General features: G+C 38.1%; 1 protein-coding gene across 2 annotated transcripts; it reads left to right on the top strand.

Moving 5' to 3' along the window:
* The first annotated feature begins 75248 nt into the window (after window positions 1-75248).
* Window positions 75249-244904, top strand: SLC16A7 (solute carrier family 16 member 7). 2 transcript variants are annotated; one of them, XM_060195016.1, is made up of 6 exons: window positions 75249-75392; window positions 142442-142540; window positions 186125-186371; window positions 237431-237574; window positions 241402-242220; window positions 244078-244904. In XM_060195016.1, the coding sequence occupies exons 3-6, from the start codon at window positions 186155-186157 to the stop codon at window positions 244344-244346; spliced, it is 1449 nt and encodes a 482-aa protein (XP_060050999.1). In that variant the 5' UTR covers window positions 75249-75392; window positions 142442-142540; window positions 186125-186154; the 3' UTR covers window positions 244347-244904. The 2 variants fall into 2 exon arrangements, with proteins under 2 accessions (XP_060050999.1, XP_007516746.2); XM_007516684.3 differs by lacking the exons at window positions 75249-75392; window positions 142442-142540 and adding an exon at window positions 154608-154751.
* Window positions 244905-288358: the final 43454 nt, after the last annotated feature.

Below are 288358 nucleotides of genomic sequence, written 5' to 3'. Positions count from 1 at the left end.
TGATTTTTGAGAACTGATGCATGGAAATGACCACAAATATTTCATTACATCTTAATACAACTTCATAATGGAACTTGTCCAAAAAAATAATGCTTTCTACATAAAATACACTTAAGAATATTCCCTAAAATATATAATCTTCACTTATAAACTAAACAATACTTAGAATATACTTAAAATTAAACTTTTATTGTGATAGTGTCTTTTTGCATGTAATAATTCACTTGCTAAAACAGATTTTAGATGATTAAAAAGATGATCATATAAGCTGTTAATCCTTGAATAAAATAAAATCTGTAAATAAATGTCTACATTTAAGCATTTAAGTAACAGTTCAGCCTTTATGGTAAGTCTAGTTACAAATTTTAAAAGAAATTAACTTAAAAGTTAACTTAATTAACTTAATTAGTTAAAAATTAACTTAATTAGTTAATTAGTTAAAATTAACTTAATTAGTCATTCTTTTCACCTCTCTCTAGCCCTACCCCACGGTGAACGAGACAGGGCACAGTGCACACAACTTTATGTCCTGAGACCCTTGTTTCCACCTGAGGCGTAGGCAGGGGCAGTGATAACCAAGCTGGGAGAGGAAGCACAGTCAAGTTACAAATGGCTATATCCCTAAAGGAAATGGGCATATCAATATTTGTAGCCCTGAATGGAAATGGAAAGGATTTTACTTAGGAAATTTTCAGTATTTCTGATTACTTTAGAAAAAATGATTTATAGAATAGATGAGGGCAGTTATGTGTAGCCATGTCTGGAAGTGGTTTACCAACACAATGTGATGTCGAGAGCAAAGGACCCAATGACTGTGGACTGCTCTTCTGTACCTGTAACTCTGGGGTGAAAATCACTCTGAGGGGATCAGGTGGTAGCCCAGTGTGTTAAGCGCATGTGGCGCAAAGCGCAAGGACCCGCATAAGGATCCCGGCTCCCCACCTGCAGGGGAGTTGCTTCACAAGCAGTGAAGCAGGTCTGCAGGTGTCTGTCTTTCTCTCTGTCCCCCTCTGTCTTCCCCTCCTCTCTCCATTTCTCTCTGTCCAACAACAAGGACATCAATAACAATGATAATAATAACCACAACAATGGTAAAACAACCAGAGTAACAAAAGGGAAAAAAAAATAGCCTCCAGGAGCAGTGGATTCATGGTGCAGGCACCAAGCCCCGACAATAACCCTGGAGGCAAAAAAAAAGAAAAGAAAAGAAAAAAAGAAAATCACTCAGGGACTCAGTCTGTGTGTGACCTACTAGGACTATGGATCATTTTAATGAAATCTGAAGATCTAATAGTTATTCGTTGTTCCTTGCCAATTGTATGACAATTACTTGCAAATCTTCCTTCTGAGCTGCCCAGTAAAATGTGCTTTCACTGGATAAGTAGCTTCCTGATATGTGCAAAAGTTCCTGTAGGCAAGGAGACTCCCCAGTTCAAAAGAAATGTGACCATGATGGCTGCAGTTAAAGAAGCTCTTGGAAAAGCCATGACACATTTTTGCATAAAAATGAAAATCTGTCATGACTTTTCTGACAGGCTAATATTTCTCAATACAGGTCAACATACATCTACTATCAGTTGTAAAGAACTTAATTGCAATACTCAAACTTGGAAATAACTCCAATACTCAACAACAGATTAAGTGCCTGCAAAAGTTGTGGTGTGTATACAAGATGAACTACTTCTCGGCTGTAAAATAATGAGGAAGTCATCTTTGCTTCTTCCTCGGTGGAACTTGAAGGAATCAAGTTCAGTTTTACCTACCAGAAAAAGAATGAATACTGAATGATATCACTCATGGGTGGAAATTAAGAAACAAAAAAAAAGGAAAAAACTAGATGTGGTGTATTGCAGGAAACCAAAGAACCCTGGGGGAGGTAGAGGTGAGAGTCCTGGTGATGATGACAGAGAGAGATAGGTGGATGGGGGAGTGGTGTGCAGATGCCTACCACAAAAAAGATAAGAGGTTATACAGATGTGTCAACAACTATACTATAAGCCGTTTGTCCTCAATCAAATTTTAATTCCTAAAATTAAAATGTAATAGGCAAAATAATAAAACATATTTTATATGTTCCAAATATTTTATGTGTAGCTGCTTAATTTTATAGTTTTTTAGTTAACCTTTTCTTATTTACTGTCTTGTAAACATTTTTGTCATTAGTTTATAATTATACTGGTTGCTTGCATTTTATTATGCATTGGACCATGTCAAAATTTAATTATCTGAACTCTTAGTAGTAGATATTTAGTTGCTGACACCTAAGTATTTGAATTTTTATAAGAGTAATATATCTAAATTTTATTATCTTTAGCAGTATTCTGTTGTCTTTTCAGTTTCATATTTTCTGGAAGAAAAGAATATCATTCATTATAGTATCTAACAAATGCCTAATATTGAGTGGAAATCCTTTAAAGGGTCTGGAATATCCTCAAATAAGCTTTACCTACTTTATGCACTTTATGTATTTTTTGTTTTATTCAACCACATGGGGCATCCTTTATTTTCAATCTCAAATACATCAAATTTACCTTAATCCTATATTTCTTGTTTTCTCCTGAAATGCTTTACCCAAACAGCTACATGACTTATTTCCTTTATATTTCACTTGAGACAATGCTTACAAAACGCAATTATTACTAGATGTTTGGGAATGATAGTGAAAAACAACTACCATATACTTTAAATCTTCCTTATTTGCAGCCTTTCTTACTCAATTATACTCTTTTACAATCACTTTTAAAAATATAGTATACTATCAATGTCCTAGTTTACACACGCTTAAAACTAGAATGTAATTCCCACAAGGTAGAGTATTTGTTGATGAAATTTAGTAGAACATTTCCAGTACTGTGTTTATATAAACTATAGGTTCTTGAACTAACTTCAAATCTCATATATCTCCACAATATCTAAAATAATATAAAGTTATCATTTATAATACAGTAGTATATGTTGATAAAAATATCACTATCTTTGGATTCTTTTGTATGTGTGTATATGTATATATACCTATTATATTTTAATATTTTTATTACTTATGATGTTTTCATATATTACAATATATTGTTTAAATTAATTTTTATGAAGATTTAATTAGAGAGAAACAACCAATGCCTCATATATGCTAGGATCAAAATTAAAATCTCATGCTTTTAAATCCAAAGCTCTGACCACTGGGCTGCCTTTTCAACATTATTATGTTATCAAGAATGATTCTCATTTTGTAAAAATATCTCAATAAAGTACGTTATTATGACATGTGATTATTTAAAATTATTTCAAAAATGGAGATAAGCTAATTTGCTTAGAAGCTGCTTTTTGCAGTAGTAACCACCACCCAAACAAAGAGACTCCTCACAGAATGCAGAAGATCTTTACATGCCATTTATCAGCCAAGAGGCTAATAACCAAAATATATAAAGAGCTCCTCAAACCAAAATAACCAAAATATATAAAGAGCTCCTCAAACTCAGTAACAACAACAAAACGACAACAACAAAAATGACCCATCCAAAAGTGGAAAGATGTTATAAACAGAATATTCACCAAAGAAGAGATTCATTAAGGCCAACAGACATATGTAAAAATGCCCTAAGGAGACTGTCAGAGTTAGATATTTTATGACAGTCTATTTACTTTTCACAGGAAATACTCACAGGGACTTCTTTCAATTCTACTTTTTAATATATAGACACCTGCAGACCTGCTTCACCACCTGTGAAGTGACTCCCCTGCAGGTGGAGAGCCCTGGGGCTTGAACTAGGATCCTTAAGCCGGTCCTTGCACTTCGTGCCACTGATTCTACTTTAGTAACATAAAGAGAAACTTATGGGGGTCAGGCAGTAGTGCACTTGCAGGTGGAGAGTGAGGCCTCATACCTAGATCCCTGAGCATGATAACGGGTGCAATCAACAGGGTGTGCCACTGCTTGCCACCCTAATATTTTCTTAATCAAATTTGAAATATAAAGTTATAGAAATATCAGCTGTGGCTATAGCTCTGTGACAGAGTATGCTTCACATACATGAGACCCTATTTTCAGTCACTAGCACCACTAATAAGATAAAAAATAATATGCAGTCCTATGACTATCTGAATTTATAATTTTACTAAATCTTATTACATATTTATAAATTTAACTCATTTACTATTCATTTTCTTATTTATATACATTTAATTGGGTATTTATAGGGTTATCATTCAAAAAACAGTGGATTCTACTATATGACTACCACATGATCCAGTTTTCCTATTTATTATAAACTATATTTCTAATTAATAAAACAAAAAAGTAGAAAATAAACTTGATTTAAAAAGGTTGTTTTTAAATTTTTTTCTTATTATCTTTATTTATTTATTGGATAGAGACAGCCAGAAATTGAGAGGGGATGGGAAGACAGAGAGGGAGAGAGACTGAGAGATACCTGCAGCCGTGCTTCACCTCTTATGAAGCTTTCCTCCTGCAGGTGGGGACCAAGGGGCTTGAACCTGGGACCTTGCACATTGTAACATGTGCGCTCAACCAGGTGTGCCACTGCCTGGCCCCGATTTAAAAAGTTTTGAAGGGAAACACATAAAATATAATTGCACTTTATGCATTATGGATTTGAGTTCTTTTTCATACCACACAGAAACACTCTTGTCTTTTTGTAAATGTTTTAAAGATGTATGTATTTATGAAAGAGAAAAGAAAGAACCAGAGTATCACCTGGCACAAGCAGTACCAGAGATAGAACACAGATCCTCCAGCTTCAGAGTCCAATGTTTTTTTTTTCCACTGTGCCACCTCTCAGACCCCCTTTTTGTAAATTTATAATATTTTTCATTTAAATTTTTTTTCATCAGGGGCTGGGTGGTGGTGCACTCAGTAGAGCACACACATTATCATGCACAAGGAACCAGGCTCAAGCACCCAGCTCCTTCCTGCAGGAGGAAGCTTCATGATTGGGGAAGTATTGCTGCAAGTGTATCTTTCCTTCTCAGTATCCCTTTCTTCTCTCCCTCCTTCCCAGTCAATTTTTCTCTGTGCCTATAAAAATAAATAAATATATATATATATATATATTTTTAAATTTCATCAGTGTTACTAAAATTTTGGTGTTGTGCAGTGCCCCATCACGAATGCCAGGGATCTTGACAGGGTCATCTCCTCTGGCCCTGCATTCAGACTTCAAGGAAGCTGGGCAGAAAGGACGAGAATGGGTCGACACATTCTCCCCCCATTATTGTTACAAATAATTATACTGTCACAATTGATTAATAACACTATGGCAGTGCCTGAGAGAGAGTCAGAAGCACCCCCTCTCCCTTACACAGGGGCATATTTGAAAGTTACATTATGAAAGTGAGGAAGGTGGTTCAACATAGACAGACAAAACAAGTCATTTTATGACCTGCCCCTCAAAGAAAGAATGCAGAGATTGAGGCCTCCCAGGTACAAGTTGACATATTGAAACAAAGATTAATAGTTAAACTGTACCAGAACTAGATGAGCAGTGGTCCACAACTAGGCAAAGATCCGTATGCCCCCCATAAAAGATGAATGATAAAAATAGCGCTCAGAAAAAGTCAAAAACAATTCTGGGTATGACCTCCCCTGAAAACAGGGTGATACTAAGTATTGTGCCATTCTTTACAGTAATAAGAGAGTAACATGTACCCGGCCAAAGCCACAAGACTATGATGCTATTGCTACTTCCTTATGAGCTAGTTGCTTAGGCAACCTGAATGTAACCTGAAAAAAGTATAAAAGCTAATACAGTTTCACTATTAAAATGAGTCCAGATTCACCCTCCAATAGAGTGTGGTGTCTATCTGTTCTCCCTTGTGCCGACTCCTGACCCACCAGAGAGGTTGCCTTTGAGACCCCTGACCCTCCTGCTGCTCATCCACTGTGGTGGTCCACGGCAGTGTTGGATATGGTGTAGTATATAAATGTGTCCAAGGTGTGACAGTGTACTTCTGAACCTTACAGAATACTGTGAAACAATAGAACATCAATAAGAAATCTATTGTCACCATTACACTGATATCTTCTATAGATCTTGCTAGTTTCCTTGGCTTTATACTTTATTAAACTCCTATAACCTTCCTCTGACAGTAAACATATCCATCCTACTGCCTAAGGAAGAGCTTTATTTGTAGACAGGAAAGAAGATTCTCATGACCTAAATAGAGACGTGAGGTGACATTTGGAGCATTCCATGAATAATAAATGAAAATCAGCCAGCTCTCATATCTAAGGTAGAATAGCCACAGAGTATGTTAATTTTGCAAAGTGTCCAGCAGTCAACCACAACAACAACACAGCTTGTTAATAACATCTTTACTGTCTCTCCTCACCTGTTTCAGTCCCCACACTACTAATTAAAATATGGCTAACCTCCCCCAAAACCCCAACGACTTTAATTTATTTTGACTGTTTGACCAGAATATGATTCAGTTCTTCTGACTATTGGTCAGTGCCATAGATCAGTGCTATTCCTTAAAGTGTCAGGAATTGAACCTGGGACCATCTATATAAGTTCTATATGCTATAGCAGCTGCATTATTTCCCTGACAATAAAAGCTTATGTTTAAATTCTTGCAGACAGAGACAGCATTACTTTGTTATCATATACCCACAGATACTCATACAAGTGTCCTCAACATAACAGATAGTTCAATGACCAATCAAATAAAATGGACAGTTGCAAACTCAAATATTACCATTAGCATTGAGAATATATTTGATCTATATTTCATGAATCTGCTGTACCTTTTCCAATCCCAGTCTTCATCTTTTCTGCCCTAATGAAGGCATTTGATATTTGTTGTAATATACAATAAATTTATTAAAATATCTAAATAAAAACAGTTGTGGTCATATAATTCTAATGAACTTTCTGTCAACATTGGATAGCATCATTTTTTTAAATGTTAGTTCAAGGACAAGGTGATTGCATAATGGTTATGAAAATAGCTTCCATACCTGAGGCTCAGACATTTTAGGTTTAACCGTTGGCACCACTGTAATCAAGAGCTGGTTAAGGAAAAAAAAAGTTGATTCAAGTAAAGTTTAACATCAACCCAAGAAGACATATATCACAGGACTTAGAAGGTTCATTGATGGAAACAAATCTATGCAGAGAGTGAGAATCATTCTGAATTGTAAAAATGGAATGGAAAGGCCAAAAAGGCCAGGATTGGCATAGTGCACAGAGTGCAATGGGAGATTTGCAGGTCTTCATATCAGTTGAATATTAAACTTTTCATGTATGGATGCTGAATGAATGAATAGGGTAAGAGATAGCATAATGCCTATGCAAACAGATTCACATATATGAGGCTTTTAAGTCTCAGGTTAAATCCCCAGAACCACCATAAGCCCAGATGGGCAGAGTTCTAAGGAAGAAAAAAAAAATGAAGAAAAAACATTTGAGAGAACAATCCATGGAAATTCTGCATGAGAAGAATTCCAGCTTTTAGTATCCAGAATTGAAAATATAAGTATGAAGTACTAAAGATAATATTTATAAGTTTCCAACACCCATTCATGCTCAAAATACTACAAAAAATGGGCATAGATGGGAAATTCCTCAAGATAGTGGAGTCCATATACAGCAAACCTACAGTCAACATCATACTCAATGGACAGAAGCTGAAAGCATTCCCCTTCAGATCAGGAACTAGACAGGGCTGTGCATTATCACCATTACTCTTTTACATAGTGTTGGAACTTCTTGCCATAGCAATGAGACAAGAGAAATTGATAAATCAAAGGAATGCAGATTGGAAAGGAAGAAGTCAAGCTCTCACTATTTGCAGATGATATGATAGTATACATAGGAAAACCTAAAGAATCCAGCAGAAAACTACTGGAAGTTATTAGGCAATATAGCAAGGTATCAAAAATCAATCAGGCTACAAAATCAATGTACAAATATCAGTGGCATTTCTTTATGCAAACACTAAATCTGAAGAAGATAATATCCAGAAATCACTCCCATTCACTGTTGCTGCAAAATCAATAAAATACCTAGGAATAAACCTGATCAAAGAAGTGAAAGATTTGTATACTAAAAACTAAGAGTCACTACTCAAGGAAATAGAAAATGATACCAAGAATTGGAAAGACATCCCATGCTCATGGATTAGAAGAATTAATATCATCAAAATGAATTTCCTCAACAGAGCCATATATAAATTTAATGTTATACCCATCAAAGTTCCACCAAGCTTCTTTAAGAGAATAGAACAAAAGTTACAGTCATTTATCTGGAACCAGAAAACACCTAGAATTGCCTAAACCATCTTGAAGAAAAGAAACAGAAATGGAGGCATCACACTCCCAGATCTCAAACTATATTATATGGCCATTATCATCAACACATCCTGGTACTGGAACAAAAATAGGCACTGAGATCAGTGTAACAGAACTGAAAGCCCAAAACTGAACCCCCATATGTATGGACATCTAATCTTTGACGGGGGGGGGGGGGGGGGCAAAGTATTAAATGGAGGAAGCAGCCTCTCTTCAATAAATGGTGCTGGGAAAATTGGGTTGAAACATGCAGAAGAATGAAACAACCACTTTATCTAACCAGAAACAAAAGTCAACTCCAGATGGATCAAGGACCTGGATGTTAGACCAGAAACTATCAAATACTTAGAGGAAAACACTGGTGGAACACTTTTCCACCTAAACCTCAAGGAAATCTTTGATGATGCAAACCAAACTGCAAAGGAAGACTAAAACAGAAACAAACCAATGGGACTACATCAAATTGAAAAGCTTCTGCACAGCCAAAGAAACCATTACACCAACAAAGGGACCCCTCACAGAATGGAAAAAGATCTTAACATGTCATACATCAGACAAGAGACTAGTAACCAAAATATACAAAAAGCCCAGAAAACTTAACAACAACAACAAAATAATAAATGACCCCATCTAAAAATGAGCTAAGGATATGAACAGAACATTCACTTCAGAAGAGATACAAAAGGGTAACAAATAGTGAAAAATTGCTCTAGGTCACTGATTGTCAGAGAAATGCAAATTAAGACAACATTGAGATATGACCTCACCCCTGTGAGAATGGCACACATCAAAAAGAACAACAACAACAAGCGCTGGAGAGGCTGTGGGGACAAAGGAATCCTCTGCACTGCTGGTGGGAATGTAAATTGGTCCAACCTTTGTGGAGAGCAGTCTGTAGAACTCTCACAAGGCTAAACATGGACCTTCCATATGACCCAGTAATTCTTCTCCTGCGGATATACCCCAAGGATTCCATAATGCCCAACCAAAAGGATATGTGTACACCTATGTTCATAGCAGCACAATTCATAATAGCTAAAACCTAGAAGCAACCCAGGTGCCCAACAATAGATGAGTGGCTGAGAAAGATGTGATATATATATATATATACAATGGAATACCTCGTAGCTATGAAGAACAATGAATCCACCTTCTCTGACCCATCTTGGATGGAGCTAGAAGGAATTATGTTAAGTGAACTAAGTTAGAAAGATAAAGATGAGTATGGGATGATCCCATTCATAAACAGCAGTTGAGAAAGAAGAACAGAAAGGGAAACTCAAAGCTATTTTTGACTGAATTTGGAGTAGGGCACCAAAGTAAATATCTCTGGGTTGAGGGCAAGGGCAGAAGTTCAACTTAACTGGGGGATGGGGGTAGGAGGATGGGATGGAAAACAGTCTTTTGGTGGTGGGAATGGAGTTTACACTTCTATTTATTTTTAGTCATATAAATCACTATTTAATACTATGAGGGGAAGAACTGATTGAATGTCTCAAACTTTTTAATTTACAGACCATAGGTTGAGTCCTTGACATGTTGACTCTCTTAAAAGCTTAGACCAGGGAGAACAGAAACAACCGGTGGCACAGCTATATACAAATAATATCAAAGGACATAAATTATGGTGATGTTGTGTATGATAACAGTAAATATTAACAAAGGGATGTTTCAAAGTCAACCCAATTGCCAAATAATATGATTAGAGCAGTAACTATCTATTGCCTTCTTAAACTCTAAGACAGCAGGAACCTCCCGCTTCTTCTATAGAGTCTATATTTCCCCCCAGTCCTGGATCCTTTAGGGTGGGGCTCACTTTCCTGCATGCTTGTCTCAATTCATACCAAATGATATTGCATCAGCTGATCCCAACCTAATGAATGCAACAAGTACCACCTCAGCATGCTTCACTTCAGACTGTGTCCAGAGACATCAGGCGTGGAATGTCAACCCTTCAGTCTCATTACTCAAGTGAGACCTTGCCTTTCATGGTATTCTCTAATTCCATTTCAGGTGGTTCACTTCCTAAAAAAGTCCCAAAATCTAGATATAGACCAAGTCCCATGAGATAGAGCATATGTTCATATGTATCCATAAATTAGGAGAAAATATGTACCTGAAAGCAAATGTACATAATAGTCTGCAGTGAGTCAGTATAAAGTTCATAATGAAGTTCATAATGAAATAGTGTCTACTTAGATATCCTCCTCACCTACTTCCTATAACAGTTCCCTCACTCTCTCTAAAGCTAATCTTATCAAAGCAAGGACTTCAAAAGCTGATTAAGGGCATAGTTTAACAATGACTCTTTAGTTACTATCAGGCCACCCCATCAGGGGCCCTAGTTGGGGAGTCCTGAGATTCCCAAACATAATGGGCCTAGACCTCCAATAAACCCCTCACCCTAATATTACCACTCATCTCTACCAAGAACAACAGAATAGTCCTCTTTGTTGACCCCCTTAGGACCTTGCCCTCAACTTGGATCAACAATAATACAGAATGTTCTATCCTCTGAAGGGAGGCTGGACAACATGCTCTATGCTCTACCCTAGGAAGATGGGTCCCGAAATTGGGGCAGTTTGGAAAGTTCCTATTCATGACCACAGAATGTGAGCTCAGATCTACAGAGATGCAGATGTCACATAGGCTCTTAAGCTGAATATGAGCCCCAGATCACATCAAATCAATGAGGTTTACTGTCAAAAATATTTATACATCTGTCCCATATTTAGGACTACTCTCTTCCCTGAACCAGCTTTCTGATTCTTTTCCTAGCCATGACACCATCTCCCCAGACAATAACTTGGATCCACCTGCATATCAGATTTCATGCTCAGGGGAAAAAAAAAACTAGTATAGTCACAGGCCCTTTGGAATATAACTGAAATAGGCCTACTAGCTATCTACAAAATGGAGTAACACCCAACTCTTCATCTGCACTATTCCAGCCTTTAGGTCTATGTTTAGTCAATAACTTGTTTGGCTTTATATGTTAACTCTCTTTTCAGCCACCAGGTTCCAGATGCTATCATGATGCCAAACAGACTTCCCCAGACAGACAACCCTACCAATGTGCCTGGGAGCCCCATTTCCCCAAAGCCCCACCCCACTAGGGAAATAGAGAGACAGCTGGTAATGTGGATCAACCTGTCAATGCCCATGGTCAGCAGGGAAGCAATTACAGAAGCCAGACCTTCCACCTTCTGCATCCCATAATGACCCTGGGTCCATACTCTCAGAGGGATAAAGAATAGGAAAGCTATCAGGGGAGGGGATGAGATGCAGAGTTCTGACGGTGGGAATTGTGTGGAGTTGTATCCCTCTTATCCTATGGTTTAGGCAATGTTTCCTTCTTTTATTTGTTTATGTATTCCCTTTTGTTGCTCTTTTTTATTGTAGTTATTGATGTCATCGTTAGATAGGACAGAGAGAAATGGAGAGAGGAGGGGAAGACAGAGAGGGGGAGAGAAGATAGACACCCTCAGACCTGCTTCACCGTTTGTGAAGAAATGCCCCTGCAGGTGGGGAGCCGGGGGCTTGAACTTAAGCTAGTCCTTGTGCTTTGTGCCACTTGCGCTTCACCTGCTGCACTACCGTCCAACTCCCCAATGTTTCCTTCTTATAAATATATATACATATATATGTATACACACATATATATGTATATATGCATATATATATATATATATATATATATATATATATATTTACAAGAGTTTTACTTCCATAGTGAGAAAAATTTGAGTCTGAATAAAGTACTATTCTGCTCTGACCTAGTAAAGTTTTGAAGCCAAACCCGAAAGGATTAAAATTCCTTGTAACTGAAGCCCAGAAAATTCCACGTTATTTACAGGAAAATACTAGAAAATAAAATTCACTTGTCCAACCTCTTGTAAAAAATTACCATACACACACACACACACACACACACACATATATATGTGGTACATAGGAGAAAAAGCAATCCATAAAAGAACTAGTAATAACTTCAATAGTAAAATTAATGTAAGAGAATAATAATTGGCTATTATAATTGAAATGTATAAATTCACATCTTAAGAATATTTCCATAGCAGATCAAGAAGATAAATATTGTTAAAGGTAATCCTTCAGACAGAAGAAAATGGCACCAGGTGAAGATCTGTATCTACACAAAGGCACAATGAGCTTCAGAATAGTAACATTCATAAATATCAAATGACTTTCCTTACTTATTCTAAAAGATTAGGAGAAATAACTTACCAGATTGGATGACTGCACTGCTGTGTGTGTTGACCAGATTTGAGCCCAAGTACCACAACCTGCTGTGCTGTCTCTCCCTTTGTCTGTCTGTCTCTGAATGAAAACGTGGCCCAGAGTGGTAAAATCATGCATTTATGAGGTGGTGGCTCTGCAAATAAAAATTATGGTTTTTTTTTTTGCCTCCAGGGTTGTCGCTGGGGCTTGGTGCCAGCAGCAGCAGCAGAAATCCATTGCTCCTGGTGGCTTCCCCCCCACACCCATTTTATTGGCTAGAACAGAGAAATTGAGAGAGGAGGGGGAGACAGAGAGGGAAAGAGAAAGATGCCTGCAGACCAATGTTACTGCTTGTGAAGTGCCCCCTCCTCTGCAGGTGGGGACCTAGGGGCTAGAACCCTGATCCTTATAGATCCTTGAGCTTAGTACTGTGTGCACTTAACTGGGTACTCCATCACCTGCCCCCTGGATTGATACATTTCCAGAATGAAAGAAATGAATAATCAGTTATGGACTACTTATAAGAAATCTGCTTAAATATGAAAGTACAACAAGGTAAATGAGGGAAATCTCTATGCCATATTAAAATTAACCAAAAGAAATCTGGATTACCTATGGCCATAATGAAGAAAATTTCAAAAATGAGATATCAGATCATCAAGAGGATACAGCTGTTCTAAATTGTTACACATCTAGCAAAATACACGCAAAAAGCAATGCAAAGAGCAATAGATATAGTTATTGTACAGCATTTTAACACACCTCTCAAAAATTGCTAGAATAAGTAACAAGAAAAATTAGTAAGGACATAAGTTATTTGAACAGTATATTCTTTTTAAAAATTATCTTTATTTATTGGGAAGAGACAGCCAGAAATCAAGAGGGAAAAGGGTGATAGAAAGGGAGGGAGGGGGAGGGAGAGAGAGAGAGAATGAGAGACCTGTAGCTCTGCTTCACCACTTGTGAAGATTTCCCCCTGCAGGTGGGGACATGGAGCTTGAACCCATGTCCTTGCACAGTGATGTTTGCTCAACCAGGTGAACTACCACCTGCCTCCCTTGAACGGTATTTTCAATGAATCTAACCTATTTGAAATAGATGCCACACCCAGAAAAAAGTAAAACATTTGTTAGGAGAGCAGTCTGAACATTTGCCAGGTAAGATTGTTCTGTGCCATAAAAGACTAAGTAGATATAAAACCTTTCATAAAAAGTGCAAATATATATCTACCATATGACAGTCATTATACTCTAGATATTTACCAAAGAAAAATGAAAGCATATTTCTCCACAAATAGTTGTGCACAAACATCCAGTGATTTTTTAAACTAGAAGCTTATTAATGATTAACTATTTCAACTGTAAAACATTAATCCCCCAATAAAGAAATAAAAAATGATTAACAAGATTGTAAGATAACAGGGGTATAATTCCCTCAAGTTCCCACCACCAGAGTTCCATGTCCCATCATCTCCACTAGAAATATCTATATTCTTTATCTCTCTGGGAGTATGGACCAGAACTCTTTATGGGGTGCTGAAGATGGGAGTTCTGGCTTCTATAATTGCTTCTCCACTGGACATGGATATTGGCAGGCTGATCCATACCCCAGCCTGTTTCTATTTTTCCCTAGTGGAGTAAAGCTCTGGAGAGGGGAGACTTCAGGACACATTGGTGAAGTTGTCTGCCCAGGGAAGTCAGGTTGGTGTCATGGGAGTATCTGCAAATTGGTGGCTGAAAAGCAGTAAGATATAAGGCAGGGCAAGTTGGGGGCCAGATGGTGGCGCAACTGGCTGAGCGCACATGTTACAGTGGACAAGGATCCAGGTTTGATCCCCTGGTCCCCACCTGCAGGGGGAAGGCTTCACAAGTGGTGAAGCAGGGTTGCAGGTATCTCTCTGTCTCTCTCCCTCTTTATCAACCCCTTCCATCTCAATTTCTACCTGACTCTATCCAATAAATAAGTAAAGATGATTTAAAAAAAAGCTTTAAAAATAAATAAATAAAATAAAATAAAGCAGGCCAAGTTGTTTAATAGACATGAACCCAAAGGTATAAATAGACTAGATTAAATTAGGGTTTACAGGAGGGAAGTAGCTGGGAAGTCTATTTTAGATATGTACCAAGGGGCCCATATCGTTTTTGTCTGAGCCTGAAAGTTAACATGCAAGTGGATTAAAAATATTGTCTGGGGAGAGTCGGGCAGTAGCACAGTGGGTTAAACGCACATGGCACAAGGCACAAGGACCGGCATAAGGATCCCGGTTCAAGCCCCGGCTCCCCACCTACAGGGGAGTCACTTCACAGGCGGTGAAGCAGGTCTGCAGGTGTCTTTCTCTCCTCCTCTCTCCATTTCTCTCTGTCCTATCCAGCAACAAGGACATCAATAACAACAATAAAACAAGGGCAACAAAAATAAATAAATAAATAAATAAATAAATAAAAATTAAAAATATATATTGTCTGGGAAGATGCCAGAATTGAGAATAAGGATAGCAAGCTGGATTAGGGCAGAGAGTAGCTCCCAAACATGAAGTAAATATATAAATACAATTAATTGTATAACTCATCAATCTGATCTAGGGTCATATATATTCATATTTAGAACAGAAGTCTGTGTAACCTCTGAGTCCATCTGAGCTCACAAGCTGGGAACTCTCTAGGCTACACTCATTTCACAGCCAGTCTTCCTTGAGTGGCTAAGTAAGCCGACCCACTTCAGAGAGTGGGGCAGTCTCTACTATTGCTGCGCTACAGTGAGGACAAGATCTTGGAGAGGCCCACAAGAGACTTATGATGATGTTCCTGATGGAAGTGACCAGTGATGGATCCACTGTCCTTTATTAGTTACTAGTTCCAAACTGGAAACTACCCAAGTTATCATCAGGTGAATATGAACACAAATTGCCATATATTCACACAAATGAAATAGTTTTCAGCAATAAAAAGGCTGAGTTACTAACATACACAAAAACACAGCTAAGTAAAAAAATAAATAAATAAATAAATGATGAGGAAAGCATCTAAGAAAAAGTATCTTATTTTACTTACATAAAATTCTAGCATGTGCAAACTAACTTACAGTAACAGAAAGAAATTCAGTGACTGGAGGAAGAAGAAAGATGAGAGTTATAAAGAAGTCTAGGAAAACCTTTGAGCATTATTCGTATGTTCCTCTTCTTGATTGTGTATTAATTTTGTGGTTATATACATTTATCAAAACATCAACTATATACTCTAAATATGTAGCTTAATGCATGCCATTTTAAATACATAATGTTGCTTTATTAATAATATATATTTATATATTAATATATCAATATACCAAATATATTGATATATATTAAATACATATTATATGATGTTGCTTTATTAATAATATATTTACTTATATATAAATATATATTTACATATATATATCTTCCGGACAAAAACATCAAGCTATCTGAATGTTGCATAAATAGCACGATGGTTAAAAGAAATGAACAACAGCAAGTAAGTTCACTTATTGTCTACAGTTGCTCTCTCAGCAGCTTCTCCAAAAGAAACAAAAATAATGACAGGTTTTAATGATGCTATACACAGAATTCCCTGGCAATAAGGTAGGCTTGTAGGAACATGATTCCATGACTCAGATCTCATGTCTGATTAAGTTCAGAGCATAAGTAATCATTCAGTGACTCCTCAGTGAACTAAAAAGAATGAACACACCTGTTAATATTTCTAACAAACTCCTACACCAGGAGAAGGAAATACAATTGACAAAAGTCCCCCCCCATTAAAATAATAATATTTTATGAGCACTAAAGAAATTACAGAGGCATATAAATCTAGTGAAATTTTAGATTTACATGAATTATACAGTCTAATAGTGCCTCTTTTCATAAAATTCTGCATTTAGGTACAGAAAACAATTTTACATTTCTTATAATTAAGCAGATTTTTTTTCCTTGTAGATAGAGGTGAGTAGGGTAGCAGGAGTCCCACAGCACCAAAGCTTCCTTTAGTGTAGTGGGGACATTGAAAAGATAAAGGAGCACCATCATGTACCAATACCAGGCGAATAATTTCCCACAATAATTTAGAGATTTGTATATGTAAAGATGTCCTATTAAGAAAAATGGCATAGTGATTTAATAAATGTAGACTATTGAGTGAACATTTTGCTAAATAACTTGTTAGGTGTAACGAAAGTTTATATTAGGGCCAGGAAGGGACATTACCATGTATGAAGATTTGCGTTCAAGTTCTTATCATCACCTGCAAAGGGAGGGGTGAGAATATTTCCTAGAAGAGAAACAGTTCTGCAGGTGTCTCTTATCTGTCTCTCATGCCCTATCAAATAAAAAAAGGTGAGGGGGCCCTCCTAAGGTGTAGTGGAATTTCTCCTAGAGGCATTAAACCCAAGAGATAACTGGGACAATAAAAGATAAGCAAACAGAAACACACCAAAGGCCAGGCAGTGACACACCTAGTTAAGCACACACACTACATTGTGCAAGGACGCAGGTGCAAGGTCCCCACCTGCAGGGGGAAAGCTTCACAAGTGGTAAAGAAGGGCTGCAGGTGTCTCTGTCTCTCTCCCTCTCTATGTCCCCCTCCCCTCTCAATTTCTCTCTGTCTCTAGCCAACAATAAAAAATAAAATAAAAAACCAGAGTTTTACTATTTTCCAAATCATATTTATAAATAGGAATTTAAAACATAAATTTAGAAACAATTATTTGCTGTTTGTAATTATATGCCTGAGCAATGCAAAAACTTGCTAGTATTTTTGTTAATGTCATGAGTAGAATAAACCTAACAAAAGAAGTGAAAGACTTGTATACTGAAAATTATGTGTTACTACTCAAGGAAATAGAAAATGATAGAGAGACCTGGAAGGATCTCATGTTCATAGACTAAAAGAATTAACATAGTAAAAATGACTATTCTACCCAGAGCAATATACAAATTTAATGCAAACCTCGTCAATATCCCAACAAAATTTTTTAAAGAAGATAAAACAAAAGAAGTTTAGCTGGAATCAGAAAATACCTAGAATCACAAAAGCAATCCTGAGAAAAACAAAAACAAACTTAGAATCTCAAAGAAATCTTGAGGAAAAAAATTTTAAAAAGGAAAAAAAAAAAGAACAGAATGGAAAGCATCACACTCCCAGATTTATAGGGCAATTGTAATCAAAACTGCCTGGTACTGGAACAAAAATAGATATAGTGTTCAGTGTAATAAAACAGAGAGCCTTGGGTGCCCGGAGGTAGTACACTAGCTTAAGTGCACATGAGAAGTACAAGGACCAGCACAAGGATCCCAGTTCCAGCCCTGGGCCGAAGCAGGTCTGCAGGAGGCTTCCTTTCTTGCTTTCTGCCTTCCCTTCCTCTCTCAGTTTCTCTCTGTTCTATTCAACAATAGCAGCAGCAGCAACAACAACAATAATAATAACAACAGAAGAAGAAAATGACCACCATGGAGCAGTGGATTCATTATGCAGGCGCTGAACCCCAGTGATAACCCTGGAGGACATATATATCGAGAGAGAGAGAGAGAGAGAGAGTCCAGAAATAAGCCCCTACACCCCTACACTTATGAATATATAATTTTTTGACAAGAGGCCCCAAACTACTATATATGAGAGAGTCTCTTTAACAAATGGTGTTGGAAAAATGGGTTGAGACATGAACACAGGTGAAGTCGAACCACAACATTTCACCACACACAAAAGTAATCTCCAAATGGATCAAGGACTTGGATGTTAGACCAGAAACTAACAAATATTTAGAGGAAAATATTAGCAGACCTCTTATCCACCTAAGTTTTATAGGCATCTTCAATGACTCAAATCCAATCACAAGGAAGACAAAAAACAGAAATAAACCAATAGGACAATGAACTGAAAAGCTTCTGCACAGCAAAAGAAATAATCACCCAAATAAATAAACCCCTTATATAAGATCTTGGGTAGGAGTATATAGCATAATGGTTATGCAAACAGACTCTTATGCTTCAGGCTCCAAAGTATCAGGTTCAATCCCCTGCACCATCATAAACCAGAGCTGAGCAGTGCTCTGGTAAAAAAAAAAAAGTTAAAAAAAAAAAAAAACAGAAGATCTTTACATGCCATACATCAGACAAAAGGATAATAACCAAAATAAATAAAGAGCTCACCAAACACCACAACAAAAAACAAATGACCCTATCTATAAGTCAGGAGAGGATATGAACAGACTATTCACCAAAAAGATCCAAAAGGACAATAGACATGAAAAAATGCTCCAAGTCATTGATTGTCAGAGAAATGCAGATTAAGACAACAATGAAACACCATTTAATCCCTGTGAGAATGTCATGCATCAGAAAGGGTAATAACAAGAGGCCAGAGGAGAGGAGGTAGGTACAGAGTCTCTCCTGTACTGCTGGTGGGAATGTAAATTGGTCCAACCTCTGTGAAGAGCACTCTGGAGAATTTTCACAAGGCTAGAAGTAGACCTACCCTATGACCCTGCAATTCTTCACCTGGGGATATATATATCCTAAGGAATCAAACTCACCCATCCAAAAAGATCTATGTTGAGTTCATAGCAGCACAATTTATAATAGCCCAAACTTGGAAGCAAGTTTGGTGTCCAACAAGTAAGAGAGTTTTGTATGTATGCACAATGGAATACTAGGTTAGCAATTAAGAACAATGAATTCACTTTTACCTCTTCTTGGATAGAGCTTGAGAGAATCATGTTCAGTAAGATAACCACAAAGAGAAGGATGAATATGGGGCAGGAGGGAAGGGGAATAAGGAGAGGAGGAGTGGCCGGAGGGGCAGGGGAGAGGGGAATGGGAGGAGGTAGAAGGGAGGAGGGGCAGAAGGGAAGGAGTAGGAAAGGAAATGGGAGGAGGAAGAGAGGAGGAGGATTAAGAGTGGGGCAGAGGAGGAAGGGAGAGCTAAAGGGGAGAGGAGGAGGAAGAGGGGAGGAGAGGAGGGGCAGGGTTAAAAAAGGAGGGGAAAGAGGAGTAATGGAAGAAGGATAGAATGGGCAGGTGAGGCAGGAGGGAGAGGTATAGAAGAAGGGGTTGGTAGGAAAGGAGAGAAAGGAGGGGATGGGGGAAGTGGAGGGGGAGGCAAGAAAAGAAAAGTTGTAAGGAATACAGATCTTTCAAATCAATTTTGACTAAATGAGCTGAAAACACAGAGAATTCTATCCTAAATCTAAAGCCAGAAGTTCTGAAACCTGTGAGAGAAACGACTCTGACTTGGGAGGCAGGACAGGAAATCTGTCCTGGACAGGAAGTAGATTGAAGACCACTGACAACCCAACTTTTCTGCCTTTGGGGGGACATATGTGAAGCAATAACCACCTCTGTAGTATTTGTGACCCAACCTTAGGGTATGAGAAAAGAATGTTTTATATGATTAACAGAATAAGAGCATACAGTTATTTCGTTGTTACAGGCATCAGTAGCAACAAAATTAGAAATAAAATGATAAAATTGATTATATCCTCTTATGATATAAAAACATAATCTTTCCAGTCTGTGGGATGCTACATTGTTCTCAAGAATTGATTTTTTATTTTAGAAGTAATAATGAGTGACAGCTCTTATCCCACATCTTTAGTAAAGTAGATTATGTATTTGTTTTTACAGTATTATTCATTTTTCCTGAGAGTTCTTACTTAAGAACCAAGTAGGTTTAAGATTCTTTTAGGGCAGTGGAGAGTATGCACTGCATTTGTAAGGTTCTGAGTTTGATTTCCAGAATCTCACGACAACATGGAAGACAAAAACAAATAGGATGTTATAAATGCTACAGTGGTGCTTTGGTCTCTTTATCTGTCTTCCTCTAGCTTGCTCAGTCTTTGTTATTCACTGATTAAGAAAGAAAGCCGCACCTAGATAAATTGATTTAAACAAATAGAATTACAACTTTATTGTCATACATGAGGAAAAAAAAGTAAATTTTTCTTTTGCTAAGGAATATTTGCTTTCCATGTTTTAAAAATGTAAAGTACTATTCTGAAATTTTCCACATTTAATTCAATGTTCTATTAAAACACCTCTAAGGGATTTTGGTCTGTTACAAATCATAGTTGAGACATAGAGAACATGTGTAATTTCATAAATCAAAGGTCTTGATAAATTTTGGCTTTACATGATATCCCACTGGCCTTTTGAAAAGTTAATTTCTGTCTAATGTCTCATCTCTGTTCAAAAAGAGCATGAATGAAAGGACAGGAAGCCTTTGCACTCTGAATCTCAAGGTGACATTTAAGACTGACATCCGGGTGGCAAAGATGATCTCAATATTTATTCTTGTCCCAGGGAGATAAGCAAATCATTAATATAAGAAGGTATCAGACCATTAAGTGCTTTAAAGGTCAATGACGAAACTTTAAAATCAATGCAAACCCTGACAGGAAGCCAATATGAAAACCGGAGGACAAAAGTGATGTACTTTGAACAGGTAAGTTAGCTTCACACTGTGAATGAACTGAAAGTTGGGGATTGATTTCTCAAGAAATCGAAGCATCAAGATGTTAAACCAGTCCAGTCTCCGTGATTATCTCACTGCCTGCCGTACTTTCAGTACCAGTTACAAGTCTGTTCTACTCAAACGATGTGCTGCCCAAGATAACTGATTCTTAACATGAGCATTATTGTACACTGAAACCAATAACCAGACAAAAATTAATAGTGATACTGACCTTAGGGGAACTCTTGGAATTCACAAGACTTTATCAAATTAAATCACATGCATTCTAGGATAAGGAGACTCAATAACTGAATTGAAATATTATATGCTTACTTTTCTGTTATTATTATTCCAATAATGCAGTTGTTAAATATAAATATTAACATGTAAGAGTTATTATGCTCCAAACCTTATCCCTAAGTGTGCAAAACCTCCAGTTTTAGGGAGAATAGTACTGATTTCTTTTCAGTGCAATAATGTCCATTTGATATTTTGCATAAGAGTAGCAGTAGTGATCATCTAAATAGCTAACTCTTAACTGGTGACATATAAATATATATATATATATATATATATATATATATATATATATATATATATATATTAACGGAGAATGGTAGAAAAGAAGGGATGGAAGGGGAAGAGGAGGAGGAGGGGAGGAGTATCACTCTGGCCCATGGATACAGATACTGAAATTGGGACTTCATGCTTTTAAGTCCTATGCTCTAGCCACACTGCACCACCTCATGGACCACTGAATAGTAAATTTATAGTACTAGTAATATCCATGTTATACAGATTTTTTTTTTTAAAAAGTGACCAAAATTACATGACATGTAAATGTTATATCATATACAGACTTTTAATATCCACAATAAGTTATATATGCATGTGTGCTTAATTTGGAAACTCAAGACACAATTAGCACTCTGCAAATAAAGGAGAAGCTATTACCCTTTGTAAGAACATTTGTGTGTGTGTGACATAGTTCATACACAAGTGACTGTTTCACATGTTAGTGACTGGAAAGTTGTTCTGTTTTTTTTTTTTTTTTTTATTAAAATAACCCATCAGAAAGTGTACTTACATCGATTATACAAGATAAAGCACAAATGACATACAAAACTCCCAGCTTGAATCACATGAAATTATAAAATAATGCAAATAGATGCAGGCAACTATCCAGAGGTTCCAGCCCCCAGGCTCTTTCTCAACCATGTGTTGTGCACTTCGTTTTCAGGCTATCAACTACCAAGATGTGTACAAGTTACATGATCTCAGAGGAGCCGCAGCAAATATTTACCATGAGAGTGGCTTGTAAATCTGCTCCTTGTGTATGCAAAGTCAGACTGTGTAATTAGTTTAAAAAGGGTGCAAAGCATCAATATATTAATTTCTTTTATTTTTGTCACTGCAAGGCTGAACTGCCCCTGCGGCTACAGATAGACTATGACCCACAGAGTCAACGACTGCCACCTCTACAGATTCAAAGGAGGTCTCAAAACTTTACATCAGGCTCAACCTGACGCTGTTGACTGGCTATGGAAGAAGGGCAAATGCTAGAAGAAGAAGACTGCGAGGCTTCACCTCTCCAGGCTGGTTTTTTCAGAGACAGAGAGGAGGAAAGACTCCCAGCACCAAAATGTCCCTCACTAAGGTGGGGGCAGGGCTCAATTCTCTTAACATGCACTTTGTTTTCAGGTTATCACTTTGTTTTCAGGGAAGCCTGAGCAAATGCTTACTGAGACTAGCTTATGACCCAGTACTCACAGAAGTAAAACCACCTGCATAATTAGTTAAAACAGGAAAGCATTCATGTGACCACTGTTTTCTCTTTTGTTTCTATTATTGTCCTATTTTGCTGCTTGAGGCTGCCTTTTTTTAGACAGAGACAGAGTGACAGAGTGAACACCCTCTTCCCCATTGGTGGAGGCAAGGTTCAAATCTCATAGCATGCACTTTGCTTTAGTGTGTACGAGTTAATTGAATTCTGGGGAAACCCCAATAGAAGAATAGCTTATGATCCACTACTCAGGTAAGTAAAGCCAGGCTGCATAATTAATGAAAGTATTAAGCATCAAGAAAATCCTTTCTTTTTGTTGTTACTGGGACTTCAGTCCTTCAAACCAACTTGCAGAAAGAGAGAAACAGGAGAGAAAAGACACCAAATCTCCCTAAGTGGCCCCCAGTACAGAGAAGACAGGCTTAGATCTGAGTCTGACCCAAGGCGAAGCAGGAACATTCTGGGGTGAGCTATATTGTTCTCAGTGTAATGATTTCTAAATAGACAAGACTTGTACCAGGTACCCCAGGAAGTCTGAACTTTTCATATCACAAGTCTGCAAGTTATTCACATCTGTTTGCAAACTTGAAATTTCCTTGAAGATGAGACCTGCAACTGGTTCCTTTATAGAGAGAGCATGAGAGGCCTAAGAGCAGTCAGGTCACCCCAAATTCATAGGTGACAGTTTCAATAGGCAAGAAAACTTACCCAGACTGAACCCAAACAGCTGCAAAACAAGAAGACCTCTGGGCCAACTCAACCAGAGCTTAAGGGCTTATATAGTGCTCTTAATTGGGTTCAGCCGTGTATTTGAACCAGATGAACTCAATAATGCATTCCTTGCCTGCAGCTCCATCCTTCAAGTGGAATGGTGGAAAAAATGTACTCCAAGGGCAGGTGAGAGAAATAAGGCTCTTCTGATGATCTGCGTGCAGTTTCTGGGTCAACTAGAGGTCGCAGTCTCTTGATGACTTCTTTTAACTATTGATAAAATATTATATCTCCGTCTTTCTTGTAGACCAGGATCAGTTCCAAATTTCCAGGCATCTATAGGCCTAGGCTTAGAGCTTTCCAATTTCAGCTGCCTGACACAGCAGTCATTACAGAGTGGGGCAATTTACTGAGAAGGTGCACAGTAAGTACTGGTGTACTCTCTGGACACTTGGCTAAGATACCTAGTTAATTCCTGTTCGCCCCAGACCTTATTCTATGTATAACTGTCTCTTCTGGAAGGATAGGTGGTTAAATTTAAAAGTTGATATTAAAAGATCTTAGTGGAAAGCCATAATTTTTAAAATGACAAAATTAAACCAATAAGACAGGAAAAATTGAAAACATAGGAGAGAACATCTTCCTCAGCAACTGGGCAATGAAAATGTCATGCTTCTCTTCCTTGAATTATTTAACAGAAGCAAATACAAAGCTAGGTGATGGGGAGCTGAGAGATACTAATAGCTCACTGGCTCTCTAGCCGACTTGGGTTTGAGAGTGACACCCTATGAGAGCACCGTAGATGGACTAAGGGGACTCTGTAAAACGTGGAGTGGCACTATGGCATCTCTCATCTCTTTGTCTTTCATAAAAAGAATAATGTGATGTAAAAGCTATACATCTTTATGTCTTATTTTTTAATGAACTTGCTATATATCCTAAAGTAAGCTGAAAGTGTTAACATCAAGGCCCTTACTGACCAAGACAGGTATGACAGAACCAGCAAATCATCTCCACTGCTATAAAATTTCTGTATCCCTTTTCATATCAAAACCTGAATGCTGAAACAGCAGGACATCAAATTACTTTTGGTGTCCCATAGCCACACATGTGTAATTTCTGAAAAAGCCCAAATACTGATAATGCTCCAGGGGATGCGTAGAAATGAGACTTCTAAAATAGCGCTTAAGACCAGTGAGCTAGGTCTCTATCATCTGTTCATGCTGACATCCTCTTGGTAAGCAGTTTCCTACTGTTTCTCCCTAGAGGAAGGAACCCTACATTTGTCTACTGTGGCAGCTGTGAGAATGCCCACATTTCAATTCAAATGCAAGTCATCTCACAAGTTTTACACATGTAATTTTAATTTAAAGTTTGTTGCATAGTATGCCAGCTTCCCCCCCCCCCCTTAAAGCCTCTGTCTCTAATCCTGCTTAACTAAGCACCACCATGACTGCAGGGCATTGGTTTAATCCCACTTAAAGCTGCGGTATATTTACATAAACCACTGTTAACTAAGCACCACCCTGCCTCCAGGGCATTGGTTTAATCCCCACTGGTTCAAGATGTCTTTTTGCTCCACCCCCTCTCATAGTCACCCTGATTTCCACCAGTCTCTTTTCACTCCACCCTCCCTACGTCACATCCTGTTTCCACCCTACTTGGCAAGTATATATACAGCTGCTCTTCTGTTTTAACACAGTTGGGATTGCTTTCTAGCTCCAAGAGTTCCAGAATCTATCTCCTGCAACACTAGCTCAGCACGAGTTCCTGATCCCTCTCCCACACAGCAGCCTAGGCTGGCTCCAGTTGAGTTCTCTCCAACCCAGAGAGCACTTGCTTGGGAACAAGCACCCTCAGGCTCTCCCGGCAAAAGTTGACAAGGCTTAGGAACAGAGAAGACTGCCAAATACTTATCATTAGAGAAGGAAGTGTGACTGAATTTATCAAGCTATATTATTTATCAAGCTGCATTTGTTGTTATAATGGTTTGTTCTTAAGTCTTTGACTTTTGATAGGATATCAGTCCAATAGAATACTGTTATTAATTAATTAATCAAGTAGGAAGGCCTGGAAGCTTCTTCACAGACTGGGTGCCCATAGCCAACCCCCTCCCATCTCCCATCCTCCCATATCTCCAAACTCAGTGGCCAGTCACCTAACTCAAGTTGGACGTGCTAAGATCAACCCAGTCTGGAAAAGAGAAATTTCCCATGAGTGGTCATCCCACTTCCGGTTATCTTGTCCATCTCCAAAACTCTCTCCCTTTACACTGTCTGAACTGGAAGACGCTTTGAAGAGGGTTAAACCAGGAACAGCTGCTGGCTATGATAACATCACCCCAGAACTCATTCTTAACCTGGACCCCGCGGCAAAGAAGTGGCTCACTTTATTCCTGTCCCACATCTTGGAATCTGAGTCTATGCCCAAAGTTTGGCGTCGTGCGAAGATTATAGCGGTTTTGGAACCAAAGAAAGACCCAACACTGGCCGCCAGCTATAGACCAATTTCTCTCCTCTCCGTGTGTTACAAACTCCTTGAGAGGCTGCTTCTGTCATGTATTTCTCATCTTACAGAGAAATTCCTATCACCCGCCCAAGCTGGTTTCCGCCCAGGAAGATCTACCTGCGAACAAGCCCTGGCCCTCTCAACTTACATTGAAAATGGATTCCAGAAGAATTTAAAGACGAGTGCTGTCTTTGTTGATCTCACAGCAGCCTATGACATGGTCTGGCACCGTGGTCTCCTAGTCAAGATCTTAAGATGCCTGCCTCCATGGGTGGCCAACATTATATCGTTTCTCCTCCAAAACAGAAGATTCTGGGTGCATCTGGGTGACAAGTCTAGCAGATGGAGACCTGTCTCAAGTGGCCTCCCCCAGGGCTCTGTTCTGGCTCCTATGCTATTTAATATTTACATCAATGACCTCCCAGACACTTCTTCAAGGAAGTTCATCTACGCCGATGACATCTGCTGTGCAACTCAGGCATCCAAGATCGACATCCTCAAGGAAACACTCACGAAAGACATGTCTCTGATATATGATTCCTGTAAAAAATGGCGACTAATCCCTAGCACTGCAAAAACGGTATCATCTGTTTTCCATCTACACCATGCCTCGGCCTCACATGAGCTTAATGTGCAGCTTGGCGGTACGAGAATCCGGCATGAAGCCCAGCCAGTCTATCTTGGTGTTACTCTCGATTGCACTCTGTCATTTCACAAACATCTCATAAAAACTGCAGCAAAGGTGGGCGCGAGGAATAACATCATTGCAGGACTGGCCAGCTCCTCATGGGGCGCGAGCGCTTCCACACTACAATCATCATCTCTGGCATTATGCTATTCCACTGCAGAATACTGTGCCCCAGTATGGTTCCGCAGCCCCCATATCCACTTGGTCGATTCCAAATTATATTCCTCCATGAGGATAATTTCTGGAACCATCTGTTCCACCCCAATTCCATGGCTGCCAGTTCTTAGCAACATCGCCCCGCCAGATATTCGTCGGGATGCGGCATCATCTAAGTTCATTTCCCACGTCTACGCTCGACCGGACCTGCCAATATACGCAGATATCTTCGCCCACCCTGTCCAACGCTTGAAATCTCGTCATCCAATCTGGTCCCCTATGCCTACACTGAACTTCTCTGTTCCAGACTCTTGGAAACAGAGTTGGCAGTCAGCTGAGGTCAAGAACAAACACCTCGTCACAGACCCCTGCAAGCGTCAACCCGGCTTTGACCTAGCACGTTATGATTGGGCCCTCCTCAATCGCTATCGAACAGGCCATGGCCAGTGCGCCGCTATGTTCCATCGCTGGGGAGCCAGAGACGACCCGAACTGCCCCTGTGGCTACAGATAGACTATGACCCACATAGTCAACGACTGCCACCTCTCCAGATTCAAAGGAGGTCTCGAAACTTTACATCAGGCTCAACCTGATGCTGTTGACTGGCTACAGAAGAAGGGCAAACGCTAGAAGAAGAAGAAGAAGAATTAAAAGAAAATAAATATTTACTAAAAACCAACAGTATGAATTTAGTAGGTATTTATGGACTCACTGAAGAAAATCAATGTTCTTTTGACCTCTAGACTAATAACATTACAAATTTATGTTGATAAAGATTACTTGAGGGTTGGGGAGACAGCATATTAGTTATGCAAAAGACTTTTACACTTGAGGCTCTAGGGCCCCGAGTTCAGTCCCCAGCACCACCATAAGAAAGATGAGCAGTGCTCTGGGCTCTGTATGCTTACTTATATATCTTGCTCATTAAAATAAATAAATGAATAAATCTTAAAAAAAATAATACTTGATTAGAGAGTGCTTCAGTCACACAAATCTAGTAGTATGACATATAAATGATAACAAAGGCAAGGAAAAATAGCTTAAAGTGTACGCTTACAAAAAAATGGTATATCTATCTACTTTTGCTAGACTATAGATATTTCATCTAACTGTGTTTTGTTTGTTTTTGTGTCTGGAGTTATCACTGAGGTTTAGTGCCAGCACTATGAACCCTGTGCTCCTGGCAACCATTTTACCCTTTTTGTTTTTTTTAATTGGGTAGGACAGAGAAATTGAGGGGTCGGTTAGAGAGATAGAGAGAGAAATATAGACACCTGCAGACCTACTTCACTGTTTGTGAAGCTTCCCTCCTGAAGGTGGGGAGCAGGGGCTCAAACCCAGATCCTTGTATATGTCCTTGCTTTGTGCTTAACTATGTGCTTAACTGGGTGCTACCACGTGGCCACCTAACTGGCTATTTATATTTGTTTCCCACATTGGAATACAAGGTTTTTCTCATAACTTTATTTTTCCACATTTTATTATAAGCATTTTTAATGCCACACTTTTTTTGGGAAGAAAGTCAATGCCAAATCTGGGCAGCTGAAGAAAGCACAGTGTTTATGTAAATAGACATCCATGCCTGAGGCTCTAAAGACCAAGATTTAACTCCCTGCACCACCAGGAGCCAGAGTGCATAGTGCCCTGGTAAAATAAATAAATTTAAATAAAATCACTCTTCCACCAACTCTTGGGAGCTAGCATCTTTCCCTTCATTGTCCAAGTAATTCAGGGGCTGATGTAATAGGAAATGAACACACAATGTGCTACTACCCTTTCTACCCATGTATGCCACTGCCCTCTAATAGACAATAAATCAACACATAAAAGGTCTACAGTACTCATTACAATACAAATTAAATGCCCTTAGCAGGGATCTCTTTGGAAGTGTGTAGTAGTAAAGGAAATCAGTGCAGTGGGAACAACTGTACAAAAAGGAAGTTGGGAGGAGAAACATTTGGAAGAAAATTAACAAGTCAAATTTAAAGGCTTTGTAATCTCTGAAAGATGTTTGCATTCCAATTGCATTCCAATTATAAGCAGTTACATGGGGCTAGGTGGTGGCATGCCTGGCTGAGTGCACACATAACCATGCGCAAGGGCCCAGGTTAGAGTCCCTGTTCCCATCTGCAGGGGAACAGTTTCATAAGTGGTGAAGCAGTGCCACAGGTGTCTCTCTGTCTCTCTCCCTATGACCCCCTTCCCTCTCAATTTCTGTCTCTATCCAATAAATAATAAAGATAATAAAATATTTTTAAAGGGAGTCGGGCTGTAGCACAGCGGGTTAAGCGCAGGTGGCGCAAAGCACAAGGACCAGCATAAGGATCCCGGTTCGAACCCCGGCTCCCCACCTGCAGGGGAGTCGCTTCACAGGCGGTGAAGCAGGTCTGCAGGTGTCTATCTTTCTCTCCTCCTCTCTGTCTTCCCCTCCTCTCTCCATTTCTCTCTGTCCTATCCAACAACAACAATAATAACTACAACAATAAAAAAACAACAAGGGCAACAAAAGGGAATAAATTAATAAAATAAATATAAAAAAATTTAAAAAAAAATAATAAATATTTTTAAAACAGTGGCATAATATGCACTTTTGTATCATAAAATAATTCAGATATAAACATTAAAATATGTATTATCTTTCTAAAAATCTTAAGTTTCCTATAACTTTTCTGATATTTTACTTTTTATATAATTTATTTTCATTCTGATTATTGTGTGTTTGTTTTTTCTGCTAGGATTATTTCTGGGGTTCAATGCCAGTACTATGAACTCATCACTCCCAGCAGCCATTTTCCCTTTTTGTTTTCCTTTCACTTTATGTGCTAGGACAGAGCGAAATTGGGGGTGTGGTGTATAGCTGGAGAGAGAAAGAAAGATACCTGCAGACCTGCTTCACTGCTAATGAAAAGTGCCCACTGCAGGTAGGGAGCCAAGGCTTGAACCCTAGTCCTCTCACATTGTAATATCAACACTCACTCTAGTGTGCCACCACCTGCCCCTCCTCCATTCTTATTATTCCTTTTTTTAATTTTTTTTTTTTGCCTCTAGGCTTATCTCTGGGGTTTGGTGCCTGCACTATGAATCCATTACTCCTGGAAGTCATTTTTTCCCATTTTGTTGCCCTTGTTGTTATTGTTGTCATTGCTGTTGTTGTTGTTGGATAGGACAGAGAGAGATCAAGAGAGGAAGGGAAGACAGAGAGGGGAAGAGAAAGATAGACACCTGCATACCTGCTTCACTACTTGTGAAGCGACCCCCCTGCAGGTGGGGAGCCAGGGGCTCGAACTGAATTCCTATGCCAGCTAATGAGCTTTGCACTATGTGTGTTTAACCCACTGTACTACTGCCCACCTTCCCATTCTGAGTATTCTTATTTCCTTCCTTGAAGTGTTCTTTTTCCTAGTTCCTGTAGGTTTAAATTTGTTCGTTTGAAATATTTCTTTGTATGTAGTAATTTATTTCTGATTCTTGGTGTTTTTACTGTTGTTTGTTTTGCAGAGCACAAGGGCAATTGTTCGTGATAGAGTATATGTCTTGCATGCAGGAGACCCTGGAGTTGACACACTATCACTGCAGAAAAACAACAAAAGCAAAACTAATTTTTCCATATTTCATAATTTTTGTAAATTGTAGCTCTGAATTTATTTTTAAAAATTTAAAGTTTTCTATTGACTTTTTCACCCAACAGTTTTTTTTTAGTAACTTGATTTCCACAGTGAATGTGCCAAATTTTATTTTTGTAATTCTTAGTTTTACACAATTGTGGTGAGAAGCTGGTATGATTTTAATCTTGTTAAATTTATTAAGATCTGTTTTGTGGCCAGACAAATTATCTATCCTACACAAGACTCCCTATATGTTTTGGGAAAATATGTAGCCTATTGCTATTAGAGAAAATATTCTATAAATGTCTGTTGAATTCCTTTCATCCAATATGTAGTTAAAGTACAATGTTTCCTTATTGATTTTCTGTCTAGATAATCTCCATCTAAAGTGGAGTATTGAAATCTCCTACTATTCTTGTATTGCTATATTATCTCCTTCCAATTATGTTAATATGTTCAATTTTAAAAGGTATTTGTGATTGCATTGGGCCCAAATAATCTACGGTAATATCTCTGTTTTAAGGTTTGTTTTAAAAATCAATCTTAATTTAATTTTAAACTTAAATTCTCATTTTTTTCCATGTAATTAAACATATTGAGTGATCAGAAGATGGGTTAGGTGGGGGACAAGGCATTATTCTCACTATTTTATATCCATGCAACTTTCTTTCCACAAGTACAATCACTAGGGTAAAGGAAGTCGCTATGATGGACAGAGCTACATTCTAGTTTATTAGAGCTGCTATTCCCTATCCTCTCCAACATCACTGGGAGTTATTACCTGCACATTTGACATATGTGAAGTAGGATCTAATTTTTGGTTTTAATTTTTGCTTCTAAATCAGACAATTTTTACTTGCAAAATCAGACAATTTCTTTTCATCTATGATGGAAATTTACTGTCTTTGATTTACCTGGTAATAACTTTTAACTGCTTTTTTTTTTCTCCCAGGTAACATTTCTTTTAGCAATTTCTAGAAGTTATATGGCTAGAACTACATGAAAATAGAACTTCACAGAATGTGTTGGTATTTCTTCAAAAAACCTTAGTGTCCTAGAATATGGAAATGTACATATTATGAAGATAGAAAATATCTGTTCACACTCTGCAGGAATATCTTACTGTTCACCTACTTTAAATTTTGATCTAGGCAGCAGAGACAGCACAGAGCTTGGGCAGATTTACCTGTGAGAGGTCCCATGTTACCACTATTTTTATTTTCTTTAAGTTTAGATAGAGTCAGAAAGGCAGAGACTTCACAGCTTCCTTCAATATGGTGGGAGCCAGGCTTGCCCCTGGGTGATGCACATAGTTCATGGTGTCATCAATTCTTGTCAGAGTTGAATGGCTACAGTAAAAAAAAAAAAAAAAAGAAGAAGAAGAAAGAAAGAGTGAGAGAGAAAGAAAAATTTACTGTTTCTTCTTTTTTTTTGCCTCTAGGGTTATCACTGGGGCTTGATACCAAAGTCTGCACTATGAATCCACTGCTCCTGGTGACCTTTTCTTTTTTTTTTTTTCACATTTTTATTGGATAGTACAGAAAGAAATTGAGAGGAGGGAAGATAGATAGGTACCTGCAGTCCTACATATCTGTGAGACCACTCACCCCATCCCCCCGCAGGTGGGGAGCCAGGGACTGGAACTGGCATTCTTGCAAGGGTCCTTGCGCTTTTACTATGTGCACTTAACCTGGTGCGCCACTGCTGGACCCCCTAATTTGCTCTGTCTCTTTAGTTATCTTCTCTGATAGAAAAGAGTAATAAAGCTTCTCTTTCTCACAAAATGAACAAATGTTTGTAGGTCAGTCTAGGTCCTAGAAAGACTGAAGTATTAACTCTCCAGACATGTGGTGAAATGAACAGATAGAGCATGCAAATAGAACTTATAGAAAATTCTAGCAATGCCTTTGCCATATTAGGGAGCTACTCTCTTCCCTGATCCAGCTTTCTGGTCCTTTTTCCAGACATGACATCATCTCCCAGACAATAACTTGGATCTACTGGCATAGCAGATTTCAGGCTCAGGGGCAAAAAACAAAAACAAAAACAAAAACAAAAACCTAGTATAGCCACAGGCCCTTTGGGGTTTAACTAAAATATGCCTACTTGCTATCTAAAAAATGGAGGACCCCTCCAACTCTTCATCTGCACTATTCCAGCCCTTAGATCCATGATTGATCAATTTGTTTGGTTTTGTATGTTAACTCTCTTGTCAACCACCAGGTTCCAGATGCTAGCATGATGACAACCAGAGTTCCCTGGACAGACAACCCCACCAATATGTCCTGGAGCTCTGCTTTGCCAGAGCCCTTCCCCACTAGGGAAAGAGAGAGACAGGCTGGATCGACCTGTCAATGCCCATGTTCAACTGGGAAGCAATTACAGAAGCCACACCTTCAACCTTCTGCATCCCACAATGACCTTGGATCCCTGCTCCCAGAGGGTTAAAAAATTAGGAAAGCTATTTGGGGAGGGGATGGGATACAGAGTTCTGGTAGTGGGAATTGTGCAGAGTTGTTACCCCTCTTATCCTATGGTTTTGTCAATGTTTCCTTTCTATAAATAAAAATATAAAAAAAGATAATTCTAGCATGTTAGAAGTCAAGAATACATGGGTTGATCTGACTCCTGGGAAACTTTATTTATGTACTAAGAGAAAAGAGAAAATTTATTTTCTGGAATTTATAAAAAAAGAGAAAAGAGAAAATTCCTTTTATAATAGAAAATGATAACTACTTCCTTCACCCCTATAAGTAATGAGAATTATTTTTCCTTCAACATCATCTATGGTGATGATATGGTGATGAACCAGGTTGCTGGTTATTTGTACAGAACAATTGACATAACAGTCAATTTCCCTTAAGGGAAAGAGGAATAGAAACATCTATTATTTCTACTACTCATAGCTTTCAAGATATATAGGAATATCCCCTTTAATCTTACTAGAAATTGATCTTAATTTCTTTTCTAAGTTGTGTTTTCTTTTTTTTTTTCTGTTGTTGTTCAGCATTTCCTCCTTAACAAAATAGTCTTTGACTTCATAAAAATATTTTGTCTCTTCATAATGTTAATTTGTCTAATATAATTAACTATTTTTCTTTTAAAATTATTATATTATATGACCTATTAACAAGTATTAATCACTCAGGCTTTTTAAGTATTTTTAATATTTTACTTATTTATTCCCTTTGTTTTATTGTTATAGTTATTGTTGTTATTAATGTCATCATTGTTGAATAGGACAGAGAGAAATGGAGAGAGGAGGAGAAGACAGAGAGGGGAGAGAAAGATAGACACCTGCAGACCTCCTTCACCACTTGTGAAGCGATTCCCTAGCAGGTGGGGTGCCGGGGTCTCAAACCAGGATCCTTAAGCAGATCCTTGTGCTTTGCGACACCTGCACTTAACCTACTGCGCTACTGCCGAACTCCTGTGAGTCAGTTTTAATTTCATAACACAGAGAAATCCCCTGCTCCCCACCTGTAGAGAGACACTTCAGGAGTGATTAAGCAGGGATTTTTTTTTCCCCCTCCAGGGTTATTGCTGGGCTCGGTGCCTGCACCATGAATCCACCGCTCTTGGAGGGCATTTTTTCCGACTTTTTGTTGCCCTTGTTGTGGTTATTATTATTGCCATTGTTGATGTTGTTCGTTGCTGGATAGGACAGAGAGAAATGGAGAGAGGAAGGGAAGACAGAGAGGGGGGAGAAAGATAGACACCTGCACACCTGCTTCACTGCCTGTGAAGGGACTCCCCTGCAGGTGGGGAGCCGGGGGCTCAAACCGGGATCCTTATGCTGGTCCCTACGCTTTGCGCCACATGTGCTTAACCCATGGCGCCACTGCGCCACCGCCCCATCCCCAATTAAGCAGGTTTGCAAGTGTCTTGTCTTCTTTCTCTCTCCCTCTTTATCTTCTCCCCTTCCTCAACTTCTCTCTGTCCTATCAAATAAAGTAGGAGGGAAAAAAAGGAAAAAAAATGGCCGCCAGGAGCAGCAGATTCATAATGCAGGCACCAGAGATAATCCTGGTGGCAAAAACAAAATAAATAAGAGGAAAATTAAAGTGTCTTCACAAAAACACTATCAAGGCAATAAAACTGGCATAAAAGAATTAAAAGGAACAGAAGCAAGAACAATTGTATGTATTATGTTGTTTTGACTTTTGAACCATGTGAATATTCTGCCTATTCACAAAACGAAATATAACTAAATGTCTAAAAATATAAGTGGAGGCCTGGTGAGGGCAAGGGACAGCAGAAAATTTATGCAAACAGCTTTCTTGTCTGAGTTCTCAGCTCCCAGGTTTAAGCCCCAGATTACTGTAATTCAGAATTGATCAGTGTTCCAGTTTAAATATATATCTGTTCCAAGTCTCCATCATTTTGTGCCAATATAAGAGGATAGCTGATAACAAAGATAAGAGGCTGAAATTATCTTTTATTTTTTATTTATTTTATTTTTTAAATTTATTTGTTATTGGATAGAGACAGAGAGAAATTGAGAGAAGGGGAAGAAAGAGAGACAGAGAGATGCCTGCAGACTTGCTTCACTGCCTGTGAAGCAACTCCCCTGCAGGGGGGGAGCCGGGCTGAAATTATCTTTTAAAGAATTAGGTGAAAGATAAGTCATATTTAGTGTAGAATTTTTCAAATTCTTTTTTTTCTTTTTAAAATTATCTTTATTTATTGGATAGAGACAGCCAGAAATAGAGAAGAAAGGGGGAGATAGAGAGGGCAAGAGACACCTGCAGCCCTGCTTCACCAGTTGCAAAGCTTTCCCCCTGCAGGTGGGGACCAGGGGCTCAAACCTAGGTCATTGCACACTGTAACATGTGCACTCAACCAGGTGCGCCATGCACCACTGTCTGGCCCCTTTAAATTCTTTTGTACAAAAAAATCTCCCAGAGGTTTTAAAAAGTTTCAAAAACCTAGGGGCCTAAAGCAGAACATAAATAAATATGAAGTGTGGTTTCAGTGTATACATTACAATGAACCCTCAGTAATTACCATGAAGAAATGTTTCAACCCCACTTTGAATAGTCCTGCTTTTCTATGATTGTCTCTAAATGTTTTCTATTTCAAACTACTGTAGAAGCTGCTATTTCAGTATTAACAGAGTATTTAGTAAAAAAAAAAAATTACTGCTTTAATGTCTGAAAATTTCCTCAGGAATTGTTTTCTTCACTTTTTTATATAATTTATATAGTCTGCTTATGTTCATTAGTGATTTTAAAAAGTCAGCATACAGTTTCTCTCCTGGGGATATATCCTACGGAACCAAACATGCTCTCCCAAAAAGATATGTGTATACTTATGTTCAAAGACCATCTTGGACTGGGTTTCGAGTATTGAAAGTAAAAGGTGTGTGGGGGGTGGGGGTGGGGCAGTCAGGTCCACTGTAGGAAGGTGAGGGTGGGGACATAGACCTTTGGTGGTAGGAACTGTGTTAAAATATAATTTTATTAACTTATAATCTTATAAATCACTCTGTAGTCAGTATGTCTGGGGAAAAAAACAGATTGTTTCAAGTTGTTTAATGGCCTAGATTTTAGTTCTGAGTGTATATTCCTTTAGTCTAAGCATTTACTATTTCAAATTTGTAAACTGATTGAATTATGACACTGGGCTTAAATTGTTAAAGCATTTCTAAAAATCTATGTTTTCCCCAAGGACTAAAATACCTACAACCTTAGACCAGATACATCAGAATTGTCTAGTCCTCTCACTATCTAAGATATAGTTAGAGGCAGCTACATACTTCAAAGTGGAAGTGCTCAATATTCCTCTGTGATTAGACTTAGACTTAATAAACTCAGTAAGCCAGCAGAAAGGTCTAAAGAAGTCACTGTAAATTGTCAAATCAAATATTTACTACCTAGACCTAGATACCCTCCTCTCATGCCCCCTATTTCACTTCCTTCAATTACTGGATCTACTCAGCAAACTACAGAAAATAAAATAAGATCTATCTCCCAATCTCTGCTAACAGCATCAGCATTCCTGTCACCCCTTGGTAAATTTTAGAAGAAACACTGTATCAATTAAAGGACAACTATTGTCCCTATGACAACCTTTATGAGAATCATCAATTAAATGCAGTTAACCCTAAGGTTGACTTAGACCTCCCTAACATTTGAGGTGTATTTCCTCCCTAACCAGACCCCATAAATCGAAAACTACTTTGGATACAATATGTGACACTCAACATTTAAACAACTGAGAGCAAGTCTAAAGTCTTCAGATAAAGAAAGGATGACAAAATCTGGATAAGGGCAAGAGATTGGCTCACTTAGTGATGGCCTTTTTGGTCAATACCAAGCCACCCCATCATCGGGGGCCCTAGTCAAGGAATCTTTGGCTTCTCACATAGATGATATGGGCCTAGACCTCTGATAGATGTCACTCTCTACCATCAGTGGTCACTTCCATCAAGAACATCAGCATAAACCCTCTGGTGGGCCTCTCCAGGACCTTGGCCTTCCTATAAAGCAGTAGTGTTAGGGACTGCCCCACTTTATGAAGGGCAGCTGGGTCAGCCTGCTCTGCCAGCTGAGTAAGTCTGATCCTGAAATGAGTGCAGTGTAGAATGTCCCAGCTGTGACCATGAACTGTGAACACAGACTGACAGGGACTCAGAGGTTCACAGGCTCCTGTGCTAAATATGAATAGACAACGGGCTCTGGGTCAGATTGATGGGGTAAATAGCTAATTGTATTTATGTACTTTCTTCAAATCTGGGAGCTACTCTCTGCCCTACCCCAGCTTTCCAGCCCTATTCTCAACTCTGACACCATCTTCCCAAGACAATATTTTTAGTTCACCTGCATGTGGGCTCAGGCAAAAATTATTAAAGTTATAGGCCCCTAGGAACATACCTAGAATAGACTTCCTGGCTTCTCTCCACTCTAAAATCCTTATTCTCACCTGCTCTATTCCTATTTTTTGGTTCCTACTTATTAGACATTTTGTGCTGCTTTATATCTTACCGCCATTCAGCCACCAAGTTGCAAATGCTACTATGATTCCTCCTAATTCCCCGCGGCAGAAGACCTCACCTCTCCAGAGCTTCACCCTACTAGGGAAAGATAGAAATAGGCTGAGGGTTTGGATAGAACTGTCAGCACCCATGTCTAGCAGAGAAGCCATTACAGAAAGCAGAACTCCACTTTCTGTACCCTGTTGTTAAAATTTTCGGAGGCTCTAGCCGGGCTGGCTTGCTTCACGGCTGGTAACAGAGATGCGGAGACAACGGCTGGGCAGGGAAGCTGTATTTCTTTATTCAGGAACAACGATTCATAAACTAAGACAAACTAATCACCAAACAGAACTCTGCTGTCTCTTTGCGGCGGCGCAAGCACTCTCTCTTTTTCTCTGGAACTCAGGAACCCAGGAACTCTGTCTCTCTGGCACTCTCTCTTACTCTGTAACCCTGAAACTCTCGAACTCAGGAACTCTCTTTTCTCTCGAACTCAGGAACTCAGGAACTCTGTCTCTCTGGCACTCTCTCTTACTCTGTAACCCTGAAACTCTTGAACTCAGGAACTCAGGAACTCTGGCACTCTCGAACTCAGGAACCCTCTCTCTTACTCTCAAACTCTGAAACTCTCGCACTCTCGCACTCTCGAACTCCGGAACTCAGGAACTCTGTCACTGGGGAACTCAGGAACTCTCGGACTCCGGAACCCTCTCCCAGGGTCCCTTGGGGCGGGGCCAAGCAGGCCCGCGAAATTAACAGGACTCATCCAATTTTCTTGGAGGGGGAGGGCTAGAACAAGCCAATGTAAAGCATACGACAATTTCTCTTTTTCTTTTTAACTAAATGACTATAGTATCAAGGGTGTGGGGTGAACAGAAACATATATAACCAAAACCAGCATGTTGCCAAGGGAAGGCCTGAGGGGGCCATATCTGAAAAAAAAAACATTTCTTGCCTCTGGGGGGCTACTTGCCTCGACGGGCATTTGCATGGGGGCGGGGAACGGCCTAGGGTCCCAAAGGCAGCTGGCTGCAACTTACTTACTATGAAACAAAACTTGTTATTAGCATATCTACTGCACGATCTAACGTTTCTAATAGAGAAGGAATTTGAGACTTTTACATATCAACAACGTCTTTTAACCTTTTGTTACACCCATTCAAGATGGAGACACACCCTAGGTGTGGGCCGGAGAGGAAACCTCAGGCATGAGAATAATTAGCATAGCCATTGTGCGATCTACCATTTTTAATAGAGAAGGTAGTGTTTTACATATCAACAAGTCTATTTAACCTTTTGTTTAGACCAACTTAGTTAAAATATATTGATTGTTAACTAAATTTTACCTCAGACTTTAAATGTAAGTTAATTTTTATCTTTATGAGGATTATATTGAAAACCTTTTTCATTTAACTTTGACTAGTAAGAATTTAGCCTTAAAGCTACTGTTTACCTAACTTTAAACATACACATAAACATGGTCATTAATACACAAGGAGAGAAACCTTTGTTACGAAGACATGTCATTTTTAAACACGAATTTAAGTCTGTACTGTCTTAGTTGTTGGGGGGGGGGGGTTTCACCATCCGGAGGTGGCTTCCCGCGCAGCTCCACTTCTAGGAATTGCAGGTTGCGATCTCTGCACAAATCTCTGCGTACTCCAGCTTGTCTGCCTTCAGACCGGACCGGCGGCTGGAGATCTCGTGTGCCCAGTTTTGGCAGGGAGCCCGGGGGGTCCGGGAGGCCCAGGATGGTTCCAGAATTCATAGAAAGAGGGCAGGCAGGCCATCTTTGTAGAAGGCGTGAGCCTAGGTGCCCAGGGGTGGCGGCCATGATAGAACGCCGCGGCCCTGCCCCATGGCCCTGCCATGTCTGCTGCCCTGTTCGCAGTGGCCGAGCAGCGTGGAGGGATCACGCGTCCAGTGCCCTGCGCCACGCGGTGGAGAGCCGGCTCCTGTGGGCTGGCCTCAGGCTCTTGCATGTTGGCCTCGGGCTCCAGCATGTTGGCCTCAGGCTCCAGCATGTTGGCATCGGGCTCCAGCATGTTGGCCTCAGGCTCCAGCATGTTGGCATCGGGCTCCAGCATGTTGGCCTCAGGCTCCAGCATGTTGGCATCGGGCTCCAGCATGTTGGCATCGGGCTCTAGCGTGCTGGCATCAGGCTCTTGCATGGTGGCGTAGGCCTCCTGCGGGCTGCGGGGCTGCGGGGCTGCGGGCGCAGTGCGCGGGGTTGTCTGGGCGCAGCCGGCTGGCTGGCTGTTTGACCAGGTGGAAACAGCAGCTCCGCGCCTTGCCTCCCGCCCGCTGGCTCTTCCTGCTGGCTGTTCTGAGTTCGCCCGAGCGAGTGGAAACCACAGAGTGGTCCAGAGATAAATGTTCCAGAAACAGCAAAACAGTCTCGTGAAGAAAGAGCAGAGGCCTTTGGAGATCTCTTCACAAGCAGAAGAGAAGGCCATCGTACATAGGTAGCCAAATTGTCTTTATTTATCTGAGAGATGCGTAGGTCAGGTCCACGTGGGCGCCATTTGTTGTTAAAATTTCTGAGGCTCTTGCCGGGCCGGCTAGCTTCACGGTGGTGAACAGAGACGCGGAGACAACGGCTGGGCAGGGAAGCTGTATTTCTTTATTCAGGAACAACGATTCATAAACTAAGACAAACTAATCACCAAACAGAACTCTGCTGTCTCTTTGCGGCGGCGCAAGCACTCTCTCTTTTTCTCTGGAACTCAGGAACCCAGGAACTCTGTCTCTCTGGCACTCTCTCTTACTCTGTAACCCTGAAACTCTCGAACTCAGGAACTCTCTTTTCTCTCGAACTCAGGAACTCAGGAACTCTGTCTCTCTGGCACTCTCTCTTACTCTGTAACCCTGAAACTCTTGAACTCAGGAACTCAAGAACTCTGGCACTCTCGAACTCAGGAACCCTCTCTCTTACTCTCAAACTCTGAAACTCTCGCACTCTCGCACTCTCGAACTCCGGAACTCAGGAACTCTGTCACTGGGGAACTCAGGAACTCTCGGACTCCGGAACCCTCTCCCAGGGTCCCTTGGGGCGGGGCCAAGCAGGCCCGTGAAATTAACAAGACTCATCCAATTTTCTTGGAGGGGGAGGGCTAGAACAAGCCAATGTAAAGCATACGACAGTACCCTATAAAGAATTTTGGTCCATACTCCCAGAAGGGGAGAAATGACAGGGGAAAATGATCAGAGGGCTCTGAAACCCAGTTCCTTTAGGAGAAAGAAAAAAAAAAGGGCATTATTCATAAGTAGTAACAGGTATAGTTGTGACTTAGAAAGGAAGAGAAGGGGGGTCGGGTGGTCAGGCAGTCAGGCAGTAGTGCAGCAGGTTAAGCGCATACAGAACAAAGCACAAAGACCAGCATAAAGATACAGGTTTGAGCCCCCAGCTCCCCACCTGCAGAAGGGTCACTTGACAAGTGCAAAGCAGGTATGCAGGTGTCTGTCTGTCTCACCTTTTCCCTCTATTTCTTCCTATCCTACCCAAAAGCAACAAGAAGGGTAACAAAATGGGAAAAAATGACCTCCAGGAGCAGTGGATTCATGGTGCAGGTACCAAGCCCCAGCAATAACCTTGGGGGCAAAAAAAGAAAAGAAAAGAAGGTAAGAGAAAACAAAAGAAAGGAAGACAAGAGAATGCAGGACCATAAAAGAAATGGTCATATATATAGATAGATAGATAGATAGATAGATAGATAGATAGATAGATAGATATAGAGATAATAGCCAATCATGTCTGTGGCCTTGAGAGAATTACTACAGTTTCCAATGGGGAATGGGGACAGCAAGCTTTAGTGGTGGGAACAGTGTGGACTATACCCTTCTTATCTTATAATTTTGTAAATCAATATTAAATCACTAATAAAAATGTAAAGTCAGCATACTAGATTTTTTTCATGTTATCATTTGTAGAAAATCATTTGACAAGATTTCCTAGATAAACTAGAGCACAGGTACTTATAATGTAAAATACGTCCATGAATAATTAATTTTAGAATGTAACAGACAGAGGGGCTATATTAAATGATCAGATTCCATGGGATTAGAGGCCAGGCAGTGGTGCACCTAGTTGAGTGCACATTACAATATGCAAGGCCCCAGGTTCCAGCACCCAGTCAGTCACAAGCTACAGGGGAGATGCTTCATAAGCAGAGTAACAGTGCTGCAAGTGTCTCTCTTTCTCTCTTCCTCCTTTTCTTTTGTTAATATTTTTTTTCCTCTAGGGTTATTGCTGGGGTTTGGTGCCAGCACTAAGAAGCCACAGCTCCTAGTGGACACCCCCATCCCACCCCTTTATTTTACTGAACAGGACAGAGAGAAATTGATCGGCGAGGAGGGGAGAGGTAGAGAGAAAGCCAGATGCCTGCAGACTTGCTTTGATGCTTGTGAAATGTCCCCTCTGTAGGTGGGTAGCTAGAGGCTTGAACCTGAGTCTTTGTGTGTAGCACTCTGTGTGTTTAACCAGGTGTGCCACCACCTGACCTCTCTCTCTCTTATATCTCCCTTTCCCTCTCAATTTCTCTCTGTTGCAATTCAATAAATAAATAAATCATAAAGAAATATTGCAATGGATTGGTTTTTTTTAACTTTAATTTCTCTTACACTCTTTTTTTTTTTTTTTAACTTCAGGGTTATCACTGGGGCTCAGTGCCTGCACTTATGAATTCACTGCTCCTGGCAGCCATTATTTTTTCCCCATTGTTGTTGCTGTTATTGTTGTTGCTGCTGCTATTGTTGTAGGATAGGACAAGGAGAAAATGAGAGAGGAGGGGAAGATACTGAGGGAGAGATAAAGATAGACACTTGCCACCTTCACTCTTTTATTTTGTGACTTTCCTTTATAACAAGCCTGGCTCTGAGACACTTACCATTATTTTCCAAATTATAATATAGCCTAATGTTTCCACATAATCCCGTTTTCAGATGCTCACTCATATCCCCTTATGAACAGGTATTTCTTGAGTTCGACTTCCTCCAGGATAAAAGTGAAGTAGTTATTCATTTTCTTCCACTGTGTCTGAAAATTTCCAGAGAATATGTATATGGCCATTAATACTTTTAGGTTTCTAAGTTGTTATTTCTTGCTATTTCACAACTGCATTTTCTCTACTACTTCTAGTTGCATCACACTTTTATATTTCCAAAGACTGGTCAAAAGTTCCTTCCTTAGTTGCCCTGAAAGCACAGTTGCCACTATGCTGTAAATCTTGACACAATTTACCAAAAGCTTAATGGCTAAAAAAGAAGTGGAGGAGGAGGCTGCAAGGAGATAGTATGATAGCTATGTAGAAATATTTTCATGCCTGAGGCTCAGAGGATCCAGGATGAATTCCCAACACCATCTTGAGCAAGCTGAGTAGTGCTGTGGTTTAAAAATGGGGGGGGGGGGGTGGTATGTGGGGAGGGGAAGGGTATGATGCAAATGGATTACAAAATAGGTGTGGAAATCTCTTCAAGTACAAGAACAAAACTTATATAGCTTCCTAATCCTCGCATACCTTGGAGGCACTCATACAAATTAGACAGTAAATGTGTTTACTTAAGGGCTTTACTGAATTGTATGTCATGACCAGTCCACAAAAGAACATTTCTCTAATAATACTAGTAAGATAAATGTCCTCTATATTAGATCCAGTTTAATGAACCTCTAGTGATGTCCTTACCTCTAGGAGGGAAGCTCAAATTCTAAGTTATAAGCTTTCATAAGATTTTGTGATGGCTTCCATGTGACAAATTCTATAATCCAAACTCCAGACAAATTTTCTCTGTTAACTATATCTACTTTACACTCTCTAGTTCACTAGACTGTAAGATAACTCACCAGAGAGGCTGCCTGCTTTGCTCCAGGCATGACTCAGTCTCACATCCCAAGTACATTATATGTCATTGTTGGGGATTTATTGCACTCAGACAAAATTTTCAGATAAGAAGTTGCAAAGATAGATAGGTAGACAGATACTTAATAGATTAATAGATATCACAGCATGGAAGCTCCCCCCAATGTAGTATCATTTTCATGCTTTGTACTGGGGATGTGAGACTGAGTCATGCCTGGAGCAAAGCAGGCACTCTCTCTGGTGAGAGGGTTGAATTGTTATGTGGAAAACTGAGAAATATTACACGTGTACAAACTACTCTAATTTACTGTTAACTATAAACCATTAATCCCCAATAAAGAAAATAATAAGGAAAATGAGTCTATAAACCAATCCAACTGTTCTAGTACTGAGTCAGAAACAATGTTTTATAGTTGGTCATTGTCTCCTCAGAGTTGCAAATATAGAGAGCATCTCAATTTTTTTTCAGAAAAATAAAGAAATTCTACAACAGTTATAAAGAGTATAATTCTAGGGAGGTGGGAGGTGATGCACCTGGTTAAGCACAAGGACCCATGTTCAATCATCACCTACAGAGGGGATGATTCATGAATGGTGAATCAGGTCTGCAAGTGTCTTTCTGTCTCTCCCTCTCTATCTTACCTCGCTTTTCAATTTCTCTCTGTCCTATCAAGTATAATAGATAGAAGAAAAAAAAATAAACCAACAGGAATGGTGTATTCATAGTGCTGGTGCAATAACCTTTGTGGTGATTAAAAAAAAAGTATAATTCTCAAGGGTCTATAAATGGCTATATGCTTGGGAACTTATTGAAGGAGGCTGTGTCATTGTATATTGGGTGACAAGCAGGCCTTGAGAGCAGTAGGACTCTAATAAAGTAGGGAGAATAGAGAAGGATATGACTGAGTAACTTAACAAAATAGAAATCCTAAAAAGGAAGGGGGTCAGCAAAATAACTTACTTGGATAGTGTACCTGCTTTGTCATGTGTGTAACCCAGGTAAAGGAAGTTTCTGTGGTGTCCCTCTCTCTCTCTCTCTCTCTTTCTTTTTCTCTCTTTCCCTCATAAACAAATAGATTTTTTTAGAGATACAGAAAGAAATTGAGAGGGAGAGGTGAGATCGAGAGGAAGAAAGAGACACACCCGTAGCACTGTTTCACTACTCATGAACCACCTCCCCACCCCATCCTGCAAGTGGGAACTGAAGTCTTGAAACTGGGTCCGTGCACATTAGGTAATATGTATACTCTACTGTGTGTGCAACAGACTGACCCTCATAAATAATTTACTTTTTAAAAAATGTTAATTTTAACATTGAACAATATTAGAATATATTTGTCAATAAAGAGATAACATGGGACTGAATATTAATGTTGATATCCATTACCTGGGCCCTGGGTTCTATCAAAGGTGTGTGATAAATCCAAATTCATGGAAGAGCTGCAGACTTGAAATTAGGCAGAATTATTATGTGCTTACCCTGAAGAGTCCTAAACGGATAAGCCCCCAGGTTGATAGACATCAGTGCACTCAAGAAGATCTTTATCATTCTTCCCTGGACTCATGGTTTTTCTTGATAATTTCATCTAGCTTTATGATTTAAAATGCTAACATTATGTTTATGACTCTAGTTATGTTCTTTGTGCCTTACTTACTCTCTTAGCTTCAGCCTCACTCAGAACAGTTTACATATATCTCAAACTTAGTATGTTCAGAACTACCAATTATTTTTTGATACTGTGAATTTATAGTATTGTTGTTGCCATTACTGGGATATAGTTTCACTAACTCCCTAAGGTAGGTGTCAGTACACTTCACCCTCCATCAAGCCATTCTCCTCTTCCATAGGGTACTTGATCCCCAGCCTCTGACTATCTTTTTCCACCCTCTGAGACCTCAGATCTGCTATGACAGACTGTACTCCACTAAGGGCTCACCATGTCCTGTTCCTTGCTTTGCTTCTTAGATCCCATCTGTGAGAAAGATTATCTGGATTTTGTCTTTCTCTTCTTGACTTATTTCACTCAACATGATTCCTTCTAGTTCCATTCATTTCGTAGGTGAGAAGATTTAATCATTTCTGACAACTGAGTTGTACTCCATTGTGTATATATTGACATATAACATAACTCCCTTAACCACTCATTTGTCATTGGATACTTGGATCATTTCCATACTTTGACTACTATAAGTAATGCTACTATGAACAGATATCTTCATGTAAGTGTTTTCCTGTTCTTCGGATAAACAGAAGAGGAATTGTTGGGTTATATGGTAGGTCCATCTTTAATGTTTTAAAGAGTCTCCAAATTGATTTCCAAAAAGGTTGGGCCAATTTATATTCTCACCAACAGCGTCCTCATTCTCTTAATTTTATTTTAAAGGAAGTTTTCAGAATTATATAGTTAAATCCAAGTTTGTCTCCTACTGTCTACTCTCTTTGAAGGACAATGAAACTCTTGAACAAAATGTTTAGAAAATATGAACTCGGGCCAGGTAGTGGTGCACCTGGTTGAGCACAGATGTTACAATGTGCAAACACCCAAGTTTAAGCATCCAATCCCCACCTGCAGGGAAAGCCTCCTGAGCGGTGAAGCAGTGCTATAGGTGCCTGTCTGTCTCTCTCCCTATCTCTCCTTTCATCTTGATATCTGGTTGTCTCTATCCAATAAATAAGAATAATTTTTTTAAAAAAGAAAATTTTAATCTATCCAGAATTAACTTTTTATATAGTTTATATGTGTATCCTCACCTGACATCACACCTGCCCTTACAAGCCCATACATTTTTTATAATAAAGATATTTTAGGGTTAAATAAATGTCTATGACTGATTAGAAATGGCATGGGGATGTGCCCTGGAGAATTTTTTAAATTTCAATGATAAGACAACAAAAAGGCAATATTTGATATAGATTCATTTTCACTTACTTATAGTCAAAGAAAGGAGATAGCATTATGGATTTATTTTTATGAGTCTATATATTTTATGAGAGATTTATGTAAAGTAGACTATGTATCTGGGCCACACTTCCACATAAGACAATTTTTAAACTATACAAGATATTTCAGATACTTTTTTTTTAGAACATCAGACAACTAACAACATCATTCTTGTTGACAAGTAGCAACAGATTGACAGTTGTTTTTCAATAAAAATAAGTCAAGAGATGTAGAATAATTTATCAAAATTCTGAAACCAAACATTTTCTACCTAAAAAGTGTTTTGGGAATGAGACCTGAAACAAAAGCATTCTCAAACATAAAAGAATTCACTACTATCAGACTGATGCAAAAAGAAATTCTACCAGACAGGAAAAATAAAACAAAACAACAACAACAGAGAAAATACTAAGTACATGAATAGTCAAATAGTGGTCCAGGAGGTGGTGCAGTGAATAAAAGCATTGGACTCTCAAGCAGGAGGTCCCAAGTTCAATCCCTGGCAGCACATGTACCAAAGTGACATCTGGTTCTTTCTTGCTCTCCTCCTATCTTTTTCATGAGTAAATAAATAAAATCTTTTAAAAAATCAAATAAACATTGATCTATAAGATAATTATAGTTCAAGTAATGATGGTAATTTCATGTCTTTAAGATATATAATTTAGATTCAACCCTAGAGATGATTCGGTGGATTGAGCTCTCAAGCTTGAGGTCCTAAATTTAATCTCCAACATAGCATGTGCCAGAGTGATGTTTTGATTCTCTGTCTACCCTCTATCTTCCTCATAAATAAATATTTAAAATATATTACATAATATGACACTGGCTCATATATAAAGAAATATATTAATGGGATAGAGAATGAAATACCAGACCTATGTATATATATTTGCCATATAGCAAAGATGGCTTCACAGAGCAGTGAAACCATCACTACTGATATTTAGTGGACTAAATGTAGAGAAGAAATCGATTTGTTAGTTTATTATCAGTTAATAAATGAATTTATTAGGAGATAGTAAAGGAAAATAGGGTGGGAGGTTAGGGCAAGGGACGATTTCTGAAGTACACACACTAATAATAAATAAACATTAATAAATTGGATTACATTAAGGTTAGGAACTTTTACTTATTAAAGACACTACTATAGATGTAAAAACAAAAATCACATAACTGGAGAATGTACTTAACAGTAAATATAAGCAATAAAAGATTTTTCATCCCGTAAATAATATACCTAGAGTTTATATCTACATAGAAAGAAAAAGGTGATTCAGTGAAAAAATAGGAAAGGCGAGGGATCACAACTTTATAAAAAAAAGAATATGCAACTGGCCAGTGTAGAAATGCTTGATAATATCAAGTATTAAGAATATGGAGGAGGGATCGCGTAGTGACACACCTGATTAAGCGCACATATTACAGGGCACAAAGACAAGAGTTTGAGCCTTTAGTGAGAAGGAAAGCTTTGCAAGTGGGGAAGCAGTGCTGCAGGTGTCTCCCTCTTTTTCTCTCTACCTCCTCCTCCCCCTCTCAATTTCTGATGGTCTCTATCCAACAAATAAAGGTAATTTAAATTTCTCTAAAAAATTAAGAAAAAAGAATGTGGAGGGGGACAGGGCAGGCTGAGTGCACCTGTTAACATGCACAAGGACCTGGGTTTGAGCCCCCACGCTGCTCCACCTGCAGAGGAAAGCTTCACAAGTGGTAAAGCAGGTCGACAAGTGTCTATCTCTCTCCCCTCTCTCCCCTTCCTCTCAGAATTTTGCTCTGTCCTATCAAATAAAATAGAAATGAAAAAAGAAGAGGAAAAAATGTTCATTGGGAGCGGTAGACTCATAATGCCCCAGTGATAACCTCTCTGGTGGCAGAGAGTGGGTGAGGGGAGAGGAATATGGAGAGACAGGACTTCCTGCAATGCTATGAGGCTGACAAACTGGTACAATTTCTTTAGAAAAAAACCTAAAATTATTTACTAAAGTTGAAAATATGCAAAGCCTGAGGCAAACAAATCTACACCTAAATATTTAGGCATGGAAATTGTGGGCATATGGTGCAGAGAAATCAGTGTAAGAATATTAATGGCAGTATTCTAGCAGTAAGCTAAAATATATCAATGGCAAAAAAAAGTCTGATATTTTAATTCATTCAAGCAGTGAAATCAAAGAAAGAAAGAAAGAAAGAAAGAAAGAAAGAAAGAAAGAAAGAAAGAAAGAAAGAAAAAACAAACAACTGATGGGCTTGCAACCTTATAGGTGGAACTGTTAAAGCGATGCTGAACAGAAGTCAAGCACTTAAGAGATACAAATACCATAAATTAATTTAAAATATCAAACAATATATTATAATGGTTAGGACTTGGGGTCATAGACACGTACAGCAACACAAGGAAGTGATTACATAAAGCCAAGAAGGGGGGGGGCAAAGAATGGACAGGAGTTGGCAGGGAAATTCTGGGGAGCTGGTTATTACCAGCTCTTAATCTGGGTAGTTCAGAGGATGGTCAATCTTTAATAATTTAAAGCTATACACAATTATGGTATATATACTTATCTATGTATGTAACTTTAGCACACCTGAAGAAGTAAAATATTGAAGATTCTTTAATTTATCATATATGAGACAGAGGTTCCCATGAAAGAAAGAGAGAAACTAGTTTCAAGCATAGGACCACCTCATGGGAGATCAAGCAGAAGAGAAGGCTCAGGAGTGATGAAGCAGTGCTGTGGGGGTCTCTGCTTCTCTCTGTTTCTCTCTATTTTTGTCTCTCTGTCTCTCATAATCAATCTTTTAAAAAAGCCAAAAGCCTGCCTAGAGCAGGGGAATTGTGTACACGCAGAATCCCAACAAAGCCCTGCTGGCAGAAATAAATACATTAAAATAAAATAAATTATTTGAAAAACCATTAGAACACCTTTAAGATGCACAGATCTGTTAAAGTACTCAGCAGAGATATTTTTAGTTTTGCTCTGCAAATCTTAATTTCTAAATCTACTAAACTAATACTAATTCCCCTGTTATATAAGATAGATAGCATAATGGTTATGCAAAGATACTCTCATGCCTGAGGCTCCAAAGTCCCAGGTTCAATCCCCCCTTCCCCCGCTCATAAACCAGAGCTGAGTAGTTTTCTAGTAAAAAAACAATAATAATAATGAATACATAAGATACACGTGGGAGGGAGATCCTGCAACCCCTATTTCTGAGTTCATCAAGAGAAATTAATTTATCTTCCATTAAAAATTAATTATTGGGAAATTAAATTGATGAGTATAATGTAAAGAAATGACAACTAGAAAACTAGTGGTGGTTAGCACTGACATTATTATTATTGTTATGTTTTGTTGCCAGAGCTTCACTGGGACTTCATGCCTATATGATTCCATGACTCCTGGTGCATTTAGCAACAGAGACGGAGAGAGAGAGACAGAGAAGGAAAGAGACTATAAAACTGCTCTACCAGTCATGAAGCTTCCCCGCTTGCCTGGTACTTCTGTGAGGAAGGAGACCTCACGTTTAAGTGTGCACTCTACCTGGTGAATCACCTCCTGACCGCAGTCCTAAAACTATTTTACTGGTAAATGCAAATATAAAATAGTAAAGAAAAATGAGTTTTTTTCATTATTGTCTCAAAGGAAAGAATCTTTTTTCTTTCTTTCTTATTTTTTTTATTTATAAAAAGGAAACATTGACAAAACCATAGGATAAGAGGGGTACAACTGGGGGTCCGGCGGTAGCGCAGCAGGTTAAGCGCACGTGGCACAAAGCGCAAGGACCAGCCTAAGGATCCAGGTTCAAGCCCCCGGCTCCCCACCTACACGGGAATCGCTTCGCAGGCAGTGAAGCAGGTCTGCAGGTGTCTGTCTTTCTCTCCCCCTCTCTGTCTTCCCTTCCTCTCTCCATTTCTCTCTATCCTATCCAACAACAAAAGACATCAACAATAACAATAGTAACCACAACAAGGCTACAACAACAAGGGCAACAAAAGGGGGTAAAAATTGGCCTCTAGGAGCAGTAGATTCATAGTGCAGGCTCTGAGCCCCAGCAATAAGCCTAGAGGCAAAAAATAAAAAAGAGGGGTATAACTTCACACAATTCCCACCACCAGAACTCTGTATCCCAACCCCTCCCCAAATAGCTTTCCTATTTTTTAACACTCTGGGAGTATGGACCCAAGGTCATTGTTGGATGCAGAAGGTTGAAGGTCTGGCTTCTGTAATTGCTTCCCAGATGAACATGGGAGTTCACAGGTCAATCTATACTCCCAGCCTGTCTCTCTCTTTCCCTAGTGGGGAAGGGCTCTGGCAAAGCAGAGCTCCAGGACACATTGTGGGGTTGTCTGTCCAGGGCAGTCTGGTCGGCATCATGCTAGCATCTGGAACCTGGTGGTTGACAAGAGAGTTAACATACAAAGCCAAACAAATTGTTGACCAATCATGGACCTAAGGGCTGGAATAGTGCAGATGAAGAGTTGGGGGGGTCCTCCATTTTGTAGATAGCTAGTAGGCATATTTTAGATAAATTCCATTGGGCTTGTGGCTATACTAGGTTTTTGTTTGTTTGTTTTTCCCTTTTTCTTTTTGCCCCTGAGCCTGAAATCTGATATTCCCATGGATCCAAATTATTGTCTGGGGAGATGATGTCATGTCTGGAAAAAGGACCAGAAAGCTGGATCAGGGAAGAGAGTAAGTAGCTCCCTAATATGGGAAAGGGGTATAAATATTGTTGACTGCAAACTCCATCGATTTGATGTGACCTGGGACCCATAATCAGCTTAGGAGCCTATATAACCTCTGCATCCCCTTAGATCTGAGTTCACATTCTGTGGTCATAAGTAGGAACAATCTATGCTGTCCCAATATCGACCCATCTTCCTCAGGTGTAGCATAGATTATGTTGTCCATCCTCGCTTCAGAGGATGGAACATTGTCTACCATTGTTGATCCAAGTTGAGGGCAAGGTCCTATGGGGACCCACAAAGGGGTCTATTGTGTTGTTCCTGATAGAAATGACCAGTAACAATGGAGAGAGGGATTTATTCAAGATCTAGGCCCATCAAGTCTGTTTGGGAATCTAAGGACTCCCCGATTAGGGCCCCAACTGATGGAATGGCCTGATAGTGACTAAAGAGCCACCTTTAAAATATGCCAGTCTCTTGCCCTTATTCAGCTTTTGCAGTCCTTGCTTTGATAAGGTTAGCTTTGGAGTGAGAGAACTGTAATAGGAAGTAGGTGAGGAGGGTATCAGAGTCTAAGTAGACACTATTTCATTATGAACTTGATACTGACTCACTACAAACTATTGTGTACATTTGCTTTCAGGTATATATTTTACCCTAATTTATGGATACATGTGAACATATGCTCTATCTCAGGGGACCTGGTCTATATATTGGTCTTGGGACTTCATTAGAAAGTGAACCACCTGAAATAGAATTAGAGAATACCATGAAAGGAAAGGTCTGACTCAAGTAATGAGGGTGAAGGGTTGACATTCCAAGCATGATGTCTCTGGACACAGTCTGAAGTGAAGCATGCTGAGGTGGTACTCATTGCATTGATTAGGTTGTGATAGGCAGATGCAATATCATTTCGTATAACTTGAGAGAAGCATGCAGGAAAGTGAGCCCCACCCCAGAGTTTCCAGGACTGGGGATATACAGACTTTATAAAGGAAGGGGTGGTTCCTGCTGTCTTAGAGTTTAAGAAGGCAATAGATAATTATTGCTCTAATCATATTATTTGGCAATTGGGTTAACTTTGAAAAATCCCTTTGTTAGGATTTGCTATATCAATCACACAATTACCATATTTTACATCCTTTGACATTACTTGTATAAAGCTATGCCACCGGTTGCTTCCATGCTTCCTGGACTAAGATTTTAAGAGAGTCAACATATCAAAGACTCAGCCTGTGTATTAAAAAGACCCAGTCAGTGCTTTAAAAAGTTTGAGACATTCAATCAGTTTTTCCCCTCTCATATTACTTAGTGATTTATATGACTACAAATTAATAGGAGTGTATATAAACACCATTCCCACCACCTAAAGACCATGCTCCATCCCCCAACCCCCTACCCCCATCCAATAAAATTGAACATCCACCCTTACCCTCCACCCAAGGTTTTTACTTTGGTGCCCTACTCCAAATTTAGTCAGATCCTGCTTTGAGTTTCCCTTTCTGTTATTCTTTCTCAACTTCTGTTTATGAGTGGGATCATCTCATACTTGTGTTTATCTTTCTGACTTAGCTCACAACATAATCCCTTCTAGCTCCATCAAAGATAGGTCAGAGAAGGTGAGTTCATTGTTCTTAATAATAGCTGTGTAATAAGGAAAAAAATTTATAACATAAATGTGCTGCCCAAATCTGACAAGAGAAAATAAAATACATTAAATAAAGAAGGCATACACAATGCTGTAACCAAACTGCAAATCTGTATGTCATATCATTAAGAGACAGATAGAATTAATACAAACCGCCTGTGTATAACAAAGAAGCAAGGTTCCAGGCTTGTACCTCTTTCTAATTTTTTCTCTATTACTTTTTTTTTAAGTAAATCAATTCTTTTAGTGTCTAAAATCACCTACCTGTCTCTTGATTTCCAAATACATTCTTCATTTCTATCTGCTGTTCCAGTGGCCTATGACATATTTCTACCCAAACACTTAATTTTCCATTTTTAAAATGGAAACATAATTGTTTCTGATAAACTGGAATTTCTCTCATGCTTGAACTGGCAAATGGTATAGCTTTCCATTTAGTAATGCAAGTAGCAATCTTGAAAATGCACTTGTCCTCCTACCAACATTGCCATCCTATCTCTTCTATTCACACATAGGTCATTACCATCACCATCATGATCACCAGTATCACTGCAATTACCATATCTGTTTCTAATTTTGTTGTCTTGAAGGCTGCCAATATTACTTTCTTAAAAAGGAAGCCTCAGTGCACAATATAGTTGCCTGTCTAACATTCTTTACTACTTGAGAATTCTTCCACTTGACAGAGAATTCTTAATACTGCACATAATAAGCTAATTGCATATCTAGTTGTATACCTTATTTACATGTATATCTCTGCCAGAATAATTTTTTAAGGACCAGCCACAGGCCTCAATACTTAGAATAATCAATGTCAAATATAATAAATATTCATAGGATGCTTTCTTTGCATGACTGCTGGCTGTATTTGAGTATACTTTAAAACAGAATCATTAACATAGGGCCCTTGGATTCCCGTGGGGCACATGAGTAGGATTCATGGTTCAGCAAGCTTGCATCAAAAAAATATATATGGTAATTTTTCACTAAACTTTAAAACTAATGTTTGCATTGTCTTCAAATCATAAACACATGAAGTCTATAATCTTACATGAATAAAACCATAGATTCATTCATAGTAGAATATACCTGAGTGATGTTAGTATACTAAAAAACTTTAAAATCATGACTACTTTTGAATATAACAATAATTATGTCCATACTTTATAATTTTGTGTACTATGTTAACAAACATATGCATATATCACCGTGTAATAATTTTAAGCATTTGATAAATGTATTTCAAATTAATATACATTTCCTTATAATTCTCTGCATGCCTCATTTTATTCATTTAAATATGAGAAAGAAAGCAATCATAGGCTTCAACAGATGGGCAAATGTTCCACAAAACTAAAATTGTTAGGAATTCTTGTTTGCTTATTTGTTGCACCTAGGTCCTATGCATATGGAATTTCACAGCTCCAGGGCTGACTTTTTCATTAAAAAAAAAAAAAAAAAGTTTAGATACAGGGCTAGTGAGACAGCATAGTGATTAGGTAAAAGACTTTCATGCCTGAGGCTCCAAGGTCCCAGGTTCACTGGGTACAGTCCCAGCACTACCCAAGCTAGAGGTGAGCAGTGCTGTGGTAAGCTCCAATGCCATGATTTATCTTTTTATCATCTTTCTTTTTCCTTCCTTCCTTCCTTCCTTCCTTCCTTCCTTCCTCACTTTTGCACTAATTCATCCAAAAGTAAATATGAAATAAAAAGATTAAAATAGAACATTTAAATAATGTTTAGATGCAGAGTGAGGAGAGATGGACTGAAAGGAGAAGCCTCACAGCTCTGCCCCACCATCTGTGGAGCTTTCCCTGGTGCTGTAGCTTCCCCACGTGGTGCCAGAGCCCAAACCAAAGAACCCTAGTGTGAATTTGACCTGTTGATTTCCCTTTTGACACCCAGCCCGTTTTATGAGTGAAATGAGCAGAACACCCTGGAAAGCCATTTATTTTGATTCCTTATTAGGTAAGAAACTTTGCTTTGGGGGCAGGCAGTGGTGTGCCTGGTTAAGACCACATAATGCTAATCAGAAGGACATGCACAAGGATCGAGGTTTGAACCCCCAACTCCCCACAAGCGATGAAGCAGGTCTTCAGATATCCATCTTCCTCTCCCCTCTCAATTTCTTTCTGTTCTATCCAATAAAAAATGAACCCCAGTGATAACTCTGGAGAAAAATATAAATAAACAAATAAATAAATAAACAAATAAAAGAGGGGGCTGGGCATGAGATTAAGTGCACAAAGTACGAATCACAAGGACTTGCTCAAGAATCCTGGTTCGAGTCCCCGGCTCCCCACCTGCAAGGGGGTCACTTCACAGGCAGTGAAGCAGGTCTTCAGGTGTCTGTTTTTCTCTCCCCCTCTCTATCTTCCCCTCCTCTCTCCATTTCTCTCTGTCCTATCCAATACAAATGGAAAAATGGCCTCAAGGAGCAATGGATTTGTGGTACAGGTATTGAGCCCCAGCTATGATCCCGGAGGCAAAAAGAAAGAAAGAAAGAAAGAAAGGAAGGAAGGAAGGAAGGAAGGAAGGAAGGAAGGAAGGAAGGAAGGAAGGAAGGAAAAGAAAGAAAGAAAGAAAGAAAGAGAGAGAGAGAGAAAGAAAGAAAGAAAGAAAGAAAGAAAGAAAGAAAGAAAGAAAGAAAGAAAAAAGAAACTCTGCTTTGCAAGACATCACTGAAGATGGAAAAGAGTATCAACTGAGGACCAGGTGGTGGCAAGTCTTGTTAAGTACACACATTAAAGTGGCCCTATGGACTTTCAGAGGGAAAGCTTCATGAGTGGTGAATCAGGGCTGCAGATGTCTCTTTCCCTATCTGTATTCTCCCTCTCCTCTCAATTTCTCTCTGTTTCGATTAAATACTAAATAAATAAAAAGATTTAAAACTATATTGTCTAAAAAAGAGAGAAAAATCAAATAAGAGAAAAACAAAGAGAATGTTAAGACTGGTAGTGCAAGTAAAAAGAAAGGGAATTAATATCAATGAATAAACAAAGAAACAAAAAGAAACACAATTAGAAAAAAGTAAAATAGTGGTCCAGGAGGTGGCACAGTGGATAAAGCATTAGGCTCTCAAGCATGGGGTCCTGAGTCTATATAACCCTGGAGGCAAAAAAGGAAAAAAAACTAATATATATTTATTGATTCTATTTTTGACATCACATATTGAACTTACAGGTTATAAGCATAAAATAGGATCTAAATAGTTAAAGTAATAGAAAGAGTGTCAGAATATAATAAAAAGAAAGTGTTTCTACTTCCAGATATGTTTACTAATCATCCATTCAATATGTAACTTGTTAGGAACAGCTGTCAATTATTTTCCAGTAGTTTATTTCTGTGCATATAAGTGAAATTCATGAAATAATATCAGATAGGGAAGACATAGGGACATCTTCATTTGAAAACTTACCTGAAATATTGCAATATCACCATCAGTAAAATGAATTAAAAATCAAAAACCAAAATTAGGGCTAATTATACTCGCAATTTAGGAAATGAAAATAAGAAATAGGAAGCATAATTGTTTAAATTAAATCAGCTGGGACTCCAAAAGGATGACTTTATGAGCTGTTCATTGTTATAAATACAACAACCAAACCAGATGTTTTCTCAGAAACTGGTAGTGGGTAATTATTTTCATTCAACCTTTAATTTTAGACTTTATGGATTAACTTTCTTAAATTCTCAAGTTGAAACTTAGTGAAAGATGTTATAACTTAGTAAGGCAAAGAATATAGCATACTTGAATTTCTTTTCTCAGACTAATGATGCTAATCATCAAATCACCCTTTTCTGCTATATTTACTTCTGATTAAATGGAAAAGTGTAAAAGTTACATACAAATTGCTGCCACAGTCTAATTACAGGCACTGTGTGTCTATGTTTCTTTCTTAAAAGGATATCCCTCAAAGATAAAGTCATTAATATCATTTTGAAATGAAACTGCATACCATTTAAAATACCACATGAGGCAAATATGAATTCTCATTAGCCTTCATTCACTAATTACCCCCTTTTATTGGAAGATTTCAATATGAAGAAAGATAATATTGGTGTCCTTGCAAAGAATGAAATGATAAAGGGTACAATCAGGTAAGAAAATCATTGAAAGCAGTATTTTAACCATTGAGGTGTAGCTTGATGAAGGCTTGAGTAGATATTAGTTCATCTTTGTTATCTAAAAATAAACTTTTTATTCTTTATAATTTTTAGTTCATTTCTAGTAGAAAAGGTTTTTCCTCTGGACTTAAAACTTAATGAAGCCATAAATCATTTAAGTCTATAACATATAGGGAGAAAGTAGGTGATAGACTCAGTTACTAGAGTTGAAACACAAAATCATTTTATTTCATGAGTCCTAGAGCATCTGTGAGATTACACAGTTCAAGTAGGGAATCTCTGAGAACCTAAAAGCGATGAACTTTGAGAAAAAGAGGAGCTAGTTTGACTGATTGGAAAAGGCAGAAGGTAAAACCCCAGCATAGGTAATATGGAAGCTGGATTAACACATCAAGTCATGCAGCAGCAAAAACTCTCCTCGGGTGAATAGAAGACATTCTAGAAGATACAGGGGAGCTATTTCCCAAGGGGTTGCCCTAGTGGCACTAAACTGGAGTCAGCCCAAACTACTAGGCATGACTGTGAACAGGAATACAGTGTCAAGAGAGAAAGGGGAAAAAAAAAAAAAATAAAAGAAATACCACAGTTAAAAAAAAAAAAAACTTAAAGTACAAAGTAAAAAATCTGAGTCAGTGGTTGCCCAGGGCTAGGAGTGACAGACATAACTGCTTGATACTGTTGTGAATTATGGGCTGACACATTCACATTTGTCAAAACTCATAGACTATTTACATAAAAAAAGATAATGGGTGACATTTCCTGTAGGTAAATAATACCTCATTAAACCTGAGTAAAGATCTTTAGAACAACTGTGATTAACTTAGAAAGATGAGGTTACTAACAGAAGGGGGAAAAATGAGTGATTTAATCCACAGTAATTTTAAATTATTGTTTATAAATAAGAGATTTTTTTAAAAAGAGGTAATAGAGAGGGGAAGATTTCATGGTGTGAGGTACTTTTTGTGGAATGAACACACTGACTTAATTTTTCTTATTGCTGGCTTAGTGATATATTCCATATATAAGAATTTCACATAGCTCTGTGTCTTCAGTGCAGATCCTGAAGCCAAAGATAATGGGAGTCCATCCACACTGACTTTGCTTTGCTAAACTGCTGTCCCACTGGTTGTGTTCTCCAGAAGCACACAACAATACTGCTCTGTAGTGGGCAGGATGTTTACTAGAGAAGGGAAGGTAAAGTAAGTAAGATCGGGCACAGAGAGAAATCCACCTATGATATGGACTCAGCAAAGTTCTGACCGAGTCAGCATAGAGTTCTGGTGAGAACCTGAGGGATTTCTGAGATGCATTTATCGATTTGTTAACCAGTCCTGATGCTAAGTCGACGGGCACATCAACCCCAGGCTACCCATGTGTTCTGTGGTGGGGCAAAGTGGTCAGGTCTTTTCATCGCTGTGTTCAGCCACTAGGTACGGATGAAACAGTTTGCTGTCGCTGAGGCAGATGCTGGAAGAGCCCACAGTAGAGGCTGCTTGATATTTGTACTCCCTGCAGCAAGCTGCTTTTTGAACAGCCTTTAGGTGGTACTTCTCATCTATTTCATTGTATCCTTTGTACCACTGGCATCCTCTTCGCCATATATACTAAAGATACTCTGAGGGAGCAGGGTCCTAGCGACCGGTGTTCCTGAAGACACTTCTAGAAGCAGGCAGTTAAGGAGATAGATGCCATCTCTGAACTGGGCAGCTGTGCTTGGGCCACAGTTGGTACTCAGTTGCAATCTTCTGCTCCCACAGTCTATTCTAAGTTTACATTAAACTAGCTACTACCCCTTTGCTGATACTGGAGACTCAACTTTCTTGCCATGGGGCCCAAGACCCTAGCCGCTATGCCCTTCTCAGCTTGAGGTTGATATGCCTGCCTGTTTACTGTAATGATCGGATAAAAGGTTATCAACATGCCAACGTAGGTCACCTGAGTTTCACATGTATTTTCTTCCTGCTTCTACTTTAAGACACCAGCCTTATTTCCTTCTCATAAGTAGTCAGTTACCTCTAGCAAGAAAGTGATTCCCCTGTCTCCTGTTGGTCCCCGGAACCGAAAGTGGTTAGACAGTATCCATAAGTTTGCCTTCAATCGTATCCTTAGTATGAACCCTAGGGAAAGTGACCCTCTGCAGAGCCCAGTTATGGCAAGAAGCAGAGTCTCCCAATGAAAGTGAAATAAACAGTACCACTCTCCCTTCCTCTCTTTGGTTCCAGAGCCCACCTATTCTTTGAGACTATAGTGCCATTTGTGAATCATTGACTTAATGCATATGCTGCATCCTCGAGGAGTGCAGTCTGTTTTCTCTGAGGTGGAACTCCAGCCTGCTCTCAGCAGCTGACTGCAATACCTTTTCACATAACTAACTTCTTAATGCTATCAGTATAAAAAAAGGCCAAGGATTCTCTCCTGCATCTCCTTTGCTAAAAAGTAAGTTCCCTGACTTAGCATGATATTACTTAGGACCACATATTGATAGATTAAACATTGCATAAACCTCAGGAGAATAATACTGATGGGAGCTCTGGATGTAGAGAAGGCAAATTCATTTGTGGGAAGTGTGTCCCGCAATAAAATGACTACTAAAGGAGTTCAATGCTGTGGACAGTGTGGTCAGCTGGTCTCTTTTAGGGACAGTATTGTATCAGGACTCAAGGTTGTATTCAGTGATAGCAGCTTGAATACTTGCCAAAAGCACTACCTTGGTCCACCTTGGTAAGTTAAGAGTCTGTGCTTTTTGGGCCCAGACACAGTCCCCATCTCAGCCTCATAAACAATGTGGATGTGTGTTCATTATAATTGCTTTTGAGAGGCAATGACAGAAAATAGCACCAGCTTACTAGTCACTTTGTGAGACTATTTAGTGACTCTTCTGTGGCGACTGCCCTCTTGTAGGTGTTAACACCTGGTATAAAATCTCCCAAGCTCATTCATATAGGCACTACATATATTTTCTCCCCAGTTTCCCAATCTTTTTCTTTCAGGCCCCTGCCCAGTGGTTAGGAAATTTGCTTATGCCTATGGGGTTGTGGAGAATCTAACTTTGGAACATGGGTTCATCTGTACAACGTGGGTGAACAGCCACACCACCTGATGGTCTTCCATGAGAAAGATTTCCCCACACCGTGTCTCTCAGGACTATCCCCTGAAAGAAACTGTAATGCCAGTATGTATGCTGAGCTAAAACACATGAAGCCAACTTTTTCTCCCTGCACACAGCTATACAGTATTCTGCATGGCTGTTGGTGCAGTCTAAGGGAGTTGTGATTGGGTGGGCGTCTGGGATAACTGCTTCTGTAACTTGCTTGCACATTTCAGTGCTGCTCATGTTTGATCCCAGACCACACACACACACACACACACACAGAGAGAGAGAGAGAGAGAGAGAGAGAGATGGAATCTACACATACACAACTTCACTTCTACATTATTCTTTTTTCAGAGACACTGAGTAAGGCAGAATAGGGAATGTGTGTGTTGGGGCATCACAGCACTGAAGCATCTTCCATTGCCATAGCTCCTCCCACATGTTTCTAGTGCTGAAACCTGGGTTGAGTGAATGGTCATGCAGGCACCCTACCCAGGGAGGTATCTCCCTGGTGCACCACTACCACTTTGTAGTAGACCACTACTGACTTTACTTGAGCTTATAACTTGGTAGGGCTGACAGGACTGAAATGATGCCTAGAATTCCATCTAGAGGGTTATTTGATGTCCTAAGAAAAGACATTCTAGATTTACAAAGGTCCAATAGCCAGAGGCCCCTTTTCTAAAAGATGCAAAAGGTGCAGATGCTACAGGTGATGTGCTCTTGCTGCAGAGCCCCAGAGAACTTTACTGTGATTCTCTCACTGAGGACTGTCACAAGCTGCACATATTTTCTTCCTACCACTGACATCACTGACATAATAGAGGCTGTTGAATTGTGCTTCTCAAGCAGCAAGGACCTTTCTTCCTCTGGACCCCATTCAAATAGAGCAGATGTTCATATCAATCAGTCTGTGGGACAGAGCAGTATCTCTCCATAGGTGTAAAATATGCTGCCTCCAAAACCCAAAGAGGCAAACAGATGGCGTACTTCCTTACTCAGAGTAGGAGATGCAAAGTGTAATCATTTATCTTTACTTTGGAGGGGATATTCTGACATAAAGTGGACTACTAGACCCTTATACATCTTATAGAAGTGGAAAGTTCCTAAATGTCACCATTTATCTCCCTTTCACCTGGGTGATGTCTTACCAAGAACTCTAGTGAGTTTTCCACGTCCCAATCATTCGACCTGATAAATATCATGCTACCAATGTGATGGATCAATACGATATTATGTAGAATGTCCAGATGGTCCATCTCTTTACAGTTTACCAGGAGGGCAGGAAAGTTAAAGAGACTTGGAGTTAAATTCTAAGTGTATGTTTTTGTACGTTATTTATGAATGAAAACTGTTTTACCATCTTTTCTGATTGGTATACAGAAGAATGTATTTATCCAATCAATAATCCTACGGCGGATATTTGGGAATGTATTGATTTGCTCTAGCAGGGAACATGGTAGCAGAAATCAGGGTTATTACATGGGTAAGCTTCTGGTAGTTTGCAATCATCCTTTGAAAAATATCTATTTTCTGTAGGAGCCAGATCAGTGAATTAAGTGAACACATCATAGCATAACTACCTCTGCTTTTTTATGTCTTTAAGGACAGTACTGAGTTCTTTTTTAAGTCTTTTTAAAATATATACTTGAATTCATTCATTATTGGATAGAGACAGAAAGAAACTGAGAAGGGTGGGGGAGATAGAAAGAGAAAGAAACAGAGAAACATCTGCAGAACTGCTTTACCACTTTTAAAGCTTTCCCCCTGCAGGTGGGAGCCAGGAGCTTGAACCTGGATCGCTGCACACAGCAGTGTGTGTACTTAGCCAGGAGTACCACCACCTGGCCCCTACTGCACAGAGGTCTTTAGCTCTACCCCTCACCATGTGACACTGAGTTTGATTTACTATTTTGGTTAGAAGGGAGAGGGTAATTTTAAGGTGCTCGACTGAACCTTCCCACTTTTATAACTTTTACCTCCGATACTAAGGCTTCAGCATGGGAGTTTATTGACTCTCCAGTGCTTAAATCCTGGATGTGAAATGACCACTGAATGGGATTGCTGAATCAGTGAACTCACTATGATCAATAAGCCATTTATTATCTGATGCCCATGTGCCAAAACTCTAAGATGAGGTATCACGAAACATTGACTTTTACGTGTCAATGTCAGTATATTCATTCTGTTCTCTTAATATCTGCATTTTTCTCCCCTTTAAGTTCCCAAGGGGAAAACCAAGGTAAAAATTCAAATATCATATGTGTTGCAGGGCTCTTCCTTTTTTTGTATTTTTATTTACTTTTTATGGCATAAAGACAGAGAAATTGAGAAGGGAGGGGATATATGGAGGGCAAAGAAACAGAGAGACACCAGCAGCTCTGTTTCACCACTGGTGAAGCTTTCCCCATGCAGGTGGGGACCAAAGGCTTGAACCTGGATCCTTATGCACTGCAATGTGTGTGATTAAATAGATGTGCCACTACCTGGCCCCTTGCAGGGCTTGTCCTCATAGGAGTTGGCCATCTCTAGTCAAAGTAACCAGGTACTGATAATTCACTAGCTTACTCAAGTCTAGAAACAGGGAAAAGATTTGTGATATTTTGTGGGGTGACATCCATCTGTCTCCTGTCTCCTGATCCTACTTTGATTTCTTCTGCTATTTAAAGATTAGTGCCCTTGTCAACTGTCAATTATGCCTCTTAGTATGCCACCTCCTATTAGTCAACTTCATAACTCTCTATGGATGATTCTCCCTAGGATGCCAGATCGAGCTTATTAGTCATCTTAATGATCACAGTATACTGATTTCTTACAGTTGTGCACTACTATCTGAATTAGATTGTTTAGAGATCTTCTCAGTCCCATTGTTAGCACTAAGTTTAGTTCAGTAACATCTTCACCTCATCTTGAGAGCCAGTACTGAGAATTTTACTGCTGCCAGTACACCAGCATGGTTCTTACAACTTTGTTAATGCTGTTCTGCAGGGCACAATCACTTAAGCATTTTGCTTGTCAATACTATATACCTAACTGTATACTCTCCTCCTTGAATTTTTAAAAGTATATTCCTTTGCCATTCTTCATAGAAATTATGCATGGGGGAATTGGGCTGTAGGCAGTGGGTTAAGAGCACATGCATAAAGCACAAGGGCCAGCATAAGGATCCCGGTTCTAGCCCCCGGCTCCCCACCTGCAAGGGAGTTGATTCACAGGCGGTGAAGTAGGTCTGCAGGTGTCCATCTTTCTCTCCCCCTCTCTGTCTTCCCTTCCTCTCTCCATTTCTCTCTGTCCTATCCAACAATGGCATCAACAACAACAATAATAACTACAACAATAAACAACAACTACAAGGGCAACAAAAAGGGATAAATAAATAAATATTAAAAAAAATAAATTATGCAACTTTAAATTTCTGCTTTCTTTGACTTCTCCCAGCACCGACTTTCAAAGACTGGATTATCTGAGGTATTTCTGAGGAGTTTGGGGTGAAAGGTACTTACTAGACTTTAACACCTACAAGAGGTAGAGAGTTACTAAGACTTGGAATAAGAGGATGTCAAACTGTGACATAAATCAGTAAAGTTCTCTGGAGGAAATACTGCTCACCAATGTGTTGTATGTTGGACCAAATGACTAGATTTTGTACATCTGTCAGACTTGGCCACCATATCAAGCCACCCCCAAAAGGAGGTGACATCAGATAATTGAATGTCCTACAGCACAGGCAGAAAATGAAGTTGCTAGTATGTGGAGGAGTTTGCTAACCACATCCTCTGCAACTGGGATCTAGCAAAAACAACTATGTCTACCACTTGGTCTAAAGTCTAGAAAAGGCAGGGGGGCAGAAAGACACAAAACAACAAACTACTTGGTTTCCTCCCTGTATATCAGGTCTGATTTTTTAAAGGAAAATTACAGGTAGGTCCATGTGAGGACTAGTATGTTTCTACTAGCACTCGTACTGTTTTCTAATAAGAGGAAACGACAAGAAAGAGTGATAAGAAGACAATGTAGCAAATTGTTTTTTCAAACCTGGTGGCAATGACATACTTTCATCCTCCATGCTCTCCTAAATTACATCCTAGTCATTTTCTCTTCTACAGGTGAGGTCTAAATCCTATGCATAGGTCCAAACCTTACTCAAGTTATTTATAAACGTATCCAAAGTTCCTGTGAATGTTGTGTTATAAGACAAAGGGATTGTAAATAATATAATGGACCTTAAATTAGGATAGTTTCTAAGTGTGACTAATGTAACCATATGAACTCTTAAAAAATAGATCTTTCTCTGCCTAGAGGGAAGAAGGGAGATACAATGACTGAGTTCTCAGCAGGAGAAAGATTCCAGGCACCGATGTGTTTTGAAGATGAAGGGGCAATGTTATGAAGCATACAGGTGGAGTTAGGGAGCAGAAAGCATTCTGACTGGCAACCATGAAGGAAATGGTGACCTCAGCCTAAACTGTAAGGGAGAGAAAATCCCTTGAATAGTCATAGTCATGAGAAAAAAATGTTATGTTCCGGGAGTTAGTCGGTAGTGCAGTCGGAGTTAGTCGTAGCGCGAAGCACAAGGACCAGTTTAAGGATCCCAGTTCAAGCCCCCGGCTTCCCACCTGCAGGGGAGTCCCTTCACAAGCAGTGAAGCAGGTCTGCAGGTGTTTGCTTTTCATTCCTCCTCTCTGTCTTCCCCTCCTCTCTCCATTTCTCTCTGTCCTATGCAACAACGATGATAAGAATAACTACAACAATAAAACAAGGGAAACAAAAGGAAATAAATAAATAAATAGAAAAATGTTATGTTCAAGTTATAATTTGACAGAATGAAAGAGGTAGTGTGTGTGTGTTTGCGTGTGTAATAAAAAAGGAAGTGTGTGTGTGTATGTGTGCATGTGTACACACTACTGGACAATTAAGTCTGTAGCTACTACATGATAAATGGTTCTTGGGGTAGGGAGGATAGCGTAATTATTATGCAAACAGACTCTCATCCCAGAGACTGTAAATTCCCAGATTCAATCTCCTGGACCACCAAAGGCCAAAGATGAGCAACACTTTGATTGAAAATAAACAAAAATAAATAAGTAATGTATAGTTGGTTCTTCTCACAGTTAATCAAATATACATGTCAAATCTTAAGAAAAGTATTTGTCTACGGCCATACCACCCTGAACATGCCACTCTCATCTGATCTCAGAAAAGTATTTATTTAAAGATACCAATAAGTAAATAAAATTTCTTTTTAAAAAACTTTTGCCACTTGGTTTGTCACTGGGGCTCCATGCAGGCACTATAAATCCACCACTCCCAACAGCTGTTTTTTCCTTTACTTTTCTCATCTTTTAATGGATAAGACAGGAAGAAAATGAGAGGGGAGGGACAATTAGAAAGAGAAAGAGAAAGGCATCTGCAGACCTGCATCACTGCAGGGTCCCTCCTGCAGGTGAGGAGTGGGGGCCAGAACATGGGACCTTGCACATGGTAATGTGTATGCTTAGCTAGTGAACCACCACCACTCCCACCCCATATGGATAAATTTTCCATAGAGAATCATTTCTGTATTTTGTAACTGTCCAAATTGTTACTTTAAAATTAAAGAGATAAACTTTAAATGCCAAATCGTCATGAAGTTCATTTTGCCTTTTCTCATTCAAATTATTTCAAGACCATTTTTTTCTCTTTCCTTCCTTCTTTTTCACATCATCCCCTTTATTTTCCCTCAGAGCTGAAGCCTTACACACATGCTATGTCATTACTGGGCCAAGTTTTTCACTCAGAGCAAGAGAAAGATAAAGAGGCAGAGATATCACAGTATTGGAACTTCTGCTGGTGCCATGGTATTTTCATGGTCCACACAAATGACGAAGCACTTTCCCTAGTCAGTGAGCTCTCTCATCAGATTTCACTGTGCTTTTATTGATGAAGGATTACTCCTAAACAGTATGTATTTTGTGTATAAAGACACTACTTTTCATTCCTGTTCATATTTATGTTTTAGAAAGCAACTCAACTTAAATTGTTTATTTAAATCTTCTTAGTAACCAATTAAAATTGTAAAAATCCCTGGGTGGAGGGTGAGGGTAGAAGTTCAGCATCCTTGAGGTTTAGGTGGGAAAGTGTTCCACCAATGTTTTCCTCTAAGTATTTGATAGTTTCTGGTCTAACATCCAGATCATTAATCCACTTGGAGTTGATTTTTGTTTCTGGTGAGATAAAGTGGTTCAGTTTCATTCTGCATATTTCAACCCAGTTTTCCCAGCACCATTTATTGAAGAGAGCTTCCTTTCTCCATTTAATACTTTGGGGCTCCTTATCAAAGATTGATGTCCATAGGTGTGGGGGTTTAGTTCTGGGCTTTCAATTGTGTTCCACTAATCTCTGTGCGTATGCTTGTTTCAGTACCAGGCTATTTTGATGATGATGGCCTTATAATATGTTTGAGATCTGGGAGTGTGATGCCTCCATTTCTACTTCTTTTCCTCAAGATGGTTTTGGCGATTCTAGGTGTTTTCTGGTTCCAGGTAAATGATTGTATTTTTTGTTCTGTTCTCTTAAAAAAGCTTGATGGAACTTTGGTGGGTATTGCATTAAATTTGTATATGGCTCTGGAGAGACTATTTATTTTGATGATATTAATTCTTCTAATCCATGAGCATGGGATGTCTTTCCATTTCTTGGTATCAATTTCTATTTCCTTGAGTAGTGACTCTTAGTTTTCAGTATACAAGTCTTTCACTTCTTTGGTCATATTTATTCCTAGGTACTTTATTGATTTTGCTGCAACAATGAATGGGAGTGATTTCTGGATATCCTCTTTTTCGGATTTAGTGTTTGCATAAAGAAATGCCACTGATTTTTGTACACTGATTTTGTAGTCTGACACCTTGCTATATTGCCTAATAACTTCCAGTAGTTTTCTGCTGGATTCTTTAGGTTTTTCTATGTATACTATCATATCATCTGCAAATAGTGAGAGCTTGACTTCTTCCCTTCCAGTATGTATTCCTCTGATTTCTTTCTCTTGCCTGATTGCTATGGCAAGAACTTCCAACTCTATGTTGAAGAGTAATGGTGATAATGGACAGTCCTGTCTAGTGCCTGATCTGAAGGGGAATGCTTTCAGCTTCTGTCCATTGAGTATGATGTTGACTATAGGTTTGCTATATATGGACTCCACTATCCTGAGGAATTTCACATATATTCCCTTTTTTTTTTTTTTGTAGTGTTTTGAGCATGAATGGGTGTTGGATTTTGTCAAAGGCTTTCTCTGCATCTATTGAGATAATCATGTGGTTTTTGGTTTTGCTTTTATTGATGTGGTGAATGACATTGATTGACTTATGTATGCTGAACCAGCCTTGCATTCCTGGGATAAATCCCACTTGGTTGTGATGCACAATCTTTTTGATATACTGCTGTATCTGGTTGGCCAGGATCTTGTTTAGTATTTTGGCATCTATGTTCATCAGAGATATTGGTCTATAGTTTTCCTTTTTTGTTATGTCCCTATCTTCTTTTGGTATTAGGGTGATGTTGGCTTCATAAAAGGTAGAAGGTAGTGTTCCTGTTTCTTCGATCTTGTGGAAGAGTTTTAGAAGTATGGGTATTAACTGTTTTCTGAAGGTTTTGTAGAATTAGTTTGTGAAGCCAACTGGTCCAGGACTTTTGTTGTTGGGAGGATTTCTTATAACTGTTTCATTTCTTTGTCTGTGATTGGTGCATTTAGGTTTTGTATTTCTTCTTGGTTTAGTTTTGGAAGGGCATATGTTTCTAGGAATTCTTCCATTTCTTCTAGATTCTCTAGCTTAGTGGTGTATAGTTCTTCATAGAAGTTTCACATAATTTTCTGGATTTCTGTGGTGTTGATATCTCCTCTATCGTTTACAATTTATTTATTTGAGTCTTCACCTTTTTTTAGTGAGTCTGGCTAGGGGTTTGTCAATTTTGTTTAATGTTTCAAAGAAACAACATTTGGCTTAATTGACCTTTTGTATTGTTCTCTTATTTTTGATATTGTTTATTTCTGCTCTGATTTTAGTAATTTCTGTCCTTCTGGTTGCTTTAAGGTTCCTTTGATCATCTTCCTCTAAGTCCTTTAAGGTGTGTAGTAAGGTTGTTTATTTGATCTTTTTCTTGTTCTCTAATGTGTGATCATATAAATATTTAATTAATATGAGAGGGAAAAATTGATTGAATGTCTCAAACTTTTAATGCACAGACCATAGACTGAGTCTTTGATATGGCGACTCTCTTAAAAGCTTAGACTGGGGAGAACAGAAGCAACCATTGGCAAAGCTATATACAAATAATGTCAAAGGACATAAATTATGGTGATGTTGCGTATGATAACAGCAAATCGGAACAAGGGATGTTTCAAAGTTAACTCAATTGTCAAATAATATTATTAGAGCAATAACTATCTATTGCCTTCTTAAATCCTAAGACAGCAGGATCCTCCTTCTTCCTCTATAGAGCCTATATTTTGCCCAGTCCTGGAACCTCTAAGAGTGGGGCCCACTTTCCTGCATGCTTCTCTCAAGTCATACCAAATGATATTGTATCCGCCCATCCCAACCTTATCAATGCAATGAGTACCACCTCAGCATGCTTCACTTCAGACTGTGTCCAGAGATGTATATTCCATCCAAACACATAGATTTGAATCACATACCACATTTTATGTAACAGATATCACACAAGTCAAGAGTACAATCAATAAACTCCCAGGGGAAAAAATAGTATTTAAGAAACAACTAACAGTATGAGCCAGCAACACAAAACTAATATGTACTTTCCTTCAATTCCTGCCAGATGGAAAGCAGAAAAAGTATTCCTGAAGAGAAAACAAAATAACAAAATGGTTCTAACTGTAGGGATAGAAACAAAGTAAAGACAGCTGCAGAAGTAGCTTAGTGAGAACCAGTTAGCTGAGAGTGTTTTGCATGAAGCTCTCTTATGACCTGTGAGGTGTTATGTAAACACAACAATGACTAACCAGTCAAGGACATTCTAAGCACATGACTAGTTAGAAAACAATTACAAGTTAAACAAGCAACTTGATGACTGTATTTTGTAAATCATCTTAATCAAAAGTTGACCAAATGTAAAAATGTAGGTATTTATTTTTTGCTAATTGGAGAAAAAAAAACATTCATAGTTTATTTTTTAAAATCACCTAATTATCAGATAGAAATAGTCAGAAATCAAGAAGGAAGGCAGGGGTAGAGAGGGAGAGAGACAGAGAGACCCCTGCAGCACTGCTTCACCGCTCATGAAGCTTTCTCCCTGGAGGTGGGGACCGGGGACTCGAACCTGTGTCCTTGCGCATTGTAACATGTGTGTTCAACTTGGTGAGCCACCACCTGGCCCCTTGATAGTTTATTTTTTAGAACATTTAAAAATATGTTGACCTTAGCACCCTTGAAGCTCTTGAAACTATCAGAATTTTAGAAATTGAAACTAATTCTATGTAACCAACCTAAGACCAAAAGAAGATATATATACTCTGAAATGTAGGTTAGTTAGAACCCTATTTTTTTTGCCTCCAGAGTTATTGCCTACACTACTCAAATCCACTGTTCCTGGAGGCCATTTCCCCCATATTGTTGTCCTTGTTGTTACCTTGTTACCCTTGTTGTTGTCATTATTATTGTCGTTGCTGTTGTTGTTGCTGAATAGAGAAATCGAGAGAAGAGAGGAGATAGATATGGGGGAGAGAAAGACGGATTCCTGCAGAACTGCTTCACAACCTGTGAAGTGACCCTTCTCCAGGTGAGGAGATGGGGACTCCAACCTGGATCCTTGTACTGGTCCTTCTACTTCCAGCCATGTGTCAGCTCCATGTGTCAGCTCCGCTACCACCTGACCCCCAAAACCCTACTCTACGGGACTGGGTGGTGGTGCATGTGGTTGAGCACACATGTTGCAGTGCTCAAGGACCCGGGTTTGAGTTCCTGGTCCTCACCTGCAAGTGGTGAAGCAGTGTGGTGGGTATCTATCTGTCTCTCTCCCTCTCGATTGCCCTCTTCCCTCTCGATTTCCAGCTACCGCTATCCAATAAATAAAGATAATTTTTTAAAAATCAGAAAAAAAATATTCTACTACAGTTGACTCATTAAGTAAAACTCACTAAATATTACAAGCCCCTTACCAAAAACTACTTGGTTTATGATGAAAAATTAAAATCAAAATTTCTAGCTGTATGTGCTTTTTATAAAAATTTGATTAGTCAGATGGAATGACAAAATGATGATCATATACTTAATACAGTGATAACATAGTTATAATTACACTATATTAAGTTATATAAAGATAACATTAAATAAATGTGAAGACAGAAAAATGCTTTTGGAAAGTAGTTTCAATGAAGAGTCCATCAAGAGAGTTTTGGAGCCCCATAAGTCATTTATTTTGACAAAAGACCTCCTTGAGCAATTGTATAGCTATTGAAAAACATACAGCAATGACCAAGATAATTATTTTCACTTAAAAAACTTCTTTCTAAAAGAAAACTAGATTTGCATTCTCCATAATTCTATGAGAGACTTTCATAGATCTTTCCAAAGTAGACAACAAAGGTGTACTCACTATATAAATCTGGAAACGGTGGAAAGGTGCCATTTATATCTACTACATTCAGTGAAATCAGGTCAGGGCAATCATATTCACAGCTGCTACCAGCTACAATCTCAGTCACAACAGGCTGTTGCTGGATGGCCCTGCACTTTTGTTTTCACTCAGGCTGAAGTGAATACAGAGACTTTTGGTCTTTTGTCTTTAGTTAAAACCAACCTATTGGGAGTGGGGTGGTAGCGCAGTGGGTTAAGCACATGTGGCGCAAAGCAGAAGGACCAACCTGAGGAAGGATCCTGGTTTGCCTCCGGCTCCCCACCTGTAGGGGAGTCGCTTCACAGGCTGTGAGGCAGGTCTGCAGGTATATCTTTTCCTCTCCCCTTCTCTGTCTTCCCCTCCTCTCTCCATTTCTCTCTGTCCTAACAACTACAACATCAATAATAACTACAATAACAATAAAAATCAAGGGCAACAAAAGGGAAAATAAAAAAATTAAAAAACAACCTATTGGATGCAGTTTACACAAACATACACTTGCTCAGACGCATACATAGACACACTGCTTGTGTCTCACATGGTTTTGCCATACAAAACTGGGCATATGCTTAATCTTAAGAACACATTAAAACATACTCATAAATTCAACATTTCATTATGTTATTTTGATGTATTAATCTTTTTTTTTTTTTTGCCTCCATGGTTATTGCTGGGACTCGGTGCCTGCACTACTCCATTGCTCCTGGAGGTCATCTCTATTCCAGTGTTACCAGTGTTGTTGTTGTTATTGTTGGTGCTGTTGTTGTTGAATAGGACAGAGAGAAATTGAGAGAAGAGGGGAAGACAGGGAAGGGGAAAGACAGGGAAGTGACCACCCCTCTGCAGGTGGGAAGCCAGGGCTGGAACCAGAATCCTGACTTGTGCTTCATACTATGTGCACTTAGCCTGCACTACCATCTGCTCTCAAACAACCTTTCTAATCTGTTAGTTTTGCAGTTACTCCAATGAAGCATGAGGCTATTCAAGAAAGAAAAGCAAGAATGAATGAGGCAAACTGGTTTTTAAGTCTCTTTGGCTAAAATAGCATACACTATTTCATTCATCCTCTGTAAGAATGAATTATATGTTACTGATGAAAATGACAAAGAAGTTGGGGAATGTAGGGTCATGCAAATCATTGTGTTTTGAGTACCAAAGGCCTCTATCATGGATTTGGTACCTAAAACTGAACTATCAGTCTTTTGGGCAAACACTGATTAGCCTTATCTGCGAGAATTTATACTTTCTGCATATCTCTAATAGTCTAGTATAGTGGAGAGACAGAAAAAAATCATAATATTACCATATTGTGAAACAAACAAACAAAAAAATAGTTCCAAATAGACACATATACTACTGGTATGTTATATGGTAAAGGGTACTGCAGGTGATGGGAATTCTTCTTACTGAATCCTGCAAATGCTACAAAGTAGATAAAATATTTTCTGGGTCCTAAATAAATAGACCAGTTTGATATGGACAATGGTGGGGAGTGAGAGAAAGCAAAGAAATGTGAGAAGACAGGCATGGCTGAGAGATGAATCTATAATATGAAGGTATGGGCATCTGATACAAAAATGTGGTTTTATTATTTTGTAACATATATATATATATATATATATATATATATATATATATATATTCTATGACTTATTTGTTTACCGTGATTACTAGAATATTGAGAATTGATTTTCTGTTCTTTTTATATGCCACTGTCATTACACCTGTGAACAAAAATCAAGGCAATGGGCAGGGATAGATATTATAATGGTTATACAAAGAAAGTCACATGCCTGAGGCTCCAAAGTCCCTGGTTCAATCCCCCGCACCACCATAAGCCAGAGCTGAGCAGTGCTCTGGTCAAAATTAATTAATTAATTAAAAAACGAAGTTTTTAAAAAAAATCAAGGCAAACATTTAGCCAAGAATATTTTAAGTTCTGATCACATGGTTTTTATTCCCTAAATTATTTATTTCTGAACAATATTAAGATTGCAAATCATAGGAGAAATTTATTGAGTTTATTCTCATCTAATTTTCCTTTAACATCTCTTTTAAACTTAACCAAATATTTACAAAGCATGCCTAGTCATAGCAACAAGGCAATTCAGAAATGGAATCCTAAATACTAATACTGGGGATGCAGACAAATTGAATCCAGAGTTCTATTTGTTGGAAAGAAAAAGACTTAAAAAGAAAATCTGCTGTGAATATGATATAATGCCATAAGAATTAATGTTTTTGAATTTGACAATGGTAATATGGGAGGGGGGATGAGGCCATTAAAAAAAATTCTAAGAGGAGGAAAGGGACAATAGGGCTTAAATTCATAAAGCATTATGGTTTTTCTTGTCTTATTTCAAAGGAAATGAAAATGAAAAATGAACAGGGAAAATATTTAACATTTAAGAATATAAAAATACAACCTTAAAAGTGCATGTTATTTTTCTTCACAATTGAACATTTTTATAAGAAAATTATTTCATTTAATAGTTATAATAGAGTGGTCCAGGAGATGGTGCAGTGGATAAAGAACAGGACTCTCAAGCATGAGGTCTTGAGTTCAGTCCCTTGCAACACATGTACCAGACTGATGCCTGGTTCTTTCTTTCTCTCCTATCTTTCTCATTAATAAATAAATAAAATCTTAAAAAATAGTTATACTAGACATCCCATTGTGATTAAATGTACATTATGTGTAAATATCAATTTGAATACTTATGCTAAAATTATATAAAGTTCTATCTGATAAAAAATTTAAATTTTATCCAGGCCTATTAATTGACAACCTGTGGCACAAGCCAGGCCACCTAAATCTAGTCGTGATCTAACTTGTCTGTTTCTAAATTTGTAGAAGGTGAATAATCATAGTATTCAACTAATAGTGTTATTATATTGAGATCATCCATGGGAAGTTAAAACAGTATCTGACAATGGTAAGCCTGTTGGCAATAAATTAGTATGGTAAATAGTAATTATCATTAATTTTTATCACCACTTAACTTCTTTGACCCTTTGTTATTGAATCCAAAGGTTGAATAACTTGCCCCTCCCTCAGGAAGCCAGTAGACCAAGACATGAAACTTAAGGGCTGGTAAGGAAACTGTAGATTTCTTCAGGTGCTACATACTGGAGAAGATGCTATACTTGTATCCAAAAAACAGAAATAAGTCAAAATAAATAAAATATGTGGCACTTTCAAGATAGGGGTTGAGGGATTATATATGGTGATGAGTAGATGAGTATAGGTAGATGGTGTTTCTGTCAAGCTGGAAGGAATGCTGTCATATGTGACACAGTACTTGGACATTGTGATTAGATGGTCTGTCCCTTGTAAAACTTTGAGATAGAGACATTATGCAGTAACTTTGCCCCAGATGTCGATGTGACTGACTCCTACATTAACAGTCCTTAGCGTCAAGAGATAAGTCAAAAGGGTAAAGGCAAATGAAAGGATTTAAGAAGATATATGTATATTTATGATATATAGGATTTATGTTTGCTTGTATATATACATACACACATAGAGAGAGGGAGTACACAAGATGGAGTCTGTAAAACATTTTATTAACAACTGGGCATTAGTCATATCAACACAATTTCCTCAACTTTTCGTAAATGATTAAATTTCTAGGAAAGAAAACTTCTAGGAATCTATTATCTAGAGTTAGATAACAATGTTTTATCTTTTCACATTTTTAGAAACTGGAATGGGGTGGGGGTCATTTAAAAAATGCCAGAAAAACCGCAATATAAGCTCCTATATGCAAGACTGGCTTCATCACTCATTCAGACAGCTTTATTTTTCCCTAAGTATAAGATCTAAAAATATATAGTTTTCTTTTTATCACTTATTGGATTGAGATAGAAAGAAATCAGGAGGGAAGGGGGGAGTAGGGGAAGAGAGAGTGACATCTCCTTTACTGATTGTAAACCCCTCCACCCCAGCCAGGTGTGTGTGTGTGTGTGTGTGTGTGTGTGTGTGTGTACACCAGGGACTTGAACCAAGATCTTCGTGCATTATAACACGTGTGCTCAACCAGACGTACCATGCCTACACCTTAAATTTAAAGAAATCCAATCTTTGGTGTCACTGAACCATTCATTTTCAGTCTTCCTCTTTCTAACGTCCCAATAAATATTTTAGTCTGAGAAGGAAAAAAAAAAAAGAACAAAAATTGTAAGAAACCAAACTGACGGTGGAGTTCTCATTGTCCGCAGCAATGTCAAATGACTAAATCCTACTTTGAAGAATTAATGTGAGAAACTAAAAATGAGAGAGATTATTTACAAGTGACATTTCTGATTTCAACTTATTCTTGTGTAGTTTTCTGTCCTCCTCACATGGTGTAAAATTTACCTTTCCCTTAGAAAGATGACCTGACTGGTGGTGAGTTATCTTCAGCACTCATCAGGACTCTGACTCTTCTCTTGCAAAAGTTGATCTCTTAGAGTTCGCACAACCTCCTGTAGTATCTGTACTGAGTGCACCAGGATCCTAAAATGACTCGCCAAGCCCTTTTTCAAAACTGATTTGGAACAACCATTCAATTTACCTGCTTTTTTTTTTTTTCTTTCCTTTATGGCACATTCTCTTGGTCAAAACGAAAATCTGAAGTGGAATACCAGGAGCCACACAAAAAGTAGAAAGTATTGATAGTCACTGGGAGCATGCTCAGATCGCCCGTGAGTCACAGGGCGGCGGTTCTCCCCCCCCACCCCCCACCCAGGAGGCCCAGTTCCCGCAAAGCCCAGGCGCTCGCCCCCACCCTCCTCCACCTCCCGCCCCACCCCAACCTGCACCCGCAGAGACGCCCTGCAGCCGCGCCTCCTCTCCCCGCCTCTCACAACACCTCCTCCTCCGACTGTGGTGAGCGAGGACACGTCAATGGGCATAAATAAATAAATAAATCCATTCACCCGGTGACAGCGGGGCGAACCGGCTGCCGCTCGGGGGGGGAAGTGAGAGCTGCGGGGCCCACGCGGAGCAGAGAGCAGGCTGAGTGAGTACAGCCCCGAGGGCGAGCACGCATCTGTCACCGCAGCTGCCCCGGGAGCCGCGCGCGGGTGGGCGGAATGGGCAGTCTGCGGCAGGCGCGCCCGCGCACTGTGCCCGCGAGCCCTTATATAGACAAAAAGCCCCGAGCTGCCCTCCTAGGACAGCAGACGCTACCCCTGCGCGGGGATGCGTTGCAAGAGGCTGGGTTGCGGGGTGGGGGGTGGCGGCGCAGCGTGGTGCGGGCGTGGGGGATGGGTGGGGCCCGAGGGTCCTGGGCGGGGAGTCCCCCGCACGCCTGCGTGCTGCCTGCTGGGAGGCGTCCACGCTCTCAACTTTTGCTCCGGCTTTTGCGGGCTGGGTGCTCTTGCAGCTGCTTCCCCCTCTCCCAGTCTCCTGGGGGGCTGATTCCTGCGTCCCCACTGCGTACCTCCCAGCATCCCACCCCTTGCCAGCCAGCACCCTGGGGTGACCTTGTGGCCGCAGAAGAAGGTGGGCTGGGGCGTGTGTAAAGCGCATCTTTTCATTGTAGATGATCGGAGTTCAAGAGGCAGGGAGGAGGGAGTAGAATAGCAGGGGGTGGTGTTCATCTTCATTTTTGGTATCCAGGTAGCGCAGCGGTGGCCCAGGCGGACCGGTGAGGAAGGTGTGTGTGCGGTTGAGGCCTGCGCGGGGTCAGAAAGGGAACACCTCCGCAGGGTGAGGCCTGAGCACCCGGGGCTTCCTGGGTCGCCGCGGCGCTGGGGGCCCCCGGGCACCGGCAGGTAAAGCGGGAAGTTGGCGGGCAGCCCCATGCTAACTGCCGCGTCTGAGCAGATGCGGCTCTGCAGTTGCTCGCCACCTCCCTTGCTCTCTTACTTCCGCAAAGCGGATTCGCACATTACCTTGGGCGGTTGCGACCAAGGACGCTTTTCCTGGTAGGCTAGGGAGAGAACTTTGTGGTCTACTTGAGGGATGTTAAAATTACACACACATGCACAAGCGGAAATGAGCAGCGGTTTCTTTCTAAGTGTCCTTGCCACCCCTTCCCGGAGAAATCGTCCCAAGTAGCTTGAGTTGAGTGAGGGCTGGTTGCTTGTAGCAGGAAAACTAGTATTTATTTCGCGTTCCCCTCTTTCCTAGCCCCCCCCCCCAAATAAATAAAGTCTCAGAGGAACAAGAGCTCTGGCAATGAAAATGATGAAGGTGGTATGAAAAAAGATTGGTCAGGAGGAAACGGTGGTCTTAAACCCCTTGCATTCTGATGAAATCCAGACAAAGCTCAAGGGCTGCAAACTTTTAGTAGGCACACTAAAGTTGAATGTGCTGTGTCACTGGAACCACAAGCACTTAAGGTGCCTTTGGAAGCCTGTGACTGAAAAATCAGAGCTGGGAGGTGGCTGCAGAGAGTAGATGGGGGCTGAACAAATTGACCCTTATTTAGCTCTACTGAAGCAATCCACTTTCTGCTTGAGCCAGTTACCTCTGAAGCAATCTGAGTGAGCAACTGGATAGTGATTTTCGTGAAAGGGAGACTATTCCTTAAGCAACTCAGTGTGTTGTGTAACAACTCCTGAAGTTGGGAACTTTTTCTTTTCCTTTTTTAAAAGAAATTTCGCTCAACAGTTTGTAATTACTGCTTTATTCTCCTGGGAAGTGTTTTAACAGTGCTAAGTGAACTGAAATTTTAGCACTTCTTTTTCAATGTCCAAGTTAGTGCTGTAAGAGCTAAGTTTATTTGTAGACAAAGATATCCTGTTTTAGGATATTTAACTTTTATTTTTGGCCTTGAGCCCTTCTGATGGGATGGAGGTCAAAGTGACCTAAAAGACTATCTTATTAAAATCATATTCTTGAGGCATGGATGTGAAATAAAAGGAAGTTTCCTGCAGTTGTTTCTACCTCTATAATTACCCACTACATTTTTGAGATAGTCAACAGAAGGTAATTAACTTTAGAGTTAGGCCTAGATTTCAAGGTCAGTTTTGCATTTTTCTAAGTTTTAAGCTACTGTAACAATACCGTAATCTTTGACTTTTCATATTTTCAATGGGAAACACATAAAATGCACACTATTTTTAGTGCCTGCAGCCATTCCAGACACCTTGTGCTTGTTGAGATGACTGAGGTTGGAATCCTGGTCTCAGAAGTTCAGATCTAGTTATTTAGAATAACCTTTCTCTAGCCTACTTATTTTTAGTTAACTTTCATCTCTTATCTTGAAAGTTATTTAGCAATACAAGGAGTGTTTATAAGATGTACTAAAAGTTAAATATAAGATGAGTACCATGTTTTAGAAATATATGTATTCAATCACATTTGTTTGATCAATGAGAGCAACCTTTTATAAACAGGTAATGGAGAATTTTTGGGCCTTAAAGCCAGCCCCCCCTGCTCTGCTCCATTGCTGACACTATGGTCTATTTACATAATCATTGTTTTGCCTGAAAGATCCCCACCACATTATCCCCTAGGGGTATTGCTAATTCAGGTAAAACCATCACAACAGTTGCTAAGGATGCTTTCACCTTCCCAGCATGCCTTTTGCCTCTCTCCACCCCCTTTCCTAGCCATTTCCATTTCCAACTTGCCACTTCCGGTTTTTACCTTATAAAACCCACTGCTGTTCCAATTTTGCTCTTTTTCTCTTCCACATCTTGACCCAGAGAAGACCTGGAGAAGGGCTGGTGGGCATAGTGGGAGGCGGCCATTTTCCTAGCTCCACTTGGCCTAAACCGCTGTGCTTACACCCAACTCTACGGTGTCCTCATGAATAAAGATTTCCATTCCCGCTCCCCACGTGTTCCTGGTCTCTTCTCTCTCCCATGATGCGCAACCCAACAGTATGAAGAGAAAAACTATCTTTGCCAATGAATTGCTTTGTTGATTGAAAGAGGAGTAAATGCTGCAAATTACTCTGTGCTTTGAACAGACTAACCCCCTCACCTCAAAAAAGTTTGCAAGTATTTATGAGACAACTGTGATGCTTACCATGTTCATGCACTTTCTTGACATTTAAGGGGTATAGGAGTACAGTCCTTTATACCCAGTGAGATAAGTCTGTCAGTATCACTACTTATAAAATAGGAATTTAGGCCAGAGAACTAAGCAATGTGCCCAGATTGCATATGTAGTAAGTAGTTGAACTGGGCAAGCACCCAGGCCAACTAGCTGCCATTAACCACTAAGTAGTAAATCTTTTGCCTTACTTGAATGAAGGTTGGGACTTTGCTGTTTTTTATTTCCTGTGCTGTGCCTGGGAAATAGTAGCTTTGAATAACTGATTATGGACAAAACAAACAAAAAAATAAAAAGAAGGAGGGAAGGTGCTCAAAGCAGGGTTGGGAGGAGGTAGGAAGGAGGATACAGCAAGAACAAGCTTCCTTTTTTGGCCTACAGCTCTGTATCTCACAGGAGACTGTAATTGGGCTCTGCCTGAGGACAGGAGACTTAAGGTTCTTTTGAAAATTCCTTTGCCTTGCCCTGCATCAAGTCAATAAGCCTGTCTTGTATAAGTTAGAAAAAACCTTATATTTAGACTCGTAATTTAGAAAGGGTAACTGTATTTCCTAAACATCAGAAAGAAATCTATTCAAGGTGGACAAAAAGGGAGGAGAGGCATTTATCATCTGGGGGACCCAGGTTCAAATTCCAATTAAGCCACTGCTTGACTTTGTGTAGTTTAGATTGGGGGGGGGGGTGGTTACATCATTGTCAACACCAAAGAAGATTAACAAATATAAAGTGTTTTCTGCTACATAAAATAATGCCTGCCAAATAGGATAACATGCAACAAATATCCATTATGTCTCTTTAGTATCCTTTATCCCCTTTCTTCCTCACAACCCAGCCAAAGAAAAAATTGATCTCCTGGTTCTCTTGTTTATAAATTAACTGTGCTCATGTAACTTGTTTTCTAAATTATTTTCCTTTGACCTATTATTGTACTGAGTCTTGATTCATAATGATTTGCATAGGCAATCTATTTTCCTTTTATATGGTTCTTGAGAATAGAGACCACATATGAAGCACCTGAGACTCAAGACTCGAAATAAACAGGAAAATGTGTCTAAGGGGCTGGGCAGTGGTACACCCGGTTGATGGAACATGCTACATGCGCTAGGGCCTAGGTTCAAGCCCCTGCTCTGTACCTGCAGGACAAAAAAGCTTCCTAAGTGGTGAAGCAGTACTGCAAGTGTCTTTCTCTGTATATTCTCTCATCCTTTCAATTTCACAGCTTCGTCAGTGAAATGAAATAATAATAATAATAATAATAATAATAATAATAATAAATTTAAAGTCATAAAAAAGCGGCTTGGGGCTAGCTGGTGGCTCACCTGGTTGAGTACACACATTACCACGAACAAGGACCTGCGTTCCAGCCCTGCTCTCCATCTGCAGGGTGACTCCTCTACTGGTGAAGCAGATCTGCAGGTGTCTATCTTTCTCTCCCCCCTTTTTTAAAAAAAAATATCTCCCCTCCCCTCTCTATTTTTCTCTCTCCTATCAAATAAAAGGAAAAAAATGGCCACTAGGAGCCATGGTTTTCACCTACAGGCACTGAGCCCCAGTGATAACCCTGGTGGCAAAGGATAAAAGAAAAAAGAAAAAGTCTAAGAAGGACTCGTAAAGCTGAGTTGTCTGAATTTTTATTTTGGCTTTTCTAATAAGAAGTTAGGCAAATTGCTTAACCTATTTAAATCTTGATTAATTTTTTCTTTTTTTTTATTGACATCACACTTATCACTGAGGCTGATGCCAGTACTACCAATCCCTCACTCCTGGAGGCCATATCTTCCTTTAATTTTTTTATTATCTTTATTTATTACTGGATAGAGACAGCCAGAAATTGAGATGGAAGAGGGAGAGAGAGAGACAGAGAGACAGAGACAGAGAGTCACCTGCAGACTTGCTTTACCGCTTATGAAGCTTCCCCCTTGCAGGTGGGGACCAGGGGCTCTAACCCAAGTCTTTGAGCATTGTAATGTGTGCACTCAACCAGGTTCAGCACCACTGGCCCCCTTAACCCCAATTTTATTTGATAGGACAGAGAGAACTTAAGAGGAGGGGAGGAGATAGGGAGAGAGAAAGGTACCTGCAGACCTGCTTCACTGAGCATAAAGTGTCCCCCCTGCAGGTGAGGAGAAGGGCCTTGAACCTGGGTTATTGCACATGGTAACATGTGCTTTCAGTTGGGCATGCCACCAAGCAGCCTCCAAATCTTGATTTTTTTTTTATTTGTAAAAACTTCTATAAATACGAGTTCATATTCCTATAGAATTTCCACATATTACTAGAGCCAGAGGATATTATCCAATGCATATATTGTTGTATAAAATTAGAAAACATGCATAATTAGTATCTTTGAAACAATTAGCGCTGCACTAAGGAGGTGCATAGAGATAATACATAGTAGCTGGTGTTCGGTGTTAAATATTTGACTTTAAGACTTTTAGGGTGTTATAAATATCACTGGCTTATTTTTAACAGATTTCTGGGAACCCTTTGAAATGCAAAGTTTCCCATTGGATGGTATAACAGTGTTGTATTGCATAATAATATGCTGAAGGTATTCTTGTTAGGTCATTCTGGTTTGTGGCAGTCTTTTTTTTCAAAACCCTTTGCATCAAAGCAATTAGGAAACATGTTGGGAAACAGCTACACACTGAGTGTCAGTGAGCAGTCTAACTTTTTCTAAACTTACAGGAAAAGCCTAATTTTTTTCTCAGCTGATCTGTTAAATAGTGAATCCAAGAACAGTTTGAAATCATAATATTGAAATCATAATATTGAAAAATAATCTTTTTTCCCCTAGAGTTAGGAATAACTAATGTTTGCAACACACATTCTGATCAATTAACAAACTGGAGATGGTAAGGCACTTATGTAAGTGTTGATTATCAAGGATACTGGAGAGGGCCAGGTGGTGGTGCACCTGGTTAAGTGCACATAGTACTAAGTACAAGGACCTCCACAAGGATCCAGGTTTGAACCCCCAGCTCTCCACTATAGGGAGGGCATTTCACAAACAGTGAAGCACATCTGCAAGGTGTCTTATCTTTCTCTCTCCCTCTCTATCTCCCCCTTCTCTCTCAGTTTCTCTCTGTTCTATACAGTAAAATGGAAAAAATGGCCACCGGGAACAGTGGATAGTGGATTCTTAGTGTAGGTACTAAGCCTTAGTGATAGCCCTGAAGGCCAAAAAAAAAAAAAAAAATACTGAAGAAATTAGCTTTCAAGTTAAACAAACTAAACTTGGCCATAATAAAACTAGTCTAGCAAGTGCTGGACTAATTGGAGTTTTTGTACACCAGAGACATTGCTAATATATTCATAATTTTCAGTGCTACTAAGTGATTTAAATCCTTTAAAAAAACAAGAGTTGTTCTGTCCTAATACCAAGATTCTCCAGCACATTATTTCACTAATAGTCACTGAGATCCCAAGTGAGGTCATGAAATTTCACAAGGAATTTGAATAACAGCTACAAGACGCTGATATAAATATAATTTAATTATGTTTGTTACAGTTATGATAGTACCATAAGGATGCCTATGTGATTTAAGTATTTAAACTAGTGATGATTTCTGATAATATGTGACATTAAACTAGCAATTTGTAATGGAAAGCCTTTAATGTAAATGGTTAAAACTAGAGAATTATTTGTTTAGATAAGTAAAATATCCATATAAAATACTGATACCTTAATTTTATTGCATATTGTCCTTAGTTTGTAGAAAATACTTTTAGCTGTGTCCCTTTAACTACTTTGTCAAAATAAAAGTACAAACAGAAGTCTAATAGTGCTAGAGATTAGCTGTGGACACTGAAAATAAACTACTTGGACAGGACAGGCAAAATTAAATTTCCACTAAGACCTGCTTTCTTCAACTCTTAGTTTTTTCTGCCTTTAATAGTTTGGCTTAAAAAAGCATTTTATGGGGGCCGGGCAGTAGCACAGTGGGTTAAGTGCACATGGCACAAAGCACAAGGACTGGCATAAGGTCAAGCCCTGGGCTCCCTACCTGCAGGAGGGTCGCTTCACAAGTGGTGAAGCAGGTCTTCAGGTGTCTATCTTTCTCTCCCCATCTCTATCTCCCTCTCCTCTCTTGATTTCTCACTGTCCTATAACAACAAAAGCTACAAAAAATTGGGGCGGGCCGAAAGGACCAAGCCCCAGGGATAACCCTGGAGACAAAAAAAAAAAAGCACATTTTATTTGAAACATTTACTGTCTCCTTGGCAAGCAACACAAGGAGAGATATGCTTGTTAACCATCTGTATCCTTAATTAGAATGAGTAGACCCAAAATGTTATAAAATTATATCAGAAAAAGCAGTCTTACTAAATCATTCACATGGAGGCCTATTTCTTTTGGGATTAGATTAGATGTAAATAATTAGTAAAATGAAAAAGTGTGCATTTACTTCTTCTTCTAGCGTTTGCCCTTCTTCCGTAGCCAGTCAACAGAGTCAGATTGAGCCTGATGTAAAGTTTCGAGACCTTCTTTGAATCTGGAGAGGTGGCAGTCGTTGACTATGTGGGTCATAGTCTGTCTGTAGCCGCAGGGGCAGTTCGGGTCGTCTCTGGCTCCCCAGCGATGGAACATAGCGGCGCACCGGCCATGGCCTGTTTGATAGCGATTGAGGAGGGCCCAGTCATAACGTGCTAGGTCAAAGCCGGGTTGACGCTTGCAGGGGTCTGTGATGAGGTGTTTGTTCTTTACCTCAGCTGACTGCCAGCTCTGTTTCCAAGAGACTGGAAGAGAGAAGTTCAGTGTAGGCGTAGGGGACCAGATTGGGTGACGAGACGTCAAGCGTTGGACAGGGTGGGCGAAGATATCCGCGTATATTGGCAGGTCCGGTCGAGCGTAGACGTGGGAAATGAACTTAGATGATGCCGCATCCCGACGAATATCTGGCGGGGCGATGTTGCTAAGAACTGGCAGCCATGGAACCGGGGTGGAATGGATGGTTCCAGAAATTATCCTCATGGAGGAATATAATTTGGAATCGACCAAGTGGACATGGGGGCTACGGAACCATACTGGGGCACAGTATTCTGCAGTGGAATAGCATAATGCCAGAGATGATGATCGTAGTGTGGAAGCGCTCGCGCCCCATGAGGAGCTGGCCAGTCTTGCAATGATGTGATTCCTCGCGCCCACCTTTGCTGCAGTTTTTATGAGATGTTTGTGAAATGACAGAGTGCAATCGAGAGTAATGCCAAGATAGACTGGCTGGGCTTCATGCCGGATTCTCGTACCTCCAAGCTGCACATTAAGCTCACGCGAGGCCGAGGCATGGTGTAGATGGAAAACAGATGATACCGTTTTTGCAGTGCTAGGGATTAGTCGCCATTTTTTACTTGAAAAGTTGCTACAGGACAAAGAATATTAATGATTCTAGCTTATTGCCATGCAGTCAATCAGGTATGAGCCTGATCTCCATCTTACTGAGGGAAGCATCAGTGCTGTGGTGTCTCTCTTCCTCTCTCCCTGTCTCTTTCTACCTAATAAAGCCTGCTCAGAATGACAAAGCCTTGGAAGAGAACCAAAAGAAAACAACAACAAACCACCCACACCAAAACTCTGAAAGTTCACAATTCAAAGTTCTGTCAGATATGTTGAATTATTCAAAAGGTGTATTCAGTGATAAAAATGCATCTTCTGACAGTGTTCTCCACAAGTTGCATCACTTGCTTTTTTTTTTTGCTATTATGTGAGAATGACTATTTTATTCTATAACATTTAGTGTCTAAGATGCCTGATATTTGTATGTTGATATTTGACTACTGATCAAATTGAATGCTTAACAAAACTATCCTTAAGATCAGAGTTTCTTCCCATAAGAAATGCTCTTGTTTTTCTTCAAAGGATAAAAAGTAAAAACTTATTAAAAAACATGATGAGAACCCGCTTGAAGGAGGACTTAAGTTGGTAGTGTTTATGCTGTACAAGCTCCTATCTTAGTGAGATAAGAAAGGATACACTTCTGACAACTTTTACTTTCTTGTAAATCATGATTTCCCTAGTAAAATGATAAAACATTTTGCATTTAAAGGAATGGATTCTTTGTATAAGTAAATAATAATAAATAATGATATTTAATAACCAGGATATTAACCTTCCTTCCTTGTACTTCAAAGCTGAGGGACTGACTTCTTCAGATACAGAGATACAGTGAGAGGCTGAGAGAAAGAAGGAAAGAGATCACAGCAGTGAAATTTCCTCCATTGTGGTGAGGGGCTGGGCTTGAATCCAAATCTGGGTCATGTACAGAGAAAAGCAGAAAAGCAGTGCACTATCCAAGCAAGCTATTTTTCTAGCCTTGTGCCTTTCTTTTATTATTATTATTTTTATATATGCTCTTATCTATTGGCAAACCATACCCTCTCTTTGCCTTTGCTTTCGCTTCAGTAGAAGTAACTCCTCAGACTATCTTTTAGCCTGACCTCACATAGTTATGCTCCAGACCTACCTTCCAGAATACCTACTGGACAGCTCACTCCACTTGATTATGCCGCTGACACCTTCAGCACCCTATAATCATTGCTTTTGAACTTTCTTTCCCTTAATCGCCTCTGTTTCCTTCATTTATTTTTCTTGGCACTAGCAAATTTAGTCTAGAAAGTCAAAGCTTCCTCTTTCTTCAGAGTGTGCCTCTCAGTTACTAAGGTCTAACAATGGTACAGCCAAAATAGTTGATCAGTTTCCTCTTTTCTAATGCTGTCTCAGAGTTCAAGTATTAAAAAAAAAATATATATATATATATATATATAATTTTTATTTTTTAACTTGATAGGACAGATCAATTGAGAGAGATGGGGAGGTAGAAAGGTAGGGGGGAAGAGATAGATAGATACCTGCAGTTCTGCTTCAAAGTTCATGAAGCTTCCCCTCAGCAGGTGGGGACCAGCGGTTTGAACCCTGGGTCTTTGTTCATGGTAACATGTGCGTTCAACCCAGTGCACCACTGTCCAGCAACCAACTTCAGGAACTTTGGACATCTTACCTATAGTAAAGGCATAGTCTCTGAGAGAATCTCTTCACCTTTAGTCTCTCAGTCTATCACTTCATTTTCTGTACATGCACCAGGCATACCTGATGAAGGACAACTCCCTTTGTGACTTCCAATACCTAGATGTAAAGACCAGCATTTCAGTCCCTATAATTCTAGAAAGCTTTTCCACACTCATCCTCCACTGCCACCATACTCTAGTTAAACAGAACTTTCTTCTTTTTTATATTTTTATATTTATTTATTTATTCCCTTTTGTTGCCCTTATTTTATTGTTATAGTTATTATTGTTGTTGTTATTGATGTTGCTATTGTTGGATAGGACAGAGAGCAATGGAGAGAGGAGGGGAAGACAGAGAGGGGGAGAAAAAGACAGACACCTGCAGACCTGCTTCACCGCCTGCTTCACCGCCTGCTTCACCGCTGTGAAGCGACTCCCCTGCAGGTGGGGAGCCGGGGTTCGAACCGGGATCCTTATGCCGGTCCTGTGCTTTGCGCCACCTGCGCTTAACCCGCTGTGCTACAGCCCAACTCCTACAACTCTCTTCTTTTCCTCATTGATTTTCATACTGCACCTTTGGTCATAGTTTTTTAGTATATATATATATATATATATATATATATATATATATATATATATATATGTATGTATTCATGAAAAAGAATAGGAGGAGAGAGTGAAAGAACCAGACATTACTCGGCTACATATACTTCAGGGTATTGAACTCATGCTTAAGAGTCCAATGCATTATCCACTGTGCCACCTCCCGGACCACTGGTACTGGTCATAGTTTTTTTTTTTTTTATTTTTTTAATATTTATTTATTTTCCTTGTTGCCTTTGTTTTTTATTGTTGTTGTAGTTATTGATGTCGTCGTTGTTAGATAGGACAGAGAGAAATGGAGAGAGGAGCAGAAGACAGAGAGGGGGAGAGAAAGATAGACACCTGCAGACCTGATTCACCACCTGTGAAGTGATTCCCCTGCAGGTGGGGAGCCGGGGGCTTGAACTGGAGGAATCCTTATGCTGGTTCTTGTGTTTTGCGCCACCTGCGCTTAACCCGCTGCGCTACTGCTGGACTCCCTTGTCATAGTTTTTAATCCTAAAGTGTTCTAACTTCCTACTGTTTCCATGTTTAACTTTAACTTCAGAACTGAGCTTAGACACTAAATGCAGATTTCCTCAGAAACCTCTGGCTAGGTAAAAGAAACCTTTCTAAAATTTCATTAACATTGCATTTGTATTCTATCGCATGTTCTAGACACTTTATTATCTTGGTAAATCTTCAGCTTCTTCATCTAAGACAAAGTTCTGGATGTCAGGAATATTACTATTTACAGATCCCCAATATTTTGCTGTATTACACAGTTGCAAGGAATTAACATATTTCTAACATATTTCTGTTAAATATTGTTTCTTCAACGTCTTCCATAAACTATTTTTATTTCAAATATGCACACAGAGGCAGCATGCTCTCTTTGAGGTAGTTCTACTTCTGACCTTAATTCTTCTTGCTTCTACCTAGGGTACTTTTACTCTGCTTCCTGTGCTCATACAAAAGAAATCTCTGGAAAGCCTGTATATGTATGTGGCAGCTCATATGTCTTATGCTGTCTCTACTGATTTAATGTTTTTCTACCTCTTTTTTACATGACCTGGATAAACTCTTCTTGAGGGTCACTATGTTTTTAGAGGCATTTAAAATAAAGAGTGTTTTAATAATAAAGATAATTATTTGTACATATCAACATTGATCTCTTATTCATGACACAACTCTCCATCAATGTCATCTCTTTTCATGTGAAATCAAAAGATGGGAAGCAAGTATATAGAGGGTGTGCTCTGGGCGAACCTCACTGTTACCTCAGGGTTGAACATTTTCTCTCTGTGACCTTCAGTATAATGGATACATGAATAAACCACTGGAGGGATAGAGGGATGGAGGGAGGGAGGGAGGGAAGGAAGAGAAGAAAGGAAGGAAGGAAGGAAGGAAGGAAGGAAGGAAGGAAGGGCGGGCTAAATTAAATTTTGGTTACAACTAAAAATTAATTAGGCAGTGAAATCCTCCCCCTTTATAGATTTATGCCATTAGAGATAAAACAATAAATAAACACTGTCTATGTATAGCAAGTTTGGGTTTAAAGATACTGAATCAAAGAGTTAGCAATTTTGAACCAGTAGACATGGTTCTTGACTAGAAATAGCCTGCCTTTAGGGAGTCAGATGGTAGCGCAATGGGTTAAGTGCAGGTGGCGTGAAGCACAAGGACCAGCATAAGAATCCCTGTTTGAGCCCCAGGCTCCCCACCTATAGGGGAGTCGCTTCACAGGCTGTGAAGCAGACCTTCAGGTGTCTGTCTTTCACTCCTCCTCTCTGTCTTCCCCTCCTCTCTCCATTTCTCTCTGTCCTATCCAACAACAACATCAATAACAACTACATAACTATAACAACAATGAAAAGCAAGGGAAAATAAATTTAAAAAGAAATAGCTTGCCTTTATTGAGCACTTTTACGTGCTAATCATTGTTTTAATACTTTACTTGTTTTAACTAACCCTCAACACTTGATAGGGAAGCATTATTATTACCTAAACTTCACAGATGAGGGAGTCAGGGCACAGAAGTTAAGTATCTTGCTCAAGGTTACAAATATTTTTAGTGGAGAGATCATGAATTTGAATTAACCAAAGCAAACCATTTCAGTACTAATACTTTAAAATCTTCACTTCTACAGTGGATTCTGAAGAGATTCTAGTGGAAGTTTGAAAATGTTGAAAAAGAAAAAAAAAAAAAAAGACTGATCAAGTATAATGGGTTTTGATCTGTTAAGATTCAGAGTCAGCAGAACAGTAAGCCTTCTTTACTATTTGAAGGAAGTTATCTGGAATCAAACTAAGAAGCTTAAAAGAGAATAATAATCCCTCACTGCTTGTGAAACCAGAGAGTGGAAAACCAGTGGAGTCACTGAAGAAATGTGAAGTTGTAAAATGTGATCCCTCTACCACTGACTGCTAGGAGTAAGGGGGGGGTATGTTGGTATATTGTGCTCCTTTGAAAAGTTCAGACTATTAGAAATGCTGATTTATGAACAGAATAGCAACTGGAGGATTTCCAAAAATATGCATATAGGAAGCCTGCACAGAGGTGGGATCTTGGATGAATACTTTGATACATTTGAGTCCAGATACTTTAATTCTTTGACAGCTGTTTATTCAGCCCATTAAATGTTAGAAAGAACTGCTTAATATGAGCCCCACAGATAATGGGACATTTGCAAAGCAAAATTAAGCCATGTATGCCCTTCAGACAATTTTCTGTATACTTCTTATGTCAGCTCGATAATCTGCCTTGTTTTGTAGCTCTCTTTTCTTTCTATTTCTTTTCTTTTCTTTTCTTGTCCTTTTTTATCTTAGTGTCACATGTTGGTTCAGAGGATTTGTAGAAATATAGATAAATCTTGGTGGATTCTTGACTTAGCCATATCAAAGTTTTTAGGAACATCTATACGAATCTTCAGATGCACAAGTTTCCTCATTTGTAAAAATGGAGATGATAGGGCCTGTATTATGGGATCTTTGTTGGAGTGTAAAGACATACTGCTGATAACCAATAAACGTTAATGGTTAGATTTTGAACTTTAACATTACTGTTTATAGCCTGAGCCAAATAGGGCATTTTTTAAGAAAATGGAGTTCATTGGCTTTTTCATGTGGTCTACAAATATGACAAAACTCAGATTGGGCATGTATAGGAAGACATTCAAACACTGGGGCCAGGTGGTGGCACACCTGGTTGAGCGCATCTGTTATAATGTGCAAGGACCTAAGTCCAAGTCCTTGAACCCCACATGCAGGGGCCAAGCTTTCCAAGTGGTGATGTAATGTTGCATGTGTCTCTCTCTCCCTATCTCTCCCCCTCCTTGTGTGATTTTTGACTGTCTCTATCCAATGAATAAATAAAGATAATTTAAAAATTACAAAAATCAAACACTAATATTGATGATGCAAAAATATTTTAGGTGTTGAATTTTTTTGAATGTCACAAGATTAGCAGTGTTAAATGGTGCCATGCCTTACTTCCTGCTAGATACATTAGTGTACAAAACCCATTTTCTTTTGCTACGATATGGATGAAATCGGGGATTGCTAAATAAAAGAAGGGGGAAGTAGAGAAAATGCCAGATAATCTCACTCAAAGGTGAGATCTAAAGAAGAAAGTGAGGAATTATAGGCCTGTTGCAGTGGATCTGGGAATTCAGTTCGCTACCATGGAAGAAAATGATGATTTGGTGGAGGGTAAGGTGCATAGAAATTATCTTGGGGAAGTATGGGGCTATATTTCTGTGCCAACAACAATCAGTCTTTTCTCAAAAAGGAAATTTTAATAAAACTGCAACAAAGAGAAAGACGATTGTTTTATTTTCACAATTTTTCAATTAAGTTTATTTATTCTGTGACAAAGAATGTTTCAACGTAATTATTGATGTCAATTAGGTAACTTATATGTGCTTCATAAATACATGTAGACATAGAATTATTCTCTCTGTCTCTCAATATGTATCTATATGTAACATTGTCATCATGTCAGATAAGCTAATTCACTTATACATAGAATAAAGGTAAAGACGTAGCACAATATGGCTACTCCTTACAGATCCCAGGAGACAAGGCTTGGTAGATGTTTCAGTGCAGCTGAGATGTAGTGGCAAGGAAATCTCATTACTATACCTTAAATCAATCCACTTCAGTAAAGAATTAAATATTGCTCTATGAATTACTCTACATAGACACCTGGAGAGAATATTTTAAAATGATTTTTCCAAACTTCTGGGGAGATTACAATTTCAGAGATATTCTCTATGTATATATGTAAAGTTAAAGGAACCATCTAGAGTAAGATTTATGTGCCAACATAAATGGCAGACAACAGTAATCATCTAGACAGAGATTGACAGACTATACCCTTGGGCCAGACCCAGCCAGCTGCCCGTTTTCATATAAAGTTTTACTAAAAGATAGTCACCCATTTGAATATATATATTCTTGGCAGCTTTCTTTCTGTAGGATAGAGCTGAATAGTTGTAACTTATTCCACAAAATGTTAAATAATTCCTAATTTGCATTTTAGAGGAAATGTTTTTTGAATCATAGTGTAGGGAGCTAAGGAGATAGTATAGTGGTTATGCAAGAAGACCATCATGTCTTAGGCTTCCAAGTGCCAGGTTCAATCCCTCATACCACGATAACCCAGAACTGAACAGGAAGATATTAATTATGTGATGAGTGCAGCAAAGAAGGTGGAGAACCACTTTGGAACTGATAAAGTGATAAACTTTAAGTGAAAAGAAGAGCTAGTAATTTTAATTGATTCTGAATCCTAAACAAAAGAAAACTGGTGGGTAATTATAAAAGCTGGATGAAGTATTGGAACCACATTCCTGTATCTAATCCATATTCTGATATTACCATTTGTCAGTGAATATACTTTTTATGAGTTCATGTAGAACAGATTATTTTATAATAATTAAATTAGTTATCTGTTAATGAGAGGGAGAATCACACAGAGGGAACCAGAGCTGTGCTGTGCATGTGATGCCTGGGATTGAACTCAGGATCTCGTTCTTGTCAGTCAGACACTATCCACTTTGTCACCTCTTTGGAAACTAGAACAGAGACTTACAAACTTGATGAGAAAAGTGAACTGATGAACTATTAAGAATTAGATTACTGCTTCATTCATTAATTGATTATATTAACATATATTCCATGTGTGTGACCCAGGAAGTAGTGTAGTGGATAAAGTGTTGGGCTTGCAAGCAGGATCATGGTTTGATCCCTGGCATCACATGTGCCAGAGTGCTGCTCTGGTTTTCTCTCTGTTCTTCCTCCTGTCTTCTTCTTCTCTCTCTCTCTCCCTCCCTCCCTTTTGTTCTCTCTCTCTCTCTCTCATTAATGGATAAATAAATTGTATTTATTTATTTTATTTTGGAGATGGAAATTGAGAGGGCAAGGGGGAGGCAGAGGGGAGGAGAGTGATGCCTACAGCACTGCTCCACTACTCCGGAAGCTTCCCCTCTCTAGGTGGGGAGCGGATCGTGAATCCAGGTCCTTGTGCACTTGAATGTGTCCCTTTACAAGGCATGCCACTGCCTGATTCTGAAGAAGTAAATTTTAAAAGATAGATGTTTAGGGGGTCAGGCAGTAGCACAGCAGGTTAAGCGCAGGTGGTACAAAACAAAAGGGCTGGCCTAAGGATCTTGCTTCAAGCCCCTGGCTCCCCACGTGCAGGGGAGTCGCTTCACAAGCGGTGAAGCAGGTCTGCAGGTGTCTTTCTCTCCCCTCTCTGTCTTCCCCTCCTCTCTCCATTTCTCTCTGTCCTATCCAACAATGACGAAGACAACAATAACAACTACAACAATAAAATAAGGGCATCAAAAGAGAATAAATAAATATATTTTTTAAAAAGATAGATATTTAAAAAATACAATATAGTCCTTGTGGAAAACTACTTATCTGAACTGTCTGTTTGATAAGCTGTTTTCTGTTGGGGACAGAGAATATTTATCTCCCCTGTTATCTCTACCTTTATAAAGTACCTGCATGCCTGATAATCAACTTACAGTTTTGTTAATCACTGGATATAATAAAATGCTCTACATTAAGTTTTATATTAAAAAAAGAAAATGAATTCTAGATACTGATCACAAAGCTTAGTGTTAGCACTTTGTCAAGAGCTTGTCATTCTTCTTGTTTTCCAGAAAAACCTTCTAGAGGACAAGTGAAACAAAAGAATAACTACTTATATGAGCGCATAGATCCTTTTTATCCAGTAAAACAAAGAAATTCAGTCTTTTTGAGGAGATAATTGTTGGAAGTAGGACAGAGCTAGGACTGAATTCTCAGAAACAGAAGCAAAGTGAATTTGCTGATTTGTTCTATGATGACTTAATTCATTCCTATTGGAAGGGTTGTGCCAGCACTACTACTTCTACTTCAGGAAATTATTATTTGAAGTGCTGATCTTTATGAAACCAGAACTTTTGCATACTCTCGTTCTTTTATGTCTTTTTTGTGCATACATAATTTTCATTTTCTCCTAACATTCAGTTTGTGTACTACTATCCTGCTTAAAAAACAATTTATTCTAATGAGAGAGATACCGAGAAAAAAGAGAGATACAGAGAAAAAGGTAGATCGGTAGGTAGATAGACAGACATACAGACACGCTCCTACCAGAGTACTGCATAGCTCTGGTTTCTGGTGGTGCTGGGATGGAGTCTGGGAATTTAACTCTACTTGAGGCATGAAAGTCTTTTGCATAACCATTATGCTAACTCCCAGTCTCTTTTGTTTCTTTTCTGTTGCTTTTTTTTTAATATTCATACAGCCCAGTTACAGTGTTGCCTTCCATTTAATAATAATGTTGAATACATTTTGTCAAGGCAGTGACTTTTATAGGAAAACCAAAGAATCAGCACAACTTGATGCCTTTTTTCTGAACTGAAAAAGTGACAGATACAAGGTTACATGATGCTACACCCAGTTGAGTGCACATATTATCTTGTGATAAGGACCTGAGTTCAAGTCTCCCCCCCCCACCTTCAAGGGAGAAGCATCATGGGAATTGAAGTAGTGCTACAAGTGTCTCTCTGTCTTACTCCCTTGTTTTCTCCCTGTCTTTTTTTTTTTCCTATTGAAGGGGAAGCGGGAGTAATAAGGAATGGGCCCCTAGGAGTGTTAGACTCAGGCATGGAGCTCCAGCAACAACCCTGGTGACAATAAAAATGACAGCACAGAAATATGTGCATATCACTAATGAATATGACAATAAGTGGATATGAAAAGGTGAATGATTCAGAGGAAGCCTCAGGGACTATGAGAAGATGCAAGTTTCTCCCACATGAACTCTTATTAACATCCCTGTGGAGAGTAGCCGGGCCACTTGAAACATGGGGAGAACATTAATTACACCCAGTAATGGCCTGGTTTAAGGGACTTACAAAGACCAACTCTTAAGTCTCTTTCTTTTTTTCTTTCTTTCTTTCTTCCTCTCTTTCTTTCTTTCTTTCTTTTCCTTGCTTTCCTTTCCTTTTGTAGAGCTATTTATTTTAAATGGTATATGATGTTAATTTAAGAAAAAAAATATTTTGAGACATATATACTTGGTTACCTTTTAAAATCAATGGCACGGGTCTATTAGTCTGTCTGAGTAAGATGCCTGGGTGCGTTATCTACATTTAATTTCAGATGTTCCGCCTCCAAAGTAAGAGATATTTCTTTAGTTAGATCAAAATTTAAAAATATGTCTTATTTTTAAATGCTTACAAATCAGATATCTAATTATCCTCACTCACTGTGATACTTCTGTATTTATGATTAATGTTATTATGCATGTTTCGCTGTAACTCATTTAAGAGTGCATGTGATGAGGCTGGGCGGAGGCCCACCTGGAAGAGTGCACACGGTACTGTGTCTGAGGACCAGGGTTTCAGCCCGAGGTTCCCACCTGCAGGAGCAGCGGAGCAGTTGCTGCAGGTGTCTCTCCTCTCTCTCACTCCCTCTCTCCCTTTGTCAAAAACAGGTGAAGATTTTACCTATTTTTCTTCTCTAAGCTAAAGTAAATTATTGTATATTATCAAGCCTCTCATTTTATCAGCAGTTTAAAAGATTTTATTTATTTTTTTATGTATTAGACAGACGGGAGGAGAGAAAGAAGCAGGCATCACTCTGGTACATGTGCTGCCCAGGATTGAACTCAGGACTTTATGCTTGAGAGTCTAATGCTCTATCCACTGCACCATTTCTCAGACCGCCCAGCATTTTTTCTTGAAGCAGTAATACTAAATGCCCACCCACCTATACATTCAATAATAAACTGTCTATAAAATCTAAATTTTGAAATGTGATTCTTTGGTATTCTTTGATAACCAGAGGATTTTCAAATGATTTACACACTCAGATTTTGGGAAAGGAGAAATACAAAGCAAATAGCACTTTTCTTCTCTCCACTCCATGTACTCTACCAGGTACAGTAGATGTCTCTTTCACAAGTTTTATAGAAAAAAAAAATTATGGGGAAGATAAAATAGAAGTATATAGAATTTTGCCCTTTAAAAATGTCTTAACTTAAAAAAACACACACATTTTAAAATATCAAAATCACACCTGGAAGGCTTTTTGGGAGTTAAGAAAAAGGCAAGTCAAGAGAACAAGAAAGTGGTTAAATTTTTTGTTACTGTCTCTCCCACTTTGAGTAGTCTGTTCATTGTATTGTAACAAAATAGCGGACTGGATGGCAGATAAACAGAAGTTTATTGTGTTCAGAGGCTAGAAGTCAGAGTTCAGGGTGCCTGGTAGGATGGGGAGAGATTCTCTTAAATGTTATAGGCTTTTCTCCTCACAAGGTAGAAGGGATGAGGGAGCACTGAGAGGTGTTTGTAGAGAAGCAATGATGTCATTCATGAAATAATCTTAGACTTTATCCTCATGACATTAGCTGGCACTTAAAAGCTTTCATCTCCCAAAACTGTCATTCCTAGCACAGAATTCCAACATAAGAACTTTGGGGACCAAAAATAGTAACATCATGGACATATACATAATTTTTTTTTTTTGCCTCTAGGATTATTGCTGGGGCTCAGTGCCTGCACCATGAATCCACTGCTCCTGGAGACCATTCCCCCCACCCCCTTTCCTGCACTTGTTGTTGTAGCCTTGTTGTGGTTATTATTGTTGTTGTTGATGTCATTCGTTGTTGGATAGGACAGAGAGAAATGGAGAGAGGAGGGGAAAACAGAGAAAGGGAGAGAAAGATAGACACCTGGAGACCTCCTTCAGCGCCTGTGAAGCGACTCCTCTGCAGATGGAGAGTCAGGGGGTTGAACCGGGACCCTTACGTGGGTCCTTTTGCTTTGTGCCATGTCAGCTTAACGTGCTGCGCTACCGCCCAACCCCCTACATAATTATTTAAAAATATTTTATTTATTTATTATTGGATAGAGACAGAAATTGAGAAGGGATGAGGAGATAGAGAGGGAGAGAGACAGAGTCACACCTGCAGCCCTGCTTTACCACTTGTGAAGCTTTCCCCTTGCAGGTCAGGACCAGGGGCTTGAATCTGGGTCCTTGTGCACTATAATGTGAGCACTTAACCTGGTGCACAACTGCTTGGCCTCTCATATACATAATTCTTCCCTCACAAATGTTAACTCTATGAATGTGTGTGATGGGACTGATGCTAACACAGAGAAATTGAGTGGATATAGTTAACACTATGGGCTACATCTATATAGGATTTTAATATTATTTTATCCTTTCTTTAGTATTTGACTTCTCTCTCTCTCTCTCTCTCTCTCTCTTTCTTTCTTTCTTTTGCTTCCAGGGTGATTGCTGGGGCTTGGTGCCTGCACCATGAATTCACTGCTCCTGGAGGCTATTTTTTCCCCGTTGTCGCCTTTGTTGAGTTATCCTTGTTGTGCTTATTATTGTTGTTGTTATTGATGTCGATGTTGGGAGAGAGGAGGGGAAGACAGAGGAGGGGGGAGAGAAAGAGAGTCACCTGCAGACCTACTTCACGTTCATCGACGCCCCCCCCCAGCCATGTGGGGAGCTGGGGGCTCAGCTAGAACTGGTATCCTTAATCTGGTCCTTGTGCTTTGTGCCAGGGGCGCTTAATCCACTGCTGCGCTACCGCCCAACCCCCCTTGATTACATTTTCTAAACAGGTTTATCCAACTCCAATGATACCTTAATTAGAAAACATTATTCACCTATAAAAGTAAGTTTAGCTAGTAATAATTGGTTCATTAAAATACTGAAAATAACTATGAAGTTAAAGTTAATGTAAGAGTTCATCATAACTATTTAAAATGGATTTAGGAAGTCTCTTATAAGCATTTCTTGTCTGGCATAACATGGTCTCATGATTGGAACCTTAAAGATATTCCAGTGTATATTTAAAATGTTTTTTTTTTTAAATTTAAAGTTGTTGAGATTGTAAGTCCTTCAAAGATGAGGTAGTTGAAGACACTAAGTTTTGTTTATTTAGGCTTTATATACTATTCTTAATGACATTACTAGGTTTTAATGGGAGTTTTCCTCATAGTTGACATTAAAAGTAAAATATCCTTTCCAGGGGATAGGAAGATTGCTTAGCAGCTAGATTTCAAGCCTTACATGCAAGAGGTCCTAGGTTCCACTGTGGTGGAATGGTGTTTTTCTAGTCTCTCATTAAGGAAAAAAAAAAAACAATCTGGAGAACTCTCAGAAGGCTAGAAGTGGACCTACCCTATGACCCTGTAATTCCTCTCCTGGGCATATATCCTAAAGAACCAAACACATCCACCTCAAAAGAATTGTGTATACCTATGTTCATAGCAGCACAATTTGTAATAGCCAAAACCTGGAAGCAACACAGGTGTCCAACAACAGATGAGTGACTGAGTAAATTGTGGTCTATATGATGGAGCTTGAAGGAATTGTGTTAAGTGATGTAAATCAGAAACAAAAGGGTGAATATAGGATGATTGCACTCAGAAGTTTAAAAGGAAGATCAGAAGGGAAAATGCTAAGCAGAACTTGGACTGGAATTGGTGTATTGCACCAAAGTAAAAGACTGGGGTGGGGGAAGGGTTCAGGACCCGGAACATGATGGTAGAGGAGGACCTAGAGGGGGGTTGAATTGTTATGTGGAAAACTGAGAAATGTTGTGCATGTACGAACTATTTTATTTTACTGTCAACTGTAAACCATTAACCCCCCAATAAAGAAATAACAAAAAAGGCTTTCCTTAGAGAGAGGCAGACTGGGAGTATGGACCCGACCAGTCAACGCCCATGTTCAGCGGGGAAGCAATTACAGAAGCCAGACCTTCTACCTTCTGCAACCCTCAATGACCCTGGGTCCATGCTCCCAGAGGGATAGAGAATGGGAAAGCTATCAGGGGAGGGGGTGGGATATGGAGATTGGGTGGTGGGAATTGTGTGGAGTTGTACCCCTCCTACCCTATGGTTTTGTTAATTAATCCTTTCTTAAATAAAAAAAAAATTTTTTTTAAAAGGCTTTCCTTGTCTTCAGAAAGATGTCCAATCAAGGAAGAATTAGATAATTTTTAGGTATTATTACTATTTAATGAATAGTACTTTATAGGACAGATTACTCAGGAACTCCATTATAAATTGAACTTGCTTTTTGTCAAGATTATGGGCAAATCACCTAATTTTAAGACAACTTATACTATATAAATTGTAATTTTTCCAAAGTCAGTAATTCAAAAAAGTTGTGCAAATTAGCTATTCCTGTATGTATGAAACTTCAATAACTGTAGACTGGAAATATAGATTCAATTTGACAGTATATTAGGATAATGACCAATGATCCTAATAGGGATATTAGTAAGTGTAGAATAAAGCAAATATGATTTTTCCAGATAAGTCTATTGGAGTAATAAAAGTTTACATGAATTAGTTTTGGTTTCTGGAAAGGAATTTCTTTTGTTATCAAATCATTAATGATTTCAATGTTTGTGGTTCCAATGTGGTATTTATGTTATTAAAAGAAATCAGGGAGGTTGGACAACATACTGTACCACTCAAGGAAGATGGGTCATGAAATTAGTGCAGCCTAGAATGTTCCCAGCCATGACCACAGAATGCCAGCTCAGACCTACAGGGACACAGAGGTTACATAGGCTCCTGTGCTGAATATGGGCCCCAGATCAAATCAATAACAGTTAACAATTTTTATATACTTTTTCCGTATTTGGGAGCTACTCTCTTCCCTGATCCAGCTTTCTAGTCCCTTTTCCAACTATGACACCATCTCCCCAGACAATAACTTGGGTCCACCTGCATAGTAGATGTCAGGCTCAGGAAAAACTAATATAAAGTCATGACCTCATTGGAATATACCTAAAATAGACCTACTAGCTTTTTCCACAATGGAGACCTCAAATCTTCATCTGCAATATTCTTGCCTTTAGGTTCATGACTAGTCAACAGTTTGTTCTGCTTTCTATCATCTCTTTTTCAGCCACCAGGTTCCAGATGGTATCATAATGCCAACCTAACTTCCCTGGGCAGAAAACCCCACCAATGTGTCCTGGAACCCCACCTCCCCAGAGCCTTGTCCCACTAGGGAAAGAGAGAGACAGGCTGGGAGTATGGATTGACCTGTTAATGCCCATGTTCAGCAGGGAAGTAATTAATAGACGCCAGACCTTCCCATAATGATCCTGGGTCCATACTTTCAGAGGGATAAAGAATAGGAAAGCTTTCAAGGGAAAGGATGAGATACAGAATTCTGGTAGTAAGAATTGTGTTGAATTGTACCCTTCTTATCCTATAGTTTTGTCAATATTTCCATTTTATAAGTAAAATTTTAAAAATATTCCACATGCAAAATAAGAAAAGACATCAGAACAATATAATGTGGTTGAAGTACCAAGTAACCAAGTTTCATTAAATACCATTTATAAATTGTGTTTTTTTTTCCTATACAACTGCCTCCTTACAAAATTCCTTAGAAGCCTCTCAAATTTTTAAAAACCTGAAAAGCAGAACACATAGAGCCATATCACTTCTCAAAATTTAGATTTGTCTTAGACCAGTGGTTGCTAATAAAAACATTTTTCTTTCCTCATTTATTTTTTTTCTTTCTCTTCCTTTCTATCTAATTGATTCCTTCCTTTCTCTTTCTTTCTATCTAATTGATTTTTGCTCCTTCTTTCTCCTTAAAAATCTCTTGTAAGAGGAATTTTCTGGATATGTTTCAAGACAAGTATGTGAACAGAAGCAATTGCTAATTCAGGCTGATATTCAGATGCTTAAATGTGTTGCCTTTGTGAAACCAGTACATCGTGTAGTCTTCCAGTTGTGCCAATAACAACACCAGCAAGTCACCAGGTGTTCTTTTTTGTGTGATGATTCTTTTTCCTGGAGTTTTATGGATGGTGGTGCCATTGCCCCAGAAATCTACCTTTGATCTGTTGCTGAAACTGTAGCTGACAGTTACTTTTATTTTATTACTCATGAGATGTGAGGACTGTCCTGTGTATTCTAAAGTGCCAGAGAGTCTAAAAAGATGAGCCTGTTAGAGCTTGCTTATTGCATCATCTTGTGCCCTGGCTTCATTTCTGCTCCATGACTTGACTCTATGGGATCTTGGCATTGACTCTGGCCAAGACTTAGTGGCTGCTCTCTGAAATGCCCTTCGGCTTTACTGGAAGGAGAAACTACAGATAATAGCCTTGGGAACTTAACTGTTGCCAGAAGCCAGATGGAGAAAAGAAAGCATGAAGGACAGGCACCAGCATGATGCCTGAAGTAACTGTTGCTTTATTTACCATTCCGAGTTTATACCTTGTAGGTATAAGGCAGGGGTTTTATTGTACTCCATTTATTTTTCACATAACAGACGAGTTAGAGGCACTTATTAAATAATTTACAGAAGATTGGAAGTATTCTATGAAGATTTTATCATTAATTTGTGACAAAGTGCTTCTAATTTTTAAAATTATGTTTATTTATTGGACAGAGACAGCGAGAAATCGAGAGGGAAGGGGGTAATAGAGAGGGAGAGAGACAAAGAGACACTTGCAGCCCTGCTTCACCACTTGCAAAGCTTTCCTCCTGCAGGTGGGGACTTGGGGCTTGAGCCTGGGTCCTTGAGCATTGTAACATGTGTGCACAACCAGCTACACCACCATCCAGCCCCACAAGGGGCTGTAAGAATGTAAGAATTGTTTTAGTACACACTCATGAGATTTTTAAAGGCAGGATGACTTCTTACTAAATACGTGCACTTTTCTTATCCATCATGATTAAAATTCTCGTGAAATAGTTCCCATTTGAGGTCACTAGTTGGCTTTTCATAGGCAGTTTTCAGCCTCCAGTATTTATTATTTTTTTAATTTATTTCTTTATTGGGGAATTAATGTTTTACATTCAACAGTAAATACAATAGTTTGTACATGCATAACATTCCCCAGATTCCCATTTAACAATACAACCCCCACTATGTCATTCATCATCTTTCATGGACCTGTATTCTCCCCACCCACCCACCCAACCCAGAGTCTTTTACTTTGGTGCAATACTCCAATTCCATTTCAGGTTCTACTTGTGTTTTCTTTTCTAATCTTGTTTTTCAACTTTGGCCTGAGAGTGAGATCATCCCATATTCATCCTTCTGTTTCTGAATTATTTCACTCAACATTATTTTTTAAAGGTCCATCCAAGATCAGCTGAAAATGGTGAAGTCATCATTTTTTACAGCTGAGTAGTATTCCATTGTGTATATATACCACAGCTTGCTCAGCCACTCATCTGTTGTTGGACACCTGGGTTGCTTCCAGGTTTTGGCTATTACAAATTGTGCTGCCAAGAACATATGTGTACACAGATCTTTTTGGATGGATGTGTTGGGTTCCTTAGGATATATCCCCAGGAGAGGAATTGCAGGGTCATAGGGTAGGTCCATTTCTAGCCTTCTGAGAGTTCTCCAGACTATTCTCCACAGAGGCTGGACCAATTGACATTCCCACCAGCAGTGCAGGAGGGTTCCTTTGATCCCACACCCTCTCCAGCATTTGCTGTTGTTACCTTTTCTGATGTATGACATTCTCACAGGAGTGAAGTGATATCTCATTGTTGTCTTGATTTGCATTTCTCTGACAATCAGAGACTTGGAGCATTTTTTTATGTGTTTCTCGGCCTTTTGAATCTCTTCTGTGGTGAATATTCTGTCCAAGTCCTCCCCCCATTTTTGGATGGGGTTATTTGTTGTCTTGTTGTTGAGTCTGGCAAGCTCTTTATATATGTTGGTTATTAAACTCTTATCTGATGTATGGCATGTTAAGATCTTCTCCCATTCTGTGAGGGGTCTCTTGGTTTGGGTAGTGGTTTCTTTTGCTGTGAAGAAGCTTTTTAATTTGATGTAGTCCCATAGGTTTATACTTGCCTTAGTCTTCCTTGTAATTGGATTCGTTTCATTGAAAATGTCTTTAAAATTTATGCGGAAAAAAGTTCTGCCAATATTTTCCTCTAAGTATTTGATAATTTGTGGCCTAACATCCAAGTCCTTGATCCACTTGGAATTTACTTTTGTATTTGGTGAAATACAGTGATTCAGTTTCATTCTTCTGCATGTTTCAACCCATTGTTTCCAACACCATTTGTTGAAGAGACTCTGCTTTCCCCATGTAATAGTCTGGGCCCCTTTGTCAAAGATTAGATGTCCATAGGTGTGGGGCCTCATTTCTGGGCTCTCAATTCTATTCCACTGGTCAGTGTGTCTGTTCATGTTCCAGTACGAAGCAGTTTTGATGACAATGGCCCTATAATACAGTTTGAGATCTGGGAGTGTGATGCCTCTGGTTCTGTTCTTTTTTCTCAAGATTGTTTTGGCAATTCTAGGTCTTTTCTAGTTCTAGATAAACATTTGTAGTATTTTTTCTATCCTCCTAAAAAATGTGCTTGGGATCTTGATGGGGATAGCATTAAATTTGTAGATGGCTCTGGGTAATATATTCATTTTGATGATGTTAATTCTTCCAACCCATGAACATGGAATATCTTTCCACTTCTTTGTGTCTTTTTCAATTTCTTTGAGTAGTGACTCATAATTTTCAGTATACAAGTCTTTCACTTCTTTGGCTAGGTTTATTCCTAGATATTTTATTGTTTTTGTTGCTCTAGTAAAAGGAATTGATTTCTGGATTTCAATTTCTTCTAACTTAGTGTTTGCATAGAGGAATGCCACTGACTTTTGAATGTTAATTTTATAGCCTGACACATTACTGTATTGCCTGATGATTTCCAAAAGCTTCTTGCTGGATTCCTTAGGTTTTTCCATGTATACTATCATGTCATCTGCAAATAAGGAGAGTATAACTTCTTCTCTTCCAATCTGTATGCCTTTAATTCCTTGCTCCTGCCTGATTGCTATGGCAAGAACTTCCAACACTATGTTGAATAGTAATGGTGATAGTGGGCAGCCCTGTCTAGTACTTGATCTGAGTGGAAATGCTTCCAGTTTTTCACCATTGAGTATGATGTTGGCTGTAGGTTTGCTATATATAGACTCCACTATCTTCAGGAATTTTCTATCTATTCCCATTTTTTGTAGTGTTTTGATCATAAAGGGATGTTGTATTTTGTCAAAGGCTTTCTCTGCATCTATTGATATGACCATGTGGTTTTTGGTCTTGCTTTTGTTGATGTGGTGGATCACATTGATTGATTTACGTATATTAAACCAACCTTGCATTGCCTGGGATAAACCCCACTTGGTCATGATGAACAATCTTTTTGATATACTGCTGTATCCGGTTGGCTAGAATTTTGTTCAATATTTTCGCATCTATGTTCATCTGAGATATTGGTCTGTACTTTTATTTTTTGGTTGTGTCCCTATCTGCTTTTGGTATCAGGGTGATGTTGGCTTCATAGAAGCTGGCAGGGAGTATTCCAGTGTCTTCAATCTTCTGGAAGACTTTGAAAAGTAGAGGTATTAGTTCTTCTTTGAAAGTTTTGTAGAATTCATTTGTAAAACCATCTGGTCCAGGACTTTTATTTTTGGGAAGATTTTTGATAACTGTTTCAATTTCATTAGCTGAGATGGGCCTGTTCATGTTATCTACATCCTCTTTAGTTAGTTTTGGAAGTTGTTAGGTATCTAGGAAATCATCCATTTCTTCCAGGTTCTCTAGCTTGGTGGCATATAGTTGTTCATAGAAGCCTCGTATGATATGTTGAATTTCTGTGGTGTCTGTTGTGATATCTCCTCTTTCATTTACTATCTGATTTATTTGGGTCTTCTCTCTTTTTTGTTTTGTGAGTCTGGCTAAAGGTTTGTCGATTTTGTTTACTCTTCCGAAGAACCAACATTTACTTTCATTGATCTTTTGTATGGTTTTCCTATTCTCAATGTTATTTATTTCTGCCCTAATTTTAGTGATTTCTGTCCTTCTGGTTGCTTTAGGATTCCTTTGTTGTTCTTCTTCTAGGTCTTTAAGATGTGTAATCAGGCTGTGTATTTGTGCTTTTTCTTGTTTCCTAATGTGTGCTTGTATAGCTATGAACTTCCCTTTTAGGACTGCTTTAGCTGTGTCCCAAATATTTTGATAGCTTGTGTCTTCATTTTCATTGAACTCTCGAAATATTCTGATTTCTTCCTTGATTTCCTCTTTGACCCAGAAGTTGTTAAGAAGTGTATTGTTGAGCTTCCACATTTTGGGACTGTTACTAATCTTTTGTTGATTGTTAAGTGTTAGTTTAATTCCACTGTGGTCTGAGAAGATGCTTGGGATGATTTCAGTGCTCTTGAATTGGCTGATGCTGTCTTTGTGGCCTAACATATGGTCTATCCTTGAGAATGACCCATGTGGATTTGAGTAAAATGTGTTTTCCAGTTTCTTGGATGAATGACTCTGAAAATGTCCAATAGTTCTATTTTATCTATCTCTTCATTTAGCTCCCTTATGTCTTTACTGATTTTCTTCCTGGATGATCTGACAAGTTGAGAGAGTGGGGTGTTGAAGTCCCCTACTATGATTGTGTTACTGTTAATATATTGCTGTATCTCTTTCAGTAGAAGTTTGATGTATTTAGATGGCTTCTCATTGGGTGCATAGATGTTAATAATTGTTAAGTCCTCTTGATTGACTGATCCTCTGAGCATTAAGTAGTGTCCATTACTATCTTTTTTAATCATATCTATTTTAAAGTCTATCATGTCAGATATGAGAATAGCTGTTCCTGCCCTTTTTTGTGGGCCATTGGCCTGTATGATAGTTTTCCATCCTTTCACTTTAAGTCTGTGTTTGTCTTGTTGAGTTAGGTGAGTTTCCTTTAGACAACATATTGTTGGGTTGTGTTTTCTGATCCATCTTTCTACTCTGTGTCTTTTAATAGGTGAATTCAGGCCATTGACATTTATTGATATCAAAGATTGAAGATATTTTAATGCCATTCTTGTAGTTTTAGAGTGTTTTGATATATGTCCTATTTGTGGTGGTCTGGTTGTTTATAGGAGACCTTTCAGAACTTCTTTCAGGGCAGGCTTGGTGATGGTTGCTTCCTTCAACTGTTGCTTGTCTGAGAAGGTTTTGATGCCTCCATCTAGTCTGAATGACAGTCTAGCAGGATATAGTATTCTTGGCTGAAAGCCTTTCTCATTGAGCACGCGATAGATATCTTGCCATTCTCTTCTGGCCTATAGTGTTTGTATGGAGAAGTCTGCTGCTAATCTTATGGGTTTTCCTTTGTAGGTGACTCTTTGTTTTTCTCTTGCAGCCTTGAGGATCCTTTCTTTATCCTTATTCCTTTCCATTCTAAGTATGACATGTCTTGGTTTCTTTAGGTCTGGGTTAATTCTGTTTGGGACCCTCTGGGCTTCTTGAATCTTTATGTCTTTGATGTTGTCTAGACTAGAGAAATTTTCAGCTATTATGGCCTGGAGAATGCTTTCTTCCTCTCCTTCTCTTTCTTCCTCTGGTAAGCCAATAATGTGTATATCGTTTCTTTTGAAGTCATCCCATAGGACTCTGTTGTTGTCTTCAGCATCTCTTAATCTCTTTTTGAGATCTCTTACTTCTTTTTTAGTTGTCTCTAATTCATCCTCTATCTTGCTAATTCTGCCTTCAGCCTCATAGATTCTATTCTCTCTGCCCTCTACTGCTTTCTGGAGTTCATCTATTTTGTTGCCCTGCTCTGATACTGTTTTAGCTTGTTCAGCTAGTTGCCCTCTTAGCTCAACGATTTTAGCTTTCAGTTCTCTAATAACCATGAGATAATTAGAATTTTCTTCCATATTCTCATTCGTTGTTCCTGCATTTCTGATTACAATTTTTCAAATTCTTTACTCACTCCTGTTATTATTTCCTTAGCTAATGTTTGGATGTTGAACTCGTTGTTTTGTGCTTCCCCCTCTGGAGGACTTTTAGCTGGACTCTTGTCCTGGTTCGAGTCTCCCAATATTTTTTCTTGTTGTTTGAACCATTTTCTATATTATGTTATGAGTTCCCTTTATCAGTACTTTTCAAATTATTGATCACTATTGCCTGGATTGACTTGTGTCTAAGTAATTTAATTAAAGGGTTTACAGTGGTGGAAGTTAACAGTTTTTTCAATCCCTGAGTTGGAGCTCAGTGGCGTAAAAGCCTCTTTTTTTTTCTTCCCTGTAGGCTATGGGAGCCTGAGGGCTTTTAAGCTATCAATAGACTTCTTAGCTTAATCACTAACTCCTGACCAAGAGATAAAGCAAGGTGTGGCAGAGATAATCCAGTGGTTATGCAAAGAGACTTTCACAGCCCCTCAGCTATGCCACTGAGGTATAGGTCTTCTCCTGAGTTTCCCAGTTAGATCTCTGTCCCCTGGTGTCCCTCCCTGTTGCTGCTCCAGATTCTGAGGGTAGTAGCAATGGAGACTCAGAGTTGCACTTGGTGAGTCTCTGGGGAGTCCTCTCCTCCCTTCAGCTGTCCCCTTGTTGGTGGAACAGACTGGAGGTGGTGTCTCCACTGATAAACTGCTGAACTTTTAGCAGTCACTTAATCTCTCCTTAGGCCCCTCTCTCCTCTCTGTCACCAGCCACATTTGTTTGTACTCACGGGTGATTTACTGGGTTCCTGTGGTCATTCTAGTCCTGTCTTGTTTCAGTCCCGGGTGGTCTCCTTAGGTATTCCTAGTTGATCCGGGAGAGGAGAGGAGAGGAGAGGAGAGGAGAGGAGAGGAGAGGAGAGGAGAGGAGAGGAGAGGAGAGGAGTGGAGAGGAGAGGAGAGAAAGAGATCTGCTGCTCGTAGCTCCGCCTCCGGAAGTCAAATCCCTCTATTTGTATTCTTGCCTGCCTGCCTGCCTGCCTTTTCAGTGATTTGGTGGGTTCCTGTAATTGTTCTAGTCCTGTCTTGTTTTGGTCCCAGGTGGTCTCCTTTGGTATTCCTAGTTGATCCGGGAGAGGAGAGGAGAGGAGAGAAACAGATTTGCTGCTGCTCTTACCCCCACCTCCGGAAGTCTCCCAGCCTCCAGTATTTACACAGTGCCTCAATTAAAAGCAAAACAAAACAAATTCCAAACTTGTTTGATTACAGATACAGTTTTTAAAGAGAAATTATGACATTGGAATTTTATGGAATACCACTTAGGAAACATTGCCATAGTTAGAAAAGCCTCTGTGTTTGAGACAAAATAGATTCTTGGAAGTACTGTTTAGAAAGCCTTGCATGTACCTAAAGCAGGACTAAATTTGGATTTCATTTTCTCAGGTCTCAGGTATTTTATTTTATTTTTGCTACTGTTGTCCCTGTTGTTTATCTTTGCTATTATTATTGTTGTTAGTATTATTGTTGTTGTATAGGACAGAGAGAAATGGAGAGAGGAGGGGAAAACAGAGAGGGTGAGAGAAAGATAGACACCTGCAGACTTGCTTCACCACCTGTGAAGCAACCCCCCTGCAGGTGGGGAGCCAGGGGCTCAAACCGAGATCCTTATACTGGTCCTTCGCACGATGTGCATTTAAGCAGCTGTACTACCGTCTGGCGCCTCAGGAATTTTATAATGCATATCAAATTAAAAACTGTCAATACTTTTCCTGTATTGATACATCAAGATCAGATCGAATTTTAATGTTGATACAATAAATGATATAAGCAAAATGACAAATGCAACTCCTCAAGTGGGGAATTATATTTTGAGACCTATTATTTTGCATAGTAGGCTAAATGTGCTTTAAACTGAACTTCATTATTAGGGACTAAATGAATATTTCCAAGTGTGGTTAATATGGCTCTATTTATTATTCACAGATTGACTTTGTCCTCCTAAACCTTTAATGGGTTGGGGTAGAAGAAAATGTTTTATTCATAATGTGTTTTCCTTGTTTCTATGTGTGGATACAATACATAAAGAGACACTAAAATTGAATTTCTTTGTTTTGCCATCAGGATTATAGCTGAGGCTCAGTGTCTGCATGCCTCCATTATTCCCAGTGGATTATTATTGTTACTTTTTCTAATGGAAGGTGAAAGAAAAGTAGGGAGGGGAGTGGAAGAGACAGAAAAAGAGATATTTGCAGCACTGGTCCAATACTCCTTAAACTTTCCCTTTACAGAGGTGAGGGGCTTGAACCCCGGTCCTTGTGCATGGTAATGGGTGCACTCTACTGTGTGAGCCACCACCGCCTGGCCCCAAATTTTGAATTTCTTTACAAAGAAAAACATCTTTTAAATTATAGGGTTTTATTTTGCCAGATTCCTATAATCTGAGGTATCTTTTTTTTTTGACACATAGAAGAACTATTATTTGCATGAATGTATATTGCAGGAATATTAAGAAGAAATTGCCAAAATCTTTTTGACATTTGTAACCTAAATAATTTCCATTTCATAGCCATCGCATTGTAGCTTGTAACCAATATCACTATGTTGCTGGCAAACGCTAGAAGAAGAAGAACTATGTTGCTTAATTATTAATTATTGTCATTTATGTGCTCTTCTCTGGTAAACAGACTTCTTAGATAAAAAATATATATATATCATAAGGTGCTAAACCTTTTTCTCATTGCATTCTCAAGTTGTATTCCAAGGAACTGGCGGTAATTCTGCTTAGAAAATAAGTTGAGACAAAAGACAGCTACAGATAGTTTCACTCATATGTGGAACTGATGTATAAACTTGAAAAAACAAATATAAGAGGAAGCAAACTGTTTCTAAGACTTGTGAGAACCATGGTGGTTAACTTTGGGAGGTTAGAGGATGGGTACACAGCCCTTTGGTGGGTGTGGTATAGATCTATTCTTTGTAATCTTACAGCCTTGTAGACCACTGTTCATATAAATAAAACATGGAAACAAAAAAGAAAGTTGGATCCCATATACCTAGTAGAGCACATGCCCAAACGTTTCTTAAACCACATGACTAATCAACATAAATAACTATACTGTTTTAGATTTTATAATATGGATACATAATTGAAACTGTTACTCCATTCCAGTATGACTGTGACCAACATAATGAAAATTACATTTATATCCATTTATACACAATCACGGGGCTAAATGGTGAGTAAAAGTCATCTCCATAGAAAAGCATAGGAGCAAGTTTCCTAATGTTGACTAATGTTTGCCTGTCTACTAAAATAGCGTATTAGTCTTTTTCTTCCACACTTCCTGTACCCTTGAAGGTAATGGAAATAAAGATTATGCAAAGCTAATTCTTTTACAGTAAAATGCTTCCCTTCAAGTTCATATTTCATGAATGCTTGAAGTTTTATTTTCAGTAATTGTACTCCTATATTGTGTGATCATCCCTTCTAATAGAGGTTCTAATAATAAATAGTACACACTAGTAAGGGAACAAACTTGCAAAGGGTTGGAGGGGTTTTGGTATTAGAACAATGACACCATCATCCTCTTTTCTTGTTCAGGAGCCCACTTTTTTTTTTCCTGGAATTTTGAGGAATTGCCTATCTGCATGAAATCTTAGTATAGTAAAATATGTTTTATTTGGAAATTGTCTACATCTCCTGTGGGCTGCTACTCCGGGACCACCACCCCCCTGGCCACTGGCGGTGGGGGTCAGAGCGGCCCCCTGGGAGTTCTGGGGTAGCTCCTTGTGTTGAGGGCAAGTGCTCAGAGAGAAAGGCAGTCAGCTCTGGGAGAGCCTGAGTGGTGCAACTCTTTTATTGAAGGAGAAAGCAAGCAGATATACCCTTTGCACAGGGAGAAGGTTAAGGTAATCATTAACCCAAAAACAAAGCAACACAATGCATAGTCACATTTTGAACTGCAAACTATTTGATCACAAATGAAAGGTTATCGTACAAGGTTTGATCACAAGCTCACAAAGCAATTCTCCACAGGGGTAAATTACAGGCACTTTGGAGGAGAGGTGGGGGCAGTTGAGTAACAGGAGTTTGCAGTGGTTTTCAGTTTGGCCAAACACAATGTACAGTAATTCATGGCTTTTGTTTTAAGGGGAGAGGAGGGGCATGTGCAGAAAGGTAGCCCCATCCTTAGAAGCCATCTGTCATTAGTTCACAAGGTCTGAGGGGACCTGCCATTGTCTCGACCTGGAGGAAGGAGAGCCTAGGGTTGACTGCTGCTCTGACTCTCATGAAAACAATGGCCTGGACTTCCAGGACAGTGGGCCCACTCTCTTACAATCTCTTAGTAGAACTCTTATTTGGAAATGTTAATTCCTGCATGCTTGACTTGATAGGACTGCTCTGGGACAGTTTTTCATTTAGACAAGGTTGGATAGGGGAGAGACACCATCTCCATGCAGTTTCCTCCCGAGGTTTTGTGGTGACAAGGTTTGACTTTTGGCCTTGACTGGCAAGGCAGGTAGTGCATCAGGTTAAGCGCAGCTAGTGCAAAGCGCAAGGACCGGTGTAAAGATCCCTGTTCGAGCCCCCGGCTCCCCACCTTCAGGGGAGTTGCTTCACAGGCAGTGAAGCAGGTCTGCAGGTGTCTATCTTTCTCTCCTCCTCTCTGTCTTCTCCTCCTCCCTCCATTTCTCTCTGTCCTATCCAACAATGACCCCTGGGTGATTTTTTAAAAAGATTTTTAAACATTTTTTTAAATTATCTTTATTTATTCATTGGATAGAGATGGTCAGAAGTTGAGAGAGAAAGGTGAGGGAGAGAGGAGAGAAGGAAAGAAGGAGAGAGAGAGAGAGAGAGAGGGAGAGGGAGAGAGAGAGAGAGAGAGAGAAAGAGAGAGAGAGAGGTCTGCAGCCCTGCTTCACCATTTGCAAAGCTTTCCCACTGCAGATGGGGGCCAGGGGCTCGAACCTGGGTCCTTGCGTACTGTAATACATGCACTCAACCAGGTGTGCTGTGGCACTGGGAGATTTTTAAGTGAAGGGCTCTGAATTTGTAAGGAATCATTAATTCAAAGCTGATGGCTCTTTTGGCATCTATGGAAATGGAAGATGCTGCTAGGTAGAAAGAATGCAAACTATGTTTTCAACAGGCCATTGTAGTAGTGTTGTAATTATAATTTAACATTTATTAAATGCCTGTCTCAGACACTAATCTACACACTAAATTGGCTATTAAGTGCCATTAATATTATTTACATGAAATAACAAGGCACTGAGACAGTGACTCACCAAAGTTCACAGAGTCTGTAAGTAATAGAAATAACATTTGCACCTAGAGACATTTAACTCCCTATTTCACAATTTAACACTTGCATCATACTCTTAGCATCTGAACAATTTAGGACACTAGACGGCGGAGGGCAATTACAAAGCGAATTAGCTCTGCAGTTAAGAGCTGATGAGCTTTTTTTTTTTTTTTTAACTTAACTTTTTCTCATGCTATGGAGTTTGGTTTCTTGCACCCTTAGATACTTGCCTATGGGAGAAAAAAAGAAAGAAAAAAAGAAAAAGGTTTCAGTGGACAAACAATTTCAGAAGTCAGACCTTCCACCTTCTGCACCCTGTAATGACCCTGGGTCCATGCTCCCACAGGGATAAAGAATAGGAAAGCTTTCAAGGGATGAGATGGGATACAAAGCTCTAGTGCTCTAGTGGTGGGAATTGTGTGGAGTTGTGCCCCTTTTATCATATGGTCTTGTCAATATTTTATGAATAAATAGATAAATAAAAAAATTTCTTTATTATTTTAAATTTTGCCTGCATAAAGAACTCTGAGTGTTGTAGCTTAATCACAGTGATTCTAGATGTAAGGCAAAACAAATAAGCTTGGAAATTATCTACTGCTTCATATGTTGGGTTGTTGGAAGAGTCATGGCATATTTTTCTGTTTCTCTATGGAAAAATGTGTCATGTCAGAGGACCTAGTGGGGGTTGTATTGTTATGTGGAAAACTGAGAAATGTTATGCATGTACAAACTATTGTATATACTGTCAAATGTAAAACATTAATCCCCCGATAAAGAAATTAAGAAAAAAGAAAAAATGTGTCATGTCTTTTTTTTGATAATCTAAGCAATCCTTGCTCTGAAAAATTTCAATAATTATTGAGTTTATAGTGAATTCTGTTTATGAAAGATTGTAAATAAAGTCAACATACTATAATTTGTATTAGAATTAATATTAAGGAGGCAGACTCAACCAGTGGCCTTATCTACAGTGTCAGAAAAGAATTAAAAAATTAAAAGAAAAGAATATTTATATTTATATAACTATTTATATAAATATAAATAGTTATAGGGTTCTAGGTTCAATATCCAACACTATCTTAAGCCAGAGTGAGAAGCTCTTTGGTTAAAAAATAATCAATTAAAAATTAATAAAAATGAGCCTTTTATCAAGAAAAAAAACAGTCTTGTCATGTGGTACTTGAGAAGTTATATTTCTCTTAATATTTTCATTTTCCTGGAAAGCTGATGAGTAAAGCCTTTCTAGTCACTTCCTGTTCTGGATTCTCCAAAAAGAAAGATGTCCATACTTATACCCTTGTATCAACAATATGGAGTAAGAAATGTGTGTGAGTCCTTTGGCAGGGTCAGAAAATAGGAATTTGGAGAGAGAGACTGATTAAGTCCATTTAGCAGAGTAAGAAATAGAATAAAAGACAAGCATTTGTGAGGAAGAGAAATAAATAGTACAATAGTAATGCATTTCACAAAGGAGCCATAAAGGATTACTAATCATAAACATAAAAATTCTACGCAAAGGTTCATCCCCTCTAAACCAGAGGAAATATTTACACTTTTTTTAGTTTGTGATAGTCCTTTAAAAATATCCTATCACATCACTGAAAATTTGTCTTTGCTTTTGAGAACTATGCTCCTTCAGTTAAATTACAGTGTTTCATCATATGCTTATACTTTCATGTACTGTTTTCATTGCAGTCCTCAGTCACATACACCTTTGTGTTCTCTGATTGAAGTAAATGAAATCAGTGGGGTAGTTGAAACCTGATCCTACCATCAGAATGGAAAGGTGATGTAACTACTAAGTGCCTCCTCCCAGGTACTCTAGTGTGTGCTGAAAATAAGGTAAAGATAAATAGTTAAGTGAGCTAGAAAACTGCCTTTTAATGAAGGACAAGCTAACATTAGAAGTATCTATTTAATTACATATTCAAACATTATTATTGAGCTACTTAAATGTTGCTGTGCTGCTGTCTAAGCCAGTAGAGTTTCCCTTCCAGGATGAAAAACAGGTTGCTGTCACCTTTTCATTCCTTGTAATTTAAAGTAAAACACAAAAATTTATAAAATATTTCAAAAAGTAAAATGTTTCAGTACCACATAAAATAAGTCAAGCCATAATTATCTTTTTCTGTTACCAAAATAAAGTATCTAAATTAAGTATCTAAATTATAACTCTTTTTTCATATTCCCTATATAATTCTCTTCCTATTAATGTAGTTTCTTTATCTCATGTATACATATTAATGCCATCTTTCATAGGAAGGTTTCTTTTCTGTTTTCGATATAATGTTTTTTTGATAAATGATTCTGAATTTTACTAGTTGACTTAATCAGTTACTCCCATCATCTTGTTTGTTTTTTGTCACTTTTGGCTTACTGCATCTTTTTTAACCCCACGGTCACAAAGATAGAATCTTAACTGTCTTTCAGAATTGTCCAGTAAGGCTTTTCTATAAGGATGGTATTACTTATTTTAGAGATAATATTATTTTATACCTACAACTTTTCAGTACCTCACCTATATAGTTCAACTCCCAGAATGTGAATGCTTTCACTGAGGAACTAAACTTTTAAGTTTAATTTCAGTGAATTTAAGTTTAAATTTAAATATCCTCCTGACTTTTGTCACCTATTGCATAGCTCAGCTACAAGTTTATTTTTATTTATTTAATTAATTATTTTATTTTATTTAAATTTCTCTATGGGGAATTAATGTTTTACATTCGACAGTAAATATAATAGTTGTACATGCATAACATTTCTCAGTTTTCCATATAACGATACAACCCCCACTAGGTCCTCTGCCATCCTTCTTGGAACTGTACTCTCCCCCCACCCCCCAGAGTCTTTTACTTTGGTGCAATACACTGATTCCAGTTGAGGTCCTACTTGTGTTTTCTCTTCTGATCTTGTTTTTCAACTTCTGCCTGAGAGTGAGATCATCCCATATTCATCCTTCTGTTTCTGACTTATTTCACTTAACATGAATTTTTCAAGGTCCATCCAAGATTGGCTGAATAATTTATTTATTTGTTTATTTATTCCCTTTTGTTGCCCTTGTTATTTTATTGTTGTAGTTATTATTGTTGTTGTTATTGATGTCCTTGTTGTCAGATAGGACAGAGAGAAATGGAGAGAGAAGGGGAAGACAGAGAGGGAGAGAAAAAGACAGACACCTGCAGACCTGCTTCACCACCTACCTATAAAGCGACTCCCCCTTCAGGTGGGGAAGGGGCTTGAACTGGGATCCTTCCTCAGGTCCTTGCACTTTGAGCCCACTTGCGCTATTGCTCAACTCCCCAAGTTTATTTTTTTGTTGTGAGCAGTAACTCATTTTTTTTTCTGGTGTGAAGAGAAAATCAAATGGCATATTATCCTATACGAATGATCAGTTCACTTACACCAATATTTTCTCCAGTGATCAATAATGCCAGTTTCAAAATAAAAAATAAATTGCCTTTGACTGTGCATGCATATCTGTGTATATGTGTGTGCATTTATATTTGACTCATGACTTTCTACTGTGTTCCTTGATTAATTCAGCTAGCATGGCACCAACACCTCTCCTAGCAGTTACAAAAATTTAATTATAAACCTTGATATTTAATAAATCACATTTCCTTTTTGCTGTTCTGCTTTAGAAATTACTTTAGCCATTCTCTTTTTAAAACTTTATTTTAATTAACTTATCACTTATTTTACACCAGAGAACTGCTCAGCTCTGGCTTGTAGTGTTGTGGGGGGAATTGAAGCTGACCTTAGAGCCTCAGGCAGGAAAGTCTCTTTGCATAACCATTATGCTATCTACCCTATAACCATTATGTTATCAAGCCCCCACTTGACTTTACCATTCTTGACCTTTGCTCTTTCAACAGATTTTAAACTCTGGATTCCAAGAAAATAATGGGATTTTCTTTCACGGCTTTGGATCACACGGCTTTGGATCAGCTTTTTTGACAATATTGAAGCTTCTATTTCATGAGCATGACTTACCTCCCTATTTACTTATTTAACTCTTCCCCCCCCCCTTTGCCTTCAGGGTTATCTTTGGGGCTGGGTGTCAGCACCGTGAATCCACTGTTCTGCCTGGCTATTTTTTCCATTTTATTGGATAAGACAGAGAGAAATTGAGAGGGGTGGGTGAAGTAGAGAGGGAGAGAGACAGACACCTGCAGACCTGTGTTATGGCTTGTGAAGCATCCCACCTTGCAGGTGGGGAGCCCAGGGCTTGAACCGAATCCTTATGGGGTCCTCGTGCTTAGTACTATGTGCGCTTAACCTGGTGCACCACTCTTTGGCCCCATGTATTCATATCTCTTTTCAGTGTCTTACATTTTGTTTTTCTTTTTTTCTAGACAGTCTGACATATATCTTCCTGGAAGAACTTTATAGTAAGACAAATGTTGAAAATCATGTATTTTATGTACATAAAAATGTAGTGCATTCTTCTCAGACAATATTTGATCAATTAGTATTACTGAGAAAATTCTATTGCTTAATTTTTAGATTTTTGTACTCTGTGAAGAGTTTTGTATTTACTATGTGTAGAAAATAATTTTGCTTTGTTAAGTTACTACGCCTGAGTAAATTCATAAGTTGAATAGATTTTATTAATACCATTCAAGAACCAAACAGTATCTCATGTAGTAAGTAGAAAGGAACTCTAATGCACTACAGAAGGGATAGACTATAAAGGCAAAAGGAATAAGAAAAGAGATTATTTCAAGTTTAGGTAACTATCCTATCTTTGGTTAGGGGTCTGTGTCACAGGTTATCCCATCTTCCTTTGGGGCCTACAAAGAATTATTTCCTTATTAGAGACTAGAAAATTCCACACTGATGGTGTAGACTAAACTCCTGGGTGTGGCTGTACCTGTATTAAGGCTCAGGATTAATTCTTGGTGGGCTTAGCACAAGTGACTTAATTTTGAACCTGCCATTTCTTCTTTTTTAAAAAGATTTTTAACATTTTACATAATTTCTTTATCTTGTGCCTTATTTTGCTTATAACGTTGAATAGAATGTCTAGATCTGATAGTATTAGCATCTTGTCTTGTTTTAGTCTCAGAGTGATAAGATTAACTATATTGTTATAGATTTTTATTTCTTTTTAGTTGACGTATTTTTAGGTTGAATAATTTTTCTTTTAAATTTTAGATTGGTATGAATTTGAGATGAGCTTACACATTTATCAAGAAAACTATCAAGAATGATAGACATATAGATAAATATTTGACAGATTTTTTTTTTGTGAGAGAGAGACAGGGTGGAGCAAGGAAGAGAGACAGAGAGAGAGACACCACAGCATCAAAGCTCCCTTCAATAAGGTGGGGCCCAGACTCAAATCTGGGTCATGCACATGGAAGGGCAGTGCACTAAGTGAGATATTGCACTGGTTCTAGATAAATATTTGAATAAACATGTTATTATCATTACCTATTACTTGTTTTGTGTCTCAGAATTCAGAATTAAATCAAGACTAATCAAAGACTTTTTTTTTCCCCCCACTAGGGTTATCATTGGAGAATCACAACTCCTGGTTTCATTTTTCTCTTCTCTTTTCTTTTCTTATTTCTTTTCTTTTTCTTATAGAAACAGAGAGAAGTAGGAGGGAGGAGGACAGAGAGGGAGAGTAAAATAGAGACACCTACAACTACCTTGCCCCTAACCACAGTCTTCAGTTCTTTGCATGCTCTCATTTTTTTTGTTTAATTATCTTTATTTATTTATTGGATAGAGACAGCCATAAATCAAGAGGGCAGGGGGAGATAGAGAGGGAGAGAGACAGACATCTGCAGCCCTGCTTCTTCACCACTTGGTTCTTGTACATTATAACCTATGCACTCAACCTGGTGCACCACCACCCAGCCCTGCTCTCATTGTTTATAGCTATCTTTAATCATTTGTTAGTGTAATGAAAACCAGTAAATCTATGAACCAATTAAAGGAATTAGAATTAATATATAGGGTGGGGGCCAAGCAATAGCTCAATTGGTTAAGTGCTCACATCACAGTCCAAGAGGACCCAGGTTTAAGCCCCTGGTCCCCACCTGTAGGGGGAAAGTTTCATCAGTGGAGAAGCAGGGCTGCAGGTGTCCCTCTGTCTGTCTCCCTCTCTCTCTCTCCCTCCCAATTTCTCTCTGTCTCTAACCAATAATAATAAATTTTATATATACATTATATATATATTCTGTGTAATAGGTCACTTGGATAGTGTGTTCTTTTGCCACGCACATGACTCAGATTAGAGCTAGGCCCCTGCCACACTGAAGGAAGGTTTGGAGCTATGGTCTTTTCCTGTCTTTCTTTTCTTTTTAATATTTATTCATTTTCCCTTTTTTTGCCTTGTTTTTTATTGTTGTTATAATTATTGTTGTTATTGATGTCGTCATTGTTAGACTGGACAGAGAGAAATGGAGAGAGGAGGAGAAGACAGAGAGGGGAAGAGAAAGACTTGCAGACCTGCTTCACTGCTTGTGAAGAGACTCCCCTGCAGGTGGGGAGCCAGGGGCTTAAACCGGGATCCTTATGCTGATCCTTGTGATTTGTGCCACATGTGCTTAACCTGCTGCGCTACCACCCGACTCCCCCTCTCTATCTTTCTACCTTCTTTGTCTCTACATAAAAAAAATACAAACAACATACACATATATACATATACATATATTTACCTACATGCAGTTCCCAGATGTAATTTTTTCCTTTCTATCTCCCATCCCTGAACCTTCCCTAGAGCAAAGCAGTAATGGGAGTTTTGTGTTTATAATTAATTTTCTTTAATTTTTTTTAATAAGAAGTTATAGGTGGGCAAAAATTTCAAAGTGTTCAGTTCTTGTATAGTTCTTCATGTTCTCTTACTCATATTTCATGTTTACAACTTATTTACTGTTTAAAAATTTGATATCTTAGAATCCGTATTTGTCTAAATGGGGCTGGGCAGCAGCAAGGCAGGTTAAACGCACATGGCCTGAAGCTCAAGGACCAGTGTAAGGTTCCTGGTTTGATCCTCCAGCTCCCCACCTGCTGGGGCGGGGGTGGGGTGGGGGGTGAAGTTGCTTCACAAGCTGTCTAGCAGGTCAGCAGGTGTCTGTCTTTCTCTCCCCTTTGTCTTCACCTCCTCTATCAATTTCTCTCTGTCCTGTCCTGCACAACAACTGATAATAATAATAATAATAATAATAATAATAATAAATAATAATAATATAATAAAAACAGCAAGGGCAACAAAAAAAACGGGGAAAATGGCCTCCCGCAGCAGTGGATTCATAGTGCAGGCACCGAGCCCCAGAGATACCCTGGAGGCAAAAAAAGAATCCACAGATTCTTTTTCCTCCAGTGTTATTGCTGGGGCTTGGTGCCTGCACTACAAATCCACTGTTCCTGGAGTCCATTTTTTTTTCTTTTTTGCTCTTGTTATTGTTGTTGGATAGGATAGAGAGAAGCTGAGAGAGGAGGGAAAGACAGAGAGAGGGGGGAGAAAGACACCTGCAGACCTGCTTCACGGCTTGTGAAGTGGGCCCCACTATAGGTGGGGAGCCAGGGCCTTGAACTTGGTTCCTTAAGTTTGTACTTTGCACCATGTGCACTTAAACCCCACTGGACAACTGCTGTTTCCCGAATCTGTGGATTCAAACTGCTAAGTACACTTTCCTCTGGTTGTTGCTTTATAATATAAACTAGTATTGTTTGGATCTCTATAATGTGGGGATTATTTGCAGTTTGGATTAAGCTGGATATTTGCATTTCCTTATGTTAAAGCCTGGAGCATTATCTAACACTGCAAATATTTTATTTGAGTGCTTGATTCACCTTGGCCTTATGAATTTGAGCTGTCAAGTCATGTGTGGGATAAATTGTTGGGCTAGTGTCGAGGGAGAGAGAGATGATCCAGGAACCAAGATTGAGGCAGCAAGGCAATACAAATCTTTATTCATGTGAACACCCCAGAGTCAGATGGGAGCACACCTGGTTAAACCACGTGGTGCCAACCACAAAATGGCTGGCAACAGCCTCTTGGTCTGCATGCCTGCCCTTCTCCAGGTCGGGACCCAGAAGAGCCATGATAGAAACAGAAGTGGCTTGACAATACCATACATGGCTAGGAAAGGGGTGGAGAAAGGTGGGAGGGGCTGGAAATGGTAGGGGCCCTCCCAGCAACTGTTGCTAGGGTCCAGAGGGCAGAAAGAAGACAGATCAAAGGAATAGAATGGGTGGGGATCTCCCAGGAAAAACAGTGGTTATGCAGATAGGCCATAGTATCAGGAATGCAGGGTGGAGCAGGGGGAGGTGGCTTAATGCTTTGTGAGGCTCCTCACAATTTCCCGACAATAACTATTTGTCATGAATTCTCAGTTCACATTTTTCTGTTCCCTTTCACTGGAGGCAACATTTGTTTTGTGGTTGCCACCTATATCTGGATATCTTGTTTGTCTGTATGGATTACAGCAAATTTACTCCTAGTACTGTTTTTTTTATTCTGGATCAAAGGAGAGTATATATACCAGGATATCCTGAGGGTGCATCTTCTGAGCACGTGCTCTCTGGGTTGGAGAGAACTCATTGGAGCCAACCTAGGCTGCTGCGTGGGAGAGGAATCAGGAACTTGTGTTGGGTTAGCGTCGCAGGAGAGAGAATCTGGGACTTGTGGAGCCGGAAGGCAATCCAATGTGTTTAATCAGAAAAGAAAATTCTTTTTATACTTCCCAAGAAGGAAGTAGTAGGGTGTGACTAGGAGAGGGGGCAGAGCGAAAAGAGAGTGCAAACCAGTGGGGATTAAACCAGTGCCTTGCAGGCAGGGTGGGTCTCAGGTAAAACAGTGGTTATGTAAATTGACCACAGCATTAAGCAATGGAGCAGGGGGGAGCTGGCATACTGCCCAACATCTCCCCCTTTCTTTATATCTAATGGCTATAGTATCAGGAATGAGGGGTGCTTTGTGAGGCAGGGAGACTGATAGGAGGAGGCACACCTTTGGGGTTCTACTGTCCCTCCTTGCTCAACCTCTTGGTAGAGAGAGAGACTAACAGGATTGACACACCCCTCAGGCTGAAGCCCTGCCAAGCTCAGCCACATCTTCACAATTTCCCAATATCACCCTCTTACTTAATGGCCATATATAAATGGGTCAATGTCTGTAAAAGGCTCCATTTCTGTCAAAGGAATAGAAGTGTAGGGGTGAACAGAAACCTGTTGGGAAGAAACTTGAATGATATCGTGTCGGTGTCTTCAAAAAGAACTGGCATAAGACAGGGAGGGATAAGTAAGAGTAGCAAGGGACAGTATGAGACTGAAGAGAAGCCTGGTAGGCAGAGAGGGGGGCTGCCTGATGGGTGGAAGGGGGCACTGCCTAATAGGCAGAGGAGTGGGGGCTGGATAGGCCAAAGGGCAACAGGGGTGATCTGGAGTTGCAAAGTCCCAAGACAGCTAGCGGTAAGGTCCATGGACTGCTACAGTCAGTCCTTGACAAGTCCAGCAGTGTAAAGGGAGTGTCCAAAGACATGAAATGCCTTTTGAGGCATGAAACACCCCAGAGGCAAGAGATGTCCCCGGAGGCAGGAAATGCCCTTTCGCCTGATAGGCTCTGCCCTTTGAGGCAGGAAACAGCCCTTCAGGCCTCCCCTTGGCATCACACTGGTTCTTGCTGCTCTCCTACTTGTTCCTCCCTGTCTTGTGCCAGTTCTTTTAAAAATGCCTGCACGATATAGATTTCTGTTTACGGCTACACAGTTATTTCCCTGACAGATATGGAGTCTTTTACAGACATTGACCCATTTATATATGGCCATTAAGTAAGAGGGAGATGTTGGGAAATTGTGAGGATGTGGTTGAGCTTGGCAGGGCTTGAGCCCCAAAGGTGTGCCTCCTCCTATCAGTCTCCCTACCTCACAAAGTGCCCTGCATTCCTGATACTATGGCCATTAGATAAAAAGGAAGGGGGAGATGTCTGCTGCATTGCTTGATGTTGTGGTCTATTTACATAATCACTGTTTTGCCTGAGACACCCACCCTGCCTTCAGGGTATTGGTTTAATCCTCACTGGTTAGATGGAAGTTTTTCATGTTCTGTTCGTGCTCTTTTTTGCTCTGCCCCTTCTCCTAGTCACTTCCTGTTTTCCACCCTATCACTTCTATCTTAGAAGATATTTAAAGGCAGATTCTTTTCTGATTAATAAACACATTGAATTGCATCCCCACTCATCCATGAGTTCCTGGTCGTCTCTCTCCCGCCTTGTGAAGCTAGCCTGGCATATATATATTGCCTTTTAGACTTCATCTCCTGCTGGCTTACAACCTTGTCATCTACTGAAAGTACCTTTTGGACTGTGGAACCTCAAGTTCAAGTCTACCCATTTCTTCAAATGCCCTTAGTGGAAAACTTAAGAAATCTTTCTTCCTATCTGTTTTTTTCCTTTCAGTAATCTTTATTTTCTGAATATGCTTTTATTGTATGCTTTTCCTATTCCATATACAACTTATAGTTGCTTTCAATGGAGAGATTTAAAAAAAAAAAAAAATTCTGTAATGGACAAAGTCTTGTATAAATTAGCTAAAATAACAGATTTGGAAAATACAGAGGCTTTTCATGGAAACTAATATCAGGAATTATAGTATTATCTTACTGGAATTATAATGAAAAGTTGATTTTCCTCCCCAACTACCAAATTTCTATTCTGTTGCAATTCTTCTTCTAGCGTTTGCCCTTCTTCCGTAGCCAGTCAACAGGTCAGGTTGAAAGCTGTCAGGAGCTGCTTGTTGCTGGCTTTGAAAGTGACTGGGATCCATGTGGATTCAGTTGGCTAGGAAGGATCGTCAGTTTCCCCAATAAATGGGTACTCACGGGATGCACCACGAGAAGGTCGATCCAATGCATCCCATTCTGTTGCAATAATAAAGGGCTTCACTATCTCTTTTAATGTTGAACACAGCCAATCTATTCAGTTTCTTCATCTATAATTTCAAAAATCTTGATATTGCATGTTAAATTACCTTAATGTCATGCACTCCTGGTTGTATGGTGGTATATTATTTAAGGGCAATATACTATGAGTTCATGTTCTGCATTAGACTAGTTGGATTTCAATCTCAGCTTCCAGTTTCTCTCTCTAATTGGGGTGATGTTGATTTATAAGAATCATGTTTACCTCTTTGCAAACCATTGCTCCATCACACCTACCACTAAGGTGTCTAATTCCCTTTTATAGCATATTGAGTCCCTTACCTTTTCTCTTTCCCTTTAATAACCTCAGTACTGCACCGGATTTTCATGTGATTTTTTTTTTAACCCCTACTTTATCCTTTTTTTTTTTTTTACATACTACATATGATTGAGTTCATTGTTTAACTTTCCCTTTCTGGCTAATTTCCATTTAGTATAGCACCTTCAAGTTCTGGCCAAATCGTAGAGAAAGCTAAAATTTCATCATTATCAATTCCAAATCTTGATAGCACTGCGATCTTGGGAAGCTGCCTCAATGACTCTGTGATACATTTTCTTTATATGTGAGTAGGGATGATAATAATATTCACTGCTTTATAGTTGTGATGAGCAATAAATGAGTTGACATGATGAATGCCTTGGGCAAAGTGATTGCTCAATAATTTTTTTAGCATCTACTATTTCTTTATTTTTTTATTGGGAAGTTAATGGTTTACAGTTCAGTTGATGGCATATAAGTATGTTTTCTCACCTCATCAAAATAAAGTACTCAGTAAATTTTGTTTCCTAATTTGCTCTGGATGTTATCCATTATATACTTGCTGTTGACTGGGGTTAGGTACCTTTCTTGGTAGTTGAGAAGCATACTGAAAGAAAGGGAAGCAATAGCAAATGTGTAATGTAGACTGAGGAAGTAGAAACAATATACCTTGCTATTTTGGGGGAGCTTTCTTTGCCTCTTTCTTTCTTTCTTTCTTTCTTTCTTTCTTTCTTTCTTCCTTCCTTCCTTCCTTCCTTCCCTCCCTCCTTTCTTTCTCCCTTCCTTTCTTTCTTTCTTTCTTTCTTTCTTTCTTTCTTTCTTTCTTTCTTTCTTTCTTTCTTTCTTTCTTTCTTTCTTTCTTTCTTTCTTTCTTTCTTTCTTTCTTTCTTTCTTTCTTTCTTTCTTGTCTTTGTACCAGAGTACTGGGGCTGGGGATTAAACCTTGAATCTCCAGTATCTCAGGCCTAGAAGCTTGAAAATGGTGCTATGTTCCTGGCCCTTCAGGGACACATTTTAAAGTACATTTCCTTTCTACAGTAAATATGGTTGAATGGCAGAATTATAACCTAAAGAGGCTAGAATTTTAAAACATTCTATTGACCATATATTTTGTATAGTATTCTATTATTTTTTTAAAATATTACCTTTATTGTTTATTGGATAGAGACAGTTAGAAATCAAGAGAAATGGGGGAGATAGAGAGACAGAGAGACACCTGCAGCTCTGCTACACCACTTGCAGAGCTTTCCTCCTGCGGGTGGAGACCAGGGGCTCTAACCTGGGTCCTCACATATGTGCACTCAATCAGGTGTGCCACCACCCTGCACAGTTACACCTAGAATTTTTCTACTCTAAGTTATCATTTACTTAAGGCAGTCTGAACCCTCTTGGGCCTGGAGAAGTGACTCAGTGGTAGAACACTTGCCTTCCCTGCAAGCATGACCCTCTGGCATTGACCTCTGTAAACACTTAAGGTAGAGCACCAGTGTTCTGGTTTCTGTCTCTAACTCTCTCTCTCTCTCTTTCTCTCTCTCTGATACATAAATGTTACAAATAAAAGCAAATAAAATAAAATTATATATATGAAAGATTTCTCCGTTCACTAATGTGTATGGGCAAGAGAGAGAGGGCTCAGTGATGCAGGAGAGAGAATCAGAGCATCACTTAGCACATGTGATGCTAGGGTCAAACTCAGAAATCTCATGCCTGAGAGTCCAACAGTTTTTCACATTTCCCTGGCCACTTAAAATATAGTTTAAATAAAATGTATACCCTTGAGCTCCAGAGTGATGACTCTATACTCACACTTATAACTTATGACAACTTAGTCTTGTGGAGAGACAGGGAGAAACAGTGGGAAACAGACTGTGATCTGGACACTGAGTTACATTGACACCAAGTAAAATAGTCTTAAACTTTTCACTTATGTGGAATTCATGTGTACTAACAATATAGTTTGTTCTTATAATGCGTATGTACATTATCTTGTATAGCTTTTTTCTGCTCTCAAGAAAATAGAGAAGTTGAAAGTACTTGACCTTTAAATGTAGAATGTGTAAATTAATTCATGTCGTTACTTCAGTTTCACAACTGAGTTGTCTTGTAAATAAAGCTTTTCCTCATTAGAAATGAAGCCAGTCTTGCAGTTCTCCATAGGGATCATATTGCTCACACCATGCAATGGTTCATAAGTTGACCTGGATCCCAGGAGAGTTTAAGCACAATTGGTGAATTAATCCAGAAATAATTTCCTGTGACATTATGTCACAACCTCAATGATAAATGATAAAAAAATAATTTCTATTTTATTTAATTAGAAATATTCAAATGAATTCCTTCAAAAGTACACTAAATTTGATATGCTACCATTTAGATTTCTTATGCCTTATAAGGTTTATATAAATTGCCTATGTGCATGGATGTACCTGTCTTTTGATTATAATTATAATTTCATCACTGATTTTTGTCTTCCATTTTGCTAGAAAAAAAAAGCTTCAGCCTTCTAAGGAAAGCTTTATTATTATTTTTAATTTGATTCACAGTGAAAGCTAAAAATGAGTCAACTACCATCTCTAAAATAGTGACTAAACAATTAAAATGATGCTTAATGAAGAATCCGATAGCACTATGAGAAAACTTAACAAACAGCTTTACTGCCTCAAGTTTTGAAATCTCCTATAATAGTGAAACAAATATGCCTTGAATTTTCATGTTAGTTATTTTCTTTTCATGTTTCATAATGAATTTGTAATTAAAGACTTACTCATTCCATATGATAAAGTTTAAGATGCTTCTTTCTCTGATTATTGAAATCAATGTTTTCTTAGTATCCATAAGGAGAAAGGTCTTCAGTTTCCTTTGCTAACTCACATACTTAGAAATACAAAAAGATATTATGTTGTTTCAAGGATAAATAGTTGAGGTATTTGAATATGTATGCATATATAGTTCTTTAAAAATAGATATTTATAGCACATTGATTACTTCTGTAGCTTTAAAAATTTTTTTAAATTTATTTTTCCCTTTTGTTACCCTTGTTGTTTAACACTGTTGTGGTTATTGATGTCATTGTTGTTGGATAGGACAGAGAGAAGTGGAGAGAGAAGGGGAAGACAGAAAGGGGAGAGAAAGATAGACACCTGCAGACCTGCTTCACTGCCTGTGAAGAGATTCCCCTGCAGGTGGGGAGCTGGGGGCTCGAACCGGGATCCTTATGCTGGTCCTTGCACTTTGTGCCATGTGCGCTTAACCTGCTATGCCACCGCCCGACTCCCCACTTTCGGGGTATCTCTCTCCCTCTCCGGTGGGGTGGTCTCCAGGGGAAAGGTAACGGGCTGGTTCTTTCTTGCTCATGACAGGGGTGACATGAAGTAAAAGACACCAGGGGACTCTTAGCGTGCCTAGAATCTGAGCCCTAGAATCCCAGAATCCTAGAGTCCGTTTATTAGCAAAGTGAACATGAGTTAAATAGAAAAGCAATGGAGGTAATTATTGTTGAAATATGTCAGAAATTACAGGTTTCTTAACAGTCAGCATGCCCCTAAGGTAGGGGGCTGGTATGACAGGAATTGATGAGATACAAGACAGTTATTTTCCATGACAAAAACAACTTAATTATCCAAAGGTATTTGAGAGAAGCATAGGGGTTGAACCCATAGGGTGAGACAGAGAGAAGCTGAATATCAAAAGGCCATATAGTTTGGAATTTCTCTTGTCTGGGGTCTGAGGTGTGTGATCAAGTGTCTGAAAAGGTGTGTTCTTCTGTGATCAGAAGGTGACTTTGAATAAGTGAATCTGTGGCCATGTGGCCTGCAGTTAATGGAGGGAAGTATTGGGATTTCTGTGGGCCTGAGAGTCAAGAAGGGAAGAACCAAGTCTGAGTTTGCCCCCTTATGCTCACCTCGGTTGAGAGAGACTTACCAAGAGGTTATCTTCTCAGACCTCCATCCAAAGATGGGGGTGGTTCTCCCTAAGCTCTATCAGGCTTACACATGGTCCCAACACCCCACTTCTGTAGCTTTAGCCTAGCCTATTATTGGTTAAAATTCAAAATTAGAATTGTTTCAGAATGTTTTTAAAAGTTCAAAGGTAAGTAGAGATAGATGAAAATATGCTTTCAGCCCTGTGCACTTGACTTCCTGGGGCGTTCTGACACCATATTTCTACTATTATTAGCAATCGATTTACTTTCTTCCTAAATTTGGACTCATAATGCAGGTAGAGATGGGAGCTTTTTTGCAGTCAGAATAGGTCTTTGGGAAGAAGAAAACAATTCATTCTTTATTTTTGTTTGTAGAAAAATGCCAAGCCAGTTACCTACTGAAGACAAACCTCATGAATTCTGGGATATTGAACTTCAAATTGATGTAGACATTTCCAAGAAAACAAAATTGGCACCGTATCAACAAAGCCTAGTAATGTAGTGCTATATTTAGATTTAGATAGACACCAGGAATACCATGGTTTTGCTCTCAGTTATGGATTCCTATGTAGAGCTGCCTTATTGATTCATTTAAAAGATACTGAGTACATTATATGCTCATAGCACTGTTCTACTTAGAAAGGGTTGGGAACTAAAATATAAAGAAAACTTGGAGTGTGTCCATTAAGAGGTTAAACTGTGTGTTCTTGTGTACATTTTTTGTGTGTTGGAAAGTGTTGAATTATAAAGAAAATAAAATGACTACAGTAAAAATCAGAATGTAAGGACTATGAAAAGAGGAAAAAGTCTAAGAAGGGAGGGGTCCTATTTTTCTTTCTCTTTCCTTCCAGCCCTTCTTCCCTCCCTCTGCCCCTTTTTTTTTTTTCTGCCACTAGGGTTTCCCCAGAGCATGAGTCCACCCACCACTCCTGGTGAACTCAGTTTTTTCCTTTTTCCTTTCATCCACAGACACAGAAATGGAGAGAGTTATAGAAAGAGAAAAAAATACACCAAAAAACTGCCCCGTGTGTAAAATTTCTCCTTGTGTACAGTGCTGCCATGTGGTGTTGGAAGCTATTTCCTGACCCTAGGAAGTGTCTCATTTCCATAGTAAGATTCTGTTTTGCATCTGGGCCTTAAAAGTCGATGGATAGGGAGATGGCTCAGAGGGTAAAAGTGCATTCTCTACAATTTCCTTATTCAGGCCTTGGGTTTAGTTCCCAGCTCCATGGAGGAGGTGGGGTGGGGTGGGGGTGGGGAAGAGCATCATGGGCAATTTCAGGTGAACTCTGGAGGTGAGGATGCACATTGATGCCTCTTCCAACTTTCCTACAATAAAAGAAAAAAAAAATAGGGCTAGGGAGGTGGTCCAATGGTCACTGCACATATGTGAGACCCTGAGTTCACTCTTTGGCAGTGTATTTTTTTTAAATTTTATTTATTTTTGGATAGAGACAGAAGGAAATTGAGAGGCAGGGTGTGTCAGAGAGAGAGAGAGAGAGGAGAGAGAGAGAGAGAGAGAGAGAGAGAGACACCAGCATTGCTTTACCATTTATGAAGAACCTCTGTAGGTGGGGACCAGGGACTTGAACTCCCATCCTTGCTCACTGTAACATGTGCACACTACTGGGTGCACCACCACCCAGCTCTGGCAGTGTATTAAAACAATAAATAAATGGGGCCTAGCAGTAGTACATCTGGTTGAGTGCAGGCATTACAGTGCACAAGGACTTGGGTTCAACTGCCAGATCCCCACCTGCATGAGGGAAGTTTCAGGAGCAGTGAAACCATGTTGCAGTTCCCTCCCCCCTACCTCTCTCTCTGTCTCTCTCTCTCTCTGCCTCCTCTCTTCTCTCTCTCTCCTCTTCCCTCTCAGTTTCTCTGACTCTATCCACAGTAAATCAAAATAAAAAAAAAAAAATAACTGTGATGAGTGAATCACATACTAGCAGATGGAAGGTTAGCCTGCGCATAAAGGCCTGGAAAGCAAAGTTCAAATTAATTTCACTTCATTGTAAATTATGTGAGTAAACCAAAATGAAGTGGATCAAAACTGAATACAAGAATCATTATTACTTATTTACTAGTCACATTTAACAAAGTATGTTTCTCTTCCTCACCTGAGACAGTGAGACAGAGAGATGGGAGGAGAGGAGGAAAGACACCAAGGCACCAGAACTACTCCAGTGTGGTGGTGCTGGAGGTTGGGGCAGGGGGCTGGTTTCACACTGGGTTGTGCACACAGCAAAGCAGGCTCACTATCCAGGTGAGCTATCTTGCCAACTGGTGATTTTACATTCTGTAACAGAAGCATCATTTCAATTAGTATTGACTAGGATATCATTTGTATACTTCTCATTTTCATGCTAAGGTTAAAATAAAAAAATAAATCATTACTTAATATTTAGCAATAGAATTTAATCTCTAACATTTCAGATATCTCACACGTACCAACCGACAACTTGTTTAATATTTTGTGTGGCACTTAACGACAAATGTTGGTAGATGGTTGTGATAAATTACATAGTGAGCTTCTGTAGCTTACTGGTTTCTGCTGGGTAGGGCCCCAAGTGTTTGATTTGCGTTTATTGCTGAGTAAACTTTGGCACCGAATATGGTTGTGATCTCCCTTTTCATGGAGACGGAAGTCAGACTGCCACATTCATTAACTTGCTCACAGTCACATGGTGACGATTACTTGATTCCTTATCTTCCAGCTCCAGTATGCCCTCCAAAATATTTCCGTAGGGCTGTCTATAAATGATCTCGTGGATGGTGCAGGCACCACTCCAGCTGACCCCCAACACACTGTACATATGACCAGTGCTCTGGTAGGTACATAAGAAATGGAGAGTGAACTTGAGTGCTTTCTCTTTGATTTGTGAAAGTTAAATGTGGTTTTCATTTTACTCCAAAGGGTGTAGTGTTACATTAAAAAAACAAAACAAAAAACACTGATCTAAGAAGAGCTGCTCAGACCCAAATCCTCTAATGCTTGCCTACCTGTAGTGAAGTCCATTGCTTCTAAGTATTATGTACACACACCCCGCCCCCACCCCTACCTCAGGGACCAGGGAACTCAGGGAAGGAGCACAACAGGTATGATGACTTAGAGGGTTCAAGTTCAGTCTCCAGCATCATCATATGAGCAGAGTTCTGGTCTATGCTTCTGGTGCCACCCCTCCCCCACATCCGCACACATCAGTCTTCAAAAATGAAATATATTGGGGCCAGGTGGTGGCGCACAGCTGGCTAAGCGTACACATTACAGTGCACAAGGATCCAGGTTCAAGCCCCTGGTCCCTACCTGCAGGGGGAGGCTTCAAGAGTGGTGGAGCAGGATTGCAGGTGTCTTTCTGTCTCTCTTCATCTCTGTCTTCCCCTCCCATCTCAATTTCTCTTTGTCTCTGTCCAATAATAAATACAAAATATTTTTAAAAAATGAAATGCATATTTTCCTGAATGATATATAATGATTAATGAAAACTGGAGTCACTCTCCCTACTCCTTTTCCTGCCTCCTCCCCTCCCTCTCTACTTCTTTCCTGCCCCCTTCTTTCATATTTTCCTCCCTTTCTGGATTTTGTGGTAAATTCCACCGAAGAAGGGGGATTCAGGCGGTAGCGCAGTGGGTTAAGCACAGGTGGCACAAAGTGCAAGGACCGGCACAAGGATACAGGTTCGAGGCCCCGGCTCCCCACCTATAGGGGAGTCGCTTCACAGGCGGTGAAGCAGGTCTGCAGGTGTCTGTCTTTCTCTCCCTCTTTCTGTCTTCCCCTCCTCTCTCCATTTCTCTCTGTCCTGTCCAACGACGACGACATCAAAAATAACTACAACAGTAAAACAACAAGGGCACCAAAAGGGAATGAATAAATACTTTTAAAAAATTCCACTGAAGAAAGGATGGAATTCAAAGGAAACTGTGTTCGTTGCCTATTGTGATTTCTATGTTCCAGTACAACTGATGCACTTAGTAGAATGAGCTCCCCGCCAATTATTCCATCAGCTAGTGTTAGTGAAAACTGTATAATGCTGTGATGTTCTCTCTCTGAAGCCGTAGGCTAGAATATTCTCTCACCATTATTGATTATTGTCATGGAGCCATTAGCTTTTGCCATTAGAAACTATACTTATACTAAAGGTGTTACAGCGGGATGTATGTGCTCCAAATTCTCATTACATGCTGCTGACCTCTCCCTATAAATCTCAGCTTGGAGTTATCAGCTTTCTACTTGTTGGTCCTAATTGGAAAGTTCTCTGCTATATCCAGGTACAAAATGTACTATCAGAGCTTGAATTTCTGCCCCTTATTAACATTGCCTTTGTGACTGATTTCCTCAATTCTCTTTCCATTGGCAATTCAGCTGAAACAAATTCCTCAGCTTTATATACAAAGTGAGCTTGTGGTAGAATACATTACAAATCATGGAACGCAATAAAGGAAGGCAAAGCCTGGTCCTTTTAGCTTAGGCAATATTAAAATGCCTTTCACTTTGCTAATTAATTACTTACTTGCACACCACTTTTTCACTTGATAATCTGGAAATAGATTCATGCATTTTTTATCAGTTTGAAACTCATTTTGCAGTTTGAAATTCAATGTGTCAGGTATACAAAAATAAATTTCATATAGGGTTTGCAAGGTTTTGTGTTATAACTTCTGGAACCTATGTCTTACCACATCGATTCTAGTTAAATTTGTTTTTAAGTGTCAAAGGTAAGCTTTATGTTAGTTTTCCCTCATGTCAGGGACTTGCACCTGCAGGGTTACACTGCTCCCAGTGAGTGGACTTTTATTTTTTTATTTTTTAAATTTTAGATAGAGGAAGAAAGAGAGAGAGGGAGAGGGCCACTAAAGCATCATGGAATTGCCCCTGATGCAATGTATCTTATTTCATGTGGTGCTGAAGGCTTAAACCTGAATAGAAAAAGTGAGCTCTATCAGGTGAATTACCTTTAAGTCCCCACTCTCTCCCCCCTCTCCCTCTCTACACACACACACTCACACACACACTCACACACACACACACACACACACACACACACACACACACACACACACACATTCATTCCAGGTTTGAAAACCAAGACATGTGTCTTCTTTCTCCTTATTTATACCTTCTACCTCTGCCACATGCACACCTTTCATTCTGACCTTCTGGTAACTACTAACTGATCTTATAGTCCAAAAGTTTATTATTTTATTTAACTCATTTGTTTTACTTCTTTCTCTCTCTCTCTCTCCCTTCCTTCCTTCCTTCCTTTCTTTATAGCAGGTTGTAGTTTGACAAGACTTTTGTGTAGTCAGAAATGACACTGCAAAGGAATGTTTCTTACTTGATTCATCTATTAATAAGAAGCACAAATGTCCCTTAGAACATCCTTCAGATGTCCTATTAAAATCACATTGTTAAGCTGGTGGCTTTCTTAGTGGCTTGCCACTTTATTCCCCCTTGGGAAGTAGGGAGCCTATATATCATAATAAATTATTAAGAATAAAAACATCTTTGTTGAAGGTTTTTGCATGTGCAAATAAAACCAAACTAGAAATAAGTATTAACATATTAACATATTTAAGTGCATAGATAGAAATATTTATTTTCAATTTGTATCTCAATAATTCTTCCCCAAATGGGAAATTATAACTTGATTTGACACAATAGTGTAGAGTGTGCTAAATATATTTTTTTCTTGAGGGTTTTATGTAATTTTCTTCTTTTAAAAGCTGATGAAATATTTTTAAAATATGTTAATCTTAAACTTTATAAACTCATAAAGAAAAATGAACAAAACAGCATAGGTTTAAATTAAGACCAGTGTAGAAATATATTACTTCCCGGGTTCGAGCCCCCGGCTCCCCACCTGCAGGGGAGTCGCTTCACAGGCAGTGAAGCAGGTCTGCAGGTGTCTATCTTTCTCTCCTCCTCTCTGTCTTCCCCTCGTCTCTCCATTTCTCTCTGTCCTATCCAACAATGAAAACAACAATAATAACTACAACAATAAAACAAGGGCAACAAAAGGGAATAAATAAATAAACAAATAAAAATAAAAAAAGAAATATATGACTTCCAAGACATTAAACATGGACTTGTCTTTGTTTTAATTCAGTGAACTTGTTTTTCCTACCACAATGTCCAAAATTGAAAGAGGAATTTCATATATATATGTATATATCTATATATATATACATATATATATATATATTACTATTATTATTTTTTGCCACCAGGTTTATTGTTGGGGATCAGTGCCACCACTATGAATCCACTGATTTCAATGGTCATTTTCCCCATTTTTTATTTTGCTTCCCCTTTCTTTTTTTGTTTCACTTGACAGAGAGAAATTCCTTTTTAATTTAGAAATTTTTCTTATTTTAACATTTGTATTGTGTGTATGTGTGTGAGACAGGAGACAAGAGAAGTAGAAAATGGTGATGAAATAGATTATATACAGACCAGAGCACCATTTGACTTTAGTGTTATTGGTGCTAGATAGGGACCTTGTGCCTTCAGTATGCAAGGCATGCAAAGCTACTGAGTCACTTTCTACCCCTAAGTTAGAAAAATGCTGTCATTGGCATTTGAAGTTAAATTATTATGCTCTTTAATATCTGAGGCTAAAGTTTTCAGTATCTTTCTGAGAAAGGCATTCTACAGAATATTCAAACCATGTGCTTTGTTCCAATTTGTTGACACAAATCTGCATAGAAAAATAGGACTTTGTTATGAGTTGTTACTTCCAGGATTAAAGGGGTGATGACTAATTTGGCTGGAGGAACAATGTTATTCTTAAGCATAAACTGAAGCATATATGTAATAGTTTCGCTCACTTGAGGGCCCTGCTTTTTCTCATGTACTCCCCAGGTGTGAGTCTAGCACCCAGATCCCCACCTGCAGGGGGAAAGCTTTGCAAATGGTGAAGCAGGGCTGTAGGTGTCTCACTGTCTCTCTTCCTCTATCACCTCCTTCCCTATTGATTTCTGGCTGTCTCTATCCAATAAATAAATAAAGATAACAAAAAAAAAGGAAGGAAAAATAAAGCCTTGGGAATGAGTGGTGGAGTCATCATTCAGGCATCAACTCCCAGCAATAACCTTAGCGGTACATAAATAAATACTCAATTTCTTTCTCAATGGATTCACATTATTGTATAATTTTATAGTGGTTTCTAGAGCTATTATATAAGTATCAAAATAACAATAAATGTATTCTACTTTTTAAACGATGTTGCCTTTGTCTCTTTTTTATTTGTATTCAAAAGTAGCCTGTAGGGAGTCGGTTGGTAGCTCAGTGGGTTAATTGCACGTGGCACAAAGCGCAAGGACCAGCAGAAGGATTCCAGTTCGAGCCCCCAGCTCTCCACCTGCAGGGGAGTCACTTCACAAGTGGTGAAGCAGGTCTGCAGGTGTCTCTCTTTCTCTCCTCCTTTCTGTCTTCCCCTCCTCTCTCCATTTCTCTCTGTCCTATCCAACACCACCAACAACATCAATAACAATAATAACTCCAACAATAAAACAAGGGCAACAAAAAGGAAATGCATAAATAAATATATAAATATTTTTTTAAGTAGCCTGTTAGCGTTGATATTTTTGATTTGAAGAGTCATCCAACTTACTGGCTATCCCCAATTCTTACTTTCTTCATTGATGACGGGGGAATTCCCCACCCCTACTAGGACTTAATAAACCCTTATCAACTCTGCCTTTCAGTGTGTTTCAGTTTCTTTTACAGCGGGCTTTTGTTACGTCTTTTTGATGTTACAATAATGTAGTTTAGAATTGATCTTTAATGGGTAGATGGATGATAATGCTACCACTCCCTTTCCGAGTACCAGTGCTGTATCTATAGGACCTGAAACACTGATTAAAATCTAACAAAGCCCATCTTTCCTAGTACTACCTCGTGGTATCCAGAGGGAGAAAGAGGTTTGAATTTATACATTTAAAAATGTTAATTCCATTTAAGTTAATTTAGCTTACAATTTTTATTCTGCAAACATACTTTAGAACTGATGGGACAAGAGTTTCAAAATAAATTTGCTACCTTAACATTTCTATGAGTACACTCTATCATTTTAGGAGTGTTTCACACAGACCTTTGGGCATGGAATGTCCTTCCTTTTTTTTCCTTTTAGGCTATTGATTCATTTTTAAAAGGAGTCCCTTTTAAGAAGCATTGCTTTTTTTTTTTTTTGGTTTTTCAGGTCTTGTCATTTACTTACCATGGACTGGTTAAATAGCTCTCTCAGTGCTTTTACAAAGCCCTTCTCAGAGTTGCTTCACTTGTCACAGACACCCCCAATATATTTCTAGGTTGTGTCCCCTACTTAGATTGCAAACTGCCTGGTACTGGAGACCTCACTGTGTTCTTTTTGTTTCCTTCCTTTCTTTCTCTTTCTCTCTCTCTCTCTCTTTTTTTTAGTTACATAATTTAAAAGTAATAGTGAAATGGAACTTGACTGAAAAGATCATGAAATCTAGGCCAAACTATTGAACTTTCTAATAGTTGAATGAGATTGTTGTTTCTGAAGAGGACCAACTAAGTTTCAGAATGGTTGTGCAGAATTTGTGAACAGTGTACAGCATAAAGTATAAGATATAATGAAATATAATTGAAAGTAACTGTTGAAATGCTTTATAATAATTGGTACAACAGGGCTGGTGATGTTGGAAAATTCGTTTTCATGTAGTAAATTATTGATAAGGTATCACTCTCAGCATGTGCTCAAAATGGATTTATGTTGTCAATATTTAAAATCCCTGGGATAATTTAATGTAATTCACTTAAAAGCTATATAGAATATTAACAATTATTATTATATTTCACATTAAGATCTTGCTCTATTCCACAGAACTTATTGCATATTTCTGTATGTACTACCTTTAGTATTTACTCATGTAAATAGTGAAGTCATGTTTTACTGATGAAGAACCAGAGGTTTATACATATCAATCTACCTGTCTTTGTTCATATAAACGTTCAAATATTAGATATGGCATTATATTAAATATTAAATTCACTTTACCTGAATTGAAAGTCTATGTTGGGTGGAGGCAGATAGCATAATGGTTATGCAAAGAAATGTTTATGCCTGAGGCTCCAATGTCCCAGTTTCAATCCCCTGCACCATCATCATAAACCAAAGCTGATCAGTGCTTTGGTTAAAAAAAAAAAGGTTTATTCTTGTTTTACTGTATTGTACCATGTCCCAATATGTCTCTGAAATATGTATGTTTTCATTTTGAGCTGAAAGTAACAGGCATGAATATATATATATATATATATATATATATATATATGTATATATACACATATATATTTAGCTATATCTTAACATGATCAGTCACTTGTTCATTCATTCATCAGACATTTATTGATTCTCTAGCACTGCTCTAGGTATCATATATACAATATATACAACATATCTACATGACCTAGCAGAATTTATAGTGGAACAGGATGACATTAAAAACAGAAATAACTGTATAATAGCCATATATATATATATGCTATGAAGAAAAATGTAGTGGCCTCTGTTAAGTAGATTACAGAGAAAGGTTCACATGTACTTACTTTCCTGTGGGCAAATGTAATGAGATTTACAATATATCTTACTGTAACCCAAGAAGATGCTTAAAATAGCTTTAGATAAGTGGTACCACACCAGTGTAATCAAGCTGAACAGTTTGAAAACATTGGTCTTCTAGCAGCCTTTCCATAGCACAAAAGGAATTTTAGTGAACTAAAGAAAATTGTAGTGTTAAATCTAACAGGTTTTTAAAAATTTGCCAGAGGTCATATCTATGTTTCTGTTTTGGAAGGTGGCTTTGGAGTACCTAAAAAAATGGCCTGCCTCTGCACAAAACAAATAAATACCCATGGGCATTATCACTTGGACTTTTAGAGAGTAGTATCTTTCTGGCTACATCTCGGAGCATGTGGGAATTTTATACTGGAAATATTGGGGGCATGTTCAATAATTTTGAGTGCTTTCAAATACTGCTAATATTTAGTATAAACTTTAAATGCCAGTAGAACAGGGGGATTTATGCTGTTTGACAATTGTTAAGCGAGGCTAGGCAGTGGTACATGTGGGCAAGTGCACACATTACAATGAATGTGCAAGGACCTGGGTTCAAGCCCTTGTTCCCAGCCTGTGGAGGGAAAGCTTCTCTCTCTCTCCCTCCCTCCCTTCCTCTACTCCTCTCTCTGCACCCCCCTTAAATTTATCTCTATCCTATCTAATAAAAAATAAAGGAAAAAAACACTGTTAAATATGAGTGGCTTCAAAAAAAAAACCACCAAGCAATCAACAACAACAAGACAAGAACCTTTGTAAGATGTTAGTAGCAGCCTTGGTTTTATTGTAGTTCAAAGGTTATAAAATTCTAGATTTTCTTTTTCATTTAATTTTTTAAATTATATTTATTAATTGCAAAGAAACAGCCAGAAATTAAGAGGAAAGGGTAAATATATATATAGAGAGACACCAGCAGCCCTGCTACAACACACATGAAGCTTTCCCCCTGCAGGTGGGGACCAGGGGCTTGTACCTGGGTCCTTGCATAGGCGTAACATATGTAACATGCGCTCAACCAGGTGCGTCACCAGCCGGCCCTCCTGGATTTTCATTTTAGACATTAACTTAAACCTGCACTATGATATTATTGTAAGGAGCTTTTACCTAAATAATTCTTAAAATTACAGCAAAACTGGTCAGTGATTGTTATTATATTTATTTTCTTCCTGTAGACAATGCTGGGCTTGACTTCACTTTCTATGAAAGCTTTTTTAAAAATATTTATTTATTCCCTTTTGTTGCCCTTGTTGTTTTGTGTGAAAACTTTTTAAAGCTTCACAAGCAAATGAAAAACATGTATTTTTTTATAGTTGGTGGTATTTTTTATTTATCTGCATATCTAAAAGACTGAAGACTATTTCTCAGTCATCATAGAGAGGCTGAAATGGTTTTTATGAAGTGTGAATGTATATGAAAGAAATTAAGCAAGTAACAAAACAGCATAATTGAATGTCATTGTCATCTCTTAGATCTAGCTATTTGAGGCTTCCTTTTTATCACTTTTCTTTGGAGATTCTTATCCTGTCAGTACTTATTTTCCCCTATGGATGTGCGTGCGTGCGTGGTGTGTGTGTAAAATATAGAGGAACATAATGTAATATATTGTATAGAATATTGAGGAGTAAGTAGGAACTTGCCTAACAGAAAAGTGAGAAGAGTATTCAGACATTGGCATCGAGATCTGTTAAAAGAGTAAAGTTATAAGACGTGAAATAGAGTGGGGTAAGCTGCAAACTTAGACCAACTGAGTGTTGTTAGGACACATAGTGCAAAGGAAGAAGTGTTATTGGGTGAGAATGTAGAGAAAGATGATGGGAACAGCTGGCAAAATAAAAGGTGTAAAGGAACATCTTTTATTAGGTGAAAGCACATTTGATGCCAGGAAGGAGTTTACTTCCAATTCTATAGCAGGAAGAAATGAAAGAAGTATAGTTAGGAACAAGATATTGTGAGACTCCCTGACTGGAATTGTAGCTTTCCTTCTCTCTGTATTAGGAGGCTACATCAATCACAGGGGCTGGTTGAGGAGAGATGTTTAGATCTGTAGTGGAAAAGATAGAAGTAAGAAAAACCTGCTAGAGAGATGTTGACACCAAAGTCCATTCATGTATAGCAGCGATATACACAGTTACGCACCCTCCCAGTTTCACTCAGTAATTGTAGAATATTTTCTAAGTTTTGAATTTTCAGACTTCAAGAAAGGGACTTTATTTAGGAAAACAAAGATTTGAATGACTTTTCAGATGTAGAAATACAGTGATCTGAATGCTGATAATTATAGGTGACACTCATATCGATTGAGTATGAGTGATGTGCTAAGAATTTTATGTAGTGTATCATATACAATGTCATATTGATTCTGCTCTTTTCTCTGCAGTATCAATATCATTTCCATGTTACAAAATGTAAATTGGGGAGCCACTTAAGTAATTTCCCCTAGTATTTTGTAAATAAACAACAGAACTGATATTTGAATGATGATCAACATTGCAAGCCTAGAAAAGAAGCAGTTTGAGGCCAGAACAGGGGTAACAGTTTGGGAACAGATGCCATTATTAAGAAAATGGAACATCCAGGAAGATTCCCAAACAGGATTGATGATACTATTATTATTTCTTTTCAGAAAGGTCGATGAGGAACTGATCAGCTTTTAAAATATTTTTATTTATTGATTGATTTTTACTTTATTGCTTAGATTAGAGACAGAGAGAAATTGAGACACAAAGGGGAGATAGTGACAGACACCTGCAGCACTACTTCACGCCTGAAGCTTCTCCCCTGCATCTGTGGGCTTGAACCCAGGTCCTTGGCCATGGTAATGTGTGCACTGAACCAGGTGTACCACCACCTAGCCCTATGAACAATAATATTTTATGGTTCCATGAAAGATTTTGAACTGTAATACAAAGTAGAATAGCAGTGTTTAAGACTTTGAGTGACAGTGGCATTCAGAGTAGTTAATGAACTTCAAATTTGAAATGAGGGTAGTATGAGTGGTGGCTGTGAATTCTCCAGGTAAGTTATTGATTGCAATACATAGATACTGACTATGACAGAGCTTGGAGTGAAGAGAATTGAATTATGAAGAAATTATCTGAAGACTTCTTTGCATAAGTTGGAAAAGTAATATATCAAAGCAACAAATTTAAATTAGGATCTGAGTCTTGCTTGGTTCTCAAGCTGAAGATAAGCAGTTAGCATGTTTTCAAGAGGACTTCATTGTAGGCCAGCTTTCTAAGGAAAAATTAATGTGGAGGCAACACAATATCTTAGTGACAACTAAAGAAATGTGTTCATGGGGAGCTGGGCGGTAGTGCAGCGGGTTAAGTGCACATGGTGCAAAGCGCAAGGGCCTGCATAAGGATCCAGGTTCAAGTCCCCAGCTCCCCACCTGCAGGGAATTGCTTTGCAAGTGGTAAAGCAGGTCTGCAGGTGTCTTTCTCTCCTCTCTGTCTTCTCCTCCTCTCTGGATTTCTCCTGTCCTATACAACAACAGCAACAGCTATGACAACAATAACAACGACAACAATCGCAACCTCAAGGGCAACAGAATGGGGAAAACGGCCTCCAGGAAAAAAAAGAAAAAGAAAAAAAGAAATGTGTTTATGAAAAAGCAAGAGTGCTAGAGGATAGAATAGAAAGTGTTGGGGAGACATTCAAGAGGCATGTGGTTGGGTGGAGAATGAGAACCAGTTGTTGGAAATACATGGTTGTGTGAGTATGAGATTGAGCAAGAGGATCAGTGATTCATGGAAAGTTTATTTAGGGCCCGAGCGTGAAAGAAATAAAAACACATTAGTGGAATTTGATGGCCTCAAATTTGTAACTAGAGCTCTGTTTCAAAAGTGTTTTGTTATTATGATTCCACATAATACTCAAGACTTGAAACTTAATATTTGAAACTTAATATTTGAAACTAGTGAATGTGACACTTTCCAAAGTTCTTTTAATGTTGGACTGATACACATATTTTTCTTGGTTAGTTCAGTATGAAATTAATTGGATTTATACTTCTGGTTTTGTGATCTTCCTTAATAATATTTTACTTACTTAAAGAGGTGAAACAGAATTAGTGGTATTAAAGCAAATGGACTTCACACACACACACACACACACACACACACACACACACACACACACACACACATCAGTAACCAGACTGTTAACAGTGTGTGTGTGTGTGTGTGTGTGTACACTATGGTGATTATTAGAGGAAAGGGGTAGGACACAGCAACTTCGTGGAGGTGTCAAGTTTCTTACACACACATTTGCATGTGAAACTTGGGAAGATCTTACAGTTTGGTGAACCAGTGTCAAACTGCTCTCTACAAAATTATAAAGCATAGTGTTTTACTTAAAATTTCTAAATGATACTAGAGTATAATTCAGTCATTTTTCCAACATTTCACTACTACCTTGTTTTGATTTATAGTAAATTAAATTTAAAATTTTAAGTTTATGTAGTATAATCTCTTTATTACTGGTAGAGTTCTGCCTCATGATATTAGTTTCCATCACTGTATTATAAAATTATAGTATTATCTGAGCACTTGAATAATTACAACACAAATTAGGGAATTTAAATTGAAATTGTGGTTTAATGTGTTCTACAACATTAAAAAGTGATTTATATAAAATAATGGAGCTACAATATCATCAAATAAATTTTATTATAGAAGACATAAAAGTTTAGAAATATTTTTTTGCACACTGACAGTATAATAGCCATTTTATAGCTCATGTAAACATTCAGAGTCTTATCATGAAAAGTCTGTCTTCTAGTTGTATGGTAACAGTTGAGTGACAAGGTGAAGGTTTAACTATGGGCTTATATTCTAAAATTGTGTAACTATGAGAACTTGGCTTCATTAATCCTTGTGTTTCTTGTTTTATAAAATGTTCCTATTATCAAAGACTGAGAGGATTAGAACAGTCCATTTAGCTTTTGGATACCTCTGACTACCTGGAGGTTATATTAAAATTGAACCAAAATCCTCCTGGGGGGTTGGGACATCCCACCTGCCTGCAGGTTTGAACCTCTGCACCAGGCAGGAGTGTCACTCCACTCGATGCTGTGGTGTCTCTCAGTCTGAAATTTAAAAGTTGGCTCTGAGAGAGGGGAAACCAAACTTTCGTGAAGACCTGCTTATGTAGAAAACCACACCAAACCTCTTATCTAGAGTTTCTTAAATGATTTTTAAAAATTTGTTGTATTTGAGAGAGCATTTCACACAACAGGGAGGGAAACAGAGAAGCAAAGGGAAAGGGAGGAAACGAGAGAGAAGAGGTACCACCACACTGCTCCGTGTGGCGCTGGGGATCAAACCAGGAACCCCACGCATGACATCCAGTTCCCTATTAGTTAAGTTATTTACCCAAGCGTTCTTGCTCATTTTCTGTACTTCCATCCCCAAGGACTATATTAGGAAGTTGAAAATCATCTTAAAGCTGAGTTTCACGGGGGTCAGGCAGTAGTGCACTGGGTTAAGTGCACATGGCTCCAGGCACAAGGACCAGCGAAAGGATCCCAGTTTGAGCTCCTGGCTCCCCATCTGCAGCGGGGTCACTTTAAGAGCAGTGAAGCACGTCTGCAGGTGTCTTTCTCTCCCTCTCTCTGTGTCTTCCCCTTCTTTCTCAGTTCCTCTCAATTTCTCTCAAGAGCAATAACAACAAGGGCAACAAAAATGGGAAAAAATGGCCTCCAGGAGCAGTGGATTCATAGAGCAGACACAGACCCCTAGCGATAACTCTGGAGACAAAACAAAACAAACAAACAAACAAAACACCTGAGTTTCACATTGAGTTTAATTTTTGATGTTAATGCTGCTGTTTTAGCAGTTGTCTTTGGCAACTTAATAGAATGCAATGGTTTATTTTTACCAAAGATAACTACTGAATAGTCAGTTTTATTCTGTGCAAGGCTATGTGAGTTAGTCATTGAAAGTGTTCAATATATCTCAGCAATAGTTCTGTGTAATTGTTCTTATTATATTGTTGCCAAACACTGAACAAAACTTTGTAAATATTAACTAACATAATTTAGTAGTCATATTTATGCTGCATTTCTTTTTTTCCAGATCAGGGAGTTAGGAAAAAGTTAAAAACTTGTTTCATCATACATGTAATCAGGAACATAATAATTGATGGTTGAACTTTGATGATTTTTAAAAAAAAAATTTAAATAATTTTTATTTATTTACTTATTCCATTTTGTTGCCCTTGTTGTAATTATTGATATCATCATTGTTGGATAGGACAGAGAGAAATGGAGAGAGAAAAGGAAGAAAGAGAGGGGGAGAGAAAGATAGACACCTGCAGACATGCTTCACCGCCTGTGAAGCGACTCCCTTGCAGGTGGAGAGCCGGGGGCTTGAACCAGGATCCTTACTCCCACCCCGTCATCCTTACACTTTGTGCCAAGTGCACTAAACCCGGCTGCACTCCTGCCCGACTCCCACTTTGATGATTTTTAAGTGCTTTTCATCTTTAGGTCTTAGAAATCTTAAGAAAGTGCTGATTCATTTTGAATTGATAAATTTAACACAGCTAGAATATTAATATATGTAAAAATTTCAATTATTGCTTTATAAACACAAAAACATGTAAATGTTATCCTACCAAAAGTCAAAGAAATGTCTCTCAGAAGTTAAAACCAAGTGATTGTTCTGAAATTTCAAATACATTGGATTGAAGTAAATCTCTGATGTTTTTACAACAACTCACCTGAACTTTGGGAAATATAACAGGACAGAAAATATAAAGATAGGTGTTCTTAAACTGAAATCTTGGAGGTTTGGAGAAGGCAAATAGCAGTTTTTCATCAGTGCAACAGAAAAATATCCATCCGGAAGTTTTTCAGTAGATGTAATTCTATAACTATCTTCCTTCCTTCCTTCCCTTCCCCTTCTTCCTTCCTTCCTTCCTTCCTTCCTTTTCTTTCTTTCTTTTCTTTTCTCTTTCTTTCTTTCTTCTTTTTCAGAGCTTGAGTCTTATAAATGGGTGATTTCATTGCTTTTTTTTCATTCAGAGAGACAGAGAAAGATACATACCATAGCAGTACTAGAGCTTTCCTCAGTGCTGTGGCTCACACATGTGGAACCAGAGTTCAAATCTGTACCCCCAATCCCACCCCAGAGGATAAGGCCTACACCCTACCTCTCTTCAGCCTATAACATGTTTGTTTGTTTGTTTGTTTAAATGCACCTCAATATTTAGATGTTTACTCTTATTCTCTGATTTTTTCTAGATGGCTGTCTTAAGATGTGCTGCTCTCCTGTGAAAACTTATACCCAGAAACCCTGAAAACCAAAGAACTTTTCAGATTCTGTGACAACAGATCTACTCTGTGAGTACCTTCAACATTTAAGTTACTCATTTAGATTTATTTACAATGATGCATGTGGAATTGATAAGTCCAAATGTGAATATTGGCTTGACTGGTGTTTAGATGTATTTCTCTCTCTGTTTCTCTTTCAGGGGTGAGAAATGTCTGACCTATTGGCCACATACATTTGCAAAATCATCTGCCAAGGCAACCAGAAAAAAAAAAATCTCATAACGTTAAGTGCTAATTTTAAGTTGATAATTAGTATGGCTGACAAAGGATGTTATAAATATCCATATGGTCTTTGGCAGAAAAAATTTTCCCACCCTTGCTAGTTGAATGAAAGTCAGCCCTGCAGTCATAAACCATAGAGGCCTGAGCAGTATTAGGTCAGTCATGGGTTATTTGCCCCTTTATGAATGATGGTTGAGTTAGGTTGTAATGCTTTCTTTGGTTCCTTGACAATCTGTAGCTTACTAAGGAAACTAGTTTGTCCCTGCCTATTCCTTATCCATTGAGAATACAGACTGTGAACTCTAACTATTTGAGTTCATATCCTAACTGAGCCTTACCCAGTTAGTTATAAACTGCCCCCAAATCAGTTTTTTTTAAATATTTATTTATTTATTGGATAGAAACATCCAGAAATCCAGAAGAAAGGGGATGACAGAAGGGGAGAAAGAAAGACACCTGCAACACTGCTCCACTACTTTTAAGACTTCCTGCTGCAGGTGGGTACCCGGAGTTCGAACCTGGGTCCTTACACATTTTAACCTGTGCTTAACCAGGTGTGGCATCACCCAGCTTCAAAAATCATGTTTTTTGCATGTGTGAAATGAGATCAATTAAATTATTAAATTATTGGGACCCAGTTGTGGCAAACCTGGTAGAATGTCCACATTACCAAATTCAAGGACATAGGTTCAATCCCTGTTCCCCACTTATAGGGGGGTTGGGGGGGATATTTTCATCAGTGGTGGAACAGTGTTACAGGTATCTCTCCCTCCCTCCTCTCTCTATTTCTCCTCTCTCTCACCCTTCATTTAAAGAAAAGTTAAAAAAAGAACACACCAGGAAAACACCAGGAATAGTGGAGTTGTGCAGATAGCAAGACCCAGTGATAACACTGATGATACAATAAATAAAACGTCTTTATTGAACTGCTGTGATAATAATCTATTTTAAATACTCAGTACACTGCTTGGAGTATATAATAGGGGCTATTTAGACATTAGCTTTTTTTATTATTATTGTTATTATTTTTAATTACTGACTTCTCAAATGCCATGCTCTTATTTATTTTTAGAGATAGACAGGAGGGTATTTAAAATTTTTGTAGTGAATGCGTCTTTTCAAAAGGAGTTCTAGATTTAGAAAAAAATCATTGTAAAAAAAGACCTGAATGCTGAATTCTTGAAAATAATTACATTGGAAGAGAATCTCTGGAAAGTGGATTGATGGGTTGCTGAGTCTGTGAATACCACATTTTCTGTACTTGGCAGTGGTGATGCATTCCTTTAAGTCTTGTAAGACTGTATGTTTGATCACACTTGTAGAATTTTGTCACAATAGCTGTTATTTCCAGGGGTGACACATTAATTAATTCAACCAATGTGTGCTACACGCCACATGATGTCAACAGATAAGTGATATCTATTCAAGGTTTTCACTGGGTAGTGGGAAAGACCACTGATTCCCCAAACATGACAGATTCTAATAGAATTAGCTAGGGATGTAAGATCTGTTCACTATTGTTTGTATAGTTTTTGATTGTGCATTCTTTTTATAATATAGTTTTAGATTTTCTATGTCTTGTTTTTATTTCTTAAGTTTTGTCTAACAATTAGATACCAGTACCATATATGTGGTGTGTGTGTGTGTGTGTGTGTGTGTGTGTGTGTGTATGTATGTATGCATTCAGTTAAAATCATTTTTATTGGAACCTAGTTGTGGTAAATGTGGTAGAACAGACACATTATGAAGTGCAAGAATATATATTGCTACCTAATTGGAAGAAAGTATGTGCTATAATGTTCAAGGATCTGGGTTCAAGGCCCCAGTCCCCACTAGGGCTAGGGAGAGGTTCATGAATGGTGAAGCAGTGCAGCAGGTGTACTTCTCCCTCTCTGTCTCACCCTTCTCTCTTGATTTCTCTGTTTCTTTTCTTTTTGCCACCAGGGTTATTGCTGGGACTCAGTGCCTGCTCTACCAATCCACTGCTCCTAGCAGCCATTTTTTTTGATTTTTTGGATAGGACAGAGAGAAATTGAAAGGGGAGGGGGAGATAGAGAGGGAGAGAGAAAGACACCTGCAGACCTGCGTCACTGCCTGTGAAGCTACCCATCCTTCCCCAGGGGAGCCAGGGGCTCAAGCTGGGATCCTTGTGCAGGTCCTTGCACTTTGTACTAAGTGCGCTTAACCTAGTGTGCCACCACCCAGCCCCGATTTCTCTGTTTCTATTCAATAAATAGTTAAAAAAAAATCTGCAATCACAAGGGATGGGAAGATACACAGAGGTATCACCCTAGGTTTACATCCCTTGAGGCCTCAGAAGTTCCTAGTTCATTCCCCAGCACCACTATATGCCAGAGCTGATGTGAACTCTGATGCTCCAGTCTCCTCTTTATGCAAATAAATTAATTCTTTAAAAAACCTCTCATCACAGGTCTGTGATTATGTGGTGAAGGAGCAATTAGATAATCCTATTGAGTACTTTTAGCTAAGTGTGATGTCTTCCTCCCAGCCCCATCAAATATATCTGGCATGTTACTGGGATTCTTCGGGCGATTCATTCGGCTTTCATTTTGTAATACTACTCTTCCCACATTTTGCTAATGGACATCTCATTTACTTGTGCATGGCTAGAAGTTACAGAATATTATGAAGTGTTTCCCCCCAAGGGACTTCACTGTGTGGAAATAGATTGCAAATTTATGTAGCCAAAGAAAACTTTTGATCACTGGTCTGACTAGACTTTCTTGCCTCTGTTTTAAATTTTATACAGCTCTTCATAATAGGACAGCAAGAAAAATATATGTATATATAGCAGTCACTGGGATGAATTAGTGGGAAGTTTGAAGTAAAGCATTTACTAAATATTTTGTGATAAAATATGTTACTAAGGCCACCTAGAAACTGCCTGTGATTAAAGCTCCTGCATAAGGATTTTTAAGATTTTCGGGGGGGGGGGGGAGGTGTATGGTGCAGAAGTCTCTTGTCTTTTCTGAAGTCTGCCCTTGTCACCTATGTTCAAGGTTTGGGTTCTGATTACACTGGAGAGCTTCCAAGGTGACCCAACACTTCAACTTAGGAAGACATTTCTAATAGATATGTATATCTTTTCCCATTTATGTTATGATCCAGAATGAATGAATTTAGGGTTTCTATTAAAAGCAAATCATTTACCTTTACTAATATACCTAAGATAATCTGGTTAATTATGGGGTCAGATTGAGGGGAATATTTCTTGATAATGAAATTCTAAATTTTCTTAACAGCTTGATGATATAACAGATGCCTTGAAGAGATTGTTTTACAATTTGATTCTTACTTATATATGTGAATATATGAAAAATGAGTTAAATTTGATATTATTTATAGTATATGGCAACTCTGATAAAATCCTATCTATATACCTGCATCTTGGCTGTAGTAATTCTGACTTACTAAGTTTACCTGAATCTATTTACTATGATGGAAGAATGACTTATTTTGGAAAAGAGAATATATTCTAATTGACTATCCCAGTGTCATTACATTTGATAATGATTATATTTTTAAATATTCATTTATTAAAGGAGAAGAGATCAAAACATAATCACCCTGGCATTTGCAGTGCTGGGGCTTGAACATGGGACTTCCTGCTTCTGAGTCAAATGTTCTAGCCACTTCTCATTGCCATTTATTTTATAGTCTTTCTTTCACCTTCCTTCCTCCCTCCCTCCCTCCCTCCCTCCCTCCCTCCCTTCCTTCCTTCTTGTCCTATTCCTTCTTCTCCTTCTCTTTCTTATTTTCTTTACCAGAAGACTTTTCAGCCCTGTCTTATGATAGCATGGCAGGACTGAAGCTGACACATTGTAGCCTCAGTCTTTACAATATCTTTGCATCACCACTATGCTATTTCTCTTCCTATAGTTTATTTTTTTTAATACTAGCTACTCACCCAGTGTTGGCTAAATTGATTATGCAGCCCTAGGGAATACAACAGATTCAGCTATTCACTTTGACTCATCTATTTAATTATTTTTGAAGACTAACTTGAGATTTATTTATTTTTAGGAGAGACAGATAATGCTAGAGAGATTAGAGTTCTGCTTGGTCATATGTGTTGCTAGAGATAAGATCCAGGCTCTCACACATCAAGCATGCATGTGTACATACATACATACATACATACACACACATACACACATACATACATACACATTGTCTACTTGCTGAACCACTTTCCTGGCTGCCTGATTTAATTCTTTTTTTTTTTTTTTAAATTTTTTATTTAAGAAAGGATTAGTGAACAAAAGCATAAGGTAGGAGGGGTACAACTCCACACAATTCCCACCACCCAATCCCCATAACCCACCCCCTCCCATGATAGCCTTCCCATTCTCTAGCCCTCTGGGAGCATGGACCCAGGGTCGTTGAGGGTTTCAGAAGGTAGAAGGTCTGGCTTCTGTAATTGCTTCCCCGCTGAACACGGGCGTTGACTGGTCTGATTTAATTCTTAATTTTTAAAAAATATTTATTTATTTTCTCTTTTGTTGCCCTTGTTTTATTGTTGTAGTTATGATTGTTGTTGTTATTGATGTCATCATTGTTAGATAGGACAGAGAGAAATGGACAGAGGAGGGGAAGACAGAGAGGGGGAGAGAAAGATAGACACCTGCAGACCTGCTTCACGGCCTTTGAAGCAACTCCCGTGCAGGTGGGGAGCCAGGGGCTTGAACCAGGATCCTTATGCCGGTCCTTGCGCTTTGCGCCACCTGCACTTAACCCGCTGTGCTACCGCCCGACTCCCAATATTTTCATTTTATAAATAATAATAAAAAAGAGGAGTTGAATCTTCCCATGTAAAATGATCACATGGTATAGATCAATCAGGAATAAATATGCTCTCCCTGTAGGGAGGCTCATAGAAAAAAGAGGGTTCAGAACAGCTGCACCAAACTTGCTTATTCAGTGTTTTTCCTCAAAATCTACACTCAGATGTGAAACAGAAGTGCTAATATGTTTCTCCATAAGGGAACTGAATCTAGTAGGTAGGTGGGAGACCTAATAATCAGAGAAGTTATATCTTTTGTTCAAGGTAAGAAGTAGAGAGTGGGTCTGAGTTAGAACTTCCTAATGCTAAGGAAGTCATTTCAAAACAACCTTTTAGGACAGGTGAACAAATACAGCAAGCAGTTATGCTAGATCTTAGTAGGAAATAGCTCCTTTCCTCTAGAGGTGAAGCTAGTGTGGAGACTGGGTCTGTCCAGAAGCAGGTAAGTCTTGTGTTCTGTGTGCTCTAAGGTAGACACCAAGAAAGCTGAGGTAAACAGGGAGACCAAAGAGAAATAAAATAATTGAAGCTATTAGACTTTCCTCTAGCCCTACTCCATGGTTAAGACTTCTGAATCTTTCTTAGCCATAAGCTATTATATAACTTGTTTTTCTAGTGTTACACATATAGTTGACATATTAGATTGTATACTGTTACGGCATACATTGTGATGATATATGGATATTATCTAAGCCGTTTACTACAGTAATTTCAGTTAACATATCACCTTGTTAATGTTAAGGCGAGAGCCTTAAAACTTTTCACCCATAGCACCATTTAAGTATGAAACAGGATACTGTTTACGAAAGACATGACTCCCTTGAGATGTGGAAGAATCTCATCTCTGGTGAGATTTTGCTCAATCAGAAGATGTGGCATCATCTTAAACCAGGGTGGGAGAACATCTGACCCAAAATCATTTAATCTAACCGTGCTGAGGTAACTAGAGATATTTTTTCATAACAACATTCATTAGTAAGTTTTTTTTAATTATCTTTATTTATTTGATAAAGATAGCCAGAAATTGAAAGTAAGGGGGATATAGAGAAGGAGAGAGACAAGAGAGACACCTGCAGTCCTGCTTCACCACTTGTGAAACTTCCCTCCAGCAGGTGGGGACCGGAGGCTTGAACCCAGTTCCTTGCTCAGTGTACTGTGCACTCAACCAGGTGTGCCACTACCCAGCCCCCATTGCTAAGTTAAGAAAAAAATAACTTTAGTTATTTATTTAAGACAGAAAATTTAAAGGGAAGGGGGAGTAGAGAGGGAGAGAATGAGAGACAGTTATAGAGTACTGCTACACCACTCAGGAAGTTTCCCCCATGCAAGTGGGGACCTGTAGCTGGAACCTAGGCCCTTGAGCACTGTACCTTGTACACTCTACTGGATATACCAATGGCTAGCCACCACTAGTTTTTTATTGTTTGTTTGTTTTTTACTGAGGGGGTTGGGTAGAGAGCGAGATAGACACCTCTAGACCTGTTTCTCTGCTTGTAAAGCACCCCCGCTGCAGGTGAGGACCGGGGGCTCAAACCCAGTTCCTTGTACTTAGTACTATTTGTGCTTAACCAGGTGCACTACCATTCTGCCCTATCCTGCTCCCCTCACATTTTTTTAAGTTGATAAATTTATATGGCCCATGAGTGATCTTACAAATATCCAGATAGCCTTTGGCAGAAAAGCTCCCAACCCCTGTCTTAAATTCTACTATATTCTTGCTAATATTATTTTGTTCATGTTTTAATGCCATTGTAGTATTTTTGAAACCCAGGAAAAATAGTGACTTTATTTTAATGACAACAAAAGTACAAAGCACATTAAGCACTTACATTAGTATTATTTGCAGTAACAATCGATAGAAACTACATATGTGGTCTTAATATCACTCGATGACATTGCGTCCTGGTACTAGTGCAGATGGTTGTATTGTGTCAGGGTTGGAAATGGAAGGTGGGGAGCTGTTGACTAGCTCTGGTTAGGAGTGTGTTTGTAGTCACTGGATAATTCAGGCAAAACTACGGAGATTTTTCTAGATAGGCTGGATGCTGTGGTAACAATTGGAAAGCTATCAATTTTATTGAACTTAAATGTTGTCTGGAAAAAGATGAAAAGGAGATAGGTTTGAATCCTTTTAGAAGAAGAAGAAGAAAAGATAAATTGCAGATGCAAATTGGATTTGATGATAGAGAGGGGAGTTAGTAAGTCAGTACTGCTGACTTGGAGGCTTTGAGCTGTGTCTCTTGCAGAATGCTGGCATGTTTAATAGAATGTAGTAAGGCCACAAGTGCTTCCTTAGGGGTTAAACTAAGTTAAATAATAAGTTCTGAGGTAGAAGGCTATTTTTAAAGTTCTCCGTCTTTCTGTCATTTTTCAGTGACTGTATTTTCTATATTGGCTGAACATAGTAAGATCCTTTATTGTCTGGATTATGGTCAAAGGAGGAAGTGGTGTAGAGGGCTCCATGTAACTCAAATCACTATTCTGGTAATGCTGTTCCATTAGCAGGCTAGTGTTGTCATTAGGAAGAGGGGAATCTGCTGAATTAGAATAACTGATATGCTTAGGACCACTCTGCTTCCTTATTTGCTGTGGTATATTAAAACCTTGAATAAATTATTTTATGAAAGCAAATATAGTAGAAGACTGCTCCTTTGATGTTTATCAAGGTTGAAAAGTTTCTTTCTACCTTCTATCTCCAGGATAATTAACTCAGAATAAATTTGGGATTTTTTTTTTCCCTTGCTGTATACTGACTTTGCCTCCATTCTAATTTTGAATTCAGACAACAATAGGGTCACAGTCATTTGTGTTAAATGAATATTAAGATTATGTTATTCTTTTCAGGAAGGTAATAGAAAGAAATATTACTCGTATAAAAAGAGAAATTCATTGAAAGGTTTTCTTTTTTAAAATGTTTTTTAGTATTTTCCCTTTTGTTGCCCTTATTTTGTTGTTGTAGTTATTATTGTTGTTCTTGATGTCATTGTTGTTGGATAGGACAGAGAGAAATGGAGAGAGGAGGGGAAGACAGAGAGGGGGAGAGAAAGACAGACACCTGCAGACCTGCATCACCACCTGTGAAGCAACCCCCTTGCAGGTGGGGATCCGGGGGCTCGAACTGGGATCCTTATGCCGGTCCTTGTGCTTTGCGCCACATACGCTTAACCCGCTGCGCTACTGCCCAACCCCCCCAATGAAAGATTTCTGAATTTGACAGTTCTGTTCTTTTTGACTAGTTGGTTACTATTTCTCATACAGAATATGTTCTTGAGTTTTCTGCTATACAGAGTTTCTGGCAATTTTTATTCAGATGAAAAACTTGTTTCCCTATTAATTCAGCTTTCACTTTATCTTTTTGCTGCCTAGACAGTGTATGTATGTGGTTGCACTGATCTTGGTGGTATTTTTTTTTTCTACCTTTCATTTTCAGATAGAGAGAAATGAAGGAGGAGAAAGAGACACACAGAGAAGGAGAGATACCATAGCGTGCTCCCCACCCACGTGAAGCTTCTCCTGTGCTTCATACTTCTGTGCAGTGTGTGTGGCTTGCTCCAGGTCCTCACACAAAGTGTACATTCTCCCTTGCGAGCTCCCTCCCAGCCCATCAGTTTTTACTTCTTAGTCAGAATGCAAAAAATAAATGTCTCACAAGGGAAATGTGGAAATGCTGCATGGAGCTTGGAACTAATAGTATAAACAAATTCATTGCCAAGAACTTACTTATTGTCATGTTCCAAACACAAAATTACTACCTATTCTAAGAGCATATTCTAAGGTGCTATTGCTGTCTTTACTCTCCTGTCCCCATAGCAGAAGACATTTGAAAACCGGAGTTTCAAAAAATTCAAATGATCATATTTGGGGACTTACACTTGAGGGTTTGTAACCTTGGTAAAGGTTATTCACCTTCAGTCATTTTCTCCCTAGAGCTCATAGTGAGCAATGCTGTTTTGCATTTGCTTTGCTTTTCTCAAAGGTTTACGTGGCAAACACAGATAAGTGCATTTATCCTACATCTCAGAGGCTTCAGTGTAGCTTAAAAGACATGCTGTAGCTATGCTTTAATTAAGATCCACTCATAAAAATTGAGTGAAATTGCTGGAGGTTTAGTGATGATTGCATAGGTGTTGAAAGTTGCATATTTAAAGCAATTTACAATTGTATTTAAATTTATTTCTAAAAACTTATACTATTATTTAAATCATAGAGGGAAAGAGAGAGGGAGAGAGAGAGAGTCAGAACATCTCTAGTACATGCTGCACCTTGCACCTGGCATCAGTCTGCATCCTGTTCTTTCTCCCAGAATATATTGCTATCTTTTTCACTTTAATAAACACTAAATTTAAATTAAATACTTTTTTTATTTGGGAATTTTTTGAAAATATATATTTATATTTAAAATGTTAAAAATAATTTATCAGGATAAATGTGAAGAAAATGTATTTTTAATTTAAACAGCAAATATAATTATTATTAGAGGTCTGTGAACTTTTTGGACAGATTATATAAATTTAACAGGCCTTGATTTCTTTTTATTTTTCCATGTTTTTATTGGGAGAATTAGTGGTTTACAGTCAAGCATAAAATACAGTGAAAATCATATAAAATACAGTAGTTTGTAATATATAACATTTCTCAGTTTTCCACATAACAATTCAACCTCCTCTAGGTCCTCTGACACCATGTTCCAGGACCTGACCCTCCCCCCACCACCTGTGTCCTTTACTTTGGTATAATATACCAAACCCAGTCCAAGTTCTGCTTTGTTTTTTCTTATTTTTCAACTTCTTTTTTAAAAAAAATATTATTAGTGATTTTATAATGATCAACAAGATTGAGGGATAAGAGGGGTGCAATTCATACAGTTCCCACCACCAGCCTGCCTTAGCCCATCCCCTTGGAAGGCTCCCTGTTCTTTATCCCTCTGGGAGTATGGACCAAAGATCTTTATGGGGTGCAGACCCTCATTTCTATCATTTGGGGATAATAGTTAAGGTTTTGATGTTATAATCACAATAAAAAATCATAAAGACAATATTATCTGTACTTCTGCCAATTTTAATTTAATATAAATTTTATGATCAATTTTTTCATTGTAATATAACTTTTATATATCAAACTTAAAATATCTTTGTATTTCCCTTTTTATTCAACTTTAGTAATTTTACTGTACTTGATCTCAGCCAAAAGATCAGGAAGTGACTGATTTTAGTAGCTTTATAATAGAAACTGAAAACTATGAATCATGCATGTCAGAGCTTTCTAAAATTTAGCATTCTTTACCACTTAACATGTCTACTTATAAATTTAATAATTATTTATTCACATAAATTGAGACGTATTGTCATTATATTGTTGACATTTTATCTTCCCACTTTTTTTTCCCATTGCTCTGGCTTCACTGCTCTTTTTTCCGATAGAGACAGAGGGAGAAAAAGGGAAGATACCACAGCACCCAAACTTCTCCTAGTGTGGTGGGTGCCATGGCTCCAATAAACTTGGCTGTGAACATGACAAGGCAGGTGCATTATCTGGATGAGCTATCTTGCAGACCCTCTTCTGCCTTTAGAGATATTAATTTGACCTGGCCCAGGAAGTGGCTCAATCAATAAGGTATCTGACCCTCAAGCATGATATCCTGAGTTCAGTCCCTAAGCAATACATATGCCAGAGTGACGTTCTCTTTGGTTCCCTCTTTCCTTCCCTCTCTCTTTCTAATAAATAAATAAGTATATACATATTTTAAGAGCTAATTGCAGTTGCATCTATAGAGTTTACAACAGTTATTGTTAATTAAATAATTACCCCTAATATATTTATTGTTAAAACTTTTAGTTACTTTTACTCCAAACAAACATATTGAAAAAAAATTAGGTACCAACAATTTTTTTTGTTTGGGGGCAAAAATACTCAAATACTTTTTATTAAAAATGTCATCCATTTTTGATTGCTGGATATATAGTTGTAAAATCCGTAGTACAATTTGTCCATTACATTAAATCTCAATGCTTATCTAACTTTATTTCTCTAATAATTTTATTTAGTTTATTTTTTATTTTTTACTTAATTATTTAAGAGAAGAGCCAAAAAGTACTGCCTCTTATTTTGTAAAGACTTGTTTTACTATGTAAATTACTCCCTGGGTCTAAATGTTATACATAACTGGAAATGTAGTTCATTAATTTCTTTGGAAATTACATTTCCAACTAGCTATTGTTTAGTTCCTACATTTTAATTATGACATCTTCCAGTTGGGAAATCAGATTTCCCTTATCAATGACTGGAGAAAAGTAGGCCTAATGCTCAGTGGACAGGGATATAGAGCTTAGAACTAACCAAACTAGAATTAGAATTCAAGACTTAAAATTTGCTAACTAAATGACCTTACATAAGATGATTAAAGCTGTATTGGTGTCCTTCTACTTTAAAATTAACTTGAAAGGCTTAGAGGATGAGGTAGTGGATGTGAACTACCTTCCTAGACTATAGAAATACCCAGTAAGTGATATCTCTTCATTTCCTGTGAGATCACTATAGTTTCTTTTATTATAAAGCTGGCCACACTGACCTGCTATCAAATTCACACTCTTAGGTGAAGACCTTTTGTGACAAGGGCATGCATTACAGAATGTCTGACTGAGCAAGGAATGTAGTGTGTTTAGGAAGCCAAAGGAAACTAACTAGTCCTTGAGGGATTTAGCACATGACCTTGTCCTCTTGGTAATTATTCAGACTTAACTGAGTTATCTGGCTTTCGATTCTTGACAATTCACTGACACAGTGTTATATATAAAAGAATTTTTGGAATGTGTTCCATAAATGATATTAAATCACATGATGGTATGTACACTTAAAAAATGCAGTACTTCCAACATTGGAGAGAAAAATCGTGAAATTTAGAGTTCGTATTTCCAGATTTTGTTAACTTTTTTGACCTGAGATAAAATTTAAGCCATAATACAGTGGATGTATGGGAAGTCATGTGAACATATGAAGTAACTATGCATGTCAAGGCAAGTTCTTTGAGAGAGCCACCTTTCCCCTACTTGAGAAGAGCCAGAGAAAGACAAAGCAGAAAATCTCTTGAGATCTGAGAGCAAACTTGCTTCTGGCTAAAAGTTAATGATCGGTTGTGTCTGTTCTCAGCTTTAAGCCTTGGGAAAAGTGGAAAACTCAAGTTCTCTCTTTATTCAGGTAACTTTAAAAATTATACCTATTTTAAACAGTACTTTAGATAGAGCTGTGACTTTTGTTGTTGTTTTATTCCTGTGTTGTCAGTTATTATCATACTTTAAGTTTAAAGACAGAACAATGAAAATCTTTATATCTCCTGGATGATAGCAAAAGACTGCTTTTGCATTGTACCAAGTTTAAGGCTGAAATATTCAGTGTTTGTATTAAGGAAATGAATATATTTAAATATTATTCATAAACATTATTTTTAGTTCTTATATCTCTACTGAAAGGTGCATTAACAAAAACTAGTTAAAATATAATTTACTGTTATTTTTAAGTGTTTCTGAGTAAGGAAAATTTGAAGTTTGTTTACCGCTGAAAATTTAAAAGTAACACTATATTTTGGATCAGTAATTTTATTTTTCTTGACATAAGGCATATCTATACTGATCATATTTTTCATTCTATATTACTATTTTATAAGTTTCTGCATGAACTTTAAAATGTAAAAATAAATTGGTTTTTATTGTGGGACATATGTGATTTGTTCTCAAAACACGGGATATTATAATGATAAGATTGTAGAGTTACATTTCAGGCTATGCCAGCTGTATATTTAGATGTAATTAAGATCTTACTAAATTTTACAGTATTCAAAATTGGCTTCTAAAAATAAAAATACCTACTCAACACATTTATATTCATATTCTGCATTGCTTCCGGCACAAAGAGAGATGTCATCAAAATCAGGAAACTATAAACTAGACACATTCATATAGAGAGTTTTGATTCTTTCTAATGTATCTGGTCATTGTTACATGGATTTAAAAAGTATCTAAGGTTAAGAATAACTTGTTTTAGTTTCGCTTAGTCTTTTTTTTAATATTTATATATTTCCTTTTTGTTGCCCTTGTTTTTACTGTTGTAGATATTATTATTGTTGTTGATGTTGTCATTGTTGGATAGGACAGAGAGAAATGGAGAGAGGAGGGGAAGACAGAGAGGGGGAGAGAAAATAGACACCTGCAGACCTGCTTCACCACCTGTGAAGTGACTCCCCTATAGGTGGGGAGCCGGGGGCTCGAACCGGGATCCGGGTCCTTGCACTTTGAGCCACATGCACTTAACCCCCTGTGCTACCGCTCGACTCCCAGTTGCGCTTAGTCTTAAGTGATAAAAACAAGTAAATATCAAAAGCCAAATGTCACTGGCTACTTACAAAACTACTTACACAGTTTTCTATGTATGTATTTTTTTCTTGAGCTGAATAAACAAATGCCAGATAATAATGAATGATTTTGCAATTGGAATTTGAAGCTAGTAGAAATCTTGAAGAACATCACTCTCTATAAAAGCTAGGTGCAGAGAAGGAAAGTAATGGTAAATATTGTGGGACATAGTAGGATTAGAACTACGTCTGTTTGTGTTGTGTGGCAAATTAAATTGCTTACTACCAAATATTCATGCTCTGGTTTAAAGAGAAATCATATTCTATTACTTAATAAATTTTATTTCAGAGTTATAGGTAGATTGGTTTTGGCATTTAAATTGTAATTCTGTAGTGATATATTTCAGATTAACTCTGGGCATTGTTAAGTTTTATTTATATTTATCATCTGTATTTGGATTCCTTTTAGTATATTTGAGTTGTCAAGGTTAGAGGAGATTGTACTGTTGTTTGTCATTCTGATACACACTACAGTGATGCTGACAGGTTAATAAAATTAAAGTTAAATGTTCAGGAGACTAAATTTTAACCAATTAAGGATATTTTAAATATAAATAAAGTAAAAATATGCAAGGTTCATGTAGCGTCATTATTTAAAGCTTGATCCAGTCTGCATGTAGTCTGAAGGCTGCAAGAAAATACTTGAGAATAAAATATAATTTGAATGATGATGACTGAAAAATTAAATTTGAGGCACTAACAATTAAGAAAGCATTTTTCAAGTTAGGTATTTATACATTTTTATCTTGTTTTGGTTAGCTCTTTAGTTCATCTTTTATTTAAGATATGTATACTTATTTATTTATTTATTTATTTTGAGAGAGTGAGAGAATGTCTGAGTATAAAGAATGATCAAAGCACTTCTCTGCTCTGGCATATTTCAATTCTAGGGCTTAAACATGAAACTTTAAGGTGTGCAATTCCTGTGTTCTAGTGCTGAGATATCCCACAGCTCTCTAATATATACATACTTTCTTTATTGGGGGATTAATGGTTTATAGTCTACCATAAAATACAAGTTTGTGCATGTGTTACCATTCCTCAGTTTTTCACATAACAATTCAACCTCCACTAGGTCCTCCTCTGCCATCATGTTCCAGGACCTGAACCCACCCCCCTAGCCCAGAGTCTTTTACTTTGAGGCCATACACCAAACCTCGAAAATATTTTTGTTGTGCACTTCCTTCGTTCCTGATTTCCTAACTTCCTTTCCCCTCTCTCTTTCTGAGAGAAAAGAAGAGAACCAGAGCATCACTCTGGCACATGTGAGGCTAGGGATTAAACTCAGGACTTTAAGCTAATGAATCCAATGCTTTATCTAAGTCACCACCTTCAAGGCTACTCTTTCTATTTGGTTAAGTCATGCCTGTTATTCAACACTGAACCAGAAAAAAAAAAGATACAATTTCCTCAGGGTGCTTTTATTGTGCTTTCTAATACAACTGTTATTATAATAGAGTACTCTTTCATTCTTTTTTTTTTTTTTTTTGCCTCCAGGGTCATCACTGGGGCTCCGTGCCTGCACACCATGAATCCACTGCTCCCAGAGGCCATTTTCCCCATTTTTGTTGCCCTTGTTGTTGTTATTATTGTTGTTATTGCTGTTGTTGTTGTTGTTGGATAGGACAGAGAGAAATCCAGAGAGGAGGGGAAGACAGAGTGGGAGAGAAAGATAGACACCTTCAGACCTGCTTCACTGCTTGTGAAGTGACCTACCTGCAGGTGGGGAGCTGGGGGCTCGAACCGGGATCCTTATGCTGTTCTGTGTGCTTTGCACCATGTGTGCTGAACCTGCTGTGCTACCACCTGGCCCCCATAGATTAATTTTTCTCAACTACTATTTGAGAAAATTGCAGCTTTATGCCCTAAGTCTTAGCAGCTAAAGCATTCATTACATATTAGATTGTCAGAAAAGTCATAACACATTTGCGCTTTGAAAAACAGAAAAATACATCATGACTTCTCTTACAACCCAATATATTCAATTTACTTTTTCTCTATGCGTTGAAGTATACCATGTTTATATAGTATCATTTGACTAACTAAGAAAATAGTCGAGGTCATTTCTTGTACTTGGTATTTCATGACATTCAGCTGACACAAAGTTTTATACTCCCTGCTTTTGTTGTTATCTTCCAAAGAGTTATTATGTGTTTGAAAGTGGGAACTGCCTTTTCCTTCATTATTATACCACTGGTGCTAGTGTATTGAACTCCTTCCATGTAGAGGATGAGGTAGTGCAAACAACTTTCTAGAATGTAGAAATACTACAATATATGAAAAAGCCCATAAGTGATAATCTCTTTGTGTGGGAGTTGTTTAATAACTATTTGTGAATTAAGCAATAGAATGACGGAGACTTCTTTCAGCAGAACTTCAGTGAGTGAGCAGCAGTTCATATCTGCGTGTTCACAAGGGATGTGTCAGCCTAGGCCACGTGTAAACTAATACTAACATTTGAAAGATCCAGCTAGGTGGAGAGAACAGGGGTAGTCTGTGGTTATCACTGTCTGACAGGGTTGATCCCTCAGCTCTTTGGTCATTTCTACTGTCCTCTTTTTTCCTACGATCACTTGTTTTTTCCTATATAAAGATGGTCACAGTGACTAGCCAGGAGATTCACACTCTCAGTCGAAGACCCTTTGTGAAAGAGAGCATGTGTTACTGAGTGTCTGACTGAGCAAGAAGTAGAACGTGTCTAGGTCACTAAAAGGAAACTAGGTCTTAATAGTCTGGTGGTATTATTTGCCTTATGAAAAGGCACTGGGGAACTTGATCTGCATACAGGCACCAGGAAAAGATCCTCATGAGCACAAGAGGAGGAATTACTCAGCTAATTAATAAGAGATCGCCTGTAGAACCTGGTCATGCTAGTGATCACTGCAGTCCTGACCTGACCTCAGATTTTCAGCACTGAGAATCTTTAGAGAACAAATTTCTGTTAAGCCTCCCAGACTATTAGTATTTTGTTGTGGCTGCTTGCACTATTACACATAGCAAGTCAGATGGCCAAATCTAAAGTAATTGTCAAAGGGAACTAGTTAAGGGGGTGAATACATTTAGGAGAGTAATGTGTAGCCTGTTTTACATTCTACCTTAATTGGCTTTATAGCATTTGAATGAATATAATGCATGATATGTGTAAATGTCATAAATTAATGAATTATACTAATTCGGATACACTTTTTCTTTAAAAGCTAATACTTTGGAGAAATGACCTCAGGTCAGATGCTGTGTTATATCTGCGGCTTCCACTTTTACATCATGTTTACATTAAGTGTACTTCAGATTGTTTTATGTTCTACAAGATTTGTAGGATTTTTCTTATTTCCCCACAGACATGTACATGAGAGCAAATGACAATGCAGGCTAAATCGTCATTAAATCTGCCTTCATATAAGCTCTTCAGAACTTAAAATTTCTGTCATTTTATTGCCAATTGACCTTCAGGCAATTTGTCAAACAATTTATGAGGTTAGCATCATGAATATGTGTTCTCAGTTCTCTCCTGGGTAAAATATGACTCGGCTTTTTTGCTCTTGAAATGATTAAGCCTCAAACATGAAGTTGACAGCAGTCATTGTACAGATTGATGGTCTAAATGACTAATATTTGACAGAGTTTGTTTCTGATTTATTAAGCTTCTACGTAAAATCAATTTGCCTCATTTTTTTTTTAGTATTTTTACTATATTCTTCCACTAATTGGATAAAAGTTTAATTCCTTCTATATTGAAAATTTTTGTTTTAGATAAGTGAATTATTTCAAATTACACTTTTTATTTTTAACAGTGGTTCTGTTTTTTTTCAGTAGCCTGATAAGATACTGATCTTTTTTGATGTCATATAATTCCTAATATTTTATTTCTATTTGACAATAAAACTAAAACTTTAATGAAATTTAGTTATTGGATTTTTATTACCATTTTATTTGTTGAGGAACAAGTATATCCAAAAAGCCATCAGTCAGATATGCCCCTACTAAGTAAGTTTATAATTCCTGCAAATAGAGAACTAAAAAGTCACTGTTCCCTCATTCTTTAAGCATATTTTGACTTATTGTGAATTTCCCTTGGGTTTACTTAAAAATATCTTTTGGGTTTTAATAAGGATTGCATGGAATATATATAGTGTTTTGGGTAGAGTAGATATCTAACATCATTTATTCAATCTATGAACTTTGGATATACAGATTTCAGTGCACAAATCTATTGCCTCCTTGATTAAATTTTCCCCTTATTTTTATTTCCCATTTCTGGAGCTTCACCTCTCCAGGCTGATTTTTCCAGATAGATAAAAATTTCAGGTTTGATTTTTTTCAAGATATAAAAAAGTAGTTGCTGAATTTTCCTTTGATCCACTGGTTGTTTAAAACTGTGCTGTTTTTTTCACATATTTATGAATTCTCATGTTTTTCACATATTTATGAATTCTCTGTTTTTTTTGCTGTTGTTCCTGATTTCTAATTTCATGCCACTGTGTTCTAAGATACTTGGTATGATGTTAGTATTCCTAAATTTGATGAAATTTCTTTTGTGAACTAATGTATGCTCTGTCTTGGAAAATGTTTCTCATGTGCTGAGAAGAACGGACATTCTATTGCTGTTTAATGAAATGCTCCATATCTATTGGTCTGGATGACCTATCCCTTGTAGAAAATCATGTGCTGAGGGGGCCGCGCAGTAGCACAGTGGGTTAAGCACACGAGGCGCCAAGCCTCAAGGACTGGCATAAGGATCCCTCTAGAACCACTCCACACCCCCCACACTCCCACCTCCCTGGGTTGCTTCACAAGCGGTGACTTCCCCTCCTTTCTCGATTTCTTTCTGTCCTATCCAACAACAATGATAAGCAACAATGGCAACAAAAGGGGAAAAAACAGCCCCCAGGAGCAGTACAAGCACTGAGCCCCAGTGATAACCCTGGAGGAAAAAAAAAAAAAAGAAAAGAAAGAAAGAAAAAGAAAATGATAAATTATGTACTGAAATTGGTTACTATTGCACTGCTGTATCTTCTCTTCAGTTCAATTAGATCTGCTGAATTAATAGCCTTGTTGTGAGTTACATATACATATATATTACAAACGTATATGTTACATGCATGTACATATACATATATATCGGGCTATCAGAAAAGTTGTAATATATTTGTCTATGTTTGTGTGTGTGTGCAAAAATGCATCCTGACTTTTCCAACAGATAATATAATGTTGTATCCTCTTGAAATTGCCCTTTATCATTATGTAATTCTTTTGCATTCCCTTATAATCTTGATTTACAGTATCTCTTAATGGGTATATCCACAATTGCCCTAATCTTTGGTTTCCATATGCATGGAACTCTTTCCCTTTTTCAGGGCCAGGTGGTGGTGCACCTGGGTGAGTGCATACACTACAGTGCACAAAGACCCAGGTTCAAGCACCTGCACGGGGGGAAAGCTTCATGAGTGGTGAAGAAAGGCTGCAGGTGTATCTTTCCCTCTCTATTTCCCCCCGCCTCTCAATTTTCTGTTTCTAAAAAATAATAAATAAAATATATTAAAAATATTTCTCTTCTGGGGGCTGGGCAGTGGTTTACCAGGTTAAGTACATAGTACAAAGCTCAAGGACCCATGCAAGGATCCCAGTTCAAACTCCCAGCTTCCCACCTGCAGAGGGGTTGCCTCACAAGTGGTGAAGCAAGTCTGCAGGTGTCTTTCTCCCTCTCTATCTTCCCCTCTCTCTCAATTTCTCTCTGTCCCATCATTAAAAAAAAATCGAAAAAAATGACTATAGGAGTAGTAGATTCGTAGTGCAGGCACCAAGCCCCAGCGCTAACCCTAAAAGCAAAAGAAGAAAAATTTCTCTTTTTTTGCACTCTAAGTATATGCATGTCTTTAAACCTGAAGTGAAACCTTTACAGGTAGTATGTATGTAAGTTTTTTTTTTTGGTAACTGCTTTATTCTTTTTTTTTTAAAAGATTTTGTTTATTTATTTATTTATTTATTTATTTATTTATTTATGAGAAAGATAGGAAGAGAGAGAAAGAACCAGACATCACTCTGCTACATGTGCTGCCGGGGATGGAACTCAGGACCTCATGCTTGAGAGTCCAAAGCCTTATTACTGTGCCACCTCCTGGACCACAACTGCTTTATTCTTATTTCTTTAGTGGTATACCTTTTATGAATCTTTTGTAGGTTTTTCCTCTGAGGTTTCCATGTAAGGTTCACATGATACTAATGTTAATAAATTCGGTTTTCAATAGACTGCACCTTATCTTACACTTTACCCTGACATTTTATGATTTTTGATGTCACCATTTATCTTTTTATATTTTGTTTCGCGAGCACATTTTTACATTTGTCATTAAATAAATTTGTCTTTATAACCTTTGTAGAAGAGCTAACTAGTTATCACACCATCTCAGTGCATTATAGTATTCTGAATTTAAATATTCTCTTTTCTTGTGTGTTATATATTTTCATGTTTTTTTTCCATTTGGATTATCACTGGGGCTCAGTGCCAGCACTAAGAATCCACTGCTCCTTAGATCCGTTTATGCCACTATGTGCTCTGTCTTTCCATGTTGAAGATGCAGTCATCTCACATCTTTACCGATCGTCTTCAGAGTGAAATAGTTGTCAAAGAAGACACCACACCACACCACCACACACTGATATATCAGTCTCTCACTTCCTACTACTCTTGTGGAAGTATTTTAAATCTAATATGCTTTTCTCTCTTTTTTAATTAATTAATTTATTTATTTTCCCTTTTTTTACCCTTGTTTTTTATTGTTGCAGTTATTATTGTTGTTGTTGATGTCGTTGTTGTTGTTGGATAGGACAGAGAGAAATGGAGAAAGGAGAGGAAGACAAAGAGGGGGAGAGAAAGACAGGCACCTGACGACCTGCTTCACCACATGTGAAGTGACTCCCCTGCAGGTGGGGAGCCGGGGGGCTTGAACTGAGATCCTTACACATATACCATCTAACCTTCTGCAAAGATTTGCTCTAAGATCATGTGGTCCCATTACATCACAGTGTCTTTCTCTTATTTCTAGTGTGATTTGGTCCTGAAAGCCCCAGTGAATCTAAAGGCTGAATATCACTGAGCATGAGAGACCCTTTTTCCAAAATGCTGTTTTCCTGATAATTGCTAACAGGATTTGAAAATATAATCATGAGCTTTGTAGGGGTTAAATCTAGGCTTACTCCTTTAACAGAGAGTGAATTATCTTGATTACTGTTGTGCTTTAAATTGAGAAGAGACAGTTATCCTAATATTCTTCAATTTTTACTCTTCAGAAGTAACTGGGAAAGCACAAGGACCGGCAGACGGATCCTGGTTTGAGCCCCCAGCTCCCCACCTGCAGGGGAGTCGCTTCACATGAGGTGAAGCAGGTCTGCAGGTGTCTATCTCTTCCCCTCTCTGTCTTCACTTCCTCTCTCCATTTCTCTCTGTCCTATCCAATGACAAAATCAATAACAACAACAAGAAAACAATGGCAACAAAAGGGAACAAATAATAAATAAATAAAAATAACTGTAAAAATAAGAATTCCTCTACATTTTCTTTTCTTGATTTTATTTGCAAAACTTCTTTTGTTTACTGATACACCTGCATGATTATGATTATCATAACAATCTGTTCACTTTTCTTAACAGACATTAGTCTGTAACTATCTTTCTTATATTAGTAACTTTCTTTTGCCTTTTTATTTTGCTAAAACATATATCCATGAATGAGAATTTATTTTATTCAACAATCTAACTATTGTTCATGACACGTTGTAGCCAATAGTGTCAAACATATCCCCATTCCAAATTAACAACAAACTGTTGTCTTCTGAATCTCAACAAATTACTGTGTGCATAGTCTAAGAATCTTGAACTTCTGGAAAAATACATGTTCTTTTTCTAAACTCTCCTGCACACCCTCTGAGCACTGAAACTTACCTGCTAGCTAGGAAGATACCATGGCATCCATTTACTGTGTTGTGGAACTCTTTCCCAGGCATCCGTGTGCTCTTTTCTGCCTGCATCACATAACAAGATAAATAAGACAAAGTGAAATTGTCAGTTCATTCAAATAGATTCTTAAAATCCCCTTTATTTCATTAGCTCTGTAAGAATATAGTCTGAAATCTTAGTTTCTCCTGTACCAGAACACTTACTTGTGTAAATAAAAGTACTTCTTTGAATCTAGACAGCTCTGTGGCTCATTAAAAACACTTTTTTTAATATTTATTTTCCCTTTTGTTGTCCCCGCTTTTTATTGTTGTAGTTACTTTTGTTGTTTTTATAGATGTGTCGTCATTGTTCGATAGGACAGAGAGAAATGGAGAGAGGAGGGGAAGACAAGAGGGGGAGAGAAAAGTAGACACCTGCAGACCTGCTTCACTGCTTGTGAAGAGACACCTCTGCAGGTGGGGAGCCGGGGGCTTGAACTAGGATCCTTGTGCTGGTCCTTGCACTTTGCACCACGTGCGCTTAACCCGCTGCGCTACCGCCCGACTCCCACTTTTTCTTTTTAACAGAGGTGCTTCAAATTTATAGGCCAGTTGTTGATAACATTCTTCTCACTCAAATTATCTGCTGTAGCAATCTACCTGTACACCAGAAGATGTATACAGATTAGGGAGGTAAATCTAGTGAAGGATAAAAAAAAAGAGTAATTCTCCTTTTACAGCTTTTTAATGTCAAATATGAGTGTATAAAATATTGCAAAGGCAAATCAATGCATAGTATTTCTCAATCTGATACTTATATGTGGATTTATTTGTTACTAACACCTTTGAGAGATTCAATTCTGGGAACCATGTGAAACTAATTTAGTCATTTTTTTCCCCCTCAGATCATTGAAAAACTTGGGTAAGTTAAACTGAACTTAGGATAGGGTTTAAAGTTCTAATTATTTCCATTACTTAGAGGAGCCAGCTCAGAGTCAGAGTCCTGAGACACCCGGGCCGGCCCCCTACCCAGGGATTTTCTCACAGCCCCATCTTCCTGCCCCCTAGAGCCCTTGAGAATGGACCTTAGAGGTGTGCAGTCCTAAAGTTACTGGCTGAGACTGATCCTCTGAATTCAAGGTCAGTTGGCTGGTCTTATAAGAACTTTTTCTTTATTGTAAGATCAAATTTTCAATAGTCCTATGTTCATACTAGTAGTGCATATACTGAAGAAAGCATACTTTAAAACTAAATCCACTTAGTAAACATAAACTTTATCAATATTTGCAGACAATGCTATTAGCATATTTTTAGGCTTGTGTACATATCGAATCCCATGTTAGCAAGGGTGTTACTTTAAGTGCTATTCTGTGCAACTTAATGCACATACATTTCTCCATCCTTAGGGTTATAAGCTATAAACTACTATTTTTTTTTTACCATTTTGTAAAGTTTTGCATGTCCTGGAATGACTCTGTCTGAGGTTGCTATAGGAGGCACTATAGAAGATACATATATGATTTATTCATGGTTAATGTCTCAAGCTATTTAAGTTCATGAGACATATATGAATAATTCAAAAATAAGGTAGTTAGAATCAAATAGTTTTTTTATTTTAATTTATTTATTTATAAAATGGAAACACTGATAAGACCATAGGATAAGAGGGATACAATTCCCACCACCAGAGCTCCATATCCCATCCCCTCCCCTGATAGCTTTCCTATTCTTTATCCTTCTGGAAGTATGGACCCAGGGTCATTATGGGGTGCAGAAGGTGGAAGGTCTGACTTCTGTAATTGCTTCCCCACTGAACATGGGCAGTGACAGATCAATCCATACTCCCAGCCTGTCTCTCTCTTTCCCTAGTGGGGCAGGTCTCTGAGGAAGTGGAGCTCCAGGACACATTGGCTGAACCTGGTTTCCCAGGCAAGACCAAGACCCTGATTCAGAATCAGTTTTATTTAAGCATTTAGAAAAGGAAGATTTTTTTTCTCAGAAATTAATTAAATGACATCATTTTATTTAACTATTTTAAAATTACTACCGGGGTTATTTCTGGAGCTCGGGCCCACACTAAGAATCTTTCTCTCTCCTTCCTCCCTCCTTCACTCACTCCCTCCCTCCACGCTTCCCTCCCTCCCTCCCTTCTTTTCTTTTTTCTATTTGATAGGACAGAGAGAACTTGAGAGGGGATGGGAAATAAAGAGGGGGATAGACCTGCTTCATTGCACTTAAAGTGTCCCCCTTGTAGGTGTGGAGCTAGGGCTGGAATCCAGGTCCTTGTGCAGTGTTCTGTGTATTTTCAACAGGGTGCTCCTCCACTACCCCCATGACTTTTTTTTTTTAAGTTTTAAAGTGATGTTTTTGGTGTACAGCCTTATAATTTTTTCAGAGTTATCTTATTTATTTCTTTGATAGTGAATGGGGGAGAAATCAAAGCATCTGTCTGGCATATGTGGTATCAGGAAAATAACCTGGAACTTCACACCCACAAGTTCAGAACTTTACCTGTTCTGTCCCTTCCTGGGGTGCTATGATTTTTTTCGTTGTTGTTTTGTTTCCAAAGGCATGCTGTATTAGTGTGTAGGATAGCCTTATTAGGTGGCAATGCAAGAGATTTTGCTCAATAGAGGGAAGATTTCTTTTATTTTTTACTAACGGGGTCAATGCTTTAAAGCATAATCACTGACATATGCATACAATTTCATTATATGAATAGGCCCCCAGAATTTCTCCATGTCCACCCTCTGCCTCCCTCCCCAGAGTCCTTACTTTGGTGAATTTTTACTTGTTCAGTCTCTGTTTCACTTTGTGCTCTCCCTCCCTAACCAGTATTTTATGAAGTTCTGCTAGTAAGTGAGATCATTTGGCATCCATCCTGCGCCATTTGGCTTACCTCACTCAACATGGTGACCTTAAGTTTCATCCAAGAGGATGCAAAGAAGACAACCTCATCAGTTTTAACAGCTGAATAGTATTCTGTCCTGTACATATACCACAAATTTTTAACCACTCATCTGATGTTGGACCTCTAAATTACTTCTAGGTTCTTGCGATATAAACGGTGTTGCTATGAACATAGGTATACACAAATCTCTTCATACAGGTGTTTCTGTCTCCTTTTGGTAAATCCCTAGGAGGAGAATTGCTTGGTCGTAAGACAGATCCATTCCTAGTGTTCCAGTAAGTCTCCAAAATGCCTTTCACAGTGGTTGGACCATTTTGTACTCCCACCAAAAGTGAAGTGTCCCTTTTCCTCCACACCCTCTCCAACATTTGTCATTTCTGTCCTTTCTGATGTATGACATTCTTACAGGTGTAAGTGGTATCTTCTTGTCCTTATTTGCATTTCTCTGATGCTCAGTGTCTTTGAGCACCTTCTCATGCATCTGTTGGCACTCTGGGTCTCTTCTCAGTGAAATTTCTGTCCATGTCCTGGCCCCATTTTCGGATGGGTTGCTTGTTTTTTTGTGCTTTGTTTACTGAGCTATTTGTGCATTTTGATTATTAGTCCTTTGTCTGATGTGTGCTGTATAAATATACATGCCACATGCCATTGGGTGTCTCTCTCTGTCTGGGTAATAGTACCCTTTGCTGTGCAGAAGCTTCTCAGTTTGATGTATTCCTATTGGTTTATTTTTTATTTTATTTTCTTTGCTGTTGGGTTTGAATCTTTTTTGGGGGGAAGGGGCTTTTCTGCAGTTAAGCAAGTATAGGAGCTCTGTATTCGATAACAAAAGAAAATTGAAATGAATGTATATTAAAATTGTAAAGACTGGAGGCTGCGTGGTGGCACACCTGATTGAGTGCACCTGTTACAGTACACAAGGACCCAGGTTCAAGCCCCCAGTCCCCACCTGCAGAGGGAAAGCTCACAACTCATGAAGCTGTGTCGCAGGTGCCTCTCTGTCTCTTTATCTCCCCCTTCCCTCTCAATTTCTGTCTCTATCAAATAAATAAATAAAGATAATTAAAACATTAAAAAATTGTAAAGACCTTGAAAAACTGTGAAATAAATACATCATTTAGTAGAGACTGTCGTAGATGTACCTAGTGATTTCCATTTCATAACCATAGTGGGAGGGCTAGGGCAATAACACTATCAGCCATACATCAGACTTTCGGATATGAGGCCCTGTGCTACCGCCTGCCCCCCACAAGCATATCTTTTAAAGAACTGAGAATGTTACTCTTTGCACTAGCTAGAATCAAATATTCTAAAACATATTCTTATAAGTATTATACTACCAAATATGCTCTCAGACTAGATACACAGAATAGTGATTTTTGGAAAAGTGAAATGACTAAGTGATTAAAATTACTCTAGCTGGGATAGGTGGTGGTACATTGGGTAAAGCACATACATTCCCTGTGCAGGGACCTGGGTTCAAAACCCTGATTGCCATCTGTGTGGAGGAAGCTTACTGAGCTAAGAAGCAATGCCAAAGTTCTCTCTCTCTCTGTCTATATTTCCTCTTTCTATTCAAGTCCTATCTTTATTTAAAAAATTAACAAAAACCATCAGGAGCAGTGGACTCGTCCTTCATACACCAAGCCCCAGTGATAGCACTGCTGTTAACAAATAAGTAAACAAACTCCAATATCCTGTTACTTCCTTTACCTGACATGCAAGGTATAACATTATAGCATATTCAAATACATATATCATAGTAAGTGCTGTAACCCTTTGAGCAAGTGACAGGCACAGTATTTAGTTTCTTTGTAGAAAGTTGCAGAAATAATTGTTCTATGAGTTACCTTTAAGCTCATATTCTTTTATTCTTTTAACACTAAAATAGTTCTTTTTGTGTATATTCTTAGTATGTATAAACATGTGAGGTACACACTTCTTCCTTTCTTTGGAAAATGCTAGTGCTGTTCAAATTAAGTAATGAGTAGATAGACACTGTTTGAGCAACTTTTCCAAGGTTAGAAAGTCTGTGGACTGAATGAGAAAAGTTATATTGAAGGAATTACTTGAATGAATTTCACTATGTGGGTAGGTGCATCTACTTAGCAGTTCAATATTTTAGATTCCTAAAATCCAAGTATCAGTGCCGCCAGTACACTCAGAATTGTCTTCAGTTCTCAAATCCTATCTTTTTTTTAATTTTAAAAACATATTTATTGGGGTGAGGGGGAGGGTTCAGGTCCTGGAACATGCTGGAAGAGGAGGACCTAATGGGAGTTAAATTGTTATGTGGAAAACTGGGAAATGTTACATATGTACAAACTATTGTCTTTTACTGTTGACTGTAAACCATTAATCCCCCAATTAAGAAATTTTTAAAAAGACATATTTATCAGATTTTGGGTTCCAAAATCTGGGTACTTTTTACATATTTAATTTCTTCATTAAAAATCTCCATAGTACTGTTTATTTTCTTGATTATATTAGTTGTAGATTTTAAAATGCTTTTCTGTGGCAGGAAAAATAGCTCACATAGGTAGTATGCCTCATCTGAAGGTGTATGACCCTAAGACAGCAGGAAGCTCGAATTTCCATTATAGAGCCTATATTTCCCCCAGTCTTGGAAGCTTAGGGTGGGGCGCACTTTCCTGCATGCTTCTCTCAAATCCTACCTTTTCATAGTCAACACAGCTGCATCACTCATGGATGACTTTTTTCAGGTAGAGAGATAAGCTGGGGAGACAGCACAGTGGCTATGCAAAAAGAATCTGGTTGGGGAGGGGATCACAGTGCTGAAGCTTTGTCCGTTGGCTGAGCAGGCACACTATCCAGATGAGCTGCCCTATACATTCAATCACAGTGTAATTTCCACAAATGTTCTTATATAACCCCCTTAGAGCATCTGGGACATGTTTGTGTAGTTTTAGGGTTTTTCTGGGTTTTTTTGTTTTTAAAGGTTAAAACACTGAAGCATCATACCTTCATGCTTCTTAACAGAATGTGTCTCCATAGAAGTGAGACAATAAGACCTAAAATTATAAAAATCTCACATGGATACATTTTTTTAAAATAGCACCTTGTATATTACACATTTTAAATGTTGTAACAGACTACACTACAGTTCATACCATAAATATTTTGATTCTGTATCTGTTGAATTTATATAACCTGATGAAAAAATATTAGGGCTAAGGCAATAGCATAGTAGTTACTATGCAAAAGTCTTTTAGGCCTGAGGCTTACTATTGCCAAGTTCAACCCCACAAAAATATTACATTAGATTATATTTAGTATATTTTGTTGTATTATACAATTACCAAGTGGAAATCACCTAGTCATTTCATATTTCCAAAAATCACTATTCTTGTATCTAGTCTGGTAGCATATTTGGTAGTATAATACTTATAAGAATATGTTTTAGAATATTTGATTCTAGCTAGTGCAAATAGAAACATTCTCAATTCTTTAAAAGATATGCTTTGTGGGGTGTGGGCATTAAACGCACATGGCGCCAAGCTCAGGGATTGGGCATAAGGATCCCGGTTCAAGCCCCCAGCTTCCTACCTGCAGGGGGGTTGCTTCATGGGCATTGAAGCAGGTCTGCAGGTGTCTATCTTTCTCTCCCTCTCTGTCTTCCCCTCCTCTCTGTCCTATCCAACAACAACAACAACAATGGCAACAATAAAAATAATAATAACAACAACAAGGGCAAAAACTTGGGAAAAATGGCCTCCAGGAACAGTGGATTCATAGTGCAGGCACTGAGTCCTAGCAATAACCCTGGAGGCAAAAAAAAAAAAAAAAAAAAAGTTCTAGTCCTGAGGGCTATGGTTTGACCTGCCAACATCTACATCCAGCACAAAAGTAATTACAGAAGCCAGAAGTCCTTCCTTTTGCAGCCCAAAAAGAATTTTGGTTTGTGCTCCCAGAGGGGAGAAGTGTTGGGGGAAGATAACCAGAGGGCTCTGGATCCCAATTCCACTGGGACCCAAAATGTTCGCCTCCAGGAATATCTGCTTTTAGTCCATCACTGAAAAGGAAACAAATCTAGAAAACAGCAGAGGATGTCAGGCACTGTTTTGTTTCTCTGAGAGAGAAGAGGAAAAATATGTGTAGGTGTGACCTAGGAAAGAAGTGAAGGCTGGACCATAGGAAAAAATGTGTGTGGGGGGCAGGTGGTGGTGCACCTGATTGAGCACACATGTTATAGTGCAAAAGGACCCAGGTTTGAGCCTCTGGTCCCCACCTGCAGGGGGAAATTTTCATGAGTGGTGAAGCAGGGCTGCAGGTGTCTCTCTGTCTCTCTCCCTCTCTATCTTACCCTCCCCTCTCAATTTCTAGCTGTCTCTATCCAATAAATGAATAAAGCTAATATAAAAAATTAAAAAAGAAAATATTATAAGAAAAGAAAAAAATGTGGGAAATATATATACATACATATTGACAGAGATATAAAGTCAACCTTGGGAGAACTATAACAGTTTCCACTGGAGTAGATGAGATCAAAGAACTCTGGTGGTGGGAATGGTGTGGAATTATACCTCTATTATCTTATAATTTTGTAAGTCACAAACCACTAATACAAATTTTAAAAAAATATAAGATATGCCTGTCTAAGCCTACTTGATTATAGAAAAATTTAGTTTATTAGGTTTCTTGGGACTTTTCTATTGATCTTTTCATTACCCTCACTCCCATTTATTTTTCGGGTTTTTTTTTATTATTTTTTTTAATATTTATTTTATTTATTTATTCCCTTTTGTTGCCCTTGTTGTTTTATTGTTGTAGTTATTATTGTTGTCGTTGTTGGATAGGATAGAGAGAAATGGAGAGAGGAGGGGAAGACAGAGAGGAGGAGAGAAAGAGAGACACCTGCAGACCTGCTTCACCGCCTGTGAAGCGACTCCCCTGCAGGTGGGGAGCCGGGGTTTGAACCGGGATCCTTATGCCGGTCCTTGTGCTTTGCGCCACCTGCGATTAACCCGCTGCGCTACAGCCCAACTCCCCCATTTATTTTTCAAACTGAAGGTATTCCCTGGTGCCTGTGTTAAGTCTACAAATATGTTAAGAAGGGGCTGGGTGGTGGCATACCAGGAAGAGTGCACATATTCCCATATGTGAGGACTCAGGTTCAAGCCCCCTGTTTCACCTCATGGCAGCTCATGATTGGTGGAGCAGTACTACCAAGTGTCTCTCTTCTCTCTGTGTCTCATCCTCTATGGAAAGAAAAATAAAAGGCTTAAAATGTTTTATGAAAGAGCACTAAGGCCAACACCTTTGGTTTGGCTTTGTCTTTTGCTCTAGGCCTATTCGCTTGATTTAGTGTTTGCCCTGATGGGATGTCTTGATTTGAGGATATTCTATCAGGGTAAAGAAGGGGAGAAAAAGGGGGCCGGGTGGTAGCACAGCGGGTTAAGTGCACATGGCACAAAGTGCAAGGACCGGCATAAAGATCCCGGTTTGAGCCCCCGGCTCCCCACCTGCAGGGTGTCACTTCATAGGCGGTGAAGCAGGTCTGCAGGTGTCTCTCTTTCTCTCCCCATCTCTGTCTTCCCCTCCTCTCTGTCCTATCCAACAACAACAGCAGTAACAACAGTAATAATAATGAAGATAAACAACAGGGGCAATAAAAGAGAAAAAAAATGGTCTGCAGGAGCAGTGAATTCATGGTGCTGGCACCAAGCCCCAGAAATAACCCTGGAGGCAGAAAAAAAAAAAAAGGAAGAAGAAGCAGATAAAAACAATATATCTCTCAATTCTGGCAGTACCATAGGTATATATGTACATCTTTTCTTTTTTCCTTCCCTCTTTACCTTTTCCTCTTCCTTGCTCCTTCCTTTTCTTCCCTCCCTTCCTCACCCTTCTCCCTCTCTCCTTCTTTATTCCTTTGTTTCTTACTCTTTCTTGGGCTTCACTACTCTGGACTGTCAGAAACAGAGAGGGCAAAATGACAAAGCATTGAAACTCTCCAGTTGAGTGGGAACTGAGCTTGACATGGGTGAGGTATGTGGCACACAATTCAGGCGAGCTGTTTTTTTAAAAAATTATTTATATAGAAAACAAGCCTACTATTTAGTAACTTACTTTTAAAAATTAATTTTATTTTAATAGGAAAGATACAAAGACCAGAGCATTGCTGTATCTTGGAGCCACAGGCATAAAAGTCTTTTGCTTAACCATTATGCTATCTCCCTTGCCCCAGGAAAACTATTTTTATGGGCTCCTTTTTCTCTTTCATCCATATATTTCAGGAAAACAGGTTCTTAAAAACAGAGATTAGGGTGCTGGGTGCACCTGGTTGAGCGCACATGTTAGTATGCACAAGAAACTGGGTTCGAGCCCCCAGTCCCCACCTGCAGGGGGAAAGCTTTGCAAGTAGTAAAGTAATGCTGCAGGTGCCCCTCTCTCTCCTTCTCTATAGCCCCTTTCCTTCTTGATTCCTGGATTTCTCTATTCAATAAATAAATAAAGATAACAAAAAGTATAGATTAAATCTCTAACATGAACTACATTTTCCATGTTCACTATATACCTTTATAATAACCCGATACGAAACAGTTATAGACTAGTTATAATTAAACTACATTTTCAAAGCAGATATAAAACCAAAAATAGTGCCAATCACTAAATACATAATAATAGATTGAATTATATTATGTATTAGGTATAATAGTATTGCTGCAAGTTAATGTTTTCTAAAATCCACACATTAAAATCAAACTTCATGTATTTTTATATCCATATGTCAGTATAGATAGAAAGATAGAGAGATCTGGGTAGTTCACCTTACCATATGCGAGGACCAAGGTTGAATACTCTGGGCCCCTACCTGTGGGGGTGGGGCAAGTCTCATGAGTGGTGAAGCAGAATTACAAGTTTCTCTCTTTCTCTCCACCTGTCTCTGCTTCCCCTCTAAATTTCTCTCTGTCTTATCAAGTTTAATTAATTAATTAATTAATTAACTGACTAGAGGGTGCACAGCTCCCACCACTGTAGTGGTTGCTGGGCTTGAACAGAGGTCATAGCCACAGCGAGTCATGCTCAAAGTGAAGCAGCCATCCATCCAGATTGACTATCTGACTGTCCCTTCTATGTCTCGACATTAAATTTTAGTGTCATATACACTTACACCCTCCTTTCTCAATGAATATCACATAGTAGACGTCTGCCATGCTGTATAATTTTTCATAGCCACATTTAATTTATATATAGTAAATAGTCTGTCAAATGGAGGGCAATAATATTCAACTATTTCCAAAGGGGGCATTTTAGATGGTCTTTAGTTTCTCCATACTGTAAGTACGTTTGTTACAAGGGAAGTAGAGAACAGGGATTATAGAGTCACAAGATTGTAGCTGACAATGAGGTAGTTATAGGTGGAACAGTCTATATTTAGGTAAAAATAGAGGGACAGTTCATAGGAAACTTGAGTCATTCAGTTGTTTAGGGATTCAATAGACCAGGGAAATGTATCTTGGGGAAATGGAAAGTCATGTTACTTAATGCTTCTGGCCAGGCTGGTTCACCTTGCTGTGTTACTATTTCCTACTCCTACCCCCACTGCTACAGTATTTTAAAGAAACATTGAGGAGATTCTAGCCTATTCCTGAATCTTATCACTGCTACATTTTTTCTTACTTAATTTTTTACTGATGATCTTCTTAATTTGGAAAAAGAAGAGCAAAAGCCTATTTCTGGCTCTGTAATCTTTTAAGAAATATCAGAATATTTTTAATTCCCCTTAGACCCAATTTCTTTTCAAACTGAGAAAAGAAACCACCAGAAAATCTTTGAGGATGACACTTTCAAAATGAAAAACTTTTGAGTTTTTAAAAATATAGTTCACTTTTTCTCTCTTGACCATAGAATATCACTAAATATGAAAAGTGAATATGGTATTATTGTTGACTTTGCAATTATGCTACAGGAAATTTTAACTATAAATTAAGGGAACTCTAAGCAACTATTTAGAGAAGTAGTTAAGGAATGCTAGATAATAAGTGGATTTCTATCAATTACACTTAAGTCAGAGCAGCGGGTCTGGGTGCTAGCTACTAAGTGCAGCGTTACTTGTAATAGGATTTTGTGACTTTGAAACTGGGAGCTAAATGGTATAGACTAAAACCGCACTGATAGTCATTTTCCTTAATTGTGGAACCATGCATAGTTTTCCTGTTAGGACTCTGAAAAGAAGACAAGACTACACATTTGCTTATAGGTAAGCCACTCTGATGTGTTTTTTCATACCACAAGGGAGTCTACTGGACCTGAATTATGGGTAGGTAAGGAATGCTACGCGGGTGCAGAGGGCAGAGTGTATGATGTGACACACTTGCATGTTGGTGGTCAGGCTGGTCCTTCTATCCATCTGAGGCTGCTCCCCTGCTCTGGCACTGGCATTCTGGATTTGCTGTAGGAGAAGTAGCCTTATTTAGGTCGTAAACCTAGTGAGATTTACATTGTCTTCATGCTCATTCTATTACTGTTTTTAAAACAGCTCCTCCTGCTTTTGAGATGGTTGACAAATCTTAGCAAATGGTAGTTCCCCCCACCCCAACACACTCAGAGCATTTTCTTTTAGCCATATTTCCTATAGGGAGGACAGAGAGTGAAGATTTCTCTAAATCATTGACTTCTGCTTTTTATCAATTAGCAGTCTGTCTTCAAATCATTTTTCTCTCCTGACATTTTACTACAAGGAATTAGTTGGAACCAGGACCATTTCCATCAACACTTTGGTTAGACCTAGCATCAGCAAAATAGCCACTTTTTTTAAATTTATTTTTTATTTAAGAAAGGATAAATTAACAAAATCATAGGGTAGGAGGGGTACAACTCCACACAATTCCCACCACCCAATCTCCATATCCCATCCCATCCCCTCCCCTGATAGCTTTCCCATTCTCTATCCCTCTGGGAGCATATGGACCCAGGGTCATTTTGGGTTGCAGAAGGTGGAAGGTCTGGCTTCTGTAATTGCTTCCCCGCTGAACATGGGTGTTGACTGGTCGGTTCATACTCCCAGTCTGCCTCTCTCATTCCCTAGTAGGGTGTGTCTCTGGGGAAGCGGAGCTCCAGGACACTTTGGTGGGGTCTTCAGTCCAGGGAAGCCTGGCCGGCATCTTGATGACATCTGGAACCTGGTGGCCGAAAAAAGAGTTAACATACAAAGCCAAACAAATTGTTGAGCAATCATGGACCCAAAGGTTGGAATAGTGGAGAGGAAGTGTTAGGGGGGTACTCACTGCAAACTCTAGTGTACTTCTGCTTTCAGGTATATATTTTGCACTGGTTTATGGATAAGTGTGAACATATACTCTCTCTCACAGAACCTGGTCTATAGCTAGGTTTTGGGACTTTGTTAGAAAGTGAACCACCTGGGATGGAATTAGAGAATACTGTGAAAGGAAAGGTCTCACCTGAGTAATGAAGCTGAAGGGTTGTCATTCCACACCTGAAGTCTCTGGACACAGTCTGAGCTGAGGCAGTAGCCACTTTTATTACTCTCAAGCTATACAGTGAACTAGAACACAATTCAACCAACCCTCACTACTTTTTTTGGGGGGGGATAAGGGAGGCCACATATGCTTTACACATACTCAGTTACTATACTCCCGTGTCATCTTCTCATTATTTCTGAAAATATTTGGGTAGAAAGAGAGGGATAGCCGGAGAGAGAGAGAGAGAGAGAGAGAGAGAGAGAGAGAGAGAGAGAGAGAGAGAAGAGAGAGAGAGAGAGGAGACACTACAGCAATACTCAGCCACCCATGGAGCTCCATCCTTGCTTCTGCAGTCCTCCTATTTGGGTTTAGGGGTCAGAACCCATGACTTCATGTATGCTCACACTTGCAGCCTCTCCTTGCCAGTTTTTTTTTTTTTAAATTTTCAATATTTATTCCCTTTTGTTGCTCTTATTGTTGTAGTTATTATTGTTGTTGGATAGGACAGAGAGAAAGGGAGAGAGGAGGGGAAGATAGAGAAGGGGAGAGAAAAATAGACACCTGCAGACCTGTGAAACAAACCCCAGGCAGGTGGGGAGCCGGGGGCTCGAACCGGGATCCTTACACCGGTCTTTGCGCTTTGCGCCACGTGCACTTAACTCGCTGCGCTACCACCTGACTCCCTCCTTGCCACTATTTGAAAAAAAGATATCACCTTTCCCCATTGCTGGATGATTTGTTCCTCATATCCACTTCAGAACTTGGCTGAACCATCTCTAACCCTTCATAGTCCCATCAACATTCTGTTTCAGAGAACTTAGACATTCTCTAAGAAGAGTGAACTCTCCTCTGTTTTTTCTAGGGTCTCAGCATTATTACCCTTTATGGTCCATTAATAACCTTTCCTAGAATGTACCTCCAAAAGTGTTCAGCTGCTCATACCAAATTCCAGACCCATTTATGCATATATTTTAAGTGTTTGTTGATACAGGACCCTGCTCTAGGTACAAATCCTGATCTTATTCTGTTAGGGCTGCTGTATATGTTGACTGCTGTATCACAGACTAGATGGCTCATAAACCATATAAATATATTTTGCACAGTTTTGGGTGTTAGGAAGTTCAAGATAAAAGTGCCAAAATATTGAATTTCTGGTTACATTTTCTTCCTGGTTCACAGAAAAACTATATCCTTACACAGCAGAAAGAGATAGGGAGGTCTCTAGGGTTTCATTTATTTATTTTAAATGTTTTTTTGCTTACTTATGAAAGAGAAAGAAAAAGAACTTTATTCCATTACAGGCATTGCTAAGAGTCAAACTCAGAACCTTCTATCTTCAAGTCTGGTGCTCTACTAATGAGCCATATATCAACTGCATGGGACTTCTTTATTCGAGAACAAATTCTGTTCATGAAAACATCTCCTTGCTTGCTCATCTGCTTCTTCATTAGCTCCCACCTTCGGATACAAACACATTAGGTATAAAATATGATTTTTTCCACAAATAAGACTTTTAGTCTATAGTGCCAGTTAAGGACATCCTGAGAGGAGAGGTTCCGGCTGTTAGGACATGGATGTTAACCTTTGTGGGGCCATTTCATTTGTTTGTTTATTTGTTTTTGCTTTTGTTGCCCTTGTTTTTTACTGTTGTTGTAGTTGTTATTGTTGTTGTTATTGATGTCATCATTGTTGGATAGGACAGAGAGAAATGGAGAGAGGAGGGGAAGACAGAGGGGGGAGAGAAAGATAGACGCCTGCAGACCTGCTTCACCACTTGTGAAGAGACTCCCCTGCAGGTAGGGAGCTGGGGGCTTGTACCAGGATCCTTATGCCTGTCCTTGCGCTTTGTGCCACATGACTCTCCCCTTTTCTGTCTTCCCCTCCTCTCTCCATTTCTAAGACTACATCAAGTACATTCATACTTTCTAGACATATAGTATACAGTATTAGAAATCAGGAGACTTGGTTAGCGTAGCACACGCCTTTATAATTCTTCATGAATCATTACTTGGTAGTCCCATTGTTGCCTGGCTTCCCCATTATCATAAAGCCTTTAGTTGTCTGACATGTATGTCACTCAGCTTCTTCACTCCTTTAACTGCAGCAATGCTTTACAGGAAAAATATGGGCTGTGCTACTGACATTTTGTAGGCCAACCACTATTGATACGTATCTTGTCTAAACGTCAAAAGTAAACCGGACAAGAGTCTTTAAAAGAAGGTCCATTTAGTACAATAACTACCTCCCAGAATAAGATTCCAATTTTAATTCAATTACATGTGGGGAAGAAAAGATTTGGCTCACTTTAATTCCTGTTATAAAACTGAGTAAGTTGTCACCTAAACTAAAACATTGTACATTAATTTGGCCTCACTACTTCTTTTTGTATAAGAAGAAGAGAATAGAGATTAAAAAGAACAGTCCGTTATTCTTCAAGGTACACATCGATTCCTGTGGGTAAATACATAGGTCACTTTATAGGATGTAAACAATACATGCTTTATCTGTAGTCACTCTAGAAGAATTTATAGTAAAGCAAGAGTTTTCTTTTTTATTTATTTCATTTTTGAGAGAAATGCAGAGAGAGAGAGAGAGAGAGAGAGAGAGAGAGAGAGAACAGAAACACCAGAGCACTGCTCAGCTCTGGTTTATGGTGGGGGGGAGATTAAATCTGGGATTTAGGAGCCTCAGTCATGAGAGTCTGTTTGCATAACCATTATGCTGTCTACCCCACCCTAAGCAAGAGTTTTCTAACATTTACTGACTTAAACTGATTACATTATTTCTGAGCAATGTTTTGAAAATTAACTTCCAGATGGTGTAAACTATCAATAAGGGTTCATGGAGCTAAAGCATTCTGATTTAGATCTGGGAAGCTAAATAAATGCATAATAAATACCATGTTTGATCTCAAGTATGTCAGCAGCCACCTTTACATGGATAGATTTCACTTGAAGATTTAAGCCAACTGCATATAATGTGATTTTATTGGAGGAAGTCCACATTATGCAGTATAAGTATAGAATTAGATTAGCCTGTAAAGGTGGAGGGGTAAGGAGTGTTTGAAATGGATGGTCAGCAGAGAGGTCAGTTGAAAAAAGGCAATAGGAGTCTGAAGAGTTCCTTCTCAGATGTGCATTTAACAGGGAGGAAGGGGCCTCTTCTGCTTGGCTTGAAAATAGGATAAAAAGTCACAAAGGCAGACTAGGTGGTGGTGCTCTGAGTAGAGTGTATTCATAAGTATGCATGAGGACCAGGGTCCAAGCCCCTGGTCCCCACCAGTAGAAGGGAAGCTTAACAAGTGGAAAAGCTGTGTTGTAGGTCTCTCTCTTTCTCTTGCTTCCTTTATATCACTACATCCCCTCTTAAGTTTTTATATCACAAAGAGACCTAGGCTTTTGGTGAGATCGAAATCATATGGGCCTCTCTTCAAAACTGTCACCCCAGAACCAGGACATCTATTTAGGTGAATTATTTTAATTGTCATAAGTTTGAATTTAAATTCCAGTCCTATGTGTATTTTAGATTTTTATATGAAATTTTCTTTCTTTCTTTCTCTTTTTTTTTTTTTTTACTAGAGCACTACTCAGCTCTGTCTGGTTTATAGTGGTGGTGCAGGGAGATTGAACATGGGACTTTGGAGCCTCAGGCAGGAGAGTCTCTTTGCGTAGCCATTATGCTATCTACCCCCCCCCCCCCAATTTTCTAATTCCTTCACCAGCTGTCATTCTAGACACCCTCCTCAGTTTGTTGTTGATTTAGTGAGTAGATCTCTCAAAAATGAAATAAATAAAAAAGAAAACTCTTGCTTTACTATAAATTCTTCCATATAATTTCATGCAAATTTCAGCTGACCTGGTGACTTGGTTGCCTTTGTTCAGTAGTTTAATACAGACATAGGTCAAGCAACTGGATATTTAATTGCCAGGGTTGAAACTTTATAAACTTGAAACTAGTCAAGGCTATGTTTGACTCTTTAAAAAAAAGTAAAATAGAAGAAGTACTTTTCATATACTTAGTTGCAGATTTTTCCATTGGGAGATTTTTAAATGCTCATCTGTCTTGATTAAAAATTTTGAATTGTATATCAGAAAATTCCTAAAGTGTAATTTTTTATACACACAGCAGGCTCTTTAATTGATGCTACTTACTTGTTTATTTATTTAACATCATGGGGTGGGCTCATGAGTGTATGAACCACTGCTCCCTGTCCTCTCTTCCTCTTCCTTTCTGGTACCCAAAGTAGTTTAAATGTCTTTTTAACTGATGTAGCCTTGCATTATGACGTTATATAAGATATACCACGAGGAGATGAGAAGCTGTACCCATATGTCAACAACTGTACTGGAAACCATTAACTCCAATAATAATAATAATAATAATAATATAACGACTCAGGCTGCATGACTGAAGATCACTACTAAATGCCCAATTCTATCTTTCACTGTACAGTTATCCTCTTTTACGTGATTTACAGATTTCATTCTTCCCTCCTCCTCTGGCCCTTCCAGTAAGCTATAATTGGTTTTATGGTCCAAAAGTTTATTTTTGCTTCATTTTAGTTCATGTTTGTTTTCTCCACATATCACATGTGCATAAAATCATATGGATGTGTGTCTTTCTCCATCTGGCTTATTTCACTAAATAAGTGAAAGAAGCAAAAAGCAAAAATTACATCTGTAAAAATAGAACTCCCACTATCAATTTAGCTTCCTTGTAAATAGCAATATTAATGGTTAGGTATGGGGGACAACTCACCAAGTAGACCATGTATGTATCATGTATGAGGTTCTGAATTCAAGTCCTGGCAACTTAGCACACTAGGAGGACTATTAGTTGGCTCCAGGAGAACCAACTAGTGGAACAGTACTGAGGTGTTTCTTCTCACATTCTCTCACTCCTCTCACCCTGCCCCTCCCCCTGCCCCACACCATTGTTTCTCCCTAAATAAAAGTTTAAAAATGGCTAGGAGGCTGCATTGCACATGCACAGAAGCCTGAGCTCATTTCCTGGAGCTACAATTGTACTGTTAACATTTACCTCCCCTAAATAAAATGGAAAACAACAACAAAAAATAGTGCAACACATTTATGATACTTACACGATTTGAATATTCATAAATTTTCATTGCATACTTATATCATTTCAAAATAATGGATTTAAGATTATTTAGAAGTGTTAATATTAAAATTATTGGAAAATGATCCATTAATTTTTTTCTAAGCCTTTACTGAAGCAGATGTGCTTAATAACTACAATAGTTTAAACTCATGAATTAGTAATGAAAGACAGTTTAGTTTCCGTTATGCAAGTGGGAAAATTGCAGAGTGAGAACTTTATACCTCGTAAATGCTTTTTATATTCTGATTGCACAACAGCAAGTAGTTTACCACACAAATGCCCTGTGGTATTTCCTCAGTCTTCTAATTTAGTATATAATATACATTTAGTAACATATAAATCCAGATTCTTTATAAAACTTTAAAAGTCTGACTTTTCAGCTGCTTTGATTAAAAAAAAAAGTTTCAATGTCTCACTTTTTTTTTTTTTTTTGCCTCCAGGGTTACTGCTGGGGCTCAGTGCCTGCACCATGAATCCCATGCTCCCAGAGGCCATTTTTTCCCCTCTTGTTGCCCTTCTTGTGGTTATTATTGTTATTGTTGATGTTGTTTGTTGTAGGATAGGACAGAAAGAAACAGAGAGAGGAGGGGAAGACAGGGGGGAGAAAAAGACACCTGCAGACCTGCTTCACCACTTGTGAAGGACTCCCCTGCAGGTGGGGAGCCAAGGGCTCCAACTACGATCCCTGCACCAGTCCTTGTGCTTTGTGCCACGTGCACTTAACCTGCTGTACTACCGTCCAATCCCCAATGTCTCAGTTTTTAAATGAAGAAGCACTACTTCAGCTCTGACCACTGCTGGTACCAAGGATCAGACCTGGGATCTCCTGTATGCAAGTCCTGTGCACAAACACTGTGGTGTTGCCTCAAACCTGTCTATTTTTCTTTCTTTCTTAAATAATGTACTGATATTTTGCTACTAGGGTTATAGCTGGGATTGGTGCTTACAGGACTCAGTGTTTTCAGTGGTGCCTTTCCTCCCCTCCCCTTCCCCTCCCCTCCCTATCTTACCACCTCTGGTCTCCACCCCTTTTCTTCCTTTCTTTGTTTTTGATAATGATGAGATACAAAGAGACAGAAAGTGAGAGATTACTGCTGCACTGTTCCACCACTTGTTAAACTTCCCTCTAGGAACTGGGGTCCTGTTGAAAGTACTGTGTACTCTCTAAGAGGTGGGTGTCCCAAATATTATACATTTTTATGTGATTATATCTCTTTTCCTTTTTTAATTCATATATATATATATATATAAATATATATATATATATGGTAGGGCAGAGAAAATTTGAGAAGGGGAGGGGAGAGAGGGAGAGAGAAGGAAAGCTGCCTACGGCACTGCTTCATATCTAGTGACAGTTCCCCCTGCAGATGAAGAGTAAGGGGCTTAGAACTGGGTCCTTGTGCACCGTAATGTGTACCACCACGAAGCTCCCAAATATTATACTATTACATGATATTGTTGGGTCACCAAAATAGCTCTTTGGGATATTGATCTGTTTTACACATGCACAACCCAGATTTGTGCCCAGTCACCTACAACACTGCAGAAAGTTTCAGTGCTGTGACTTTTGTCCTTCTTTTTGCCTCTCACTTCCCTTTTATCCTAAAAGTCAGCCCAGAACAGTAAAGTCCTGGAGATGACAAAAACATCCTCTTTCCAATAATCAGAAGCTATTAGACACATCATCTTTTAATCCGGGATACTCAAGAAGAAGAACCCTCCTTTAAATTAAATAAATAAAACTCATGCTTCCAAGAAAAGAAAAACTCCTATGAGATCAGACAGCAAACATACTAATGAAATACAAGCCTTTTTCAAAATAGTTCTTGACAAGATACGGTGTTGGACAGTTATAATCTCTAGAATATTTATGAACATACACAAATGCCCCTGCCCTGATGACCATTATCTAGGATCTACACTGTGTGTATTGTCGGCAGTGAATACTTTCATTTAACCTTGATTCTCTAGTTTCTCTGACAGTCTTTGATAGCTTTCTAACATGTAGGTTTATCTTTACAGAGAATATTTTCAAGCTGTTTTCTTAAGATTTATCTTTTTATTTACTTATTAGAGAAAGAATCCTAGAACCACACTGAAGCAGTGAGCTCATGCTTCCTTCCAAGTTCATTGGTCTAGCCACTGTGAACCTCCCAGGTTGCTCTTCTTACTGTTTTTAAAATACGATTATTTTGAGACATAAGGATATTTCATCATTCAGATATAAAGTAACAATACCTTAGACTGTTTAGTTTTTATTTGTGCCTTAACACACTAAGTGATAATAATATTTCTAATTATACTTAAATAATTTTAAGAGCGGTAGCTAGTGAAATCCAGTTTTTGGCAGTATTATTTCTCTTGACTTTATGAACTTTAATCTTGAAAAAAAAACAGCTTAAAGGGAAATTTAGGGAAATTTAAGTGAACAAATGCATACTTAATAAGCCCACCTCACAAAATTCAGGACTTACTGAGACAAAAATTTTTTTGTTTATCTATAGATTATATTATAATTTAATGTGATTTTAGACAAAAAGGAAGGGAAGGGAAAAGCAACTTGATTTTTTTTCCTCCAGGATTATTGCTGGGGCTCACTGCCTGAATTACCAATCCACTGCTCCTGGCACCATCTTTTTTCCATTGTTGTTGCTGCTGTTGTTGTTGGATAGTATACAGACAAATTGTGAGAGAAGGGGAAGACAGAGGGTAGACACCTGCAGACCCACTTCACCGCTTGTGAAGTGAACCCCCGCAGGTGGGGAGCCAGGAGCTTGAACTGGGATCCTTGCACGGTTCCTTGTACTTAGTGAAAATGGTAAAACCATACATTGATAGTAAAATAGTAGAAACATACATTAATAGTAAAAATATTAAAAACATACAAAAATAGTATATTTATATATTACTAATGGTTGTGTATTATTTTTATTTTGGTTTTCTAATTTTCTCTTATCAGGATCAGCAAACTAAGTATTGCCCTCAGGCCAGCTGCAAAGAAAGGTTTACTAGATTACTATCATTCACTTTTTTTCCAGTGTTATTACTGAATGCTTTTGCACTAAAACTATTGAGATGAGTACTTGTGAAAGAGATTAGACATCCTAAATCTTAAAATCTTCATAGTTTAGCCCATTAAAGAAAATGTTTGGTGACCCCTGCTTTATAATATCTACATTCTGCAAGTTATATAAAATGAGATAAACTATAATTAAGCCAATTCAAAAATAGTACAACAGAATTATCTTCAACAGCCACTCCAAAGAAGAAATAACAAAAGGTGCTATAAAAGCCTAGTAGATATTTTGAAAACCTATGCAAAAACTATTCTACCCATTGATAGAGATTTGAATAGGAAAGATATAATTCAGAATTAGAAGCATTAGTTAATGTGATTAGGCAAAAAAAAAAAAAAACTAATTACTAGAAGTCCCACACAAAGCAATTAAGGAAGAATAATATATCAAAAGCATCCAAATTGTGACAAGAGTAAGACTGTTATCAAGTATACAGCATGATCTTTTTTTATAGATAACTGTGCTTTCAAAACACATTACAAATAACAACAAATTAACACATTGTGGCATAGAAGTAACATTTGTAATAGCCAAAACTTGGCAGCAACCTAGGTATCCAACAATGGATCAGTGGATAAGAAAGCTGTGGAATTCTACTCTGATATTTAGAGTTACAAATTCACTTTCTTTGCCTCATTTTGGATGGAGCTTAAAGGAATCATGTTAAGTGAGATAAGTCAGAAAGAGAAAGAGGAATATAGACTGATCTCTTTCATGGACAGATGTTGAGAAATAAGAACAGAAGGGGGAAACACAAAGTAGAACTTGGACTGAGTTTGGTGTATTTTATCAAAGTAAAGGACTCTGGGGGGAAGGCAGGGTCTTTCTGGTCCTAGTGCATGATTGTGGAGGAGGACCTTTGCTGGGGGTGAGAGTGTTTTGCAGAAGACTGTATTTACTGGTCTACTGTATTTACTGTCATTCATCTCCCCCAATAAAAAATAAGTCTTTAAAAAAAAAAAGCAGACCAATAGATCAATTAGAATGAGTTTAGGGTCCAAAGATAAACTCTTGTATGGTCAAGTGCTTTTTAACTAGGGTACCAAGGCTACTCAACAAGAAAAGAACAGCCCCCCAACAAATAGTATTTGGAAATCTGAATATCCACATGCAAGAAGATAAAAATAGACCCTTATTTATACTATAAACAAACAAAAAATAACTCAAAATGATAAAGAACTGATCTTGTGACCTAGAATTACAAATGTCTTAAAAGAAAGCAGAGAGAAAACTTCATGACAGATTGTTAAGTTCAGGAATTCAAAAGTTCTGGAGAACATTTTCTCACCCATATGAATTACTAAACACTTTTGAATGGTACACTGGGCCTTGAGGTCCAAGTACCTGATGATGGAAAATGATTTAAGTTGATGTCATAATGTTTTGCAGATACATTTCATGGGAATCTGAGAAATTGTACCCATGTGTCAAAAAGTGTACTATAAACCATTACCCCCCCCCATAAAGTGATACATAGTTTTTTCACGTTAGGATTACTTTTTGTCATTTTTATTGGGAGGTTGATGGCTGACAGTACAGTTGCTGACTGCACTATACAGAAATGAGTACAAAATATAAAATATTTATATGTAGTATCAGTTGTAAGTGGAAAATGCTACATTGATAGTTATCAAGAGTAATATATGAAATGTTTTCAACAGCTATTTCATTTTTATATAGGTTGCTTGGCATTGAAATAGAGAAGCAGAGATGCCACCGCCGGCAAGTGGTCCACCAGAAAACCCACCGCCTGATGGAGGATGGGGCTGGGTAATAGTTGGAGCATCATTTATCTCCATTGGATTTTCATATGCACTTCCCAAAGCCCTGACAGTATTCTTCAAGGAAATTCAGTATGTATTCAACAGTACTTACAGTGAGACAGCATGGATATCATCCATTATGCTGGCTGTTATGTATGCAGGAGGTAAGATTATTTGGAATACGTAGAACCCTATACTAAGAAAACATTTCATTCATGTTATAATGTTTTACATGTAGCTTTTCTTTATTAATAAAGTCCAATTTTCAAGTGACAGTTGCTTAAAACCAACCACATGAACTTAATTTGTAATGGTCACTTAGCATTGTGAACTATTCACTTAATTCTCTGTGTTACTGGAATGTTTATCTAAATAAAAATATATTTGAAAAATTAAGGGGCTGAGTGGAGTGGTGGTGCACCTGTTACAATGCGCAAGGACCAGGATCCCTCCATCCCCGCCTGTAAGGGGAAAGCTTCCAGAGTGGTGAAGCAGTGTTGCAGGTGTCTCTCTGTCTCTCTTCCTCTTTACCACCCCCTTCCCTCTCGATTTTGGGCTGTCTCTATCCAGTAAATAAAGATAATTTTTTTTAAAAATTAAGAAAAATTATGATTTAATACATATGAAACATCCAAGGGATATATAATTTCATTCCTGCATACAATTTTAATACAATGTTAATATCATTTGATAGTTTCAATGTAGTTTGTTGAAATATTTCTTCTAAAGGAGAAACTCCAAATGACTGACAATCTATAAGCCTAGAAACTACTTTACCTTAAGTATGTTATTCAATGTTGTATGATTGAAATAATTCATTATTTCTGTGGTAACTTTAATATGGAATATTTTATTTAAACAATGGCTTCCTGACACTTATATTCCATTTTATGTTCACATGAGTTTTTATTCATGAATGATAATGAAAATCAAAGTGCTGTATAACTTATAAATATTTTAAAAAACATTAAAATTATTAGTGCATTATTGTCACCTATCTGCTTTAAAAAATATCAGTAACAGATCAGGCTTATAGATTTTTTAAAGTAATTACTCACGACATTGAGATTTTTATCTCTCAACTAGATATTCTACTTTAAGAAACATGTATAAATTGTCACCATAAGCACTTAAAAATCTCTAATGCATTTGCTGTAATTTCTTACTTGCAGGTAGAGATAATATAGCTCACTATAAGAGAGCTATTCCATCAGTAATATCCACTTCTTAATAGTATTCACCAAGGCTTCACTAAGGGTGTGCTATATGCCATATGATCTAATTTTGTTTAAAAAACATTCTCTCCATTATGTAGCTAAGAAAATAATAAATAGTTTCCCACATTAAACAACACATTAGTGGCAGACAGAAGCAGAGACCTGGGACTAGGAAACTAGCTCTCTTGTCACAGCACAGGATTTGCATGCTGAAGGCCCCAGAGGTCCCAGTTTCGATCTTCTGTGCCCCTGCAAGCTGAAACGGAGCAGTGCTCTGGTCTGTCTATTTCACAAACATCAATTAACTGATAAATATTTCTAAAAGACAAAAAACTTTTTTTTCTTTCTTTATTTGATGGGACTGTGAGGAATTGAGAGGGAAGAGGGACATAGAGAAAGAGAAACCTCCAGCACTGCTTCACCGCTCATGATGCTTCCTCCTGAAGGCGAGGACAAGATGCTTGAACCCAGGTCCTTGCATGTATGATGTATGTGCTCAGTGAGGTGTGCCACCACCCAGCCCCCCAAAACAATTTTTTAAATTTTATTAGTGATTTAATAATGACCAACAAGATTGTCAGATAACAGGGGTACAATTCCACACAGTTCCCAACATCAGAGTAGAGTTCTTTGTCCCATCCTCTTTATTGGAAGCTTCCCTATTCTCTCTCTCTCTCTCTCTCTCTCTCTCTCTCTCTCTCTCTCTCAGTATGGACCAAAGTTCTTTATGGGGAGCAGAAGGTAGAAAGTCTGGCTTCTGTACATTTCTTCTCTGCTGAGCATGATCATTGGCAGGTTGATCCATACCCTCAGCCTGTTTCTATCTTTCCCTAGTGCGGTAGGGCTCTGGAGAAGCCTGGTTCCAGGACATATTGGTGAGGTCCTCTGTCCAGGGAGGACAGGATGTCATCATGGTAGCATCTGCAACTTGGTGGCTGAGAGGTAGTATGATATAAAGCAAACTGCCAATAAACAGGTACTCAAAGGTGGGAAAAGGCCAAATGAAACTAGGGGTCTCTGTGTGGGAAGAAGCTGGGAAGTCTTTATTAGGTATGTTCCATGTGGCCTATGACTTTTTAAAATAAGTCATTATCATCACTCTAATCTGAAAAAAATGACCTAATTTAATTATTATACTTTCTGCCTTTCTCATATTTTTCATTTCTGTTGTGTCAGAGTTGGATTTAGGCCATACCTTTTACAGACCTGCTTTTTCAGGTAGACTCCTGCCAATGTCATTTGCTTAGTGACTTAATAAATTTTCACGGGGGTAGTCTATTCATTCTACTACAAAGGTAAAAATAAAATTATCCTCCAGTAATTCTCTGTTTGAGTGTATGTTTGTATGTATTTATGTGTTAGTGTGTAGTCTTGCTTTCTGTATGTCAAGTTATTTTAGATTAGTCTGATATATGTCTCCCATTACCTTTTTGGTTAGATCAAGTTCTTATTCTAGTACCAAGTTGTCTTTAGAATCAAGTATGGTATGTCAGTGAAGAATTCTGTATCTTTTAATAAAATATTTTCTAAGATACTCCTTTGAGTAATTGCATTAAGGATTGTAAGGATTGTGTTGGTTCTTTTTTTAAAATTATTGAGAGGAATGGGGTGGTGGTGCACCTAGTAGAGCACACATATTGCCATGTGAAAGGATCCAGGTGTAATCCCCTTTCCCCACCTACTGGAGGGGAAGTGTCATGAACAGTGAAGCAATGCTGCAATGTCCCTTTCTACCTCTCTCCCCTCTCCTCCCCCCTATTTTTTCTCTGCTTCTATGCAAAATGAAAGAAAGAAGGAAGAAAGGAAGGAAGGGAGGGAGGGAAGGAGAAAGGGAGGAAGGAAAGAAAGAAGGAGTGAAAAAAGAAAGAGAGAAAAAAAGGGGCTGTTAGGAGTGATGGATTTCTTTGACTTTTTCTCTCTGAAAAAATTGACCTGGGGGGAGTCAGGTGGTAGGTAGCACAGCGGGTTAAGTGCACGTGGCGCAAAGCGCAAGGACCAGAGTAAGGATCCCGGTTCAAGCCTACGGCTCCCCAACTGCAGGGGAGTCGCTTCACAGGCAGTGAAGCAGGTCTGCAGGTGTCTATCTCTCCCCCTCTCTGTCTTCCCCTCCTCTCTCTATTTCTCTCTGTCCTATCCAACAATAACGACAACAATAATATTAACAACAACAAGGATAGACAACAAGGGCAACAAAAGGGAATAAATAAATAAATATTAAAAAATTGATCTGGAGCAGGGACATCTCAATAAAAACAAAAATGAACATACAGTATATGTGTTATAATTAGGAAAATAATAAATGAATAAAATGAAAACATTAGTTAATAATATATACTATACACATTTATTATAATTTGAAAACTTTTAAAATATTTATTTCAATTTTGGATAGAGACAGAGAAAAATTGTGAGGGAAGAGGGAAATAGAGAGGAAGAAAGAGAGACACCTGCAGGACGGCTTCAACTCAGCTTGTGAAGCAAAGTCCCCTGCAGGTGGGGCCTGAGGGCGGCTTGAACCCAGTTCCTTTTGAATGGTAATATGTGCACTCAACCAGGTGCACCAACACTAGGCCCTCAGTTAAAATTATTGATTTATTATTGGTTTACAATACTGTAGGGCTTTAGGAGTACAGTTTCATATACACATAGCATTTATACACACACTACTCACTGCACCCATGACTAAAGCTCCTGTGAGACCACACCAAATGGACCCTCCAACAGTCACCCCATGCCCATTATGGTTTGATCCTGAGATTTAATGGTTTGAGAAATTTAATTTTATGATTATCATTTCTAAACTTGTTCTTAAAAATAGGTGATGGGAGTCAGGTGGTAGCGCAGCAGGTTAAGCACACATGGCACGAAGCACAAGGACCAGCGTAAGGATCCGGGTTCGAGCCCCCAGCTCCCCACCTGCAAGGAGGTCGCTTCATAGGCAGTGAAGCAGGTCTGCAGGTGTCTTTCTCTCCCCCTCTCTGTCTTCCTCTCCTCTCTCCATTTCTCTCTGTCCTATCTAACAATGACAATATCAATAACAACAATAACTACGACAACAATGAAAAACAACAAGGGAAACCAAAAGGGAAAATAAATACATTAAAAATAAGGAAGTGGAAGGCAATCATATCACCGTGAAGCGTCTATAAGAAGAACTTGCTTTCATCATGTCATGCAGCCAATCCTTGTCTGGGTGCTGACATCTACCTGAGACTCATAGGATGATACTCAGTTCCTTTCTGTTTATTAATGATGGGTTTGTATTTCCCAATATCTGTAATACCTTCCCCTAATTTAAGAAATATAGGAGTTTTTCCAGTGGGATATGTGCAGGAATGATGTCAGCTCTTCCAGGCCTATCTCTTTCTCTTTTTTAATATCCCATATAATTCTTCATGGTGTCATCTTCATTCTGTCCAGTCAGTTGGAAAAGTATAACAGAATATACTTACAAAGCTTTAGGTGAGGGTATAGATACTAGATGAAACATTATGTAAGCAAAACATACACTTATATTCCTTTAAAACACTGGAACTTTAAGGTTATTAATTTGCAACTAATCATGTCAATTAAGATTTTACTTAAATAAAAAGTTCAAGTTTTCTTGACTTTCCTATGAATCAGTCAACTATGTAGTCAACAGAAAAGTGTAACTATATTCATAAATCCAAATTGACTAGATTGAAACAAGTTCATTAAAGGAGCGCACCTCAGTTGTATCTAAGGAGGAGGGGGAAGAAACAAGTTTATAGCATTAGTGCATTTTGAAATTCATGACAAAGTGACTGTCTTGCTCTGACAAAGCTATTACTAAGGAACACCTCATTCACTGAATGAAAGAAAAAGATTCATGCACAACTTTGTGTTAGCCCTAGTGAAATTTTAAACAAATTATTTATTTTCGTAAGAGACAGAGAAAGACCATTGCATTACTCAGTTCTGGCACATGTTGATGCTGGGGATTAAACTGGGACACTGGCATCTCAGGCATTCACTGTCTACCTGGCGAATTTGCATTGTAATTGTGATTGTGTGCATTCCTGGTGAGGCCCATAATTTTCCCAATTTTTAATCAAAGGTTTTCTTTTTTTTTTTTAATTTAAAATGCATAGTCAGAAATCTTCTTCCAATCCTCCTTTTATTAAAATTTCCATTGGTCAAGCAACTTACATTTCAACATTTATTTCTGAAATCATATTTTATACAACATAAAGTTCACTGTTTCAAAAGAAAATAGTGTTTTTAAAGATGTTTTAGTTCTATTATCTGTAAGGTTTTTATTTATAGAGGCATTTTAGTTTATGATTATAAAATGGATTCAAAGGCATAAGGTGAAAGGTATATAGTTTCCTATGAAGTATAATGAGTCTAAGTAACTGAAATACTCTATTCAACATAATGCTAATTATACTAGCTTAGCGAACATCTTACATCTGACACACTCATTAGGGCTTAACACTCAACCTATTAATCACCACGGTGGGGTCACTGGGTAAAATGATGTTTGTTCAGAGGCTTGGCCTGTGATGTCAGGGCTGGAGTCTCTTTTAGTAATTAGTTGGCATCTGGGCCATGGAAACAAGGTATTATTTTCCCTTTTGATGTCTGAATTAAAACTGAACTAATAAAAGGTATGCAGGAAAGATAGAAAAAAATGCAAATTGTGTTTATCCCTGACTTCTTCTTTAGATGATGGCATTAGATTTCAGCAACCATCTGGCAGTCCATATGTTCTCCAGTAGCTTGAATCATTTCAGCAGATAAGCGGAGCAGCATGGTCACCCCATTAATAAAGCACTAAGTAGGGGAAGAAGCCATGTTGCAATTTAAAGTTTCCATAGAATGTAGATTCAGAGATTTGTTTTATAAACACTGACTACACAAAATCACCCTGTTTTGTTTTGTTTTGGCAGTGCTTTGGCTCCATGCAAGCACAATGCCACTCCACCCTCACTAAAAATTTTCTCCTTATTTTTCTTCAAATAGAGAGAGAGATAATAACAGAGAAAAAGACATTCCAGTACTCTACCGTCCTATGGAGCTTTCTACAGCACTCCTATGTGGTGTTAGAGCTCACGTATAGATTCTTGGGCATAGTGAGGAAGGCATGTGTGATGTTAGGTGAGTTCTCTCCCAGACTTTAGATACAATTATCTTTTAATGCAGTGTTTATCTTCTTCTTCTATCAAACCACAATGGGAACATAATTAGCTACACAGTTACTCAATACAGATTTGATGATTCTAGTTTCTGTTAGTACTTTGCATTAATCTGGTAAATCTGTTATGAGCTGAGTTGGCCATTCTAGAGAGAGAAGAGTTATCGTTACCTCCATGGGGATTTATTTTCATTTAGTTTTTTATCTTACGTGACTGATGATTAAATCAAAGTATGGACAATACTTTATAGTGAACTACTTTACATTGGTGAACATACATTAGACCACTGGGCTTATTTTGATAGAGACCAAGAAACAAAAGGTTTTAAATGCTGTGTGTTGGCGATCATACTACAAACTAGGCATTTTACTATTGCTTTTATAGTTTTTGTTTTGCCTTCTGCTCTAAATATTTTGCATAATGGATACTATTGAAAATAAGTTATATAGAAGCTGGATGCTGGTAGAAGCAGTAAGCTCACATGCTAACATGCATAAGGATCTGGGTTCAAGCCCCCAGTCCCCTTGCAGGGGAGAAGCTTCATGAGTGGTGAAACACTGCTGCCAGTGTCTCTCTATTTCTCCCTCATTTCTTAATCCTCTCTGTCCAATCAAATAAAAAAAAGGAGAGGGAGAAGGGGAAGGAGAGTAGGAGAGAGAGGGGGAGAAAGAGGGAGAGAGAGAGGAGGAGGAGAATGGTTGTTGCCAGGAATAGTGGATTCCTTGTGTAGGCATGGACACCAGAAATAACCCTGATACCAATAAAAACAAAAACAAACAAAAAATAAGCACATGGTAATATTTCTATACATGTAAATAGTAATAAAGAAGGGGATTCTCCTCTTGTGCTTGACCTAGCTAAAGTGCACGTGATAGTAAAATTATAGGCAGGGTGTACTTCTTATACCCATGTTATCTTATCTTCTTCTTCTAGCGTTTGCCCTTCTTCCGTAGCCAGTCAACAGCGTCAGGTTGAGCCTGATGTAAAGTTTCGAGACCTCCTTTGAATCTGGAGAGGTGGCATCTTATGTCCATGACTAAGTATTAGTACTAGTACTAGTACTAGTATTAGTCTTGCTAAAATTTTCTTAGGAAATGGACTGCACTAAATATCACTATATATCCATGTCTTTTCACTATATTTAAGTTGAAGCCAAGTGACTAGTTCTGACATATGAAATGTTAGTGAGAAGATGCATATCATCCCTGGGTACCTGAGAAAGGCCATTCCATCCAGGCTACTTCTTCCATATCCTTCTTACCCATGGTAGTGACCTTACTTTTATGCTGTAACTACCAAGAGAGACTCCTAGCCCTTCTCACATGGTGAAGAAGATACTGTTATTAAGGCTGTTCATTTTTCATGCAGAAAAAGTATTGGCTAGTACAAAGTCTTGGTTTGTTTTGTAAATATGATATACATTTTACAAATTGCAAGTGAGGTTAGAGCAGATTATGGCAAATCCACTTAGATTATCCTCTGCTACGAGAAGGTTTGTACATTTGCTATGTTCCCCAGCTCTCTAGTAGAACAGAGAAAGTATCTTAAATGGAAAGGGATTTGTACCTAGATATTACTTTTAACAGTTTCTATGGGGCTAACATGAGAGGCAGGTAGGTACTTTGAGACACCGAAACATACCAAATCATCAGCCTGTATAGATTCCTATGATTAACTCTCTCTCTCAAGACAGGTCTGGGTGGAGGCAGCACTGTATGCTAATGCTTCTGAAACTATTTCAGGAGATACTTGGGAGATATTTTAGCTGCAAAGGACTGATTGTTAGTCCTGGTTAAACAATACTGAAGTTTTATTGGGGAAAAAGTGCTTCAGACCATGATATTTCACTTGTAAAGGGAAAAAAAGTACTTATTAATATATACACTGGCAAGAATAAGAATATAATTCCTGAATTATGACTTGAACTCACTTTAAAATTTGTTATATCATTATGCATGTTGTGTAGAAGTGTTATGGTGGAAAATGACAGAAATTTGACTAAATTCTCAAGGAAAATGTTCCTCCATACCAAATCAAAACAGCGTTAGCCATCATAAACTTTCAGGCTAGCTAGCATCAGGGATCTCTCTGTCTGTCATACTGCTTTCTCCTATCTCCTCTGCTTCTTGCAGTGGCGTGGCCTAGCTCTTGTGGTATCCACTGCCTTACTCAGAATGATAGATTATCAGCATCTCATTGTCAGTGTGCGATCTCAACTTATTTGTTAGAAAAATGGAGGGAGGAGGGGTAGGACAGATAGAGAGAAAGAGACCTCAGCACAGAAGCTTCTTTCAGTGTTGTGGGAATCTGGGAATGAACCTTGGTTATACACCTGGAAAAGCAGCCACTATCCTGGTAAGATATTTTGGCGACTCCAGTTTCAACTTTTAAACCTTTTTGTTATTTTCAGATTTATGTTATTTACTACATATTACTACATATGACAGTTTCTCAACACACACACACACACACACACACATACACACACACAGAGAGAGAGAGAGAGAGAGAGAGAGAGAAACAGGGTGGGAGGGGCACAGACATGCTCGGTGGATCCCCTGATACCCTGGAATATGCAGCACCTAGGATCTTACCGAGAACTCGAGCATGTATGTCCCATGTTGTACCAGCTGGACTACTCCCCACAACCTCTCAGTCTCAACTTTAACATGTGACTGCCCATATTCCCTAAATTGCAATTGGAAAACTTCTTGGAAAAATCTGGCCTGTGTTGCCTCTGCTCTTGAAGTCGGTGTATGAATGGCGAGCTAAGCTGAATAGATCTATAGGTCAATAAATAGGATAGGAAAAGACAAGTCTGGTACTGAAGGATGGCACTCTTCCCAGGGGAAGGAAAACTTTCAAAAACACAATGGAGGCTGAGCAGTGGTACACTTAGTAGAACACACACGTTACAATGTGTAAGGACCTGAGTTCAAGCCTCTGGTCCCCATTTGCAGTGAGGAAGCTTCATGAATAGTAAAGATGTGCTACCGATCTCTCTCCTTCTCCCTATCACCTCCTTCTTAGTTTGTGTCTCTATCCTGAATACATAAACAAAACAAGTGATCAAAAATAAAAACAATAAGCACAACAATACCTTTTTAAAAAATGAACCAGTGTATGCTTTCTCGAGTAAAACTATTTGTTGTTTTACTAATCACTTATGAGTGACTTTGAATTTTAAATAAATTCTCTCTAGCGGAGTAGCTTGTTAAGATGCATGTCAAAATGCTCAGATCCTATTTAGAAACTCTCATCTAATGAGATTATTGTGTGAGTTGCTCATATAATACTAAGTGCTACAGTACTATCCAGAGGACGCAAATTTACCTTTTCCAAGTTGGATAACTGAGTAGAGCATAGATTTGGAAAAGTTCTGGGGGTCTCAGGACTTAGTCAGTGACTTAATAGTGCCAGGAACAACAGAAGACTACTGGAATTAAAATAATGAACTCCAAAATATCAAATGAAATGTAAACCTTGCTATCTCTTTGTTGGGCCAACAACATGATCTTGGACCCTGTGTTTCTGTTGTATAAAATCACAAATAATAATAATAAAAATAAAAAGTTATATGCATGGTGTCTGCCTTAAGGTCATAGCTATCAATAAACAATGATATATGTGTTATATATGTTCAGCCTTATTTTTAATCATCTCTTATAGGTTACTTACTATTATTATTATTATTATGCACTTATTGAATTATTTCTTATTTCTGTAGAAGAGATTATATATACATATATATTCTGTAAAAGGTCCTAATGAGTTTTAGCATGAGCCACTTCCTGATTTATACTGATTGATTTTAAGTTATTTCCATGACTCTTTCCTTATAAAAGAACTTATCGGGGGGTCAGGTGGTAGCGCAGTGGGGCTAAGCCAGGTTCAAACCCTGGCTCCCCACCTGCAGGGGAGTCTCTTCACAGCCAGTGAAGCAGGTCTGCAGGTATCTCTCTTTCTTTCCCCCTCTCTGTCTTCCCCTCCTCTCTCCATTTCTCTCTGTCCTATCCAACGCCGATGACATCAACAACAACAACTACAACAATAAAACAACAAGGGCAACAGCAAAGGGAAAATAAATAATTAAAAAAAATTTTAAAAAGAACTGATCAATGCCCCCTCAGATAATATCTTATTTGGATTGATAATTATGTCCTCTTTTTCAGTTAGTTAGTTTTCTATAATAATCAAAATTAAACTACCAGTTGCTGTGAGTGACAAAATTGTTGGTTTTTCTAGATAATTAGAAATGCCTTTTGAGTGCATCTTTTCTTAAAGTTGTAATGACTGTGGCAGATTAACTGCACTGCTTCAGAGAACTTTTCAGATTATTAATCTACATGGCTGTTCTTGAGCAAGAATTTGTTCAACTGATCTGAATGGCCTATGCAGATAGGGCATTTGTGAGTCTAAGCCTAAGGTGAGGCCTCTTGCTGTGGCAAAAACTGGTTCTGCCCAATTATTGCACAGTTTCCACTTGTTATTATCAGAAGCAAGAATGCACAGGTAAATCTTTGTCATAACTGCGGAGATGGCTTTTAGTTCTTTCATTCACTTGCTCGTTCTACAGCTATTTATTGAGCATCTACATGGTACAAGATGCTGGTTGACACTGAGAAGATCATATCAAGTCATTTGATACAGATTGCGTTTCCAAGATATGAGAAATTTATTTTCATCTTCTCTTCCTCTTCCTTTTTTCTTTTTTGCATTGCATTAGGGAAATAGTTGTTGCTGCTGCTGCTACATGCGTACAGCTTCTCATTGCCCATGATAGGTTTCAGCACACCATTGCCACCAATAACTTAAATGCTCCTTCAACATCCTGCACTGAGTCCCTAATATCCTCTCATCTCCCTCCTGCTGCTTCCTGACCCTCAACTCTTTGACTTTTCTACAACAGACCACATCTAATCATCTTTCTTTAAATATAATTACAATACATATAAGCAAAACCAGAGAAGGTCCCATAACACTACGTATAAGAGGAAAAGGCTTCACAAATCTGGGAAAATTTATTTGAGCTGAACTAGAAGAGTGAGGATAAAATATTAACTAAAGAAAGAACAGTGTTCATTATTTGAAACAGAAGAAATAGTACATATGAAAACTCTATATAATTTAGAATAATTAGTATTCATTGTGACACAGTGGAGGGAAATAGGATTGATACACGATGACAAGAGGGAAGTATAGTTAACAATCTAAAATCCACTGTAGTGATGCTAGAAACATGCTATTCATTTTGACAGAAGCAGCTCAGAAAATAGGCATCTGTGGTACCAAGGTCACAATTCTGAATGTTTTCCTCAGTTTATTCTATTTTAAGAGAACATTTATTGTCCAGGATCTGTTAAAATATGACAGCTTCAGGTGCTGGGCAGTAACGTACTGGGTTAAGCACACATTCTTGCAAGGACCAGTTTAAGGTTCCGGGTTTGAGCACCCAGCTTCCCACCTGTAGGGGGGGGGGGGTTGCTTCACAAATGGTGAAGCAGGTCTGCAGGTGCCTATCTTTTTCTCCCATCCCCCGCCTTTCCCTCCTTTCTCTATTTCTCTCTGTCCTATCCAACAACAACAAAAATGGGAAAAAAAATGTCCTTCAGGAGCAGTGTATTCGTAGTGCAGACACTGAGCTCCAGCAATCACCCTGGAGGCAAAAAAAAAAGACAGTTTCACATTATATGCATAAGCTATGCTCAGAGGAATTGTTAGACACTGAATTGGTGAATACTGAATTTCCTCTTCTAATTCTATAACATTAGGCTTCCATCAGCTTCCGGTCACATTTTAACCAGCCAATCAGCCTATCATTTGCTTTTATATGTGTTTCTATTTACATGAAATATATACTGTTGTTTCATTAAGGTCAGACTCACTACAAATAACACTATAACTCATGCATAAATCTAGTTTAAATAACATAGACATTTTCTCTGCAAGGCACAGGACAGTCTCCTTTTATTTAGGGACCCCAGCAGCACTCGAGCATTCTTCAAGAGCATACACACACACACACACACACACACACACACCCCACAGAGTTAAAAAAATGGGACATTAGAAAAAAGACATGATTACAGTATGAGAACTGAAACTATCTATAGAAGGCAGGGTGACCTTGGTGGGGAATAAAAAAAGACATCATGACTTTTTCTGACAACCTAATACTTGTCAAGTGATTAGAATTCTGTGCCTCTATGCATGTCTCTGTAAATGACTGCAGAAGATCATGGAGTATTAATTTGTAACTTACACATAAATGTCATCAAGTAAGTAAATTTACAAACATGGAACCCAAAGATAATGCTGATTGACCACTTAAGACTTTCTCTGCCAGAACTATTGTTTCCTATGTTGTATAAAAAGATCTTGAGTTGGTGTTTTTTATTACAATTGTTTTCAAGAATGGGATACGCTTGCCTAGCCACAAAACCAGTTTGCATTAGCATTTATGTAGATATAACACATATCTTCAATTTTACCAAAGCTTTTCCCAAGAAAATGGAACTTGCTCAAGTTGTTAAAGCAATGCTATTTTTTTCTTTTAACAAGTAAGAGGACATTAAGAGTAAACATTTAGAAAGTTTAGATTTTTGAAGATTAAAACTTAAGTAATGCACAGAGCCCTGAATTATTCTGATTTATGTGGTACTCATATCTGAGACTGTTTGATGATGATAGCATATTGTTGGTTCATGTTGTGTTTTGCTTGGCCTCATCTTTCAGGCAAGCAGTGACTGGATTAGATACTTGTACCAGGGATCAAATGGAAGCAATCTGTGTATTTTCCTAGCCCCTTAGGAATGAGTGTACATTCTTATAAAATTTGAAAGGAATAATCCATTAAATAGAACTTTGATTTCCTTCAGATTTATTTGTTCTCTTCAAATTAGAAGGAAAAGGGCCCTGTAAGTATGAAGATGAGTGAACTCTAGATAAAGAACAAAGGAAAACGAAAGGAGAAACTCTGTGGTCAAGTCATTTAGTTTCTTTTAAGTTTTTGAAATTTCTACTAGAAAGCTCAATGTTTATGTCCAAGACTTACATGACACAGAAGCATAAAAATTATCTATCCACCAAAAGTATCTCTTATTTTAAGATGTATTGGCCTGGGGGAACAGCATAATGGTTATGTGAAAGACTCTCAGGCCTGAGGCTTCTGAGATTCAATCCCAGCACCACCATAAACCACAGCGAAGCAGTGTTCTGGTCTCTCTATTCCTGTTTCTCTCTGTGTATCTCTCTCATAAACAAGATGTTTTAAAAGGGAACTACCATGTATTTTATTAATTTAATAAGAGATAGTTCCAAATGAGAGAGAAGTCAGACAGGTGCTGGCTTCTCAAATATTCAAGACTGCCACTCTCAATTCAGCTACTTCTTCAACTGCCAAATGCATATAAAGTATGTGATAACAGTCTTATAAATCATTATTTCTCCCAGTAAAGTGATCTAAAAATTAAAAGAAGAAACCCGAAGGGGCCAGGCAGTGGTGCATCAGGTTGAGCGCAGACATTTTAGTGCACAAGGACCCAGGTCCAAGCACCTGGTCCCCACCTGCAGGGGGAAAACTTCACAAGTGGTGAAGCAGGGCTCAGGTGTCTCTCTGTCTCATTCTCTGCTGATCTCATCTTGCCTCTATCAGTTTCTCTTTGTCTCTATTAGAAACCTTAAAAAAAAAAAAAAACACAACCTTATTTCTATATAAGGAGAGGGGAAATCACTGATTAAATGAAAACTTCTGAGATTTTTAACTCAGTTGTTCTAAGCTTCTATGCTATTAGTTGGAAGATAAAATAGTACATGCTGTGGAAATAACACTTGTGAAATCTATCTGACACAAATAACAGTTGCTTATTGACTTTTGTGTACGAACTGGGCTACCGAAACTGTTTTTGAAACAGAGGTCTGTCCCAATATTGGAGATCTCTATCATGTTCTAAAGAGTGAACAAGCGAGATTGAGAAACTTTGCAAAGCCTTCCCTGTATTCTTTGTCCCTTCTTGCCTGGAACAAGCTTTTTTTTTTTTCTTTTGGTCCTCTATCTGAATATACAAAGGGTTGAATTTTAATAACCTCATTTAGAATGTCCTTGAACACTCAGTTTGTCATTAACTTTACAAATGCTTCCTGGTTACAAGGACTATTTTACAATTATTTTAAATAAATGTAAAATATCTATGTGGAATTAATTTTCCATTTCAGATAAAGAAAACAGTTTAGTGAAATGACTCAGATAAAATAAACTATAGGACTTTTTTAAATAAGCACTGCTTTACACAGGGAATTATATTAAGTGCACTTATGTTGCTGCAAAAATATTACTTACATCTGTTTGTTAAATCAACAAGATGTTTTAGGAATTAGACTACACCTTTCAAGGGCAGCATAGCCTCTGATCCTTAAAACTGGCCCCCAGTTAGTTCAAATGCAGATGAACCTGAGGTTTGATAAGTGCTTGGACAGTTGCTTTCCCTATCAAAGTAAGCTGACTCCCTTACAATGTAAACATTGCAAAATATTCATGTGGAGGAAAATTGGATACTTTTTCTTAATGCTTTTGAAGCTGTGTCCATGTTTGTGAGCTCTTATTTTGTCTCTTGGACTAATTTTGTTTTTTACATTTATGAATGAAACAAGTCAATGTTGAATAGCTACTAGATACTTTGTTTTCTACTTGTGAAGAAACACACTGAAAGTAGAATTTTTAAAAGAATTATAGTATTTAAAATCATATGAGATAGAAAGTTTTACATGCACTCAAGAGAAGCCAGAGTGCTATTCTGGTACATGCAGTACTGGGGATTACATTAGGAGCCTTAGAGAGTCAGGCAGTAGTGCATCAGGTTAAGCACAGGTGGTGTAAAGTGCAAGGACCAGTGTAAGGATCCCGGTTTGAGCCCCCCGGCTCCTCACCTGCAGAAGAGTCGCTTCACAGGTGGTGAAGCAGGTCTGCAGGTGTTTATCTTTCTCTCCCCCTCTTTGTCTTCCCCTTCTCTCTCCATTTCCCTCTCTCCTATCCAACAGCAACAACAAAAACAATAATAACTACAACAGCAAAACAACAAGGCCGACAAAAGGAAATATATAAATAAAAATAAAAAGATAAATTAGGAGCCTTGACATCAAGCCCTGGGTTCTTACAGTCTAACCATTTCCTCAGAAAAATTTAAATTCTTTTTGTTTTCTGTACTTCCTTAGTCACTGGAGTGACAAGAAAAACATATCACACAAAGGATTTAATTTCTAGTTCAGAGACAATATAACATAATGGAATAATGACTTCAGGTATCAATTTTGATTTGACTGTACTCAGATTCTAGTGCAGTCCCTGACTAGTCAGGTAGTTCTGGAAATAATTCCCTGCTTCTGCTGTTTATAAACAAAATGCCTGTCCTTTCTTCCATGAGTATTTATCTCTGAACATTTAGTTGATTTAGTTCATCTCCCCTAATACACACATAAGAAAGAATAATATGCTTCTTTTTTAAATATACAATTTAAACCTATATATGTAAAGGTACTATTTTAGTTTATTTAAGCTGTTTTTCTTATTATTTTATTTTAAAATTTAATGTATCTTTTTAAAATCTTCATTTACTGGAATAGACACAGCCACAAATCGAGAGAGAAGTGGGTGATAGAGAAGGAGAAAGACAGAGAGACAGCTACAGCTCTGCTTCACCACTTGCAAAGCTTTCTTGGGACCTGTAGGTGGGGATATGTGTGCTCAACCAGGTGTGCCACCATCCAGCCCCTATTTAAGCTGTTTTGAAATTCAAAATTATCCAAAACTTGATAGCATCTCCAGTGTGAAAACCATAAAATGTGAACTCAAAAGGAAAATATTAATTGATTCCACCTTAGCCTTAAAATTTAACTTAAAAGCATTATAGAAATAAAATAAACTGGCAGTGGTACCGCTGGTTAAGCACACACATTACGGTGCCTGAGGATCTGGGCTCCAGCCCCTGCTTCCCACCTGCAGTGGACGAGCTTCTTGAGTGGTGAACCAAGTATTGCAGGTGCTTCTATGTTTCTTTCCCTCTTTATCTCCCTTCCCCTCGCAATTTCTTGGATTCATCAGCAGGCATGAAAGCCCAACAATAACCTTGGTGCCAATAAAAAACAAACAAGCAAACATATATAAAAAAAGTTAAAAACTCGGGCGCTGGGCGGTAGCACAGAGCTTTAAGCACACATGACACAAAGCTCAAGGTCCCACATAAGCGCGGCTTCCCCAACTGCAGGGGAGTCGCTTCACTATGGTGAAGCAGGACTGCAGGTGTCTATATTCTCTCCCCTCTCTCTTCCCCTCCCCTCTCAGTTTCTCTCTGTCCTATCCAACAACAACGACACAAAACAACAGTAACAACAACAACGATAAACAACAATAGCAACAAAAGGGAAAAAATAGCCTCCTGGAACAGTGGATTCATAGTGCAGGCAAGGATACCCCTCAGGCAAAAAAAAAAGGAAGGAAGGAAGGAAAGAAGGAAGGAAGGAAGGAAGGAGGGAGGGAAGGAAGGAAGGAAGGAAGGAAGGAAGGAAGGAAGGAAGGGAGGGAGGGAGGGAGGGAGGGAGGAAGGAGCAAAACAAAAAAGTAAAAACTTCATAGCTTTTCATAGCATCGACCACATCTTATTTGTATTCTGTACATTGCCTTAAAATCTGAACTAAACGTTACAACGTTTATTTATGCTCTTTTTTCTAGATAGGTCCCCCCATCCTGCATTTTTCTCTTGTTTTGGGGCAACAGAAAAAAATCTATGTGCTGTGGAAATGCATGGGTAACAAAATTCATCATAATTTCAGAGAAATCTTTGTGCTTTTATTACCTTTGCCATCAATGATTTGCCTTCTATTTGAACAGATTTCACCACAATATGGAACCAAAATGAACGCAGTCATTAGTAACATAAACAGGTAGAGAGAAAAAAAAAGAAAACCTAAAATCAGAAATACATTTATGAGCGTATTGTTTCCAGTAAAGGATACCTAGTCTAAGAAGAGATAGAACAATCTGAAGTCCTGAAGGGAATGGATTATGTGAATAGACATGCTAACTAAATCCTACAATATTGGAATTTCAGTGAGAGAGAAAGAAAAAATAGGCCCATGAGTTGCCCCTTACAAGATAAATTTTATTCAAGAGAGTAATAATTAAATAGAATCAATGGTATTGATAAAATATACCAGTTCTTAGTAGAATCAAGCTTGGATAAATTCATGGGTGATCTAAGTATAAATAGAAGCAAATGTCCTTAGTATGTGCATGTATTTCTGATTAACTAAACACCAATGAGGAGTGCTGACTTGTCAATTTACTAAGAATAAGATAACATTTAAATTTTCTAAGGTTTTATCTCAAACATGACTTGTCCCTTTGTATGCTTTTGGATTTTCTGTTTCTATTCACATACTAATTTTGCTGATAGAATTGCTTATCACTGTGTCATCCTTTCTTCACTCATCTTCACTTAGGACTAATGCACAACAGTCATGCAATGCAGCCCACCAAGCTATTATTTTTGAAAAAGCACAAAATTGGAGGGGTAGTAGATGTATCCTGCTTTGGAATTTCCATTTGCTATTGTTATGTATTTATATTTTAATAAAATTCCTAATCTGAGTTTTGCTTCCAGGACACCTTTGAAATTGCTTTTCTCAAGATATATTATGACATCAGTGTCACCAGTTCAGTGTTCCTTCCTCAGTCCTACCCTGGACCTTTCAGCAATATTTCATTTAGTCAGTCATATGCTCTATTCCATTAAACACCTTTTTTGTCCTTTTTTATTTGTGGGGGATTAATGGTTTACAGTCCATTAGGCACCTTTTAAGTGAGTTCTTTATTAAATTTATTAAATTTTTTAAATTATCTTTATTTACTTACTGGGCAGAGACAGCCAGAAGTCAAGAGGGAAGAGGGAGAGAGGCAGAGAAACAGAGAGACACCAGCAGCCCTGTTTCACTACTTGCAAAGCTTTCCCCTGCAGGTGGGGACCAGAGGCTCAAACCCGGGTCCTTGCACATTATAACTTGTGCGTTTAACCAGGTGCACCACCATCTGGCCCCCTTAAATGAGTTTTTTAAAATACTGATTTATTGTTATGGAGGGGTCAATGATGGAGAGAAAGACTAGAACCTGAGGCCTCTCAGAATATTAATTTTAATTAACTAATACTTTCTTAATTTAACTTGTAAAAGGTCCCTTTTGTTTTTAGTTAACCACATCTCAGTATTTATTTCCGGTTGTTTATTAATTTCTCAACATTGGAAAAGTCATTTCTCAGATTTTTTTGTGTGCTCTTATTATTCCATAGAATACATACTTTCTCATGAGTTTAACTATTCAGTGTTATTTATAACCTGATATCTCTTGTATTTTTATCACTACTGATAAATTTCCTGAGTTCTGGATTTTTTTTAATGTAGCTTCATTTCAGCGTTTATATTTTAGTGCCTAGTAGATATATGGAATTTCAACATCACATCCCCACAATTCTGTCCATTATTGGATTGTCAGTTCCCTCCATAGTGCTAATAAGGTCTCGCTGGAATTTAGAAATGTACAGTATATATTCTCTATTAGCCATGTGCAACTATTGGATTCTTAGTCACTTTTAGAAGGGGAGTGCATTATTATATTTCATTTTTAATTTATGTAAAAGTTAAAACCTGGGGACCAAGTGGTGGTGTACCTGGCGACAGCACCTCACATTACAGTGCGCAAGGATCCAGGTTCAAGCCTCTGGTCCCCACATGTAGGAGGAAAGCTTCACGAGCAGAGAAGCAGGGCTCTAGGCATCTCCCTCCCCCTATATTTCCTCTCTATTTCCTCCACCCCTCTCAACTTCTCTCTGTCTCTATCCAATAGTAAATAAATAAAACTATGTTTAGAAAAAGTTTAAAATCTTAGTTGACTAACATTTTATCATACTGAACAGTGTGGGTTTAGAGGGTAAATTGGTAAACCCCACTTGAATAAAAATCTGATGACGACAGGTATTTTTTCCTGTTTTTTTTTTCCCTCTCTCTCATTGTTATACCCCTGAGTAGATATGCCTTGACATACACCAAGTTCTTTTGATGTTGAAGAAATGAACAAATGTACCATTATCATTATCAAAATTATTTAATAATCACAAAGTATGCTGTCAATAGTGAGTTCTATGCCACTCTAAAATTCAACAATGGCATGATTTTCAGGTACCACAATTCTTAGAACCCAGTGTTTTTCTTTTGTTTAATTAACTGGCATTAGAATGCTTCTTATATGCCAGAGATTATGCCAATATTGATGGTCTAAGATGCCAAAGCCATGATCTCTGACAAGTAGTTTCATGTGATTAAGAAGAAAGTAACAGAGCCAGGTGGTGGCGCACCTGGGTTGAGCGCACATGTTGTAATGTGCAAGGACCTGGGTTCGAATCCCAGTCCCCACCTGCAGGGGGAAAACTTTGTGAGTGGTGAAGCAGTGCTGCAGGTGTCTCTCTGTCTCTCTCCCTTTTCTACCACCTCCTTCCCTCTTGATTTCTGGCTGTCTCTATCCAATAAATAAAGATAATAAAAAAATAAAAAAGAAAGAGAAGAAGAAAAAAAAGAAGAAAAGCAACAATTATTAATCTGTGTGATAATTTTAAAGACAGATATATATGAATTTTTGTGGGTAAAGAGACTGAAAAAATAAGATAGCCTATATAGTTGAAAGAATAGTGGAATGGGGAATTTTTAGGGGACAGAAGAACTTAAATGTTTTCCCAGAAGTTATCAGTATAGTATGATGGTAACAGAGAATACAATTCCTTTCCCAATATAAAGTGTGGGAATGTTGAATATCTAAGTGGAAATCATTGAATTTATTATTTTGTATCTTATGAAGTTGCCACGTAAATATACTCAATGTGGGAGTAGATAGCATAATGGTTATGCAAAGAGACTCTCATGCCTGCGGCTCTGAAGTCTCAGGTTCAATCCTCCCTACCCCTCTATCTCCATCACCAGTAGCCAGAACTGAGCGGCGCTCTGGTAAAAAAATTTTAAAAAAAGGTTAAATACTCAGACAATATTTCTATACATTCTGAAATCACTCAGCTATATTTTGTTACAAAATGTAAAAACAGTAATTATTTTAATAGTTAAAATAATTATTAAAATTATTCTCTTGCTTGCATTTTTATTTCCATTACCATTCTTCAATATAGGAGCTATACCTCATATAATATTTCCATTTTCTGCTGATAGTTGATGAAAATTTATATGTTTTTATTTAAAAAAGGATATACTGACTACAACAACTGATGATAAGGTTTTAATTGAGGTCATAAAACATATGTATACACAGGTAGCATCTACTACATATAATATATAATGCTTATCAATGGACCTGTTTCTATTTATGAATTTAGTATTACGAATATATCATCAGCTCTATTGGTGGTGAAATACATTTTCCAAGAAAATTTTAGAGCAGAAAATCCTGAAAGATTATGAAAGTACAGAGAAGCTATGCTTAGGTCCTCCGTGGAATGCACCTGTTGAGTCTGCCTCTATCCTAGTGTTGAAGATTAGGTGACAGTGGAATAAAGAATCGTGTTAATGTGTTAAAACAGGGTGCAGTTTCACCTTTCATTCTGACCAGAAAACATATCAGGTGTCTTCCCTGATAGTGAAGCCGACTGTCGTAGTTCAGTACAAGTTTTCAGGTGTATATGTCTATAAGAAGTAATAGTAAAATAAGAATAATGACTTTAACATGAACTTGCTTATAAGCAACTCAGATTTTTTCTTGAGCCTAGTCTTCATCTTTTTTAATGTAAAATTCAGACTAGGAATTAATTAAGTTTGATTATGTGGGGCAGAGGGTAGACAGCATAACGGTTATGCAAACAGACTCTCATGCCTGAGGCTCCAAAGTCCCAGGTTCAGTCCCCGGCACCACCATAAGCCAGAGTTGAACAGTGCTCTGGTTAAAAAATAAAAGAAGAAGAATAAAAAAAAGAAAAGAAAAAAGTTTGATTATGTAGTGTATTGCTTTCATGTTGTGTTTTATATGTTAGAACTTACAGTAGACTTGCTGGAGCCAGTATTTAATGTCTGCCAAGTTACAAAACAGAATAGGGCTACAATCGGAGACATAAAAATGACTTTATAGTCTAATTTTTGTAACTATTAACTATTTTGTGATGTCATTAGAATATTTTTATTTACTGTGTAGTTAAAGAGAATGTGTAAATATTTTGTATTTTGGGAACAATTTATTTAAAATTGAGGTGTATGTAGAATTCCTACATTTAAGGATATAACAGCAAAAAGCCCATATAAGATTGTAACATGTGAAAACATGGGAGCAATAGAAAGATTTTAGTTTATAACAGTAGGCTAAGTAATTTAAAGCTTGAATTTCCATTTTCTAAATATTTTATTAGTGATTTAACAGTGGTTTACCAAATCATAATATCCAAAGGTGTAGTTCCACTGGGACTCACCATCTAGATCAACTAAATCATGTAAAGTGTAGGGACTCTCTCTGTCATACATCACTAAAAATATCAGGATATTCCATTGCCAAAGAAGAATGCATATTTCTACATATGTTGTTGAATAAATGCTTTTCTTCAGGTCTGTGTCCATATGTATTCATAGAGATTCAGGGTTTGGTTTTGTTTTGTTTTCTTATATGTAATCCTAAATAGACTGCTGCTGATGAATTCTTAGTTATCTTGTCACTTACCTAATTTATTGTTAAATCATTAGAATCCAATTCCATGCTCAAATATCATTTAAGAAAAACGATTCACACCTTGATCACAAGCATATTATTTCACAGTTCTACAGATAAAGCCTCCTCCACTTTACTGGTCTTTGACTTTACATATAAAACCAGATGAAAAAGTTAAAAATTCTCCAAAATTCATATAAAGACAAGCAGTGTTGGGATGATTATTAACATGGGTTCCTTATTTGCATATGAAATCTAGATTTTTGTGGTACCATCACTTGGGGTTAGATCAGTCTCCATCTTTCTTAACAAAAATAATATATATCATATATAACACTTTTCCATTAGATACAACTTTCCTTGGTCAAATTATTTTCACTGTGCACACACAAACATATATTTACATTAATTTCAGTGTTGCTTAGTTATAGGACATATGAAATGTACTTTAATAATTATATTAAAGTATAATTTAATAATTATATTAGTATAGGACATATGAAATGTACTTTAATAATTATATTAAAGACATGTAAGCTCTAAAGTAAGACATGTAAGCTCTACAGTAATTGATGTCCTACTTAGCAAATAGTACATAGTTTTATATATTTGTACCTTTAAAAAAGTATGAGCAGATACTCCATTATGCTCGTTAGTATTATTGTTTGACAAAGCCACTCATGTTTTGTTCTCTTAATCATCCCTCATTTCAGACCCTTAGCCTTTGAGACATCTCTCTTGATTCTTCTCCCTGCACTGCCTCCTCCTTATTCTCATTGTAACTTACTTTTTGTGTTGACTGTTTGTTTACTTAGCACTGTTCAAAATATACATCTTTCTTCTTTCAAGGGGTGACAAATAGTAGTCAGGTCTCTCAGCTGGCCATAGATAGAATGTGAAGTAACCCACCCAATCATGCTTGTGATAAAAGGAAGCAATCAAAACCACAAATAGTAGGTGCACTTCAGTAGCATCTTTTACTCTCAACCTCGTCTTTCCCTGACCACGTTTAAAGTTAGAGCAGTGAACGTGAAGGATGAGCACAGCTGCCTAATTCGTATTGCCTGAAACCTAATTACTGAAATCCTACCGTTAACTTCTATATATCTTATGTTGTCCATAAAGGAAACTTGAAACTCTTGGGGATAGGTCTAAAAAGATTTTTGTCTATACAATTATTTTAAGTGATATCTTTGCTCACTTCTTTGTTATTTTATAAATACTTTTTTGATACTGGTAAGTCTAAATAAATGTTTACATTATTTTTATGGGCTAAAGGGAATGAGAGCATGAAAAAGACTATATATAACACTACTCAGCTCTGGCATATAGTGGTGTTGATGACTGAAACTTGAGCCTGTGGTCCTCAGAAATACAATTCCTGAGCTCCAACACTGGGCTTTCTCCCTGATCTGCAAAGGTCTTTGAAATGTAAAGAACAGCTGTTTTCATTTGGTCAAAGTTTGTGCTTTTTAATCAATATTTAAAATGGATTTTAAAACAGAATAGTGAAATTTTTTAGGTAGAGGGTGACAGCAGCTTAAAATATAAAATAAAAATAATAAAATGCATGGGTTTTAACTAGATGCTTCACTTTATTGTGGTATTTGTTTCATTTTGCAGAGCCAAAATTGCACACTGAGTCATTTAACTGCTCCCAAGATGACTTTTTCAATGAGATAGAGAAAGAGAAAGAGAAGGGAAATGACACCACGGCACCAGAGATGTCTCTTGGTTCTTTCTGTGTGATAAAACCATGCAGCACCAGACCTTAAACCTGGCACATGTGCTAGCTGATGAAACACCTCTCCAGAACCAGTATTTCACTTTAAAAGATATAAAGTAATAATGTGAGAACAATTATTACTAATGCAAGATACTAATTTCAGGAACTATGATAGACAGATTGTTTGCTTGATTAAACTTTACCACTGGGGCTGGGTGAGGACACACCTGGTTGAGCACACATGTTACAATGAGAGAAAAGACCCAGGTTCAAGCCCCTGTTCCCCACCTGCAAGGAGAAAGCTTCATGAGTGGTAAAGCAGGGCTGCTGGTGTCTCTCTCCCTCTCTCCGTTTCTGACTCTCTCCCTCTCTATCCCCCCCTTCCTTATCAATTTCTGGCTGTTTCCAATAAATAAATAAATATATAAATGTAATAAAACAATTTTAAAAACTTACCACTATCCTCACCAATCTTTGATACTGAATTATATAAATATTTTATTTTACATTTACATTGCTTATATTTAGAATATATAAAATTATCTAAATTTTTCATGTGCACTCTTTTGTCTTCTGCCAAGTGAATGGATGCTCATGTTCTTATCCAGTATACATTTATGACTGTTAGTTGTGAATAAGTTAACAAACAACATAGAATATAAAAACAGTGTAAAATTAAGGACCAAACATTCTGACTTCTAGTCTTGAATTTTCCAGTCTCAGGATGTTAGAGTTACTGGTTGTGATGGTACCGGCTGTGTGTACTCTGTCTCATTATGTCCTAGTGACCACTAGTTCGACACCACGGGAAGCTTCACAAATGGTGAAGCAGTGCTGTACATGTCTCCTTTTCTTTCTCCCTTTCATCCCTCCCCCTCTCAATTTATCTCTATTTTATCAAATTAGTTGATTTATTTAAAAAATTAGAAAAGAAAAATATTTTATCTTCTCTAAAAGACTGGGCTTTCTTAAGTTGTAAATAACCAGGAAACAAGCTTCACTGTTGGGAGTTTCCAAATTTAACCCCATTTCCTAGGTTAGTCTTCACATATAGTTTAAGTGCGAAAATTACATGTTAAAATAATAATAACTAGAATTACTGCTCTGTCATTGCAGCTGACTAAGATATGGGCCAAGTAACAAACAACAATATTTTCTAAACAAAGGATGTCACCAAAAGACACAGGGAGAGATTTGGTTAAGACAACATTGGTTACTTTATTACATTTTATTACAATTGGTCACTTTATTACACTTACTATGTTTATTAAATTGCTGTTAGTATATGTCTCTCATTTTTTCCATTTTTGGCTAGTCTCATTCCTTTAATGTAAATATTAATGCATACCACAAATGAATACAGGCATAAATATTAACACTCAAAAGCACTAGATCTCAGGAGTCGGACGGTGGCACAGCAGGTTAGGCGCACATGGCGCAAAGCACAAGGACCAGTGGAGGGATCCTGGTTGGAGCCCCTGGCTCTCCCTCCACCTGCAGGGGAGTCACTTCACAGGCGGTAAAGCAGGTTTGCAGGTGTCTGTCTTTCCCCCCTCTCTGTCATCCCCTCCTCTCTCCATTTCTCTCTGTCACCAAAAGACATAGGGAGAGATTTGGTTAAGACAACATTGGTTACTTTATTAAAACAACAAATGTTGTCCAACAGGGGGAGTCGGGCTGTAGCGCAGCGGGTTAAGCGCAGGTGGCGCAAAGCACAAGGACCGGCATAAGGATCCCGGTTCGAACCCCGGCTCCCCACCTGCAGGGGAGTCGCTTCACAGGCGATGAAGCAGGTCTGCAGGTGTCTATCTTTCTCTCCTCCTCTCTGTCTTCCCCTCCTCTCTCCATTTCTCTCTGTCCTATCCAACTACAACAATAAAACAACAAGGGCAACAAACGGGAATAAATAAATAAAATAAATATTTAAAAAATAAAAAACAAAAAAAAACTTAAAAAAAATGTCCAACAACGACGACATCAATAATAACTACAACAATAAAACAATAAAGACAACAAAAGGGAATAAATAAAGAAATATAAAAAAAATTAAAAACATTAGATCTCTACCTTTCACTTTATGTCAAAAAATTAGAAATCATATAGGAAATTGCCCTAGGCTTTTGGGGAAAATCTTAAATTAACTGACAAAAACCAGTAACGTTTTGTATCTGTGTAGCATATTATAAAGTATATGATGCTCTTTAATATGCATTGCCTTATTTGAAATTTAAGCAAATTATGCATTTGGGAGATTATATGTTCATCATTTTATAGATTATAGAAGTTAAAAAGGGTTAAATGACTGGCAAAAGATCACAAGACTAGCATATGGAAAAGCAGGTCCTGCAGCCTCAAGCCTTGTGCTTTGAAGTGTTTGACAGCTGGATGAGATGCCCAAATATCAGTTCCATTAACTTTCATCTCTATTTCAAGTACTTGAGTTCATTGGCATCTGAGAACTGTGGATTTAAAATAAAAGATCCTCTACTATTTCCCAGCCATATGACCCTCATGCAGGCACCTGAACTCACTGAGCCTGATTTTGCCTTTGCAACATGGTTATTATTTGCCTCTGATTTCTTTTTCCCCTCAGAGGTCATCTGATCCCACATGTATAAGGGAATGTGCTCTGAAAATGGCTAGGTGATGATTTTTTGAAACTTAAACACATATTATTTCATAGTAGCATGGCATTTTCTAATAAGGATTACACCTTATTAGAAAAAAAAAGACATAGTCAAACCTCAGCTCTTATTACTGTTTTTTTGTTTGTTTGTTTGTTTCCAGTCTATTCCTTGAAGCACTGTGAGGATGTATTGATATTTTTGTATGTTTGTAAAACAAAGATTTCTGAGTGACATTTATATAAGTTAGTGATATTTATCTATTACCAGTTTTTTATGTCAGATAAAATATTTTTTAAAAAAAGTACCTTCAGTTTGTGATAGTATTTATTCACTGAAAAAGTTTTATGCAAATATAAAGTACTTAAAATATGTATATTGAAAAGACTCATTAGCATGCAATATACTCTAAACTGTTACATGTTTGAGGCCAGGCAGTGGCATACCTGAGTGAGCACATGTTATCATGCACAAGGACCTAGGTTCAAGCTCCCAATCCCCACTAGCAGTGGAGAAGGCTTCACAAATGGTAAAGCAGGTTTGCAGGTGTCTTTTTCTCTCTGCATCCCTTTCCCCCTCATTCTCTCTCTATCCTATTAAAATATATTATATTAACAATTAAATCAAATTAGAAGAAACAAGTATTAAAGAATAAAATTGTATGTCTTAGCCCTTATGTGAAGCCTGTTGGTTTCAGAATATGGATTCTTTTTTTTTTTTTTTTATTTAAATTTTTAATTTAAGAAAGGATTAGTGAACAAAAGCATAAGGTAGGAGGGGTACAACTCCACACAATTCCCACCACCCAATCCCCATAACCCACCCTCTCCCATGATAGCCTTCCCATTCTCTAGCCCTCTGGGAGCATGGACCCAGGGTCGTTGAGGGTTGCAGAAGGTAGAGGGTCTGGCTTCTGTAATTGCTTCCCCGCTGAACATGGGCGTTGACTGGTCGGTCCATACTCCCAGTCTGCCTCTCTCTTTCCCTAGTAAGGTGTGTCTCTGGGGAAGCTGAGCTCCAGGACACATTGGTGGGGTCTTCAATCCAGGGAAGCCTAGCCAGCATCCTGGTGGCATCTGGAACCTGGTGATTGAAAAGAGAGTTAACATACAAAGCCAAACAATTTGTTGAGCAATCATGGATCCCAAGATTGGAATAGTGGAGAGGAAGTGTTAGGGAGGTACTCACTGCAAACTCTAGTGTAATCCTGCTTTCAGGTATATATTTTGCAGTAGTTTATGGATACGTGTGCACATTCGCTCTCTCTCACAGAAACTGGTGTATGTCTAGGTTATGGGACTTTGTTAGAAAGTGAACTACCTGAGATGAAATTAGAGTGTACTATAAAAGGAAAGGTCTCACCCGAGTAATGAAGCTGAAGGGTTGTCATTCCACACGTGAAGTCTCTGGATACACACTGAGGTGAAGCATGTTGAGATGGCAATCGTTGCTTTGGTTAGGTTGTGATCGGCGGATGCAATATTATTTGGTATGGATTGGGAGAAGCATACGGGAAAGTGAGCCCTATCCAAGGGTGCCAGGACTGGGGGAAGTAGGGGCTCTATAGTGAAGATGTGAGGTTCCTGCTGTCTTAGGGTTCAAAAAGACAATCAATAGTTAATATTATCATCACATTATTTGTTGATTGGGTTAACTTTGAAAAGTCCCTTTGTTATGGTTTGCTGTACAGTACCCAGTATCTTGTATATAGCTGTGCTATTGGAAGCTTCTAATCTACTTGGTCTAGGCTTTTGAGAGAGTCCGCATATCAAACACGTAGCCTATCTATTAAAAAGATTCAGTTTGTCTTTTGAGAACCTTTGAGACATACAATTGATTTCCCCCTCTCATATTAATTAACTACTGATTTATATGTCTACATTTTGCTAGGAGTGTACATAAACACCATTCCCATCACCAAATGACCGTGACCCATCCCTCCCGCCCATTCCCACCCCCCACTGGCCCAGGAAGCTACATGTCTACCCCTCACCACTGGGTTTTTACTTTGGTGCCCTACTTACAATTTGATCAGGTCCTGCTTTTAGTTTCCCTTTCAGATCTTCTAAGTCAGCTTCTGTTGATGAGTGGGATCATCCCATACTCATCTTTAACTTTCTGACTTAGTCCACTTAACATAATTCCTTCTAGCTCTGTCCAAGCTGGGTCAGAGAAGGTGAGTTCATTGTTCTTGATAGCTGCATAGTATTCCATTGTGTATATATACCACAGCTTTCTCAGCCATTCATCTGTTGTTGGGCACCTGGGTTGCTTCCAGGTTTTAGCTATTATGAATTGTGCTGCTATGAACATAGGAGTACACACCTCTTTTTGGTTGGGTGTTATGGAGTCCTTGGGGTATAACCCCAGGAGAGGAATTATTGGGTCATATGGAAGGTCCATGTCTAGCCTTCTGAGAGTTTTCCAGACTGCTCTCCACAGAGGCTGTACCAATTTACATTCCCACCAGCAATGTAAAAGAGCAAAGCTGACATTTGGAAGTAGGCTTTGCAGAGTGAACTGAGTATGTGACTAAGATGTAGTGTTGACTTTTGATTGGCTTATTGTCTCCATATTTCTCCCTTTATTTCTTGGTTTTCTCTCGTACCCACAATTCTTCTTTTTGTCACTTTGCAAAGGAATTCATAAAAGCTGAACTGACAGTCTACATCAACTCCTCCCTCCCCTCCGTATATAATTAATTCATCCTCCTATTTAGACTCCATTATGTTGCCTGTGCACTTGGGCTACAGACAGCTAAGACTTCTAGCTTAGTCAGCTCTGGGACTCCTTATAGCAAACTCCATTTTCCCAAGACAGAGGGTATTGGATGAAGGATTTATTACTATATGAGTTGGAATAGAGATAATTTTTCAAATGTCTTTGTTAAAAAAATTGCAATTCATGCTCACTGGTATGTGACACACACACACAAAAATCCCTCATGTTTTCAAGTTAGATGGGACCAAGAAGGACCCTGGGAGGCAAACTAACATTTAAATAGTAACTTTACACTTTCTGTGTACAGCTTCTATGAATTACCTGATATCAAACTGATTTTTTGGCTACAGAATAAATCAACAGACTAAAAATACTACTAAAATTCCATACATATATATTAATAGTTATACATATATATTAATATGTAGACTTAAGGACTTTGATGACCTATATCATTGCAATTCTTTATATAATTACATATTGTCCTAATGTTATGTTTGAAAGGAAAATATGAAGGTAAGGATTACATGTAGGGTGACAAACACATATTTTTTTTTCTTTTTTTAATTTTTTTTTAACCTCCAGGGTTATTGCTGGGCTCAGTGCCTACATTATGAATCCATTTCTCCTGGAGGCCATATTTTTCCCTTTTTTGCCCTTGTTGTTTATTGTTGTTATTGCTATCGTTGTTGTTGGATAGGACAGAGGAAATTGAGAGAGGAGGGGAAGACGGGGGGGGGAGAATATAGACACCTGCAGACCTACTTCACTGCCTGTGAAGCGACTCCCCTGCAAGTGGGGAGCCCAGGTCTCAAACTGGGTTCCTTACACCATTCCTTGGAGCTTTGTGCCATGTGCGCTTACCCCACTGCTCTACCACCCGGTCCCCACTAACACATATTTTGAGATCGTGTGAAATGAAAGTGTGTCCCTGAGACAACGCAATCTGCTAAAACATTTTCTCAGGAAAATATAGGAAAAAAAAATAGGTAGATTTTCATATGAGAGATCCCACATTTGGTATATCTATACAACATCCTTGTAAACATTTCATTAATAAAAATTAACTTAAAAGATTTTTAAAAGATTAATGGAAGGCCAGGCGATGGTGTGCCTGATTGAATGCACACATTACAGTGTGCAAGGAACTGGGTTCAAGTCCCTGGCGTCCAACTAAGAGGAAAAGTGTCACAGGTGGTGAAGCAGGTCTGCAGGTGTCTCTGCCTCTTTCACTCTCTAGCTCCCCCTCCATTCTCAATTTCTCTGTCTCTATCAAATTACTTACTTACTTACTTAATTCTATTAAAATATTAATAATAGTTGTACCATTTAATTCAGGATCACATTTTTAATGTGCTTTCAGGAATTAAACCCATAACATGTATGCAAGGCATGTGCTCTACTGATTCAGCTATCTAATGCAATTTTTATTATATATAATAAATATTATATGTATAAATATATATATGTATATATTTTTTTGCCTCCAGGGTTATTGCTGGGACCCAGTGCCTGCACGATGAATCCACTGCTCCTGGAAGCCATTTTTTTCTTTTTGCTTTCCTTGTTGTTTATCATTATTATTGAATAGGACAGAGAAGTCAAAGGAGGGAAAGAGAGAGGGGGAGAGAAAGATAGACTGTGCACACTTGCTTCACTGCTTGTGAAGGGACCCCCCTCAGGTGGGGATCCAGGGGCTTGAACCGGGATCCTTACACCAGTCCTTGAACTTGGCTCTATGTGTGCTTAACCTACTGGGCCACCGCCCAGCCCCCAATTTTTTTTATATTTTTATGAGACATACCTAAGTATTGCTCTTCCATCTTTATATTCTACATCTTTCATCTTTAACATTCTCATATATTATAAATTCATGCATTACTCTATAAATCCAGCTTAAGTTTTCCTTTTCTATATCTAACATTATAATAATATATATATTATTTAATATGGAAGTATATATAATATATGATAATATATATTATATAATATATGTATTGTTACAGTAACAATAAAGTTTAATATAGCCTATATAATTAAATATGTTAAAAAGAGTTTAAAATGTGAAATCAAAATTGTCTTTTATAATTTATGAATATATTTTGAGCACTTCCTATGTGCTTTGCGATATAGTTGGTAAATAGCCAGAGAATAAATACTAAAGTGTTACGAGGTTTCTGAAAAGTCATTTTGATTTGAGACATGTCTAACTTCTACCTCAGATGCATGCATTTTATATTGGAAGCAATTCTTTTTTTGCTACTAGGAGTCCTAAATAATATTCTCATCACAGGCGTAACATGCTATGTCCTTCCTGAAACTGTTATATTTTTCTGCATCATTTTAATATGCTCTGACTGAAGAATATCAATATCAGTCTTCAGATGAAAGGTGGTTCCAGTAATGCCTAATGTCTGAGCATCGTTTGTAATACAAATGATGGGGAGCCTGTGGCTTAATGGCCACTAATTTATTTTGAATTCATGATGCATTGCAGCTATTAGAAGTAAGCTGCTTTATATCATCTCATGGAGGGGAAAAAAGTTCTGTTTGTGGTAGGTATCATTTCTTCATGCCAGATAAGAAAATATGCATGTCTCAAAAGGAAAAAAAAAAAAAGGAAGAATGTATGCAATAAAGTGGAGTTATTTCAGAAATCTACCATCACTGTGCAGCATTTCCCATCCATCATGTATTTGCATTTCATTGTGCCTTGACATAGGTGAGCATGAGGATATTTTTAAATAAAGAACTGTGCTCCTCCTCCTGCTTTTACATTATGTTAAAAACTGATTTTAACTTAATTGTAACTGTTTTCTCCTCACACTTTTTTGGCAGGGCCAAAGGGGAGGCACTTGGGTTATTGCTGGGCTCCATGCCTACACCACTCCACTGTTTTACGCAGCCATTTCTTTTCCTTTTTCCTTTCTGTTTTGGTAGAGGGTGAGAGACAAAGGGCAAGAAAAAGGGAGGGAGTGAATGAGGGAGAGAGAGAGCGAGGGGGGTTGAGGGAGAGGGAGAGGGAGAGGAGACTCCCCAACACTGCTCCACTGCTCATGACACTTACCTCACTCCCATGCAGGTGGGGACCAGGAGTTTGAACCTGGCTCACAGCACATGATAACATATGCACTCTACCATGTGTGTCACCAGCCTGCACTTCTTAACTCTTTCCTAATATGCATTTGCCGAGAAATAGTTCATAGTAAGTGAAACCATATATCAACAGAAAAAGAAAACTAAACTGTGAAGTAAGTGTAAATACTCTAGTGGGTTCGACTAGAAAAAGAGCAGTAGAATGCTTTCCTTCAATGAAATTTCCATCTGCATGGGATAATATTTTATAGACAAATGTCTTTTTAAAAACAACCTTTTTTTTTACTTTATTTGGGCGTTAATGATTTACAGTATAATGTTGACACAGAGGTCCAACCTCTCATCCTATCATGATAAGTGCCTGCAGAGCACTCTCCCTTCCAACCTAGGTCCTTTTCCAATTATGAGAGTGAAATTTTATTTTTCAAATAAATAAATTTATACTAGAATGTTTTAAATGCAGCCCAACGTTTAATAAAGTAATATACATTTGATGAGCAGGGCCTTCACCCATGCATAATTCAATTTCACTGCTTTCAAGTTACTATTTTCTTATTTTTTCAGGTTACTCTAAAATATAATTCTTAAAATCACATGTATGAATGGTTATGAAGTCTAACTATAAATTCTAATTGATAGTGATAAATTGAAATAAAAATGGTCTTAAGTACCACAGAATAGATTTTCCTCAGTCTTAATATATCTTGAATTAGGCTTTAAGGAAATTTGTGAGTTTCTTGTCACTGAGAAACAAGGTAGTTCTTGCCTAGTGTATTCTGTGTTCACCATGTAACTTGTTTAACAAAGCCATATGTTTATTAACAGTAAAGAGAGAGAGGGAGAGAAAGAGAGAAAGATGAAGAGGGGGGACTCTTATACTATGAAGGACTTAGAGGGAAAATTAGAAGAGCCACTGCATGTAATTATGTTATCTGTCTTAATGAGAATAGTGTGACTAAACAGACTGATAATGGGTACTCCCCCACAAAGCAGGTAATCTTTAGTTGCAAACAGTACTATTTATTACTATCATTAAAAAAAAAAGTATTAGTCAACATCAGGTGACTATACTAAGTATGCTGTAATGACTAACAAAACTTCTTACAGTTCTGCTAGACATCTACCACAACCTTCCCCTTTTTTGTTCAAGGTTCTGGGCTAGCCCTAGGACAAACAATTTAAAAAAACTGATTAGTTGGTTTACAACTAATTTTATGACACATGGGAAGGTGGTGCAACTATAGTGCTCAGTTTCCTACCACCAATCTTTCCCTGTGTCCCCAAGTGGCAACCTAGAGGGTGTTGGGCAGTACGCCAGGCGGGGGCCATATGCCGGTCCATGTTTGGGGCGCCAGATGCCGCACTAGTTTCGCGGGCAGGAGAGAGATGACCAGGGACTCATGGCTGAGCTGGGAACACAGTTCAATCTTTATTGACGAAAGGGGTTGCAGCTCAACAATCTAATCTCTATTCATTAGAAAATACTGTCCTTTATATCTCCTGAGGCAGAAGTGTCAGGAAGAGGAAGTACTTAGGATAGGGGGTGGGGAGAAGGAAAAAACATGAACCAGTGGGGATTAAACCAATGAAAACAATGATTATGTAAATAGACCACAGCGTTAAGCAATACAAGCAAACCTAATGTGATGATCAAAACAGAAGGTCTTATAAGCAGAATTTAGAAGTATACCAACATTTTCCCCTTTCTTTTTAACTAATGGCCATAGTATCAGGAGTGTGGGGTGAATAGAAATCTATATGGTGCAGGAATTTTGAAAAGAACTGGCATAAGACATGGAGGAACAAATAGGAGAGCAGCAAGAACCAGTGTGATGCCAAGGGGAGGCCTGAAGGGGCATTTCTTGCCTCAAAGGGCAGTGCCTATCAGGCGAAGGGTGTTTCCTGCCTCTGTGGGCATCTCTTGCCTCTGGTGGCGTTTCATGCCTCAAAGGGCGTTTCTTGCCTCTGGGGACAGGACCTAGTAAGGGGGGGTCTCCTGTATCTGAGGGCAGGGCCTGCAGGCGAGGGGACATGGCCTGTAGAGTCCCAAGGCTGCTGGCTGCAAAGTCCATGGACTGCTGTGGTAGTCTTTGAGAAACCCAGCAGCGTAAAGGGAAACTGCTATATAGTTGTGTAAAGTGTCCAAGAGGTGTACCAGTAAGTCCGATAGAAGTATCAGTCCAAAGCAGATGACCATGAAAGAAATGCCAGGGGATGAAATGCTGCAGTCTGCCTCGATGGGGAAGGTCAACCACTGTAATTCTGATTTTCTGTGGAGAGTGAGCTTTGAAGTCTATGAATCAGTTTCTTCAGGTTGTGCCAGGTCACATCATTGGTTTTGGGGGATGCGTTGTAGTCATGCCATCTTGTGGGCGATGTCAGAGAACAGGGGTCCAAATGGATTTCCAGGGATGCCATTTGAGTAGATGCTTTTTCATGTGAAGACTTGACAGCTGTAATTCACTTACTTGTGAAACAAAATTTGTAGCAGATTAGAAGTTTACTATAATTGATAAATCAACTATAATTGGAAGTCCTTTCTAGTATGATTTTAAGGTTGTTTAAACAGTTTAAACTCAATAAAAGAACCATGGTTAGAAGCTTCAAGCATGAGAATCATTAACATAACCATTACGCTATCCACCCCGCCCATACTCATACAGTTTTCAGGATTAAAAGTTACTCATTTATACCAAGACGTAAAAAAAATCAAAAGAGGAAAAAACAATTTTTGGATTGTTTCTGGATGTCTCTAGAAATCATAGCTGCATCCAGCATTTTTTTAAGTCAATGTCATACAAAAATTCAGTCATTCAAATCACTCTCTTATGAAACGCAACTGAAAGCAGACAGCAAACTTAAGATATTCAGAGAGAACAATGAGGGGGGAATTGAGAAAAAAGCGGTAGGCAGTTTTTGCTTCTTTCACCTTGAATCAGATTACCAGATCTCACCATGTAGCATCATGAGTCCCTGGAGGGCGTCCTAGTCCAAAAAGCTCCTTGAAATTCCAGTTAGGGTGCTTCTGATGGTTCCTGCTGGATTGCTGGAGGCACCCATTTTTAAAAAACGTCTTCCCATAGAAGAAAGAATTGAATCAGGACGGTAGGACTAACCATGTGTCTCCATTCTTGGGGACTGCCAGGGTACTGGAGAATGCTCTTCAAGTTAGAGTAGTCCTTCTCGGCAGGAAACATGGGAGAGGAAGTCCAGAAAGTCCCAGGGGAAATCTCCATGCATCTCCCAAGCTCTATGATCATGGTCATAAGGAACCAAAGTGTGGCCCAGAGCAAAATGTAGTCCTTCTCCTTGGGAAACTTGGGAGAGGGAGTCCAGAAAGTCCCAGGGGAAATCTCCATGCATCTCCCAAGCTCTATGATCATGGTCATAAGGAACCAAAGTGTGGCCCAGAGCAAAATGTAGTCCTTCTCCTTGGGAAACTTGGGAGAGGGAGTCCAGAAAGTCCCAGGGGAAATCTCTGCGCATCTCCCAAGCTCTATGATCACAGTCATAAGGAACCAAAGTTCCCGGTCAGGGAACCAAAGTGTTACCTAGAGCAAAATGTTCCAGAGACAGAGAAACTGTCTCATGAAGAAAGAGTAGAGGCTTTGGGAAACCTCTTCATAAGTAGAAAGGCAGCCCATAGTGGATAGGTAGCCAACAGACATTACTTATCTGGGGGATGGGTGGGTTAGGTCTCACGTTGGACACCATATGCCGGTCCCTGTTTGGGGTGCCAGATGCCGCACTAGCTTCGTGGGCTGGAGAGAGATGACCAGGGATTCATGGTTGAGCTGGGAACGCAGTTCAATCTTTATTGACGAGAGGGGATGCAGCTCAACAATCTAATCTCTATTCATTAGAAAATACTGTCCTTTGTATCTCCTGAGGCGGAAGTGTCAGGAAGAGGAAGTACGTAGGATAGGGGGTGGGGAGAAGGAAAAAGCATGAACCAGTGGGGATTAAACCAATGAAAACGATTATGTAAATAGACCACAGCGTTAAGCAATACAAGCAAACTTAATGTGATGATCAAAACAGAAGGTCTTATAAGCAGAATTTAGAAGCATACCAACAAGAGGGCAAGTGAGAAATGATTATTCTTCTTCTAGCGTTTGCCCTTCTTCCGTAGCCAGTCAACAGCGTCAGGTTGAGTCTGATGTAAAGTTTCGAGACCTCCTTTGAATCTGGAGAGGTGGCAGTCGTTGACTATGTGGGTCATAGTCTGTCTGTAGCCACAGGGGCAGTTCCGGTCGTCTCTGGCTCCCCAGCAATGGAACATAGCAGTGCACCAGCCATGGCCTGTTCTATAGCAGTTGAGGAGGGCCCAATCATAACGTGCTAGGTCAAAGCCGGGTTGACGCTTGCAGGGGTCTGTGATGAGGTGTTTGTTCTTTACCTCAGCTGACTGCCAACTCTGTTTCCAAGAGTCTGGAACAGAGAAGTTCAGTGTAGGCGTAGGAGACCAGATTGGGTGATGAGACGTCAAGCATTGAACAGGGTGGGCGAAGATATCCGCGTATATTGGCAGGTCCGGTCGAGCGTAGATGTGGAAAATGAACTTAGATGATGCCGCATCCCGACGAATATCTGGTGGGGCGATGTTGCTAAGAACTGGCAGCCATGGAACCGGGGTGGAACGGATGGTTCCAGAAATTATCCTCATGGAGGAATATAATTTGGAATCAACCAAGTGGACATGGGGGCTACAGAACCATACTGGGGCACAGTATTCTGCAGTGGAATAGCATAATGCCAGAGATGATGATTGTAGTGTGGAAGCGCTCGCGCCCCATGAGGAGCTGGCCAGTCTTGCAATGATGTTATTCCTCGTGCCCACCTTTGCTGCAGTTTTTATGAGATGTTCGTGAAATGACAGAGTGCAATCGAGAGTAACGCCAAGATAGACTGGCTGGGCTTCATGCCGGATTCTCATACCTCCAAGCTGCACATTAAGCTCACGCAAGGCCGAGGCATGGTGTAGATGGAAAACAGATGATACTGTTTTTGCAGTGCTAGGGATTAGTCGCCATTTTTTACAGGAATCAGATATCAGAGACATGTCTTTCGTGAGTGTTTCCTCGAGGATGTCGAACTTGGATGCCTGAGTTGCACCGCAGATGTCATTGGTGTAGATGAACTTCCTTGAAGAAGTTTCTGGGAGGTCATTGATGTAAATATTAAATAGTGTAGGAGCCAGAACAGAGCCCTGGGGGAGGCCACTTGAGACAAGTCTCCATCTGCTAGACTTGTCACCCAGATGCACCTGGAATCTTCTGTTTTGGAGAAGAAACGATATAGTGTTGGCCACCCATGGAGGCAGGCATCTTGAGATCTTGACTAGGAGACAACGGTGCCAGACCGTGTCATAGGCTGCTGTGAGATCAACAAAGACAGCACCCATCTTTAAATTCTTCTGGAATCCATTTTCAATGTAAGTTGAGAGGGCCAGGACTCGTTCGCAAGTAGATCTTCCTGGGCAGAAACCAGCTTGGGCGGGTGATAGGAATTTCTCTGTAAGAGGAGAAATAGGGGAGTCGGGCTGTAGTGCAGCGGGCTAAGCGCAGGTGGCACAAAGCACAAGGACCGGCATAAGGATCCCGGTTCGAACCCCGGCTCCCCACCTGCAGGGGAGTCGCTTCACAGGCGGTGAAGCAGGTCTGCAGGTGTCTGTCTTTCTCTCCTCCTCTCTGTCTTCCCCTCCTCTCTCCGTTTCTCTCTATCCTATCCAACAACGACAACAACAATAATAACTACAACAATAAAACAACAAGGGCAACAAAAGGGAATAAATAAATAAAATAAATATTTAAAAAAATTAAAAAAAAAAAGAGGAGAAATATGTGACAGAAGCAGCCTCTCAAGGAGTTTGTAACACACGGAGAGGAGAGAAATTGGTCTATAGCTGGTGGCCAGTGTTGGGTCTTTCTTTGGTTTCAAAACTGCTATTATCTTCGCATGACGCCAAATTTTGGGCATAGATTCAGATTCCAAGATGTGGGACAGGAATGAAGTGAGCCACTTCTTTGCCGCGGGACCCAAGTTAAGAATGAGTTCTGGGGTGATGTTATCATAGCCAGCAGCCGTTCCCGGTTTAACCCTCTTCAAAGCGTCTTCCAGTTCAGACAGTGTAAAGGGAGAGAGTTTTGGAGATGGACAAGATAAACTGAAGTGGGATGACCACTCATGGGAAATTTCTCTTTTCCAGACTGAGAAATGATTGAAAGCAAAGAGCTCAAAGAAACAGTGAGAAGTGGAAGGAAATATCATAAAGTTGATGGAAGGGGAAAACTTTAAAACATTCAAGCATTACAGAGAATACTATGATTTAAAAGATAAATTTAAAGGCAAGAAGTATATGAAGAGCTTATGAAATAGTAATCTACTTAGCAGTAATGCCTCTGGTAGAGATCTTTTATGCCATGATAAAAGTGATATATACATTCATGTGATAAAAATAGTTTGAGAGTCTACCTTTAGTATATTATTTTTCTACTATGGTAAGTTCTTACAGTTACTTTTCATCATCATTTTTCTATTTTGTTTCGAGTTATCAGTAAATATATATATATGTATATATATATTTAAATTTTTATGACCTTTTATTTATTGGATAGAGACAACCAGAAATCAAGAGGTTGAGGGAGGTAGAGAGGGAGAGAAACAGACAGAGACCTGCAGCACTGTTTCACCACTTGTGAAGCTGTCCACCCACCCTGCAGGTGGGTTCTGGGGGCTCAAACCTGGGTCATTCCATTGTAACTGTGTGCTTACACACGTGTGCCACCACCTAACCCCCAAGATATATTTTTTGAGGTTGGAACTTGAGGTGATTATGCTTAGTGAAGTAAGCATAATCTATGAGGTGGATCTATCATACAGGCATGAAACACCAATGATCAATGTAGTGAGTGCTATAAAAAAACAAATAACAAAAGCAAGTTAACAACCTCTGAAATCTGTAGACCAAAACTTCTCTATGCTATGGGCTGGATGGCGGCGCACTGAGTTTGAGACATGCATTACCATGAACAAGGACCTGGGTTTAAGCCACTCTCCCCACCTGTAGGAGGGATGCTTCACAACCTGTGAAGCAGGTATGCAGGTGACAGAACTTAGGTTGTAAAACAGTCATAATTTCCCCATTATTTCCTTTCTTTCTTCGTCTATTTTGTAGTTGTCAACTGGACTTTACTGCTCTGGACTGACTCACTAGATTGGCTGACTGGATGGATGGATGGATGGATGGATGGATGGATGGATGGATGGATGGATGGAGAGATGATAGACAGACTATAGCACCAACATAAAATATCCCTTCAGTGTCTTAGAGACAGGGTTTGACCCTATATTATACATATGGCAAAACAGGCACACTATTCAGAGGAGCTATCTTGCCAGTATTTCCCCACTACTTTTTTTTTTTTTTGCCTCCAGAGTTATTGCTGGGGCTCAGTGCCTGCACCATGAATCCACTGCTCCTAGAGGCCATTTTCCCCCCTTTTGTTGCCCTTGTTGTTGTACCCTTGTTGTGGTTATTATTCTTGTTGTTGGATAGTCCACAGAGAAATGGAGAGTGGAGGGGAAGACAGAGAGAGGGAGAGAAATACAGACACCTGCAGACCTGCTTCACCGCCTGTGAAGTGACTCCCCTGCAGGTGGGGAGCCGGGGGCTCGAACCGGGATCCTTACACCAGTCCTTGCGCTTTGCGCCACGTGCGTGCGCTTAATCTGCTGCACTACTGCCCGAACCCCCTCCCCACTACATTTTAAGATTGCTTTGAGTGGTTGTTTTTTATGGTACTATACAATCATGTGAAGTGAGAACTGTATGCTTACTTGCAGGAATATAAATTTGTATTTATTTAAAAATATTTTCTTTGTACTTTTAAAAAATGTCATATTTACTTTTTATATATTTTCATTTATTGTTGGACAGAGACAGAGAGGAACTGAGAGGAGGAAGATAGGGAATGAAAGAGACAGAGACACTTGCAACCCTGCTTCAGCATTCATGAAGCTTTTTTCCTAGGGGTGGGGACTGGGTGCTTGAACCTGAGTCCTTGTGCACTGTAATGTGTGTGCTTCACCAGGTGCATCACTGCCTTGACCCAGATATATAAATTTTTATACAATAGGTTGGTATTTTGGAGATCATCTACACATCTAAGTGTCATTTATTCTCCATGCTTATTCTTCAAATAAATAAATGCTATAAATTGGAAACAAAAAGGAAGTTTTTCACATGTAAGATCATGAAATGCATGATGTCATTATGCTAAGTGAAATAAGCCAGATAGATAAAAATACCGCATATGATCCCACTTGTATGTGGAATCCTTAAAAATTAAGTTGGTAAGATTGGTGGTTTTTATAAGTGGAGAATGGGAAGCAGGTAAAATGGATGAAGAATCATAACTTACAAATTTCTAGTTGGTAAACTTGAATAATAACACAAATTTCTAAAACAAGTTCTTTGAATTCAATAAGCAAGTATTTATTGATGATATTTTAGACTATTTTCAGGGATTCTGATGAACAAGATAGTTGTGATGAATGTCCTGAAAGAGTCTATCCTCTGAGAAATACTAAAGTTTTTATGAATGGTCTTGAAAATGAAGAGCATGCTAAGCAGGATTATGTTTTTCTTTCTTTTTTTTTTCATTTTTATTTGCCTCCAGGGTTATTGCTGGGGCTCAGTGCCTGCACCATTAATCCACTACTCCTGGAGGCCATTTTTTCCCCCTTTTGTTGTCCTTGTTGTTGTAGCCTTGTTGTAGTTATTATTGTTATTGTTGATGTCGTTCGTTGTTTGATAGAACAGAGAGAAATGGAGAGAGGAGGGGAAGACAGAGAGGAGGAGAGAAAGACAGACACCTGCAAAACTGCTTTACTGCCTGTGAAGTGACTTCCCTGCAGGTGGGGAGCCGGGGACTTGAACCGGGATCTTTATGCTCTGCGCCCCGTGTGCTTAACCCACTGCGCTACCACCTAACTCCCTATGTTTTTCTTTCTTTTAGCAGGTTTCTCTAGCCTAGTGGTAGCAAATTATCTGGATGAATTAAAAACAAATGAAATTACATGACAGATGGTATATTCTGTCACTAAGACTCCAGTGATTTAAGGGGAAAAGTGTAAGTAAAGAAATATCTATATTTCAGTTTATACTAAGTGATTTGCAGTTTTCCTTTTGTTCTAATCCCTCAATAATTAATCTTTCTCTAATATCAGCCTCTTAAAATTGTATTTTACTGAGTGCTGTTAATTATTAGTGGAAGTGTAATAGGTCTATTGAATTACTGGTATATGCATTTTTCCTCTGGTCCATCAAGCATTGCTTCTTCTGCACACCAGCAGAAGCTATGAAAGAAGTGTCTTTTTTGTCAGAATGATTTGTGTGCAGTGAATCACAAACATGCTTAACAACTGGTCTCCCTAGCCAGTTTATTCCCCTATATTTTTCTTTTTTTATTTTATGGGGCAGAGAGAAATTGATTGGAGAGTGGAAGATAGAGAAGGAGAGTGGGAGAGATAAAGAGAGACACCTGCAGTATTGCTTTATGACTCATGAAACTTCCTCCCTACAGGTGGGGAACTAGTGCTTGATCCCCATCCTGATGCATGCTAATGTGTACACTCTGTCAAGTGTGTTAACACTCAGCTCTAGATTTCAGTCTTAACTTGATACTAAAATTTTAGTATTTATTTTAGTAGGTTATCTCAGAATCATGTGTTAACACAGTGACTTATTCTCTGGGGAAAATATCTCTCTTCAAAACTGCTTTTTATGCAGTTTTTTCCAACTGTAGTATCACATTATTAAAGAAATGTTGATTTACAGGATTGCTGTCACAAGGTGTATTTCCACCTTTGCCCATAGGTAAGTAGTATATTTCACCCTCAACCAAACCATCATCCTCGTCACCATCTGGACTTAGGTCCAAATTTTTTCCTTAGTGCTCCTCCCCTCCCCTTCTGTGTAGTTATATCTGTAGTTAAATCTGTAGTTATAGAGTTCATTTCACTCTGTGATTCACCCTGTTTTGTCCTTTGCTTTGTTTCTTAGATCCTATCTGTGAGTGAGATCATCTGGCATTTATCCTTAAATATATGTAAAATATAAATGATGACAAAAAATGAAATTCTGTCTATATTCCAGAACATTAGAAATGTTGAGAAATTATCATTTTGGGCTGCAAATAGCTAACTTGGCTAGTGTGCTGCTTTGGCATGTGCATCCCCAAGTTTTGAGCCCAGCACCCACTACATTGAATGAAGCTTCAATTCTGTGGTCTCTTTCACACTCTGCTTCTTTTTCTCTGTGTCTATCTTTAAAAAGCTGCATTATTTCATTGTAAAAAATAAAAAGAAAGTAAAACCAAACGTAGTTATAACAGAGGTTTCCCTTCTTTCTTGATCAAGTAACATAGGATTCTGAATAATTTTCTTATTATTACAGCAAACTGTCATAAGCCTTTAAATTTGGACTAGTTTCCACAATTCAATAACTTGTGGTTTTTAAAAAATATTTATTTATTTCCTTTTGTTGCCCTTGTTGTTTTATTGTTGTAGTTATTATTCAAGTCGTTGTTGTTGGATAACAGAGAGAGAAATGGAGAGGGGAGGGAAAGACAGAGAAGGGGAGAGAAAGATAGACACCTGCAGACCTGCTTCACCACCTGTGAAGCAACTCCCCTACAGATAGGGAGCCGGGGGCTCAAACCGGGATCCTTCCTCCGGTCCTTGCGCTTTGTGCCACATGCACTTAACCCACTGCGCTACCGCCTGACTCACATAACTTGTGTTTTGAATATTGAGTAGGAAATACCTTTATCATCTTTTTTGTAATGTAAGGTATGTTACTACTACTTGATGTGGAACATATTTTGTTCATCACAGCCACTTTCTCTTTTAATACATTTGCCTTCCTTAAATTCCAGAGGCTATGTATCTAGAGGCTCTAGAATAGCAGCAATATCAATATTCCTGTGATCAACCTTTTTTTCTACAACTGCACTCATATTTAACTTTGGTTTCAGTTCTAGCATTATCACATTTTAATTGTTGATAAAATTTACTCTTTGTTGAACAGTTATTTTGGTTATCTATATTTGCAAAATGTAGGTAAGGAGACAGCACAACTACATATTGGGTTGTTGGAAAAGTCATGATGCATTTTTTTCATAGAAAAAAAATACATCACAACTTTTCTGACAGCCCAGTATTTACTATTTGTGAGTGAACAGAAGACTAGGTATGCAGTGACCAGTCAGTAGCAGAATTTGAGAGAAGATAGTTCTATACTGTATACACAGCCAAATGCTGTAGTAGATAGTGAAAGAGATGTTGGTAGGAGTGGGATTCATATCTTTAGTAGGCATTTTTAATTAATCTTTATACACAAACAAGAGTCACTTTGAAGGAAGTATCAAAACAAATGGAGACCATATACATATCTCAAAAATGAATTTTAACTTGGCACATACGTTTTGTTTTATGTATGGAATAGATGAGAGTAACCCAGTCTGTTAAATGATTCCATTAACATCTTGTCTTTAGCTACCTGGACATTATTTAATGAGCAGAATGCTCTATATTCATTTCCATACTTTAATCCCTAGCTTTTTCACCACATAAAAGAACCAAATACCAGAACAACAGAACATCATGGATGGTGCAATGGTGTTTTATGCCTTTCTCCCCCTTACTTTTCTATCATTCACCATTCTCCTCCTCCCACCCCTCCTTCTCCTCCTCCTTCCCTCCACCCCCCCCAAAAAAAATACAAGAATAAAAATAAGGTTGAGAGGCTTCTCATCTGCTAGAGACCCTGGGTTCATTTTCTTTAATTACCTGAAAAACAAACATCTTGTCTATTTGATGTCACCATGCCAATGAATTGATTGAGGCCCCATAAGACTAACTAGAGATAAAATTTTAATCTATTTAAATAAAACGTTCTTCTACTAAAATTTTCACGATTCAAAGATGAAATATTTTAAGATATAAACCCCCAAACTGGAAAGTATGTAACAACTTAGTAAGGCAAAAGGCTAAAAATCAATATACAGAAATAAGTGGCATTTTTCTCTGCAGATACTAAGCCAGAGAAAGAAGAAATCCAAGTCAGTTCCATTTAAAACAACAGCAAAAGAAATCTGGTTTCTAGGAATAAACCTAACAAAGGCGGTGAAAAATGTAAGAGACTGAGAATTATGAGCAACTTTATTTAATGAAATAGAAAAAAGATACAAAGGAATAAAAAGATAGATACAGGCTCATGAATAGCAGGCATTAATGTTCTTAAAATTACTACTTTACCCAGATGCTGATACAGATTTAATGAAATCCCTATTACAGTTCTAACGAATTTCAAAATAATTGAACAAAAGCTACAAAAATTTATCTAGAATCAGAAAATACCTAGGCTAGCCAAAGCAGTCTCAAGAAACAAGAACAAGAATGGAGACATCATGCTCCCTTCCCTCAAATTATACCACATGACTATTATAGTCAAATTCCTGGTACTGGCACACCAAAAAAGATATACAGACCAGTTGAATAGAATTGATAGTCTGAACATAAACCTCTACACCTACAGAAAAGTAATTTTGACAAGTGAGTCAAAAACATCAAATGGAGAAGGGAAAGCCTTTAAAATAAGTGGTATTGGGAAAATTGGGTTGAAATATGCAGAAGAATAACACAGGGCCACTACATATCACTAGATGCAAAACTCAACTCCAGGTAGATCAAAGACATAGACATTAGACCAGAATCCATCAAATTTATAGAAGAAAAAAAAAACATTGACAGAATACTCCCATGATATTTTCTTCAGAAACATCTTTGAAGAATCAAGTCAAACAGCAATGACAACAAGAACAAAAATAAACCAATGGGTTTATATCAAACTGAAAAGCTTCTGCAAAAAGTAATCATCACCAAAACAGAAAGATGCCCTGGTGAATGGGAAAAGATCTATATATTCTATTTATCTGGCAAAGGTCTAATAATCAAAATATATAAATAGCTCCCAAGACTCAGCAGTAAAAAGCAAATAACTCTACCAGGAAATGGGTAGAGGACATCAACAGACTCTTCACCAAAGAAGATATCCATATGGCCAACAGACATGAAAAATGCTCAGTGTCACAGATTATATCAGAAATGCAAAGACAACAAGATACTACTTTATACCTGTAAGAATGTTATACATTAAAAAACATAGAAACGACAAGTGTTGGTGAGGATGTGAGGAAAAAAGAGCCCTTTTCAGTGCTGATAGGAATATAAACTGGTCAACCCTCTGTGAAAGACAGTCAGGATATTCCTCAGACATTGTCCTACCCTGTGAGCCAGCTCTAGGTTTCTACCCAAAGAACACAGAAAATCTTTGTACATCTATGCTCATAGCAGCACAATTTGTAATAGCTCAAACTTGGAAGCAATGTAAATGTTCAGTGACAGGTGTGAAAGGTTAATGAAGTTGTGGTGTATATACATAAAGGAATACTACTCAGCCATAAAAATAATGCAATAATTTCCTTTGTCTCATGTTGAATGGAACTAAAAGGAATCATGTTAAGCATGGGGAAAAAGAATACCAACTGATCTCACTCATAGGTGGCAATTTAAAAAAAAATTAAAAAGGAAGTAAAATTAAGGGAAAACAGGGTAAAACCAGGATTGGACACGGTGTGTATAATAAAGCAAAGTACTTTGGGGGTTGGGCAGTAGCACAGTGGGTTAAGGCACATGGCGCAAAGCTCAAGGATAGGCTTAAAGATCCTGGTTCGAGCCCCTGGCTCCCCACTGGAGGGGAGTGTCTCTTCACAAGTGGTGAAGCAGGTCTGCAGGTGTCTATCTTTCTTTCCCCCCTGTCTTCCCTTCCTCTTTGAGTTTCTCTCTGTCCTATCCAACAACAATGACAATAATAACAATCACAGTAACAATGATAAAACAACAAGGGCAACAAAAGTGGATTCGTGGTGCAAGCACCGAGCCCCAGTGATAACGCTGGAGGCAAAATAAATAATTTTTTTTTAAAAGTACTCTAGGAGAAGGGGAGAGGAATGGCACATTGGAATAATGCTGGAGACATGGGTGAGTGGGGGAATGGCTTGCAGACGTAGTTCAGGAGGCGAGAGGCTGTATCTATGTGTCCACAACTTTCCTATAACTGAGTATTTACCCCCCCAATAAAATTATTTGACAAAAAATAATGTTTTTTGTATGTTTTGTAGTTTGTTTTGTAGTTGGGGAGGTGATGAAGTACACAGGATTTTCAAAAATGAGGTCCTGACACCACATAGGCTACTGTGATGTTACTTATCTCTGTATGTCTCATAAATAAATAAATCTTAAAAAAAAGTCTTTACAATATAAAATTTATTATTTGTCCTACATCTAAGAAGTAGATATAGGATTCCCTCAAAACTGAAATTATGGTGATTTAAGTAAATATGCAAACAACTATACCATAAAGCAGAATATTGATACCATTTTAAGAATATTAATAATAAATATAGCAGTGAAAGGTTAAGGGAATCAACAGTAGACAGATTACATTATGAAATGCTTTATGGCAACATTTAAAAAAAATTTTTAACTTTATATTATTTTTAAATGTTCTTTATTATCTTTATTTATTTACTGGATAGAGACAGCCAGAAATCAAGAGGGAAGGAAGAAATAGAGAGGGAGAGAGACAAAGAGACACCTGCAGCATTGCTTCACCACTAGAAAACTTTTCTCTTTCAAGTGGAGATGGGGAGGTTTGAACCTGGGTCCTTCCACATGTAACATGTGTACTCAAGCAGGTGTGCTACTACCCGGCCCCAGCATTTTTTAATTTATATATTTGTTGGAGAGATAGAGAAAAAAACACAATCACTGGCACATGGAATCCTGGGGACCTCGTGCATGGAATACTGGGGGCCTCGTGCTTGAGAGTTCAATGCTTTATCCAATATGCTAACTCTTGGGTCCCAGAAACATTTTTTTATTTTAAACTAAATATGAAAAATAGGCAGAGGGAAAGAATTGAAAAACTCAGAATTTTAAGAAATATTCCATATACAATAATATTATAAGGAAAAAATTCCATTAACTTAATGGTATTTGAGTATTCTCTGGAACTGGTAAATCTCATTATTAAGTTTTCATGAGTGGTTTATGGAAATGTATGGATTTGAAGGTGTAATCTGAATTATATACTCACATTTCAAAACTCCTATTGAGACTAACTATTTCAGTATTTGAGTACAACAAAATGCCAGAAGCTCTTAAATGGTCTGCAGTTATATTACACTGAGATCATTTTTAAACTAATTAACCTTTCAAGTTATAGAGGAAAAGATATTTAGTATATGGTTTCTAGTATGAAATATTACTATAATATTTTATGAAATATTTGACAGAATCTGGTTTGGGGGGAGACCAGCTGCTGGTGTACCTGGTGAAGTGTACACATTACAGCGCATGAGGACTCAGGTTCAAGCCCCTGTTCACCACCTGCAGGGGAAAGCTTCATGAGTGGTGAAGCAGGGTTGCAAGTGTCTCTCTGTCTCTGTCCCTCTCTCCTTCCCCCTTTCCTCACATTTTTTCTCAGTCTCCATTCAAAATAAATAAGTAAAGATTTTTCAAAACTCTTTTTTTTTCTCTTTTAGACAGGGCCACTCCTGCATTTGTTGATTTATTTATTGGCTGTTTGATCAAACAAGGGCTTTGGTATCTGCATCATCTTAAAGCTCCCTTCAGGGTTCAGTGATGACTATGGAATCTCTAGACATTAACTTCTCATGAACACATCCAGGGGCATTTTTTCTTTCTTTTTTTAAGACTTAAGAAAATCTGGGAGTCAGGTGGTAGTGCAGCAGGTTAAGCACACGTGGCACAAAGCACAAGGACCAGCATAAGGATTCCAGTTCGAGCCCCCGGCTCCCCACCTGCAGGGGAGTCATTTCACAGGTGGTGAAGCAGGTCTGCAGGTGTCTATCTTTCTCCCCCCACCCCCATCTTCCCCTCCTCTCTCCATTTCTCTCTGTCCTATCCAACAACAACAATAATAACTACAACATTAAAACAACCAGGGCAACAAAAGGAAATAAATAAATATTTTTAAAAATTTTAAAAAGACAAGAAAATCCTTTCCCAGATGACCTCTACAAACCTTACCCTACATAAATTGCTCAAAAATACTCATGTTAAAACCAGTATTTTGGGCTGTGGGGATAGCATAATGACATATGCTAAAAAAGCCTTTCATACCTGAGGATACAAGGTCCCAGGTTCATTCCCCAAGACCACCATTAGCTAGAGTTGAGCAGTGCTCTGGTAAAACAAACAACAAAACCAAACACTAGTATCTGGTAATGGAAATGGTCTCATCAGCATTAGAACTTAAGGTTCACTCTAAAAGTACTAGGCCTGGGAACAGGGAGGAAAAGATTAATGAAAGAAAGTCAGAACTCACTTAGAAGATAGCAGGGTCAGGTGCTAACTTGGCCAGTAGTCACCATATGAGAACCCAGGCTCAAGCTGCCAGGCCCTACCTGCAGGAGGGAAGCTCACAACTTATGGAGCAGTTTGGTAGGTGTCTCTCTTTCTGTCTTCTGTCCCCCATCTACCTTTGTCTGCCTCTCACACTATATCAAAATTGCTGCCAGGAACAGTGGGGTTATGAGCCCCAGTGATAACACTGGTAGCAAATGAATTAAAAGATAGATAAATGATAGATAGACAGGTGCTAGATAGCTTCCCTCCTGCAGGTGGGGACCAGGGACTTGAATCCAGGTCCTTGCGCTTTGTAATGTGTACGCTCAACTGGGTTTGCCACTGCCTGACCCCTTTGAGATAAGTATTGTGCCAAATATAATGGAGCTGCAACCTTAAAAGACAGAAGCTGCTGACAGGAATATGCATCAAACAAACTAGTAGCTGAAGTATGTATGGCAACACTGCAATCCACGCATTGCACTCTGGAAAGCCCTTTATGACTTCACATATTTGTTAGAAGAAACACTGTAGATGAGTTGGACAAATATATCTCTTATAGAAAATCCTTTTTTAAAGCTATATAATTTATAATTTATCAGGGTAATGGAAAAAATAAAAACCTTGATGTGATTATTCTAACACAGAGAATGGCATACATTGTAGATTAAGTTGTGATTCATAGCCTATACTCAAATTAAAACTCACACCATTTAGGCTAACATATTTATATAATATAGTAATCAGTTAGCCTAGTTTTTAGTTAATCAGCACCAAATAGAAAATGTTATACATAACATAAATGATACCAAGAAGAGATCATTGCCATTAGTCCAAGTAAATGATAAATGCCTTTCAATTCATACTGACCATTCAGCATTTATTATGGTGCTTGCCACAGTTCTTAAATAACTTTTTAATGATTTCTTCCTCTGGACTATGAAGTACTGATGATTAGAGTTGTGTTTTCATAATTAAATCCCCAGTATATAGCAACTACCCTTATACAAGACCTGCTTCACTGCCTGTGAAGCGACTCCCCAGCAGGTGGGGAGCCAGGGGGCTTGAACCGGGATCCTTGCACGAGTTCTTGTGCTTCATACTATGTGCATCTAGAGACCATGACAGCCACATTCCTACCTATGACTGCAACTTGATGAACAAGTTTTGAGAGACAATTAAATAAAGATACCTTTACTTCTAACATATTAAGACATAAATCATTTGTGTGTTCAAGCTGAAAAATATGGTATTATGGGAAAATCACAGAGGTAGAATTATTAAAATATTTTAAGTTATAAGGTAGTGTGTGCATACATACACACATTATTGTTTAAAAGAATTCTAGGGGGCCAGGTGGTGGCTCACATTACAGTGCACAAGGACCTGCATTCAAGCCCCTGGTCCCCACCTGCAGGGGGAAAGCTTCATGAGTGGTGAGGCAGGTCTGTAGGTGTCTCTCTGTCTCTCTCCCTCTGTATCTCCCCCTCCACTCTCGATTTCTGTCTCTATCCGATAATAAATAAATAGTATTTTTGAAAAAGAAAATAATTCTAACAGAGATAAGTCATTTATATAGTGCCTTAGTGTTTTTGTTGTTGCACTAATTTACCTGAGATAAAATATTTTAGCAGTGTCCTGTTGAAAATCTTTCCTGTCAAAAATTAAGTCCTTAAGATAATTGCAAATTATATTTTAAAAAACTTGCTGTAAATTATCTTGTTTGCTTTCATATATCTGGTTAAAAATAACTAATTGGGTTGAGGGTTGGGTAGCATAATGGTTATACAAAAAGATGCTCTTGCCTGAGCAGCTCCATAGTCCCAGGTTCAATCGCCATTCCCCACCCCACTCCTCCCCAACCAAAGCTGAGCAGTGCTCTGGTAAAGAAAAAAACAAAGCAAAACTAACCAGTGGGGCCAGATGGTGGCGCACCTAGTGAATCATATACATTACAGTGCACAAGGACCCAGGGTCAAACTCCTGGTCCCCACTTGCAGGGGGAAAGTGGTGAGGTAGGGGTTGCGGTATCTCTTTCTGTTTCTTTTCCTATCTCCCCCTCTCCTTTCAATTTCTCTCTGTCTCTAGCCAATAATAAATACAATACAATACAATTTTAAAAAATGAATCAAAATGACTACAAGTGTTGAAAGTCTCCATTCTGCAGCTATGTGGTGGATCGGAGTGTAGAGAGCAAGGTTTGCACAGAAAAGGTCCTGCATGCATTTGATCTTAGAACCACTTCTGCCGGAGTGATGCACTGGTGTCTTCGTCTCATAAAATAAATACAGCTTTAAAAATAAAAGTGTTTGTTATATTTTAGATAAACTATTTCCCATTATCATTAAATTGTGCTTTCTCACTTACAAAATTTAAAAATGTTTTCTTTTTTTTTTTTTTTTTTTTAAAAGTCATCCAGTAACTGAATGTTTCTTCTTTCTCTACCTCAGGTCCCATAAGTAGCGTTTTGGTGAATAAATATGGCAGCCGTCCAGTGGTGATGATAGGAGGCTTGTTATGCTGTATAGGAATGACCGCAGCCTCTTTCAGTGAAAGTATTTTACACCTTTATGTTACTGTGGGAGTCCTTGGAGGTAAGTCATTTTGTGCTTTCAATTTACTTTTTAATATTTGTTGTTTGCAATGTTCTTTTTTCCCTTTTATTTATGTAGTTATTATTGGAGAAAGAAAGAGACTGAGAGATTCCTGCAGTCCTGCTTCACCACTTGGGAAGCTTTCCCCCTACAGGCGAGGACCAGGGGCTTGAACCCAGGTCCTTGCACACTGTAGTGTGCACTTTAGCCAGGTGTGCCTGGCCACACCCTGGCCGCTGTTAACGGTGTTCTTTAAGAAGCATAGGCAACTGAAAATTTCTGTTCCTTTCTTGGAACTTTTGTATATCTAGCTTAAAGTGTTTAAGTATTTTCATTTTAGGACACTGAAATATGAAGTATTTAACAGTCAAACCCATCCCAAGAAATAGGAAAAACAGTTAAGTACTTTGACATAAATGTGAAAAATGAAATCATTTGGGATTTTTTTAACTGTATTATTTAACTGTTAAGCCAGTTAGGATGGTATCATGGACACAGACTCTCTGATAACAGTTTCAACTGTGGAAAACCAAAAAGCTTCATTACTTCTTAGTGCATAGAGTATCTGACTGATTACTCATGAAACTGATGAAAAATAATGGTCCAAAATATTTTATGGATACATTTATTTAAGAATAATGTTTATGTTCTGACCCTGTATGGTATCTCGTTTTTCTTACTAAATGATTCTGTTTAAGAGCTAAGGTGCATTTACAACTAAACACAAAAATGCTTAAATTATATGGGGATATTTGACTACAGTAGTTTCTCATGTATAACTTCAGTTGACTAGCTGATCTGAATATTTACATTTGGGAAATAATATACGTATTCATCTCATTCCGATACCCTATAGTGGAGGAGGAGGATGGTCTGGTGTATAGTGACATGTGCTGATACTTCATCTTAGAGAGATGTGGAGCTATATCCAAGTGATGATAACAATCCTCTCAATCAACATTTCTTTAAAAGGGTGATTAAAGGACACCAAGAAATTGCATTAAGCCTTTTGAGTGCATCTGAGGGTAGCTGAGATAGCTCAGCTAGGAGGGTCCCTGCTTTGCCATGCCTGCAGCTCAGGTTCCATCCCTGGAGCACCATGTTGGAGTAACACGGTGCTGGACTAGCTCCCTTACTCTCTATGTCTCTTGCTGTCTGTAAAAGCCAACCCAGTCCTGTGAAACCTTGGGGGTGACCAAATAATAATATATAAATATAAATAAATGAAACTACTTTCAAGTTTTTAAGAAAAATCAAACTTTACTATATAAAGACATTATTTACACCTTATTACTACAGATTTAAAAAAAGCTCCTTTTATATTGTGACACAGACCAGTCCACTTTTACACCATTTCATAAAAAATCTACCAATCCACTGAAATCTCAGCGATAACGATACTGAAATATTATTCTTTATAACCTATACACAATATTTTCTTTTGTTAAGGCAAATCCTTTTGAGATCCCACATGAGGATCTTCTTATGCCTAAGAATCATTATAATGGAGCGACTACTCTGGTTTCTGAAATCAGTGATGTTATTTTCAAACTCATAACTGTGTGATCCTGTGATCTCTTTGCTCCTCTATCTTTGTCATATTTTAGCATATAAAAGAGAGGGAGAGGCGATGGGTAGTGGCGCACCTGGTTGAGCGCACGTTATAGTGCCTAAGGCACTAGGTTTAAGCCCCCAGTCCCCACCTGCAAAATTTAAATTCCTTTTTTAAAATGACTTATTTCTTGATATGAACAAAAGACCAGAGCACTGCTCAATCCAGGCCCATAGACATGCCAATCTTATTCTCAAGCCTACTCAGCACTCTCCCCACCCTGAAAGTTCAAATATCTTTTTCTATGCCACTCCTCCCACCCTTAATTATCATGTGGAATTCTGCCTCCAGTTGTTAATCCAAATTATCTTTAGGAGATATCTGTTATCTATTTTCTATTCTGCTATAACAAAACAAACACGAAATTGGAATTAGAAATCTGTCTGTACTACTTATCTATGTGTATTACTGGGCAAGTCACTTGAATTTTTTTCAGTTCTAATTCTCATTAAAAACAAAATAGGTTTTACTCATATCAAATAATTTCTTAAACTGTAAGATGTTATACAAATGATATTGTGATTATTATGTTGCAATATCAATATTTATTTATTTAAAATTAAACTTTTGGATGCCCTGATAAGTACTACATCTTTCTTTCTTTTCTTTTTTCTTTTCTTTTCCTTTTCTCTCCCTTTCTCTCTTTCTTTCTTTCTTTCTTTCTTTCTTTCTTTCTTTCTTTCTTTCTTTCTTTCTTTCTGTTCTAATGTATAATCCCAAAAATCCCCAAAGGAAAATGTTTTGTCCATATTAAAAACAAAGAAGAGGGAGACTGGTACACCCAGTTCCCCTCCCCTTCCTCCTCTCCTCTCCCTTCTCTCCTCATCTCTCCCCTCCTTCCTCTCTTCTCTTCCTTCTCCTCTCCTCTTCTCTCCCTTCCCCCTCCCTTCCATCCTCTCTTTTCCTCTCTCTTCCTCTCCCTTTCTCTATCTTCCACTTCCTTTCTTATATCTTCCCTTTCCTCCCATGCTCTTTCCTTTTCTTTCCCCTTTCTCTCCCTCCCTCCCTCCCTCCCTTCCTTCCTTCCCTTCTACCATGGTTATTTCTGGGGCTCATTATCTAGACTAGACTCCACAGGCTCTGGTAGCTTTTTTTTCCTTTTTTTTTTTTTTTCATTTTTGACAGAGGGTGAGAGATGAGAGAGAGGAGAGAGGCAAAGAGATAAGGGAGACACTTCAGCACTGCACGACTACTCATGAAGTCTCCCCACTGAAGATGCTCCCATGAGGTGGCTATGGACTCAAACAAGGGTTCTTGCATGTGGTAATTTGTGCACTCTACTGGGTGGGCCACCTGAGGGCCCTCAAAAGTAACAGATTTCTTAACAGTGCTATTCAGCATTGTTAAGGAGTTCCTAGGTGGCAAGATTTTTTTGAAAGCTAATCAATAAGTTTTAATCTATAAAATAAGAGTAATTGTCAAGCAAAATTTATTTAGTTTTGAGTTAACAAACAGTGTATCTGTATTTTTGAAATATAAGGCATGGAGAGCATGGTATTGATAGAACGAAGTTACTATTCTTTTTGATTACTTACATGGCTCTGAAATAAATCTTTTCAGAGAGATGTGAAATTGTTTAGAAATAACAGCCTTCTTAATCTGTTCACATTCTTCCAACTCTGAAAGTATTCAAATCATAAGTACATTCTTGCTCATACAGAATATAGTCTATGTATGTATATTCCAGATATACAGAGAAATGTATTTATCTGTGGAATCAAGTGATTGTATTTAAAAACTAATAGTTTGTCTTTCAACTTATTGTGAAAATGTCAACAAATTTTCTTAGTTTTATTTTGTGTTTTAAAGTATGAATTATTTTGGTTTTTATTGCTACCACAGTTATTGCCAGAACTTAGTGCGGGGGGTGTGTGTGTGCGTGTGTGCGTGTGCGTGTTTCAATTTGACAGCACAGTGAGAAACTGAAAAGGGGGATAGAGTGAGAGAAAGCCATAGTTTCACTACTTGTGAAGCTTCCCCATGCAGGGGCCAGCAGGGGCATCACCACCCAGCCTCTGAGGAGTATGAAATTTTTATAGAGATTAAGTGTTCAGTTACGAGAACCTTTACGTTTATGATCAAATTTATTGATATCAGTCAAACATATCCTCTTGCTATTGTACTTTTAGTTCTGTTTTGCCTACTTGAATGCTAGTTGTGAAGTGTAATTTACTACATGAGTGGTATAATTATTTTTTTCTCTTGTTCTTTCTAGGCTTAGGTTTGGCCTTCAACCTGCAACCTGCCCTAACTATAATTGGCAAATACTTCTATGCGAAACGACCCATGGCAAATGGGATAGCCATGGCAGGGAGTCCTGTGTTTTTAAGTACATTAGCCCCTTTCAACCAATACCTTTTAAATACTTTTGGCTGGAAAGGAAGCTTCTTGATTTTGGCAGGGATTTTGTTACATGCCTGTGTGGCTGGGGCTCTCATGAGACCAGTTACACCCACACAACTTACTTCCAAGACTAAAAATAAGATTGATATGAGATCAGATGAATCAGGTGTGAAGAAAAGGCTTAAGAAGAAAACATTTTGTGAAAAAATTAACACTTACTTAGATTTCTCTCTTTTTAGACATAGAGGATTTCTGATATATTTATCTGGAAATGTCATTATGTTTCTAGGATTTTTTGCCCCCATTATATTCTTGGCTTCCTATGCTAAAGACAAGGGGATTGATGAGTACTCTTCAGCTTTCCTGCTTTCAGTGATGGCTTTTGTCGATATGTTTGCGAGGCCTTCTGTTGGAGTAATTGCTAACTCCCCACTTATCCGACCCCGGATCCAGTACTTTTTCAGTTTTGCAATCATGTTCAATGGAGTATGTCATCTCCTATGCCCACTGGCACAAAGCTATACAAGCCTGGTGGTATATGCTGTATTCTTTGGCCTTGGCTTTGGGAGTGTTAGCAGTGTCTTGTTTGAAACCCTCATGGACCTTGTGGGTGCATCAAGGTTTTCCAGTGCTGTGGGACTTGTCACAATTGTGGAATGTTGCCCAGTTCTTCTTGGCCCTCCCATCGCTGGTAAGAATGTATTTCAAGGAAATCAATGACATAAAATTGATATCTGTTAGTTCGGGTTTTCATGGTAGTGAACAATGTCGATTGTAATAAAAAGTACAAATGGTATGAAGGATTATGGGTAATGTTAGTCCTAGGTTTTATTGTGCAGCTTTAAATTTCACAATTAGTTTTAGGTCTAAGTTTCCTCAGAGTCTGGATTTATGAACTTAAAATTTAAATTAGACTTATAATTAGTAACATTTTTCAGGCCTTATCTTTATTGATTTATCTTTTGAAATCTGTAAAATGAAAATAAAATGCCACTTTTTCATTAATAATTGGTGAACAAATTTCTATCATATTAAAATGAGTCAAAAGTTTAAAAGTCAGGATGTCCTACCTTTTAGTTTTCTAATTTTTTAAATCTTATTGCATGCATTGGTCTGGGTCACTTTCATATTCACAGGAATAGACAGAGGGAGAGAGAGAAATCACAGCATATCCTATGTGACAGGATATGAATCTGGACAAGATTCTTAATAAGATACCTGCCTGACCTGGTGGGATGTCCCTTTAGCCCTAGGCCTATTTTCTTATCAGAACACAGTATTATATGAGTAAAGAATTTATTAAATGCCCAAGAAAGTAACATAAATATTGTCACCAGAGTTATCACTGGGGCTCAGTGCCAGCCCTATGAGCACTGCACTTGGCGGATATTTTTTTTCCTTTTTCTTTTTATTAGTTAGGACGGGTAGAAATTGACAGTGAGAATGAGAGAAGGAGAGATACCTGCAGGCTTGCATCATGGCTCATGAAGCATGCCATCTGCAGGCAGAGAGCTGGGAGCTTGAACCCAGTCCTTATGCATGGTTCTGTGTGTGCCACCCGAAAGTATTTCTATAGTATTATTGAATGGCATATGTATACACATTCATATAAATATGCATATATATGCAGAAATGTAAGTGGAATGCAAAATTGAATTCATTATTTGGATATTTAATTCCATATTTATAAATTATAATGGTTCCTTTTAAAATTTGAAATATTTTCAATAAAACCTGTAAGAATATGTATATTCTGTATATTCAATTACAAAGTAGAGATTCAGTCACCTGGATAAGTTAATTTTGAAGCTTTATTTAAGCTTTGATTTTAAGGTTGCAAACATTAAATATTTTTTATGGTTTAGCCTTCTCCTGTAACCATTACATGTGGCTTTGGTTAATACTAAACATGGATATTCACTTCCACTTTTGTCCTGCCCCCTGGTGGTGAGAGTAATCACCAAGCTAAATAAAACATCTATTGATCTAAGTTTTTAAACTGTTTATATTTTATCAATGACTCATTTGGAATAGGAAAACTCATGATTAATTTGTTAATTGCATATTTCTTATTTTATGAATTACAATAACAATTATATAAAATGTAATATATTTAAGTATAAAATATGATACTAGTTGTTATTATTTTACAGCAAAGGTTATTTCTTGGGTTCAGAGCCCGCCAAGAAATTCACTACTACCAGTGACCTTTTTATTTTTCCTTTTCCTAGGTCTTTTTGTATGATAATTTATTTGTTTATCTCAAACACAAGTTGACCTTTCGTTTTTCACTTGGTTATAAATGAGTGGTCTAATTTATTTGTTTGACTTCTTTTGTTTCTAACAATAAAGAAAATATATTGGTAATATAATGCCATACAAAATTAGACATACAACGTACCTTTAGTGTTATTATCTACAATACATATTTTTCTTTGTTGATAATTTATTTAATATTAACTTAAGTAGATACTCTGGGGTAGGATTTGTTTTAAATTTTTATAACTGCTTTATTACACTGTCTTAAATTATGTTCTCTATCTTTCAGGTGTTTTGGTGGATAAGACTGGTGATTATAAATATATGTATCTAGCCTGTGGTGCTATTGTGGTCGCATCAAGTATATGGCTGCTCATTGGCAATATTTTCAACTACAGATTGCTGGAAAAGGAAAAGAAATTGGAAGAAGCGAAGAAGAAAATGAATGACCTTGTGTCTAGAGAAAAAGAACCTTTGACTCAATCTACGCAACCAACTGTTATTGTCAAAAGCAAAAGAACAGAGAGTACTCCTTCAGAGAGAGAAACCAATATTTAACAAAAATCACATCTCTGACTTCAGTGTTTATGACTTTCTTAGGAGTATTTTTTTTTTCTCTCAACATATTAGAGAAGAATCTTATTGAAAGGAGCCATAATTAAGGATTCTCCACAAAGGCACATTTTTTAAAAATTTTTTTTTAGTTTGTGGCTTTTTAAAATTTGGAAAATTTAATTTGGAGATTTTCCTGCTAAAGAACCAGCATGCTTGGTTTATTTTCACACAAGATTCTGGTTGTGGTGGCTTAAATAATTTTTAAGAATTTTATAACTTCACTCTTGGATCTCATGATCTAACTTCCAAACCCGTGGTTTAAGTACTTAGAAGGAATATGCTAATTCCAATAAAAATGAACTCATTTAATATGAAAATTAAAGCAAGTAGTGGAACTAAGGAAAAATGGAATTTCTCCTTACACGCACATCCACATCCACAAACACACATACACACAAAATATATGGAGAACAAAATATGAAACATTCAATAAGACGACATCAATAGTTACAACAATCAAACAACAAGGGCAACAAAAGGGAATAAATATTAAAAAATAAAGTTAAAAAAGATAAAGAATATTATTTTTGTAATTTTTCTTAAAATTCCATGAAGGCAAAAGAAATGTTCTCCATCTGCATATTACTCTTTATAAAAATATTCTATTTACTGGTTTTAATGGAGAGGATAGAGCGAGAAGACAGGGAGGTAAATAAATACCAGAGCACTGCTCAGGTCTGGCTTAGGGTGGTGCTGGAGCTTGGACCTGAGACCTTGTAGCGTCAGGCATGAAGGTCTTTTACACAAGTGTTTGCCATCTTCCCAGCCTAGTGTGCTATTCTACTATGTGGATTTTAAAGATATAAACATGAGTAAATATAAGGAGTGTTTGTGATCTTAATCCAAAAATACAGCTAAATGCTATAAAATGATTGCATATATAAGCTAAAATTTAAAAAATAGTCCTTTAACTCACTGCTTCTAAGTATAGTCAGATTTGATTCTGTGCACAGGATTTTCTTAAAGGAGGCCATCAGTACCCGCTGCTGGAGAAGAGAACCTTCAGATAATTTTCAGAATTCCTACCTAATGTATCAATTGAATGAAGCCAGAATGAAGTAATTCTTAGCAATGTGCTGTGTTTATTGATTCTGAAACGATTTTAGTTGGTAATTGTAAAGTACTAACCAGGGATTTCTTTTAACCAGAACTCAGTCCAGATCCACTGTCATCCTGAGGCACCAAAGTGCAATCAGTCGAAACGCTAGTTAACAGAATTACAAGTAGGCCAAATTCTAATTATTCCCCAAACACTTTGGTGATCAAAAGGTTGCAATTGTGAGTGACTCATTTGAGTAAAACTAAAAGCGGAAAGAAATATGCTCCCTCATTTTTCTCATTTCAGGGTAAATATTCCCATTCCCAAACTGCAGAAGCAAAAAAGAATGTAAACGTTTACTCCACCACTGAAAATAATCTCACAAGAAGGGCAGTATTTAGATTCTAATTTCTGATTAGACTTCCTGCTAGCTAGGAATGAAATCAAACCAGGAGAGTGTTTTTAAAAGCTTCAAAAACGAGGCTGTGTGTGACTTCTAGTACATTGCTTGTGAAGCGTAGGTTTAGTTACTATATACATGATAAATATTATGATAGCAAGAATCTCACAGCCCAGGCTAACTTTGAAATTTCTCACCATCATAACTATATGAAGACATTTGCAAATCTGAATAACTCAACTCTTAAATATAGAGGCTATCATAGTCTTATATGTTTAGAACAATAAGCATTTGAATGATAAGATACTTTTAAATAAGAAAAATCGGGGATTATGGCTCAAGTTACATTTACATCTATAAATCAAAATTAACATCATGATTGATAAACAGCATTGAATGTTTCATTAGTAAAGTGATATCACTTTAATAACACAAAAAGGGAATTTGTTGTTCATCTTTTTAAAAATTAGAGGCAAGTGCTGTTTATATTTTCTGTAAAATTGTACCTGATACCAAAGTTATATGATAACTACTATTAAGGACTTTGTGAAATGTACATGCTAATTAAGCATGTGAGTAATATTTAAAAATCTATAAACTTCATATTTCATTCAATGTTCATTTATTTTTATTTGAGATATCTATAGTTTCAAATATTAAGTTAAATAATATGTTCCAATGCCAAACATAAATAAATCAGGTAAAATATGGCAATACATAGTTGTTTTTAATTTTGTTTTGCTTTGCCTAATTTAGTTTTGCCCAGTGTTGAGTCTTGAATTTGTTTTTTTATATTGTTGCTTTTGTATTCAACTCTGACTCATAAGAAATGCATCGCAGATTATATAGAAGTTCTAGATCACAAACAATGAAAAAATGTCAATAGTTCTCTGAAGATGTAGAGTGAAATTAAAAAAGCCACCAGAACCCAGCAAGAAAATAAGCAGCAAAGTACTGATCATGGGCTATAAGGTCTAAAGCTTTAGTTGGTTTTTTTTTTAACTACCTGTTATTAGAGACATGCTGGTAGGAACATTCCATGAATGTTTTTCCATGAAAAGAAGTTTATTGGCTATTGATGAATTTATCAAAACTAATTTCTATCTATTCTGTTGCTCTTTGGTCATCTTTTAATTTCTGACACATCCTGTTAAAATTGTAGTAAATTTTTGCATACAAAGTACAAAATGGTAGTGTCTGGCACTAACACTGCACAAAGTTGCAGATATGCTTACATACTAATTTTCATACATAAATGCTGAACCTTTAATCAGAGCACACAGGAGACTATAATCTGAATCCACATATGGAATTCAGAACTGCTTCTATAAAAACTAATTTTTCTTCAGATTGATTCTCAGTACTTGCTATAAATTGTTAGAATATCTGTTGCTTTAGCAGAATTTTTCAAAGATGCAAATTATCAACCTATAGCATTTATAAATCGAATCCATAAATGAGAGAATGAATTGGCTTCTATGTCTCTGGTGATCAGCCGTTTTCTTCCCCCAGAGAAAAATATATTTTAAAGACTCAAGGTATCATGAAGCAGAGTACATTATTTAAATCTTTACAGAAAGGTTATAAACCATCTTACCAAAGTAAGTCATCATGACTGGCAAGTATAAGTATTTTTGCATTTATGATAACAGAGCAACCCATACTTTTCAATATTTATTCTTAAATCTCCCCTCCCTAACTTAGGACTAGAATATTGAGTATAGACTTGTTCTCACATTGCCTCCCCCCCTCTTTCCTGATCCTTTTTGAGTACAATTAATGCACATTTAAAAAGCCCTGGTTAAGTTTCCAGTATACTCTACTTTGGAAAAAATTGTAATGATCTTTCAGTGTAAGTTACCATAACCTCTGTGTTTTACTTCTGTCATACCATCGTGGATCATGACCCTTCCTAGACATTCATAAATAATAAAATAATTAAATTTGAGGTATTAAATGTGAATTTTGAAAATCTAGGTACATTATGCTCATCTTCTTCTGACCACACATGACAAGTCTATAGAGAGGAGATAGCACAAGACATATTCCATAAATGTAATTTATGTATTGTCATAAATTAATGAAGTCCTTCATCAGTGATTTGAAACTTACTTTCCATGAAAAGTAGCTTTATAAACACTCCTAATGCTGTATTCATGATGATTAAGTTGAATTTAATAGAAAAGATACAAAGCAGAAACTAAACTAATATTTATGTGCTATGAATGCTGCCTACATATTACGTGATAATATTTGAAGAAAACCATAGGTAGGGTTAATATGATATGGTAAAGGAATGAAACAAAACTAATGTATACAACAGGAAGTTCCACAAGTTTCTTAAGTTAATAGGCACTATGTGACAACCAGAACTAAAAACCAAAACTCAGGTTAATTTAAAAACAAACAAAAAAAAAAAACAAAAAAAACCTCTCGGGTTTTAACTATGCTGCCTCCCAGAAACGTTGTATAAGCAAAGGTAAATCAACTATAAATACAAGGGGAGCTGGGTGGTGGCTCAGCAGGTTAAGCACACATGACGCTAAGCGTAAGGACCGCTGTGAGGATCCTGGTGGGAGTCCCCAGCTCCCCACGTGCAGGGGAGTCGCTTCACAAGTGGTGAAGCAGGTCTGCAGGTGTCTATCTTTCTCTCCCCCTCTCTCTATCTCCATTTCTCTCTGTTCTATCCAATAACTATGGCATCAATAACAACAATAATAACCACAAATGTTAAACAAGGGCAACAAAAGGGAAAATAAATAAAAAATAATATAAAAAATAAAATAAAAAATATAAATAAAAATTTTAAGCTGTATGTGTTTAGTCATTTTGTTTTCATTGTGATTTGTATTGTGTTCATTTACTTTTTATTAGAAATTGTGTTTATTATAACCTGAGTATATAATCTTATATATCTATATAAATTGCCTGCTACTCTAGACAGTACAAATTATCCCTAGTAATGGTAAAAATTAAATATAGCGCTAATTGTTTTCATGTGACTTTTTTATTAAAAGGATAATTTTATGACTCAACCATAATGTATTTCTGTGTTGTTGGATTTAGAGAAAAAAATCTTATTTTTACAGATAAAAGGAGAATCTGATATTGATTGATACAAGTAAAAAATTTAAAAAAACACTATGAAGTATTATATATTCATCATGTAAGTGATTATCCCACTCCACCAAAATTTTATGAAGATTTTCATTTGGTACAGCAATACAGTATATATGCTCATCACTCACGAAAATTGCTCCATACACTCTGATTTTTCAAGTTTCACTCACCATCTGTATTGTCATTTTCCTTCCTGTCTGTTCGTGCTAGAATAGGAACAAGTGGAATTGATTTTTTGACCTATCCCTCTGAATTTCTGACATATTTACAATATTATTCCCATTATTTCTATTTCAGATAGTTTAGTGCCAATGTCATATTCTTTTCAAAGTCCTAATGCTGCATTTAGCCTTTTGATTTGTAAAAATATTACTAGAGTCAGCAATATGCACTTCTGTCCATGAGCACTCATCTTCACTAGTAGAAGTATTTAAGCAACTCTAGACATAAGATTCTTAGATAAAGATGGCATTCTAGAAGAATTTTTGCTAATATAAGCCTTTCTAACACATGCAAAAAAAAAATGATCTTCCTGTACTTGACACTAACTCTGTTGTGTATTTCTGACTTTACAACAATACCAGTACATGGAGATAAAAATTTACCATTATAGCACACCACCATTGCATTAATTATCCTCTAGGCTTTTGAATGTAGTTATATCACTGATATACATACTGAGTAGATTAATTACAACATGCCGTAATACCAAGGAGCATCAGAATCTCTGATGTAATGATTAAAAATACAGCCTTTGAGTCATGTTCTTTTTAAGTTTTTATTTCTACATATGCATGTGCATTATCTCTTATTTGAGAAATGTGCTTACAATATGAAACCCAGCTCCTAGTAATTAACTTTAAATGCTTGTATAGTAAAAATAAATAAATAAAAATAACTGATCATTGTTGATATTTTAAAATGAATAATTTTCTGAACATGTTATTTTTCTACGTAGCTATGATTTTTCTTTTTTATCAGTTATATACTAACAGTGTGTATATATATATATATATATATATATATAGAGAGAGAGAGAGAGAGAGAGAGAGTCTGAACAAAGTTGTACAACCTAGTTTTCTCTATCCCATTTTTCTTCTGTTTCACTTTTGTGTAGTTTGTGAAAGAATTTCTGTATTATTAAGAACAGTAGTTTTAGCTCTCTACTTAAGAGAAAAAGTAATACTACCAGAAAAGTTTCACTTGGGTAGAACACAAGGCAATGCTTTTACCCTTATCCCAACCATCTCCTATTTCTCTTATCCATCTGCTTTTTCCCTTATCCCAACCCCTAGGCTGCTTTTCCTCCCTTCCTTTTTTTGTTTCTGTAAGCTTTAGGTGATTTTTAAAATTTTTATTTATTTATTTTCCCTTCTGCCGCTCTTGTTATTTTTTATTATCTTGTAGTTGTTGTTGTTATTGATGTCATCATTGTTGGATAGGACAGAGAGAAATGGAGAGAGGAGCAGAAGACAGAGAGGGGAAGAGAAAATAGACACCTGCAGACCTCACCTGTGAAGCGACTCCCCTGCAGGTGGGGATCCAGGGGCTCGAACCAGGATCCTTAAGCCGGTCCTTGCACTTTGCGCCACCTGCGCTTAACTCACTGCGCTATCGTTTGACTCCCCGCTTTAGGTGATTTTGTTCTCATTGTTTTGTAATATCTAGGTCAACTACTGTAGCATGTTTGATCTAGTTATAGATATTTTAATATAGAAAGATAGGTTTAGTTATATATTTCCTAGTTGTTAACCTCCATGCTTTTTCAGTTTCCATAATATAGTCCATACTAAGGTGATGTATTTGATAGACCGTTTAGTAAATATAGATCCATGAATAATTAAGCAAATATTCTTTATTTATATGACAAAAGAAAATTTTTAAAAATTTTAATTCAGTTTTGGCAAAATAGTCTAGAGTTGGTCTATATGAAAACACTGTAAATCACACTGCTAATACATAATTTGGCCAAAACTTCTCTTCATATTAAAAAATAAATATAATTTATCTCATGAATTTCAGGGTGAATTTTTGCTTATGTCATATATATATATATATATATTCTAAAATGACTTAAGTTAGAAACAGTTTATATAACTTCATTAAAGTAAAAAATTTCTGATGTATTGTTTTAAATATTTCTTGATTTATTAATATAGACATGTGAAATGAAGTGTTTATTTTCCTACCATTAAATGCCATTGCATTTTATTTTGCATTATTTTTTGCTTTGAAATATTTATAGTAAATAAATGTATAGAATTTTTCCATCTTTTCAGCCCTCCTCCTATACTACAGTTTATACTGTAATTTATGTTTAGATTTTACCTAAACATCTCCTTGTCCTCTAAAGTACATCAGGGTTGGGAATCTAAGAATCTAAGAATCTAAGTCTACTGACTCCTGAGTTCTGTTGTAATGTAGAACTTTCTAGCATGAATAAATCTTTTCCTATAAACATGTATCCTAACCTTACTTGATAAATCTTTATTTCTTTGTTATTGTTGTTTTATTTATTTTTATTTTATTTTTATTTATTCCCTTTTGTTGTCCTTGTTGTTTTATTGTTGTAGTTATTATTGATGTCGTTGTTGTGGGATAGGACAGAGAGAAATGGAGAGAGGAGGGGAAGACAGAGAGGGGGAGAGAAAGACAGACACCTGCAGACCTGCTTCACAGCCTGTGAAGGGACCTGCCTGCAGGTGGGGAGCCGGGGGCTCGAACCGGGATCCTGACGCCGGTCCTTGAGCTTAGCGCCACCTGTGTTTAACCCGCTGCGCTACAGCCCGACTCCCGATAAATCTTTATTTCTATAGTACACTTTTCCTAACAGTAATAATGTTTGCAGATTTAATTTAAATGTTGGCTCGTCTGCACAACATAATTTTGAGAAAACTGGGCACAGTCACTAGTGGGATAGATTACTGGGTACAATACATGTTGCTATAGCAGCATATACATTAAAAAATTACCTATTGTGTCTTTCTTTTTCCACAGGACAGAGAGAAATTGAGATGGAAGAGGGAGATAGAGAGGGAAAGAAAAAGGGGCCAGGCAGTGGCACACCTGATTAAGTGCTCACATTACAACGCGAAAGGTTCTGGGGCTCAAGCCCCTGGTCCCCCACCTGCAGGGGAAAAGCTTCACATTTGGTGAAACAGGATGCAGGTATCTCTCTAATCTCCCTCTCTATCACCCTCTCCCCTCTCAATTAATCTCTGTCTCTATTCAATAATAAATAAATAATAAGAAATTAACTCCCTCTTTAAAAAAATAAGAGCAGGAAAGAGAAAGACAGACACCTGCAAACCTACTTCACCGCTCATGAAGCATCCTTGCTGCAGGTGGGAATCTGGGACTCAACCCCGGACCTTGAGCTGGTCCTTGTGCATAGTACTATGTGTGCTTAACCGAGTGTGCCACTGCCCATCCTCACATTGTGTCTTTACTGAACTCACATGTAAATTCATTTCATTTCATTTCATTTACTGAAGCATCACTCATGTAATGTTTCCTAATGTGATAATACTAGAGCACAGAGCATGCAAAATAAGTATGTAAAATAATTAAATTCTATGCAAGATACTGTCACTGTTTAATCTGATGAGGACTAAGAAATTATTAGGGTAAAATCTACCTAAATTTTTAACGGTAATTTCACCAAGTCAACAGTTGTAATATCTATAGTATGTGCTATAATTTATGTTTTTGTTTTTTTTTATCTTAGAGACACCATCTACTTCCATCCTTATCTTGATAGTCTTTTTGTACTTTCCCTTTCATTCTGTTATAGAAAGACATAATCACTCCTAAATTAAAGATCTGGTGAAGGTGAAATGTTGATGTTAGGAATTTTCTGTGTGTAAGCAGTATGTATTCACTCTTAGTTTGCTTAGTTCAGCAAATATATTTACTGTAAGAACATACTGGAATAAAAATTTTTGCTAAGCCTGTGTGTCACATTAAAGCTTTCATGAATAGGGCCCTAAGCACGTTTTCAGCTAGTGATATGTTTGGTTAGATTCAGCCAAATTGACATCAATATGCTAAATTGACATTGTTTTGACAAAGGGGGCAGGCTTCCAGGGCTGCAATGAACTCATTAAATAAATGTAAATTTCCTTAGTAACGAGACAGAAATGAGACCATGCACTGAATATGAGTCAGGTGTATACATTCCTATATCGAATATGAAAAACCAAGACGCTGGCCAATATTTACAAAAATTTGTGTTTTATTTGGGGCATTTATTTAAAAGCACATCCCTCCAAACATTTAAAAATACTTGATAAATATTTCCCAGAAGGAGTATTTCCACATTTGGAGATGGGGGGTCAGAACATTTCATTTACTACATATATTCCTTAAACAAATGTTTCTTGTTCCATTATTCCATCTGGCTAAGTACTAAAAGATTGTTGGGATAAAAGATATACATTATGGTAATTCCCTAACAATATAAATGTAACATCCCCATGGAAATAGTCACACTTAACTATTGCAAGAACTTTTAGGGACTGGATTTAGAGGTTAGTTTGAAGAATTCTCTTCTCAGTGCAACTCTCACTAATACTTTAGTTTTATGATATATAAAGCAAAAAATGTAAGTTGGTATGTTCTACAAGGAATCTTTAAGATCACTGAACAAATGATAATATTACCATTTAATCTGTCAACTATAATTACTATGAGACTTAAATAAAAAGATAATTTTACTTGATATCTATGATAATCAATCACTTGTTTCTATAGTACTTAAATCATAGATGTACATATTTTCATTTTATAAAATCTCAGTAAATATAAAATTATTTAGTGTCTGATCATGTTTAAAAATGTAAAGAACTCTCTTTTTTTGCCTTCTTATAGATGAATGCATATAAAGTGATTGTGATTTGATCTTGGGATATAGATTGTTATTTAAATACATATAGTAGTTCCAAATTTGTAAACAAAACATATGGAAGAAAACCAAAAAATGAAATAACTGTCATTTTAATGCAATTGGTATTCTGTTTTTAGCTAAATATAGCAAAGATTTATTTAAATCAGGGATATATTAGATTGCTTATTATTTTTTAAAAGTATAAATATGTTCAATATATTCCTGTTTATTTATTAAGCAGACTTGTTTAATACTCAATCATACCACTCAACTTTCACATAGCATTTTTAAAAATCTCTTGTTGGATTTTCTTAAGATTCACTACATAATTCACGCTAAACCAATTAATTGAGTGCCTTTGTATCAGCATATAGTTTGCTTGAAACGTTTACTATGTTTAAATTATCTTTCTTACTAGTCAGTGGCTCCTTGTGGACAAGGATGGTCTCTTAGTTACAGTAGTAGATTTAAAGCCTAGCATGGTGTGAGATAGTTTTGTTTAAATAAGTTGGTGAATATTAACAAACTGCACAGTAGAGTATTCTATGATTCAGACTGAGTGTATAACAAGAACTTTTACTAATTTTCAAAGTTAAGATTGGATGTACATCATTAGAGGTATTCTCTGTCTAATTTTCACAATAAGGTATATTTAACCAACACTTTAGCATTTTCTTCATCTTGGGAGTAGTGATGCTTTGGAATTTTTTATTTTTACTCCATCAGTTAATACTCTATGCAAATATTGAAATGCTCAGCAATCAAAGTTCATGGTACATAGTAACTAGTTGTACTTTCTTTACAAAATCAGAAATGCTCTATTTAGAGATTTACTGGTAACTAATGTGGACAATCATTTTATGACTACAGGTGCTACTTATTTTCCAAAGTTTGTCTTGTTCATAAGTGCTCCTGTTTGCTGAACTATATTTCTTTTGTGGGGGATATGAAGAGGAGCACAAAAGTCAGAACATCCTTTTTTGTCTGAAATATGCAATTTAGCACTGTATATGTTCCTTTGTACTCTAGTATTACTGTATTTTAATTATTACTAATGCTCACTAATTTTTATTAAATGCCTGTGATGTTTCTTAGGAGTATATACATATATATATTTCTATAATGCATAAGGAAATCTTGCATTGCTTATTCAGTTAATATTAAAATTACAAATAAAGTTTAATTTTTGAAATGAAATTTACATTACTGTTTCTTTTATTCTCTCTTTTATTCTTTCACTCATTCTTTTCTCTTTTTCTTCCTTTCTCCCCTCCCCCTCCCTTACCCTCCCCCTCCCTTCCCTTCCCTTCATTTCCTTCTTCTTATCTTTCTTTTCAAAGTCAGAACCTCAGCTGACATAATTTCATGCCTCTGAGACTGCTTTTTCATTAGATAAAATGACATAGAGAGAAGAGACAATCATCACATCACCAGAGTACCCCCCGGGGCCATGGTTCTCCCATGTGGTGCCATGACTTCAAACTCCGCCAAACACATAGCAAAGGTACTCTCTCTTTGATTCTCAACCGCTTTTTCTTTTCCATTTTTTTTAAGTTATTTATTTATTTATTTATTTATTTATTTATTTATTTTTTACCAGAGCACTGCTCAGCTCTGGCTTGTGGTGGTGCAGGGGATTGAACCTGGGACTTTGGAGCCTCAGGCATGAGAATCTCTTTGTATAACCATTATGCTATCTACCCCTGCCCTCTTTTCCATTTTTTTATCTATGCTTTTTCTTAAGACTCATCAAGCACCTTGCTACACCAAGCTAATCAAAGATGTTTCTGTGTCTCTGATGTTGAAGCACTTCTTTTTGCTGAATGCACATAATGGATTAATGTCAAAATCATTTAGACATAATCAAAATACAGGTTTATCTTAAGGGCTGAAATTAATGTATATTTTTTCATGAGTACTGTGTACAGTTTAATAAATTTAAACAGAAGGATTGCTCTCAGTTCAAATACAGAGAACATTGCATCATAGAAACATCCCTACAACCCTTTCCTAGCCTAGTCTCTTTATTTTTAACGTTTTCTTGAAGTGGCCCATTTTTTTAGAGCTTCTTTAGAGTCACAGCAAAATTGAATAGATACAGAAATAGCTCACGTATGCAGTCTTCCCATTAGCGATACCCCCTACCAGAATGGTATACATGTTATAACAGATGAACCAACATTGACAGATCATTACTCCCAAACACTCAGTTTTGTTTAGGGTTCACTCAGTATGACATATTCTGTGTTTGAACAAATGTATAATACCATGTATTTACGTTTATTGCCTTTATACCATCAGAGAACTTTCACTGCTCCAAAATTTCTCTCTGCTCTGCCTTTTTGCCCCCAACCCCTAGAAACAAGTGTTGTTGTTTTTTATTATTGTCTTTGCTTTTCCTTCCTTTAAATGCCAGATATTTGTGATAAGAAAATGTAGTCATTCTACTATGGTCACTTTCACATAATAATCTGTACATAAGGTTTTAGATGTCTTTTCAAAGTTATGTATAAGTAATATAGTTTCATCTTTTTAAAAAAATATTTATTTTATTTATTTATTCCCTTTTGTTGCCCTTGTTGTTTTATTGTTGTAGTTATTATTGTTGTTGTCGTTGTTGGATAGGACAGAGAGAAATGGAGAGAGGAGGGGAAGACAGAGAGGAGGAGAGAAAGATAGACACCTGCAGACCTGCTTCACTGCCTGTGAAGCGACTCCCCTGCAGGTGGGGAGCTGGGGTTCGAACCGGGATCCTTATGCCGGTCCTTGTGCTTTGCACCACCTGCGCTTAACCCGCTGTGCTACAGCCCGACTCCCTGTTTCATCTTTTTTTTGTAGAAATCACCAAAAATATGTGTTGACTGTATAAGTAATATAGTTTCATCTTTTTTTTTGTAGAAATCACCAAAAATATGTGTTGACTGGGTCATATGATAAGAGTTTGTTTGGTATTATAAGAAATTATCATATTATATTCCAAAATAGATTAATCATTTTCATTCTCACAGGCAATGCATGAGTGTTCCTTCTGCTCCATATTCTTGTCAACATTTGGTATTGTCAATGTCCTGGGTTTTCTAATATCTATAGATATGTAGTGGCATGTCACTGTGAATGTTTGCATTTCTTGGATGACATACAATGCCACACAATTCCCACCAACAATACTCCCTTTCCCATCCCCTCCCTTGATAGCTTTTCTATTCTTTAACTCTCTGGGAGCATGGACCCAAGGTCATTGTGGGATGCAGAAGGTAGAAGGTCTGGTTTCTGTAATTGCTTCCCTGTTGAACATGGGCATTGACAAGTTGATCAGTACTACTAGTCTGCCTCTCTCTTTTCCTAGTAGGGTGGGGCTTTGGGGAGTTGGAGCTCCAGGACACACTGGTGGAGCTATTTATCCAGGGAAGTCTGGTTGGCATCATGCTAGAATCTGGAACCTGGTGGCTGAAAAGAGAGTTGAAATACAAAGCCAAACAAATAGTTGAATGGTCATGAACCTAAAGGCTGGAATAGTGCAGATGAAGAGTTGGGGGTGGGGGTCTCCATTTTGTAGATAGTTAGTAAGCATATGTTAGTTATTGTCCAAAGGATCTGTCACTATACTAGGATTTTTTTCCCCTTGAGCCTGAAGTCTGATATGCAGTGGATCCAAGTTATTGTCTGTGGAGATGATGTCATGGTTGGAAAAAGGACTAGAAAGCTGGATCAGGGAAGAGATTAGAACCTAAATGTTGGGAAGGTGTATGAATATTGTTGACTGTAAACCCCACTGATTCGATGTGATCTGGGACCCATTCTCAGTATAGCAGCCTATGTGATCTCTGTATCCCTGCAGATCTGAGCTCACATTCTGTGGTCCTGAGTAGCAACATTCCAAGCTGCCTCAACATTGACAATCTTGAGGAAAAGAAACAGAAAAGGAGGCATCAAACTCCCAGATCTCAAACTATATTATAAAGCCATCATCATCAAAACAGCATGGTACTGGAACAGAAATAGGCACACAGACCAGTGGAACAGAACTGAAAGCCCAGAACTAAACCCCAACACCTATGGACATCTAATGTTTGATAAAGGGGCTGAAAATATTAAATGGAAAAAGGAGGCTCTCTTCAATAAATGGTGCTGGGAAAACTGGGTTGAAACATGCAGAAGAATGAAACAGAACCATTTTATCTCACCAGAAACAAAAATCAACTCCAAATGGATCAAGGACCTGGATGTTAGACCAGAAGCAATCAAATACTTAGAGGAAACATTGGTGGAACACTTTCCTACCTAAAACCCCAAGGACATCTTTGATGATACAAACCCAACTGCAAGGAAGACTAAAGCAGAAACAAACCAATGTGACTACATAAAATTGAACAGCTTCTGCACAGCCAAAGAAACTATCACACAAACAAAGAGACCCTTCACAGAATGGGAGAAGATCTTCACATTTCATACATTGGACAAGAGACTAATAATCAAAATATACAAAGGGCTCAGAAAACTGAGCAACAAAAAAGCAAATGACCCAATCCAAAAATGGGCAGAGGATTTGAACAGAACATTCATTACAGAAGAGGCTAATAAACACATGAAAAATTGCTACAGGTCACTGATTGTCAGAGAAATACAAATAAAGACAACACTGAGATACGACCTCACCCCTTGTGAGAATGGCATACATCAAAAAGGACAGCAGCAACAAATGATGGAGAGGCTGTGGGGACAGAAGAACCCTTCTACACTGCTGGTGGAAATGGAAATTGGTCCAGCCTCTGTGGAGAGCAGTCTGGAGAATTCTCATAAGGCTAGACATGGACCTTCCATATGACCCAGTAATTCCTTTCCTGGGGCTAAACCCCAAGGACTCCATAACACCTAACCAAAATGATATGTATACCCCTATGCTCATAGCAGCACAATTCATAATAGCTAAGACCTGGAAGCAACCCAGGTGCCCAATCACAGATGAGTGGCTGAGAAAGCTGTATATATATATATATATATATATATATATATATATATATATATATATATATATCATATATATATATATGAATACTACGTAGCTATTAAGAACAATGAACCCACCAATTCTGACCCATCTTGGATGGAACTAGAAGGAATTATGTTAAGTGAGCTAAGTCAGAAAGATAAAGATGAGTATGGGATGATCCCAGTCATCAACAGAAGTTGAGAAAGAAGAACAGAAAGGGAAACTAAAAGCAGGATTTGACTAAATCTAGAGTAGGGCACCAAAGTAAAAACCCTGGCTTGAGGGTGAGGGTGGATGTTCAGCTTCACAGGGCAGGGGAGGGAGGGGTGGGATGGGATGCAGTCTTTTGGGGTGTGGGAATGGTGTTTACGTACACTCCTATTTATTTGTAGTCATATAAATCACTAATTAATATGAGAGGGGAAAACTGGTTGAATGTCTCAAAGTTTTTAAAGCACAGACTGAGTCTTTTTAATACATGGGCTGAGTCTTTGACATGTTGACTCTCTTAAAAGCTTAGACCAGGGAGAACAGAAGCAACTGGTGGCAGTGGCACAGCTATATACAAGTAATGTCAAAGGACATAAATTATGGTGATGTTATGTGTGATACAGCAAATCTTGGGATATTTCAAAATCAAAATATCAAAAATATCAAAATATCCCAAATCAATGGGATATTTCAAAGTTAACCCAATTGACAAATAATGTGATTATAGCAATATAATCATGTGATTATAGCAAGTATAATATGATTATACTTCCTCTATAGAGCCTATATTTCCCCCAGTCCTGGAACCTCTAGGGTGGGGATCACTTTCCTGCATGCTTCTCCCAATTCATACCATATGGTATTGCATCTGCTGACTCCAACCTAATGAATGCAATGAGTACCACCTCAGCATGCTTCACTTCAGACTATGTCCAGAGACATAAGGCATGGAATGTCAACTCTTCAGCCTCATTACTCAGGTGAGACCTTTCCTTCCATAGTATTCTCTAATTCCATTTCAGGTGGTTCACTTCCTAATAAAGTCCCAAAACCTAGACATAGACCAGGTCCTGTGAGATAGAGCATATGTTCACATGTATCCATAAATTAGGGCAAAATATATACCTGAAAGCAAAAGTACACAATAGTCTGCAGTGAGTCCGTATACAGTTCATAGTGAAATAGTGTCTACTTAGACACTATTTATACCCTCTTCACCTACTTCCTATTACACTTCCCTCACTCACTACAAAGCTAACATTACCAAAACAAGGAACTGCAAAATCTGAATATGGGCAAAACACTGGCATACTTTAAAGATGACTCTTTAGTCACATCAGGCCTCCCCATCAGCTGGGGTCCTATTCGGGGAGTCCTGAGATTCCCAAACAGACATGATGGGCCTAGACCTTGAATAAATCCCTCTCCCCATTGTTACTGGTCATCTCTATCAGGAACAACAAAATAGACCCCTTTGTGGGCCCCCATAAGGACCTTGCCCTCAACTTGGATCAACAACGGTAGAGAATGTTTCATTCTCTGAAGGGAGGCTGGACAACATACTCTATGCTACACCTGAGGAAGATGGGTTCCTGTATATTAAACAATTTGTCCTGATTTATACCTTACTGCCTTTCAGCGACCAAGTTCCAAATGCTAGTATTATTCGCTCCTGACTTCCCTGTGCAAATGGCCTCACCAATGTGTGCTTCCACTGTATTTTCCTGGAACCTAACCTATGAGATCCCTATCCTAGTAGGGAAAGTAGAAACAGGCTGGGGGTATATATCAACCTGCCATTGTCCATGTCCCGTGGAGAAGAAATTACAGTAGTCAGACCTTCTACCTTCTGCATCCCATAAAGAAATATGCTCATATTCCCAGAGGGGGAAAAAAGAGAAAGTTTGCAAAGGAGGGGATGGGACATGGGACTCTGGTGAGTGGGAACTATATGGAATTATAACCCTGTTACCTTATAATCTTGTTAGTCACTATTAAATCACTAATATACCAGTAAGAAGGGGATGCTGGGTAGGCAAACACAGAAATGAATATTCTTTTTTAAGTGGCTTTTTAAAATTTATTTTCGCTTTTGTTGCCCTTGTTGTTTTTATTGGTTTTGTAGTTATTATTATTTTTTATAGATGTCGCTGTTGTTGGATAGGACAGCGAGAAATGAAGAAAGGAGGGGAAGCCAGAGAGGAGGACAGAAAGACACCTGCAGACCTGCTTTACCGCCGGTGAAGGGATTCCCCTGCAGGTGGGGTGCCGGGGGCCTGAACCAGGATCCTTCCGCCAGTCCTTGTGCTTAACCCGCTGCGCTACTGCCCGACTCCCAGAAATGAATATTCTACATAGAAAAACATTATTACTGAAAGTCGCTATGTTTCTGTTTGCTAGTTTTTAATTCTAATTTGTTAATTATAATAACTGATTTTCAAATTAAAAACATCATCATCATCATTATCGCTATCAAATTGAACTTCTTGACTTCTATATGAAAGACACTGCACTTAGGAATTTGCTCATTACCCGAAGTTGAATTGCATTTAACCACTTCCTATTTTGTAGAATAATTGACTATAAAACATAAGCACATCCATTTTCATAAAGTTAAGCTTTCATATCTCATTTCAGTCTTGAAGCTAATTGCCACCAAGAAGATCTTTTTAGAGCAGTTTTCAGATTTCCTTCTCCATAGAATGTTCTTTATAATTACTGTTTATAATATATACTTAAAAATTAAGAAATCAAGTTTTACTGTTGACTGTAAACCATTAATCCCCCCAATAAAGAAATAAAAGGAAAAGATAAACAAATAAACACACCAAGTTAAAGCTTGGTTATTAGGGTTTTTTATAGTTTTTATATTTTTATTATCTTTATTTATTTATTAGAATAGAGACAGTAAGAAGTCGAGGGGAAGGGAAAGACAGAGAGGGAAAGAGACAGAAAGACACCTGCAACCCTGCTTCACCACTCACAAAACTTTCCCCCTGCAGGTGGGGACTGCGGGCTCAAACCTGGGTCCTTGTGCTTTGCAACATGTGCACTCTACCAGGTGCGCCACCACCTGGCCCCAGTTATTAGTTTTATATACTACTAAAACCTGATGCTTCTAGCAAATAAAGAATGAATTTGAAACATTGTGATATGCAATTAATCACTTGCATACTGTTTTCAAAAAATGTATAACTAGGTCTTTGTATTCATGGTAGGAACATATCAGGAGGTGAAAGAAGTTGTCTTGAGATATTACTGGCATCAGATCATGAATACAATGATTCTTTTTCCTTCTATGCAAAAATAACTTGAAATCTTAAAATAAAAATATGGCAAAATTTACAAGAACAGTATAGAGAGGTGGTTGTAAGAGGACAGAAGTGGGGACATAGGATTAAGTTAGTAAAAAAATAAATAAATAAACTCAGCTATAAGATGAACAAGGTTTAAAAAAATCTATTTTTTTTACCTCTAGGGTTATCACTGAGGTTCGGTGCAGGCACTATGAATCCACTGCTCCTGGAGGCTATTTTTTTCCCCTTTTGTTGCCCTTGTTGCTTATTGTTGTTTTTACAATAGTTGTTGTTATTGCTGTCTTTGTTGTTTGATAGAACAGAGAGAAGTTGAGAGAGGAGGAGAAGTCAGAGAGGAGGAGAGAAAGAGAAGACACTGGCAGACCTACTTCACCTCTTGTGAAGCAACCCTGCAGGTGGGGAGCCAGGAGCTGGAACCAGGATCCTTCTGCTGGTCCTGTGTTTTGCTCCATATGTGCTTAACCCACTGTGCTACCTACCACCCGCCCCCCCTAAAATCTGTTTTAAAACATGGTGGCTGATGTATATATCTTTAGTAGAAATTTGTTGGAATTAGAAATAGAAATTAGAAATTAAATGTTTTCACAAAAAAATGTGTGCTTCTGGTTGAGGTAGATGTGGCAGTCCTTTCATGATGCATATGCACATCAAATAACTGTAATGGCACTTAACAATTTATAATTTTATATAATGTTATACCTCAATAAATTTGAAACAAAAAAGAAACAGGTGTGATTTTATAATGTAAGCTTACTCCCTAGGAAGACTCAGAGCTTTTTCAGACAGTGTTTTACAGTGTCCAGGGTCTTTATGCAGAATGTGATGGGGTCATCTCTGAGATAAAAAGGTTCAGAAGTCCCCAGAATCCTTATTATGTACTTCAATCCAAGAAAATGCCCAGTCTTTTCTCATCTTATATGTAGGGAACATTTAGTAAATTATTTGCATGTTGCTTCATAAACTAAAATTCCTAATAGGATTTGAGATAAAAACTCTAATTTCTTCTTTTTGTCTGTTTGCAACTTTTTGCATCCCCATGTTAAATCTTATTTATTTCTGAATTTTGTGAACTCTTTACATATGTTGGTTATTAGTCCTTTCATATATGGAGATGAAAAGTTGTATCCATGTATCAACAACTATTCTGGAAACCATTATATCCCCCAAAATGTTAAAAAATAAAATACAAAAGGACTAAAAAATAAATTAAAGTAGGGGCCCGGTGGTAGCGCACCTGGTTGAGCGCACATATTACAGTGCACAAGTACCCAGGTTCGAGTCCCCAGTCTCCACCTGCAGGGGAAAAGCTTTGCAAGTGGTGAAGCAGTGCTACAGCTGTCTCTCTGTCTCTCTCTCTCTGTCTCTCCTCCTCCTCCTCTCAATTTCTGGCTGTCTCTATCCAATAAATAAAGATAATTAAAATTAATAAATAAACAAATAAATAAAAATAATTTGCTCTCCACTGGGGTTGGACCAATTTACATTCTCAACAACAGTGCAGGAGGGTCCCTTTGTCCCCACAAAGGAGGTAAGTCAGAAATAGAAGAATGAATATTGGATGATCTCACTCAGAAAAGTTGAAAAATAAGAACAGAAAAGAAAACAAAAAGCAGAACTTGGACTGGAGTTGGTGTATTGCACCAAAGTAAAAGACTCTGTGGTGGGGAAGGGGAGAAGGTTCAGGTCCTGGAACTTGATGGCAGAGGAGGACCTAGTAGAGGTTGAACTGTTACGTGGAAAACTGAGAAATGTTATGTACAAACTATTGTATTTTACTGTCCACTGCAAACCATTAATCCTCCAATAGAGACTTAAAAAAATAAAAATAATTTATGGATGCTGGAAAAAAAAAGAAAGCACACTGTTGGGAAATTGTGAGAATGTGGTAAAGCCTGGCAGGGCTCTTGACCTGAGGAGTGAGTCTATCCTGTCAGTCTCTCTCTCTCTACCAAGAGGTTGAGCAAGGAGGGACAGGAGTAACCCCAAAGGTTTGCCCCATATGCTGGGATAGCCTGAGGGTGCTTCTTCCCGAGAAAGTGCTCTCTGTGTTGGAGAGAACTCGACTGGAGCCAACCTAGGCTGCTGCATGGGAGAGGGATCAGGAACTTGTGCCGGGCTAGTGTCGCAGGAGAGAAACTCTGGGACTCTCGGAGACAGAAGGCAATTCCAAGTGTGTTTAATCAGAAGAGCAACTGTATTTATACTCACCAAGTAGGGTGGAGACAGGATGTGATGTAGAGAGGGTGGATCAAAAAAAGAGTGGTGGAAAAACAGGGTGTGACTAGGAGAGGGGGCGGAACAAAAAGAGAGTTCAAACCAGTGGGGATTAAACCAATGCCCTGCAGGCAGGGCGGTTCTTAGGTAACAGTGGTTATGTAAAAAGACTGCAGTGTTTAAGCAGGGGAAAGCTGGCGTACTGCCCAACACCATTGTATAAGACTCTCTGCCTCACAAAGCACCCCACATTCCTGATACTATGGCCATTAGATAAAAAGAAAGGGGGAGATGTCGGGAAATTGTGAGGAGCCTCACAAAGCACCCTGCATTTTTTTCTGCCTCCAGGAGCCTGGCATTCCTTAAAATATTAAGCCAGCTCCCCTTGCTCCACACTGCATTCCTGATACTATGACCTATCTACATAATCATTGTTTAGCCTGAAAGATCCACACCCATTCCATTCCTTTGATCTATATTCTTTCTACCCTCAAGACCCTCCCTGCCTGCAGGGTATTACTAATCCTACCAGTTAAAACCCTAGCAACAGTTGCTAAGGAAGTTCCTACCTTTCCAGTCCCTTTTGCCTTTTTCCGACCCTTTCCTAGCCATTTCCATTTCCGACTTGCCATTTCCGGGTCTTCCCTTTAAAAGCCTTTGCTCTCTGATCAATAAAGTATTGCACTGCCTCAATGCCAGGAGCTTGGTTCCTGAGTCATCACTCTCGAGTCACTGAGTGAGCAGCAGCCCAGGCTGGCTCCGGTTTCGTTCTCTACACTCCTGGGAAGAGGCACCCCCACGCTAGCCCAGCAACACACTACTAGCAACATTACTAGCAAGTAGGATTCAAAAATTATAATATTCAGAGAAAAGCCTCAGAGCATAACTTTCTTTTAACTTAAAAATTTCAAATCTAATTTTATTTATTGAAAAGAAAGTTACAGATAAATGTGAACAAATGAACGTACCTCCTGAAATATTTAATAAATTTGTGTCTCTCATAAATCACTATTTAATTAATATGAAAGGGGAAAAATAGGATCAAATGTCTCAAACTCTTTGAAGCATAGAACATAGCTTTAAGTATATGTTCCTTCTATCTCAGCACTTAAAACTTCAAATTGGTAATCAGACTGAAATTTAACAGTGGGTTAATACATTTCTAATAACGACATGTTCTTCAATATATCAAATCTACTAAAAGCTTAGACCAAGGAGAACAGAAACAACTGGTGGCGTTACTTTATAAGACACAGATAGATATATGTAAATAGCAAAAAAGGACACAAATTATGGTGAGGTCTTGTATGATACAGCAAATCCTAATAATGGGATTTCCAAAGTTAACCCATTTGCCAAATTAATTTGGTTATAGCAATAACTATCTATTGCCTTCTTACACCCTAAGACAGCAGGAACCTTCCCCTTTCTCTATAACACCCATGTTTCTCCCAGTCCTGGAACCTCTAGAGTAGGGCTCATTTACCTGCATGCTTCTCTCAATTCATACCACACATATTGCATCTTCTTATCCCAACCTAAGCAATGCAACCGGTATCACTCACCTCAGCATGTTTCACTTTGGACTGTGTCCAGAGACGTCAGGTGAGGAATGCCAACTCTTCAGTTTCATTACTCTGCCACCAGCTTCCAGATGCAACCATGATGCCATCCTGACTTTCCTGGGCAGATGACCCCACCATGTTTCCTGCAGCCCCACCTCCCCAAATCCCTGCCCCACTAGGGAAAGAAAGACAGGCTGGCAGTGTGGATCGACCTGCCAACACCCATGTTCAGCTGAGAAGCAATTACAGAAGCCAGACCTTCCACCTTCTGCACCCCATAATGATCCTGGGTCCATACTCCCAGAGGTATAAAACATAGGGTAGGGGAGGAGATGTGGAGTTCTGGTGGTGGGAATTGTGTGGGATTGTGCCCCTCTTGTCCTATAGCCTTGTCAATATTTCCATTTCATAAATAAATACTTTAAAAAATTTTTGTCTTATTTTTGTACTTGTATACTCACATATGCATGCATGTGTGTGTATGTGACATTTAATCACAACTTCCAAGTCATTTGGAAAGGAAAAATAATGTTTAGGGAGAACCATAGAGATAATAGGAAGCTAAAAATTATTGTTCATTTGAGTAGACATATCAATAATTTCAACATTTTGATCTAGTTCATCCCAGTGGGATCCTATAAAAATCCATGAATATTAATAATAGCCATTTTTACAAAGATATGTCAAGTACTTTCTGGCCTGTGCTATACTTAATGCATCACCTAATTTTATACCTGACATCACTCTGTGAAATAGGTATAATTTTCTTCACATTACAGGTCAGACTATTGCAACTCAAAATAGTCAAATATTTGCCCACAATTAGGTGACAGTGAATGAGAGAACAAGTATAGAAATCCATTGTGACTCCATTATCATGCTAACAATAGGGGAGATATTCAATAAGTATAAATTCATATCAATTAAAATTTTTACATGTAGAATATTTGATAGTATAAGAATAGAGCATATTCACATCTCATTAAACAGTCCAGTAAATAAAGTACAGCATTTCTTCCATCTGATTCAAGCATGCTTTTTTTTTTTTCTAGATGAAAAATATGTGACTAACATTTCCTAACTCATGGGACTACCTACATCCACATTAGATGGCACATCATTTAACTGAGTAACAGATACCAGATTAGTCTAGAGTTTAGGGTACTGGGTATAGGTGTACACATATCCATAAGCAAGGGGCAATCACATAACTCAAAGTCAAAGTGGTTCATAATGGCTAAAGTGCCTAAAGAAGGCATCATAAATTCTGATTGGACTTAGACCAAATTAGCTGGACATCCTAGCAGAAAGGCCCAGAGAACACAGACCCAAAAAACGTAACTCTGGCTAGACTCAACAAATGATACTCAATGTCTAAACAACTGAGATAAAGTATAAGATCATCAGATAAAGAGAGGACCACAAAAGTTGGATAAGGGCAAGAGACTGGCCGACTTAATAATGGCCCATTTGGTCAGTATCACTCCACTTCACCATTGGGGGCCCTGGTTAGGGAATCCTTGGATTCTCACACACACATGATGGGCCTAGACTTCTAAGGGATCCCTCTCTCTACCACCACTGGTCACTTACATGAGGAATGGCATGTTATGGGTCTTTCCAGGACCTTGTCCTCATCATAAAGCAATGACGGTAGGGATAGCCCCAGTCTCCTGCCCTGACACTCAAGAAAGACTGGTCCTGAAATGAGTGTAGCCTTCAATGTTACCAGCTGTGACCATGAGCTGTAAGTTCAGACCAACAGGGACTTAGAGGTTACACAGGCTCTGGTGATAAATATAAACATAAATATAAATACAAATATAAATATGGGCCCTGGGTCAGATGGATGGAGGTAAATAGTTAATTTTAGCCACAGATATTTTTTCAAGAATGGGATCTACTCTCTGCCCTAATCCAACTTTCTAGACCTTTTCTCTACTCTGACACCATTCTCTCAGACTTTTGTAAAATTAAAAAAATTATAAAATAGATAAATTAAAATATGTGATAATGATCATTTAATGTCATTACATTATTTTGATTATTAAGATAGAATTTTCATTAAAGGGAGACAAAACTCCTTTGAAATGCAGAAAAATGTTATCATATTCTGTCTGAGTGTAAAAGGTCACAGTAGACTCTTTCTTAGCTGTCCATATCACATTGTTAATTATTTTCAAAAAAGTTGATTACTACATCCATGATATTAGAATTAGTATGGAAATGCAACTTCAAAAAGGGAGAAATTATGACTATTATCTTATTTTTTTTTTCATTCTATTACTACCCATGAAATGAGCAAGTAGTTATATAGATAACTACTTTCTCATTTGGCCTCAAGCAAGAATAGATGAAATCTCCTCACCTAGTAGAATTATCAATAGAACAATAGACTTCATTTCCTCCTGCTGAGGACAAAAAAAAATAGCAAGAATTCATTCATTTTAGAGAAATCTTTATTAATCTAAAGCAACAGGATATATGCCCAGGGTGGCAGAGGTGAGAGAGGAGGCTACAGATAAGTGTATCACCTAAGACTATTTCCTTTCGATCCCTGCTGTACACTTTCAAGCAACACAGATAACTGGGGTAAGATTAGGCGTATTATTATTATTTTGCATTTTAAAGGCAAATGAGAAATTAATTAATCTGCTAGAGTCATTGCTGAAAAGCAGCTGAGGTAAAATAGAAGGTTATTTTTTATATGTCCTGATAAAGAAAGGGGATCACACCACTTAAAAACCTAATGGTTTCTGAACTTCTGCCTTGCATTAATATGATTGAACACTAAGGTGTGTCTATGGTCTTATGAAAATTAACACTTTGACTTTCTGTATGTCAAAGTTAGTTAAGTCTGAGCAGTAATATTGAAGTCCAGCTTGAATTACTATAATCTCCTGAAGGTAATGATGGGAGTAAAAATGAAATACAATCTGTCAGAGGCTCAGACTACTCCAAGCCATGGCACTGGACACACAAATGAAAATAAGAATTCATGGCGCTACAGCCAGGGATGAGTAGCAGGTTGGAAGGGATTTTCTGTATCTGCTTTCTAGGTGTCTGATTTTAAAATCACTAGCAAAAATAATATTTAATATCTTAAGTACACCCTGCAAAGCTAGGCTAGGATATTGAGGGGATATAACCTTGTGGGAATAGATAGTGAAATACTGTGAGTGTTAAAATGAGAGATTTGAAATCTACGTTAAGGATATATGTTATTAAATACCTCTTTAATCTCCTTAATATCCTGTCTTAACTCTTATCTACAGACTATGTTCTGGAACTGGAAAATGAAAAGGACTTATTTTAATTTGGAGATGAAGATGTATCTGATTTAAAATTAAATTGGGGGTGGGAGAGCCTGGGTGGTAGCGCCCTGGGTTAAGCACACATGCAAGTCCAAGCATCCATGCAAGGATCTGGGTTACAGACCTGGCTCCCCCACCTGTCACTTCACCAGTGGTGAAGAAGGTCTGCAGGTGTCTATCTTTCTCTCCCCCTTTCTGTCTTCCCTACTTTTTTGATTTTTCTCTGTCCTATCCAACAACAACAGCAATTACAACAATGGGGGGTGGGGGATGGCCTCTAAGAGCAGTGGATTCATAGTGCAGGCACCAAGCCCCAGCTATAACCCTGGAGGCAAAAAAAATAATAATAATAAATTGGACCTAGGGAGGTGGCTAGTCAGTAGAGACTTGAAAGAGGCTGACCCATTTAATAATGGACCATTTGGTCAATAGCATACCACCTTATCATCTGGGGCCCTAGTTAAGGAATCCTTGGACTACCACACAAAAATAATGGACCCAGATCTCTAATGGATACCTCTCTCCACCACCACTGTCACTCACATCAGGAACATCATCATAAGCCCTGTTGTGGGCCTTCCCAGGACCTTGCCCTCACCATAAAGCATTGATGGTAGGGATAGCCCCAGTCTCTGAAGGGAGATTTGGGCATCCTGCCCTGCTATTCAAAGAAGACTGGTCCTGAAATGAGTTCAACCTGCAAGGTTCCCCAGATGTTACTATGAGCTGCTACACAGGCCCAGGGGTGACGGGGTAGAGGTGTGTGTGTGTGTGTGTGTGTGTGTGTGTGTGTGTGTGTGTGTGTATGTAAGGATCCCGGTCCAACTCCCTGCCCCACCTACAGGGGTTCGCCTCACAAGTGGTAAAGCAAGTCTGCAGATGTCTTTCTCTTCCCCTCTCAGTCATCCCCTCCTCTCTCTATTTCTCTATGTCCTATCCAACAACAGCAATAGCAATAACAACAACAAGAGAAGCAAAAAAAAAAAAAAGTGAAAAAATGGCTTCCAGGAGCAGTGGATTCGTAGTGCAAAACACTGGAGGAAAAAATAAATAAATAGAATGAATAGTAAATTGTATCCATAGATTTTTTTTTAAAAGAATCGGAGCTACTCTCTTGCCCTAATCCAACTTTCTAGCCCTTTTCTCTACTCGGATATTATTCTTTCAGACAATATTCTTATCCAACTTCAGGTTAGCTATCAAACTCAAGCAAAACTATCATAACTGTGTGCCCCTAGGAACATGCCTAAGATGGACTTTCTAGCTTTCCTCTACCCTAAGATCCTTAATCTCATCTGCTCTATCCCTACATTTGGGTTCCTATTCATCAACCATTTGTCTCACCTTGGGTCATGACACCTTCCAGACATCAAGTCACAGATGCCACCATGACTCCAACCTGACCTCATTGCACCTCCAGAACTCTAGCCCACTGGGGAAGGACAGAGACAGGCTAGGGGTATGGATTGACTGCAAATGTCCATGCTCAGCAGAGAAGCAATTATTCCTACCTTCTGCACCCCCAAAACAACCTTTATCCATACTACCATTGGGGGAGAAGTGATAGGGTGAAGAAAAGAGGGCTCTGAACTCCAGCTCCATCAGCACCCAGAGAGAGAGAAGGAAAAGGAGAGGGACATATGGAGATAGTAATGTTGTCATGAGTGTCTCAGAGGGAGAGAGAATTGTATCAGGAAGAAAAATGGGGCATTTATGTATAAATGTGCAGACAGTTGTAGAGATGACGGCTGGCCCATGTGGTGGCTTGCAGTGGGGCAACTGAAGAGCCAAACCCTGGTGGTGGAAATGGAGTGGATTTATACCCATGTTGACATGTAATTTTGTAAAACAATATTAAATAATTAATATTTTTTAAAAAAGATAATTCATCTTGCATATTTGGTGAACTGGCACCACATTAAAACAAGAAAGACAATGAATAGAATATCCTAAATGGCAGAAAAGTCTTCTTATCTCTCTCTCTCTTTCTGTGTCTGTCTCTCTCTCATGTACACTTAAAAAAATAAAATAAAATAGTAAGTTGCATTAAACTGTAGTGCTGGAAAGCATAGTTCTGTGGCAGAGTACATATTTTGTATATATGACATCCTGGATCCAAGTTCTTACCACCAAAACAAAAAATGGTAAAATTAAATTGGAGACAACACTAAACCTAGAGGTAGTCCTCTGGGGGTGATACTTCTATTTAACATTGATATTTAAAACATACATTTACTTTCACTATTAACTAGATCTGGAAGGAAACTGTATGGAATTTCACATATAAAAATGTGTATCAGTCTATATAAGTAAGCTGTTTGGAACAATTAAAAATGATCAATAGCCTAAAGTTTTGAATTTTAGTCCCATACTTTTTGTAGATGATATAAAGATTTAGTCTCCTTTACCTCCTTTATATTATTAAATGAAGTAAATACGAATATTTCAAGTGCAACTGAAATAAATTACACATGAAGAAAATATGTGGTATGTCCCAAATTTTAAATCACGGAGTAGAGACAACTTAAAAATCCAACTTCCTCCTACAACACAAAACCACCTTAATTTCTTTATTTGCTTACATAATAGGAAAAGAGAACAGGGGAGTCAGGCGGTAGCACAGTGGATTAAGCACAGGTGGCGCAAAGTGCAAGGACCAGCGTAAGGATCCCGGTTCGAGCCCCTGGCTCCCCACCTGCAGGGGAGTCACTTCACAGGTGATGAAGCAGATCTGCAGTTGTCTATCTTTCTCTCCCCCTCTCTGTCTTCCCCTCCTCTCTCTATTTCTCTCTGTCCTATACAACAATGACATCAATAATAACTACAACAATAAAACAACAAGGGCAACAAAAGAAAAAAATATATATATAAAGAAAAAGAGAACAGATAAATAACATAAGGACTTATTAATAACTGATCCTTATTAACAACACATAGTTCTGTTTTGATATCTGAAAGAAAAAATGTATTTACTTTGGAAAAATAGAAGTAAATAACAAAGTATCAAGAAGATTGGAAATATGAGAAGGAAAATAAATAATAAGAGGCTCTACATGAATTAAATATATTTCTGTCTATCTGTATAGAACTATTTATGTTATCAGGCCAGAAGAACAGCATGTGTAAATATACCTTTGATCCATGTAATGTGAAGTCAGACACTAAGAAGTTAGTGCAAATTATTAATATGGAGCTATGCAGATAACAATCTCCAGAATTATAATATATTTAATCAAATAATAAAACATAATTACAGTGCTTTTTCCCTTCCAATTTTTAAAGTTTTCCTCGGTAATATAACTTTGACAATTAATTTTATTTTTTCATCCTTCAGTTTTCTTCCCAAGCATTACTGTAAGTAAGATACTACTATAAAAGCCTGAAGGATAAAAATAAGCCTCTAGTGAAAACAGATACTGTGTTTGGGATTAGACAGAATCTATTAATAATAATGATCTATTATTACATTTGAACATGAAGGAAAGGGCAAATTATTTTGCAAACTAGTAGCAAATTAAACCCCCCCATCCTCACCAATCCTAGTGCTTTATGTTTTTTCTTTGTCTTACATAGTGATATGCCTGAAAATATTAGGGTAACCAGATCCAGAGTATCAGACAAGTGAATTTAATAGAGCACTAGTAAGTCTTCACAGAGCACTACAGGGACTAACTAATGCCTCTTGATAAAAAGTGAATCATTACTCAACCATTAAGAATAATGAAAACATCTTCTTCACCTCATCTTGGATGGAGCCTGAAGTGAATCATTTTAAGTGAGCTAAGCCAAAAAGAGAAGAAGGAATATGAGATGATCTCACTCATGGGTAGAACTAAGGAAACAAGAACAGAAAGTTCACACGTATCCGTAAACTACTGCAAATATATACCTGAAAGCAGAAGTACACTAGAGATTGCAGTGAGTATCCCCCTAACACTTCCTCTCCACTATTCCAACCTTTGGGTCCATGATTGCTCATGGGTCCATTTGTTTGGCTTCGTATGTTAACTCTCTTTTCAGTCACCAGGTTCCAGATGTCATCAGGATGCCAGCCAGGCTTCCCTGGACTGAAGACCCCACCAATGTGTCCTGGAGCTCCGCTTCCCCAGAGACACACCCTACTAGGGAAAGAGAGAGGCAGACTGGGAGTATGGACCGACCAGTCAACGCCCATGTTCAGTGGGGAAGCAATTACAGAAGCCAGACCTTCTACCTTCTGCAACCCACAATGACCCTGGGTCCATGCTCCCAGAGGGATAGAGAATGGGAAAGATATCAGGGGAGGGGGTGGGATATGGAGAATGGGTGGTGGGAATTGTGTGGAATTGTACCCCTCCTACCCTATGGTTTTGTTAATTAATACTTTCTTAAATAAAAATAATAATAAAAAAGAACAGAAAGTAAAACTTGAGCTGTTGTTATGCACCAAAGCAAAGAATTTTAGGGAGGGAGGACAGGGAAAAGGCTAAGAGGGAGGTGCTAAGTTTCTGGTGCATGATGGTAGGAAAGGACCTAGACTGGAGAAGGGGGGGATGAAAAATGTTTTGCAGACACATATCATGGTGAAATGAGAAATTCTACCCATGTATCAATAACCATCACACAGCACTCTCTAAACCTGAACTATACAGTGGGATCTACATCTAATTCACAGTCACTTGCCAATTCATGTATGCAAAGTTTTGGTTTTACAACATATACATATATTGAGAAATGTGATCCTTAGGGGTATGGTATTTTAATAAGAACTGAAACTTTGGTGTAAAAAAAAAAAAAAACTAGATCATTCTCAATGCTGTTTAGTCCTCTGAGTTAAACCTTCACCCTCCCTCATGAGTAATGCTGTCCTCATTAATTTTTTTTCCTGCCAGATGGCTTGCTAATTTAAAATCCCTAAAGTGATAGGTGTTTTATTACAGACAACCCACTTGGCTGGGAAAAGTAAGACTGTATCCTTTCACACCTTCTCTGATGAAGTTAATGAGTTCATATCAAGTTTATGAAACTCACTGCATTTACTCAGACTTGAAGAATTGGATCCAAACAAACACAGAGAACAAACACAGATTTTAAGGCCCAATGATATTTTGAAGTTCATCCTGGAGAAGTTATGTAAATGAAAGATCCAGATGGTGTCACACCTGCTAGAATGCACACACTATAATACCCAAGAACTCACCTGCAGGGGGGATGCTTCAGGAATGGTGAAACAAGGATACTGGTGTCTATCTTTCTCTTTCCCTCTCTATTTTCCTCTCCTCTCTCAAGTTCTCCCTGTCTGTCCAACAACAATAACAACAACAAAAGTGGGAAAAAAGGCCACCAGGAGCAGTGGATTCTTAGTGCAGGCACCGAGCCTTAGTGATAACCCTAGAGGCAAAATAAATAAATATAAATAAAAGAAAAGAACAAAAGTCATATTTCTATTTTTTAAATTTCTTTACTAGGGGATTAATGCTTTACAGTCAACAGTAAAATATAATAGTTTGTGCATACATAAAATTTCTACATAATAATACAACCCCCACTAAGTTCTCCTCTGCCATCATGTCCCAGGACCTGAACCCTCCACACCCCACACCATAGTCTGGATAGACCTGTCAATTCCCATGTTCAGCAGGGAAGCAATTACAGAAGCCAGACCCAACCTTCTGCATCCCACAATGACCTTGGGTCCATACTTCCAGACGGTTAAAGAATAGGAAAGCTATCAAGGGAGGTGATGGGATACAGAGTTCTGGTGGTGGGAATTATGTGAATTTGTACCCCTCTTATCCTATGGTTTTGTCAGTGTTTCCTTTTTATAAGTAACATAATTTTTTAAAAAGATATATACATGGCCATAGACATATGTGGAAGTGTTCTAATTCATTGGTCATAAAAGAAATGAAAATCAAAGGCACACCTGTTAGAATGGGCTCCATCAATAAAACAAGAAGACAGTGTTGGAAAGGATGTGAAGAAAGAGGAATTCTACTACATCAAAGTGGAAATGTAAACTGGTACAACCACTCTGGAGAACAGTATGGAGAATTCTAAATAGAAACAAATGGAAATGCCACCCATCAATTCCACTCCTAGGTCTATACCCAAAAGATGTAATAACACTGATTTGAAAGGATATATACACCCCCATGTTTATAGTGGTTTTATTCACAATAGCAAAAATCTAGAAACAACCTAAACGCCTTTTGACAGATGACTGGATAAAAAAAGTTATGGGACATATACTTTTATATATATAACAGAGTATTATTCATCAGTAGAAGGGATGATGTTCTGCCTTGTGGGATAAAGTGGATAGAATTGGAGGGGATTATGCTCGATGAAGCAAGTAAGGAGGTGAGGGACAACCACAGAATGATTTTACAGAATATAGACAATTGAATATACAAATGTGAGAAAAATTCAACCTATTTTCAAAGTTGTGGGAAAACTATAGTAGTTATATATGTGATGGGGATAGACTCAAATCTTTGGTGATGGGAGTGGTAAATAAATAAACAAGTAGGGGAAAAGTTTTAAAAAGATTCAATGCACAGAACTTGCTTATAGGTGAATAACAAGCATTGAGAAATCACATTATTTGGTGACTAACAAGCAAAATAATGTATCTTTTGGGAGCTGGCTGGTGGTGCACCTGGTAGAGTGCACACATTACTATATGAAAGTCCTGAATTCAAATCCCTGGTCCCCACCTACAGGAGAGAAGCTTCATAAACAGTGAGGCAATATTACAGATGTCTCTTTTTTTTCTCCCTCTCTACTTTCCCCCTTCTCTTCCTATCTATCTGCTTTTGTCAACAAAGGGGAATACAGTTAAAAGGGAAAAAATAGCTGTTGGAAGTGGAGTATACTTGGTACTGGGTACTGAGCCCCAACTATAACCTCAGTGGCAAGGAAGGAAGAAAAGAAGGGGGCGGGGTAGGGAGGAAAGGAAAGGAAAAGAAGCAAGAGAGAGAGAGGGAGAGAGAAAGAATATGAAAGAGGAAGAGATGGAGAAGAACAGGAAGAGGAAGAAGAGGAAGAGGGATTTTTTTTTTTTACTACAGGAAAGACTGAGAGAAGTACAGGATTAAGATGAGAGAAGGTTGGTATGTATATTGCTATAGAAACTAAAAGAAACTAAAGATTCTGTTTTAGCTGAGTTCAGTTAAACTAGCAAACACTAGTGTCAACAGGTCAAGTAGTAATGACCAAGGACTTAGAGTTCTGGAGAGAAGTCACAACTAATATTGAATATCAGAACCAGTTTTGAACTAACTAAATAAATTTACTTTATGTTTGAGCGTTCTTTTTGAAATTGAATGTTATCACTTTGATTATATACTCCCATAAGACTGTAGAAAAACTGGAGCAAGAGACACTTCATGGGAGATAATAATCAAAGACTCTAAAATTAAAATCACATGGTGAAATTGAAGAAAGTTGCTTTACAATCTGCAATTATCCTTATCATACTTATTGTTTCAGAATATAAATGAGTTGTTTTTATAATAAAAAATTGTGTACTTTTAGCTACGGTTAAAACAATCCAATCATCTTCGAAGATTGTGGCATTGGACCTCAGAAAAATTGTACCCCTCTTATCCTACAGTCTTGTCGATATTTTTTATTTTACAAATAGATTTTTTAAACACATATATATATATATTTTAATATTTATTTTATTTATTTATTCCCTTTTGTTGCCCTTGTTGTTTTTATTGTTGTAGTTATTATTGTTGTTGTCGTTGTTGGATAGGACAGAGAGAAATGGAGAGAGGAGGGGAAGACAGAGAGGAGGAGAGAAAGATAGACACCTGCAGACCTGCTTCACCGCCTGTGAAGCGACTCCCCTGCAGGTGGGGAGCCGGGGTTCGAACCGGGATCCTTATGCCGGTCCTTGTGCTTTGCGCCACCTGCGCTTAACCCGCTGCGCTACAGCCCGACTCCCTTACAAATAGATTTTAAAAACACCTATCAGAAACAAGAAAAAAGAAGAATTTTTTTTTCATACTACAATGGTGGATTTTGTTACATGTATAATATCCTAATTTAAAAAAATAACATTTACACGTACTACTTAAGAAACAAGGAGAGAGTGGAAAAACAGAAAAATGAAACTTGAACTGTGTGTGGTATATTACACCAAAGCAAAGGACCCTGGGAAAGGAAGGTAGGGAAGTGGGTGAAGAGGGTTGGGGGTGCTAGTGAGGATGGTGGTATAGGACCTAAGTTGGAGGTACAAGTGTGAATGTTCTGCAGATACCTATCACAGGTAGATTACACCCATGTGTCAATAACTGCATTATAAATCATTAACCCTCTATTAAAATATTTTTTAAAAATAATAAAGTTCTGTATCGTATGGGTTTCTCCCCCCAAAAAAAATTGACATTAAAAAAATAAAGGGAAAGAAAGACCAGAAAGAAAGTAGGCATTGAGTCTTTATGCAGAATTAAAATCTTTCAGCATTAAGATACCTCTTGCAGTGAGATTAAATAAATTCAGGGGGGCAGATAGTAGTGTACCTGCTTACATGCACACATTACAGTGTGCAAGGACCCTGATTCAAGACTCTGGTCACCTCCTGTAGGGGAAAGCTTCACAAGAGGTGAAGCAGGGTTGCAGATGTCTCTCCATCTCTCTATCTACCCCCTCAATTTCCTTCTCTTTATATCCAATAATAAGTAAATACAAATATTTCTAAAAAGAGATCAAATAAATTCACTATTAACTAAAAGTGGATTTATTATAAATATTATTTTCTCTTTTCTATACTATTTTTCAATATTATGGGCTTTGTTTTTTTAAATCTCATACAAGTATGACAAAGTCTTATCATAGATTTCTATTAGCAAGATGCTACTAGGGCTTGGTGCCTACACTACAATTCCACTGCTCCTGAAGGCCTTTTTTTTTTTCATTTTGTTATTGTTGCTGTTATTGCTATTGTTATTGGATAGGACAGAGAGAAATCCAGAGAGGAGGGGAAGACGGGGCGGGGGGAGAAGACCTACTTCACCACATGTGAAGCAACCCCCCTGCAGGTGGGGAACCAGGGGCTTGAATGCTGATCCTTACTCTGGTCCTTGCGATTCACACCATGTGCACTTATCTGGATGTGCTACTGCCTAGCTGCCCTCCTAAAATGTAATTTTTAATGAGAAAGAGTTCATTTACATCTGAACTCTTGGTTTCTCTCAAGACTAGACTTATTCACAAATGCAAAGGCTATAATCTTCAGCATTTTGTTTAGCATTTTTCCTATGAATGACAAGTTATTCTTTCACATAAATTAAGAATTTGTCTAGAGATGAATAGATACATTTCACCTTGTGTGTGTGAATAGACTGTAATGCATCAAGTTCCTCTTCAAGTCAAATTCTCAGATTGAAGAAAATCAAAGAAAGTGTATCTACCACACTGTTGATACTATGGTGCTTTCTTATGCTTTTAAATAAGACTAGAGATAAATTGATATCTTCCTTTGCTCCCAAGAGCAACAAGAAATAGAAATATTTTAAGACTTCCTTTTGCAACATGAATTTCAAATATTCAATAATTCTTTTAAATCTAAAATCCTTGCCATTTGAAGTTTAAAAAAATTCTGAAAGACCTTATGGGGGGACTTGTTGAGTGGAGTCATCTGATAAAAAATTTGCACTAGGTAACTAGGTTTCTGTAATCATTTATCTTCAAAATGCTCAGTACTATCTGCAATTACTTCCTAACTTAAACATCTTGCTAAAAATTCTTCATCAGTGTGCCTCAGTAAATTGAGTAAAGGACTTGCATGTGTGAGGTCCTTATTTCATAGGTTTGCTGTTTTTAGATAGAGACTGAGATGTTCAGAGGCAAGACTGAGAGACTGAAAGAAACCATAACACCAAAACTTCCTACAGTGCAGTGGGGACCAGGCTTGACGCTGGGTCATACACATGGCAAAGCAGCACACTAACCAAGTTAAGTTATTTTGCTGGGAGAGATCCTGCTTTTGATTCCAAGGAAGTATATGCCAGAGTAGAACTCTGAATCCTGTCTCATGAAAATAAATGAATCTTTAAAAAAAGAATTCTTCTTCAGTCCAGGGAGACAGCGTAATGGTTATGCAAAAGACTTTTATGCCTGAGATTGAGTTTTTAGGTTCAATCTCCAGCAGCACTGAAAGGCAGAGCTGAGCCATGCTCTGGGCTCTCTCTTTCGCTCCAACTTAAAAAAGAAATATATACTCTTTCTCTGCTAATCCATCAAACTAATGTAGGCAACTGAAGAGATAGAAGGTGTAAGACGCCCCCCCACACACACTATGATATTCTTTCTAAAATACTAGCAAGTAAATTGTTTAATATATCTTTGTAATAGCATCCAGATTTTTAAATTTCAATTACAATAATTGTTTGACACCACACCTATCTATGAATGAAACTGTGTTTTGAAATTACTTGATAATTAGTGACACCTTTCGTAAACTGAATCCTTGGAAGTGCACTGCCAGTACAGATGCTAGCTCAATTCCTCCAAGATAAATCTTTTGTTTATAAAACATTATGTAGATCCCGTCTTTTCTAGCTTCTTTCAATTCTTTTTTTATTGTTGTAATTATTGTTTTTATTGATGTCATCGTTGTTGGATAGGACAGAGAGAAATAGAGAGAGGAGGGGAAGATAGAGAGGGGGAGAGAAAGACAGACACCTGCAGACCTGCTTCACCGCCTGTGAAGAGACTCCCCACTCCCCTGCAGGTGGGGAGCCGGGGGCTCAAACTGGGATCCTTACACCTGTCCTTGTGCTTTGCGCCACATCCATTTAACCCACTGCACTACTTCCTGACTCCCAAGCTTCTTTCAATTCTTGCAGAAAGTTCTGTTAGAATTAAACATCCTGTATAGATATTACAAATGTTTTAACATGATATTTACTGGTAAAATCCATTGCCTTATCCTGGAGAGAGATGCCCTTTCAATATGATGTAATACCCATCAATATATCAGTTGTTTATTTTTTACTATTTAAAAGTGAAAAATTTTCTTTATAACACACAACATTATATCATAGTATCCTATCCATTCTAATTTACATGCTAGCGTTCTTAGTTTCCTTGCTCTGGAAGTTAAGTTATACTGCTCTTAAGAAAACTGTTTCCCAGGCATTTAAAACAAGGCTTTTACTCTTTCTTGTTTGGGGATTCCAACAGTTGCCTAAAAAATAAATAATTTATTACTCAAGTGACCGTGAAATTTGTGATCATGGTGTTTTGAAAATTATTTTCCTTGTGTACTGAGAAGGCACAATGGGTAGAATAGATGCCTTTTAAAAAGTGATGCTTTTGGCTCTCTTTCTCTCTCTTATTAATAAATTTTAAATTAAAAATAAACAATTCCCATAGAACATGAAAGAAGAGATATAGCACGTACGGAACTTTAACCACGTAAGTGGAGGTCAGGTGTACTAAACTCCAATACCCCAATTCTGTATGAGACTACAGCTTTACAAAAATGAAAACTAAAAGCTAAAATCATAGTTTGAGTCACTAGCAACCTTCCTGACAGCCACTGCTGCTTGATGAGAGTACTGCTGGTGGATGTTACACTGAAATTGTCTTCAGTGACAGACCCTTTAAGTGGATTCCAGGAGGAGTGTTCCCCTACCAGTCCACTGCCTGAGACATTCATTTTCCTGACTGGCACAACATGCATGCAGTAGTGTCACCCTCTGGAATTGAGGGTTCAGCCTATAATCAGACATGAAGTAGAGCATAATGAGAAAATAGAGGAAACTAACTCCCTGCATAGATGAACTGAAACAGCAATTTGAATGAGACCCTTGATTCTGCAAAAATATGATAAATTTCTAAAGAAGACTTGAGTTACGAACCTATGGATATACAGTGTACTCAGCATTTCAATGAAAGAAAAGGTAAACGTGGTCAGAACAAAAACAACAGGAGTCAAAGGTAAAGAGTCCAACAACTGATCTGGAAAAAAAAAAAAAAAGAACACAGTAAAGGGGAACAACAGCAGAAAGAAGAAAAAGGTTGAAGTGGTGAGATAGAGGACAGAGTAGAGGAAACTCATACAAAATAAAACAGTAAAAATAGCTAAATGAATGAAGCTAACATAAGAGGATTATGGAGACAATGGGAAGTAGAACACAATTCATATCATAGGGTGACAGAAGAAGAGAAAAGGAAAGGATACTTTCATCATATGATGGCATCTCCCCAAAACTGTAGGAGACAGAGAATTATATAGAAAGAGCTAAGAGTTCCAAATAAAATAAATCCAAACCTGATCTCACTAAGGCATATAATAACTAAGATAGCAGAATTAAAAACTGAGTCTTTAAAAGCAGGAAGATAAAAGGAAAAGTCACTTATAAGGCAACACCCACATGATTATCATCTGACTTCTCAGCAGAGACTCTAAAGGTTTGAAAGAACTGGCAGAATATATTCAAAGTGTTTGAATAGAAAAGATCTCCGCCCAAGAATTCTATATGCAGCTAGTAAACAAAATTTGAGGGGCCAGGTGGTGGTGCACCTGGTTAAGTGCACATGTAACAATGAGCAAGGACCTGGGTTTGATTCCCCAGTTCCCACCTGCTTCATGCATGGAAAGCTTCATGAGTGGTGAAGTAGGACTGCAGGTGTCTCTCTGTCTCTCTCCATATCACCCCCTTCCCTCTCAATTTCTGGTTGTCTCTATCCAATAAATAAATAAAAATAATAAAAAATTTGAAAAAGCAATAGTTTTTCCAGGAATAAAAAAATAGAATTTACTACCACTCAACTTGTCCTACAAGAACTACAAAGGAGACTTATATAAAAGGAAAATACCAAATGATCATACTTATATGGGATAAATAAACAAAACAAGGGAAAAATCAAATGAAGATAAATCGTTGAAATCTAACAGCAGATTTGAGACTACTGCAAGAGCATGGAGTGTGTGTACCTGTGTGTGTGTTTGGTGGGGGGGTTGGTGGTGGTGGTGATGGGGTTGAATAGCCCACTGTGAGGGGTCTAGTGGGACCTTAAAAGTGGGTATGATATACTCGTGAGGAATATGGGTCCTGAAATTGATATACCACTTGAGGAAGATGGGTCCTGAAATTAGTGCAGCCTATAATATTCCTAACCATGACCATAGAATCCCGCTCAGACCTACAGGGAAGCAGAGGTTACACAGGATCCAGGGGATAAAAGGGGGAATAGCAACTGAGTAACATTTAAGAACTTCTTTAGAATAAAAATTTCCTTCAGGTCTCAGCCTCCACAAATCCTCTCCTGACAGCATGCTCCGTGACCAAAATAAATGGATGCATGGTCTATAGAGCCCGCTACATTAACAGACATGGAAAATGAGGGAAGACGAGTCTCCTGAAGAAAACATATACACCATATATGTGTATATATATATATATATATATATATATATATATATATATATATATATATATATATATATTCCCCCTCCAGGGTTATTGCTGGGCTCGGTGCCTGCACCATGAATCCACCGCTCCTGGAGGCCATTTTTCCCCCCTTTTGTTGCCCTTCTTGTTGTAGCCTTGTTGTGGTTATTATTGCCATTGTTGATGTTGTTCGTTGTTGGATAGGACAGAGAGAAATGGGGAGAGTAGGGGAAGACAGAGAGGGGAAGAGAAAGATAGACACCTTCAGACCTGCTTCACCACCTGTGAAGCGACTCCCCTGCAGGTGGGGAGCCGGGGGCTCGAACCGGGATCCTTACGCCGGTCCTTGCGCTTTGCGCTACATGCGCTTAACCCACTGCGTCACCGCCCGACCCCCACCATATATTTTTGAGGAAGAGATTGCACTAAAGCTGTAAGGACATTTCTCTGTGATACTAGCAATTACTTCTTAGTTTTCTTTGCTTTCAGTAACATGATACTTAAATGAACAAAAGGACCTACTGTACTTAAATAAAAATTTTACTTTGGAAGTTGGAATTTCAGCTACATGGGAAATCTACCATAGACTATTTTACCATACAGACTTCTGTTATCAGTGAATCTACTGAGGTAAGTGTTAAGGAAGTTTCTGAGAACCAGTAATATTTTTTCTTTGCCTCAACATGATGCTGAAGTATATTAAAGAGAGCAAATTTCTCCTTTTCTCAAACTCTGATTTCATAAAACATTTCCATTGGTGAATCCCCTTTTATCTACGTTGTTTGCAGATAAGGAGGCATGGTCTTATGAGCTTTGGCATGTTGCCTGAACGAATGGATACTCTGAAGCAAGCAGGAAGGGACTTTCAGGAAAATGTCATAGAAAATTAAGCAGAGTAAATATGATGATAAAATAATCACCATTATTTTTCCACTATTGCCTTGGGCTCCAGATTCTGCAGTGCTGTATCCTGGGAAAATGTAGAGAAAATCCATTTGCAATGTGCCTTGCAGATAAGATTTAGCCAGTTTATCTAGGGCAGTCATTTCATGGCTCAATCCTCTTGCAATACTTCAAACTGCACGACTAGATTTTCAGCATCTGTTTCACTCCCTCACACTTTATTACTGACTGGAAGCCAAAAAAAAATATGCCTTCTTCTCTTCGCACAACAGAAGGTAACTATATTGGCACTCAGATGTTAAATAATGCCATTATAAAGGATGTTATGTATGAAAGGTAGTTAAAAAATAAACTCATATGGCACATGAAAAGATTTTATTTTTAATGCTACAGTAAAAAAAAGTGATACTAATCAATTTCAAGTCACTACATTTTTTTTTTAACACACACAAGTTGCAGCTTCAAAGTTAAACTTCTTGTTACCTGCTTAGGTTTTGGACGCCAATTCACTCAGACATGCACTTTAGAACACTAGATTCAACAAAGCAAATAATAATCAACATAAATACAAATTGCACCTATTTACTGTCCTCTAGCTCTAAAATTTCAAAAGTAAGACTTAATAGTTGAATTTGGCAGTATCCTGACCAGTTCACTAGCAGTGGCTATTCAGAGGTTAAACAGTAGTAAGTGTAAAATTCTGCATGCTTTTCCATCGTTTGCTAATTGATGAATGAATCCCCAAGTCCTCCTATAAAACTGCAATTTTATAGCAAAGTTATCATAAAGCAAAGCCAAATATTAGATTAATAACAGAAGACTCAAGATCAGTAAGATAACTCACCTGAGTCATACGCCTGCTTAACATGCACTAGACACAAATTCTAACCCCCCAGATTATGATTTTGTCCCTGTCATTACCATAGTTCATTCTTACCTAAAAGCCTTGTATCTGTTGTTTCCTTCTGAGAATATCCCCCCACCCCCACCCCACCCCCATTTAGTCAAGATTATTGATCCTTCTCTTCTTGTAGGAAGAGAAGTTAAAGTAAAATCACCATATATCATATCACCACTGAGCTACTTCCTGGACCATATTTTTTCCTTTTCTTTAGAGTAACAGTGAAATAGATAAAACGAGAAACCAAGAAAAAAAATCAAAACACATTTAAACCATTCATGGAATTCTTGCTATCCCCATGTAAGGCTGTGGATCAAACTCAAAGCCTCAGCCTTATGAGGAAAGCACTCTACTGCTGACTTTCCTTATAAGACTTTCCTTATTTGTTTTTATAGAATCACACACACACACACACACACACACACACACACACACACATGCATCTCTCTCTACCACTAGAACACTAGAATTTTTTCCCTACTCTTTTCTTCTGATCACACCTGTTACTATGATATATTTACAAATATCTATTCATATTTGAGGAAATTATATTCGTACTGCCTCTATTTAAACTAAATATGAGAGGGGCCAGACAGTGGCACACTAGGTTAAGCACTCACATTGCAGTGCACAAGGACACAGGTTCAAGCTCCTGGTCCCCCCCCTGCAGTGGTGAATCAGGGCTGCAGTTGTCTCTTTGTCTCTTTCCCTCTCTCCTTCTCCCTCTCACTTCTCAATTTCTTTCTGTCTCTATCCAATAATAAATAATAAATAAATGCTATTCAAAATTAGAAAAACAAATTAAATATGAGATAGCAGAAACATTTTATTCCTCACTAATATAACCCTTGTTCCTAAAACTAGCTTCTCAATAGATATTTGAAAATTAATATTAGGAGTATTCCAGTTTATTGTCATCTTAGATATAAAGGGATCAGAATAGAGAATTAACAGGTAGGCCTACATATAAAATCAGTTTATCTTTGACAAATTAGCAAAGGTAATATAGTCTTTTCAACAAATAGTGTCAGGACAACTAGATAGTTACAAGAAAAATCAATGAACAAAAACACAGATAGTATATGCTTTATAAAAATGAAGTTGGGATGGATTAAGATCTAAATGTAAAATGTAAAAGCATAACATGCCATGAGGAAAATATCAAAATACTGGGATAACTTGATATTCAGTGATGTGTGTGTAGCTACAAGACTAAAGGCATAATCCATGAAAGAAAACACTGAAAAACTGGGATTTATTAAAATTAAAAATTTGAATCTGTGAAAGATTTAATAAATGAATGAAAAGGCAACCTACACCTGTGGACAGCTAATCTTTGATAAGGGGGCCCAAAGGATTAAATGGAAGAAGGAGGCTCTCTTCAATAAATGGTGCTGGGAAAACTGGGTTGAAACATGCAGAAGAATGAAACTGAGCCACCTTATCTCACCAGAAACAAAAATCAACTCCAAATGGATCAAGGACCTGGATGTTAGACCAGAAACTATCAAATACTTAGAGGAAAACATTGGTGGAACACTTTCCCACCTACACCTCAAGGACATCTTTGATGAAACAAACCCATTCAAAAGGAAGACTAAAGCAATAAAAAACAAACCAATGGGACTACATCAAATTGAAAAGCTTCTGCACAGCCAAAGAAACTATTAAACAAACAAAGAGACCCCTCACAGAATGGGAGAAGATCTTCACATGCCATACATCAGACAAGAGACTAATCACTAAAATATACGAGGAGCTCAGCAAATTTAGCACCAAAAGAGCAAATGACCCCATCCAAAAATGGGCAGAGGATTTGAACAGAACATTCATTACAGAAGAGGCTAATAAACACATGAAAAATTGCTCCAGGTCGCTGATTCTCAGAGAAATGGAAATAAAGACAACACTGAGATACGACCTCACCCCCGTGAGAATGGCATACATCAAAAAGGACAGCAGCAACAAATGATGGAGAGGCTGTGGGGACAGAGGAACTCTTCTGCACTGCTGGTGGGAATAGAAATTGGTTCAGCCTCTCTGGAGAGCAGTCTGGGAAACTCTCACTAGGCTAGACATGGACCTTCCATATGACCCAGTAACTCCTCTCATGGGGATATACCCCAAGGGCTCCATAACACCCAACCAAAATGATATGTGTACACCTATGTTCATACCAGCACAATTCATAATAGCTAAGATCTGGAAGCAACCCAGGTGCCCGATAACATATGAGTAGCTGAGAAAGCTGTGGTATATATACACAATGGAATAGTATGCAGCTATCTTTGTCAAAACTAATAAAATAGTGGGAAAGTTCAGTGGTAGAGATATGGTGTCTCTTCCTCTTATGAAAGTATTACTTCTGTTAGATGAAGGTCCACACAAAACTGTAATTAATCTTTTTCATAAACTTTTTTATAGATTCTTTCTCTAATTACAGTTAACTTTGGGGATAAAAGTTTTAGTGTGTATGGCAAAATTCAGTCCATATACATACTACTGATGTTATCAAATGTACATACAGGAAGTGTACATGTTCTTATTGAACTTCCCTCCCCCTTCCAATCTGTTTGATATTTGTTAGTAATTTGCCAGGCTGTGAAACCTAGGAATGTATGGGATTTCCCCCCTGTGACCAACAATTTAGGGCATGGAGACTCATGCAAGGAGAAAAGGCATCAGAATCACTTTAGTAAAGGAATCTTTGGAAGCTCTCCTTCCTTACATACTTCCATTTCTCACTTCCTCCTGACATTTTTTTGTTCAGGTCAAATCTTCCATTTTTGGCTATGAGTTATTTTTGAAAATTACTGTCTTTGTATGTGGCACTCTCAAATCCACTTTTCTATTGTATGACCCTGAAATATATGTGTTTTTGAATATCTCTCTAACTCTGACAGGTTGCTGTTAAAGATGCTCTTGCTATCTCCGTAAGAGAAAATCCACACTGAGTTTACTGGCCTTCTTGGCTCCTGTTGGTCAGTTCACACAAAAATTCAGCCTTCCCCTGATAGCAAAATGTCATATTTCAACGGAAAACTTAAAATAAGTTGATGTATTTTCCACTTACATAAAGTTACGTATTACAGCTACTTTCTTTCTAATAAAAATTGTTAGATATGATTTGTGACTAGCATTGTGAAAAATTCTTTTTTCTCAGCATTTGATAAACCTTTACCTGTTTCTAACTTCCAACTTAGTAATTTATATTTTCTCAGAGTGGAAAAAATAAAATGCATTTTAAGAACTGTCTGGGTTGAAAAGCCTCTGCAAATCAGAAGAAACAACCACCCCAAAAAGACTCCTCACAGAATGGGAGAATATCTTTACCTGCTATACATCAGACAAAATGCTAGTGTCTAAAATATAAAAAGAAATCACCAAAATAAGCAACAAAATACAAATGACCCCATCCATAATTCAGGAGAAGATAGAAACAGAATATTCACCAAAGAAGAGATCCAAAAGGCCAACAGACATATGAAAGATTGCTCTAAGTCATTGATTGTCAGAGAATTGCAAGTTAAAACAACAATGGGCAACACCACTTCACTCCTTTGAGAATGTCATACATCAGAAATAATAGTTAACAACATTATGGAGAGGTTGCAGGGTAAAGAGAACCCTCCTGCACTTCTGATGAATATATAAATTGGACCAACCCCTGCAGAGAGAAGTCTGGAGAATTCTCCCACAGCCTGAAGAGAAGATAGATACAAGTAAATCACAAGCAACATAAAAATCTTTAACAGCCACTGTATTTGCCTCAGGAATTGAGATAACATTGAAACAACTGTTAAGATTCACAATTGTGAGGTATCGAGTACCTTACTTATACAAAAGTCAATCCATGCAAGTGGGATTAGTGGATTGAAAAGCAGTGAGGGAGAGACTTCATAACACACCAGATATAATGGTA

The sequence above is a fragment of the Erinaceus europaeus genome, chromosome 7, assembly GCF_950295315.1.
Source record: "Erinaceus europaeus chromosome 7, mEriEur2.1, whole genome shotgun sequence".
Lineage (NCBI taxonomy): Eukaryota > Metazoa > Chordata > Mammalia > Eulipotyphla > Erinaceidae > Erinaceus > Erinaceus europaeus.
Note: the sequence above shows the minus strand (reverse complement) of the source record. Positions and strands in the feature narration are given on the sequence as shown.

What these genes read in the sequence shown, in the direction of transcription:
- SLC16A7 (XM_060195016.1), top strand. Translation starts at nt 186,155, where the DNA reads ATGCCACCGCCGGCAAGTGGTCCACCAGAAAACCCACCGCCTGATGGA. An exon ending in GGCTGTTATGTATGCAGGAG is followed by an intron (nt 186,372 to 237,430) that starts GTAAGATTATTT and finishes TCTCTACCTCAG; the next exon opens with GTCCCATAAGTAGCGTTTTG. An exon ending in TCTTGGCCCTCCCATCGCTG is followed by an intron (nt 242,221 to 244,077) that starts GTAAGAATGTAT and finishes TCTATCTTTCAG; the next exon opens with GTGTTTTGGTGGATAAGACT.